We start from the raw sequence: 251725 nt of genomic DNA, 5'->3' as shown, positions 1-251725 counted from the left end.
CAGCCTCCTGTGATGTGTTAGCAGGGACACAGCCAGTAGATCAAGGGAATGGATTGTGTCTCATTTTTAAGCACTTGTTAGACCACATTTAACTTCCCTGTCCATATTTGATCCGCAACATGAGAAAGACATCAAAAAACTGGAGCGAGTTCAGTGAAGGGCCTCCGACCTATTTGGGGACTGGAGCACTTACCATTTGAGGATAGGCTGAAGGAACTGGGCTTCTTCAATGTGGAGAATAGACAGCTTCACGGGGGGAACCAACAGCAGCTCCCCAGTACCTATGGGGAAGTTAGCAAGAAGGCAGAGCCAGGCTCTTCATGGTGATGCATGGCAGGAGAACGAGACAATGAGCATAAATTGAAATGAGAGTTTCAAATCGGTTAAAAGGAAATACTTTTCCCCTGCGAGGACAGTCCAGCAGGAACAGGCTGCCCAGAGGCTGTGCAGTCTCCATCTGGGGAGGTTTCCAAGACCTAATGGGATAAAGCTCTGAGCAACCTGGTCTGAACTCGGAGGCAACCCTGTTTTGCAGAGGCAGCTGGACTAGACATCTTCCAACCTGGATTACCCTGTTATCCTAAGCAGAATATTGCAAGTGTTTGTTCAATCTGTAGATGGCAGTCTGACTTAAAACTAAAATGGAAAAGTCTACTCATTTTTACTGAGAGAGAATTAATAATGTAAATTGAATTCTGTTTATGGCATCAGTCTTTCAGTTGTTGTTAACAGCTGAGTAAGATAAATCTCCCAAAGTTTATAAATACACCTAGGATTATAGGAGTAAGAAAAACAGAAACAGAGAAATATAATTCACATTATTTCAATGCTTGTATAAAACTGTGTAGCAATGAAGGATGCAGATAATTCACTGCCTTGAGAGGATTACTCTAAGTCTGTCCAAGTAATTCAAAATTTGAGCCTTAGCTTTTATGTGGGAGAATAGACTGTCATGCAGACGATAGCTGCAGAGCCACTGTAGGTGACTTACAATGCTTGCTCTATTACAGTGCTTACTCTACACCTCAAGTTTATGATATACATGCAAACTGACTGAAAAATCCATTTCCCTGCCATGACCTATCTGAGACAGCTTTGCTCCTGTCTTTGCTTTTCAGTATCACCTCTTCTGTCTTCCACGTGCCCTTAAAAATACCCCTCTTCTGCAAAATTATTTTTAACTCAAGTCATTTTGGTACAGGACAGCTCAAAAAGAGTTGTCCTGTCACCACTGACATGGTAAAGTGCTCCAGTGTGGACAGGAAGCTGAATGCAGTTACAATGACAAGAAGGAATAAATTAGCACTGAAGTTCCGTTTAAAGAGACTATTCTGGTCATCTTCAATGTGGCTCAAAACAGCTTTGGAAACCATCTCATTACATACAAGGTTTGAATACGTAAGGTATTAAAAGTTGAGCCTTGATTTGGAAAAACACAAAAGGTCAGATTAAAAGGTTTTTTACTGAAAGGCATGCTATTTCAAAATAAAAGATCAGAAGATGGTGTTAAAAGAGTTCCCCTATAATCATTTTAGGCTCATTTGTCAGTACTTCTATTGAACACTAAAAGGACTAATCTTCTTACGCAAATCATTCTTTCAGCAACTTTAAGGTGAAAGAGCTAATTATGTGTGTCCATGAGTTAAATTCCTATAGTAGAAATGCTCTACTAGGGAAAAGTCAGGTTAGCTATTAGAGTGTTTATATGGTAAACATCCTTCTTATTTCAGTGGATGTTTATTTGTAATTCATTCTCTTAATCTTGGCAGATACTTTGCAGGATTATGTACGTGAACAGTTGAATTCAGAGAGTTTTGTATGACTGCAATGCTCAGCTCCCTAAGTTAATCTATATAGGCAAAGCATCTGTGCCCCTGGATTTAGAAAAGAAGATAATCATTGTGCACTGATCAGAGTTTAAGGAAAAGATTATGTGTTAGTCATCTCTCATCTTACTAAGTACTTCTATTGCTACCATCCTTTTCTGATAAGCCTTAAAGCACTTTGTTAATACTAATGAAGACAGGTCTCTGTTTCTAACAAAAAGGGGTTTAAGTTCAATGGCCGGTTGACTTTTTCAGCACAGATGATAGAAAATTGGGCATTTGAATGGGAAAAATGCAAATGTTCTTCATCTGTGAAGTGATGTTACTTTTAATTCATTACAAATTTGAGAACTAGTATTATCCTCAATAAGAATGTACAAATTTTCATATCTGTCCGAATGAGATGGCTTAAAGTTACATTCCAATCATAAAGGCAGTTCAGAAGCCAGGTAAGTATGTGATTGTTGTCCCAGCTCACTCATTAAAACTCCATTAACTCCTCTGTTAGTGCCGGTGCCTGTCAGCTGGTGATTTGACCTCTTACACCCAGCTGATGAGCTCAAACCTCTTTTCCTTCCTCTTGCAGAACTTCTGCCCATAATAAAAGCCCAAGGGAACAAGCTGAGAAACTACTAACGCTTTCAATCTGCAGTCATGCCTTGAAGCCCATAGGTTCAGATCTAGATTCCTTTTAGAGGAAATGAAAGGAAAAGGTGATCTCCAGCTGCGTGCCAAGCACATTCTGTGTCCAAATGGAGGAACAGGGATCCAAATGAGAGGTTGGTCATTTGGACAGCTTCAAACCCTGTACATGGTTTGTTCTGTCGTGGAACCTAGACAACATATAGCCCAAAGTAAAACCACTAAACCGTATGTTGTACAGGGGCTTCAGTGCTCCAGTATGTTCTTCTGTTTCTGTCACACCAAAAAGCTTGCTTATGTAGGCATTCTCTGAGAATGTTGTGTTTGTCAAGGAGAGCAGAATCAATGAATTCAGATATTTGCACCATCTGAAGCTACTTCATTCTGCTCAGCAGAAGTCCAAATCTTATATTACAGCACTTTAAATGCATTTTCAGCTTATACACAAATGCTCCTACTTGCTTAGAACAGCAAGGTTTTTAATTAGCCTTAGAAATGACTGATTTAAAAATTGATTCTATCTGTCTTTCAGAATGTTCCTGCACTTAAAGACCCAGGACACCCTCTCCCACCCCCAGCAAAAGGCACTGTGTCTCTCATATCTCGACTGAAATCATATCTGTGTGGAGCTCATAAGCCAAATTTCAGAACTCTGCATAAAAAGAACTGTAATAATACATAGCCAAACCACTCACTTGTGAAAGCACAACAGGAATCATTTAGTGATTTTTTGTATTGATACTATATAGAAACAAATACATAGAATTAAACTGGTTTTGGATTTAGTGCTGTACAACTGCAACAGTTTGGATCAAGGCTTGGTCTCTTACCTTATCCTGTCTGCAACTGTTCCTGTAAGTGGACGTGTATGAAAGAGAAGGGAAGAAACATGATACTTATCTTCTGACTATTTTCAGTTCAGGTGATTTCCTGAGCCTGAGTGGTTTTCACAGAATCATTAAGGTTGGAAAAGACCTTTGAGATCATCAAGTCCAACAGGTAACCCAACACCACCATGTCCCCTAAACCATATCCTGAAATGCCACATCTACACATTTTTTGAATACTTCCAGTGATGGTGACTCCACCACCTCCCTGGGCAGCCTGTTCCAATGTTTGATCACTCAGTAAAGAAATTTTCCCGAATCACAGAATCACAGAATCACTAGGTTGGAAAAGACCTTTAAGATCATCAAGTCCAACCATTAATCCAGGACCACCATGTCCCCTAAACCATGTCCTGAAGCGCCACATCCACACGTTTTTTGAACACTTCCAGAGATGGCGACTCCACCACCTCCCTGGGCAGCCTGTTCCAATGCCTGACCACCCTCTCAGTGAAGAAATTTTTCCTAATATCCAATCTAAACCTCCCCTGGCGCAACTTGAGGCCATTTCCTCTTGTCCTATCACTACTTACTTGGGAGAAGAGACCAACACCCTCGTTGCCACAACCCCCTTTCAGGTAGTTGTAGAGAGCGATAAGGTCTCCTCTCAGCCTCCTCTTCTCCAGACTAAACCACCCCAGTTCCCTCAGCCGCTCCTCATAAGACTTGTGCTCCAGACCCCTCACCAGCTTCGTTGCCCTTCTCTGGACACGCTCCAGCACCTCAACATCCTTCTTGTAGTGAGGGGCCCAAAATTGAACACAGTATTCAAGGTGCGGCCTCACCAGTGCCGAGTACAGGGGCACAATCCCTTCCCTACTCCTGTTGGCCACACTATTCCTGATACAGGCCAGGACGCTGTTGGCCTTCTTGGACACCTGGGCACACTGCCGGCTCATGTTCAGCCGGCTGTCAACCAGCACCCCCAGGTCCCTTTCCGCTGGGCTGCTCTCCAGCCACTCCTCCCCAAGCCTGTAGCGTTGCATGGGGTTGTTGTGGCCGAAGTGCAGGACCCGGCACTTGGCCTTATTAAACCTCATACAGTTGGCCTCTGCCCATTGATCCAGCCTGTCCAGATCCCTCTGCAGAGCCCTCTTACCCTCCAGCAGATGAACACTCCCACCCAACTTGGTGTCATCTGCAAACTTACTGAGGGAGCACTCAATTCCCTCATCCAGATCATCTATAAAGATATTGAATAAGACCGGCCCCAGAACCGAGCCCTGGGGAACACCGCTTGTGACTGGCCGCCAGCCGGATTTAACGCCGTTCACCACAAGTCTCTGGGCTCGGCCATCCAGCCAGTTCCTCACCCAGCGAAGAGTAAACCCGTCTAAGCCACGAGCCGCCAGTTTCTCCAGGAGAAGGCTGTGGGAGATGCTGTCAAAGGCTTTACTAAAGTCCAGGTAGACAACGTCCACAGTCTTTCCCTCATCCACTAGGCGGGTCACCTGGTCATAGAAGGAGATCAGGTTGGTCAAGCAGGACCTGCCTTTCATGAACCCATGCTGGCTGGGCCTGATCCCTTGGTTGTCCTGCAGATGCCCTGTGAGCACTCTCAAGACCAACCGCTCCATAATCTTCCCTGGTACAGAGGTCAGGCTGACAGACCTGTAGTTCCCAGGATCCTCCTTCCGGCCTTTCTTGTAGACGGGCGTCACATTGGCAAGCCTCCAGTCTTCTGGGACCTCCCCTGTTAACCAGGACTGCTGATCAATGATGGAGAGTGGCTTGGCAAGCTCCTCCGCCAGCTCTCTCAGTACTCTCGGGTGGATCTCATCAGGCCCCATAGACTTGTGGGTGTCCAGGTGGTTTAGCATGTCCTTGACTGCTTCCTCCTGGATTATGAGGAGTACATTGTGCTCTCCATCCCCATCTTCCAGCTCAGGGGGCTGAATACCCTGCAGATACCTGGACTGGCTATTAAAGACTGAGGCGAAGAAGGCATTAAGTACCTCAGCCTTGTCCTCGTCCTTGGAGGCAATGTTCCCCGCCATATCCAGTAGGGCATGGAGATTCTCCTTGCCTCTCTTTTTGTTGTTAATATATTTGTAAAAACATTTTTTATTATCCTTTACGACTGTGGCCAGACTGAGCTCTAGCTGGGCTTTTGCCTTTCTAATTTTGTCCCTGCTTGACCTAACAAGATCCTTGTACTCTTCGTGAGTTGCCTGCCCCTTCTTCCAGAGGTGATAAACTCTCCTCTTTTCCCTGAGTCCCAGCAAAATCTCCCTGTTCAGCCAGGCCGGTCGCCTTCCCCACCAGCTCTTCTTACTGCACATGGGGACCGCCTGCTCCTGCACCTTTAAGATTTCCTTCTTGAAGACTGTCCAGCCTTCCTGGACCCCTTTGTCCTTCAGGACTGTCTCCCAAGGGACCCTCTCAACCAGTGACCTGAACAGGCCAAAGTCTGCCCTCCGGAAGTCCATGGCAGCAGTTTTGCTGACCCCTCTCCTTACTTCACTCACAACTGAGAATTCTATCATGTCGTGGTCGCTAAGCCCAAGACGACCTCCGACCACCACGTCTCCCACCAGTCCTTCTCTGTTTGTAAACAGCAGGTCCAGTAAGGCACCTCCCCGGGTGGGCTCACTCACCAGCTGTGTCAGGAAGTTATCCTCCACACACTCCAGGAACCTCCTAGACTGTTTCCTCTCTGCCATGTTATACTTCCAGCAGATGTCCGGTAGGTTGAAGTCCCCCACAAGAACAAGGGCCAGCGAATGCGAGACCTCCGCCAGTCGCTTATAGAATGTCTCATCCGTCTCTTCATCCTGGTTGGGTGGCCTGTAACAGACTCCCAGCAGGATATCTGCCTCATTGGCCTTCCCCCTCATCCTTACCCACAAGCACTCTACTTGGTCTTCACAATCTTTGATTTCTATGCAATCAAAACACTCCCTAACATACAGAGCCACCCCACCGCCTCTCCTTCCCTGCCTATCCCTTCGGAAGAGCTTATAGCCATCCATTGCAGCACTCCAGTCATGAGAAGCATCCCACCATGTTTCTGTGATGGCAGTCACATGGGTCTACACTCCAAATTTCATCTGCTGTTGTATTCCCGTGTCATTAGGATTTTCTGTAGTTCTTCACACTTTCCTCTTATCTTTGTAACCCTCAGTATCTCAGTATCATCATCAGTTTCCGTCACCTCTGTGCTCCACCCCTTAATGGGAATGCACAGAGCTGCATCCCAGGGCCCTCTAGCTTATGCAGTGACTGCCCAAAGGTGCTTGGTGACGGACCTTGTCAAGTGCCTTCTGGGACCTCAGCTGCACCATCTCCACTGCAGCAGACATTTCTATGCAGCTCTTAACCTCTCCACAGAACTCCAAGGACACTGTAAGGCAATGCTTTACAGAAGCCATGTCAGCTCTTCCCCAGTAGATCATAATTCTTCAAATGTCCAATATTTCTATCCTGTAATAGATTCGCCATTACAGTTCTCTGGCTTATAGGCTTGTACCTCATCTCATTTTTTCATCCCCTTTATACAGTATATAATTTACAGTTATATCATTTAAAAGCTTAGATCTCTACTCTATCATAGAATAACTGCAGAAAATGCATACTGTTGATACCAGTAATCTGAAATTGAGTTGAAGGTATGAGAAATACACTGAAAAAGGCATGCCAGCTTAGAGTATTTTTTAGCATCGTTAAAATGCTCATGGGTTTTGAAAGATCTTGATTTGGATCTGTACTCTGCTCAGTTCACAGCGGAAATTTGAATCCATGTTTCATCATAGCTTGTTAATCACAGTTACAGCCCGTAACGGTAACTGTTAATGAAGGTAGTGTCAAAGTATGACATTTTTGACTGAAAGTAGGAGAAAGACTTTCTTGAAATGTGAATATTGGAGACAAAAGGTCAAGTTCTAATTTAGATGGAAAAGATTTTGAATCTGTGTGGTGTAGTTGGCAGATTATTCTGCAACAAGAGACTGACACAGCTGCATGCCCATGGTCAGTGTTTCAGGTCCTAGCGGTGAGATATGGGAAAGATTGTCCTTAATGAGAATCTTGCTTCTGAGCATCAGAGGTTTGGGATGGGGAAACAAGGAAATGCTTAGTTCAGTTCCTATGTGTGCAACAGCAGAAATGAGCTAGTGAAAGGATTCAGATTCCTCAAGGATTTGCATATACTAAGTAGGACTTTTGGGAATGTCGTTAATACCTAACAATTGCTGAGAACCCAAGCCTTAGAGGCAACATCTCATAGAAAATTAAGTTAAGCACCTAAATCAACACATCACTTTTCAAAGTTTGGGCTGTAAGCTTGGGCTTAACTGTATCAGTTAAGGATGCGTTTTTTTAATCCTACATTTATGCCTGAAGATCTGATACAACATGCCAAGACAGGTGGAATTGCCCCCTGGAGCAATGCATACATTCCCCTTCCTTCCTCAGTGCAGGTTAAAGTGACTGGGGAAGGCAATACCCGCCTCCACCCTAACCGGGCAGTGGATACATCAGATGCTGTATAAAGCCAGGCATTTCTGGGCATCTTCCCTGGGATACGTAGCCCAGCTGACAACCATCCCATGAAGGCAGCTAAAAAGGTATGATTTTTTTCCTGGGGAAAAGGAGCTTCACGAAGGAGGCATGGAGCCCTTCTGCTAAGAATCAGAACATGCTTCAGATTCAGTGATGACACTCTCTGGGCCCCAAGGGCACCCACAGCCCTGACTGACCCTGACCCTCCTACACCAGGACTCCCCCGACCCTGCCCACGGCCATCCCCAAGGGAGTGCTAATGCCTGGGGCTGGGGCTGCCCCAGTGCCCTCCAGCTGCCCTGCTCCCGGCTGGGGCAGTGGAACAGGCTCTGGCTGTGGCATGGACCACTGACAGAACCTCTCACTCAAAAAGTTTTCTCCCTCATAAAACTCTGGTTGCAGCATGCATTATTTACACGATACATGCTGTAACCAGACCGTATAATTAATCACAACACTTCCTTTATAAAGCCACTTTCTTTTATACCTTGCAAATTACGCTTGTTAGCTAAACGTTTGACAAATTATTAAACTGTGTTGCTCAAAAAAAAATCCTGGAAAACTACAGGGCAGATTTCACAATCTCACACTGACTATAAGCCCTAATTCTTGGCTAGACACTTGATACAGATAGTGCTTATCTCTTACCAGCATGTCCAAGGCAAAGAATATTTTTCTGTTTCACAACATTTTCACATAAACACACAGGTGTTTTAGCAATGCCTCAAGCAGCCCATCAGTTACTTATTCTCCCAGAATAACATATGATATATGTTATTATGTTACTGTAAATGGATGCTCATCTATTTGTTTTTCCCCAGGGGAAAAAACCAACATACTCCATCAAATTAAAAAGCTCTCTTAAAGATTGAGAGTCCTCCACCTCTTTTTGATTCAGTGTCTCACAGCCAAGCTGGGGAAGTACATCTCAGGGTGTGTAAACCAGCATTTTTTAGATAAAAAAGAAACATTTGGGTTGGATGCTTTCAACAACTGGTTGAAGAGAAGTGTGAAGAAGAGATGTTTTTGGAGGCTGGGATGTTTGCTATATCAAAAGGGGCTACTGATGAGATTGATACTCTGTGGAGTGGCAATGGGAAAGGCAGGAATGGAGAGAGAGACGGTCTGAGAAGGAAGCAGTGCTTGTAAAAGAGTGATATCAGAAGTGAATGATATGAGAGAAGAAAGCCAGTAAGACAGTAAGAGATAAAGAATTAGATCTGCTCGGGAAAATTGACATAACCCCATTTAACTCAATATTCCTCTGTACACATACATCACTTCAGAGTGTGACATGTACTGACCCACTATTGCCTTTGCTTGAAAGAAGGAAACCAGTCTCTGAAATAGCAGTTCTGTTAAAAGCTGGGGTAGAGCAAAGTAAAGAAATCAATAATACTTATGAAAAGATACTTTTGGGCTTGATCTGATGCTGCTTTGCAATTTATGCAGGCATTTACCCCTATTTCAAAACAGACGAGCTAAGACAGTTGTGCAGCTGTGGCACAGAAGGGTGAGTGACTGCAAGTCTGGAAGTACGTTCCTGTGGGCACAGGAGCAACTGGCTGCAATCAGGACCTGGGGTCAGATCCTTGTCAGCTTGACTGACAGGAGCCAGTTGAGATACTGCGGGGAATATGTAGTACAGTGGGTTGTGGGCTGTCAAGGAACATGCTGATTAAAGAGCAGTTTAAAATAAAAGACAATGTAATGGAGAAAAAGCATGATTTTGGTCTATCTCACTGCAAGTGCAGCCCCAGTGTGAGTATAGTATCCCCAGCTGCAAATGGACTCCAAGGTTTTATTTTATGCCACTTGTTTTCAAAAGAAGCCAGAGGTTTTGTCATGCTGTTAATTTATAGCTGCTTTTTAGTACTTTTTAATCAGTAAATAGGAGAAAAAACTTTGTCACAGCCTTCACCCTTCTGTCCTCCCCACATCATACATTTTTGTGGTATTTTACTCTTTTGTTTAACCCTGACTTCTTCATTTCACCTTCCATTTAAAGCCTTTCCTCTCTCACATACTGAGAAGCATCTTCATCACAGGAGCAGCAAATAACTCGTGCCCTACTAAGCTAAAAATGTGACCTTTTAATGTTAACCATTCCCGTCAGAGAACCTGCCATGTTCCTTCAACGTCCACCCCTGCCTACCCTGGCCCTGGGACTGCCATTCACCCCTGCCTACCACCCCTGACTGCCATTCAGCTTTGCGTAGCCGTGCTGGTATCCCTTTCCCATCTCGCTGGTATGGAAAGAGCTGTGTGAAGTAAAATGGCAGGACAGAGGTTCAGTTTCACAGTAGGGGCACAGGTTCAGAAAGTCACTGCCTCCTTTTCTTACTGAGCTCAGCCCTTCAACTCTTGAAAGCTCTCCAGTACGGGCTTGACGGTGTCAAGGGGAGAGCCGGCAGCGCCCAGAGCTTGTCCTACTTGAATTTACACAACAAAGACCTTAACAAACATAAGAAAAATAAGCTTGCAGAAGGCTGGTATATTGGCTTTGGCAAAGCAGCTGGCCTACAGCTGATACTTTTTCTCTGAGGACCTTTTTGATGCTGATTCTGTTCAGGAACTGTGAAGTGATTTGTCATCTTCAAAGGACAGGTTTGTCTTTAGTGCTTTTAAGGCTTAGTTGAGCAAACAGATGAAGTGCTATTCCTAAAATGCAGTAAAAAGTGGCACTCTGTTCAAAATATAAAATATTCTAATGAATTGAAAAATGAGAATCAGGTGAATGTGAAAACTTTTCATCCTTGAAAACTTCTCCCTCCTGCCCTATTTGTTAAAGCAATGCAGATGTGGAAGGTAAATCCCTTACTGTGTGGGACAACTGTGTTTTATGCTGTGGTCTCTTAAGCTAACATCAGGAAAGAATTGTAAAAATATTATATCAAAGATCTTTCTTTTGTCACATGCAATTTTTACTGTTTAACATCATTTTTTCCCAATGTTATAATGCTGAGAAAGGCTACATGAAAAGAACTGATTAGCATTTCTACTGTCAGAACTTCAGCTGTCTTCTGAAAGACTGGTATTTACTAACCCCTTTTAAGTTCTCCATTGTAATATATGAGCAATTTGCTGTGTCTTCGAACATTCCTGTTTTCAGACAGACAAATTGTGCAGGTGAAACAATTCATAATTCAGTTTATTATCAGCATAATTGTCCATCCAAAGTAAAAACATCACAAGAAATTTGATTCTAGGATTTAAACTGCTCTTAGGCATTAAACAGGAGATTTCCAGACTGTCATATTTTTAACGAGTGAGTAAAGAATAAAACAGCATATTGTGCTGAGGTTCTTGATGAAAGACCGTCATGTGGCTGTGTAGGAATGCTGAGGTAAAATCAGAGCCAGACAGACAAATTCACCAAAAGTATGTGTGTGGGAAAGGCATTTGAATTTACATGCCACGGAGTCTAACCACAAAGGTTGCAAGAGAAACCCACGTAGGCACGAAGTGCACTGAAACAAGGTGTTCAGTCAAAAGAACTGCTCTTTCCAGAGACGTATGGAGGAGAAACTGTGAAAATAGTGAAGTGTCACATTCCTCGTGTTCTGTGTTTTAAAAAGCACATTGACACATGCTTGCTATAAAATAATTCGATATGCATTCCTTATTTCTAGAACATCAGATTGATACAATTCATATGAATCAGATTCCAGTAGGGACTGCACATACAGGGACATATGCACACTTCAGAGAATCTCTCTGCCCCATTTCTGGTTCCCCAGAACATCTGAGGCAGAAGAGCTTTTCCAGGGCTCTTTGCTGGCTCTTCATGGCAAGATCTCTGCATTGGATCCCCACATTCATGTGGAGCTGCTTATCTCAACTACATACAGATTATTCTTCTACTGAAGTATAATTTGCATGACAGCACCTAGTAGGAATCAGAATGTGGGCATGATTTACTGCAGTTTTCCCCCTTTTTATGGCTTAACTACCCATTTAAAACCAGAGTTATATAGAGTCAAAAATAAAAATAAATATGTATTAATGGACTCTGAAATGCACATGCTGCTTCATGGGGTTCACAATTAGCACATCATACAACTTCATTCTGTAGATGTTTCTTTTGTATGCAGTTAGCATGCACAATAGATTAAATAGAGATTACTAGAATTTACTAGATTATTGTGGTACATTTTAGTGTTGAGATTGGCAGGAAATGTGCAAAAGACTATTCTACAGCGCCTTAGAGATGATACAATTTAAAGGGTAAATTCCCAGAGCAAAAACCTGGGCAGAACAGAGAGAGATTCAAGACAAAATAGTGAATAGTTTCCTTTAAAAGCTGAGGTGTTCCTGGTATTTCAGAACTGCCTCTGCAAGTCAGGCTGCCTGGAAGCCTTACTGCTGGCTGCAGAGACTTCTCAAAGGAGAAGGTTTGGGTGTTCTAGATGCCAAGCTCTTTTTTACCCAGTTTGTGTGGGTCAGGACTATTCTGAGCCAAGCACACTTACATCCCCATCCACTAGCAGATACCCTGAGGCTGGCTTTTTTCTAAGCAGTTTTAATGTTCTCAGCCGAGCTACAACAGAGTCCACAGTCAATGATGTGGGCAGACCAGGCATGGCTTTCCCAGCCTTGAGCCTGCTCTTAACCTTGCTGTGTATGTAGGGAGGTTATGTGTAGACATAATTTGCAATTCCACATCAAAGAATTTTTAGGGTTTGTGCATGCTTTTCTTAAAAGCCTAGGGAATTACTGCCTAGAAAGTGCATTAAAAGAATATTATGGTAGCAAGAAGAAATATACTGAAACTGAGATTCCCTGTGCAACCTCAATTCAATCTTCTTCTGTGTCTCTGTTATTATACAGCCCTTTATTATTTATTTTTCCCACAGGAAAAATTGAAGGATGGATAGAGTTCTGAGGAAGACTAAGAATTGTGTAGTGAAAGAGGCTTTGTCTTCTGATCTCTACTTATGATGGAGAGGTCTATAGAGAAACAAAAAATGGTCTTTTGTTTCAGGCAGTTGAATACAGAATTGTGAAATGTGGAATTGCAGGAGCTGAGTGTTGTGGGACTAGATTCTGTCCTTGCCTCCAGCACAGAATTCCTGTGTAATATTTGTCAAGGCATTTACCCACAGACTTTTTACAAATGTGTTCTCACTTTTAAGGGAGCTTTTTTGAGACCATAGGATCTGATCTCCAAAGTGCTGAGCCATGAACTGAAGTTGAAAGTAATGATACCTTGGCTTTCCCTTTTGTGAAAATTCAACTGTGAGGATCAGATTTGGCACCTAAAGTTGATGGAAAATGTTTCCTTTAATTTTTGCTCTCCCGTCTGGAGAGAAATGATTCTTTCATTTGTGAAAAATTATTTATTATTTGTGAGGCATGGATAGTACTATAACATAATGAAATGCCCATGAGGAAATCAATAAATCTCTTCAGAGCAGGGTTTGAACTCTTGCATGGAGCCTAGAGCTGTGCACCAAATGCTGAATGTCAAGGGACAATTTCCATAGCTGCCTGTCCGGTGTTTATGGGTATCCTATCCCTCGGGTGAGACTGCAGACCCATGGAAACACAGGATGTAACAATATTATTAAAGTTATGTCCTAACACATTGTCGTGATGGCAGTTAGTGGCATTTTCTAACTCTGCACACTTGACCTTAACATTTGTGATGCAGCTTCTTCTGTACAAGATTGTTATATGCTGGCTTGATAGTCAGACAGCCTTAACAAACAAATAAAAGAGATCCTGAGGCAACTGGATACCACAGCTCTTTTGCATATATGATCTCTTTTCAGAAGTAGCCCCAAAGGAGTAATTTATTTTGATTGAACAAGCATTTGTTATTCAGAGGGAGTCTGAGAACCTGATCTAATCATCACTGACATCAGTGTCAGTATCACATTTGTTCACAAAAGGTGACGGAGCTGACTACTATGATGTGGCCCTCAGTTCACAGTTTAATTTTTCTGAATGTATATAGTCATTATCTCAGACAAAGAAACATGCAATCATAAGATGGTCACTTCTGTTTACTGCCTATTTGGGCATAAATTCAAACAAATATTCTGAAATTTCTGTATTTTCCCATTGGTCGCTAATTTTGTAGCCACCTGCAGTATCTGTTTAGATGAGCTTTTAATTATGAGAGATAATTGAATGAAAGTGACTGACAGGAGCAATTGGAGCTAAATGCAAAATTCTGAAGGTGAAAAGACTCTGCTCTTACTCTTTTGATCCAAATTGTGGCTTTGTCAAGCAGAAGGTGATTCAAGAAAATAAGAACACCTGATTTAACTGAATTATGAGATATAATGAAACAGCAGGTGAGGAAACCCCCCATCATTATGAAAACAATGCCATCCCTTGTATTTACACTACAGCTGTCTAAATCTCCAAATGAAGGTATTAACTGAGATCAAAGATGTTCGTACAAATGGAGAGGGAAGGCCAAAACGCAAAGTAATAAACTGGGTAACTATACACACTGACAGTACAATGATTTTCATTTAAATTAGCAATTGCACTCATATCTCATTTCTGGGGGCTATAGCACATTTCATTCAAAAGGATTTTCTGAAATATCCAGAAAGGAATCATTTCAAGTGGCTGAACCACTGGAAGGCTGACACCAGGTTATAACCCAGCCCGCAGCAGGGTGTCAGGTTGCCCAGATGTCACCTTCTTTGAAACCCATCCTATTCTCCTGTGAGAAGCAGAACGGATAAACTGCAGTGAAGGCTTTGGACTGGGACTTAGCAGATGCAGCTTCCCAAGCATTACTGCTGTGACCTTTGGCAGCTCTCCTAAATAACTCTCAGTGCCCAGCATTTAATCTTTTAGTGCCTGTGTTTCCTTCTCATGTTTTGGAGGTAATAGAAAGCCTGTTCTCTTCACACTAAGGAAAAGATGGGATATAGAATCAACATGAAACCTCAATCCAATTAGCATTAAGAAGAGCTCAAACCACAAATCCTTTGGTTTGTATAAGGTGGTAATTTTGAAGAGGACAGTCAAAATAACAGTAGTCATCCGTGAAAACAAAGAAAAAGGAAAAGAAAGACAGACAAAATCTTGAATACCAGCCTGACAGTCCATGATTATTTTAGTCAGTTCTCTGGTTTGTACGCAGCTAGGTCTTGCAGACGAGAGTCTGCAACTATTTGAAGAAGGAAATGGTGGGCAATTGAGCAAGCCCCTGATTCAAAAGTGGATGTTACAGTAAGCTGCATATATTGATATACGTGGCTCAGAAGATAAGGAACAGACTTGACTGGTGCTTAACAAATTAATTTGTTAATGCAAAGTATTTCTTATGTGATGGATAGCCTTGCATTAATTTGATAATAAATTGATACTATTTTCCACTTTTTAATTATTAAAAGTAATACAGACAACAGTGAGCAGTGCTGGACTGCACGACATGACTATTCTTACATTTGAACATGTTTCAGTAAAAGAAACCTCTATGTGACTAAACTAGAACAAATCTAAAATATTAAGTCCTGGCTTCATAACTAACATAGCCAATGTGATGTTCACCTAGGAATATCTAATGCTAAGACATGTGGCTCTCAGCATGGAGCCCATGTGCCTGAGTGAGCCCTCGGAGCACCTTATGCACTGCCTGAGGAGAACTGAGCATCTCAAAATGAGGTCCATGAAAAGCAAAAGCTAGAGATGTTTTGAAGATCCATGTCCTTTGGTATTTTGATACCTGATTTGGGGCTGTAAAGTGACATGTGCCAGGCATATTCTCTGTAACTTCTGCCATTACGTGCCTCCATGGTTTCTTAAAAACTTGTGGATTGGCCATTCTTTTCTTTAAAAACGTAATTGCAGAAGACAAACAAATGGCCTGGTGTATTTGTCCTCCTCAACCTGAGAGCATTCAATCCCAGATCTCCCATCTCCTAATTATCCTGGGGTGGATTTGTCCTCTATCTCTTTGTCAAGAAGTGCCACTCCGCTGATAAAAGATTCGTGATTCATTGTAGTAATAGATGGCAGCAAGAGTGAGCAAAGTCCTGTAGTTTAATGACAAGATATTCCTCTGGAAGAGAAGATACCTGCTAAAAAGATTGCCTATGGATTTCACTCAGGGATTATTTAATTAAAACCAAAATTTATTATCTTAGTGTGGGAAAAAAAGCAAGGGGATGGGAACTATCCGAATAAGGACAGGTCACTGGTTTGATGCCTTGGTTAGATGCAATGATGGGAACAGACTATTTTATCATCAGAGAGGATTAAAAAGAGACAAAATAATGCAAAAGAAAACTTAGGAAGTAAATTTAGGAATAAAAAATAAATCATTATCTGGTCAGAAAGATGTTAGAAGTCAGTTTTCTTTGGCATTTATTTAATGTGAAACCATTATTATATGGAGGGAGTAGGCGTAGGTTAAAGGCTAGTGAGCTGTATTCCCATGTAAACTTAAAACGAGATAATAGGAATGGCACATTAAGATTTTTTTACAAGCACAAAAACCTCCTTATTTTTATGACAATGACAATGGTGCTGCATTATCGGAAGAATTATTATTCTTAAGTAAAGCAGAAGGGCTTCCAGTGCCTGGCAGTCAGCTAGTACCAAGCTGCCAGGGAACCCTGCCAAAGCATCAACATCCTTTGAGCCTGGGCTAAGCCCAAATCAAAGGCAAGCTTCAATAGAAGCTCTTTTGACACTGTCAAACTGCCAGTTTTGCAGTAGGTATGTGATAAAAGGTCTTGCTTTGTAGCTAAAGTCAGCCTTTGGCTTTGGTTTCAGCCTGCTGCATCCATTATCAGAGCAAGATGTTAGAGAAACTGTGTAAGAAGTCTTAGCATCCTAGCATCCATCGAAGAAATGAGTAAGAACCCAGCAGTCTGAGACCCTGGGCACAACAAAGATGAGTATGTTCTCTAATGTCTGAATTTGAACTCTAGGATCTGGCTCTGAATTTGCATCTAAGCTTGTGCAATTTACAGTACAAAGGCACCTATAGAAGATACTGAAACCAGAAATTGCAGGGAAAATGTATTGTAGGAGTATTATAGCAGAGGACTGATACTGCAGGAATGATAGATGTGTAGGGATATTCCAGTGCTGCTGAGGACATGGAATGAGATTTCTAGATTGCAAGATAAAGCAACTACATACTTCAAACAGCCACCCACAGAGCTACGATGTACATGTGGAAAGTGACCTGCTTGTGGAGCAATTTCTTGTAACAGTTTTGGATTTAATTATGGATGCAAAAGACCAGCCTGCAAAAACTACTGAAAGATTTACGCACACAAACTAATCCATCAGAAATAGAATAAAAATAGAATTCTTTTAGAAAGAACCGTGGAAATCTCAGAAAGATTAAAACTATCAGATGTCAGAGATCATGAGCAAACATTGCAAGCAGCTGTGAAGAAAAGGGAATTCTAAGTCAGAAACTAGGAAATGCATTCAAATTCTGCAGAGAGCTGGAGAGAGTTTCAGTCAGTTTACCCTCATGATGTCAAAGATTAATATATCTTTTGTATCTTTAAGACCTCATGAAAACTACCCATTTTGGTAGTTTTCATATCCATATCCAGATGCTATATGGACTTCACCATTACAACTCCATCTCCTTTCACCCTTGTCATTAATTCCAGGTTCAGCTTCTTGCACTGCCTTTGCTGCATTCTGATGCTGGAGCAGAGCAAAGCATTGCTCCCTTTCACTCAATGTATCACATTGGTTTAGATGGAGCCCAGCTTCATCTACAAGAAGGGGGTAAGTTGTCACTCCATTTTGCTAGGCCACAATATCTTGGTTTTGAATGTTTCAAAGACTGATGTCTGCACTGGGGCAGAAAGTCCTGCTTGCCCTTTCTCTAACTGAGAGCATTCTTCTTACCTGAAGCCTTGATTTTGCTCTCATGTCAGTAATACTAAAGTCATTGTGGACTTACACCATTCTTTCATCTCCAAAATCCTCCCTTTGTATGAATTTTCTCTGTTGCAAACATCAGAAAATCAATTAAAGGGGGCTTATAAGAAAGATGGGAACAGACATTTTAGTGGGGCCTGTTGTGAGAGGACAAGGGGTAATGGTTTTAAACTAAGAGAGGGTAGATTCAGACTAGGTATAAGGAAGAAATTTTTCACAATGAGTGTGCTGAAACACGGGCACAGGTTGCCCAGAGAGGTGGTAGATGCCCCATCCCTGGAAACATTCCAGGTCAGGTTGGACGGGGCTCTGAGTGACCTGATCTAGTTGAAGATGTCCCTGTTCATTGCAGGGGGGTTGGACTAGATGACCTCTAAAGGTCCCTTCCAACCCAAATTATTCTGTGGTTCTATGGTTCTATGATCCTTCTGTATGTTAACTTACAGTAACTCTACACTATTTTTCTCCCATTATTATTTCTTTTTATCATCCTTGAATCCTTGGTGTGTAAACAGCAATGGATTAAGAATGCTGAAAGGAGACAGTTTTATGCCTTCACAAAGTATCCGTTTATCTACTGTGAAAGCACACAATTGCCTTTCACACCATAATGTATGAAAGAAGATAATGAATTTTCAGAATATTTATATATTCCTATAGCACAGGATCTTCAGTTTATACACGCATGTCATGTCGTTTGAGAGACTATGGGGTTGTCCCTAATCAGCATCTCTAATTTGCAAAATCTTTTTTCTGTAACTCAGAGGATAAGGGCAAACTCCTGGGAACATGATCAGCCTTCTTGGATGTCAAGGTGTGCCCTTAACTCCTGCTGCAGGTATTTGCCTGCATGATGCTTTTCTTTTCTAGGCCTCCCATGTGGGAATGTGCCCTGTCTTCTTCCAGTTCTTCAAGCTACTGCTGTGCTGCCACCGAGGTAAGCTGAGAAATACCCAACTGGTAGCAAAAGCATCAGAGACACTACCCATGTACCCATGCTACCACAGCCACTGAAAATTCGTGGCAGCTCCTCTTTCAGAAAAAGAAAAAAAAGTATTTTTTTCTCAGGCTGAATGACTTTCAGTAAATTCACTGGAGTTAGTTTTCTTTTACATATAATGGTCTTTCAATAGAACAGATTTTTTTTTTCTGCATCTCACTCTCTAAAATTTCCAGGACTTTAACGCTCTTTAAAACTTTCACTGGATTTTTAATTTTACTAAAGCAGTATTGAAAGGAGATTGTTTCAGAAGAGAAATCAAAATTCCGGAAACTGCTCATATAGATTTCCTGATAAAAACATTTCATAATTGTACCAGGAGCATTATGAAGAAGAGGTTAATTTCTTAAATTGTCAGCATAGTCAAGATACCAAAATCAGTTTTCAGTTGTTTTGATAATAACAAAACTAGTATGTTTATGTTTCCCCTAGTGTGACTGATTATGTTAGTGACTGAAACAACAGTTAATATTCACAAGAAAATTTTATTAAATGGTCTTACAGGATTTTCAGCTGATACATTTTCAGCTGTAATGTGGGTCTTACAAAACCAATTTTTATCTCATTGTGACTTTGGAGTATTAAGCCTTAGAAAATCTATTGATTCCATTGAATCAGTTCTTAGAGTGCCTTCTTAGCTGACTATAGTATTAACTCACTGTCACTAGAAGGTCTATCCAATTTAAGAATGATGTTATCTAGAAATGTTGTGTTTATCTTAGGCTGTATTTAGCAAGACACTTAAAGATCTTCCAAGAGCAAGATAAGAATAAAAAAAAATCTATCTTCTTTTCAATGTGTGGAATTAGATGCTTAAAGATAGTCACTCGTGTATGGTCTTTGCTTATTCGAGCTGTCAGGGCCATAATTCAATATTCATTTGTGACCAGGAAGAGTAAACAAAGCTCCACACTTAGCATCTAGGATAGTCATAGGGTAGTAAAGGAGATCTAGATTCTGTTCTTATCGCCAAGAACAGTGTATGGCTTTCATCCACAAAAACATAGGAACCATGCCAAGTTAGACCACAGACTCATCTAGCCCGATAACCTACCTCCAATAGTAGCAGATGCCCAAGAAGGTTAGAAACAAGCTAAGGATGTAGTAATAACTCCCCAGAATATTTTCCTGGCCCCCAACAATTTGTGGCTCAGGGACATCCCTTGCCAAAGATACTTTTTCTTCATTTGTTTCAATTGATATGTGTTTCATTTGTTCACTTTTCATGGAGCAGTTGGAGACTTTTATCAGCAACAACATCTTGTGTCACCAAGTCCTACAGCTTCACACAGCTATAAATGGTGTGAAGAATGACCTCTTTGTTTGCTGTGAGCCTCCCTCCCTCATTTGAGCAGTTCTGTAGTAGAAAAAGCAGTAAACAGTAATTCCCTATTCACCTTATCCAGGCCACTTAGGGTTTTGTAGTCCACTTCCATATCAATCCTTGGTCAAGTCCAGTCTGAAAGTTTTTGTCTGCTTAGTTGTTTCCCATAGGAAAGTTGTTCAACATCTTTGAAGATCCTTGTTATTCTTCTCTGACCCTTTTTCATTTCAGTCTAGTCTGAGTGGAGCTAATTGTCTTTGATTGCTGACTTTCATCATGAAAACGAAAATTAGCTGTTGTTATTTGCTGCACATCTAAATATCTAAGAAGAAAGGAGTTCTACTCCCTTTTCCTGCCCCTCCATAAAGGCACTCAGCAGCTGTTGTTGCTGTAAAAAATAATTAGTTGCTTTCTAACCAGTATAAAGAAATTTCCAGTTGGTATTTACAACTGCTTCTCAGTCATCTGTTCCAGAGGAAGTGAGCTGTTGCCAGTTATAAAACATCATTTACTTTTATTGTGTTTTCAGTTACATATTTTACTTCATTGCAATTAAACTTTGTAATCAACATTAAAATAAAAAATTAATACAGTAAAACAATAAACAATAAAATAGTAAAATATAAAAGCCCTAATATTTTTTTCTGTAGTTCAGCAGACATTAAATTAAATTTTCCAATGCCCTTCTTGAAAGGCTATAACCCATAATTGGAAAGATCCTGCACCAGGATGCCAGACAAGAAAGGCCACGAACACCCCCCTTTATGGCTTTTTTTTTTTTTTTTTTTAATTCTTAAGAAAAGAGTAACTCCCCTCCCCTACCTTGGGAATGTATAGAATACCTGCATCAGAAGCACCGGGGTGGTGGCTCTGGAGTGTCCATCGTGCAGCCGGGGCTGATGGCCGGGGAGCCAGGCAGCGGTGGGACCGGGCACCGCGTTGGGTGTTTTGATGTTCCTCTGCTCTGCCTCTGAGAGGGCCAATGGCCTAACTCACCACCCTGGGTTCCACTCTGGGGACCAGATGCTGAAAGCTAGTGATGGTGAAGTTAGCAACTGAGAAGTTTGAACATATTTCAGTGCCCAAGTTCCTTTCTGGATCTAGCTGTCTCTTAACATTTACGGCACGGGGTAACAGTTACCACATTAATCGGCAGAAGCTTTGATGTATCTCATGCAGCCTGCTTAGCAAAGGATGGGGAGGGGAAGGATGGCTGGCCTTAAAGCCTTTTGAACTATTTCCATGTTTAACTCTCTTTTTTGTAAATGTTCCAGATATGAAGCATCACAAAAAAAATACAAAGAACCGCATTATGTTAAGAGAAAGAAAAAAAATGAGCAATTTGTTATTTCAACAAATGATAAATGTTGGAAATCAAAGAACAGACTTGGTTTTGAATAACGTTAATGTTCTCTCCCTCTGATACTGCCTTTATACGTTGATATATCACATCTCCGAGGAAAAGGTGGTACTGCAGCCGCTGGTAGTGATTATTAGATAAAGGTTGCAATTGTGTGCTTACTTCCCTCCCCTCCCCAAAAAGGGTCTGATTGTTAAAACATTCTCTGAAGAAGCTGTTTCAAGCTTTTCTGCTATGCTAGACTTCATCCTTGGTGATTAGCAGCCTCTTTGCTTTGAAGATTTAGTGCAAGCAAACTATACTTCTGTGACCTTTCATTTATGTTCTGAACTCTGAAAATTCTTGCTTGGCACAAAAGCAGCAATGCACATGCCAGCCTGAGAAAAGGAAAAGAGCTTTCTGGAATGGAAAGATATAAATCAGAAAGCAATTCCTCATCCTTGCCTATTTAGATACTCACTTTTTCTTTCTCTTAGTCCAGAAAAGATATTTTTTTTTATAAATTGCCATTCAGAGATTGCCCTCACAGTTGAGTCTTTGGCTTGACACAACAGAAATCTGTTTTCAGTTTGTGGCTCTGATTTAGACTTGCTATACAGCCTGTCAAGTGGCTGGGGACAAGAGTAATCGTCCCTAACAGGCATCAGAAGATCGACTTTTAAATCTGAGTGAGTCACTGACAGACTGCTGATCTGAACTGGGCTCCCTTTATAGGTACAGGTTCATTTTTCTTCTAGAAAGCCTTGTGACAGTGCTTTTTTGTCTCTGTTAGCTATGGGGGGACTCCAATGTGACACAGTCCTGCTTAGCACTGGACTTTTGAAAATAAAATGTCAGGTGAAAAGATTCCTACTTAAAATCTTTCAATTTGCCGTCAGTAAAATGCAATTAGGATAGTACCTTTCTATTCTTTGTTTGCCTCTTCTCTTTAAATAGGAGATTTCTGGGGAAAAATTAATGTTTTATCATGTGAATTTGTGGTGCCTACCATGGATGGCGGGGTGGAGGGGAGTCACAGGTTCAGGCAGGATTCTTACTTCTCAAAAAATAGAAATAATAATCCATAGCCACAGAGATTTTAATGGAAATAACATCTTGAAATATGATGCATCTCAAATATACTTGCAGGATTATTAAAGGGTCCCAGGAAAGATTTGCAGTGATCCAGAAAACATCCCTGATGTCTCAGGAGAACTCTACATTCTGAACCTTTGGAAACCTTAAAATTTCACCAGTAAAATCTTCATCCCTTTGATTTATTGAGGTCAGAAACTTGACCTAGCAACAATGATGTTACTGGAGAGTGGTTGCTGAAATTAGATTCTTAATTTCCACTACTCAACTGGTGAAAAGGCCGGAATAATTTATCTGCCTGGAAGAAGCTTACCTCCTGCCACAGGTAATCCATGTTTAGCTTTCTGAAAATGCACTACCACCTCTTATGGGTAAGCAAAGTTATTCTGTAATTATCTTCCTTTTGGCAGAGCTTTGTTTATGGTGAAATATTTACAAATAATTACTTTTGCTTTTCGAAGGTCTTGCTCATGTGCCGTAAGATGACACATCTATTGAATCCCTTTCTGGTGGTTTTGTACAGTTGTTAATGATTCTTCCTGTTAAACTGTGTAAGTCTTGTTTTCTATCACTAGCATCCAGACTGGCTTGAATTTAATTTTTCACAAGTTCTTGTCAAAATAGTTTTATTTTCTTTCCTCTCTGGTGGTTTCTAAATAGTTCACAACTGCCTGGTCATATGCTTGTTGCCATCTAGATTTTCGCTTACAGAGAACCAGCAGAACACTACAGTTAATGAGTTTTCTTTGACATTATTCATAAACGGATAAATCAAAGAAATGAATTCCATCTGTCTTTCATCTAACTGCAACAACTGGCATAAGGCTAACTCAAAGTATTTCTAAACAATGAAGAGAGTGAAGTTACTGAAGTTCACACGTCTGCTGTTTGCCTCCATTACAAAACTCGGCTTAACTGGTCCGGACCAATCCTGGCAGAACTAGTGCGTGAGAGCGTGCTGGGTGGCTGGTTGGTGTGGTTTGATAGATAATATGCCTTCCTCTCAACTAGCAGATGTTGTCCTTTCCTCAAACTTCACTCTTGCAAAATAAAATGCTGTGGAATGATAATTCTGGGGGAAATGTTTGCTCCTGATGTTGCAACTGATGCAGAAACAGTCATATTGAGAAAAGATGAGCTCCAGGAAAAATCATTTCACATTGTAAGGTGAAAAAAGATTTTTAAAAAGCCAAAAAACAAACCCAAGAGATTGAACTAAGAGAAAGAGAGGATGGGGAAAAAAAACCCCCACTGCTGTTCAGGAATGCAGTGACATAGAAAGGAAATGAACTAAGAGAATGATGTAAAGGGAGGGCAGGACATGAAAATTACTCTGCAAATATCTGGAAGACTTCTCAGAGGGCGAACATGGAAAATAAAAAATGCAAATGAATAAAGGAGATTAAGCTGCATGTTCTGAGGTAATGAGAGATCGTAGGTTCATGCAACATGATGAAAACTTTTATTTATAATGACACAGTCTGCCATCACTTAAATAAATCTGAGCTGATTCCATTGACATCATGGGCTTTCCATGTAACAGTCTTCAAATAAAAAAAAAGTCAGAAAAGTCAGATGACTCCCCTGGAATTCATGGGATATGCAGCCGGGTAAACTGAGAGCAGAATTTAGCAAAGTAAGTTGAGTCAGTACCAGTAGTAATCATTTTCTGTGCTGTTTTATTTTGGGATTAGTCTCGTAAAGACATGAGGTTTCTTCAGAGTCAGTATTCAGACCTTTCTTTGTGGTGTTACTTTCATCATCCTAAGAGGTATATTTTCTTGAAAAAAACTCGTAAAAATATAAAAAAATAAGCCCAAGTCTGACAATTTTTATTAATTTAGTAAAACAATATCATATACACTTAGTAAATACATATTCATAAGTCAATTATTACCTGACTGGTTATATACACTCATATTTTAATACATAAACTACCTTTTTCTTCACCTTTTTAAAAAGTACTAGTCATAAAATATTTTCATGTGTGCTTTTCTCATGTTTTTCTTTTGGGATGAATAGTGCCCTGAGGGTTACTATGCTCAATTTGTCTTTCTTGCTGGAGGTTACTGCAGGTCCTAGAGACCATCTCTCTGAAGTGGGAACAAAGGCGATACTTGAGCATATCCTTTCTTATTGAAACTAAACAGTGGGAAAGAAAATTCCAGGCTCTGGGACTGGGGTGAGAGGTTGGAGTGTAGGAAGAGTGTAAACTTCTCTTTATACTTTTTGATACACAGAACAGAGATAAATAAAGAGCAGCTATTGTCCAACAGATGTACTCGGAGCTAACCCTTTATCAATCCAGTCATCGTTGCATTAATGAAGTGGGATAAAGAGTTTGCCCTGCAAAAAGTGACATAAGTCCTACCCTTTTCCCAGCTCCCTAATAATTTCCTTCCTTGATTTTCTTTTATTGCCCCATCGCTATTATTAGATGCCAAAAGTTCAGAGGATTTGGCAGACTGCTGCTATCATGTGGCAACCCCCTTTGGTGCGCAGTAGATATGTTGTGGGTTTACATTGTGTATCTCCTTTCCACATGCTTGACTCGGAGGACTCTTTTTATCCCGTACAATGCTGAAACATTGCCACAAAACTGCAGCTGGAGCTGTAAAGAACACCATAGGCTTGAAGGCCAGGCCTCAGAGCAACTTTATTGGACAACAAGGCAAAATTTTAAAAAGAAAGGGAAGAAAAAAAAGACAACAAGCACAGCAGGCTTTTTTTCTTCCATTTAGCAAAAGTAGAGTTTCCAAGTGGGGCTGCAGATTTCACTTACTAGTGAAATACTAGAATAACTAGTAATAGTTTGCCAACTGCAAGAACCATTAATATCTCCAATGTGACTATTAAAAGTTTTATTCAGAATATGTCAGATACTATTATTGTAAGAGAAGATAAAATCAGCTGTTCTCCAGACCCTGCATGGAGGGATGATTCAACTATTTGCAGCAAAGTGTCAAATCACATCCATTAACTCTAAAATGTTCAAGTGAGGGATCTTCCATCTTAAACTATATCTATTTTTTAAAAAAGAAACTAATAAAGGAAAGCATTAGAAAAGTGGTTAAAATAATTCTTATATTTAGTAATAGAAGTACTTAAAAAGTCCAGGGCAGCAAGAGTGTTTAAATCCTTTTCTGAAAGGCAAGGAATGTATTTGTACTTTAAACAAGACTGGTGGACAAATCCAGCTGTGGGCATGAATACATTCTCTTTTATTCTATTATCATCTGGAAAACAAGATATTTTGTGTCAGAAGTAATTTCATATATGACTAGAATCCTCTATTTTCCTCTCAATAGCTATTAGGAATTTAATCTTTCTCAAGATTAAAAACAAAACTGTTTGCAGCCTTCTTATACTGGAGGAGGATTTTTTGAAAAGTGATCTCAACTAAAAGAAAGTGTTGCTAGTCCTTACTGTGTGCATCTCTTCACTCTCGTTCTCATTGTACCTGAGTAAATTCGGTTTCCTATAGGCATATAATCTATTGATGAGTAGGTTGTACCCCAGTCTGGTATTTGCATTCAGCCTTTCTCCTCAGTTTCACTCTTTCTGGAGGAAACAGCCACTTAAAGAGAGACTACAAACTTGAACACAGGCTGAAGGTGTACAAAGTCAGATTTTAGAGGCGAAAAGCTTAAATTAAAATATAATGCTACAATAAAAATTATAATACCATGATAAAAATTGCTTTTGAGCTCTCCCAGTAATTGCATCAGCTTGACTCAGCAAAATCTTAAGTGTCATGTGCATTTGACCCTGGCAAATATTCGTGCTAATATTCCATACTAATATTCCATATTAGTATGTCAGATCTATTTTTGAGAGGTTCATGTCATAGAACTCAAAAATGCTGCTACAAATGTTCCATAAAGAGAAAACCTGGGTAGGTAAATAGCGAACAGGCTTAATTCTTCCTGGATTTTCTGAATTCTGTTTATGGTCTGTCATGTTGGGAGCTGCTAGCCTCAAGTGAAGTCATTAACACAGGCAATAGAAGAGAAGAAGAAAGGAGAAAATGTAGCTGCTGGGATTAAAATGATTTAAGAAAGGCTAGAGGAGTTCGTGGAGTAGAGGGAGGTCAAGATAAAGCCAAAATGTGCCCCAATGCGCCCTCCTATAAATATAAGGTGATAGGGCAAGGGATCTAGAGTCTGACTGAAGACGTGTGTGAAGAAACTGGACCTGAAATACTTATTTTCACAGCAGAAGAGGATCCTGCACAAGAAGGAAAACCCTATGGACCTTACTTCATTCTTAGGTACCAGAACAGAGATTCAAAGGATGATGTGACTCTTCTCCTCACACTTAGCTGTGCCTTGTTTTTGTGGTTGAAACATAATTATGAAAGTGGGCTTTCTTCTCTCTCTTTCTCCCTAGAGAGTATCTTCCAAGCTGATGAGAGAAATGCAGGTTGCTGTTCACAAAAGAGCTGAAGAACATCCGGTTACCACCTGCAGAATACTGAACCAGCAGAATGCCATAAAAATCACTGAAAGAGATGCGGAGACACTTGCCAAAGGGAAGTGACCATCTTTTATTTTTCTCCTGTCTTAGGAAAAGAATGAACTTAAAACTCCACACTTCTGCATTCCCTCCCTTTCAAGTCACTCTAAGGCTCCCACTCTTGCAGTTAACCTAGACCCCCTGCAGATAGTGAGGACCAGGTCAGTAAGGTAGCCAAAACCAGTATGACGTATTTAACAATTATGGATCACGCTGGGGGAAAAAAAAAAAAAAGGAGAATTAGTTAAAATGTGATGGAGTCTTAAGGAGACCAGTAAGAACTATGAGTGCATGGCCCAAAGAGCTCCTTGCCCTGGCCTGAGGTACCAGCAGAATGGCACAATTTATATTTTCAGCTGCTGACAGGGGCCAGTTCAGACCTTCTGCCTGTTACGCTGGAGAAAGAAACCTACCACATAAACCTGCTGAAATTACAGCAGATGAAGTTCACTGTCCTGATGCCTGAGTTTATGGCCTTTCTCAGCTCCACCGGGAAGCGAGGCTGGGGGAGGATTTAATTCCTGAGTAACAGACAAGAGCCAGCGCCCAGCTCCAGGCTTTAGGGCAGGTTTCTCAGACCCTTTGGGACAGATGGAGCGCAAACCTCATGCTCTGGGAAGCAAGGCTGGGATGGAGGTGTGAGTGTGGCATGGCCCCTCACTCGGCAGATGTACAGCTCGGAGAGAGAAGGAAAAGGGAGGCGCTGGGTCCACAGGTCACGCCGGGAGTGTGGAGTCCCAATGTTGTGTCTGCAAATCTGATCCTGCAGTCCTGCCTTAGGTGATTGTGTTACAGTGGCCAGCGGAGCTGTTCCTCCTGCCTTCCAGGCAGGATGCAGCCACTGTTAATGATGTGGTCACCATCTGTGGAGTGATGACGACCATCCATAGGATCATAGGATCATGGAATCTTTGGGTTGGAAGGGACCTTTTAAGGCCGTCTAGTTCAACCCCCTGCAATGAGCAGGGACATCTTCAACAAGATCAGGTTGCTCAGAGCCCCGTCCAACCTGACCTGGAATGTTTCCAGGGATGGGGCATCTACCACCTCTCTGGGCAACCTGTGACAGTGTTTCACCACCCCCTACAGGCCTACAGGCCCCAAAAGTCATATATAAACCATTACCACAGGAAGGTTTGCTTTTGGAAAGAAAGAGATACTATAGTTGGTATACCTGGGAGGGAGTGTTGATCTGCTGGAGGGTAGGAGGGCTCTGCAGAGGGATCTGGACAGGCTGGATCCATGGGCAGAGGTCAACTGTATGAGGTTTAATAAGGCCAAGTGCCGGGTCATGCACTTCGGCCACAACAACCCCATGCAACGCTACAGGCTTGGGGAAGAGTGGCTGCAGAACTGCCCGGCGGAAAGGGACCTGGGAGTGCTGGTTGACAGCCGGCTGAACATGAGCCGGCCGTGTGCCCAGGTGGCCAAGAAGGCCAACAGCGTCCTGGCCTGTATCAGAAATAGTGTGGCCAGCAGGAGTAGGGAAGTGATCGTGCCCCTGTACTCGGCACTGGTGAGGCCGCAGCTTGAATCCTGTGTTCAGTTTTGGGCCCCTCACTACAAGAAGGATGTTGAGGTGCTGGAGCATGTCCAGAGAAGGGCAACGAAGCTGGTGAGGGGGGTCTGGAGCACAAGTCTTATGAGGAGCGACTGAGGGAACTGGGGTTGTTTAGTGTGGAGAAGAGGAGGCTGAGGGGAGACCTTATCGCTCTCTACAACTACCTGAAAGGGGGTTGTGGTGAGGTGGGTGTTGGTCTCTTCTCCCAAGTAACTAGCAATAGGATGAGAGGAAATGATCTCAAGTTGTGCCAGGGGAGGTTTAGACTGGATATTAGGAAAAATTTCTTCACTGAGAGAGTCATCAAGCATTGGAACAGGCTGCCCAGGGAAGTGGTAGAGTCACTGTCACTGGAGGTATTCAAAAAACATGTAGATGTGGCACTTTGGGACATGGTTTAGTGGGCATGGTGGTGTTGGGTTGATGGTTGGACTTGATCTTAAAGGTCCTTTCCAACCTTAGTTATTCTGTGATTCTGTGAATAGGCAAACCAAACCACTAACTGACAAAATCCAAACTGACTTAAAAGTACCAACAATCAAGAACCAGGCCTGTTCTTTCCTAGATCCTGATGTATATATTTCAGAGGTTAAAATTCTAAAACATCTCTTTGACTTCACTATGAGTTTGTTCTCATTTTTTACTTTCAGAGCAAGCTCAGCTCTGCTCAGACAGTAATGTGAAACATATTGAGGGCAAAACCTCTATGAATTTAACAACCGTAGGAGCTATCTAGGCAACTTGGAGCCCTGAATTAAAACCAAGTTCAGTACATCACATGTCATTTCCTTGATTGATTTGAACTCTATTTTTGTTAATGTTAGTATTGCTGCTTTGAGAGGTTAGCTGCTCCCTTGCTAATGCAGAAAATGTAAATTGAATATTAGTGAGAGATGTGACACTAATAACACACTTCCTCATTATTTCCCTATGTGATGTCGTTTCAGTATTTGAAATAGTCACTTTTTATATGCCTTTGAAAAGGGAATGCCTTAGCAATGCTACAGGTATTGAACTAACATTGTGTTTTTCTGGCAGTAACCACCAAAAGTTTCCAAGGACGCTTGCTGGTAATTGCGCGATCGCTTATTCTGGCACCTTGTTCACCAAGCTGCTGTTTTTAAAATGCTATCTGCTGAATTACGGCAATGTGGAGACAAAAGCTCCACTAGTCACGCATTTATAGAAATACTAAGAGATAATTAATGGGAAGCAGGGATTTTCTGAACCTGAATGGTAGAAGAAAGAGTCTAGAGTCTTGTGTGCTGGAGTATGGGAATTTGGGAACAACCTGTGGGAAACAGAAAAAACAGCTGAGAATGAAATGGAAGAGATGGAAGGACTGGAGAAGGAATTTCTCAGAGCAAAGCCAGAAGGAAGATGCTCAGGATAGTAGGAAATGACTTGGAAGACTCGACATTGTTCTTCAGTCAGACCTTCTACAACAATATGGTCCCAATAAAACCCTTCCTGAAGGTCACCAAGAGGTAGGCCCAGAAGATTTCCAGCCAAACAAAATCTCCCTCAAACTGTTGACCTGGAAGGTGGCTGCTAGGTCACAAGTGTGTTCGTTCAACAGTGATGCTTTCAGTATGGGTCTTTCTGGTTCATTTTTTGTTAAAATTCAGTCTGGCCCCTTTGAAATCACCGTGACATTTCTGCCTTTGGGTTTTGAAGAGGTGGGCTGAGAACAGCAATTGCTTCAGGTTTGTTTCCTTTCCTCGGATGCTGTTGGGCACAGAGCTATGCAAAAGGAGATGTTTCTGTTTTGTGATCTTGTCAGAGCTGCTTCCCCAGGTCCATCTCACCCTTCCCCACACAGCTGGCCTTGATAGCCCTTCTAGGAGGGGAGAACCCATGGAATATGGTGACCAAATGCACATAGAGCACAACATACGCAAAGCCACATCATTCTTCAGTGTAGCCTCCCTGCCAAAACAGGATCATTTGTGTACCAGTAGACATTTTATGTCCAATCCTGGCTTTGCTGAAATAAGAAAATCCCTGGTGAATTCGTGAAGCCAGAATTTATCATCCTCATATTCTCTTATGGGAGCATTATAGAAGGAGAATTAATTTACTGCCACAGAGGTCAGAGTAAGTCTTAGTGTAATACAAGTTAAAATTAATAAATAAAAAGGATACAAAATCTTCCTTTTTTTCTCCTTACATTTTTTAACTGACCTGACAATTGAATAAAACAGCTTATTTTGTTTTAAGAAAATAATCTGTTCTAAATAGCAGCTCATCTCATTTTTTAATAATAAGTGGAGTAATTTACTGTCAGAAGACAGTAAAAATACACTGCAAACACTGTCAAATAGAATGACCAAAACCTCAAGAATTCTGGAAACTGCTGTTAACATGAAAGCTGTGTTCATTAAAGTATTTTTTTATACTTGCCTGGAGTACTAGTTTATATAATACTCATCCATGGAACAATAAAGAATTTAGTTAACAACTTTTGTTAAATTGAAACAATATGCATATAAAAAATTGCTCACTCAGTCAAAGTAGTACAAACATCCACTTCCAGAAACTGGCATTTCAGTCATACTTGGAGTTTAAATCTTGGCAACTGTGCCAGGCATCTTTATCTGCAATGCTGTTCGCTAGTAGTTCAGCTCTGGTTTACTTTAGCAGATCTGCTCAGGGTGAAGAACTAGTTGCCACTGATTTTCGTTACCTACAGTATATGTGAAGCAAGGAAGTACTGAATGTGAACAGCATCAGCAGAATTGGATTGGTATTTGAAAACAGATTACAGTGAAAAGTACAGAAACTTTTGTTACTGCATGCAGCATATTTTGCCATTTTATTGTAGGCAGCTGTATATCCTTTTTTCACTTTTCTTTGGAAAATTTGGTAAAAATGCAAATAATTTCTTGTCTACCTTCCATTAAAATAACGAGCCCTTGAAAAGGAATAATTAAAAGAAACCCGAGAGTGTAAAAAAGTTAAAAGGGAAGTTTTGTCAGGGTAGATCAAACATTGTTCCATCTTGCTTCATGTAGAAGATCTGTAGTCTGTTCAGTGAGAGTTGCTGTCTTTCAAGTCACAGCCCTCTGTTATCCTATCCCTCATGCAAACTTTGGTTCATAACCAACCTCTTTGGACACTGTATGGCAAACATTAATGCTATGTAATCTCTTGCTATTATTAAGCACTTGCTAGCTTGCTGTCTATCTCATTGATTCTAGCCTACGATGATACTTATATATATATTTCTTCACAATATGCAAGAGCATATCAAATCACTGAAAAGAGTGAACACCTCAAGAAGAGCTGCGCGTCTGACTTGCAAGAGGCAACCAATCACTTCTGCCAAGCCATCACCTCCCATGCTTTTAAATCCATTCCAGAAGGGTTGTTTCTTCTACAAAAATGCAATGGTAACATTGACAGTTGACAACAAGAAGCAGAAATTCTAGTGATATTCTCTTGGCTTGCCTATTCTCTGTCTTGTGAAGACAATAAACTCTTGCAGGAGAAGCACAAACAGTGTTGGGGGCCTTCTCTGAATATGCTGTTAGAGCTTAATAATTTCAGACAAGAACAGAAGAGAATTTTAATCTGTCACAGGGATGAAAGATGGAGCTGGCAAAACTGAATGACACAAAAGTTGTGAAGTTCCACAATCCCCATGAAAATAAACAGCTCTCTGGAAATTCTAACTGCTGTTTCCAGAAATTAGTACTGTTAGACTACACCAACATAACAGCAATCTAAGTTCCTTTAGGTCAGCAATAAACAGAGACCAGACTCTAGAATAAATCAAAACAGTGGTTAGCAGAACAGAAACTGATGTCCACAGAAGCAGAGCTGCATGCATTTCTTTGAAACTGCACAGATCTGTGCAGCTTGGGGGTAAAAAAGACAATTTCTTGGAAGTGGTAACAATAAAGAGAGCTACAGCCAAGAGCAGGTACGTTTTGTAACCTATCAGAAACGGGACTCTGCTCTGTCCCCTGATTTTCTTTGCAAACTGCATTAACAGTGTAATGGATCAAAGTCTCTGCTGCACTGTAGCTTCACTCACCCAGAAGTATGAGGGTCACTTCTATGCCAGTACAAGTCTCAACTACTGCAGAGCCAAGAGCTGCTCTAAAGCCTGACAACTTCCAAAAGCTTTTCAGGAGCAAGGGTGGCTGCAGCAAAACATGTTCCTTTGTGCAACTACGTGGGTCTAACTATGTGCTCGAGCTCGGCTTGAAACTCAGTAACCTAAATACAGTTTGGAAAAGGCACCGGTCTTTCTGAGCATCCAGACTGCTGAGAAAAATGTGTCTCTACTACACTAAAGTGTTGCATCAGTGAATGAGTGATCCCAGAGGAAAAAGGGAAGGAAACAATGCTGCCTTCTGCACACACATGCCTCTCCCATCAAAAAAGACAAATCCATTTTTGTTCACTGCTGCAGAGCTTAAGTTTCCGCACTTCTTTCACTACGCTTTCAAATATTTATTACCTTTTAAGCACCTTCAACTAGAGTTAAAAAAATGTTTTGACTCTTCTGCTGTAGCTTAATTAGTGTGTAAATGTTGTCTTGACAACCGTGAAGAATGAAGTCTGCTCATCCCCAGAACAGGTACAACACATGCATAAACACTGCATTTTTTTCATCATTGCCGTACCAATAAATCTCAGCTGTTGCTCAAAGTACTTCTAGGAGTGAAAGGACAGTTTAATCTCCATGTCCATTCAATTTTTGGCCTCTGTAAAGAGACTGCCAAAAAAGTTGCCAATTAGTGCTAATTGTAGAGAAGGTTTTTGTGATGTGCACCCTTGTCCACTGAAAATTGGATTACAACCATCAAACTCATTTCCTATGCTGCTGATATATTTTATTCAGGTCACCAGCACTTCTGCAGTTAGCCTTTTTTAAAATAGTGTCTGTTCATACACGAGAACAGAGGTTGAAGACACATCGTTATATTTCATTCTCTTTTCTCTCAATGTGTTAGATTTATTTGGGAGGTTATGTTAGTTGAATTTTCTCAGCCACAATACACAAAAACAAAATAAGACTTCAAGAGTCTTTCGGTTCTCATGTGGTTATGTAATAATACATTAATATAAAGGATTTCCATTTTTAGACATCAAACCCTTGACAGATGTTTTTGGATCTAGTTGCATTTAGTTAGTCTCCATTATTATGGCAGACTTTGATCTGGAGCATTCCTTGTCTGTGATCAAATGCAAAATGAATTCAGATTCATTCCCTTTCATCTCATGCAAGCAAGACGTGTGAACCATTTACTTAGCCCTGCAACTCTGTATGATGAGTATTGTCTTTTTCACTGGTTCCTGGTGGGATTTTTTTCTTTTTCTGGTAGATGAACCAGGTCCTTTATATGATCTTACAAAAGACACCGGCAGAATGTCACTTCACATTTGTCAAGAGCAAGCCCCACAATCTCTTTAACAAGTGATGTTTTACAATGTCTTGCAGGAGATTTTTGCAAACTGATGTTAATTAGCCCTGAAAAAAAAGATAGCAATTAAGGCATCAAAACTGTCTTTGGAAAATCTGAAAGGTTTTACTCAACCCCAGAGAGGTAGATGTTATGAAGGTTAACACTACAAAAGACCCCTTAACTCATCTCCTTATAACTGAGCATTGTAGTAACCAGACAAGAAAGATTACCTATGTCTAGAAGTCTTTGCTGCCACTATTAAGGCTCAACGGAGTGCGCTGAAAGAGATTTTCAGTAATATTAGTTTCTTTGTTTCCACAGGTTGACAGCATATTATTATCATAGCTGTATGAATTTCCTATACCTATATGTTTTTACTACAAGGAATAAGGAAAAGGGAAATAGGTAAAACAAAAATACTCTTCCCCTCACACTTTTACCATCAGTAGTTTAAAACAAAGCGTTACTATATGTATTGAGCATCATATGTCAACCATTTAAATTCTGAACTCTCGATTTGCCCATAACCTTTTCTTTAACCTTTGAGAACAACTAATGCTTATACAAGCTTTGAAGAACAGGTTCTTACATACTTACTTTGTACATATGATTTTCTTTACCCATTTATTTGTAAACTATTTTGTGACTGACTCTTAGGCTTTACGCCAGTTTATTTAGAAGCGAGACACTGTCGTGGATCACAATCCCGCAAGCATATAAGTGTGCGTGTAACTCCAGCAATTTAAACGGCCCCTTACACAACTTAAGGGATGTCTGTACGGCACTCGCAGGAGAGACACCTTTAGACAGAACAGGGTAGCTTTAAATTTGTGGTCCCGGGTGCTGCTACCAGTTCAGCTTCAGGTAAGATTTGTCTCAAAAGCCAAAACTGTGCAACACTTCTGTCATTGCAGGCCTCCCCAGGGGGTTTGGTTACCTCCTTTCTGGATTTGTCTGACTTGCAAAGTTTTCAGCCTCATCCAGCACAGAGTGTCAGTCCAGTCCCCAGTTCCTCAGCGGTGCCTTGAAGCGGGCACGCTCTGCCAAACCCATAGAGCATCGATGGCACGGGCAAAGGCCACATGCCTGCCTCCTCCCACTCACCCTCATGCCACCCGTTCATCCTTACGGGGGGGATGGCTCCCCATCTCAGCTGGAACTCTAAGAGGTTTAGATGACCCTACGCTGTTGGATTTGTATGTTGTAGTTCTAGGATTGAGATATGGCAATATGGCAGATACCAGTACCAAAATGTAGTCCAATTTCAACTTTAAGATAAATTTTTTGTTCTTATTATTAACCCAAAATTTAGAATTGTCAAATAAAAGTGCTGACCTTCTTGCTAACAGCAGCAGTTATTTGCCTGAACATCTGCGCAAAGTTTTTAGCTTTAATTTAATTCCCAGACCATGTTTATGATATCGTAGGTTGTTTTTATGGTTGGTTTAGTGCACTTGAACCACTTCTTCAGAGAAAGCTACTTTAATGCCATATTATATTGTAGACTGGGAAGGAGTAGCAAAGTTTATGAAATTCTGTGGAAAGATCAGTGAAATCAATAACGGTTGAACTGACCCAGTACAAAAAGCCTGCGTAAGGCTAACTTCATCTTTTCAGCCTTGCTTATGTCTGTGTGTGGGCTGCTTCTGGAAGGACAGAGAAATTTCTGGTCAGTCTTTTAGAGTGAAAAGATTTAAAAAGCAAGTGTTGCAGTGTCGCACAAGCAGAGGCCAGAGGTGCACTGTGCAGGTTGAAGAAGCAGTTTCTGTAAATAAGTTACTAAATAGCAAATGGTGAGTTTAGTTTCACAAGCAGAAACATAAAAATACTGTAAGCTATCTATTCCTGTCCTTTTGGTTGCTTGGAAAGGCGGATGCTTGGAAAGCATGAACAAATAAAACTTCCAGTGTAAGTGAGAAGAGAAAATATGGATGGAGAATTAAGTAAAGTTTTGAAAATTTGCTGTTTTTCAAAGTAGATGGTTAAAAATACAATGTGCAAGAGCTGATAAAATCACCTTTTTTTTCTGCCATTGTCCAAGAAAGCACCCACAGTGCATCATTATTACTACGCTGACGTGGAAATTTATCAAGCTGTGGTAGCCAAGTCCCTTGCAAATGCATGGGCTTCCAGTATATGTCCAAGGCAAAACTGTATTTTCACTTTCTTACTACTTTATAAAACTTCCTTCTGTTTTGACAGGAATTCAACTCAGTGGATTTTTCTCACCGAGCTAAGCTTTCGGAAGGGACGCTGAACAACAAACATTATATTGTAAAGTAGTATGCAGATATTGCTGATGGCAATACTTAAAGGTAAAGGAATAAACCGATCCATGTGGTATGACTTGAAGCTCTTATTGGCACACGATTGAAATACCTTTCATAATCCCTTTTTTGCTTCAGTCGTGTGAGCTGGTATAAATCCCAGATCCATGCTGGTAAAATCTTAATAGCACGCAACCTTTAATCTTATTTCAAACTTATCATTGCCTTTTTAGCCATTTACTGGTGGATACAAATTCTATATGTGCAACACTTTCCATCATTTCTCTTTGCTTTCTGATGGGCTGAAAGTCCTTGGCTGATTTTATTCTTCAAACTTTTTTTGTCTCTAGGGTCGTGTTTGCAAATAGTTATTATTAATATTTGTTCTATACTGCCTCTGGATGGCGGTAAAGAGGCTGATGTTAGAGGGATTTTTTCACACGGGATCTTTGTATGCCACATCGAGTTGTACGCTACGTCAGGCACTTTGAATTCCCTAATGTTACAGTTCTGGGATCATAGGAAGGCAGGGAATCTCAACCTCAGACAGAAGCATTCCAGTCTTCAAGAAATGTTTGTGACCTCAATTTTCTCTCAGTAAATCGCTACCTTTCTGGCTTGCACACAATTCTGCAGGTTATGGCCAAATAATTTAATGCCATTTGAAATAATTTAAATGTCACACATGCTTTCTGCAGCAGTATACACACAGAATAAATTGAAACAATCTGAAAATTAGCCCCTGAAAAGGTGCATATGCCTGCTACATCTTATTGGTTAGGTAACTGATGGGCTATTTCAACAGTCACATTTACGGTCCGTAAGATACAATCATTTAAATTAAAAATGAATTCTGCATTTTTTTTTGCATAGCATTACATCCTGGAGAAATGAATACACAAAGGCTACTTTGCAGCTGTGGAAAAGATTGCAAATAGTTTTGTTCTGCCAACAACTGCCAGCCAGAAAGGGCACGCAACATTACGGTTTGCTGTTCTGTACGGCCATAGTTACATTTTCTGTACATAACAGTAAAGCGTTATGCCCTTGTAGACAAATTTCATTCAAAATAGTAGGGCCCACAGAAGGCCCATAGTTTCATCGCATAAAGGGTGATATCAAGAACTGTGGGTCAGGCAGACAATGGGCCTTTTGGTGCTCATGAGAATATCGGAATTAATTTGCTATTTCCTTTCAGTTTCAGGATGTTGGGATTTCCCCTTCCTCGCATTTTGGGGGAAGAAAGAAGTTCAGTGATTGTCACACGTTACCAGCACAGCCAAGGAGACCCCCAGAGACTGGCAGGGCTGCTGTGTGGAGCCTATAAGCAGTGATGTGTGCCGCATTTTTGGGTATGCCCTCTAGAGGCAGTGCCAAAAGCCTTCCCAAAGGGCCTCTCAGGGATCCCCCTAAGCTTGTCATGCGCTCGAAGAGATCACTGTAGTGGATAAGCATCTTATATGTCTATGTTATAAACCTCTAACAGCAAACCTCTGCTCCCAAAGGAAAGACGCCGCAGTTACTGGCAGCGAGTAATTGTCTGATGGCGTCATCCACCGCGCTGCCCAGTGTAGTGATCCCAAAGGCGGTTTCAGAACTTGCTCAGCGTCGGTGCTGAAGTCATTTCTACCCAAGACCATTTGTCACCTTCATGGAGAGTTTGAATTCATCCAAAGAGCACATCTCAGAGGAACCTCACATTTGGAACAAATAGTATTTAAACACATGCAAATGTTGCCAGTTACTTAACTTTCTGAGTTTATTTGCTGTTACTGGTTCCTGCTGCAAGCCTTGCCAGGACAAGATGTCTTTTAAGTGCTGTTGGAGTGGGATCATTAACTTACATCCAATATACTTTGGCCATTCCATTTTATTTTGCTGCTGCCACAGTGTGGGCAGCATGCTGTCTTTTGTATTGATGCCTCACGATAAGAAGGGGAAAAATGAACACACCCTGGTGTCTTCTTGTTAGTCACTTAAAATAAAAGTACAGGAAACGTGTGACAAGTTATCTCATGTTTATATGTTTGTTTTTACCATTGCTGTTATACAAAGGTGGAAGTTCTACCAGCATTCCACTTGCTTATCTATTTTCCCGATGTTTTAGTCTCCTGCATTTCAGTCCTCAGCATTTCAGAGTCTCTTAAAGCTGTCCCTTTCCTTACGGAAGCAGTTACTTTGGTAAACAGGATTCAGACCTGCACTGGAAACTCAAATTTGTTTTGAAAGTCGCTGAATAAAGCACAACATCTCAGGGTCTGGTAACTCAAGAAAGCTTCTTTTACATATGCCTATTTCTAGGCAAACAGAACCACACTGTTATTCAGGAAAGAAAAAAAGTAGCACATTATGATTCCTCCGTGTGTCTAGCAAGCATGACAATTAGACTAGTCTTGGGTATTTTTCAACAGAAACACTTCAGGATTAAAAGATCCGTCTTGCTACAGTTTTTATCTTCCACGTTTGGAAGGGAAGTGGAAGACAAAACTAACTTTGTACCCGTCATACTGGAGCACAGAATTACAACCATTAAAATCACGGTTTTGGATCTCAATGAAGCACATTCTTCCTCATAGCGCATGCGTCCCATAACCTCTGGCACATTCAGCGAGGGGTGTGAAAGTGGCCCCGCTCAGCTTGGAAGTACAAACTAATATAGCTCTCTCAAGAATGTAAAGCCACATACTTCACTCTCTCCTCACTTTAACACCATTTCTGAGATCTGTGCATACTGTGGTGATACAATAACAAGGTGTTGATGATTTAGCTAAAGACATTTGTGGGAAAGGTATGTTCATCTTCTGTTCATACAAAGTCTCCAACTATGTTAACAGCGTTTTCTTGTGGGCCACATAGCATGCAAATGGTAAGACTTTAAACTGAGAGTTTAAATTAATTTTGAAGTTCTGGACAAAGATCAAATACAAAAGCACATTGCATTTAAAGTGTAAGACTTTAGACTGACAGTTTGAAATGTGAAATCCTCATATCTGGACATGTTTGATGGCTCTGCTATGGATTTCTTGAGCGAAGCTAGAAAGTCATTTAGATCATGGTGTGTTACAGTGTTTTGATCTCTGAAATGAGGATAAAGACAACTGTTCATCAGGAAGGTTATGATGATTAATAATTCACTGAAGCATTTTGAAATAGCTGGATGGAACTTGCTATATAAATATGCAGTATTATTGCTGTTGTAACTGGGTAATTTATTTACTCTCAGAGGATGCTATTGATATAGTTTAGATAGCACTTTATATCTTAAGTCTTTGTTTGCAGTGGCTTTTCTTGATTATCTTGGGCTGAAAACTTACATATCTACCTTAACCCAAAAGTTTGAAGGAAAGTCATTCAGCTGTTATCAGAATAGGAAAAAAAAAAAAAAAAAAAAAATTCTTTCAGCTGTTAGAGAAATTGAGCAGGAGCATTTGACACTTGGCTTCCAGTATGTATATGAAGTAATCGCCATCATGAACTGCTGCTTTGTTAAAAATAGCTTAAGATCTAAATTCAGTTATCTATTTCATAAGGAAGTAGTATATTCTCCTTACCTAAGGGGATGAAAAATATAACAGACACATATATTTGGATAACTAAAAATACATAGGCACCTGCTATGGGAATATATTAAAAACTTAAGGGCAACAGTGAAATAAATAAGGTACAAGTAAGACATACTAAATCTTTTATACAGTGGATTCCAAACTACAGCTGTTGTGAGAGCCAGCAGTCCTAAACCTTGATCCTCTGGCTGCTTTGCCCCAGCCCATCCATAGGGTGTGCTTCCCTTCGGATTTTTTTCAGATGGTGAGTATGTCTCAGTCTATGGATGTCTTGGCACTGCGCTATTTTTGCTCCAACTTTCTGGAAGTGGAAAGGAGGCATGATTAGAGCAGGGCTGTGATTTGGCATCCTTAAACCATGCCTTTGCAGGTACCGACAACTTTGTCCAGTGCACAACAGTTCCGAGTCTCTTCCAGGTTGTATTCAGGGCCAAGTGTTCCCCCACTCAGCCTAAGCCTTGTGGAGCTCCAAGAGGAGCAGCTAATTATTCTGGCTGTCATCCCCTTGTCTTTTCTCCAGAGTAGCTTAGCTGCATCAGAGTTGTATTTCCACAAATGTTGTCTGGAACTGTGGTAAGGATAATATTATCTGTGGATCCGGTCCTAAATTATGGAAAATTGTATCTGTATGCCACTGACGCAGGTGACCCATAGTTTTTTACCCACTTAAGTCTGTAAAATTATGTCAGTTTATCCATCTGGAATCTGAGCAAGTGAGTTGAAAAGTATTCTTCACCCCTGTTGCTGATCTTACATATTCAATTTCTTTTTAGTAATCAAAGACATGCAGACTAACTTTTGCATAAATGAAATCAGAATGTGATTATAGATCATAATATTTGTGTTTAAAAATTACTACAGAGAAATTCAGTATGTTTACTGCCCAAGTATTGCTGAATGTGGCTGCTGTAAACCAGGTGAGATTTACGTAGACAGGTGAAATTTGGGCTGCAAATTCTAAAAGTGAATTTGGACAGAAGTCTAATTCCCAGTTATATACACAAGGATAAATGTGCTCCTGTAGCTTGCTTGGTTTAAGGGCTGGATAGTTTCAAATAAGGGTATTTTTACCATGAAAAAAAAAGAAATTGGGGTGGTTGCGGTTTTTTTGGCTCGTATTCACAAGTTGTTTCCATATCACAAGCTATAACAATGTAAGTTTGCTCACTGGCATGGTCTTTTATTAATACATCCTACATCTACTCTGTTGCTTTGGTAAGGCCTTAGCAGAGGGAGGTCAATCTCAGCAGTCAGACTGAGTACTGACTCTGCTGTACGCAGCTTTTCAGTGTCTTGATCTTGACAGATCATGTCAGTCTCTTCGTTTGTGGAGATATCAAAGAGATCGGTCTGGCTTTTATGTCCTCTCGTAAGAAGTGGAAAGAACCAGCTAGCACACGTTTAAGAAAACAATACAGACAGCCATGTCTTTTTTTTTTTTTTTTCCTAAAGCATCTGTTAGTGTCCAGATTATCAAATACTTATTTACTTACTTTCCAGTAATGTAAGTAGCTATGGTGGGTGAGACTTCTACGATTGCTTAGAATTGAGATTGTACAAGGCAACCTTTGCAGAATCCTGTTGTCATTGTTCATAACTTTACCAGGCTTTGGGTTGATTATATTTGAAAAATTTCAGATAAAACATTGCAGCCGTCTCTGATAATTAGATTATACAAAATGTATGTTGTTTCGTACTTGCTGAAAAAATGCTGCTCACCTAAAAGAGTTTCTTGGAGCAAAGACATGGTATATATACTAGTGGATTTGCCTTTGCATTCTCCCAGATTTTGGCAAATTATAAACCTCTGAAAATTCAGACTGCACTAGAGACTTCCACAATTTCCAATCTAGATCCTCTATAGGTTTTCGCCAACTGGAATTTGCTCTATTCCCTTGCAGCTTCTGTGCTGATCAGATTGTGTATACACCATCTTTTCATAAAAGGACATGAGATGACTCCTTCTGGCACTTGATTTATTACAGTGCAAAATAGTACATAAGTTGGAAAAAGCTATATTTTTTTAATACAGGAAAGAAAAAATCTGTTAGGAGTTATCAGTTTAAATTGGAATGTCTATAAGGAATTCTCTCCTCACTGTGGGGTCCCAGCCCTGGTTTCTACTCCACTTGGCTGTGTGAACCCCAGGCCGGCTGGAGTGGGATGATGCTGTTTGGGTCTGCTCCTTGCAGCAAGCAGCGGCTGGCTCAGTGTGTATCCAGCAACCTGGATTCAATCAAGTCAAATAGTTATATCCTCTGTCACAGAGACCAGCAGCCTCTCTCTAGCATATAGGCCTCTTGCATGAGCACACATGGATGGGGAATGCTGGCTGATCCCTGTCTCCACCATCTCTCTCTCACGATTCAAAGACCTTGCAGGTCAACAGCAGTCTTTTACAGCCGTTCGCAAGCCTCAGCGTCCAGTGCAGACCTCCTGCGGGCTCAGCTGAAGATGCCAACAAAGGTGCCTAAGGCCACACGCTGCCAGGGGTGACAAAAGTAGACATCCACACCCTGCCTGCATTAGGGCCCCCGAAACCCGCGCGCTGGCTCCGCGGCGGCGGTGGAGCGGTCCCCTGATGGCAGCGCGGTTCCCCGTTGGCCACCGGCGATGCCCGGTGCAGGAGCCCTGGCTCCCCGGAGTTCTGCCTCTGGCTCTCCTCTGAATTCCTCCTCCTTTCCCTTCCCTCCTTCGCCCTTTCCCGAGACACGAGTGAACTTTCTCCTGACTTTTTAGGCAGCAAAATTCAATTCTGCTTCGCAATGCCGAGAAGCTTTGAGCCGTCTTTGGCTTTGTTCCAGGAGAACCAGGAAAATAAATAAACAAATAAGATGAGAACAAAGCACATTCCACTAATTAAATACTTCGTCACACTTAAAAAAGCAGAATACTTGTAAAGAATGCTGTTGTGCATTTATGTCGAGATATTTTAACAGTAATGTTCATGAAACTAGCTTTAGTATATTTGGTGCCATAAGTGAAAAAAATAGGTTGTATGATTTCATCTTTCCTACAGCGCTGCAAGTAATCTTGTGTCTTACCTCAGGTTGTATTGTCAATCAAAATTACAACTAATAGCTCTTTTTGAATGAGATGTACTTTAGTAATCGAGCTTCAGCAGCTTTGGAAGCACGTTTTAAGCAAGTGTAAAGTTATGTTCTCGCATTTCTTCAGGACACTTTTTTTCTTCTTAACAGCGTTTTATTTTACAGAAGCGTAAAAGAAGTGACAGGTTATTGTGTATGTAATCATGGCTAATTTTTAACTTCAAAAACTCCTCTGTGATCTTAAAAGCTTTTAATTTGTTCATGGGCACAGGTTTGTACAAGCCCTGAGCAACATCTGTACACCGTTTTAACAAAAAGCTATAGTGGTAGCTCTCACTCCCAAAAAGCTTAATTAGATTTGAAAATTGGTTTAAGCTCTTATTTGACTTTGACATTATGAGCATCAAGGTGAGCAGCATCTCAGAAGACATGGTCAGTGCTTTGTTGAATTGAGAATATCTGGGAACACGGAATTCTGTGGCAACTTTCTCATGTGCTTTGGTGCACTAGGAATTTTGAGTCACACTGGCCAAATACTTAGCTGATATTTCAATGATATTAGAGATCAAGACAATAGAAAACCATAATTGTGTAGATAGGCCCTTGTTCCCAAACACACGCTCTCCATTACCCCAACAGGCACTATATCACAGGTACGCCTCTTCAGGAGGTATTTTTCATTAAAAAGACCTAAATTCTGTCACTGAAAATATCATACATGTCATCACAGTTGAAATATATTGTAATGTTTATATATTGTCATGTGTACCAAGTAATTTACATTTCATTCAACACAGATAACTAAGACTAAAATTCATCATATTCATCAGTAATAATTTTAACTTTATGGTCAGCTTAATGGCATTTGAAAAAGCTGTATATCTATTTTGAAGTAGTCTAAAATTTGTTAAAATATATTATTTTTAAATATGTTAAAACAGCAATTTTTAGAAATGGATATCAATTTCCATTCCTTAAAAAAAACTTGAAGTAATAAAACTTTTCCTTTGTATATAATATTTAAGCCAGTAGAATGTCTTTAAATAGTTCTCGATGTACAATTTTAAGAATTCCATTTACTTCCTAACAGCCGATTTAACATCTTTGTAAGATCCTGAAACCCTTCTATTTTTAAAATTTATAGTAGAAGTAAATTTAGGATAGTTAGCAAGAATAGAGTTAATTTTTAAACAATGATCGAAATTTATTGCTTTGGTGAATCTATACCTACTTAGGTTAACGGGTATATTTGATATTGTTTGTGTTCAAGCAAAAGTACATTATTACACTGAAAAACACGTGAGTGCTTTTAGGATGCTTTCACACTTAACTCAACCCCGTGGTCCTTGGTGTTACTTGCAGAACTGCTGTCGAAGTCTCCAGGAGCAGCAACGAGCCCATGAAGTTTCTTCTTCTGCGGCTGGATCTGTCCCACTACCCAAAGTCTGGAGCAAGGGGTGAGGCTTAGAGTAACACCTAATTTATAGCTCCTGCTTGCGCTGGGAAGCACAAGCCAAGCGCGGAATGGGATATGTCTGTCCAGTTAGGTGATCGGGAACCCTTCGAGGAGACAAAAAGCGAGCACTGCCTGGGCTGTTGAGAGGGGGACGCCGTGCCTGAGTCCCCCAAAATGAGATGGGGGCTCCTTGCAGACCCCCACTGCCCGCTCTCATAGGAGTCACTTGCAGTTTCACATTTGATCGGTCTTGCTTTTGGGTAGTTAGTGCATGGCAGTTTTTGATAAAAAGCTTAATTTCTGACATTCTTTGTTCATCTCCTCTTATTGAAGTGCTCTTTGGCGTATCCTAACAGGAGGAGACTTGACCTGCAGGTCAGATTTTGATACAGCCAAGCCACTACCAAAGCTACAGCACTCAAGATAATCTCCCTCCCTGCACTAAAAAAGGCTAGATAAAAGCAGATATTAATAAAGCAGCTGTTTAATGTCAACATTCAGAAATAATGAGCTGTTTCCTCTGCATTTCTGTTTTATATGGTGTAGCTCTCTTTAGCGATTGAAAGTCTACAATTTAAAAGTCGTAGCAGTAGTGTAGGAAAAGATACTTTTTCACACTATGTGAAGATCCTCTTGTCAACATTTCTGCTATAGGATGCTGAGAAGAGTCTGTTGTCATTGCTGTACAAGTCCTCCTGCAGAGTATCTGAAGGAAACGTAAAGCGTGTTCTTTAATCATGCTGTGAGTCATGACTTTACAGGCCACCTAAATCAAACCCAGTTAAACAACATATCCCCTTCTGGCTGGATCCCAAAGCTGTTGCTCACTGTCACTGCTTTTAGTTGGCCCCACAGCTTAATGTCCGTAATGCCTTTCCACCCGCTGAGAGGAATATGCCCTACTGCCTTCATTCTGGTTGCTGCTCTCTTTGGCGATACCAGTCTGGAGGTCCCCCAACATGAGTGTTTGCCCCCTCTGTTTCTGGGCATACAGGAATCACAGAATCACAGAAACACTAGGTTGGAAAGGACCTTTAAGATCATCAAGTCCAACCATTAATCCAGCGCCACCATGTTCCCTAAACCATGTCCTGAAGCGCCACATCCACACGTTTTTTGAACACTTCCAGAGATGGCGACTCCACCACCTCCCTGGGCAGCCTGTTCCAATGCCTGACCACCCTCTCAGTGAAGAAATTTTTCCTAATATCCAATCTAAACCTCCCCTGGCGCAACTTGAGGCCATTTCCTCTCGTCCTATCGCTGGTTACTTGGGAGAAGAGACCAACACCCTCGTCGCCACAACCCCCTTTCAGGTAGTTGTAGAGAGCGATAAGGTCTCCTCTCAGCCTCCTCTTCTCCAGACTAAACAACCCCAGTTCCCTCAGCCGCTCCTCATAAGAGAATATATGAGAGAGGACAGAGAGTCCTTGGGTTTGGCGTGACTGCTGGAATCGGCTGCTCCCAGTACAAGCAGTTGCGTGTCACTCCTCTATCTTGATATCTAAGGACAGACAGCTTTCAAAATGCCAGCAGGAGTTTTTCAGGACAAAAATACATCTGAGTGTTTTCTTAGATGAGCGCTCACAGCTCCTTCACTTTGCACAAAGGTTTTCACCACGCGAAGCTTATCGTTCTGCTTGTTTGCCAGCAGCAAATCAAATAAGTTCCAAATAAGAAGAAAGTGCACGCATCGATTTCAGGTACCTGCGAATTTGCAAAGAAATGTTTGCTGCATTTAGCCCGCTCTGCTTTCTAATAAGGGCAAGAAAAGCCTCCCGTGGTCCTGCCTGGCCTCTTGTCTCTGACGTGGATGGCCGGTGGCTCTGTGCCTGTTTTTTACCTCCACCCTGATGTCAATCCAGTTTACTGGGCTTCTGTCAGGTCACAGGGGTAACCGCTGCGAGAAGGTGATCTTCCCTCTAATCTCCTGCCAGGCTACTTTCTTGGCAAGAACCCGCGTTGGGTACATGACATTCGGTCTACTTTTACTTTTAAACCTCTTGTAAAAGGACACCATTTCCTAATTCTCTAACTTCAGGACCTTTCTGTTTCATTTAAATTTGAATCTTTCTGCTGCTACCTTTATTTTTATGACATCTACTTATACAGCAAGTATATAAACTGAAGTCCAGAGTATTTAACACAACAATGGTACCTAGCAGATACTCTAGTTTAAAAAGAAATCTAACATAATTTGATTTTTTTCATAAAAGTTTTGTGGTTTATTTTATTTGTGTTTTCTTTTTATTTTATTTTATTTTATTTTATTTTATTTTATTTTATTTTATTTTATTTTATTTTTACTTGTGTTTTATTTTGATGCATTACATGAATCTAAAAACATTATAATACAAAAACAGATACACTGTCTGTGGTAAATGTAACTTGCAAGTGTATAGGCAGAATAATTTTCAGAAACTGGAAGATTTTATAACAGGAAATGGAAAACTAGAGGAAATAAGTTGAGCAAATCTGAAGCAACATGATCCATAACACTATACTGATAGGACTGTCCTATACGTGTCCTATAACAATTCTTATTGTTACTTACTAGACCATAAGAGGTCTTCCCAATACATTCAGAATTCGTATGTCAAGCAAAGAATGTATCTGTTGCCCTGTAGGCTTTTTCCAGTGGTTATAGAGATCAAGTTCTAGCTATTTTATCACTTATTCGAAGGAATGACCCCAGTAAGGCAGAATTCTGATTGTCTAACAGTCCATGACAGACAGTCTTTACAACTAATAGTTTTCATCTCTAAGACACTGTGGTAAAGTTACAGATAATTATATTTAAGTGTCCCTCTGCAAGGTATTAGGTGTCTGCCTGTAAATGACAATGAGGAGATGCCAGACAAAACTGGCTGAGTTCGCTGGGCACATACGGTGCAATTCACAAAAAAGTTTGGTCCTGTGTGTTCTCTAAATGTGGAAGGAGATAATTATTTTCCAAAGAGGAACAAAATACAGTAATAACAGTATTGTTATGCAAGGAACACGGATTAATTTCTACTTCCAGAGAGATAATGTGCTTGCCATATTTCTGAGCGAGTCTCTTACGACGCCTGAAGTAGCATATAATGCATTACTGAGTGCGAACACGAGCACAGCCTTAGGGCGTTCACCAAGGCAAGCTCTGTGTGGCCAAGTAGACTGCTAAAATCTGTAGGAAAACTTTCCAGGTATTGTCAAAAATTATCATTTAGCAACTGAGAGCATCATTCTCCCTAGCATGCTTTTGAGAAAATTGGATGCAGAATGTTTCAAAATCAGAAATACTGTATCTAATGGCCACAGCTTATGAGTATAAAAACCCATGTAATACTAAATATAGTGTACAGCTTCGAGTTAGCTATGAGAACAATGTGTGTGTGTGTTTGTTAAAAAAAGAGTGCATTTATCAGCAAAATCCTTTAGCAACAGAAGTTTAAAGGAACTTCATTATTGAAAACAAAGTTATATTTCTTAGAAAATGCATCATACATAGAGAACTCTTACAGGTGTATCTACTGCATTTTACAGGTCTATTTCTTTGTAGGAAGATGGACGGGATATGTGTCTTAGCAAAGGAACTGGAAGAACGGAGAGCAAAAAATAAACTCTATAAATGAAAATATTGTTTAGAAAGGGGAATAACAGGGCACATGACATTACTTCATCAAAGAACTATGACTGCATATTTTAAAGTAACATTGCAATGCACGGAGAGCAATGCATGTAGGAAGAGGAGAGTAACCAGCACGGCCATTCGTGGCAGTCTGAGAGCGGAGAAATTTGCAGGCGCCGGCAGTGTGCACACACAAATCCACGAAGTCTAATGAGAGAAGGATCACGACATAATGGACGTTTGAGAGTGTCTTTACACTCATTTTAGAGAGCAAAGTATAGTCGGAGTATTAAAAAAAAAATTAAGCAAAGTAAGCAAACAGCACTTACATGTGTAGTGACTTAACCTCATGAATTAAGATGGCTCCCTCGCTTATGTATTTTTGAGTCACTATAACTAGTTAAATTATTTGTGAAATGACTCACTAATACACATGTTAAGGAGGAATGGTGTTTTTCTCTATTTAATGTTCATCTTTCTGATGAGGCTGATTTGCTTTTTATGAAAAGCCTGACTGATGCCATCACATGCTAACTTGGGATTATTGTATCAGATTATTTCCTTCTGCCACCGGCTGTACGGAATAGAGCTGGAATTCAGCTGATGTTTTTGCATACTGGTGACAAGGTTGTAACCATTGCTGTAACCTGTATTTTAATCTAGGGGTTTCCCTGGGAATATTCTGCTAATTTTAGTTAGTTCAAAACGCAGTAATTATGAATTAAAAAATTCTGAATCTGATGACTCAGGTTCTAAGAATTATGCTTTCCTTACTCATAATTCAGTATGGTTCCCTACCAAATCCACATACTGAATTTACTTTAGATCTTTTACTTTGTCTTACTCAATTTGCACTTGTTTTTTATAGGGTTAATTGGCAATAAGACGCCAAGCCATGGAGGATGGCATAATATCTGTAATAATAAAATCTCATTATGTATAAATTAGGGTGTAGACCATCCATGTCTTCCAGAAACAGAAACAGCCAGCCATTCAGAAATTACTGTAACTACTGGTTTTGCCTGAACAATTTTGCAGGAATTCAAACATGACAGAGCCATGTGCAATGTCTTCCTGTGAGCACTGATTTGATGTGTCCAGTCTTAAAGAATGGCTAATTTTCCTCACTATATGCACCTGTCTGTAGTTCCATGCTTTGTAGCAGCAGTTTTCAAGAGGAAGTGTGCATGTGAGCAAAGTACATTTCTCCGTCACTTAAGTCCCTTTCAGGCTTCTAGGTAATTCTGTGAGTAGGGAACAGTCTTGTAATTTTATTAAGTATTGAATAAAAGTGCTCATTATTTTCTCAAATTAAATGAAAAAGCTTATCATTGTGCATGTGTGGGAGATGAATGTTAAAATTAGTGTGGAACTAGGGGTTTCTCATTCTTTAGTAACAAATGCATTATTGAGTACAGAAGCTGAGTATTTCTCTAGTTTTAGAAATGAAAATGTTTAAAAGAAGAGGGAACTAGTCTTAGGAAGAAAAAAGGGAATGAAAGTGTCTTGTTGGCTCAAATTCAAAGCACTTTTATTCAAATTACTATTAATCAAATATTGTCCATTTTGTGACTCTCCAAGGCCTTAAATCAAATGACCTGATGATTTTGCTTCAGGGCTTAGCAAACAAAGTCTACAACACAACACCCTTCGGTTGGCAAGAAAGTCTTAGGATTGTCAATACTAGTTACTTGGATTTTGCTAGTAACATTGAAGTTTGTGTCCTGGGTCATAGAAAGCACACACACTCTCTCTCAAAACTGGTTTTAGTCAAATGCCTCAGTTTTGTCCCTCGTTTGCTGGAAGCAACTTTATAAGTCTTATATGAAGTGGAACAGTGGCATGTCAGGAAAATATTATACGCTCTTATTAAATCAGTTTTTGAAGCACGGAGGGAAGTATCCTTGTATTTCTATACCAAACTCCCACAACTTACAAATTTAGTACACTTGGTGACCTGTCCATTCAGCAGTCTTATCTTCAAATCTGTTCAGGACCAGAAATATTCAAGGTATACCTTTTGGGTCCTGCTTGGCTCTATATAAAGTTATTACCTTTTTGTTCAGTGGCTGAACCAATTTTTTATTTTAGTTCCTTTGTTCAGACCTAATCTAAAGAAATTTTCCCCAAAATTCTTGACCAGAGAACTGGAAAAGCTTCCACCTTGATGCCATTTCTTTCAAGTTGACAAAAGTAAAGCAGAGAAAATGACTCTAGCGATAAGGAAAGAAGTTCTGCCCAGTAACCCCGACTTAGAGACCTCAACAAGAATGACGCGGACCCCTGAGTTTCTGTTGCTGCCTTAATGAGATGTGAAACCATGCAACAGAAAGCTGATCTAACTGCTACACTGTAACAGATTTTCCGCTAGGGAAATGGAAAGTATGTAATGTATAGTGGAACATCATGGAGAAAATAGGTTACAAGCATGCTCAGCTTATGCTACTGAACAGCTAATGGAAACACAAGATCAAATCTCCTTTGGAAGAAATAGGATTAAACATGGGTTCTCTCGCAGATAAATCCTGTAACTGCTGGCTGGGATAAAACAACTCTCCTCCTTCATTAGTTTTGTAAATCTAAAGCTAAATTCAGCCAAATTAATCTACTGAATTTGGATTTATTTATCAAAATAACAATTTCTCTGTATTGTCCTTGATTAGTCCAGTTAGGGTGTCACTACTTTCTGCAATCAGCATGTACAATCCGGCTAACAGAAGATAATCTTTCAGATTTAGTAAAGATGGAGATACAACATCTCTAAGCGCTACAGAATAATGGCTTGCAAACAGGCTGAAAATATAACTGAAAAGAATTAATTTTGGTAAGTTACTTAGAATTGTATACACCGAATAAAAAAATTATAAAAATGATATATGATTTATCAAAGAAAAAAACACTAAACAAAAAAGAAGTCCAGGGTTCCTCCTGAAACTTTGTTGAGTTTATATAGGCCTGGTGCAATAAACATAGTTCTTTACATACAGCTTTGTATTGCTTTGCCATGGGAGCTCTCATCCATCCTTTGTCTTGGTGGTCAGTTTGGTATTTTTCTTGAGAGTCTCCCAGCTGGGAAAAGGTGTATGAAGGAAGATTAAAAAACCATGTGTTTGAAAAAACAGAATGAAAATGGTAGCTGCTGGTATGCTAATTCAGTCACCATCAGCTGGCAGAAAGCTGACAACACTTTTCCTAGAAGTTTCTTGCAAGACATGAAGCATATAGTCTCTCCAGGAATGGCCTGTTAATGCTATACATGATTTCACTCTCCTTTTGTCTTCAGCAATTGTACAGAGTTATGAATTCCGATATATGAACGGTATTCTAATAATGAATGAGAATATCTTGCCCAGTGAGATACTACAAAGATCCATGAATTTGTGATGTTCCCGCATTCGTATAAGATGACTATAATGTCGGAACAGTGAAATTAGTGCAAAACAAGCTCACGCCTCCCCTGAAACACAACACAGATGCCTCGTGATGCTAGTGCTGTGCTCTAAGTAATCTGATGCCTCTGGATCCTTGTAATCTTTGCACAGCTCACTCATATGAACATATACTTCGATACAAATTTCTGGTTTTGAGGAGTTTAATCCCTGCTAAAGCTAGCATCTCTAAATGGCACAGGATACCACTGGGTAAACACAGATTTGAGTTAGTGCAATTAGGAACCATTTCACTTGCAATTAACAATTTGATGTTCACATTTTACGACTGCTGTTTCTGTCTTGGAATGTTAAATTTATATTCTCTTGTGGACTAATTTTAGGGTACTACCCAGAGTAGGACTCTGGAAAAGGCTGGTAGCTAGGAGAGTGCTATGTGAGCCAAATTATCCCTGGCATAACTAACAGGGTTGATATGAGAGATGAATTGGGTCCTATGTCTCTTTACTGTAGGGAATACTTTCTCCCAAGCCAAAGTAACAGCTGCAGTGTGCTTGTGACTTAAAAAAAAAAAAGTTTGCTTTTTTGGCAGAGTGAATGCACATGCCTTTGTCTTCACAGTACAGTAATTCTTATTTTTCTGAATGATTTGTATGGGGTCACTCGTACATCTTAGGTTAGAGGGTTTTTTTCTTATGTACTCTTCTCTGAGAGTGTGCGGTGACCTACACTTGTCTCCCCTGGGAAGCTGAAATTCCCCCAGCTGATACGACAGGTGCACTGTGCTGATGGAGCACAAGGACGGGGTGAAGTTCAGAGCAGGAATCCTGCCCCAGGGTTAGCAGAAAGCACAGAGCAGTCTGCCAGCTTCTGTCCCGGGTACACTGAGCCCCGGTACATCCACAGTGCTTGCACAACCTTGCAGCTGGCATATGCCTCTTTGCTTACCTTCCCAGGGGATTTGTAATGATATCGAAGTGCCTGTCTTCACTTACAGCACAAAGAATAGTTTTAATCAATCATAAGCTTCTTAAATTAGCTGCTATAACTGCCTAGCATATATTTAATTGTTTGCAAATAACACTTTTTGCCAGTAAATTAGTATTTCATAGACAATACTGCAAAATTATTCATATCGAAAATAATGCAGGATCTCAATAAAAAATAAGGGAAGCGAGTTCCAGTTACATGGTATGGTATGCAGTACCTTTCAGTCCCTATGTAAGCCTATATTTCACAGGATAAAACTTGGCAAAAGACAATGTTAAATAATATAAAAGTAATGAACTTTCAGTTACCTTTGATTAAGCGAAGAGTAAATGTGCAGACATTAACCTTAAGAGTAAATCACCATTGTTCAAAAACTATTATAGTGTGAAAGCAGATAGCAGTATAAATGTATACACACTGTAGGAAAGAAAAAAACCAACCTTTTTTTTAAAGAGCTTTTGAATCAGCCTAAGAATGAAAAAGATTATTATATCAAACTGTTGAATCCATTTATAATATGGTTCAAAATGCCTACAGATTTATACTGGTTGCTATAAATACTCATTGATTTCACTCCCTTTAAAGTCTATGAGTTCACCTACAGGATCACCCTGAATTGCTCCCCTGCGCCCTGGTCTCCTCGGTATCCACACCACACACACACTGGTGTGCTCCTGGGCTTCCTCTGGAGTGACTGGCCTGGTTGAAGGGACAGTCCACTCCAGCTCCACACAGCGAGGGTGGATAAGACCATGCCAGGGTTAACTTTCTGGCTCATCTGAGAGCATCTCCCACAGCATCCCTGCTGCCCTCACACCTTCACCCTTCGTGATACACTACTCCAACACTTACAGACCTTCCTATCCTGCTCTCAAGACTAGAGAAGACCTTAGAACTGCGCAATCCAGTGTGGGTTGTTTTGGGTTTTTTTGGCTGCATACTAGACCTTAAATACCCTTTATTTTGGACTCTATGGTCATTTAGCCTCTATTTTACTTCTGTCACTGTCAGTACATTTATATTCCATTGCAACATAGATGCTGTTCTTGCGTACTGTGGGTGTTTCATGGCTAGATCTTCCACTCCCTGACCAGTCCCTCGAGCTGCAGCCGGGCTGGTGGCTGGACAGGCACTCTGGAAGGGAAGCTGAGGACCGGGCAGGATGGTGTGGGCATAGGAGGAGAGAGCAGGCTGGAGGCTGGGGCAAACAGCATGGGAGCTACGTCGGCTTTAAGTTATTTAGAGTATGCCCCGAGTCCTTACTGAAAGGCAGTCTCTGATAGCGTTTTGATGGATGATGCTGCTGGCTCTGTGTTACGTGAGAAAAGCCAAAGCTGCCTGCAGTGGCAGTGGCTGGGCATGCAGGAGCAGCCCGGCTGCCACCGCACACGGAGCACCGATTCACCTGCACGCAGCGATCCAGCCAGCCATCTCCCCCCAACAGCCGCAGATCCCGCAGCTGACTGCAGATGGGGTTGTGCAGGAGGCATGGCGGGACACAGAGGGGAAGGGGTAGGTGGGATAGGCATCGAGCCAGGCTCGCTGCAAGGCTCGGCATCTGGCCAAGGCCAGCCTGCTCCAGACAACAGTAGCCTCGATCAATGGGGTCTCAAGCCACTCTTGACCTGGTGCCAGGGGTCAGGTGGCTCCATGGTGTGTATATATATATTTAGGTATAACTATAACCTCTGGGACTTCTCAGGATAAGCATCAGACAAGGTGATGAATAAGAGAAGTGACTGCAAACTGGGCAGATTTGTGCAATGGGTTTAGTGTCCTGAGAAGAACAGTAAATAAAGAGCCTGAAGGATTGATATAAACTGTACTCTACACGACAGAGAAACACCAAGATATAATAATAAGGAAGTAAAAGATACACTTCATATAGTATAGTCCTTTTCCAAATAAAATTAATTCATAAGTCTTTTTATAACAACTTCGCTTACTTAAATGTTGCCTTTGCCTTTTCTGAAGACCTGACTTTTATACAGCTACTATTTTTCACTTCGTGATTTTCAGTCAAAACAACTTACAAAAGACCACTTTAAAAAGTGGAGGCAAAAACAAGCTAAATGATTTAATACCTAATCTGTGGTAGGTTGTATTGGACCTAAGGAAGAAATTCATTAACTACTCAATATGCATTTTTACAAATCCCGCTCTTTTATCTGGTATGCCTTATCTACTGCAGTGTGTTAAGTGTACAATACAAATATTTGAATCATCATGACATAATTGCAATTCAGTTTGTCCATGCAATCCTAGTGAAACCCAGAGGAAGGCAAGTGGTTTCACTGAGCACAGAGTATCCTTGTGTTTCATTCACTTGCAAAGCAATTGGCACAACATACTTCATTCCAAACATATTCGTTGAAAGAGATAAGTGAAAAGAATAAACAGTGTAAATAGATGGATTTATTTCACTAATGTAGGAGGCGTTTTAAAGGCAACTGTTCAATAGCAAGCGTTAATGTCAAAGCAGATTTAATGAAGTCAGAATACATTACATCGCTGAGGACTGCATTTGCAGATGTTAACCAGCATAGTTCTGCTGCCTTAGCTGGAGCTTTACCAGTCTGTAAGTTCTAGCCTTGAAAAATCTTATCAAATACTCTCAGTTGCTTCTCCTTTCTTCCTCTTCTGTTTCTTTGCAGCCTAAGACTATTTTCTCCTGATTTCGCCCCCTCTACATCTCTGTTCTTTTAGTAGGTCTAATGATTCTCTCCTTCCTCTCCACTTCGGTCTCTTCAGCTTTCTGCAGGAACTTTTTCTCCTTTGTTTCACAGAATCACAGAATAATCTGGGCTGGAAGGAATCTCTGGAGGTCATCTAGGCCAACCTCCTGCTCAAAGCAGGGCTAATTCCAAAGTTAGTTCAGGTTGCTCAGGGCTTCCTTGTCCAGTTGAGTTTTGAGTATCTATAAGGATGGAGACTGCACAACCTCTCTGTGTCCTTGTTCCAGTGCTCAACCCCTCGTTTGAATTTTTGTTTTTAATATTTCATTAAGTATTTTTTCACTTCTGCTCCTTTAAACAGGTTTCGTAATTCTCCAACTTCATTTCATCCTCGTGCCTGTCTCCACTCTTCTACCTCTTAAAGTTGTAGCAGATACTATTTCCATGCTTTCTGAATTTTCTGATGTACTTATATTTTTTCATAATAGAAATACACCCCTTCCTTTGATATACACGGTTATATTTACTTCTCACAAGATTCAAACTGATGCCATATGGGTAGAGGTCAGGTTGAATGACCACAGCTTATTGCTCAAAGCCATTCAGGTAACATGAATACTACTAGAACTGCCTGAAAAAACCCTCTTGTTCTCCTTTGGTCCTGCACAGCTAACCAATCCTGCATTTGAAAATCAGACTTGTGCCTAATTCCTGTAGAGCGTCAGTGGTTTCTGAAAGCATAGTGGCTGCTAAGTATAAAAAGGCATTCAATTTGTATCACCAGATTCATGTCTGGAAGTTTACTTTTTGTTTAGGATGAAAATTTGAAAAAAACAGTTGAAAAAATTGCCTCAGCACTGGATTTTGAGCAGTAGTCCCATGGCACTGCCAGGAGCTATGGGAATAACACTGGTGATTCAAATAAATGTTGTCAATTTTAAATTGCTTTAAACAGTCAATCTTTAGACAGAGATGGTCCTTCAATATTTACTATAGAAGAACTGGTGTTCCATTCTAAAGGAGAATACAGGGCTTTCCCTGCTTAACTTTTTAAGCACATTAAAATGAGATTTAAGAAAAGTAAACTTACTGTTTTTAAAGTATTCACATTTTGAAATAAATGTTGCCTTTTCTAAAGTACTAGGAAAACATACATAAATGCATACATAAATTGTTAAAAAATTGAGTCATCTGCTTATATTTGCTTTGAAGTAGGCTACAACAAAGCTTCGTGCCTGAAGTGAGAATGTTGAACTTTGACTTCTCTGATGCTTAATGTTTCTGTTAATTTTTAGAAAAAATAATTTTGCAAATCATAAACAAGTGAAACAACACATCTTAATCAGTGGGTATTTGCTTATGCTTAATGAAATAGTGCCCATTTACTTCATCACTGACAACCATTTAAGTTGACTAAGGAAGGAGATAATTTGCTGCACACTGATTACTGTTTCAACGAGTGAGATTCAGAAAACAGGCAAGTTCTCATTTGCTGGCAAAGTCTCAGGCTTGCGCAACAATTGCTCCTCCCAATTTAATTTCTTCCCATTGTTCATGCATTTTACAAGTCAGTGAAATCGAAGCATTCATCCTTTAACTTTGCTCTACTACTATGTGAGCACCCATGTGTTAGCTTTCTGCAGTGGGACATCTCGGGGTACTGAAACGAGCCTTGTATCTTCATGCTTCTGTGATGGTGAGGATGGAGCTCTCTCCACCCACCTCCTGTTCTTTCTCACCACCCAATGCTCAGAACTAGCATTTTGTTTACATGTCATGATCAGTCTTCTCCAGTGTATGCAGTTTTAAAGAAATAGTTTGGAATTCTTGCTTCTTGTTGGATTAGTTTTATATTCATGGTATTTGGAGACATAGGCTTTCTGTTCGTTCTCATTTTGTGGAAGTCTTCAGATTTCAAAGATTTGTTTCTTGTCACATGACAGTGCTTATCAGTGACCCACATAGCGAAAACAGTTTAATATGCATTTGAGAGCTGCCATCTTCAGAGTATTCAAGAAGACAACTCAGTATTCCCAACAAGACTCCGTATCCCCCAGATTATGCTGGATACCAACATACTTTGGAACAATCCAGACATCGCTTCTACAATCCTGGACTCTGACAAAGGATATCTGACTTTACTCTAGCAGTGTAGGTTCTTCCAGTACTACTCACCTTCATTCAAAGTCTGATCAGCTCATTCCCTCATTTCAGAAGAAAACATGTCCTCCAACTCCATTTCTACCTTACAAGATTCCTAAAATAACAGGTGAGTCAGATCACAAAACAGCTTTAATATATAAAAGGCAGTTCAAGCTCAAAGGCCATCCTTGAGGCCATTTTGCCTTTGACAGGGTGGTCACTGACTCCTCTTGTACCCCAGTAAGAACAGAGGAAGAGTCTGCATCAGCGCAGTTCTGCCTGTGCATTCTGTTCCCTCCAGCCATACAAATGAGCAGGCTATCACTTCTGAAGTTGTTCATGCTACCTTGGCCACCAGTGCACCAATCAACAAATGCACTGAACATAGTACTTGCTGAGATTATAAACCATAGAATCACAGAATCATTAAGGTTGGAAATGACCTTTAAAATCATCAAGTCCAACAGTCAACTCAACACCACCATGCCCACTAAACCATATCCTGAAGTGCGATGTCTGCACGTTTTTTGAACACCTCCAGTGACAGTGACTCCACCGCTTCCCTGGGCAGCCTGTTCCAATGCTTGACCACTCTTTCAGTGAAGAAATTTTTCCTAATATCCAGTCCAAACCTCCCCTGGTGCAACTTAAGGCCATTTCCTCTTGTCCTATTGCTAGTTACTTGGGAGAAGAAACCAATACCCACCTCACCACAATCCCCTTTCAGGTAGTTGCAGAGAGTAATAAGGTCTCCTCTGAACCTCCTTTTCTCCAGACTGAACAACCCCAGTTCCCTCAGCCACCTCTCATAAGATTTGTTCTTCAGACCCCTCACCAGCTTTGTTGCCCTTCTCTGGACAAGTTCCAGCACCTCAACATCCTTCTTGTAGTGAGGGGCCCAAAACTGAACACAGTATTCGAGCTGCAGCCTCACCAGTGTCAAGTACGGGGGCACAATCACTTCCCTACTCCTGCTGGCCACGCTATTTCTGATACAGGCCAGGACGCTGTTGGCCTTCTTGGCCACCTGGGCACGCTGCTGGCTCATGTTCAGCTGCCTGTCAACCAGCACCCCCAGGTCCTTTTCCACCGGGCAGCTCTCCAGCCACTCTTCCCCAAGCCTGCAGCGTTTCACGGGGTTGTTGTGACCCAAGTGCAGGACCCGGCACTTGGCTGTGTTGAATGTCATCCAGTTGACCTCGGCCCATCAATCCAGCCTGTCCAGATCCCTCTGTGGAGCCTTCCTACCCTCGAGCAGATCAACACTCCCACCCAACTTGGTGTCATCTACAAACTTACTGAGGGAGAACTCAATCGCCTCATCCAGATCATTGATAAAGATATTGAACAAGACCGGCCCCAAAACTGAGTCCTGGCGAACACCACTTGTGACCAGCCGCCAACTGAATTTAACTCCATTCACCACAACTCTCTGGGCTCGGCCATCCAGCCAGTTCCTCATCCAGTGAAGAGCACACCTGTCTAAGCCATGAGCTGCCAGCTTCTCCAGGAGAATGCTGTGGGAGACGGTGTCAAAGGCTTTACTAAAGTCCAGGTAGACAACATCCACAGCCTTTCCCTCATCCACTGGGTGGGTCACCTGGTCATAGAAGAAGATCACCTCTGCTTAAACCCTTTATGTGACTTACTTCTTGTTGACGCAGACAAGAAAATATTGAGACAAAGCACTTAAAGAGGAAACAAAAGGAATACTTAAAAAAAAGAAGTTGTATGTACATTGCACTTTTTCTGGAAAGTATTGGTGGCTGATCAGGCAGATCTCACTGCCTGTATTGACTAGACCCCCATCCAATTTTGAAACCTGGCTCACCATCAGTATGTGTCTGCACTGCAGATGTTTTCATTTAGATGGATGATGCTGAAAATGATTCCCCAATTTTTAACAGTGATTAATCATCAACTAAATGGATTCTCCAACTTAAGGAATTTTTATTTCAAGGAATTGCCCCCCGCTCCAAAGACCTAGGTTTAATCACAGCTATAAGACCTAGATTTGAGGGCCAAACAACTAAAAACTATGTTTCATTAAAACAATTTCCAGAACTGCCTACTTTTCCTGAAAAGGAACCATTGTAGTACTATGGTACAGCGATTACCGGAGTATGGCCTCCAAGCAACACGTTTTTGGCAGAGTACGGTCTCCAAGCAACCAGTTTTTGGCAGAGTACAGCCTCCAGGCAACTGGTTTTCGGTAAAGTCGGTAATCCCCAGGCTGCCTGAGAGGGCTGCAGGGCTCCCCGAGTGCTGGCTCAGGCACTTCTGTGGAGACTTTGCCCCCACAGAACCGAGCGGGGCACCGCCTGTGAAACAAGGCCAGCCCGCCGGTGTCAGGCGCTTCCTCGACATCTCCTTCCCTCCAAGCCGCGTGTGGAAACCTGGCCGCCCCGGAGCTGAGGTGCGGGGGAAGGTGATCGGTGGGTGCGTGTGGGTAACGCTGAGCCCCAGGGGACACACCCAAACTTTCGCAGCGCTGCCTTTGCCCTTCGCGGGGTGAATCCGGCATTGCCAGGCTTCTCAAAAGTCCTTTTTTTTTGGTAAATGACACTTCTCTCGGGCTCTAATGCCAGCCGCAGCAGGCGCCGTGGGGAGAGGGGGCGGCGGGACGGGGCGCCGGGGATCCCCCGAGCCCCCTTGCCCGCCCCGGTGGTGCTGAGGGCCCGGCCCGGGCGGGCGGCGCGTGAGGGGGAGGTGCCGCGCGTTGGCCGCGCGCGGGGGCTGCCCTCCGCCATTGGGCAGCTCCTGCCCCGAGGGCGGGCCGCGCCCCGGGGCCCGCTTTGAAGTGGGGGTCCGGGGATGGCCCCCGCCTGAAGGCGGCCGGGCATCGCCTCGCCTCCCCGCCGGCGGCGGGGGCAGGGGCAAGGGAGGCGGAGGAAGGGCCGGGAAGGGCCGCCCTCGCCCACCCCGGCGGCGGGAGAGCGAGCTGGGGGAGCGGAGGGCGAGGGGCTGGAAGGAGAGGGAGCGCGGTGGCGGGGCGGCTTCCCGCGGGAGCGGGCGTCTGAGGGGAGCGCGGAGGCAGCGGGACAGCCAGGAGGGGCGCGGGGAGCATGGAGGAGCCGCGCGGTGCGGGGCCGGCCCAGGCGGCCGGCGGCTGCTGAGGCAGCGGCCCGGGGGCGCTGCGGGCACGCCCGCCGCGGAGCGAGCCATGCGGGTGGCGAGGTGGCTGGCGGGTCTGCTGTGCCCCCTCTCCCTGCTCCTCGCCGAGTCGTGGGGAGTCCGCTTCCACCCGGGACAAGGTAAACGAGCGGCAACAAAGGCGGCCGCTGCCCGGGGGTCCTGGCCCTGCGGCAGAGCGCCGTGCCCTGCGGGGCCGCCGCCGCTCGCCCGGCCGCGGACGGGGAGGAGGGAGCGTTTCCTCCCGTGGGGCGGAGGGGCCGCGGGGCGGCCGCTCGCGGGGTGGCCGTTGGGGACGGCCGGGCGCGGGGGACGGCGGGCGCGGGGCGCCCCGCAGCGGCGGGGCCGGGGCCGGGTATCGGCGGGCATGCTGCGGGCGGGCCCCCGCCCCGCGGCTGTCACCGGAGCCCTGGCTAGCGCAAAGGGTGCCCTGCCAGCAACCGCCTGGGTGCGAGTGAGGGTCGCTCCTCTGCTCTTGCGTCCGGCTGAGTCTCTCGCCTTCTGTTGTAGAGACCTTAGTGAAGCAGCTCTCCTCCTACGAAATCATCACACCTGTCCGCGTGAATGAATTTGGAGAAGTTTTCCCTCACACGCATCACTTCAGCAGGAGGAAAAGGAGCTTGGAGGCACCACTGGAGCCCGCTGCTTTCCGAACACATTACCAGCTCAGTGCATACGGGCAGGTCTTCCAGCTCAACCTGAGTGCTGATGCAGGCTTCGTTGCTGCTCAGTACACTGTGGTGCACGTAGGGGCCCCGCAGAAGCAGTCCTCCCCTGATTTGCGCCACTGCTTCTACCGAGGGCATGTCAATGCACAGGAGACGCACATGGCTGTCTTCAGCATCTGTGGTGGCTTGGTAAGCATCTTGATTACTGCTTACTTACTCCTGTCTCCATTCATATTCTCCTCCTTGAAATAAATGTAGTGGGAAGCCTTTGCCGCAGAGCTGAGCTGGAAATTCTCGGGCATCATTCCAAGTAGTTGGTCATGAAATGTCTTGGCATCGGCAGTTTGCAGTCATGATGATACTTTTTTGGTGGGATATACAAATGCTGCTTTCAAAGGATCTATTGCTGGCCTATAATAGAATTGGTTGGTGTAACTACTGACACCAAGACCATTATAACACAGGAAAAATCCATGCCTCAGAAACACAGCAAGCTATTATGATAAAATGATGCTGTTAGTTGGCATCAGCTATGTATTTGTAGCTTTATAGATACTGTGTGGTTACGAGTGAGGAATAATGGTGCTTGAGATGATGAGAGAGAACTAGTGCTGATATTTTTTTTCCTCTGCTTTCAGCAATGCTGTAGAGGTGTATTGTGTGCAGCAGGGCTCTTTAATCACATTTGTGTTAAAAGGGAATGGGAAACTTACTACTAACTTCAGTGACAGTGTGTCTATAAAATGCTTCTTAAGAACTGAATTGAGCAAACAAATCAGAACTCCAGTGATGTACATTCTTTACTTATCCCTTGATAGCATTCCTGATGTCTTCCAAAGTGATAGTGAAAAAATAGTATCACACAACTGTCTATCAAAACTGTTTTACTGTGTTGCTAAATTTCATAGTTTAGAAACAAGATAACTGATACCTAGTGCTTTACCACATCACTGTTTATTGAAATACTGAGGAGACAAGTATGACTGATGTGCACACTGTAAAAATATGATGTTGTAAATATTACTGTGAGTTTAAGTTGAGGTTGTTCCATGTTTTTGCAGTCACTCAGGAAAGTGAAGGTGCAAGACTTCTATTTTTGGGAACTGGAAAAACCCACTTGGTATTCTAGTCTCTTTCTAGTAGCCTATTGAAAATAGAATGGGGTTGGCTGGATGTGTGCAGGAGGCTGTAATGAGTATTAAAAGAAGGTGATATACATGATGGAAAAGAGGATCAGAAATAATTGGTACTTGAGGGAGACGCCTCTGTTGTCTCATGCTTATTCTTGGATATTTGGATATATGCCACCTTGTCTTTTGGTTGAGGTCTGCAAGCTTGGACTAGTCTTTGGAAATTACTGGACAAGCAAGCATTTGAAAACAGTAATTCTGTGTTCATTAAAGTTTTGCCTATGTATCTTGCTTTGCAAACAGCTGTTGTTGGTTCATGTCTGCATTATCCAAAACCCAATTCAGCCTATACCCAATGACCTGATATGTTGCACTAACTCAGAGAGGGAGTAGGAAAGAGAATGAATCACAAATATGGGTTTATTTGTTTAGGTTTTTTTGTTTCATGTCCTAGCAGTTGCTTATATAGCATGGCATTGAGAATAGTGTCATACTCCATATGTAATAAATATGAGAGGTTCTAAAACCTTTTCTTTTTGTAACTTTTGTTGCCTATTTTAATTCTGTCTCTACAAACCATCACTTTTCATTACTCAAAGGGACCATGTGCACTGAAAATTTTTCTGAAAAATGTGTACCTACTGCACTTAAAAGTTGTGTCAACTACCTGTTATTTAGCAGTTCTCAAAATCTTCAGCCCAAGACCCTCTTCTCTGTAATAATTTGAGTGTCTCACTTCTCTTGTGTTTGTCTCTTTCTCTACTTTACTGGTACATTACAGTCTGCATCACGTATGCTTCCACTCAGAAATCCCTGAGTGCCTTTAAACTGAGCCTTTGCCTCTTCTAGATGAGCCTTGTGAACTTCACTGCAGCTTCCAGCTCGACTTCATGTCCTCAGTCATTGCCTGGCTGACAGAGTGCCTAGCCTGAGCCACCAGCAAAGGCCTTGCTGTCCCAGTGCTCTCAGGACCTTCTCACTGCTCATTTCACCTTCTGCCCAGGCAGACACAGCCTTGAGCGTATGTGGCATACCCAGCGTTGTGGCTGCTTTCCCCTCACTAAGGAGCCTGGTGAGGTTTTCAGAAGAAGGAGAGCCCTGCATCAGGGCTGGTGCGCTTTTTGTGGGACATGCCTATAGTTCCCCAGGGAGGGATTGTGTAGGGACAAAGAGGCGGTCATAGCCAGCTGGTTGCCTGTATCTGCACAGAGTATCCTCCAACCTGACTCAGAGCCTTCAGCCTAATGTTCTTCCTCATCCTCATGGAGTTAAAGTAAATGTTACAATCTTCATGTAACTGCCAGGGGAGACAACTTTTTTGGAGTCGAGAGAAGAGTGGATATGAAAGGAGGGAGATAGAGGCCAGGTGGAATTTTCCTGTGGGATCCTGGCCTCCCTGAATGCATTCCCCACTCCCAGGTGGGGCTACCCTCAAAAGTTAGTAATGAGATCTTTTTTTTCTCAAGGTTTTAAAAATGTCATAGCTTTGTGCATTCAACAAACGTACCTGCAAAGATAAACTAGTAAGTTATTGCTCTTTTATTGAACAGTACCATGCTTCATGAATACATGCAAAGATTTAAGTGGGACTGCTGCTGAGGTAAGATACCACTTATTGTGAGTGAGACAGTAGAAACCAGACTAGTGACTCAGCAGCCCTGTATTATATTTATTTTAGGTAAAATAGCTTCTCTTTTCCTCCATTTTCCTCAATGCTGAACTTGAGCTTGGTGTATGGAAATTAAAATAGAAGAGATTGCTTTGAACTATGAGGTATAATTTTATCTTCCGGATTTGCGTATGTAAGGCAATTGCTGTAGACCAATGCTGTAAAAGCTAGGTAGGAAAAAAAGGACTTGGACTTAGATAAAAAGGTACAGGAAATTTAACAGTGGAATTCTAAAAATTGCTCTGAAGATGTGCCTAGGTGATCTGAAGTTAAACCAGGTACTTGTGTTTACTTTATCGTGTAGGCATCTATCCCCAAGCTCTAGACTGCCTTCATTCACAGCTTCACTCCTGCTTCCCAAGTTCTTTCTTTTCTTTTTTGCATTCTCAAGTTGAGTGTGTTCTCCCCCTCAAGCTCTGCTTTCCCTTTTCACCCGCGGTTAAGCCTTTTTCTGAGTGTGCCAAGAGCATGTACAACCCAGAGTACCCGTGGAGCATTGCTTAATGGCTCCTGACACCCTGTATGCAGTTTTGTTGTGTTACATTTCAGAGCATGCCCTGGGTTCAGAGATGCAAATAGCGAAGGGAGGTTAGAAGGTCAGCAGGGAGTCTGTAGTAATTGCAAGGAGGGAGTGTGTAATTAGGGAAGTTTGGGATGCCGTCAAAGGCAGAAGGTCATTTGGAGTGATGGCCTGGGTGCCTAGTTGAACATCTGATAACATACAGGCATATTTCTTGCATCTTTAGAGTAATTTTTGAAATTTAACACTTTATTTCACTTAGTTTTCCTAAGTTCTATATCTTTTTTTTACTTTTACTGCATTAGTCAATTATAGCTTCCTACAAACACAGGAAACAAGATCTGCTGAGGATGTCCCTGGATGCCTGTAGACTAAAGAGACCTCTCAAATATTATCCAGACAGCAAAATCAAAGAGGTAAAAAAAATATTAAAAGGTCATTTAACTTTTGAGAAAATGCAGCTTACATGTTGTTATTACTGACAAATACGAGCAAATACCAGTGAATAAAGTATCTTAAAATGAGGGCGCTATCACCGTTTATAACTGGAACGAGCTTTCAATTCCTAGCAGGCTGTTGTCTGAAGAAAGGAGCTTTATTTTTATTTTTTTAAATCCTGAATGAATGCTATAAAAACAGTTTGTTTAGTCTTCTGAGAAACCGGGTATTCTTTCTTGGAGGTTAGGAATACATTGACTGATGCTGAGGACTTTTTGGGTGTACAGTCTCTGGTGTATAAAGCAACTTCACATGCTCACTGGCTGGGAAAAGTTAGGAGTAGGAAAGTACACGTGAATCTCTTCCTGCATGGATTTGCTAGCTATCAGCTTTCTGCAGTCCAGGAAGGCAGGACTGCTTTGTTCTAATGCAGCTTCTGGAGTGTAACAAGGTCTGCATAACAAATTCCTTTGTTGGGAGCTCAAGGAAGCCCCTTGGTAACATTCCTTTACTTCACATCAAACTTACTTTTGCCTGGAGGATGGTAAGAATCTGAACCTAAGTGTGGATCTTCAGAATTTCCTCAGTACAAGAAGTTGTGTTTATTTTTTTATTAATACGGGTCAGCGGCTCACCTTTCTGAGAGATTTTGACAACAATTCTGTCTGCTGCTATAGATGAGTGCAATGGTTCCTTTTAAGGAAAAGTAGGCAATCCTGGAATTTATCTTAATGAAATGTAATTTTTAATTGTTTAATTAAAAAAACCCCAAAACAACACCCCCCCCCAAACAACTGGCTAGAAGCTAGTGCTAGCATAGCCAGCATCTAGTTTCTTGTAAAGACCTAGTGCAGGTAACAGACTCCAGATATTAGTTCCTCAGTTTTGTACTGCTTAGTACTAATAACTTCAATGAGTTAAACTACATTGGTTTTCCAAAGAAAGCTTCAACACTTGTAACTGGAAGATATGCTTACCTTAACATAACTTAATGCTTTAACTTACTGGCTGTCACTTCAAAAAAAATTACTTTCTGAATCTGAAAGGTAGATTAGTTTTCAGCACTCAGGTCACATTTATAAACCTATGAGCATCCATAAGCCACATACCAAATTTTACAGATTTTTATCTTAATGTAGAGATTCTGTTATAAGCTAGGAAAAAATCATATTAAAATGTCAACTCAAGACAATTCTCGTTTAGGCAAACTGAGTCTTACTGCTGCTGACTGGCTGTTGTGATGACTTCCACTTAATAGTTCTGGTTTCACTTGTCATATAGGTATACAAGGTGAGACTCCAGCCCTGGATCTCTGCAGTACAACACTAAAAAAATTTCATTGCTTTCATTATCACCCTGTGCATTTGTTCTATGTCTCACCAGCACAAAATGGTTTCAAGTACAAGGATTGACTTTGCAAGTAAAAGGTAAAATGCTCTTTCTTTTTGGCTGTGGATTTTATAGCTAAGCAGAATAAAAAAGGATCAGGAAGTAGACTGAACTCTAACTTCTCTAGATTGAAAAGGCCTAGATAAAGGTTGTTGTACTTGATTGCTTCATTTGAATTTTTCATTTGATTTTTCTTTTTTTTTAGTCCTTTCTCCTGGGATTATTTCTTCTTTTGCTCTTGACTTAATTTCATTTACAATTTTTATCTCATGTACTTTGATTTGTTTTCCTATTAGCTTTTCCTTAGTATGTATTCTCACAAGTAGGACCAATGTTTCAATATTTCCACTTCTGTGACACTTGATCTAGCATTTTTTCAACAAGAATCTATTTTAATAACTGCAGTTTTCTGAAGACTTCCCAGTCTTGCTCTGCTGGTCACAGAATCAATGGTACGTATCTTTTACTATTGCTATCTCATCTCTTTTTAGCTTTGTTTTCCCACATATAGACTCTAGATGTCTTTTTCACCATAACACTTGAATTTACTTGAATATGATCCTGTATCCCAGAGTCAGTTTCTGCCTGCCTGCCTTGGCAATATCACTATTCATCACAATTTGTTATAAAATAGGATGACAGCTTAGGTCCCCCTTGCAGCTGTTACAAACAACCTGAAACATCCACAGTACTTTTTCCCCAAGCTCTTTATATCTCTGCTTTTCCTGAAAATATTTCCGCAGATGCTATGCTTTTATCCACGGACCAGCACAGATCAGCAAATACATGTGGTAACTGCAATTGTAAACTGAGAAAATACATAGGGTTGTGAATTGTGCGGCTGAAGGTCTGTCACAGAAAATGTCTGTCGGAAGCTGTAGGATCTGAGTATGTGTCTACCTTTTCACCAGCAATTCTGCATGGATTGTCCTTTATGTAAGCATGTCCCCATCTGTTTAACGTTTTATGTCAAGGGTGCTCAGCCATTGCTGGCCTGCCTTTTGCTCACATCCTGTGTCTGGTAGCCTTCTTCCCTGGCAGCTGCTTGAGCACATACTGTTCGCCAGATAAATTGTTCTGATGGCTGCAGCCTGTTCATAACTGCTGCCTTTACAGGAGATTCACAATCTCTTTTTCATCATTTTGGGTTTATGTGACACAGGTGAATTTGCTGGAAAGCTGTGGGCAGGCACAGGAGGTTGGATTTATATATGCCCAATATATATGGACATGCTTATATATATATTTAAAAAAAAAAAAAAGCATGTTCATTAAACTTCCAGGAAATACACAGTAGGTACTGTGCATGAACATGAGTGATATGACTATTAGGGGAGGGGAGAGGACACAACATATGGCCCTTAGCTGTCACTAGGTGAGCTAAATTACAGAAAAGGTGTGCAAAACAGCTTTTTTTTTTTTTTTTTGTCCTTAAGTTAATGCTTCCAGCCCCAGGTGGCAGTAAACAGTTGTCATAGGTCTCGGGAAACTTTGAACTCTCAGGGAATAGATAAGCTTCCCACATGAGATAAAGTATCTGCAATAGTCTCAGTTGTCATGTTTCAGACATACCCTCACTAGAAAATGGCAAGTTACGGTAACAAAGTCAGACACTGTGAGAATAGGTCATACCTTCTAGGTATACACATGTTGACAGAAATACTCAAGGTAACTTACTGTGTGGTTGACTAAAATGGGTGAGAAGTTAGCCGTATCTTGGGTGTACTTGAGTGTTAACTGCCTGATGGCGCAGATGAGGTTGAAAGGACTTTATGGAGCTATTCATCTCCCAGTGAGAGAAAAAGGTGGTTCTGCATGTACTTAAAAACATCAAAGCTAGGAAGTTCTCTTTAAACAGAGATAAGTTGCAAATGTAAATTTGCTTGACATTTACTGAGACAGACAAGATGATATGATGGAGTTTCCCACAAGATCAAGCGTGTGGATCCCCTAGGTCTGTGTTCTATGGGAGTACTTAGCTCGATGGTAGTTTATTTATGTGTTAAAAACAGATTCCCTAAAAAACAAAAATCAAAGCCAACAAGCCCCTCGCTCCTGAAAAAAGCCCAACAAAAAAACCCCCACCCTTTATTCATATATACACTTTGTTTCGCAAGTTGCAACAGGTATTGTAGAAGAGATGCTTTTGTATAATGAAACCTCCATGTATATATCTATGAAAAAAGTCATTATGCATAATTTAAATTGACTTGTCTAGCTTGTTCACTGTGAATTGTCTATAAAGGTAAAAATAAGTAAGTTGCCTCTCCCACTCCAATGAATCTTGTTAATTGCCATGAACCCTGCTCTTTCCAACTGTCTTTGAGATTGTTATTGTAACATTCTCTCAAGTTCTTTGCTATTTAGCCAGTGTGTGTTACAAATTGTATTTAGAAACTCCTGGAATACCATTTTTACCAGGCTTCAGTCAGACTTTCTTGCCTGGAACAGCCTTACCAAGTGATGTTCAGGGTATGCAGTGCCAGGTTTTACACTTCCTGCAAGAATATTCTTTCCTCTGTGCGTTATGAAACAGGGAAATACCTTTTTGTTTGTTTGTTTGGTGTGTGTTCCTGAGTGAGAGTAACTTGGCAGTAAGGACACAGGATCCAGGTGTGATCTAAACATACAGATAGATAAGATCTCTTCAGGAGTTTACATGGAATTTAAATTCACATCTGGAATTATGTAATTTTATTTAACCATGATTAGGTGCCTTTCCAGATGGGGACACTTCTGAGCATAGGTGGATGCTGCATCAGTTCTGTTCAAGGTGTGATTAAGTGTGCTAAAGGTGTGGTTACTATCTGCTCATGAAATCTTAACATGACAGAATTTGTAAGGAGGTGTAGTTAGATCATAGTTAAACTTACAATGAAAGATTTTTTTTCCTCCTATAATAAGCTTCTAGCATTTTGTTCTGTTTCTTTCTAAGAACTTAAAATATGTTGCTTTCAATCACTTCTAAAAAGGTATTCCACCACAAAACACTTGCTCATTCTTTGCTGCTTAACAGGTGTATTATTTATTATTTATTACGGTTTTCTTATTTCTATTATAGTAGCTCTAGTTTCAATTAATACATTGGCTTGCAACCAGTACCTCTTGTTGTGTTTCTAGCTGAATTGTCTTCTAGTAGAAATATTTTTTCCAGATGTTGGCAGTGTACCATGATCAGATAACCTCTAATACTTTTTTCTTCAGTGAACTAATTAAGCTATGCTTCTTAGGTCTTTCATTAGAAAACATTGTAACAGTGGAGCAGGAAGAGAAAGGTGAAGGGCTTCTCACATGATTGAGAAGAGCTTTGAATTAACACAAGGCGGGGGGTGGGGAAAGAATAATATAAAAGGAAGGGATTTTGTAATTTACTTTGACCATGAAAGTACTCTTTCTGTAAACTACTTGCAGGTTTTTGAGTGTGAGTTAAGAAGCCATACCATGAGGGCATGAAAAATACTTGAGCACAGGAGTGGAGCTTACCTGGGAGGGAGTCTGCCAGTTTAGAGTCATGTTTTCCAGAACTTCAGTTGTTCTTTTAGCATTTTTCTGAAACCTTTCCAATTTTGCTGTTGGACATATTAAGATTAATTCCACGTTTCTGAAACCTGCTATATACCCCTTATGTTTTCCATGTGTTCTACGAAGTTGCCATTATACACAAGGATGTAATTTGTATACGGGCATGGTACATAGTTTAACCATAAATTTTGCAATATTTATTTCTACTATTCTTGGGATAGAGCAAATACATTTATTAAGACTATCCAGTTTTAAGCCACTTTAAACCACTAAGACATACCATATATAATGAGTGTTTCTGTTGATCCATTGAGTCTTGATTTAATACAAAGTGTCTAACTCATCCAGAGTATTTTAAATCCAAGAAATAAATTATCTTTCTCATGTGGGTTTTCTCATGAATTTCCTCAAATCTATGCATATGCATAGTCCTGGATAGCACTCCCTCTTTGGACCACTTATTTATGATGTGCAAGATACTGTTTTCAATTTTGTACTCCACTTCTACTGAAGAGATCTTTTAAATGTACTTTTACCTCTTTATCTGAGAACAGAAATAGAACGTTTCAGGCAGATTTCTTGTTACATGATTTGAGAGGCATCTGTAGATGATAAGTAAATCCAGTTCATTTCTGATTTCATTTCCTGCAAATGCTTGGGCTCCTGTTTCAGCAACCTGTCTCTGTACATCTAAGTGATTTTGCTTTATTTGCTTTTATCAAAAGTATTTTTCGTTTGGATCTCACAGCCCTTTTCCTTGTGTGCCTAACTCACAGTAATAGCTTCATTTGTATCAGCAGAGTGCGTCACCAGATTTATAGCCCTTCATTCATGAAAGTGATACTTAAACAGACAGTGTAGCTGGTGACTGAATTTTTGTAGACCTCTGTGTTAGGAAAATGAGGAGATAACTATGTGTAGCTAATCAAAATCCTAGGAGTAATCCTTAGTCTTCATAGAGAACTTAAAGGATTGGAATTGATGGCTTCAAGCTCAGTGTCTGCTTGGGTTTTAAATGACAAATATCATATACCCTTCTTAAGACAGAGCACTGTTTACAACTCTTACCCTTTGCTCTTTCTCACATACAATATAATGAGTTCTTCTCAACTTGGATAGTGGATGTGTAAAAAATTTATTGTAGACTACTGGTGGGAGGTGTTCCTAACTAGTCAGTGGTAGTAATTACTTGTTTACCTATACATTGTTGAAGAGGAGAGAATTCATTGAGGAAAGCATGAAAGTTTGTTGCATTAGAGATTTTTGATCAGCTGTTTCTTCCATATCTAAACAGACAGTTGATCCTGGGATACTGTGCAAGAATCAGTGGGCCAGAGAGTGCTCAAATAAGAGGAAGCCTGGCTCCATTTTTCTAAAATAGTTAGCCTAAGTATCTGGAAAGGTGATATCTCCAGTCTTAAGGACACTATTGTGCCTTCCTGTATTAATCTTTTGACTTAAAACAAAAAGCTAAGAATAATTCTGAGGTCATGAAACATAATATAGGTTTCTTCCCTTCCAGTTGTCTGGCCTAACCTTTGGGGCTATAAGTTTATGGTGTGTTTTGTGTTTTCTTAGGGATAACAAAGGAGATTGCGTTCTTTTGCTTTCTAGGCAATTTATCTAATAATTTACTGTGAAGATGAGCAGAGTTACTGCTACTTTGGAGTATCTTTTAAAAGAGGGAGTATTGCCTGCTTCTTTTTTTTTTTTCTCTCCCTAGATTACTTCAGTGTGTCTTTTTTCGGCACAGGGTTCTGGATTTCAGTTAAGATACATATATCAGTTCTGATTGAGATACTTAGACTATTGAGTAACAAGCTAGGCTACAAATGTTGCTGGGCATTTTGTGTATTCGTTGTTAGGCTCAACTTGATGTGCAGGCGTTGGAGTACCATTCTGAGTTGTTTCATGGGCTGGTTTTACAGTAAGCTCTTTCTGATATGAAGTTCCTTTTTGCCAGGAAAAATGGTTCTCCATTCCAGGTGACTCTTACTATTTCAGCTGAAAAATGTCTTTATTTGGTATGAGGCATAAGATTTTTAACTGCACAGAGGAGTTGGTACGCAGTGTACGTGATTTCCATTGCTAGTGCTTAAAGAAGTATAGGAGTGCACATCTAGAGGAGGGGCAAGGCAGGAGTACCTCTTTTGGAGTATCAGCAATCCTAGACTGACTTGGATCAATCGTGATGCCTCATGTTGACTCTTTCCAACCTGCTGGATAGGATAATGTGTGCATAAATATGGTTTTGAATTCCTAGGTAGGATTTTTCCTCTGGTAGTACTTGTTTTGTCTGAGTATGGGGTCAGGATTCTGAGTGGAGTTTTCAAAGTGATCAGACTCACTCAGAAACATATGTCTTAGTGATTTTTATTTTTCTTTTGAGTGTGAAATGGTAGAAAAATATAGCCTTGTTCTTGCAGTTCATCTTTTCCAGTAGAAGACTGATATTCTGGAAGATGAGTTTAGTTTAAAATGTAGCACAAACTCATTCCTTATTAGTTCTGTGCTACTATTCTCATAATCAGTATGTTTGTTGTAGCTGAAACCATTTCTTAGTAAAATCTGAAAGCCTGTTAGTTGGAAGAGCCATTGAAGAAACAAATACAGAATATCTGCTCTAGCTATTATAAGGAGTAGTAGAGAAGTAAAATGTATATGTGGAAAAAAGCAGCAATAAAGTTCTTACTTAAAAAATAACATTTTAATTGTCTCTAATCTAGAAATAGGGTTTATGGTATGTCAGGAGAAAAGAATTAATTAGCATGTTAGTGTTCACAGATAGTATGGGGTCAAATTTATCTTGTTTTGGTAATTGGGACTTTAATAATTTATATAATAAAAATCAACACAAATCTTAGCATCAGTTCTTGCTGCTTTGTTCCTGAGTGACAGGCTCTTCTTGTCTGTCCCTGTCATTTTGCCCAGAAGGTTGCACCTAATTAGGACTAACTGACAAGCTGTGGCATATCTGTTTTCATGAGGCCCTTTCCAGGGAGGCACACAGCGTTCTCAGGACGCTCAATCTGCTGTCCTCTACAGATCTCAGGCCCTGGAAACACTGGATGTGAGAAGGCTGAACTGACCATATAAAGATCCAGCATGAAGACTACTTGCAAAGAATTTAAATGGAACCGAGGGGGAAAAGTGTTCCTGCGAGTTAGATTTTAAACAGTCTTGAAAGGAGAATACTAGTTAGCTGGGTCTTTTTTCATTCTGCAGCAAAGGTGATGCAGATGATCTAACTACAGTGAGTTTACAATAACTGTAAAGTTTGGATGATATGTACACTATGTATCAGGCAAGATTACAGATAATCTGACATATGCCTGAAGCCTCACAGACTTTTAAACACAGAAAACGGATAGTTGCTAGAAGGATCCCAAATTCAAGGGGATATTACGATTCCAGTACAATACCCTGGACACTAAGGTAGGCTGCAGCAGATTTTAAAAGGCTGTTTGTTGGTTGCTTGAAAATAACTATTCTCTCTTCTCATGTATCTTGCTCTGCCACTCTCTAACCCTGCGTTTCAAGGTTGAGGTGAACGCTTAATCTCTTAAACCATATTATATAGATCATCACAATTCTGTTATTGGTCAACACGCCTCACTAATGGGGCAAACCAGCTAACAGGGTGCAGTGCGCCTGCTCATGCTAGGTGCTTAATTGGCTGATGTGAGGAAGTCGCCAGAAAGTCTGAAAATAATTTGATGAAATTCTGACATGGTTTTTCCTTCTTGTAGTCTCCTAAAATAAGGTACTTAAGCCGTAAGAAACTATGAATAAGGATCTATGAAGAGATACTGCTTTAGAATTTCATAATTGAATGGATTATGGAGTGGGGGAAAGGAGCTTAATTTTTGTTCTTTTTCTTTGTATATGTGCCAGTGCTTTTGTTAGTAATCAAGTTCCTTTGGTTTGCATTACATAGTTACTTATGTGTGTCTGCTATAGAGGGGAAAAATCGAGGAGAAAAACGCATTAATGAAACTGGCAACTTTGAATTCCTGGAACTCATTTCGAGGTCTTTAAAAAGAATATCAGGTTAACACTGTTTCTAGTCTATGGGCAAAGGCAATTTTAGAAGAAAAATGTAGAAGGCAACAAATCAGTCTAGAATTTGGATAACACTTGAATCCTGAATGTCTTGATGGCCTCTGCTCCCCTTTGCACAGTTCCCAGTCAGTCCTGCTTGGTAACACCTACATTCTCTTTACTTCTGAGATCTCCTTTGTTTCATTAACTGTATATAGTGATTACCTATGATACATTGTTAATTGCAAGGTAGTCTGTTAGGAGTTATTCTGGTGGGATAAGTCTCTGAAAGCAAACTTCTCTTTGCCTTACCTTCAAGCTTCCGTCTCCAGCTTCCACTGAAGTTTCCTCTGTCTCACGTTCAAATTTACTTCCATTAATTTAGAAATATTATTGTAAATAGTTTATTATTTCAATGCAAATTATTTTTATATCAGTATTTTTAGTGGAAAATAAATCAATTCCTTCTCTTACTTTCAGATGGGCACCTTTAAGGCACATGATGGTGAATATTTTTTAGAACCTCTGATGAAAGCGGATGGAGGTGAACATGAAGATGAACATAACAAACCACATCTTATATACAGGCATGAAGAACTTAAAAGAAAGTACCAGAAATCCCATAAACCTTGTGAAGTTTCAGGTACAGTCATACTTTAAATTTCAATGTGACTTTTTCAAGTGTCAGACTTTAAAAAAAAAAAAGCAAGCAAGATTTATTTTTCGTAAATAATATTTATCTCCAGATTGTTCCATTAGAACCTACACATTTCTTTCGCATAGACTTGGCACCCATTTCTTTTTTTTTTTTCTGCCAGTGGCTAATTCAAATGTAGGACAAAATGTACATGTAAAAAATATGAAACAAATCATGATATTGCAAGAAATTCTCTGTGGGTTTACTTTTACACCTATGTTGTCCCATATGTAAACATTTAAAGAGTAGATCCACAGGAGTTGTTGTTCCCTATATTCAGAAAAGATAATGAATTTATTGCAAGTCTAACAGATAATACAGGACATCTGTCTTCCTTAATCATGGAAGTATCTAATATTCCCCATTAATGTAGATTTTTGTCCTTAGGAGTACACTAATAATTTATTCATACTACATATTCATAATACTTAGTTTTATTTAAAATAAAGTGGAGTAATTTACAAGCATACTATTAGGATATGTGACAAGTGAATGGTTGTACTTTCATAGCTTCACAGTATATAGGTTAATCATTAAGCCAAGTCACTTCAGAGCAAGAACATATGCAGTGAAAGTGACTATGAAAGACAAATAAAGCTTTATTAATACCATGAAGCAGTGAGTAGAAAGCACTGTGCTTTAATCTGTTTTTTAGTGGGGCAGAAAACTTTCAGTAGTTGTTTTTCATAGTTATGCATGCGTCTTCATAGTTGGAAAATAGTATGATGTGAGAAAGGCACCTGCAGCTAGCATCAAAGTACAAAAAATAAACAAAAGAGCAGGATTAGAAAGGATTTATTTGAAATTGTAGGTGTCCATAGACTCATTCTAAACACTGTGATACCATCTGCTTTGAGATATAATGGTGTAGAAGCCTTTGAAGATCCTGCCTGAGCAATGCACTTCTTAACCTTTACTATTACACTAATGCCATTTAAAAAATATTTATCATTGTGTTGGAAACATATTTTTTTTTTTTAAGCCCAGTGACATAAATGCTTTTCTTTTGCTCTTGATAGAAGCCTACGGGCTTTGTTTATTGGACTTCAAAGAAAACACAAGTGGATGGAGATTCACAATACGAGAAAGAAGCTTATATTTTGTTCAGCTTAGCAGTTAGTAACATCCTGTCTAATTAAAATTCTACACCTTTCATGAGATTGAAATCTGCATTTATGCATTTTGAATGTACTTCAGGAATGTTTAAGCAAGGCTAAGTCATAAATATGACTATATGAAGAAAAGGAAAATAATAAAATTTCAACTTTATTTTCTTAAGGAATATCTGTCCAGATGTTTGAAAATACAAATTGCAAATATAATGGTGTAGATTGACACTAATGGCTAGTGTTTTTAATTTTGGAAAATTCTTAAAGCTTATTTTATACTCAGAAACAATATGTTGAGAATTCTGCTGTTACCTAGATATACTAAGGCCAAAAAGCAACCATTATGATCATCTTGCATTCAGCAAATTCTAGTCAAAGGTATTTCCTTTCTTTAGCTCTGTTTTAGGAAGCTGATGCTATCTATTCATTGATTGTCACTGCAGAATAAGGAGTTAGTACTTTGTTTGAAAATCAAGCAAGTGTTGTTATTCCTAATTCTTTTTAATGATGAATAATACGTACTGAACCAAAGTAGAGGTCTTTCAGTCTGTTGTGTGGTGGTTTGGTTTTTTTTTTTCCTATGTTGTGTATGAGAATTCTATTCATATAACCATCCTAGTATGAGAAAAAGGATCCAAGCATTAAGAATGTGGTCATTTTGCCCCTTTTCACTTATTAGAGAAACTACAAAAGACTGTGAGCCAGGGATTACTGTCATTTTTGGGGGAATGAAGTTGCAGAAATGTTCATGGAGAAAAACCTTATGTTGTTATCTTTCTGTCCTTCTAAAGAAGAGATTTGTCTCCTTCAATACTAGTCTTGCCTGGTTATTAGCATCCTCCCCTCAGGGAGGAACAGAGTATATCTAGCAATAGTTGCGATCATGAGAGTTTCTCTTTCTCTAGTAAATGAACCTTGACAGAGGATATGGAGAGGCATAGCATTCAGTATGTCTTTTTAGTTGGAAATTGGACTATGATAATTACTTTTAAAATTGCCTAACTAATATTTTCCTCACTTTGTCCTGGTTTCTTCTAAACTAACTTGCTGATGAAAAATTAATTGGAAACCCTGGTACATCCCTTAAGTCAGGATGGGACATCTGCTGCATTTCTTCTATCCAGAAATCCTGCTTCCTTAACACAGGGAAGCTCATCTGAGTTGGCCATAATACGTTTTTGGTAAATGATAGCTATTACTCATCCACTTGTTGATTTCTGGTGTTTATAAACACAATTAATTTGATTTGTTCTGGTACTGAATTTGTCTTGGCTGCTCCATAAATATAGATACTCTTTAAACTCCCACTTTAAATATGGATGTTTCCCATTTTGCCAGTACTCTGAAATCTCAGACACCTTCAGTGACCTAGTAAAGATGATGTGCATATGAGATTGCTTCAGCCAGTTCTCTTCAGTGCATCAAACTCAGTCAATCTGAACACATCTAATATATGTAGGTACTCATGAACAAGTTTCTTTTCAAAGCCAGTCCCCAAATTCTCCCCTCCTTATTGTTAGTGCTAAGTTTTTGCGGTTTATATAGCTAAATTTTGTGACTGGCTTTTAGACAATTATTCAACAAACTTTAAGGTGCTTGCTGTTGTCCCTCTACTCTTGTTTTCTGGCTGTATTGTGCCCTAAGTTTAAAGAGGACAGACTATTGACCTGTAAAAAATAGCTTAAATTGATGCTAAAACAGTAGCCCTTATGGATGAGGGCTCTTCCCCTGAAATATGGAATGCATAGATTTAAGGCCTCTCAAATTGAGGGGTGACAGAGTTGGGATCTCTGAATTCTTGAGTTACTGCTCTAGTCACTAAGTCATTAGAATAAAGCAATTAGGAGACATATCCTTTGGCAGCTGCTTTTTAAAAGGAAATCTAGCTTCCAGAAAGACAGTGGAGGTTTGTTCTGAGGGGGCTGAAGTGTCTAGTTAGGTGCTTAAGTTCTAGAGAGTAGTGAGAATTCAGATATGCTTCTCAGTTAAGTATTTTTATGTGGGCTATTGCTAAGGTGATTCCCTGATCAATGCATGGATTTTATGTATCAAGCATCAGAAGCGTATGGTGGCTGGACTATACAGCATAACTGGAAGTTTTACAGTACTTAGCTTGGAGATATCAGATTAGGTTCTATATTTCCTTTAGTACCTGATCCTACATAACAAATATTAACAAAGATGTCAAGAAAGTCACTGAAGGCTTTTGATGCATACTTGCTTATGAAGTAAACTCCATATTTATATAAATATAATGTTCTATACATGAAAAAGTCAATAAGGACTTGAATTCAGGACTCGGGCCTAGTCTTCGTTATGGTTTGTTTTGATTGGTTCTGTTGGTGTCAAAGGTTTATGTGTAAAAATATATATTTTGTTTCATTAACTTGCTTCCTTTGTTGCACTGATTAAGCTGTAGTGCTTATCTGCTTCCAGCCTGCCTATTTGGATTACACTGCATTCTAGGAACTGTGTAATACTCCTATTCCTTAACTAATTTTTAACAATGAATCCACATGTGGTAGAACTATATGATAATGTACAAGATGTTTAATTTGATGTTCCTATTAGAGCCTTCCACGTTTAATATTTTTTTTAATTCTTGCACTGGTTCTTTTGGAAATAAGATCATAAATATAAGCTTGCTTTGTCTATTTTGGGCAGCCTTTTGCCCGTTTCTCTTTTTAAACTTAGAAACTGCATTCAACGGTAAATCTTTTTTTACTTTACAGAAAAAGAGTTGAAGAAGAGCACTTTATTACATCCAATCTTTGGCAGTTTAAATGAAGAGAGCAATGTTTTACAGAAGTCTGTCAGTTTAGAGTATGCTTTAAATAACCTATCTATAGAGGATGGTGGCAATCCACATTCCAGGAAAAAACGTTTTCTTTCCTATCCAAGATATGTAGAAGTGATGGTTACAGCTGACACCAAAATGGTTCGTCACCATGGGCAGAATTTACAGCACTACATACTAACACTGATGTCAATAGTAAGTAAACTTAAGTTCATAAGTATTAGCAATTTCAGTTATTTCTGTTCTGTTGTTTTCTCTTCTGCAACTTCTCTGTCTTCTGGTCTGACTGAATTCTATATTAAAAGAAAGAGATTCCATAAATATAAAAAAAACCAGTAGGCCCAAAACTTCAGATTACGGATCTTTTCAGTTTAACGCAGTAAGGTGTGTAGGTGAAATGCTGTGACCTATTTCCTGATTTGCTGTTGCGTTAAATGAATTCTTAAGCTTCAGCCAGTTAAACATATGGATTAATTAAGCAGACAGAGGTTAAAAGGTATTGTGAAAAAATGCTTAGTTATAATAATCCTAGTTTTTCAAGTAATTTCAAATTAATATGGGTCAGACTTTGAGGTGGCATAATTTAGTTGAGCTCTTTCTGTGGTGAATTCTTGCTTGAATGAAAAGTCACTTCTTGTATTGATTCAGGAGCTAGTATAATAAGCTCTGTAGAATAAAAAAGTTTACCATGGCATCTGTTGAACTGTTTTTTAGGAAAAGGCATGCTAAAATATCTGTATAGTAATTATTTCTAGATTTCTGTCCTTCCATCTATTCAAGAAGCTAAATTTTTATGAAACTGCATTGATCTTCGGGCTTGCAAATTAAGCCACCTACATATAGGTATCTGTGGAGATATCTGCTTTAAATAATAGAACTATTCACTTGACCAGTTATAGACATCTACTTTTGGATGAAGAGAATAGCTCTCTAGTTTCCAATGGGATCAATTAATTTGCTTCATAGAAGCGTCCAGTGCCATTTAAGATGCCATAGGACATCTGACTTGGCCTCAGCTGCTGCTTCATAAAGGTGTGCCAGTCTCCTGTAGATCATGTGTAGTATCTGCCAGTTCTGTACAGGTGTCTGATAACCTATAGCATCTGAAGTGACACTAGATAATGTGTAGTTAGGCAACTGAACCGGGTTCTGCTCACTTTAAAAGTCTAGATCTCCAGCTGATGGCAGTAGAGGTGCTGTTACCTATTACACAGGTACCTAAATTTAGAAGATGGAATTTTTTTTAATTGGTTTATAAGAAAATCAATGATTTTTTAAGGGAGATTAGCATACTTTAATTTGATGAAGTCTTCTGAATTTTTCTATGGGTGTGTACTGGCATGTGAAGGTCTGAAAGTTCATGTATTACCCCCAAAAAATCAGTTGAGATGTGGATTTTTTCTTTAACTTGTAGACTCAATTTGGAATTCTTTTAGAAACAACAGATACCAAAGATGCCATTTTTAATAAAGTTACTTTTTTAATACAGAGCTGTTCTAAAGCTGTTCTTTAACCAAAATGAAGTGGTTAAAATATTATTTTAAAATCAAAGCTGTTTTTTACAAAAATTTACAGTGAGATGAAATGGAACATTTTATTGTCTCATTTTCATGAGGCTGATGTAGTTATAGCTAATGTAATTCCTGATGTTCTTTAAGAATATTATTCCAGCATTTGTAAATGTTGTACATTCAACCACTGTTCCTTACAGCGCAATGTTTCTTGTGCCTTTTTACTTACATAATTGGACTTCTTCTAGGTAAATAGGATATGCACGGTATAATTGCTGCTAAAGGGTGTCTATATGAGCTGTTTTTAAGATGTAGCATTTAATTTATACATGTATGAGTGAAAGAATACCAGTTCTTTGCTAAAAAGCTTGTGATTTCATTCTTGCACTTACCTATCTAGACTGTAAAACAAGGGCTTAAGGCAGTTATTGCTGGCTTTGAGGTAATGGCATACAATTACATTTTTAATGTGAATTTAATTTCTCTGATAGAAATTAAATAGGTAGATAGTAAGATGTATAGCTGGCATCTTCTGGCAGCTCTTATTCCACATGTACATCTGCTACTCCTGAAGGTAATCTAAAAACAGAAATTTGTTGAGAGGTTATTTCTAGAAATGTTTAGCTTTTATAAATGCAGGTTTTTGAAAAATATAAAATCAGTCCTTAATTCTGAAAGATTTTCTTCACAGTCCAAGTTAATTTTTCCCCCACCCTGCCAAGAATACATATGCAAGCTCATATCCCTTCTCCTTGAAGCATTTCAGCAATGTCACAGAATCACAGAATAATTTAAGTTGTAAGGGACCTTTGGAAGTAATCTCGTCCAACCCTCTACTCATATGTATATAGGTTTGTCAAACAAATCAAATAATACATACGAAGATACGGTCTTCAGTCTCTTCTTTTCCCTTATTTCTGCTTTCCCATGATAGTTATTTTTCAGTAAGCTGATAACCAAGGGGTCAGGCCCAGCCAGCATGGGTTCATGAAAGGCAGGTCCTGCTTGACCAACCTGATCTCCTTCTATGACCAGGTGACCTGCCTAGTGGATGAGGGAAAGGCTGTGGATGTTGTCTGCCTGGACTTTAGTAAAGCCTTTGACAGCATCTCCCACAGCATTCTCCTGGAGAAACTGGTGGCTCGTGGCTTGGATGGGTTTACTCTTCACTGGGTGAGGAACTGGCTGGATGGCCGAGCCCAGAGAGTTGTGGTGAATGACGTTAAATCCAGCTGGCAGCCGATCACAAGCGGTGTTCCCCAGGGCTCGGTTCTGGGGCCGGTCTTGTTCAATATCTTTATCAATGATCTGGATGAGGGGATCGAGTGCTCCCTCAGTAAGTTTGCAGATGACACCAAGTTGGGTGGGAGTGTTGATCTGCTGGAGGGTAGGAGGGCTCTGCAGAGGGATCTGGACAGGCTGTATTGATGGGCTGAAGTCAAGTGTATGAGGTTTAATGAGGCCAAGTGCCTGCACTTGGGTCACAACAACCCCATGCAACGCTACAGGCTTGGGGAAGAGTGGCCAGAGAGCTGCCCGGCGGAAAGGGACCTGGGGTGCTGGTTGACAGCTGGCTGAATATGAGCCGGCAGTGTGCCCAGGTGGCCAAGAAGGCCAACAGCATCCTGGCCTGTATCAGAAATAGTGTGGCCAGCAGGAGTAGGGAAGGGATTGTGCCCTTGTACTCGACACTGGTGAGGCCGCAGCTTGAATCCTGTGTTCGGTTTTGGGCCCCTCACTACAAGAAGGACATTGGGGTGCTTGAGGGTGTCCAAAGAAGGGCAACGAAGCTGGTGAGGGGTCTGGAGCACAAGTCTTATGAGGAGCGGCTGAGGGATCTGGGGTTGTTTAGTCTGGAGAAGAGGAGGCTGAGGGGAGACCTTATCGCTCTCTACAACTACCTGAAAGGAGATTGTGACGACATGGGTGTTGGTCTCTTCTTGCAAGTAATTAGTGATAGGACGAGAGGAAATGGCCTCAAGTTGCGCCAGGGGAGGTTTAGATTGGATATTAGGAAAAATTTCTTCACCAAGAGAGTGGTCAAGCATTGGAATAGGCTGCCCAGGGAGGTGGTGGAGTCACCATCTCTGGAAGTATTGAAAAAACGTGTGGATGTGGCGCTTCGGGACATGGTTTAGGGGGCATGGTGATGTTGGGTTGATGGTTGGACTTGATGATCTTAAAGGTCCTTTCCAACCTTAGTGATTCTGTGATTCTGTATTAAATGTGAAGAATAGGAAAACAAATGACTACCACTCTTTGCTATGTAATCTGTGTTAGAATTCACCAATATGCAGGTGATTCATTTCTTGACCCACAGCCTGTTTGTGTTTGAAATAGAACCATTATTAGTGTTATTGCATTACCCATAAAGGGAAGAAATGAAACTATTAAATTTTATCATTTCTGCCATTATACAGATAGCTTTGATTATTAAATTTAACTGGTACTTGTGTCTAGTCAAGCAACTTCTCCTGTTACAGGAAATTGTCAGTTTGCTGCCATTTTAAATGAGTCAAGCATTATACTCTACTCTTATAATAATTCTGAAACTTTTAAGGATATTCAGTTTTGGCTTGGATTTTAAAGAAACCTAAAAAGTTTAAGCATATAAATCCTATTAAATTTTAATGAAACTTAGATATCTAACTCCCAGAAGAATCTTTGAAATCCTGGCCCATTTCTTTTCTTCCTTTTTTTTTTTTGTTTTGTTTAGCATCAACAAAGCCACCAAAGTAAACTTACTGCTATATGATACTGTTTTATGAGTAGAAAATAAACCCTGAAATTTACTGCTAAATATTTTTAGGGTTTTAACTGTCTTGTCACTCATCCAATTCAACCTGAAAAGGCTTAACTCTCAGCATGCAAGTAATCCCATTGAACTGGAACTGGAATGCATTTTCTCATTTCTTTAAAATTGCATAAATCTTGGCAAGATGAGTGTTCACAGCATTTACACTATGTCTTGGAAATACTTACCAGTTCTGATTGAAATATGTATTTGAAAGTACAAGAAATAATTTTGCCATAGGACTTTATAAAAACTTCTGTATTAAAATACAAGAGTGGCATTATTTAATGTGAAATGATAAATAAAATAATAAAGAAATCTGTGGCTGCTTAACTCTCAATGTCCTTGTTCCTTCAAGCATTGCATCAGCAGAGCAGGCAGTAGGTACTCCCTTAATAGATTTAGTAGCTGGGGGTTTCTATCTTAGGCACTTTATGTTGTGCCAGTTTGAAGTCCCTAACACGAAGGCTTGATCTTAGCGACTGAAATAATTCGTTAAGACACTGGAGTTTATTGTAAAAAGTACTGAAATCTCATCAAATCTGGTTCCATGATACATTTTGAGGTATTGTCCTCGTTTTCTGAATCAGGTACCTGATGATTGACATCTTTTTAAGAAATGTACTGCTTACATAGTTAGTATGGTAGTAAAAAACTTCCTGGTCTGTTCTTAGTCTGCTTGCAGCAAGAACTTTGTAATCTTGCCTTTCTGAAAAGGAAACTTGACATGTAAAACCACCTGTGGTAGGGCTATGTTGGCCAGCTCAGATCGTGAACTTGGCTGACTGCCTAGTCATGTGAGTTGGAGTGTGGGAGGGGGCAGCTATGCATTCAAGGAGAGGATTGAGACAGCATCGCTTTAGATCATTTAACTTGCAGTGAGACTGTGGAATCATAAAATGGCATTATATAATGTTAAAATAGTACCATTATAACATGGTATTAAAACCTGGTATTTTTAATTTTCATCAAGACAGGTTCCTAACTTGGACTACACATAAATGGCTTTTGAGTCTCCATTGTTTTGTTCTTTGTGTAGGCTTTCAGATCTGTTCAAATCAAGCTGCCATTGAAGTACCTTGAAATAGTTACTGTCATTTCAGTAATGCTTTGTGGCTACCGTAATTTACCCAGATGTAAAATGTAAAGCAGTGAGTAACAAATCTTAACAGCAAAAACTTTTCTAGTTGTAGTCCTGTTCATACTTTTTTTTTTTTTCCATTCTGACAGCTAATCCTCAGCATTGATTGTGAAATATTTTCGTTGTGGAAAGATCCCATGCACCAGTGTGCTGCCCCCATCATTAAAAAACAGCCAAATTATTTTGTCCTAATATATAGGGGATGAATTTAAAGAATGTTTTTATACTTTTTTTGCAGTTCATACCATACAATTGTTAATAGTTCATCTTTACATAACACTCTGGGAAAACATAGATCATAGAGTCATAGAATCTTTGGGTTGGAAGGGACCTTTGAAGGTCATCTATGCATACTAGCATTTAAGAATATTTGACATTACTGATTCTGCCCTATAGTCATCATTTAAAAATAGGCAGTAGAGTTGAATAATTTGTAGGTTAATCATTTTGTTTCTATGACTAGCATCTGAAAGGCAATAAATATTTTTAAATTCAAAATTTAGTGGTGAGTGTATTGCTCCTTGCATCTACTACTTAGATTACTAAGCTTGTATTTTACCCCTTTCACTCAGATCTGTGTATTAATACTAATGCTGCACAAATGTTCACTGTCTTATTTCTCATTCAGTGAAATTTAGAGAGCCAGCACAAAGGCATTTGTTTCTTGCTTAAGCTCTATACCTTATTGTGTTTCTTCTTCTCTATATATAAAGTCACATGATCTTGTGCAGTTTGATATGGTTAAAATGAAAATGGGTATTTGAAGGTACACCAATGAATATACATAACTGGAAACAATTATTTTCAAAGTATCATTCATACAAAATTCTCTGAGCTAGACTTGTTACTTATCTTGACATATGGGTATCTATACGGGTATTAAAAAAAAACTACTATTTTTTAAAATTGTGACTGTCCTTGTATTCCAGCTCCTGTATATTAAATGTCATAATGCCTCATACCTCACTACATCTTGAGGTCCACCAGCTAATACAAAGGTATTAGAGCCAACAGCGTGCCCAGGTGGCCAAAAAAGGCAAACGGCATCCTGGTTTGTATCGGAAATAGTGTGGCCAGCAGGAGTAGAGAAGTGATTGTACCCCTGTACTTGGCACTGGTGAGGCTGCACCTCAAGGACTGCGTTCAGTTTTGGGCCTCTCACTACAAGAAGGGCATTGAGGTGCTGGAGCATGTCCAAAGAAGAGCAACAAAGCTGGTGAGGGGTCTGGAGCACAAGTCTTTTGAGGAGCGGCTGAGGGAACTGGGGTTGTTTAGCCTGGAGAAAAGGAGGCTGAGGGGAGACCTTATCGCTGTCTGCAACTACCTGAAACGAGGTTGTAGTGAGATGGGTGTCGGTCTCTTCTCCCGAGTAACAAGCGATTAGGACAAGAGGAAACAGCCTCAAGTTGTGCCAGGGGAGGTTTAGACTGGATATTAGGAAAAATTTCTTCACTGAAAGTGTTGTCAACCATTGGAACAGGCTGCCCAGGGAAGTGGTTGAGTCACCATCCTTGGAGGTATTTAAAAGACTTGTAGCTGTGGTACTTAGGGACATGGTTTAGTGGTGGACTTGGCAGTGTTAGGTTTTATGGTTGGACTTGATCTTAAAGATCTTTTCTTACCTAAATTATTCTATGAAATTTTGCAGTAGGTATGCCAGCACATACTTGCCGATCTTTACACTTAACTGCTGTTAGTGCTATTTATTACTATTGTTACCTAGGTGGTGTTGTAAATTAGATATTTAATAATTAGAATAGTACTTGCCCCTGTGACTTTCTCCTCAGTAGTACAGGGTTCAAGGTCTGTCCCTACAGTGAAGCCTCGGTACTGTTTAATTAAAGGCCTTGGTCTGAGCTACCTGGGACTTGTCTTGTCTCGTGTATAAGGAGATATTTTGTCAAGCAACACTCATATGTTTTTCTCCGTGTAGCTTCTAATGGCTTGAGAAGCCTGGCTATGGTTCTGCCTTGTGAAATGATCTTTTCAGGCAGTTTTTTTCAGATGCAGAAAGCAAGGATGCTTTGACATCTGAGCTGTACATGATGGCATTTGATATGATCCGATTATAGTCTTGGTGCATATTTTCATCAAAAGGCTGTACGTGATGATGACTAAGTCAACATTTACTGAATTATTGCAGTATTAAAGGGATATCTTTGCAACCATCTCAGTCCCAAGTTAGAGATAAGACAGAGCATGGGCATTCCTGGAAGGGTGACTCAGCCTTTAAAAGGGATATATTCTTTCTTTTTGCCTCCACTAGAGCACAACAGGGAGTCATCTGGAACCTCTATTTGGTTAACTCAAGGGATGGTAGATAGAAGAGGACTTGGATGAGGGGACAGGAGATGGCCTAAAACTTACAGGGGAAAAAAATTGTAACTGAGGTGTGTAGGTATCTTACGCAAGTTCGCATGAGAAGTCTCTGCCGTTATTAGGTTCCACTGATGAAAGCAGAGTTTTGTATAGAAATATGGGTGGAACAGCGTAACACCAGCAGAAATAACACAGCTCTTTCTCATTCTCTGTGAAATCTAAACTCAGTGAAACCATAAATGCTGTGATGACTTCTTTATCTCATGACTTCAGACAATTCTGGGTTCTTATGAAATATATGACAGAATCAGGATATGACAATGGAAGAGGTGAAGGAGAAATCTCCCAGATCCTGGATATCTTACATCCTTTCAGCACTACAGTGATAAATAGGAGGTTGCTGGATCCTGCAAAAGACATGTGAGCTAAGAAGTGATATCGTGTTTCTTTCAAGGGATGTGAACGTATTCTCCTGGTACCATGGTTGTGTGTAACAGACAAGGAAAGAAAAAGAGGTCTTGTTATACAACATTGAAGAAAAGACCTGAAGAAGTCAAATTCAATTTCAATGTATTATTTACTTATCTTCCAGCCTCTAGATGTACTTGCTTGTTTTCTAGTCCCTTTTCTAAATAGGGCATTTTGCCACAATTCAGAGTTTAATGGACAGTTAGAACAGGTGTATCAAAAGAAACTAAACTCTGTTGTGACCAAGTCGCTTCCAGTCACCTGGCAGCCACAGCTGTGGTGATGACAGGATCTGACTTAATCTTTGAGAATTTTGTGCAAATGAAGGCTATGATCCTTCCACTGAAGGGTAACTAGCTTAATTTATATATTTATTTTTTTCCTTTCTTTGTTGCTGTGCGGTCTGAATTGTTCTGTGGTGTGGATGCTGGTTTTAGGAGTCTGAAAAACCTCTTGAAACTAATTTCCCTTTGTCTTGACTATTACCTCCTATTTTGTGAAGCTTGGATTTAGATCACTGTAAAGCAAGTAGATCTGGAAATTGTAAAGAAATGGTGTATTCTATCAAATTCCTATCCTGTTTCATCATCCTTTTTTATGAATGCTTCCAAAATGAGAGCACTGAAAGAGATATCCATAGAATACAGGAGCAGGAGTACTTATCACTTTATTTTTTTCACTAAAAATAAGTGAAATCTTATCTCCTATTCCAGATCTTTGATACTTCCCTGCACTGATCTATCATATCAAGTCTCAGTTGATGATTTTAGCCTGTACAGTTCCCTAGGTAAATCTTCAAGTTTGGTTTGTGGTTTACAACTCTCAGGATTTTTCTCTTCACACATGTGTTCAGCCAGCCTGCAGAATGTACCTTACTTCACTGGTAAGGGCATCTCATTATCAGCACAAAGTCTTGCTCTGTGATCTTTTGAAAGCAGTGGTAATAACTAAATGTTTGGAGGTCATGAAAGTGCCCATGACTTTGACTCAAACATAGGGTTAATGAGAGCAGTGTTACTTTTACGTTTAGCACAAGCTTACCTGTCTTCAGAATGAAAGAAAGTACACTTCAGATTCTGGCAAGAACTGCTGGCCTCTGGCATCTAAGTGACATTGTTTCCAGGCCTCAGCTGTTCTCCAGAGATAGTCAGTAGATAATTCACGTGGTGCATGGATATGATGTTGAAGGTCCTGCAACAGATTCTCTTCAGGTGTGCAATGGGATATTCTTCTCTCTTCTTATGCTTCCTCAGTCTAATGCATCTCCTCTGAGCTATGAGTACCTTGTATTGGGTTTTGAAGAAATACTTTTGCTTAAATATTTTAAATGAACGTTGTGTCAACAGGCAGGAAGGAGGACAGCTGACTCTGGGTTTTATGTTGGTTTCTTTGCTGCCTCTATGTTTTCAGATTTTGTTAGCAGATAACCTCAACAGCCAGCACTTGCACAACAGTAACAGATTTTTTTCAAGGGACTAGTAATGTACACGACGGAACATCTGTCAGCTACAGTAATAACCATAAACAAGAACAAGAACTCCTAAATTTTAGTCCCAAGAAGGCTACAGCTTGGATTCCTTGCCCAGATCATTCTAATCACCCAGCATCAGAAATGAGTCTTCCTCTCACATACTATGATACAGGAGGCCTTTAAGAAACTGAGGGGTAATGTTGCACTGAAGGTTGATAGTCACAGTTTAGGCACTCGTGGTATTACTTGGTGTTAGCTGAACCTAATTAACCACCCCATCTAGTTCTCAACGCCATTGCCTATTCTACTTGATATATACCCTTGCAGAACTGGACAAATCCTGTATTGTTTTTTGTCCGCTGTGTCAAGTGTCACTACCTCAGGTGACCTGCATGCTCTTTACTTGACAACCAGTGAAATGCATCTGTTCCCTGAATTTCAGAGCTTTCTGTTTCAAAACAAGATATTAACTAGTCTGATTTACAAGTTAATCAAAAGATGTTTCTGACTGATCTAGTGGCCTTCTATAATGGAGTGACTGCATCAGTGGACAAGGGAAGAGCAATGGATGTCATCTACCTGGACTTCTGTAAGATCTTTGATATGCTCCCCTACAACATTCTGGCCACTAAATTTGAGAGAGATGGGTTTGATGGGTCGACTTTTAGATGGATAAGGAATTGGCTGGATGGCCACGTCCAGAGTTACAGTCAGTGGCTCAATGTCCAAGTGGAAACCAGTAATGAGTGGTGTCCCTCAAGGGTCTGTATTGGGACCCATACTATATAATATCTTCATCAGTGACATACACAGTGGGATTGAGTGCACCTTCAGCAAGTTTGCAGATGACACCAAGCTGAGTGAATCAATTGATGGAAGCAATGCCATCCAGAGCAACCTTGACAGGCTTGAGAAGTGGGCCCATGTGAACCTCACAAAGATGAACAGGGCCAAATGCAAGGTCTTGCAGCTGGGTTGGGGCAATCCCCAGTATTGATACAGACTGGGAGATGAATGGATTGAGAGCAGCCCTGCGGAGGACTTGTGGGTGCTGGTGGATGAAAAGCTGGACATGAGCCGGTAATGTGCGCTCACAGCCCAGAAAGCCAACTGTATCCTGGGCTCCATCCGAAGAAGCATAGCTAGCAGGTTGAGGGAGGTGATTCTTCCCTTCTACTCCACTCTTATGAGGCCCTACCTGGAGTACTGCATCCAGCTGTGGGGCCCTCAGTACAAGAAAGACATGGACCTATTGGAGTGGGTCCAGAGGAGAGCCATAAAAATGATCAGAGGGCTGGAACACCTCTCCTATGAGGAAAGGCTGAGAGAGTTGGGGTTGTTTAGCCTGGAGAAGAGAGGCTCTGGGGAGACCTTATTGCTGCCTTCCAGTATATAAAGAGGACTCATAAGATCAAGAGAGACTTTTTACTAAGGTCTGTAGTTGACAGGACAAGGGGTAACAGTTTTAAACTGGAAGAGGGTAGGTAAGAAATTTTTTATGATGAGGGTGGTGAGACACGGGAACAGATTGTCCAGAGAGGCTGTGGATGTGCCCCAGCCTTGGAAGAGTTGAAGGTCAGGTTGGACGGGGCTTTGAGCAACCCGATCTAGTGAAAGATGTCCCTGCCTGTGGCCGGGGTGTTGTATTGGGTGATCTTTAAGGGCCCACTCCAACTCAAATAATTCTAGGATTCTGTTTATTGTATTTCTACAATAAATTGTATTATAAATAATATTGTAATAATAATAATAATGTAATAATAATTGTATAATAAATAAATTGTATTATAAATAAATTCTATTGTGCCTGTTTCAACATTATAATCTAGTCATGAAACAGGCTTTATTATCTGTTCCGTGCATGTAATCTTCTTGTATAGGTTTATGCTGTAACAAATTCACTGTTGTGAGTGGCTCTTATATCATCTTGTGGTAGAAGAGTCAATCCTTGGGACAAGTGTCTTCACATTATAAGCCAAAGATCCTCACAGATCTCATTTCAGATTCCCCTCTGACATGATATTGGAATGCCATATGAAACCGTCTTCTATTTTTTCTTTGTTAAAGAGAAATAAAACAAAACTTGAAATGATTGGGCTGGAATTAATCTCCTCTAGCCTCATCTAGACATCTTGTCTCCCTCCATAGTAAAGGAATGAAGAAAGGAAATATCTTACTGTCTTGTATGAAAATACATATATCTAAATATGTATCTTCAGATAGGCATGTCTATACAACAGTTCATCCTTTCTCCTTCTCTATTGACTATTGAAAGAATTTAGACAGCTCGCTTACTGTTAGTTACATAAGCTGAGATGAATGTGAAAATTGTGTTGTGTTTTTATAAGATGACAATTCATTTGGGAACATACCTTGACGGTTTGTGATATTTCATGGGGAGGATAAATATCCAGAAATATCCTTTCTAGGTTTATCAAAGTGGATCTCAAACTATAAGAACTTGATAGTTTGTGGTAGTTTAAAAGTAGTTTTTATAGTAGCAAAATGGTACTTTATTCCATTCAAATTCAGATAACCCCTTCTGCCTAAATACTTCTTGAACCTTTACAGGCACCTTTTCTTTGATGAAGTTTTTCTGAATGTGTCTATGCCTGATTGAACTCTTCAGTGAGTGCTTGAGAGATGCTCCTTATTGCCACCTCAGAATAATTGGACACTTGCTGGTTAGTAACCAAGAATGGAGTCCATATGGAAGGAAGCGGACAATAGCTGCGCTGCTCTGAAATGTGTTCTCCACATGGATTCCAATACTCAGGCTCCTTCCCTGCCCTTATCAAATCCTCTATTTCCAGCTTGTGTATCAACAAAAGAATGAAGGACAATGCTGCACGTTGTGCGCTCTCCAGTTTAGAGAAAGGAAGGGTATGAGTCAGGAGCGAATGCTCTTGTGCGTTCCAACCTTTAGCAGAATTACTTCGTCTCAGGTACATAGGATTCATACACAGCAAGGCTGTGGTTTCACAAGCAATTTGAGCCAGTTCAAGTGTAGGCTGCTTTTGAAAGAAGTCTGTTCTTCTGCACCTTTCCCTCTGTCAGCACCTATGTTGGAAGGACTGCACCAGGAATGAGATCATGTTGATCAATATAACATAATACAAAAAAAAAAGAAAAAAAAATTGTTTTGCAGCTGTATCAGTTCCTTGATCCTGTTACTTTTGTTGCCTTGCAGACTTAGCACAAGTCAGGAGGGAAGAAAGCCAGTACTTCTGTGTTTGGTGGCAACTCTTGTTTAGATAAAGCTGTCATTCAACAACTGCTTTAAGCCAAATTGTAGAATCCATATGGATGGGATGTCTGAAGCTGTTACTGAGAATGAATACAGTTTTTTTCTGCTTTTATGAAGAATAACTTTCAAAGTGGTTCACTTTGGTGTATGGAATTGACTCATGTTTTTTACTATCTGGCTGCAAGATTATATATAATAATGCCTGTTGGGTATCTAAATATGAATTTTATGAATGAGGAAAGAAACCTTTGTACATGTCATGTATATTTTCAGTACAGGTTTACAACTCAGACCAGCTTCCATTAAAAACAAGAGCAAAAACTTATTGGTTCAAAGTTGCTTTCTAAAACCCTTCATTATTTTAGGTATTGATTCTACAGATCATCTGCATAAACCAGTTTATGTCTATGACAGTTGCAGTGACATTACTTTTGCTCTTTCTTTGATATTTTATCAATAAACTACAAGTTCTATAGTGTACGTATACTTTTTACACTAGAATTTCAACATGGTATCTAATTGTTTGGAAATTAATATAAAATTATAGCTATTTGGATATTAAAAACTGGGCAGCTATTTTGGGTTTGTCACCGTATCCTTGGGTGGAAACGTACAGATGGATGCATGACCTATCTGTTGTGTAGCAACTTGTTTTTCTTTGATAACTTGTTTGCCTGACAAAAAGAGATATGGTTTATCAGATGACTTTAATATTCTAATCTTCTGATTTTTTTCTCTTTAGGTTGCAGCAATCTATAAAGATTCAAGTATTGGAAATCTTATAAATATAGTTATTGTAAAACTAATTGTAATTCACAATGAACAGGTAGGATGAATAAATATTAAAAAGATTTCTTTCTAAGAGCAGAAACAAAATACATGAATTTGCACTGTAATTCCAAAGTTTAAAATTTTAGTTTTATATACAAATTATTTTCTTTAACTATGAAATTTTGTTTTAAAATAGGAGACTAAATGTCAAATGCAACGTTAACTGCAGAGCCTTCATTTAATGCCTGTATTTCCCCATCTCACTATTAGCACCTCCTGTTGACCTAAATGGACATAAATCAGATACTCTATGAAAGCTTATGGCATAAGTACCTGAAGTGTGGTTATATGCATGGAAACATTACAGGGAAATGACAACTTTCATAGATGTTTTTGAGGGCAGGTTTTCAGCCCTAACAGATGTAATATATTAAGATTGTAAGAAGTATACACTTTTCAAATACATCTTTTTATATTTCTTTATCATGAATGTCTTGTCACTCTTTTTTTTTAATATTTAGTACATGGTGCATGCTCAGATACGTTGATTAAAATAATGGGTTCTCATGACTGATGGCTTGTAGCTAAATTAAGATCTGATCCTACAAACAAATCTGTGTGAGTGAACTCTTACGTGAAGTTCTGCTGACTTCCTTTTGATGCACAGTCACTGTTTTGCAGATTAGGGGCACCAGTGTCAAAGTAATAAGTGCAAGTGCATAAATATTAAAACCCTTATTTGGTGGGTTTTTTTTTTTTTTGCTATTTCTTGCTTAGGAAGGACCAGCTATCACTTTTAATGCAGCTACCACTCTTCGTAATTTTTGCTTATGGCAGCAAGCACAAAACACTTTGGATGATGCTCACCCTTCTCATCATGATACGGCTGTTCTTATCACTAGGTACAGTATCCGAAATAGCCATAATTACAGCTAGGTGAGACAAATGCTTCAGTTTCTTTTTTACAACATAAGTTTTTAACTATTCCACTGATATTGTTCACAGATAATTGAAGTGAATAGAGGCTATCTTGCATTTCCCAAACAACTGATTATCAATACATGAGCAATTACTCTGACAGTGCTATGTTGGTAGCTAACTATCTGATGACCCGTTCATTAAAAGTGATGGGAATTACTTAGACCTGAAATTGTTACAATGAAATGGAGTCTTTAACCGTTGTACATGTATGTGATAGGGACAGAGAGTTGTACATAATGGAATCAGCTGAAGGATGCAACAACGGTCAGCTCCTGGTAACACAGGTGTAATTAGAACTACCAAAAGCTTACAAATGGAAAACAATTAAATATTAGTGTGTGTGTATATATATATATATAGTTCTTGTACACCAATTGCCTCAGTGAAGATTCTGATGTTCATTCACTGAAATATATTCTTTCTTTTGCTGTTCTTTTTCATTATTTTTTTTCCCTCAATGTTCAAGTTGGACACACTCCAGCACTTCAAACTGTTTGATATTTGTCCTGAATTTTACATTGCTATTTTGGCAGATGGTCCATTACACAAGGTAGTTTCAAGTATACTGCAATCTGCACGTTTTTCAGCAGCATTTCATGCTTGATCTACCTTCTGCATTGTAGTGAAATAACATAGTATTTTAATTTTTATTCTTTGCAAGCTAGATAGAAAGCAATACTATGAGCTTAGTCTAGTGAATTTAAATTACTTCTTTCACTAGAATGCAAATTGTTTGAATGGACTGTAAGATTAAAAATTGAGAATCAGATTTGCAATTGTTGTAATTAATATAGCAACAGTGAAATACTTTAAAAATGTTATTTTATTTGCTGTAATAATTTTAAATAAATCTTTTCCTTCAAGGGAAGATATCTGCAGAGCTAGAGAGAAGTGTGATACTCTTGGTGAGTTATTCTTTTTTAATCAGTATGATTGGGGGTTGGACTAGATGACATTAAAAGGTCTGTTCCAGCCCAAAGATTTGATGATTCTATGATTTTATAACAGAAAATATATGAGAATTTCACTGTAGGGAGAAAAATAAATTAAGACTAAATCAGAAAATAGATGCAAATTTAAGTCACACAGACAAAAAAATTAACTCGTCAATGCTGTTCTGCCCTGGCACGTACTTTGGTGCCAGGTGGTTGGTTGTTTTGTGTAAATTTTCTGCATGGTTGAGGCATGACTTTCAACTCTGGTGCCATAGTATTGGCTTATAGAGTCAGTCCTTCTACATGAAAATTCATTCTTTTAAGCTTTTATATAAGGATTCAATTTTGCAGGTTTAGCAGAGCTAGGTACAATGTGTGACCCACTACGCAGCTGTTCTATAAGTGAAGAAAATGGATTGAGTGCTGCTTTTACTATAGCGCATGAGCTTGGACATGTGTAAGTACCTATTTCCTAGCAGGTAAATTTTTTTAATTTCCTTTTGAATCTGACCAGTTTCCAGTGATGGGCTCTACATTTCTAAGAGGGTGCAGTCTGCTATGTCCTCTTAGAAAAGTCATTATTTTTGCCCCTAGCAGTGAGCCAGCTCTGCCAACCACCTAGAGGTAGAGAAATTGTGAATTTTATAACCTGGTTGGTATCCTGAATTACGGCAAATACTGGCCATACAGCTGTATTCTGTCCTTTTGTCATATGAACTGATTGGGACACTGTGACAGATATTGTAGATGTGCAATATAGTCCTGTTAACTCCAACTGCATTCTAGCCCTGATAGGAATTTACCTTTAAGAAAAGACAATTGTTAATATAACGCAGAAATATTCTTCCTTGTGTTTGATCCTTTCAGAATACAGTAGACTAACACAAAGAGAAATACTTTACACAGAAAAATAAGAGGAGATGACAGCATTTTATTTTATGAAGCATACCTCATCAGTGATGGCAGAAAGGTGCTATACTCTAGCTCCATGAGGCATGCCACAGTGTAGGTAACGACGATGTTACAGAGCTGAGTAGCTAGATTGTTCATTTTCATGTGCCTGGAAGTTCATTTAGATACATGCCATTTGTCATGGTACTTAAACTGAGATATAAAACAAGAGGATGTGTTAATTGCATAAATATGATGTTGATGTGCTCTGCAGTTTGTTTTTGTTACTGAATAGCAAGAGTTACGATGTGAATATTGGGGTGATATGTTATTGTCGTGGTTTAGCCCCAGCCGGCAACTAAGCACCACGCAGCCGCTCGCTCACTCTCCCTCCCACAGCGGGACAGGGGAGAGAATTAGGAAAAACCTCGTGGGTTGAGATAAACACGGTTTAATAGGACAGAAAGAAAGAAGGGAACAATAATGATAATACCAACAAAGGAATGTATAAGAACAAGTGATGCCCAATACAGAAATTGCTCACCACCCCGTGATCGACAGCCCGTCCCCGAGCAGCGATTTCCGCCCCCCCGGCCAACTCCAGTTTATGTACTGGGCATGACGTCGTATGGTAGGGAATATCTCTTTGGCCAGCCTGGGTCAGCTGTCCCGGCTGTGTCCCCTCCCAGCTCCCCGTGCACCCCCAGCCTGCTCGCTGGCAGGCCAGCACAAGAAGCTGGACTGTCCTTGACGGCTCAGCAACAACCCAAAACATCAGCACATTATCAACAGTTCCTCATCCCAAATCCAAAACACAGTCTCACACTAGCTTCTGTGAGGAAAACCAGCTCTATCCTGGCTGAAACCAGGACAGTATCCACCCCTTATTCCATACCATTTACGTCATGCCCAGGTCCTATACTTTTCAATACATTCCAATTATTCATTATTACTCTTCCTGTCCTTTAATATATACACACAGATATCACTCTCTTAGTCCATGGGCCATCACTTAAAATGTCTATGAAGTTCAGTCAGTCCATGACTCTGGGCTTCATCCATCATAGCAGTCTCTCAGGGCAGGGGAGATGGTATGTGGTGTTGGATTGTCATCTGGCACGGTCCATGTCCATGATCTGCAGGTCGAAGATGTCGATCTCGAGGGATTTGTTGGGCGCAAGCTGCTGAAGCCAGTTCTGGTTTCATCACTGGTGCACGTTGCTTGGTTTCAGTGAAGCTCATTCTTCATCAGTCTGGGTGATTCTTACTATAATACCATTGATATGGTAGATAGCAGCCATAGTAGTAATGTCATTCTGAACAATTAACATAATACAATTCAAATCATTGACCGTTTTCACCCAAAATCAAGTCTCCTTGAGGTACACATCGGACTTCCCCATCCTTCCGCATTACCCACCAAGTGCACCCAGGTCCCTGGGCAAAGGCAATCCCACGAATGGGTTTGCCTTTTCCTAATGCAGGAGTAACCCAGACTGTCTTCCTCAGCATGTTTCTCACATGCACCACAGGGACTTTATCCCCTTCTACAGTACGTAGAAGTTTTGATTGGGCAGGACCGGCTCTATTAGTAGATCCCCTAGTGTTGACTAACCAGGTGGCTTTGGCTAAATGTTTATCCCAATTTTTGAATGTCCCATCACCCATTGCTCTCAGTGTAGTCTTTAACAGTCTGTTGTATCGTTCAATTTTTCCGGAAGCTGGTGCATGATAGGGGATATGATACACCCACTCAATGCCGTGCTCTTTGGCCCAGGTGTCTATGAGGTTGTTTCGGAAATGAGTCCCATTGTCTGACTCAATTCTTTCGGGGGTGCCATGTCGCCATAAGACTTGCTTTTCAAGGCCCAGGATAGTGTTCCGGGCGGTGGCATGGGGCACAGGGTATGTTTCCAGCCATCCGGTGGTTGCTTCCACCATGGTAAGCACATAGCGCTTGCCTTGGCGAGTTTGTGGAAGTGTGATATAGTCAATCTGCCAGGCCTCCCCATATTTATATTTCAACCATCGTCCTTCATACCAGAGAGGCTTTAACCGCTTGGCTTGTTTGATCGCAGCACACGTTTCACATTCATGGATAACCTGTGCAATAGCATCCATGGTCAGGTCCACCCCTCGATCCCGAGCCCATCTATATGTTGCATCTCTTCCCTGATGGCCTGAGGTGTCATGGGCCCACCGAGCTATAAATAATTCACCCTTATGTTGCCAGTCCAGATCCACCTGAGCCACTTCAATCTTAGCAGCCTGATCCACCTGATGGTTGTTTTGATGTTCTTCGGTGGCCCGACTCTTGGGTACGTGAGCATCTACGTGACGTACTTTTATGACGAGATTCTCTAGTCGGGCAGCAATATCTTGCCACAATTCAGCAGCCCAGATGGGCTTGCCTCTGCGTTGCCAGTTGCTCTGCTTCCATTGCTGCAGCCACCCCCATAGAGCATTTGCTACCATCCATGAGTCAGTATAAAGATAGAGTACTGGCCATTTTTCTCGTTCAGCAATATCTAAAGCCAGCTGGATGGCTTTCACCTCCGCAAACTGACTTGATTCACCTTGTCCTTCAGCCACTTCTGCAACTCATCGTATAGGGCTCCATACAGCAGCTTTCCACCTTCGATGTTTGCCTACAATACGACAGGACCCATCAGTAAACAGGGCATATTGCCTTTCGTTCTCTGGCAGTTCATTATATGGTGGAGCCTCTTCAGCACGCGCCACCTCCTCTTCCGGTGATATTCCAAAATCTTTGCCTTCTGGCCAGTCCATGATCACTTCCAAGATTCCCGGGTGATTAAGATTTCCTATTCGAGCCCGCTGTGTAATAAGCGCGACCCACTTACTCCACGTAGCATCAGTCGCATGATGCGTAGAGGGGACCCTCCCTTTGAACATCCAGCCCAGCACCGGCAGTCGGGGTGCCAGGAGGAGCTGTGCTTCAGTACCAACCACTTCTGAGGCAGCTCGAACTCCTTCATATGCTGCCAATATCTCCTTTTCAGTTGGAGTATAGCGGGACTCAGATCCCCTATATCCTCGACTCCAAAACCCTAGAGGTCGACCTCGAGTCTCTCCTGGTGCCTTCTGCCAGAGACTCCAGGTAGGGCCATTCTCCCCGGCTGCCGTGTAGAGCACATTTTTAACATCTTGTCCTGCCCGTACTGGCCCGAGGGCTACGGCATGAACTATCTCCTGTTTGATTTGTTCGAAGGCTTGTCGTTGCTCAGGGCCCCATTTAAAATCGTTCTTCTTCCGGGTCACTTGATAAAAGAGGGCTTACAATCAGACTGTAATTTGGAATATGCATTCTCCAGAAACCCACAACACCCAGAAATGCTTGTGTTTCTTTTTTGCTAGTTGGTGGAGACATAGCTGTTATTTTGTTGATCACATCCGTTGGGATCTGTCGACGTCCATCTTGCCATTTTATTCCTAAAAACTGGATCTCTTGTGCAGGTCCCTTGACTTTACTTTGCTTTATAGCAAAACCAGCTTTCAGAAGGACTTGAATTATTTTCTTCCCTTTCTCGAAAACTTCTTCTGCTGTGTTGCCCCATACGATGATGTCATCAATGTATTGCAGATGCTCTGGAGCTTCACCCTGTTCCAGTGCAGTTTGTATCAGCCCATGGCAAATGGTAGGGCTGTGTTTCCACCCCTGGGGAAGTCGATTCCAGGTGTATTGGACACCTCTCCAAGTGAAAGCAAACTGTGGCCTGCACTCTGCCGCCAAAGGGATCGAGAAAAACGCGTTAGCAATATCAATGGTGGCGTACCACTTGGCTGTCTTTGACTCCAGTTCATATTGAAGTTCTAGCATGTCCGGCACAGCAGCGCTCAGTGGCGGCGTGACTTCATTCAGGCCACGATAGTCTACCGTCAGTCTCCACTCTCCATTAGACTTTCGCACTGGCCATATGGGGCTGTTGAAGGGTGAGTGAGTCTTGCTGATCACTCCTTGGCTCTCCAGCCGACGAATCAGCTCATGGATGGGGATCAGGGAGTCTCTGTTGGTGCGATATTGCCGCCGGTGCACTGTTGTGGTAGCGATCGGCACCTGTTGTTCTTTGACCCTGAGCAACCCCACCACAGAAGAGTCCTCTGAGAGACCAGGCAAGGTGGACAGCTGTTTAATTTCTTCCGTCTCCAAGGCAGCTATACCAAAAGCCCACCGGTACCCTTTTGGGTCCTTGAAATACCCTCTGCTGAGGTAGTCTATGCCCAGGATGCACGGAGCCTCCAGGCCAGTCACAATGGGGTGCTTCTGCCACTCATTCCCAGTTAGGCTCACTTCAGCCTCCAGTACAGTCAGCTGTTGGGATCCCCCTGTCACTCCAGAAATACAGATGGGTTCTGCCCCTATATGGCTTGATGGCATCAGGGTACATTGTGCACCGGTGTCCACTAAAGCCTTATATTCCTGTGGGTCTGACGTGCCAGGCCATCTAATCCACACAGTCCAATAAACTCGGTTGTCCCTCTCCTCCGCCTGGCTGGAGGCAGGGCCCCTCTAATCCTGCTCATAGTACTCGTTACCCACTTCTTGTAAATAGGAATCAGAAGTCCCTTCAAGAGGATCAGAGGTGAGATCAGCTCTTCTATTCTTTCTGGGAAGCTGCCCACTGGAAAGTGGAGCGACGATTTTCCTCGAGGAACCTGAACCCCCTTTTGTAATTGTTTTTCCTTGCAGCTCGCGTACTCGTGCCTCTAGGGTCGAGGTAGGTTTTCCATCCCACCTCCTCATGTCCTCTCCGTAGTCACGCAATTGAAACCACAGGGTGGCTCGTGGTGTGTATCCTCTATATCTTCTCTCTTGAACAGAAGAGCGCTTACTCCTAATGGCTGAGACACTGGTCCGTATGGGTGGAGGGTAGGGCATATCCTCTTTGAATTGCCGGAACTCTCGGGACAGTTTCTCTATAGCAGAGACGCAGGCCCGTAGGGAGGAAGAGAGACTTTCTTCGTATTGCCGGAGTTGGCCAGCCAATTCATCCACCGTTGGTCTCTCTCCGTCCTTCCAGGCCATTACTGCTAATGAGTTGGCATATGATGATGGTGCACTCCGTACAAACTTCCGCCACATAGGTTGCGTGCAATTGACTTCATCTGGATCTTTGGATGATTGTCCATTGTCCAAGTCACCATAAATCACTTCCAGCACCGCTAGCTCCCTCAGGTACTGGATACCTTTCTCCATGGTGGTCCACTTGCCTGGGTGACATAGAACATCTTCCTTGAAGGGATACCTTTCCTTCACACCCGATAGGAGTCGTCTCCAGAGGCTGAGGACTTGTGCACCTTTTCCAATTGCTTTGTCAATGCCCCCTTCCCTAGAAAGGGATCCCAGCTGCTTGGCTTCCCTACCCTCTAATTCCAGGCTACTGGCCCCATTATCCCAGCATCGGAGCAGCCAGGTGACAATGTGCTCACCTGGACGACGGCTGAAATCCTTTCGCATATCTCGCAATTCACTCAGGGATAGAGATCGGGTAGTTACCGTCTCTTTTATAAGTTCTTCCTCTTCCTCCTCTTCAAGCGATGACTCGCTCTCTTCCCTCTTCCGTGCTTGTGATGGCCCTGCTTCAGAGCACTCTGCCTCCTCACTCTCTTCCTCTGGCTCCTTCTTAGCAGAATCTTCCTCCTCCCTTACTAAACGAGCTGACTTCCGCTTCCAAGATTTCTTCTTTTGTACAGGGGCAACTGATACCGGGATGGGCTGGTTCTCTGGTTCAGCTGCAACAGTCTGAGTAGCTACAGTGCCCGCCATGGGGGTTGGAGTAGTGGCAGTGCCCGCCGTGGGGGTTGGAGTAGTGACAGTGCCTGCTACAGACGTTGGAGTAGTCACAGTGCCTGCCACATTGCCATCAGACCCAGAGAGCCCCTCTCCCCTTTGCATAGTGTTAAATAGGGTTCGGTAGGCATGGGCCAGGCCCCAGCACATGGCAATGATTTGTGTCTCCTTGGAGCTGCCAGGCTGACAGCATACTTCTTCCAGATATTCTGCTAGTTTATCAGGATTCTGCACTTGTTCGGGAGTGAATCTCCAAAACACCGGAGGTGCCCACCGCCCCAGGCATTTGCCCATGCTGTTCCACACACCCTGCCATTCATAACTATCCAGCCTTGGGGCAGATCTCCGGGTGATATTCTTAAATTGCTTGCCAACCTTAGACAAAACTGAAACCATGTTCCCCAGAAGTAGCAATAGAGGTATTTTAACCAGCCAAGGGTGTTCAAAATACTGAAAAATTATTGTGATGAAGGAGGAAATGTTATGATAGAGGGTATCAAAGGTACCATTCTGCATTTCCTCCATAAAAAACCTTTCAGAGGCAGAAGTATAATTGCTAATCGTCTCCACAAGACTGTAGCCAAAATACAGTAACGGCTTTAGTACAGAGCTCAGATGATACCACATTAAGCTCAAGGTCAGTGCTCTAAAAACAAAATTCACAGGCGAGACATTACTAATCATTGCAGAGTACAGCAGCCCGCAGAAACCAACACCGATCCTTAACATGTACAGCAAAGACGAGAGCATGATGCAAATCAAACTGATATTGTGACCTGCAACCGTTATTATCTCAAGCCTCGGGCCCCACGTTGGGCGCCAAAAAGGACTGTCGTGGTTTAGCCCCAGCCGGCAACTAAGCACCATGCAGCTGCTCGCTCACTCTCCCTCCCACAGCGGGACGGGGGAGAGAATTAGGAAAAACCTCGTGGGTTGAGATAAACACGGTTTAATAGGACAGAAAGAAAGAAGGGAACAATAATGATAATACCAACAAAGGAATGTATAAGAACAAGTGATGCCCAATACAGAAATTGCTCACCACCCCGTGATCGACAGCCCGTCCCCGAGCAGCGATTTCCGCCCCCCCGGCCAACTCCAGTTTATGTACTGGGCATGACGTCGTATGGTAGGGAATATCTCTTTGGCCAGTCTGGGTCAGCTGTCCCGGCTGTGTCCCCTCCCAGCTCCCCATGCACCCCCAGCCTGCTCGCTGGCAGGCCAGCACAAGAAGCTGGACTGTCCTTGACGGCTCAGCAACAACCCAAAACATCAGCACATTATCAACAGTTCCTCATCCCAAATCCAAAACACAGTCTCACACTAGCTTCTGTGAGGAAAACCAGCTCTATCCTGGCTGAAACCAGGACAGTTATGGACAGTCTAGCCATGGCCTGTATATTCAGTCGAAGAGATGGGTTATTCATTTAAAGTGGCATACTCCCAAAACACTTGAATTTTTCTGGTGAGCTAAAGAACTAAGTAATTGTAACATTCTTGCTGTGCCCAGCATTATATAATTAGGAATGGTTTGGATAAGGAGAAAATTTTGTAAGGTGTTTTAAAATACCTATTGCCACAATGTCAGATAGTCATATTAAGTGAGTCCCATTTAATTTTAAGGCATTTTCAAACTCAAAAATGAAGCATTTGCTGCTACAGCAGAGAGTTTCAATTAATTATTGCTGAATCTGTTTTGGAGTTTGTCTTTTTTGCTTTTTAGATTTAATGTGCCTCATGATGACAGTTTTAAATGTAAAGAAGCTGGAATTAAACATCAATACCATGTGATGGCTCCAACTTTAAATTACCATACAAGTCCATGGACCTGGTCAAAATGCAGTCAAAAATATATCACTGAATTTCTTGAGTAAGTATCAATATAATGCTATGGTTTTGCTTTCCAATTTCATGTGTTCCTGAGAAGTATTTTAAAGGTATTGCTTAAATACCGTTTCTGTGTTGCTCTTGGCTTTAACCACTGACTTGTAGGGCCTCAGTCCTCCAGAAAAATACATGTGTTTAACTCATTGGATGATTCATGACTTTATGTTAAAGTTGCACTCAGCGTGCAAAGCTAAGAAGATTTTTTTTTTTTAATGTAGTGGTGTTGGTCATTGAAAATATCTTTAGTACGATTTTAGTAGGCCAGAATAGGAACACGTTATTTTTGGAAGTTTTTATTTAAAAAATAAGTGGTAGGCACTATAATCTAGACAAATAATTTAGGCAGTACCATCTTTTTTTTTTTCCTGTAAGAATGTGAAAATGAGGAATTACAGCCAGAAAGGAAAAAAACTTAAGCTTTCTTTGGTGGATCTAATGCAAAATCCAATAAAAGAAAATCAAGTAACCTGGTATTTTACTAATTTTAATTAATTTAAGTTAATTCTAGACAGGTGAGCATGCAAACCAGTAATGCCACTGAGATATGCATGTGTAAGTGTTGTGTGATTAGGCTCCCGATGAATTAAGAGCGATTTATTCACAATTTGTTCCTGTTTTTACAACAGTACTGGTTATGGTGAATGTCTCCTGGACAAACCTAGTGGAAGAATATATGATCTTTCCTCTCAGCTGCCTGGATCAGTGTATGATGTCAACAAGCAGTGTGAACTTATGTTTGGTCTTGGGTCACAAGTGTGCCCATATCTGGTGAGTGAACAACACCCACAGTCATGCTCAATCTATACTAAAAAATTACTGAAGGGTAGATTTAGAAATGGAATCTCATGACTTAGGGTTTTGGAAGAATTTTATCCTGAAATATGTCAAAGTTCGGGTTCTATTCTGTTGAAGGGGGAAGAGTTCAGTGGAGAGTACTGCAGCTCTATATGCTAGAAATATATAGAATTAAAAAGCAGGATACATTCATTTTGATTTTCTCATCTATAAGTGTAATTATAATTCCTTTAAAAGATCTAAAGCTGCATAAATTAAGACTTCCTGCAACTACTGAAAAGGAATTATTTCAACATTTCCTACAAATGGTTTCACATTACAGCTCTTATCTTACATTAACAAGTCTTTCTTATCTGCTTCTTTTAGTGCTTTTTAAAAAATTATAACTTGAAAATTAATATTTAATTTAAATATTTGTTCTAAATGTTTTGTCCAAAGTGTAGATTCCCTCTACTTTGCCAAAGAGAGAAAAAATATTTTCATGCCTGTTAGAGTGTACATTTTGTATAATTAACCAAAAATTTTTTTAAAGCAAAATTGGGATCTGGAAAGAAAATGAGTAGATTCATATTGAAACTTAAGTTGTATTTTGAAAATGCCAATGGCCAGTGCAATATAAAATAAATATAAATATAACGTTATGACTTCATTCATTATGGCCTCAAGTTGCGCCAGGGGAGGTTTAGATTGGATATTAGGAAAAATTTCTTCACTGAGAGAGTGGTCAGGCATTGGAACAGGCTGCCCAGGGAGGTGGTGGAGTCGCCATCCCTGGAAGTGTTCAAAAAACGTGTGGATGTGGCGCTTCAGGACATGGTTTAGGGGACATGGTGGCGCTGGATTAATGGTTGGACTTGATGATCTTCAAGGTCCTTTCCAACCTAGTGATTCTGTGATTCTGTGATTACTGTCAAGAGGTGATGTAGAGTTAGATTTTGGACCAATTTGTCAAATACCTCTACTAGTATTGCATGGCTTGTTGGAGCTGTTTAAAGGAGACAATTTAAGATCAGATTTAGACTGAATTAAGTGGAGCTTTTGATGAGGTAAAATGTTGTTTAGGAGGAGTCAGGCTTTATGAGAATATTATAGAAAAGTAAAGGGAGATTCAAAGACCTGAAGATGGTGTTACTGAGGACTGCTTTGTAATTTTTGTAATCCATAAAGGTTAGTTGTCCATTAGGAGTCTTTTAACAATTTGAAAAGGAGTCTTTCTTATTTTTCTAGTCAGTGTATTTTTAAGAACAATTCCAGTTAGAGTTTTCTTCTGGGGATTATATGCAAACTGTGCTGCATAGTATCAACCTTAACCTCTTACATACTTTTTGATTAAATTTTCTACCAAATTAGGAAATGAAGTTATCTATTACTTCTAATGGGTTCGGTTTCAAATATTCCACATTCCTGCCTGGCCTTTAGCAAAATCCATGTTGGTTTTGTGTGGTTTTATCTGTGAATAATGGTAGTACTAATAACAAACACTAAGCCCATATGGTATAAGAAAACAATACAAATATCCCAACTAATGTCTAAAATGGTGTCACAGGTGCAACAAAAGTAATCTTGTTTTCTTTTTAGAAACAATGCAAACGCTTATGGTGCACAAGCACAGAAGGTGTTCACAAGGGTTGTCGTACTCAGCACATGCCTTTGGCTGATGGAACGGTTTGTGGTGTGGGAATGGTAAGCCTTCATTTGTTTCTTGGTACTTCCTTATGGCAAATTTGTTGACGTAGGTAAGAAAGATCAAGGCTTACTCTGTGGCAGTACTGCGCCTGTAGCATACTGATCATGTGAACAGTATCTACCTGACTTTACCTGCAGTTTCTTTTGGTCCTGTAATGTTGTGATATAAATAACATAGGTTGTCTGTTCAGAATAATCATAAAAGTTTATAGATGCCACATTCATTAAAAATAGGTGGAAGACCTCAGGGGAAAGTTGCCATCTTTCCTTCTGTTTGAAAAGCTCAGATCATTCATAACAAACTTGGCTTTTTTCCTCATTGGTAGTGATCCAAAGTTGAACTTCCTGGAAACATGACATCCCAAAAGCATATTTCCCCCAGTTTGTCTTGTTAAGACTCTTCCACTGAACCAGAACAATTTAAATATTAGTGACTCAGATACAGGAGTACACTTTCTTGGAAAGAGGAAGTCTTTGGATTAGAAACCTGGTTTCAGTAGATATTTGCGCATTGTGTCTGTTTCAGACAAAATAATAAAGTATATCAGTACCTCTTCACCTACTCCAGTAAGTGCCTTAACCATACTTAACTGTCATTCATTATACTGTCTTGCCTATTGTGACATAATTCAGGATACTTGGATCTGTTCAGTGCTGAAAAACAGGAGCTCTAATGTGTAGGACTGCCTGGCTGTATGAGGTATGGATTGCATGCTTTGACACATAAAACCAAGAAGAAATGGAAGCTGGATTTCCTATACCCTGCTCATTGGTTTATTTGGTAAAGAGTGTTTGGGTGATGAGAGTGCAGCATCCATCAGGTTGTTTTTGAATGCAGATCTTGATCTGTATCTTCAGACAATACAGCCTTTCTTGGGCTGTCCATAAGGGTCTTGAATATCTAATCAGTAGATATAGTCAAGGCACTTACAGAACCTTGATAGAAAGAGAACTAGTGGTGGAGGCTAGTTGAATTCAGAGTTATCAGTGAAGATTTGAGGGATTTGGGTTTGGATTTATATGTAGTTTGGGAAGCAAACAGAAATTAGGTGCTTGATTTCTTTGCTGATCTAGTCTTTGGCTTCTCTGTGTATCAGTTCACCACCAGAAAATAGAATTATTTTCTTATCTGTCAGTGGATTGTGAGAATAAATATTTCAGAGATTTTTTTTACATGCTTAGATACAACAGTGATTATCTTAAGTATGGATGGTTTATTATGTTGAGCTGCTTTTAATAGTAATGTGCTTTGTCAGCTTCAGAGGCTGTGAGCGCGATGTTAACTTTTTATCTTTTGATAGTTTTATAGGTTCAGAGATTATTAAAAAATATCTAGTCTAATTTCTTTGTATAATAGGCTGCTACATTTCACTCAGTTATTACTAAATTTATCCCAATAACTTTTAACCTTTACAGATTTTTTTTTTTTCTTTTTCTGTATTTGGTAAGACAGTAGTAGTGAGGAATTTGAAAATACTGTCTTAAACGATAACAATTTAGTGGGTAAACTGTCTCAAACAGCTTCTGTCTCTCTTGCAAGATTAGGACAAGTTATTTCAAGGTTGCAGTGGAAGCTTTGCTTGATTAAATCCTATGCATGCAACTGGTGTTATAATGTTTAACCCATTTTTCAGTCAATCACTGCTCAGAAAGGAAGTTCATCTTGTATAAAAACTTCATGTGTAATCTTTAGTTCAATTGACTTGACTCTAATTTGCCAACATCAGAGGACTTCTTTTATATAAGAATACAAAAACCTATTTTATGCAATTACTGCAGTGAAACCAGTTTTCTCTAGGAAGTGAAGAGCTAATTACACTCATTACCTCTGAAAGATGTAAGAAAGAACAGCAATTAATCTGACAAATTGTCATCTGTTCCCGTCTAAGGGACACCTCCTTTCAAGCTCAATCAGCAAGTTTCTGTTGATGTTAATGGGAATAAGGCATGGCGACTAGTAATTCTAATTAACATTTGCCAGCAAGCTAAATAAATTTATAGTTGGCATTTGCAGAATTATTGTTGTAATGAATACAGAAAAGATCCATTTAAGGCATTTGTAATTTTAATATCAACTCTTTAAGCTTAGATTCGACATGTGAGTTTATTTTCATAATAATCTTTAGTTTTTCTTCAGTTTTTGTCTGATTAGTTGATCTTGCTCTATGGACTGCTCTAACAGCCCTTGTATCTTTCTTTCCCAAAAATACAAGATATAAATCTAATAATATCAGATACTCTCAAGTGAATGAGCAAACAGCTTTTCCTGTGTGCCTGCACTTCCTAATGGAATATCGTCTTGCCATATGCAATCTATTCAGCATGCACTCATTTTGAAAGAGAATTGTGTTTTGTATGTCTCATGGTGCACATACCTATAGAGCTCAGTGGCTTCTTAATATGTGTAATATTAGTAGTAGGTATGGGTAGCATTTTTTTAAAACATTAAAGGGAAAATGCAGCCTAACATTTCAATATCTTACAGAGAATAAAGAAAATATTTTCTTGGGAATTTGAACATTTCCCGTATTATTGCAGTAGAGTTAATATTAATTATCTACAACTAGTATTACTAAAATAGAAAACTTTCACTTTTACTTCAATTTGCTGTCTAGTCAAATTTCTTTGAGCCGATCAAGCTGTACTTAGTTCATCCTAGAGTTACCTGCAAAAATGAATTATATTTGCTTGTTGTGCTTCTGCTGAAGTATCTGAAAATTTCTCTTCATCTGTTTTTATACATTCTGAGTGCTTAAGTCTGACAGTAGATTATAAGTAGTAATTCTGCTGAGAACTCTCACTCCATTGATATTCACATTGTGTCTCATAACTTCAGGTGCTTTTTGCTCGCCTATGTGGGTTCACAAATATCTGTAGGAAGTCTAAGCATCTGCCAGCTCTTCTAACATCACAGAGACCTTCCCTAAAGCAGAGGATGCAGCAAAATTGAATTTTTTCAGAGACAAAATGACAGCAAATATATCTAGACACGCCATATATAAACATTACTAGTTTTTCAGTGGTGAATTTCTACACACCATAGGACTACGTTAGTCATTCCTTGAAAGTGTATCTGATGTTCTTTTGTGAGAGATATTATTAAATACAAAGGTATACATCCCTAAATCGTCTTCCTAAGTACAATTATATGACATAACCACAATATAAAGTTTTTATTAAAATGTTATTTTTATTGTATAATGAGGCACAATGACATGAAAAATATTAAATGGTCAGTGCTTTTTTGTGTTTTGTCTTTGTAATCAAAGCTACCGTGGGAGTATCTTCAGAATTAAGAACGGTGCCGTATGATTAGTCAGAGGTGGCCTGCTCACTGGATGCCACAATGAATTTCGTATATACAGTTGTAATTTTTGTTGTGCTGGTATAAACTGTATGTACAAATTAAAAACATAATAAATCACAGTAAGAACAGTATTTATATGCTACATTGAGGGCCAAGATACCAGAGGAGGCCCCTATGTATTACAAGACGTGTAAGAGTTATTTTCCGCTAGCACAGAAACAGGAATGCTTTAACTGTCCCAGTTTCCTTATCTTAACCATCATAATTCTTGTTGCCATCATGTTCCAAGTAGGAGCTAATTTGATGGATGTTTAGGAAATGTGAACAACTTAAAGCAGATCTTTTATCCCCACTTCCTCTTAGGTTTTCTTGTTGCATTCTAGTCAGAAATTTGTGCTTTGAAATTTCTGCAGACCGGTAAGCTCACAGTATTATCTATTTGGATTATGTTTTCAGTTACTTTCTTTTCTTTTACAATCTGTTTCTTTTATTTTTTGGGAGACTTATATTCAAGGGCTTCTGTACTGAAGAATTTACTTGCATTTATAGAATCATAGAATAGTTTGGGTTGGAAGGGAACTTTAAAGGTCATCTAGTCCAACGCCCACTGCAACGAGCAGGGACATCTTCAACTAGATCAGGTTGCTCACAGCCCCATCCAACTTGTTTATACTCTGGGATAGTACAAAAGATTTCTCCTCACCTTGAGCATAGGAGTTTTGGAGTTTTTTTCCCATTCCTTCTGAAATACCGAAGAAGTGAGTTTGGAGAGTGATTCAGATTTTGCATGTTGAATATCTTTGTTCAGATTTAAATAAATCAACAAAAGAAGGCACAAAATAATGTTAGTAGGTAGAAACCTTAGATTCACTGGATTTGTTCACAGTTCTAAATCGCCAGGTTACCAGTTTTCACAGTGTGGTTGATGTCGTTCACAGAAAATACTTAATCCTATGTTATAGAGGACCTAATTAAAAGGAGTAGTAAGCTAGTAGTATTATGGAAAAGAAAAATCTACACTATTATGTATAATCAAATTCGTTAAAAGCCAACTGATATACAAACTCTCATTACACATATCCATCTGTAGCTTACATCTGGCTCAGAATCATGGCTTCTGTATAATGAAGTGATGCAGTTTTTAGCAATGTAGTTTACATTATATTCCAGTAACGGTAACTCATCTGTTGGAGTTGGTGATGCACATCTGAGACAAAAAAAATACCTCCAGAGAAGAACAGTTGGTGAAACCATCAATCTTCTAGGAGTGGCATTCTCAGAACAAGTCTTTTTTTGCTATGAAAACAACAGCAAAAATACCCAATAAAGTGTCTTTTTTATAATTATTTTTTGAGACACCCAAAAGGATTGCACTCTGATCTTTCTTGGATTTCTGAGCGGTATACAAATATGCCCATATTCCATTGATTCCTTGGACACTGGAAGGGAGAGGTAGGAGGTAGCTATGTGATTCTGACTCAAGCTTTTCCAGGTCCTGGAGCTGTGCCAGTGTTCTACCAAATGGCAGTTTGCTACTTAAACATTGAAAAAACAAATGTCAGAGAAGTCTGGAAAAAGCTGTTTAAGAGCAAGAAGGAACCCACATGATACAAATAACAGTTTGACTGCAAAGCGTGTGCTTCTGTGTGTTTGGGAGAAATGTTTATTACTTCTGTTCACTGTAGAAACATATCGAGCTGGTGTCTCTAAAATATCTAGAATACTGATTGAGTGAATTAAGATTTCATCCTAGTCCCTTTATAACCACATAAAGAGAGGGATACAGGGGCAATTGAGAATTGGGCAGACCAACAAAGAATTGCTTTGATCAGTAAAAGAAGTACCAGAAGTACTCTGATACTGAAGTATGTGTGCTGTTGTTCAGTTGTGGGTTACTGATTGATTTCTTTTAAAAATTGTTGCATTGCTTGACTACCTCATGAATGTAATACATGAAGATAGTTAATGGAAAGAATAATTCATTATATGTATATATACATAAAGTATACAAAAATTCACATTTTAACAGAGTTGAGTGATAGGGCTGTATGTTAACCATCTATGAAGCAGCAGCAGATCTTTTGAACTGTAAAAACAGAGTAAAGTATATTTAAGGGCTCAAACCAAGAATTTTTGCTATAAACTGGGATTTTTGTGAAATACTTCTCTGAGATGTGATTTCAGAAAAATTAAAAGTTTTCTGTGGGAATATTTCAAGGGAGAAATAAAGTATGTAGATTTTATTTTCAGGAAAAAATTGAAAAAAATTATCTACAAAACCCAGTATTTTAATAATGTCATCCAAGTAATAAATATAGGCTTGTCTGAGAATCTATGCTACAGAGATAGAGACCTGAGATGCCATAGTTACAAATTCAATTAGATATTTCTCCAAGCTCCGTTTCTTCTCTCTTGTATACTCATTTTTCTAACTGCTCTATCTTCTCTGTTATTATATTCTGTAGCCCCATTTCTCATCTTGGTTCTTTGAGCAACGTGCTTTACTGACTCTATGTTTTATAGGAAGAAGATAGAGCGCAGGGATAGGTCTATTGTGCAGCAGAATGTTTGCTTACATCCACTTGCAGCAGACAAGGCAAAGAGAGGTCTGTAGCAGTACATTCATTCAAGGGAATGAATGGGAACACCCAGACATAAATACAGCCAGAAACAACAGCTCTGAGATTTGTGGACTTTGGCATTCGTCTTAGTGGGTGTTCTTATCTTTGGTCCCTGACCATGCAGTTATGTGCTGAACCTATGGAACTTCTAAGATTCATACTCCTTTGCCAACTCAATGTGATTGGAATCTACTTTGAGACAGTTTATACTCAGACCTCAGCTACAGGCCAGGTGCCTTGTAGTGAACTGGTCTTGTGCTGCAGCATTGTGTTTAGTGTTTATCTGTTTTGTGGCACCAGCTATTTTCCTTTCCCACATTCAGTCCACTATAACTTTCTCTTCCTGTGCTTCTCACTGGCTCATAGTCATTTTCAGGGCCCAGTCTGCATATCAGGAGTAAAGAAATTGTATTTTATAAGGCAAAAAGAAATCAGAACAATGCAATTGTATATTTGGAGGAAGGCAATATACAGACCATCCTCTCCACTTCTGCAATCATAGAATCATAGTCTTTGGGTTGGAAGGGACCTTTAAAGGCCATCTAGTCCAACCCCCTGCAGTGAGCAGGGACATCTTCAACTAGATCAGGTTGCTCAGAGCCCTGTCCCACCTGACCTGGAATGGTGTCAGGGATGGGGCATCTAACACCTCTCTGGGCAACCTGTGCCAGTGTTTCACCACCCGCACTGTGAAAAATCTCTTCCTTATATCTAGTCTGAATCTACCCTCTTTTACTTTAAAACCATTACCCCTTGTCCTATCGCAACAGACCCTGCTGATAAGTCTGTCCCCATCTTTCTTATAAGCCCCTTTTAAGTTCTGCAATGCTTTGTCCTTTTCATTTTCCCCTCATACTTGTCTTTGGTGTTCAGTCATCTTCCTTCCTTTTAGAAGCACCAGCAGCTATCAGTAGCATTCGTGGAAACATATTGGTGTCTGGAAATAAATGAATAGTTTTTCCTCAGCCTCCTTTTCTGCCAGGCTACATAGGGCCCCAACACATGAAACTATGTCCTTACACACTGAGCATCAATGTTTCAATCTTTGCCCCAAGATCTTCAAAAACCATGTGTGTATCTCTGAGAGTAGTCTGGAAAATATAAGCAGTCAGAGTGAAGTTGGAGTCCTTTTCCTGCTGTGAGTCATACCAGGCTGTGTATGAAGTACTTGATTTCAGAAGGGCTCTAGTCCTGTTCTGTGTGCATCTATCACTCTCCTTGATTCAGTCGAAATTGAGCATAGCCTGGAAATTGAGCATAGCCTGGAAATTAAGACTTTAATGATTTCTTTCGAAATTGCTTTCCTGGAAATTTAGCAAGTTCAATAAGCTATGAGATAAGTTGGAAGTACCTGAAATCAATTTATCAAATCATAGTTTAATCCAGAGGCAAGAGTCAAACTGCTTATTTTAAGCAGGTGATTAATAAGTACAAATCTGGGTACCTGTAGGTTCATTGACCCCAAATTTGAACCATTAACCCTCCCTCTCATCTCCGAAGATATAATAATTACATATGGTTTTGAGTCAGAATTCCTGCCTTTTTGACAGAAAACCAACTGTTGACCTTGGCTAGGGCAGAGTTGCCACTTGCTGCAATCAGTATATTTGGAATTATGAGTGATACCTACTTTACATGATGCTTACATTATGTTTACCATAACAAATGTACGGAAAAATTGTTAGCAATTATATTTAAGTTTTTGAAAGTTCTGTATATCATAGTATTCTCAGTGAAGCAATGATTCAAGCAAGCACAGAGGAACATCTGGAATGCGTCTGGTGCTGGAGTTTTCTACTGTGACTTCATCATGTTGCTTCTGTAGGAATGCAGCAGAATAATAGCTGAGACAAGTTTGTTGAATAACCTATTAAAATCCCAGATGTGAACATGTGCTTTGCATTTTTATAGATCAAAATAATGCTGTTGTGGGTATAAAATTTCATTTTACAACTCTGTCTTTTCCTGAAATCTCCCTTCAAGTTATTGTAAATGTTTTTGTGGATGGAAAAAGAATCTAAACTCTAGGTCACTGTCCCACATTTGGATGCAGTATTCATTTTGTGAAGGGGGATTTAGAATCTTCAGCCTATGGTAAAAAAAAACATTATTTCATAAGATGCTAATCACATAAGTGCTTGGAAAGTCAAGTTCTTAATGTTTCCTCATATTTACCTGATGACTGCCCTATGTAAAAGTCTATCTTTTATTGCTAGGTACTAGATGCTAGGTTCTAGAAGGTTTGGATACAAAGGTCATCTTGAAAAAAGTAACAAAAACTAACAGTAAACACTGCAGTGAGAAATCATATGCAGATATGCAGTGTAATAATGGTGTCTTTTTGGTCTTAACATTAGTCTTAGCATCAAGAAAGTGATGATCTGGACAATTTTCTAGATCATTTAAATGGCTGTATGACAAGATAGATCTAGCTGTGTTTGTTCTGTGTTTTCTTTGGGCTTGAAAATCCCCTTGAATGGTCATATTCTTAGAGGAAGGCGTTCAAGGCTTAAAAGATGTGGCCATCTGCAAAAGTCAGTGTGACGAAGAATTTTACAGGCAGGCAATTTCATTGCCAAGTTGGATTAGGAACTGAGGCAGAACTCAGAAGGAGAATCTGATTCTGTGACAAATTCCTATTTCGAGAGCAAAATGATTGTTAGCATATAAGGATAAGTATCACTATAAAAAAAGCATACACTAATTATGAAAAAATTACATCTAGGGATTATTTTATACAGTGATGAAACCACTGAACAACATTTGAGTTTTGTGTCATTCAGATATATTCAGAAAGATTGCATACATAATTTCTGTGTGTTCAGCAAAATTTATGTTAATTGATAAGTTTCTACAATAAATTTGTAACATCATAATAAGTCTTGAGAAATTCTAGGTGACATTTAAATTCGTTTTAAAAAGGGATGGTATCCTTGAATTATTTTACCTTCAACATGTCAGAGATTCTTAAATTTTTTATGTGCCAGAGACTTTAGTTACCAAAACCGTTCTAGACTTTAAGGTAATTTGAAGCTGATTGTGTCACAGAGAGCAGAGGGGCAAAGCCTAAGCTTCAGAAATAACAGGCAGTTGAGTTGATATAATCTGTTCTGATGATTCTAGTGACTGATCCATGTACATCCATGCACGGAAAGATGGAATAACCCACTCCCTGTCAATACGACTGGGAGAATCCGTCCTGACAATAAACATAATGATCAGTCTAATCCTGAGTCTGCAAACAGTCATCTAAAATAAAGAATTCTCTCTATTGTGTATGAGAACCGACCCCATGTAGTCCGTCCTGCCCAGTGTCTTGTCTCCAGATGTGGGCGATCTGATGCTTCAGGAGGTGTTTGGAGTCAAGGACAAAGTTGAGGACACATTATCCACATAGATGTCAGCAGGAGACATAGTGCTGACATCATAGTATGTTGTAAATATTCTATATTAGTATGTAAACTATTCCACTATGTTGTGATCAAATATTCCACTTGGGATTTTCTAAAGCATACAAGTGAATTAGAATTCCAACTGCCATAAGTCATCAATAGGATTAGTGCTGGTAATTCCTGCAGGTTCTTTGGAAAAAGTCACACATGCACCAATCATAAGATTCTCTTTTAGACTTTTTAGTCATGTACTTTTTGAGTAACCACTGAAGTGGATAAGTATTTGCACAGTAAGGGACTTAGATAGTACATACTTAGAAGCAAGAGACTGATCTCTTGATTCTTCTGGAAAAAATAGCTAGAAATTACAACTTTCTGTAAATAATAACAGTTTACAGATATGGGGTGGTGAAGTCTCATAACTGACATGACCACAACAGAATAGTCTTGCAATCTTTGTCTTCTTAATCATGTAAATCCCAGCAGATTAAATGAAAATTGCACCTTTATGTAAATTTTTAGTTGGAAATACATAGTTCTTCAGCAGGAATAAAATCTGAAGTAACACAATAGACACTGCCATACAGTATCGTGCTCTAAGAATTATAATTTCTTTAACTATTAATTAATTTTTAATGGTAATAGTAAATTTGTTAAAGTAGTAGTAAATACAAAATTGTTGTAAAATGTAAATAAATAAAAATATAAAATATTTTACACCTATTTTACAGGTGTGAAAGTCTGAGTTTAAGCATGAATCTATAACATCATCTTGCTTTAGCATAAAAAAGGTCTTAAATATTTGCCTTCTTTTCCCAAACAATCCCAGTAGATATTTAGCTTTTGGGATGCTCAAAACACCCTGAATTTCTTGTTTGTTATCACACCTTTTCCCTTTTATTATCAGCATGAATTTCCAAATTAAACTGGAAGAATCTCATACATGAAAAATGACTGTAAATCTATTTCTGAAGTTTGTGCATGAAAACATACCAGGAATTCAAGATTAGGATTTTGAGATAATTATATAGGCATTTGAATAAGGTGTCAAGACCTAAATATATATATTCAGCATCCAGTAGCTTTCATAGAGAGCAAAGAACTCTAGACAGCATTTTTGAAAATATGACTACTGGGTAAGATATATTAAAGGACTTTGAACATTTTAGAAGATGTCCAGATGCAGATTAAAAGCAGTGAGCTCTTAGATTTTGTTCTTTCTGTGCCTAAAATATATAGTGACCTTTTGCTTGACTTAAAAATTTTATTTTGACAACTGTGCAGCACTGCCGCCATGGAATTTGTGTGAGCAGAGAAATGGAGACGCGTCCTGTAGACGGAGAATGGGGACCATGGGGACCTTATAGCTCATGTTCAAGAACTTGTGGAGGTGGAATCAAGAGCACCACCAGGCTGTGTAATAGACCAGAGTATGTTTTCATTGTGTTTTATGTTAGTGCATAATGATATTACGATATAATGGATTGGTTAAAAAAAATGAAGATATTGTGGGTTGCGCAAATTAGTTCAAAGCACCCATAAAAAAATGCTTATTTCAGCCACGTTTGAAAAGAGAGATGAGACTACAGACTTTAATATGCAGAGAACTTTTAGATTGCTCTTGTATCTCAACTATATAATTCATATTTATAGATATGTCTAAAGACTTATTTTTTCAGGATCTTTTTTTCTAGCTTTACTCTAAATACTGAAGGTTTCTCTAAACATTGAGATGTTTTCTCTGGAGTAAAACCTGCAAAAAGAAATAGATGTTTTCCCTTGTAATCTTTTTAGTGAAACACTTGATTTGCTTTGTTTTAAGGCTTTTTCACATCACCACCAGTAGCACCCACAAGAAACACTGGTTACAGCAGAGTCATTTGCAATTTACCTATAATGAGAAACTTCCATTGACTGAATAATTAAATGTGTGTTTCATTCTCTGTAATAAAAGTCAATGAAATCTTTACCCTTAACTTCTCCAGAAGAAGAACTATAGCTGCAGCATGAGTAGTTTTGGTTTTTTTCTAGGAAGTCATGTCATCTTGATATTACCAGTGGGATAAATGAACCTCAGTCAAACGACTCCAGGTTATTTTATTTTCTCTGATGAGTAAGAGGTGGTAGACTAGATTCCCACTAGATGTGCCTCTGTCAGTCTGTAGCATCTGATAGTATCAATATGCCATTGATTTATTCTTTTTTTCTGCCCCAGGAACCTGCTAATACTGAATTATTTTGTAGCAAGGTTCATAACAGTTAGGAAATGTATTTTAGACTTTAGAATAAATGAGGTGTTTTCCATAATTTTCCCTTTTTAGTTCTTTTGACCCCCAAACTGAATCCAATATTAAGACTACAGAAAAGAGTGTGTCAGCTCCTAACTCTGTCTTCTTTGTCACTCTGTAAAATGATAATTTCAAATTACTGAAGGAGGAGCTGCTTCGGTAAAGATAGGGCTGTAATCTCAGCTTAATTCATAAAAGCATTAGTTAATAATGCTTTTTCTGAGGTAAAATAAATACAACTATAAAAGAAATAAAAATGTAATACGCATTAATAAACATCCGTAGCTTGATTACTACCTACCTCAGCAGTAGTATTTTACATGGACTTTTTATTTTCTTCACATGGGTATAAATGTATGCGCAGTGCAATAGAAGATAAGAGTGTGTGTGGAAAAGTCAGTAACAGATGGCACAATGCTGTGTGAGATTTTCCCCTTTAGATCAGCAGCTCAAGCCACTTTTCATGGAAAACACCAATTTTATAAAACTGAGTGTGGTTTACATTTACCTATTTTTTTTAGACCAAGAAATGGAGGAAAGTACTGTGTTGGCCGCAGGATGAAATTTCGATCATGTAATACTGATTCATGTCCAAAAGGCAAAAAAGATTTCCGGGAGCAACAGTGCTCTGAATTTGATGGCAAACACTTTAATATCAACGGTCTTACATCTGCTGTTCGCTGGCTTCCAAAATACAGTGGTAGTAAGTAATTCTGAATTTTTTCAATTGATGAAATAAAAATGTTACTTTAATTAACGTTTGAAAACAGACAAGAAACCTGTCGGATTTTCTTTCCAGTTTCTATGAAAGATCGCTGTAAACTTTTTTGCCGAGTTTCTGGAACAACTTCCTACTATCAGCTGAAGGACAGAGTTGCTGATGGTACTCCCTGTGGAGCAGAAACCAATGACCTTTGTGTTCAAGGCTTATGCAGGGTATTTAAATCTAAACTTATTAATTATTAAAATCAATTTTAACAGATGGTAAAGTAGATATTAAATATTAATCCAAATAACCATTACTGAAAATATGTGAAGCAAGATGTTTTGAATTTACGTCAGTTAATTTTAATTCCTACCAAATTAAAGATCTGGAAATGGAGGCAATTAAGTGAAGAACATACAGTTGAATCTGAAGACCCACAGTCTTTCCTCATATGTGAGAGAGATAATATTGTCCAAGTAAGCAGAGAGAAATTGATCCAAAACTGACATAAAGGGAGGAAAGAAGCCTGCTGTGTGTTTATTGCCATCATATTTCTGCTATCAAAGAAGTAAAAAGGTAGAAAATCCAAGGGTAGATAGATTACGTATTTATTATTTCTTTGCAAAATCAGAAGGAAATGACCCTGAAAGGGTCATTCTTTGTTTAATAGCAGTTATGGAAGTGCAACAGGATTTTGTTGGGAGAAGCAATATGCTATGCTATAACAACTCAAAAGTTCTTTGTCAAGCCCAGGTTGTTTTGCTGGTTGCAGTGAAACTGAGTAAATTCAGGATGAGGAGAAAATATAACCTTTTTTGTAGTGTTGATCAAGAGGAAAGAGAAAATGCCATAGAATTGTCCTGTTTATAATAATTTTTAAAAAAAGAAAGTTTAAGTAAAGATACATAAACAAAAATTGTGCTTATGGTAGTTTAACCAGCATAGTCTATGTGTATTCCTTTGCTTCTTTTGCAGTAATGACAGACTTTAAAAGAATTGATGACCATGTACACATACATACTGCTTTTAGGATTCCAAGACTTTTTAATGTAAATATAACTTAAAATTTATACACTGTTGATTTTTTAAATACAAAATCTTTACATACTGTTATGTATTCTTATACAGTTCTTGATGCATTAAGTGTATTTGGATTGTACATCCTTAGTACAGCAGCACTATGGTATTTTGCCCTGACATCACAGCACCCAAAAACATAAAAGGCTTTTCATGAATTGCCAAGACCAGATATATACAGTGAATAAGAATATTTTTGGGGAGTGGGAAACTTACATTATTTGTTTTCATTGTTTTACATTGGGATGAGTGACAAAGGGCTATTATTTTTTTTTTTTTAGCAAGCAGGCTGTGATCACGTTTTGAATTCCAAGGCAAGGAGAGACAAATGTGGAATCTGTGGTGGTGATAATTCTTCATGTAAGACTCTAGCAGGTACTTTCAACAGTGCTCGTTATGGTATGTTTGTTTTTTTAAAAGTCTTCATGCACATTTCAGTGTGGCTTAGAAATTATGTTTTATATTTGAGGAAGTGGGATTTCAGTGAATGTTTTTAGGGCCTCTGTGAACAAAAAATATCTCTGATTTTCTGTCACATGTGCCCTCTCAAGGATGCAGGGGTAAACACCGTGACACGCTGATGTATTCAAGGGGAAAAAAAGAATCAATCTGCTCTAAGGTCAAAACAAAAGACACGAATAAAAGATATGAGGGTAAAAGTACTTCAAAGGGAAGAATGCTTCCTGCTTTGCACTTTACATTCTCTCATCTGAAACTATGCAGCTGAAAGACTTACTCCAATGTCTCATTTTGGTTGTGTAAAGAGATAGCAAGAAGTATGTGGTGTGAGCAGCTGATGAGATTCCTTTTTTCCTATATTGAAAAAAAGAGCCTGTGAAATGTGAGCCTTCTCTTTCCAGAGAAGATGGGTAGCAACATTTATGTTCTTTCCTCTTCATTGGCATGTAGTGAATGAGAAACTTCTGAATAGCCCTGGTAATTCCTATTTCTTTGATTTAGTTTCTCTAATAGAGCTACTGATAATTCTTCTATACGTAGTTCTTTTGGGAAGTATGGAGAGACTATTGTATGTGTGTAGCAGTGCAGTTAAGTAGTTAGAGCATAGAACATAAGGACAAAAGTCTCTAGGTTAGTATCAGATTCCTAAAGGATACTTCATGCTGCTTCACTTATTGAAAGAGACCACAGGCAAAGTGAAAATGATACTTGGAGAGCTGCCAAATAGGATCTTCATAGAACAAAAGAATTGCTGGTTGAAGAGAGAAGTATGCCCACTATCCTGTTGGATTTTTTTTTTCTGGCAGAGGGCTTGCACTAAGCAAAAAGTACCAAAAAACTTCTGATTAGGATTTCTGATTTGTTATAGTATTTCTGAACAAGTGGTCAAAACACTAAAGGAAAAGAATGTATTATTTTGATAATTCTGATTAAAGGACTGTCAGTGTTTTTGTTTTCCACCACTATGAAAGATCTTTCTGTTTATAGGTAGCACATGAATTCTGTCACAAAAACATTTGATACACGTGACCATTACATCAAGCTGCCATTTATACAAATATGGTTGAGACTGTCACTCTCTGCTGTTGATCAGCTTTGCATTGTCACAGACTTTTAACTGAAGTTGGAGGGGAAAAAACTCCACATTTTGGGATGAGGAAAATCTTATTTACTATTCTGGTTTTATACCTAGTTGAATGTTTTAAATTATGTTTGAATTCTTGGAATTACAGCATATAAAAGATGAGACTGAATTATACTACTGGACAGTATGCTAAACATTTGGGATTATCACTCAGATGTGCTCAAGTCGAAGTGCAGCAATGCAAATAAGAGGTTGTAGCTAGCTGATCACTAAAACATCAGTGTCCATGGGAGACCTATGACATCCCTAGGCTAATGACTGAAAACATTGTCTGAGGAAATGTTATTTACCAAGAAAGTTCTGAGTTAGGATCACAAGATAATTATGCCAAAATCTGTGCACTTTTATCTTTTTCTTTTAATTTCACCTGGTCCCCTTCCATGCTGACACGAGTCATTTACTAAGGTAGAATTTGGAATTAGACAATAGTAGCCTGTGGTATGTGCTTGTATTCATATAGTTATAATGTTGTCGTTAAGTGTTTAAACAGTAGTGAAACAATCATCAGGAATTCATTACAATGAAATACTGATTTACTTAGCTCCACATTTAGGAAATGATAATCTAATTATGTACACTTAATTATTATGTTGGCTATTATTATTGCATCAAATTAGAGCATCTGAGGATTTCCTGGAAAATGGTCATTCTCAGTGCCTTAGTATGTGATCTGTTCTCCTGTGTGACCTTAACAACATGCTATGCAGGTTTTTTATAGTTTCCTCCCACATTTTGTCTTCTGTCATTCTATTAGCACAAAGTCTTCAGCATGTGAGATGAGGGGCTTTCTTGAGTGTGTTTTGGTTTTCTTCCCACTATGTTGGAAGATTGACCAAACAGTCTGTATTTATCCAGAGCTTGTAGTGTGTCAATTTGCAATTGCCGTGCTGCCCCCAGCTGGTGAATGTGATGGACCTGTGATTAGATTATATGTTCGTTTAAATGCACAGCATAGTTTTACTAGTTAAAAGCACTGTGAAGTTAATGAATTATGAAATTGAAAAGGATACTGCCATTTAAATTTTTACCCACAGAGGTGAGTCAACTAACTGAAGTTAAATAATGGCAAGACTACTAAACACAGCACAATAAGTGGAAAAGTTAGCAGAGATTATATTAATGCTTCAGATTGTATGTTTGTGGTTATTATTTGTTTCCAGTTTGCCATACTCAGTTTTTCTTAGACATAAGAATCCTTTTGAATTTTTGATTAGCACCTGTAAGAAATAGCTTTTTTTTTTTTAGCCTATGCTTATGTGCAGAGTGACAGTTTTAAAATGTAGATCTTGATGCGCCTTGGATAGTTACCGTACGACAAGGCTACCATAACAGTACTTGGAGGTATTACAGGAAATGATGGCTCATTTGTGAAGCATTTGTATTTTGAAGGGAGCACACTAGGGTAACATTTTAAGTAGCAGAATGTGGATCAAGCATGGCTAGCTTGTCTGATATATCTACCTATGTGTATGTCCTGCAACACTGCAATATTGGAGTATTTAGGACTCATTGTTTAGAGTGCTGTCATGCAATACTCCTGTGAGGTAGAGAAAAGCTAACCGAATTGTATAAACAGGGAGTGGAGATATTTCATGTTGAGTGACTTATTCAGACTTGTATAAAGGTTTGGTCGTTAAATTGTGAGGAGCTATAATGTTTCCTGAGTCCTGCTTGATATACCTGACTGCTTTCGAGGGTAGTGCTGCTCTCTAGAGATTTTACTGAGTAAGTCGAACTCATGTTATCGGTAAAGAATTGAATTCATATTTCTGAACACAGGCATGAATTTTAATGAGTTATGAAAATAAAAGTTCAGTTCAACTGGTTGAAAAACAAAATAAAACAAAAAACAACAACAAAGGAATTTAGTATGCATGAAGATATTCACATTTCCGTCCTCAAAAATGAGAGCATTCAGGAGTGGTTGTCACCGGTGCACTGCAGGGTTTTGTGAATAAAACTAGTTAAACTTTTGTTCATATTTACTAGTATTTGACTATTTCAGAGGAGGGCCACAAAAATGATCAGAGGGATGGAACAACTCTCCTATGAAGAAAGGCTGAGAGAGTTGAGGTTGTTCAGCCTGGAGAAGAGAAAGCTCTGGGGAGACCTTACTGCAGCCTTTCAGTACTTACAGGGGGCTTATGGGAAAGATGGGGACAGACTTTTAGCAGGGCCTGTAGCGATAGGACAAGGGGTAATGGTTTTAAACTAAAAGAGGGTAGATTTAGACTAGATCTAAGGAAGACATTTTTCACCATAGGGGTGGTGAAACACTGGCACAGGTTGCCCAGAGAGATGGTAGATGCCCCATCCCTGGCAACATTCCAGGTCAGGTCGGACGGGGCTCTGAGCAACCTGATCTAGTTGAAGATGTCCCTGCTCATTGCAAGGGGGTTGGACTAGATGGCTTTTAAAGGTCCCTTCCAACCAAACTATTCTATGATTCTATGATCCTTCTGTACAGAATTAATTTGTGAATAATTACATTGCAGGTTACAATGTTGTAGTAAATATTCCCAAAGGAGCAACAAACATTGATATTCGTCAGCACAGCTACTCAGGGAAACCAGAAGATGACAACTACCTTGGTAAAAGCCTCCTGTGTATAACATTGATGGATAGTTTTTGTGCTCTTGCCAGAGGTCTGCTCTAGATGTATATTATGAGAAGTCTAATAAAATCTTTAGAGCAAATATCTAATTACATTATGTCATCATTTGCCTGAGTCTCTCTGTAGATACTAGTTTTCAGAAAAATTAGTGAGATGTTGTTGGCTTTCTAATACTTAAATATGTGTGTTCTTTTGTCAGAGAGTAGGAATTATAGCACATTGCATCATTTTGTCAAATTTTTAACTTTATTGTGGCAATGTTAATTAAAACTCCACAAGTGAACTCAAGAATAATGCAAGTATTTGTGGTTTCAAATCTTGGAAGCATACACTTTGTTTATCTCTTTTTCTATCATGTCTGAGTATAAAGATCACATGTTGATAGATTTGCAAGTGTGTGAGAGGAACAAATAATTCATAAACACATTGTACCAAAAATCTTGGTTGTTCTATTTCACAGTACTTAACATTATATCTGAAGTGCCTGAGAGAATATTGGTGCATATTTTCCTTCTGTCTCTTCTTCCATTACCATTCTACTCAACAAACTTAGGAGTTCTCAAAATATTTTCTTTGACACCTGTTGCCCTGTTGTTGCACGTGCATCTTGCAGAACACAGAAACAACCCTCACCTCCTGACACTAGCTGCCATTTCAACTATAGTAATACCTGAATATCATGCCTTTACTAAAAATTTTACTTTATTTTTCAATTTAATTTTTAACTTATTGTTTGTCTTTATTATTGTAAATTGGTCATTATATCAAATCATTATTATAAATGCTTAATAATTTACTTCATTTTTATTTTAAAATTTACTTTTAAAACTCACTTCACTAAAAGTAGTTCTAATAAATACAGGAACGTGGGCTGTAGAATAGTCCAGAAATACAGATAATTCTTGTTTCCTTCTACAGTAGCAGAACCTAATCAAATTTAAAAGTGATGACTGCAGTCAACCCTTCATCAGAACAAGTATTATTAAAATTGTGTTGTTAATGCAGAGAAAATCCATGACAGCTGCTCAGGTGATAGTTACTGATGGTTAGGATTGAATTAATGCATTAGAAACTGTTTGATACAACTTTAAAGTATTACACATGGACTAAAATAAAGCTAAGTGTTGATGAGAAGATATATTATTGAGTTTTTATTGATAGAACCTTTTGATTAAATAGATGCTTTATTTCCAATATTTTATTTTATTTATAGCTTTATCTGATATTCATGGAAATTTTATCTTGAATGGAAATTTTGTTGTAAGCATGTCAAAAAGAGAAATCAATATACAAGGAGCCATTTTTGAGTACAGTGGTTCAAACAATACGATAGAACGAATTAACAGCACTGATAGAATCGAAGAAGAGCTAACCTTACAGGTGCATGTTTACTTTTTTCATAAGTTTGAAAATTTGCTACATGATCATTATGTTCATAATTTTATGTTCAAATTCACTGAAAAACAGCTATCATTTTATCTCAATTAAGGTTTTGTGTGTAGGGAACTTATACAACCCTGATGTGCGTTATTCGTTCAATATCCCAATAGAAGACGGAAGTGATGTGTTTACATGGGATCCTTATGGACCCTGGCAAGACTGCAGCAGGATGTGCCAAGGTACTGTGAATTCCTTTGTCACCAGAACCAAAGGCCTGATGACATTTAGGAAGGGACTAATCTTAAGTATTCAGATTTTTCACCCCCTACTTGTAAGGAAGAAACTCAACACTCAGTAGACTTGAGGTGCACAGAGCCTTTAAGGGCAAGAATGGCTTCTGATTTTTTTTTTCTGCTATTTTCAGTTTCATGCAATGCAATTCTATATTCAAAGCTACATTTGTGTTCCTTTCTTTTGTAGTCATGGGAGTGTTTTGTTTTAAAAAAAGGGTTGAATCAAGTCTAATGCACCCTTAGAAAGCAGTATTGTGTATCCACTAGTATTAGGGTTGCGTTATCTTATTTCCAGATGGTCAGTGACTTTTCTAGTATATTTCCTATATATCTATTTGTCTTTTTTTGTTATCTGCTACATGGCATGAAGCTATTTAAAGATATATTTTACAATTTTTTAACTGTTATTCTATAGGCCATTCCAGTGTAAAAATAAAACTTCAGTATGTATGAAGTGTATATATGAAGTGTACATACACAGATTTTTGATAGATGCTCCTATTAGCAGGTGCTAGAAATGCCTGTAGGTATGTGATGGTGAGTTTCTTCTGGTTTTGAGTCATGCTGCAGACATGCTCACGTGCTAAAGAAGCAGCGCATCTGTCAACTGTGGTACTTCTCCCAGCACTCCAGATCTTTTAGGTATCCTGTGATCAAATTTTCTGCTTCATTAAAGAAAAGGATCACAATCTCTAAATTAACATGGTGGTTTGAAAATTTGGTAATTAGCAAAGGACAGACGTGATGCGTTTGGAATTCTTAACCTGATGAGTAGATGGACTGTTGCACTTTTGCAGTTTTCTGAAAGTTGGTATCCTCATGAGACCACTGTAGTACAGCTGGGAGATGGCAGCAGTGACTGCGACAAGGTTGTTCTCCACCTGAAATGTAGTCAGCTGCACAAAGCAGCATGTTTGTGCAGAATCTGCTCTATACAATGATTAGTGTTAATGGGGTATCTCAGTTAAATTCCTAAATGATGAATGGAATCCATTAGTGTAAAAAGGCACTCTTATTTTAGCCTTTTATTAGCTTTTTTTGGTTCCTTTTCAAGGTATTCGAAGAAGAAGAATGACATGCATACGTAAAAGTGATCATGTGGTAGTGTCTGATCAAAGATGTGAACTTATACCCACTGTACCGGATGCCTTTGAGGAGTGTAATACAGAGTGTGAATTAAGGTAAGAAGAGGTTCAATAACTGATGGAGCTGTTGTGGTCTTACATATTGCTGTTGATAGAGATTGAAACAAAGTGACTCAGATTGCTATCCTCTGTCCCTCCACCCCTCTTTACCTCCCTCATCCTTCACGTCTCTCCTTCCTTTCCTCAAATCTATTGGTATAATGGGTTTATACATCTCTGAATCTAAGTAGAACTAGTGTACTTTCTAATTTTTATTGGTAAAGTACAAAGTCTTTTGTTAGGATTGTGAATCTGTTCTATATATCCTGGTGAAAAAAAATTATATTGCTGGGTACATTTTTCACCAGAATTGTACCCACAACTGGAACTAATCTAAGACAGACCTGTGTTTTTGCACTCCAAGAAAGCCCACGCTGAAGTGTTCAGAGAATGAACAGTTAGAATTATAGCTTACATTTTTCAAAGTCAACTAGGGGATTAAGACAAAAGATCCTTTAAATTTAAAAAGATGTTTTTAAGCTTAGGAGTAAAATTCTTTTATTTTGCTTTGAAAATTCCAGTCATGAGATAGATTTTACAGTTTCATCTGTTCCCTAAAATGAATATCTATATTTACATGACAATTCATGGCAAATTCTCTGAATGCTTTATTCACTGTGGTCTTATTTTTTAAACCATAGTTAGCTTTCTATAACAGTTTATCCTTGTAGGTGGCACAATGTTGGCAAAAGTGACTGCACATCGAAGTGTGGCCCAGGGTATCGGTCCATAGAGATCCACTGCATGAAGTACTCTGTTGCAAAAGGACTCAGTGTTCCAGTGGATGATAAGTACTGTGCTGATCAGCAGAAACCACCAACCAGAGAGCCCTGCCATGGTGACTGTCTGTTGGCAAGTTGGCACTACACAGAGTGGTCAGAGGTACAAATTCAAAACATTATAATTGTACCATTATAGTTCTGGTTAGCATTCATATAAAATTTTTATTTCTATATTAATTTGTTTAAGTAACTAAAATAAAATGTATGAGAAATACGGAGTTGTAGGAGGAGCTAATACCAATCTTTATATTTCAGTAACTTTCTGATTTTTTTAAGAAACTTCACATTGTTTGCAGCTTGGTTTTGGAAGTCAGCAGAGAAGAACTGGGGGTTAAAGGTGTATGTTTTATTTACAGTCTTAATAATATACTTCTGAGAGTATTCTGGAGAAAAGGAATAAGTACAATTTCAGCTTTAATCTTCATTAAAGAATTTTACCTTGGAACTCCTAAACAAAGTGCCAAATTTATCTCACGTGAACATATTAGCAGTCTGTGGATTAAATGTAGGATACATTTTTCTAAGACAAGTCTTTCACTTTTAAGTCTTACAGTATATTTTGACCTGGTTTTATTGTGTTTCCTGTTTCATAATACTGTCTATACACCACAGTGTTCCAGGAGCTGTGAAAGAGGTGTCAGAACCAGAGAAGCTTTTTGCATGAACAATTTGGGTCGTCATCTTCCTGACAGAGAATGCCAGGAACTTCCAAGAGTTGTAACACAGAGTTGTAATGAATTCTTATGTCCAAGCTGGTCTGTTAGTGAGTGGAGCGAGGTAATGAACCATGTAAAACTTAGGATGCCTTTTGTCCTTGTCATTGATATTAAAATAAGCTACTTTAAGTGTTTGGGTTTTTTTGTTCTGGCTATTTTGGGGCACACAGTAATAACAATTACTAGACCTAGGATCTGGCTGATATCTATCCCAGATGTACAAATGGCATGAGGACATCTGAAAAACACACCTAGAATTTATTTTTCTCTGAAATTTTGTTACTTTGAAATGAGGTAGTGAAGCTACTTAAACTAAATCTATCTACAGTAATATGCATACCTTCCTTTTTATGAAGCAATTATATCCGTTTTATTATATATTATATGGGTATAAAAGAATCGTGGATAGTTTAAACATTTTTCATGTGAAAGCTGTGATATGTGCACTCATATTTTAAACAAGTATTCTTTATTCTAATGGAAATAGATGATCTGTACATTGTTCTCATGTTTTTGTAGCTTTAGAAACTTAATGGTTATTCCTTTGTATTAGTATTTGGGTTGATGTTTACGGGAAATGGAGAGTTCATAAAAGAACTAGTCTTGTTGGACTACTTACATTCATGGAATATTTTTGTTATTTATGTGATCTTTAGAATCTAACAGATTACTGAAGGAAAGTGAAGCCATTAATGCAGATTCATGTCTTTACAAACGGATGACTCTAATAATTTTACAGTGTCCTGTGACATGTGGCAAAGGAATGAAGCATCGTCAAGTATGGTGCCAACTTAATGATGAACAACTGAGAGATGATTTCTGTAATCCAAATGATAGACCAGAATCAATAACACAGTGTGAACTTCATGAATGTGCATCTTGGCAAGTAGGGCCTTGGGGATCAGTGAGTACATAAGGATTCCTGGCTTCTTGTTTTCTAGTTCGGACTATGAGTGATCACAAAACAATACCTCTTAAATATTTTAATTGGATCTTAAGCAGTTACTTTAGTTGAATTGATTCACGTGTTTGTTTGCTTCTATTGGTTATCTAAGCTGTAATTTAGGAACACCAACATGTAAGTTAAATGCCTAAAATAGTCATTGATCCTGAGCCTTAATAGCAATGATGCTTTTACACATCAATGTATTACATCTCCAAAATAATGAAATGTAGACAGCAAATTGTTCAGATGAATCAGACAGGTAAAAGACCAAATATTTATAGGTATGTGGGCATATTTAAGTGGTAGCTTTAATTAAGATCATAGAAGTGTATATGCTAACATTAGCAGCCAAAAAGACTTAGTATTTTGTTGTTATGTTTTGTCTTGACCTTCAATGATAAAAGATCTGCTATCTCTTTATGTGAAAGTGCTGTTGAAAAATATGTTCCTGTGTATAAGGATGCTCATCTAATGTATACCAGAGTGCCTTCAAAATTCTGAAAAAAGTGAATTAATTTGCAAAGGAAACCTTTGTCACCAAATAGATGAGAATTAATTAAAAAATAATAAGATACTCAATTTCATGGAGCTTTCACAAGGTCAGGTTACTCAAACCAACAGAGGTATTGGATTATTCAGTGTTTCTTGGATGTTAGTGTGAATTCATAACTGAATAGCAGCTGAATAGATTTTTCTTCTTACATATAACCTGTTAGTAAAATACAGAATGAATATACCTTTGGAAATTAAATATATGATTAACTCAAACATTTATTTTGTATAGAACTTCTCTCATGTAATATTTTTTTTACATTAGAGATAACCACACTGTTGTCTAACATAATGTTGAATTCCTTTTGAGAATCTTTTGATTGCAAGGATCAAAACAGCTTTCTACTCCTACAAGCTAAATGCAAAAATAAAATAAAAAATTAATTCAGTCCCATGACATAATTCTTCTGAACAAAAAATCACTGTGTATGGCCTTGCTGGAACAGCTTGTACAAGCAATTGTCACTGGAGCAGAGCTTTCCGTTGCAGTTTTTCTACTGTACCATTGGGTAATAGCTATTCCTGACCTGGGTTTTTACCAGTATTTGTGCTTGAGCCACAAAATTTATAGGATGGGATTTATGTCGTAATATTTTCAGCCATCTAACATTTTAGGTGCTGCCTTTGAGTGTGCTCTTCTCAAACACTATAGTGAAGGGAAAGACATTTAACAGCTGCAGTTCGTGATTCATTTGGAAGCCACCTCTTACTCCCTGCACACACACCCCCCACACACTTCCTCCATCCCAGTTTTTATTGCTGAGCATGACATAATATAGCATGGATTGTCCCTTTGATCAGTTTGGGTCACTTATCCTGACCTTGTTCACTCTTGATCTCCTGCCCACCTCCAGCCTACTCATTGCAGGGGATAGAAGGGGGAAAAAGAGAAAGCCTTTATCCTGCAAAAGCACTGTTCATCAATAGCCAAAATACTGGTGTCTTATGAACACAGTTTAAGCACCATATGGTCTGCCATGAATAAAGTTAACATCCCAGTAGTCATTCCTATTCATTCTTGAAAGAGTTTTAAAATAGAAAATGTAATTAAAAACTAGATTTGATTATAAATAGTGCTATTTCAAGTGTGTGAAATTGTTGACTTTAACAGTGTGCTGTAACGTGTGGACGCGGATACCAGATGCGTGCAGTCAAATGTGTCACTGGGACTTACAGAGTTATTTTGGATGATGACAGGGAATGTAATGCTGCTACTCGTCCTAGAGATAACCAAGTAAGTTAAAAAATACTTTTCAGTTGATTGTACATTTTAGTTAAAAACATCTAAATAGAAGTGTTGTTTACTGACTCTGAGGGAACTTGCAGGAAACGAGTTCTAAAATCAGAAAAAAATACCAAAATCTTTTTTTTTCCTAAACTTCAAATTTTGCTAGGGAATTAAGTAAAAGAAGAGTAATTTGGAGATTGGACATTTCAAAATTTGGTATGTGACTGAAGGGATCAAAAGGCCTTTGATTATTTGAGCAGGGAGGGAAGCTCCAACATGTAGGGTATTATAAGGAGACTGCTTGCCGTGATGCTTAATAGTAGCACCTGACTGGCTTGGTATTCTCTAAAATTCTGCTTGTATACAGTTCTTAACAGAATGACATGGTTACTTGAAGAAAGCTTCAGTTGTTGGAATAATACTAATTCAAAACTGTTTAGACATGAATTATGATTCAGTATGGTATTAATATGGTTCTTTACCTTTTCTTCTTGTCTCAGTTTACTTACTTCATCAGTTCCCTTAATTTAAATCTCTCATTTTCCAGAAGAAATGTTTTTAATGTAGTCAGTGGCTTTACCTTTAAGTAAAAGCAATTGGTGTCTTAGGTGCTATGTATTAATGTGTTTATCTGGCCACCAGATTAATACATCTCATTTATATCCAGATAAGCGTGTAACCACATACCTCCTTGAGGGCATTGTCTTCTTCTTGTCTCAATTATAAGAGGAAAAAAAGGATTCTGTGGTCCAGAGTAAACCAGTCACAAGTTACCAGCACTGTGATGGCTACTTGAATAAGATTTCAAAATATAAAAGCCAAGTATAAATTTATTTCCACTTACATATGAAAACACTGGGTTTGAGTATGCTGTATATTTTGAATTGTGGTACCTGTCTGGCTGTTGACTGAAACTGGGCAATTTTCTGTTCTCAGTAACTGAAGGTATAAAGGACATGACAGCACAGCCACTATCTTCACTCAGTCCTGTACTGCATGTGGCTATGAAACAGGACACAGTAATGTCTATGGCCCTTGTCTCCACCAGCAAGTTACCCAACACAATTCTTTCTCAAAGTGCTAAAATTTTATTAGTTATTACTAATACAGTTTTAGCATCAAATAACATTTAGCATCAAATAAAACTATTCAATGAAAAGCCTTTGAATAACACCAGGGAAAAGTTAGGAGATGGTATTTACTTGTTAATAAATGCTGGCTTATTGTTATGGTAGGATCTAGCTCTATGGGATCTATCTGCTTTACATTTGGCTCTTCCAAAATGTATATTTTGAAAGCTTTTTTTTCCCTCACCCCCACAGGAATGTGAATTGCCCTCTTGTCCAGAAAATACAAAATTATGGACTACATCGCTTCCTCTAGTTCATGTGGGGAAGGTGACCCAATGGAGATACGGATCATGGACCCCAGTACGTAATGTAATAGTGGTCACATCTTGCAGAGCAGTTCTCCATTCCTTCACCCATTTTTCCATAAAGCTCTCAGTAATATATTTTTCAGACTGAAATCTGCTTGGGATAAATTTTAAAGGAATTCTAATTTTTTTTTTAAGAACCTGCTTTTTAAGGAGGAGGTGGATACTCCAAGAAAATTCTGTGTGCTTCAAATCTAGGCAGAGCAAATAAGGAGGGGAAAAGAACAGGATTCTAGGAGCTGGGGTTCTGAGCAAAATAGCTTTCATGTGATTGAGAGTTTGCGAGGAAGCATTTCCTTTTAAATAATTGATCCATTTCTGAGTATGGAGAACATCTTTCATTCTAAACTATTATTTAAATCTTTTATGTGAATAGCAATATTAAACAGTTTCGATCTTTAAAGGTCTAATTTTACATAATTTGTAAAATAAGCATTATAAAAAAATGGTTTCTACACAAACTTTGTTTAATGGAAGGGTTTTTGATTTGATAGTGTTGAAAATTAGTTTTACTTGAGAACAATGTGAAAATTAAAATCTATTAAAATGTGGGTGTGTCTGTTAATCCCTTGAGTTTCTTAGCAAGCATATAACATAATTATATCTTTGCACAACTATTTTAACTAAATAACAGTAAAGAGTGCATAGACTGAGTCCTCTCAGAAACTCTTTACTAAATCTACCTTCTTCAGCTTCTCAGCTATAAAGACATCAGAAGAGGCTGAAAGGAATATGCTAATATAAACTAGAATGACAAATGGATTGTGAATATGAGTTTTTATTTTATCAGTTGATGTAAATATTGTATCACTGTGTAATCACTAAAATATTCTGGAAGTTACTCTCTAATCTTTCTATTGTTAATAAATTTAAAAATTGCCTTTGCAACTGTATGATGAGTCCATGTTACAGTTGAAATGCTACCTGTTCAGGTATGCTGAACTGCTTCTCAAGAACTAAGGCCATACAATTCAGTTCCAGACCAACCAAAATTCTTAAGGCCTAAACCATCCAGCAATATTTCACTTTCCTTCCTGAATGCATGGCTCTATCAGTGTGAGCTGCAAATATGGTTCTCAGTGTTTAATTCTAAAGTCAAGCTGATATTAAGCTATGTTAGTATTTTAGATGCTTGCATGATCTTGTTTTGGTCTCCCAAAGTGCGATGAGCTTGGATTGTTCTCTGACAGTGCTCTGCATCCTGTGGGAAGGGTGATCGTGCTCGCTATGTGAGTTGTAGAGATGCTCATGGAGGAATAGCAGATGAATCTTTCTGTGCTCATTTACCACGACCAGCTGAAATTTCAAGCTGCTTTAGCCCATGTGGAGAGTGGCAAGTTGGAAATTGGTCCCCTGTAAGTATTAATTATAATTTTTTTTTAATGTGTCTATTTAGATTATTGGCCCAAATCTCTGGTTAGAATTTGGGACTTCATATTCTGTGCAAGTTTGATTGAAATTGCATCCCTTGAAAAAACAAAGTATATGTTTCTTATTGTCAAAAGTAAATATAAATGTCTTTGGTTATTGAGTATCAACATTCTATCACAAATGTTGTGTTAATTTTTGGTCAGTGTACAGTTACCTGTGATAGTGGAATAGTAACAAGACAAGTTATCTGTGTCAACTATCATCAACAAATCAACGAGAATTACTGTGATCCTGAAGGGCGACCTTCCAAAGAACAAGAATGTAACATGCCACCATGTCCACCAGTTTATCATGTTCCGAAAACACATGACCCTCCAAGCCATTTTCCAGAAATAGGTTACCCTCCAATACACCATCCACAGGAGAATATAAACCAGTGGAACCGTCCCTCTGGGGGAGGATATCAATGGAGAACTGGACCCTGGGGAGCAGTAAGAATTTTTTTTTAATATATTAATTTGTTCTCTCACGTGTGTGTTAACATTTCTAGAAAAGTTATTGCAGTACAAATTTGGTCGAAAGAGAAGCACATTTATTTTAAATATTATTATTCTATTAAATTAAAAATGTAATTTTTCTGTGATTTCAAATTCAAAATACTTCTACGTAGTAATTTTTATTTGAAAATTTCAGTTTTGAATGATAATATTAAAAATAATAATTTAAAGTTGTTTTAACCAACATATTTTAGATTTTTCTGATTATGCAATGGTGCTACATATGTTCACATGTTTTGGTAGTGCTCTAGTACTTGTGCAGGTGGATTTCACCGTCGAGTTGTAGTATGTCAAGATGAGGAAGGAAGAAGTGCTAGTTATTGTGATGAGGCAACAAAACCTCCAGAGTCAAGACACTGTGATTCTGGACCCTGCCCACGATGGAACTATGGGAACTGGGGAGAAGTAAGATCATTTCACTTTCAAATGGAAACATTATTTACCACATAAGCTTAGAAATAGTAACATAATTACTTGACTGTGAATTGAATTGAACAACATTTTTTTACTTATTTAAAAAAATGAGTTTCAACCTGTTTAGATAAACTTTGTTCTTTGATCAAATCCGGAACTGTAGTGTAAATATGAATAGTATAAATGTACATTCAAAAGAAGTAAGTACTGTGTGAGGCTAAGGGTGTACAACACATAATTTAGCGTTGCAGTATCATCTTAAAGCTTGACATGTACAAAACTGTTTTCTGTTACAAAATGATGAATTGTACGCAGAAAGACCTCAATGTAACAGCTAGTCTAAGAAAAAAATGAGTGCAAGATGCTGCAAAGAAACTTTATTACATCAAATTTCATAGGTACTGACTAGAATAACTGCATGTAGTGGTTTCTACTGGGTTGTAGTTACAAATTAGAAGTATGAAGATAGGATCATGCATCTAAAATGTGTGCCTGGGTTGAATGTTTTGATGGGACATTATACATTATTGGACAAAGAACAGTTTCTCCATGCCATGTGATGTCCTGTCTTGACCATGCATTCTTTCTCAAACAGTACAGAAAGAGTTAAAGCTGATTAGCATTCCTTCTAATCTAACCTCTTACGATTCCTGCCCTTTTCTTATTCTTGATACATCAATATCTAGAGTTGGGAAAAGAAGAAAATATGTGACTTTTTTATTCTTCTTTTTTCCCCCCCCTCATTTTGTCCAGATTTAGCCATTTAGTTCTCAAGGCCAATCTGAGTGTCATGTTTTTCCCATCCATAGCTGCAGACAATTGGGATCTAGTTAACGCAGATGCTGCATTTTTTGTCTAATTTAGAATCCCCTGAAATACAGTAAAAAGCTATAAACTGTTGGAACATGCTCACTTTTGATCAGATTCTTTTTAATAGCTCATTAGAAATGAGAATTAGTATTTTCGTCTGGTTTTGCAGAATTACAGGAAAACGGAAACCCACAAAACACATATTTTACACTTGGTCTGTATAAGTCAGCCTATGAGAAAGTGTGCCTAGTGTCTGAGTTTTCTCTTTTCTGGAAGGGAAAACTAGGTTTTGGACCAATTTCCATCTTTTACTCCTATCAAAGAGAGCTATATATGCACATTTATTCTCACAAATGGTTACTCCTCCTTGATAGAGTAGATTTGCTGTAACTGAGACTTTTTGTAGAAAATCACTTGATAAACTATAAAAATGTAGTTTGGTAAATGTTTTGGTGGGAGAATTGTTCTTTCATTATATGACCATAAATCCTTATTCTTGAATTGAGTGTCCAGGCAGTGTGAAAACAGGCATAGTAAATAATAGCATGTACTGATTATTGCTGTATCTTTTTCCTTTAGTGGTATGTGATGACTCTCTTAACAAAAATATTGCATAAAATTCTGTATTTCAGTGTACTCAAACTTGTGGAGATGGAATAAAGACAAGACTGGTGATTTGTCAGCTTCCTACGGGCCAAATGTTGGGTGATCAAAACTGTGAAATTCTAGACAAGCCACCTAATATGGCACAATGTAATGTGCATTCTTGCCCTGGTGATGTTTCATGGCATCGGGGACCATGGAAATCGGTACGATAGCATTCACTAATATTTTTTGCTTTCTTGTTCTTTCTGTCACTCTATTTCCCCTTGCTTTTTAAAAATTATATCATTATTATTTTATTTGATAACAGTGAAATAACAATGCATGTGGAATATAGTCTATGTAGATTTATTAAGCAATTGTTCCTGCAGTCATTGAATTAAATGGAAAACACCATTTACTTCAGTGGGAACATTATCATGCTCTGTAAAACATCATAGGGAATATTTTGAAAATTACCAGAAATCATCATAGCCGATAGCAATACCTAATAGGTTGTTCTATTTTGAAGGGTTATGATTTGATCTGTGTTTAAATTTAAAAGTATATGCTGTAATTTATACTGTAGTATTTTCTACATATTTATATTTGTAAAAAAAAAAAGCTTTTTAGTGCATAACTTTTTTTCTAATAGTATATTTAAGTATAAAATAACTCACACACATGTATATTACACTCTGTCATCAAACATTTTACTCCGTATTACGTGTACATTTGTGTATAAAAGTTTATATTTGTGGTTTTAAAACAGTGACTAATTAAAGCTGTCTATGTATAATTATGTATGTAACTATAATATGTTATTGTCTACATGTCACTGTCTATTAATGTGTAAAGATGCCTACAGTAATCACCATTAATCTTTAAAATTGCCACTAGCAGATTATTAACATACTGAAGTAATCATAGCAAGCTCTACAATATAGAGTATATTATATTTCCCAAGCTGTGAATTTGACAACAATATTTATTATTGTGCTCAATTCTAAGGAGAAAAATGGCAATCAAAGGAGGCTGGATCCAGTTCTGGTTCCATCAAAGTCAGTTAAAAACCTGTCATTAACTTCCCTGGCAGATGGGCTAGGACAACAGTTCTTTTTTTTTCTATTAGTAATACTATGTAATTTGGTTCTTTGAATTAACATGGAAACATTTTTTAAAATATTGTCCAATTTCATCTTTAAATAATTTATTAGTGTTTATATATTCTAATTTATTGCAAACGACTTTAAAATGAAAGTTTGAATTAATAATTCACCACAGTTCGTTCTTTCTTCCACTGTGCAAAACAGAGTTTTGGGTTTATGTTTTGCAGACACCAGAGTGTCTTATTTAGCCATTAGCCGAATAATTCGTGGTGACTTGCTAACGCTCAATTAATGTATGTACTTCAGGTGTTGAGAAGACAAGCAGGGCATTCAGCACACAGTTGCTTTTAAAATCAATGTTTGTTTTGGTTTTAGATCGAAAGTTAGTCACAGCCCGTTCATTCCCTTTGCAAAGATTTTCATGTTGGTTTATATCTCAATTTACATAAAAAGCCATTCTAATCCTTCAAAAGCTAGTTTAGAATGGAATGTGGTTGTCAGAATGAGTTTGTGGCCTTTGTTTTACATATGATTGCAAGCTCTATGATTATTCAGTAATAGTTTTCGTTTCATCACACTGTCACATGGTGTTTGCAGAAACAAACATAGCAGATATAGGAGATAAAAGCAGGTTCATATATTAAATATGCTGTCACTTTTTAGCAAATTAGTTAGTTTGAACGCTGCCAACACACAAACTTCAGTTAAATTTTGTTGCTGTTTAAACAGAGCAAAACCTATTCATTGAGGATGACTACTATGAAAGAGCAGTAAAAGCTTTAGTCACAGAAACACTGTTGTAGCCTGGGACAAATGGCTTTGTTTAGCCTTCACCTATGGGTGATTGACTAGTGGTGTGATAGGTTGGCTATAGATCATGGCTCTACCTATCTTATGCCTTTCTGGCATAGAATATGCCCTGGTGTAGGGGACTGTTAATGACTGGACACTCTCTGCAGGCTGGAGTCATCAAACATGTCACATCTACATTTATTCCCTTCTGTATAAAGATAGGAAGAACCAGATAAAACGTTATTTATATTTTTGATAAAAGTTTTGAGTAATATTTATGTGTCTGGACAGCAACGCATTACTTCTATATCTACTAGTGAGACTGCAATGTCAAAACTTAGGTAGAAACTGAAATGCACTGCTTGCCACATTTAGTGTAATTTGCCATAATAGATTCTGCAATCTTTTGCTTCTGGCATGCATGGCACAAATGTAATACATGGAGAGGGTGAGTAGAAGGAAGGGAATTTCTGAGCAATTGCTTTACCTGGAACAACTCCTTGACCTCCTTGAATATTGGCCCCGTCTCTGGCCCAGCCAGTTTCAGAAATAGGTATCAAAATTGCTTAAAAAACCTTTTCCTCATTCTGATGTAGCTCTAAACCACATCTGAACTAAAATCTTCACTCATGGATTATTCCAGCTTTTGCATAGTCAGATAGTCTCCTCTCAGATTTTAGATACCAGCAGAAATAAATTCAGAAGTCAAATTAGCTAAGACTAATTCAGAATCCTGAGTCAAGAACCTGATCCAGCATGTAGAAGGATTGTTCTAGTTTATCGTTGTCAGTGTCTTTTATACTCTCTTCCATTTTGGGGTGTTCTAACTTCTTCTACTAGCTATCACTATATATTTGAGGGTAGAAGACTTTTAGCAATATGCCTTGTAAGTACATTTCTTTCAGTTTTAGATTCATTTTTTGTAATTAAATTAAGCATATCTTGTAAATGCACAACAGGGCAGTTGCAAGGAAGACTCTGTTTATGATTTGAAGCCAGAATTCTTGTTGATGCTTTCTGCAGTTTAGCAGCTATGGGCTGTTACACTTTATAGTGTCTGTCTATGGCTATCGGAGCGGACAGTTACAAAGCTTAAAGCTATGTACTCCTCTGTTGCTGGTGTTTGTAGTTGTCCAAAGGGATGTGAGGCAAGTAAGTCTCAAATTCTAAAGGCTTGTACCACGCTAGGACACTTTCTCAGAAATATTATGCATATTCAGAAACTTCGATTCCTTGAATCTTTGAAACTTTCATTCAGTCCAGAATTTTCATATGATATCCAAGCCAGAGGACACTCTGAAGCTTTGCAGGGAGGGTGGCTAAGAAACACATCCTTATGCCTGTGACTTGAATTCATTTGATCTGGAGGTCATTGAGAAACTCTGACAATGATCTTTTTAGAATGTAGCTTACATCTTCCACCCTCTTGGTTTTGTGCAAGTTTCTAAGGGAATTTTCTTTAGTATGAACTGAATCATGCTCATAATTTTTTCTCTTGCCTTTTTATCAAAACCCAAAGGAAACTGAGTGGGTTTACACCCAGTCTGTGCATCTTGAGGGACTCTGCCTTGTTTTCAAAGAATATTTGTGTCAAATATTAAACAAATATTCCTAAATTCAAATGTTTCAGAATTTGAAATGTTTTATTTCAAGATTTCATTGCCTTATTGACATGTATCTAGGTACACTACCTCTTTTTGATATACAAAAATTACAATACAGGTGTATATATTTTGTTATATACAAATTTATAATGTATTTATAAGTTAAATAATACTTGAGGTAAATATAGCTGCTTATTCTAATGCAGTTGCACCACCAGTAAATTTGGCCCATATATCTTGGATACTTTTCTTTTAGGCTACTCTAATTTCATTGGTGAAGGGACTGAGGCAATGATCCAAAACTTCATGAAAGAATGAATAAATTACAAGCTAAAAAGTATGGAAACCATATGTCACATTATATAATGTCAAGAAAAATTCCATAGCATTCTGACAGCTGGCTAAGAGTACTTTGTTCTAGTATAGATTTTTATTGTATCCCTTCTTTCCACAGTGCATTATTGTGTTTAGTCCATGCAGTAAGACTTCTGGTTTATTGTATTAATTTTCATCAGAATGGTTTAGGTTTTCTGACTCTAATGACAAGAAGTTGTTTTTTACTTAAAGCATGAAAAGAGAGTATTACAAACACACAAAAATAACATAAGGTTTTAAAACTGAGCCATAATTACTAGATTTAACAATTTTGTTCTTGAAGAGTTGTAGAATAATCTATCTTAGTTGAGTTCAAGAATGCTGCTTTGTTACTTTCAATACTAAGCTTTTTTTCCTTTGAACAGTATTTCCCATGTCCACGCACTTTAGTTTAGCCAAACAATCGTCTGTTACCTGACAGAAAGTTATGTGGGAATATAATCAAATCAACTGTTAGGTGGATTAATGGTTCTGATACAACAAATCTTCAGATACGTAGTGCACATACATATAAAGTCTTGCAAAGATTTCATTTATAGCACCAATGTAAAGTAGCAATACTAGAGAATGAAATATTATTTTTAGCAGTACTTGGCTGGGAAATAATTTGATACACAGCAGCAATTTAGATTTCCGGTGCCAAAGCCCTGGCCTAGTACCTGGGCAAAACATATAATGTGACCAGACGTTTTGTTTTACTCTTCCTTCTGCTGTTCAATAGGTGGTAAGTCTTGAACTCATCTAGTATACTTTTCTTAATGGAGCTTTTTTATGGTGCCTTCACTTCAAGGATTGTATTTGACTACTAACTGAAGCTTTCTTGCTTTATCTCAGTTTCTTCTAAGAATTTGGTATTTATCTCTTGGTTAAATGGACATATCTTCCTCTGTACTCTCTTTTTCTATGCCTCCTAAGTTGTTGCCGCACAATAGAAAACAAGTGTAAGTTTCTCAAAATTCCCAATACATGTATGCTTTTACTGTGCTGTGTACCTTTCTTTTTATATATTTTCTTAAAAGTTTTATGGAGTATGAGGAGGAATCACAGTGGAGGAATAAAATAGGCTATTCATATATGGGAAGACAATACCTTCCAGTTTCACACAGTGAGGAAAGTTTGTTCGCATTTTTGGATGACTAGAATTTTGTTATGTTTAGGAGTTTGATTTTATTTTTGGTCCCCCATAGTTTTTCAGTGCTTAGCAAAACCATTGTAGAGCCAGGCAGCCAGACAGCAATGTTTCTGCTTAGGCAATTGGTGGTGGCAGTTGATATTAGTTTGGAAGCTTTATATTTCTTTAGGGCTTTCCTTCCTGTATGAGTGTGGATAGCAACCTAAATTTTATCAGAGGCATTTTAACCAGGTATACAACTTGGAATATATGCTTGCTTCTCATCCTTTCTCATTCATTTAGAAAGAATACATAGCTGGATTACTGAATCCAGCTTGTAACTGAGTGTTACCTAAAGGTCATTGTGGTATTCTATTATCAGTAAATCTTCATAGCACATTTGAAACCAGATAGTTTACTGTGTGCACGTCTTATCTGAACAGATGTAGCACAAGAAGCTGCTGTAACTTGAAGGTAACAAGTATGGCCTCAAAAGCAAACATATCTGCTCTTTTACATCAAACAATCGGTCTTTTTGATTCGTTCTAGTTGCCTCATCTGAACAGTTTCACATATAGTCATTGTGCAGCTTTATTGCTAAGTTCTACCACTTACGGTTCAGAGCATAGCAAAGTTAAGGTCCATCTTGAGGTTTTTATCTTCTGTTAGATATTCTTGAAAACATCTACATTTGGAATTTTATTTGAACACTGATGGAGAAGGATTTATACTCTCTAGTGTGAGTTAAACGTAGAGCAGTCATTACCACTTTGTTTTCTTATATTTATTTTCTTAGCATGTTGGGCTTCATGCTCTTTTACTTCACATTTGTATTGTGTGTGAGTTAGGATATGATACATCCGGTTCTTTTCAAAGTTAAGACTTATGAAGAGTTTGTCCTAGTATTTTACCATAGACCAGTTGTGAAGTCAGATAATAATCGTAGAATTCTTTTCTTAATTACTTTAAAGTTTTTAAAGATACTTTCCACAATTAAAAGAAGCTTAGATTGAAAGTGGAGGGCCACAACATTCCCAATAATAGTATTTGCGCAGAGGGTTTTTACGCTGTTCTAACACTATTAAAAGACAAAACACTTACAACAAATTAGTCATGTCAATTGTTCTTCAGTTTTCTCTTTAGTTGCTCCAGAATAATTTCAGTGTAATTCTGTCTTTGCACTAGTGGAAGAAACCTATTATTACTTTCAATGAGTATAAATTTCTTTTTTAAGAATTGACACTCCAGTCCCCTTCCAGTGTTGTTACTGCCAGGCATCCCACTGACTTCTGCAGGAGCAGAAGCAGCCCAAACTTGCATAAGCAAGATATTTATTAGTTTTCATTTTAATGCAAAAAATCTTACTATGTATGATAAGTGCCTTCATTCACTTTTTCTAATGTGTAAAAAGTATTTATAACTTTAAAGATAATCTTTTATATTAAAAGGGAATTCAGAATCAGTGAACTTGGTTTTCAAAACCAGCTTCAGTCTTTTACCTCTACTTCTGCTGCTGCCTAATGTCGAACTTCAGAATACCTCATTACCAATACAGCACATTTATTTAATATCCCACTGGCTGAAATCTTAATGTTAGCATATGCTATTCATTTTTTAAAACTTTGGAAATGGGAGGGTGCCTTTTCAGAGATAACGGATAACATATGTCACTACCCAAATAATGTCATAAAACAGACTTGGGATAGTGGATTTCATTTAGGGCAGTTCTGATAAAAATGAAAGAAAGTACTTTGTTTCCAAAATTCAAAAACAAATATTTGTGTACTGTTCATCAAGTTTAGAGGAAATTTCTCCGTTTTGGTGCTATGTTGCCTGTATAGCTTGAAATAATAAATAAGTTATAATGTATGTGTAATAATTTAATTTAATGACTGTGACTTGTGTCTGTGAAATACAGTTGCATTTTAACCCTTCTTTTTCATGCATGTTGTGTGGCTTTGTGTTTATATTTAACGTGTCCTTTATTAAGGAATGCTAATGTTTATAGTCCTCAATTTTTTCTTTTTTTTAAAAAGGGGATGAGAGGGTGGGAACTAACCACTTTTGCTGAAAGTAAGGGGGTTTTTTTTACCATTGAGTAATCTTTGTGTTGCAATCAACTTCATATGACATTTTAGTGATGTTGTTTTCATGGGGGAGGCTCTTATACTTGAACAGAAAAAAAAAACAAACCCCAAAACATTGTAACTGATAAAAGCAGCAGTTGATGCCATTGGACAATGGGACTGGAACAGGTAGTTGGCACATGATCTTTGATGACAAAGCTTAAAGATACTAGCTGTTGAACTTTTTGCTGGAGCTATAATTTTATGGCCCAGTCCTGCTCCCACTTTAGTCAGAGACAAGAGACATAGAAAACAGGATTATAACGTAATGCTAAACTCCTAATCTCAAAGACATAACACAATTTTTTACATTCCTAAAACACTTTTGCATGAGCAGGTTTGCAGAACTTTCAGACCCTCCATTTAGAAAGAGGACAAGTAAGAGGGGAACATAGTCAAAGTAAAAAGACCCACAACTGAATAGCATGGAAGGGGGAAAAAAGCAGGTGGTCCTCAATACAGTTCCTGAATACATAAAGCCATTTAATGGCAATTAAAGGAATGTGAAGCTACTGATGTATTATTTCTTCTTTGTGGAGTTAGAACTTTCAGAAAAGATGAAGGGTTCTGGGTGGTGAGATCCATGTGAGAATCATTCTCAGCTGCCTTATATATATGGCAGTTTTGAAAACCTCAGTCACGACTCATAAATACTGGTTCAAAGTGGTTTTGAGACCCAAATTTAAAAGTTATTAAACATATATTAAAGTATTAACATTTCCTAACATTTACGAAGGTTAATACACAAGTATTTTGGTTACCTGGCATGGGTTAGGAAGTGAGCACAATATTCTGTTGTTCTCTATTATGGGAGTTCCTAGTCCTTTCTTTGAAAACTGGTAATTGTGGGAGACTGGCGACTCCACTAAAACAGACCACTCAATTGATTGGTGTATGTTCTAGCATGCACCGATCTATGGCCCTTTCACTTCAGTGAAAGCAGGATTGGGCACTTAGATTTCCTGCTGAATCAGTCCTTCAGAAGCTTGCATGCATGCTCACATTTATGCACATGACTGTAATGTTGGAAAAGTTGATCTGTAAGGAAATTGAAAATACGCAGAAGAGTGGCTTAGGTCGAAAGCAAACTGGAATTCAACATGTGAAGGTAGGTAAATTGTTGTATTTCTTATTATCTAAAATATACTCATAAACATATTTCCATGACAATATTTATAACAATTTGTGGTTTTTTTCTTAATTCTTTAGCTGATATTTAGTTGTGTCACAGAAAGAGTCATATTTTTGTATGCTTCTAAAAAACTTGAAAAATTTCTGACAATACTGTATCATTACAGTATATGTTGCTTTGTATTTCCAGTTTTCTTTAAAGTTCAACTACAAAACCTTAGTTTTTAATCAAATTAAATAAGTGAAGTGATACTTTTTATAGAGCAAACGCACAAAGGCTCATGTATTTGTTATTCCTTTAATTTCTGAGCTACTGTTTTGCTGCTGCTAACATGATTAAAAATGATAAATCAGAGACTGCAGTTGCTGGGATCCAGTGTTTCTTCTGCTCATGTTTAGGTTTTTGCAAACTCAGCTAGAACTAATTGGTCTACCATTGTAAGACTGTATTATCTCTAGTTACTTTTGTAACTGGTTAATTGAAAGGACCCTATGTCTGAAGATAAAAAAGAAGAATCCATAAAATGAAGTTTTAAATTGCGAAAAGTATATAAACAAATTATTTTTTCTGTGCAACCCCTTTGATTGTGCAAATGTAGCTTCCACACTGGAGATCCTCCATCATGTTAAAAATATGATCCAAATTTCATTGTGAAGACCTATGAATAAAATGTTAGTCTCAAGGGGTGAACATTACTTTTCAGTGAGAATGCAGATTATGTCCTTCCCGTGCATTTGTTCAGTTTTCCCAAGTTTCAGCAGAGGCAGGCGCCTCTCCTCCCTGTCATGCAGTCTGTTAAATTGTGTCTGGTTATTGGAAGCAACAATGGACTCACTTTGGGTTGCTGTTTGTTTTTCGTGGAGGTTTGTGAACACAACTGCTGGATGGACACAGATCTGTTGTTCTCTACTTGGAAAATATGTCCAGAAAATTTATCCATTTATTTGAAACAGAAAAAAACCCTGCATTTCTTCTGCTCACACTGGATTTCCCTGAGGCCTCCTATCTCCATTTCTGCTGCCCTTTTTTCTTGATGCTTGCACTTTACTCACTGTTTGTCTCCCGTGCTGCTGCCTTCATGTAATGGCTTAAAGGTGCTCCTGGCCAATTCAGCAATTTGACATCTGCGATGGTGTAATGGTAAAAATGCCTGTACCAAATGCTTTCTAGGAGGTATCGGAGGCAAAGAGCAGGATTGCTCTTCAGTCTTGTAAATTTCACACAAATGTATACTTTTAGATTAAGATTTTCAGAAAGACCTAGTGAGGTTCTAGCTCTGTTCCTGTTTGCCATTGATTTCACAAGGAGAGGTAAGGCAGAATTGTCTGTTGGGTTTGTTTTTTAATTTACCGCTGTTCCTCTATTTTTAATTGTTATTTACCTGAGCCATCGGTCAGTTGTATATATCATTCAACTGAAAGATGATAAAAGTTAGGTGCAGATACGTTGTTTCAGGAATGCTGACTGAGCAATGTAGTTTTTCTGTTCCCTCCCTCCCAGCAATTAATAAGTTGATCATACTTCTCATTGTTTTAATATGTATTGCCATTAATTACATTGATGATGTTGCTTGAATGAGCGCAGGTGGTAGCAGAGATACCAAGTGTGATATGTCCTTACTGTTGAAGGAAAACATATTAATCAGCAACGCATGAGATTGTGATTATTATTTTTAAATTTTAAAAGGCAACAAGCAGACATTAACAGAAACACAAGATACCTTCAATTAGCACGAGGCTTGGTTTCGCATCTCACTGATGCTGTCATGTAGCAGTGTTAGCATGCCTGCCACTGGTAGGTGGTTCTCTCTTAGGTTACTGTTGCGTCTGACAGTGAGCTCGTCTTCCAGGGAAGCTGAAACCTGAAAGAGAGTAATATCTGGGGGACAGGTCATGACAACCGAGTCTGATTTTGGACTTTGACTCAACTATTCATGTTTAAGTCCAATAAAGTATGATATTCATTTTCTGCAAAGAATTTCCCTCTTTTTCTAGCCTTATATTTTTGCCACTGTTCTGTTTGTCTTGTTTTATTTTCTTTCTCTTCCACTGTGCCACACAACCTTCCATCAACACCCACACTAATATCTCCATAATCCGTGTGAAATGGCTTTGCTACAACATGGAACACAATATAATTGTTCTCTCATGCTTTGGATTATACTCTTAGGGAAAATGGGAAGATGATATGCTCCTCCCTGTATGCCATGTTGACTTACTCGTGTCCAAAATTTGAGTCAAATTTGGTTCCTTGTTATGAATATTGCTTGAGCCCAGGTTTTCCTTTCTGAATTACGTGATTAGTACTTTTTAGGCTTTACAGTGAACTTTTATTAAAGGCTTTTGTTTTATTTATCAGTTTGCAGTCCCCCTAAAGCTTGAGATTTTTACCTGGCATCAGGAGTTTTTCACTCTTGATAGCAGCAGAGTACTGGAGTCACCTCCAAACAAGTCAGACAACACTTTTCTTTTGAAAGAAAAAGGATAGAACTTTGTCTAGAAACAAAATCTTGCCTCTTGTAAGTTGTAAATTAATTTATTTCTTAAAATAAAGAGTAATAAGACTTTTACATTTTTAGAAAAAAATAGAAAATGCAGGAAGAGTAATTATATAATATGTAAAGTATGATCATTTACAGGAAAAAAGTTTCTGAAAGTTTCTTTTTCTTTGGGCACTGAATTATTGTCTGAGCATGCCCTTGAAAAGGGCTTGGATATAAACGAATATCCACCAGGATCTAGTGTAGTGTAAAAGCCAAATCCTACAATTGGTAAAACAATGTTGCAGCTGTTTTGGCAGTTCTGTTGTTCTTGTGTTATTGTAATAGCTAAAGGCTCATTTGAAGATCTAGTTGTGCTATGTGGGTGTAACAAAGAGAAGATTGCTGACTGGAAAAGCTTACGGTCTCATTATGAAATGTGTGTAGACAGGTTGGAAATACACGGCACAGTGAAGCCTGGCTGAGTATCACGGTGGGTGGGGAGCTGAGCATGGTAACAACCTGTTTTTCAAATGCTGTGTAGCTGGCATCAAAAAGAACGCCAGGCTTTAGGTAGAGATGAGCAGAATGGTGGTGTTCATTGTGAGGGGGAAAGACATGACAGTGCTTTCAGAGGTGGACTGGGTCATCTGCTTTAATTGTGCTAAGCTTGAAGTAATGGGTAGTGCTTTGAGATGTCAGAGAGGCAGGCCAAGTTAAAAGACTTACTCACAAATGCGACTAGAATGAATAAATGAAATTTTGTGGATGATCATTAAGTGGAATTCCAAGAGTTCTGGTTTTGATTTTTCCAACAGCTGCAAAGAGTATGGCTGTTCATCTGCCATCCAGGCAGATTGCTGTTTTGCTGAGAGGTCTCCCTCATTAAGGCTACTGCCAGCTGCACAGGACAAAAAAAATTCAGACCATGTGGTAGCAACTTTAAGTATTGTCTAAAATTCCTCTGTGGCATCATCAGTAGCGTTTCACTTCTGGAGACATGAATCAACATACCTTCAAGATCAGTCCTGATGGTTCCGACTTTAATATAATGGAAGAGTTGGTTTGGTTTGTTTTTGTTTTAATCAGGATGTCTTTATTTTTAAGAAGATGACATTAACACTTTCCTAGTAGATGCCATATATATCCTCTTGTAGCAATTTTACCTTCCTGTTATCCACATCAATCCTGAAATGTCTTTAATCCTCTTTACACCTTCTTCATTCCTACTTTTTCTATGTATGTATATGTACATAATTTCTCATTTATGTCCACCTATTAAGTAGATATGCTTCAGCGTTCTTGGAAAACAGTTATTCAGGAGGGTTTTTTTTCATCCTTCAGATGAAAGCTGAAACAACAGTATCTTAAAAAGAATGCAACAAAGGCTGCCTTTTTATGGAGCATACAGGGCTCAAGCCTGTCAGAAAAGCCATGGCTATGGACAGTGGACAGATTAGATGACCTCGAAAGAGTCGCTGCTGTCTCACTGTTCTCAGCTGCCACATGCAGATTAGATGTTAGGTCATACTGCAGTGCACTCCAGACTCTCCTACACCCGCACTGGGATCGTTTTGGAGACCACTGGTGTTCGCATCCACGATATGAATCTGGAAGCCAACATATGGATGGTGGAAACTTGGTGTGTACCTACTTCTCACCCTGTGATGCAGACAGAGTACATAACCAGACCAAAAATGTAGAATTGCTTCTTGGGCTGACCTTGGAGAAAATGATTACTGCCTCGTTTTGTTGCTGAGAGGAGTGAGGTTCATAAATTCCAATATTAGATGATGATACTGGCTGCAGATGATGATTCTTGGAGCAAATTGTTCTCTAGTTTTCATGCCGTGAGAGCATAATGGCAGTTACTTTGTGTGAGGACCACCTTTCCTGAACTTCTGTGTTAAAGACAATGGCTTCTGAAAGGCAAATTTACAAATTCCTCTCATGAAAACTGAGGCAACTGACCTTTAAGACTACTTTTCTTTATAAAAATCTACCATGTATTCTACTCCAAATTTACGAATTTTTTACTAACTACAATTGAGGGGAAATTGTTGGGGAGGAAAAATGGTCTTCAAATTGAAGATTTTGAAGTAATGCTGTAAATAAGTTTAACTCAGAACAGTACTTTTACTTAAAAGCTGTCTGGATACAGAAGGTGTGTTCTCGTAAGTACCGTAATTTTGATGCAAACTGATTTGTGTATAAAAATAATATCAAATGATACTTTCTGGATGAAATTTAGCTCAATGTTAACTAGAAAAACATGGCAGTTATCTGCAAAGTCTAGCTACAGATAACTCAGGTGTTACGTATTACAGTTGAAATACTAGAGTATTTTTGGAAGATCCAGTCACAGAGGAAGGATGATAACTTTCTTCATATGTTAGAATAAAGAGGCTCTGAGACTCTTGAGCTTACCTACAGGTCTATTCATAAAAATATCCCTACAAGTCATAGCAATATTGTTGCTTATATTGGATGGAGAAGGATTTGGGGATAAAACTTCATTTCAGAGGCTGTAACAAATTTTCTCAATAATTTAAGTGAGGGAAGGTGGTTGTGGAATTGTGGGCCATCCAGGCTTAGCAAGGAATCGGAAAGGACTTCAGGCAGCTCTAACAAGTTCATGGAGGCTTCAGGCTTGGGCAGCTAATCCAAATTTGTACTTTTGTAGGTGGTAGTAGCTGCAAAAACTAAAAATTGTGCCTTTTTTGTGGCATAGAACCGGCAACCTGTACTGTGAAGTCTCACTGTAGAGCTTGAAGAGAAGAATGTCTTTTTTAGAACGTATTTTTGACCTCTCTCTGGCTAAGGCCTGAGAAAGAACAATAGTTAAACATCACGATTACCCGTTTGCTTAGCGAGGTGCGATTAGCCCATGCATTGCTGGGTTGCCTATACCTGGTTTGGTTTTCAGATGTGCTACAGTACCTCATGGGATGCTTTGCAAATGGTTTTGACAACTCCAGCAGTAGGTATATGGAGATTCACCCTGTGCCACTAACCTCCGGGGACCATCTCTCAGTGTCAGTGGAGCCAAAGCTGCGCTGTGGACTGAACTTTGCAAAGTGTTTTTGGGATGATGTTTGTGTTGCATCTTACTGAAACATGGGGAGTGCTAGTGTCTCGCCTTTCACATTTTGATACACAAGACTTCAAACATTCAGGGGGTGCTGTATTTCCTCATGCAAAGGCAACAGACAGGGAGGAATTTGCAGTAACTGTGGAGGCTATTTAGGACCTTTCTACAAGTAGACATCACTCAGCAGTAATTCATCAGCTTGAGAGAAAGGGACAAGTTGGAACTCACTGGCCTCAGCTGGCTGTGCATTTAGTCATTAGAAATACAGTCTTTCTTGATTTAAGTAATTTTTAAAGATGTTATTGAGCTTAGACATCCAGTTGAATTGTGTGGTAGGAATGTCGTCTAGTTAGTATTTGGATCAGAGGGTAGCATTGCAGCCCTAGTGGGAATACAGTTCACACTTATAAGAGGGAAGTGCATTTATTATTAATTTACCTCAAAGATCCTGTGATGTTTGCAGTATGATTGCAAATGTTGCTGCAGAATGTAGTTTTCACTCAAGATCTTATCTTCCAAATGTCATCTAGAACTCTGCAAAGTGGGGAGGCCACAAAGAACTTGAACAAAGAATAGTAATACTGGGTATATGCTCTTTGTTATGGCATATTTTAACTCTAGTGCTTCAGTTGATATACAGCATCCAGTCTTGGATACCTTCTCGTAAAAAACATGCAGACAGTTGGAGGGTTCAGAGGACAGCAACATGAATGGTAGGAGACTTTGAGGAAAGGCTGGGGTAGCTGTGTTTTTCAAGACCAAGTCTATAGAAGAATGGACTGAATGAGGTGTTCTTCCAACACAGAATCGGTGTTGGTGAGTAAAGAGGTGAGTGTTTCTGAGTCTGCTAGGGGAGAGGAGTAACCATCTTATTTAACAGTAAGAGAGACTGTCATTAAATCCTAAGATACTTTTTCTGACTGTAAGGATGGTTATGCAATGGAAGAATGCATGCAAGAGAGGCTGTTGCATCCCTGTCATTGAAGACAAGACTAACAAACTGCTGTCGGGAATGGTCCAGGTATAGCTGATCCAAACCCTGAGCAGAATGATAGATTGGATGAAGTCTTTGAGTCCTTCTTAGCCTAGCCTTCCTCCCTTCCATTGCTATAGCTGCATTTAGAAACGTGCCAAAGCAGAATTACAGACTGCAGCTACAAGGAGGACTTAATCAAATCAAGACGTGTTCTGAACAGCAGAGGAATGTGATACAGCACTGAATTTTTGAAATGAAGCTATGCTCAATGAAGTGACTTAAAAATACCATCAGTGTAATTTCTGTAGTTATCATAGGTGTAACTTAGATGTAACAGTGAATCATACACATACCTCTTGGAGTTCAATCCACTCTTTCTCAGGAGTGATGGAACATTTGGTCTTTCGTAACCATCCTCCCTTCTGAATGCTTAAGCTAATGACACAAGTGGTTGTACTTGTTTTAGTGAAGAATTACTGACTCTGAATCAAAGAATTCAGCAGGACCTAATTACAGAGTCTGTGTTGCTTCTTGACTAGTACTCTACGTACTTAAAGAGAAGAACAACTTTTTGAATACTTTTAGCTGAAAAATTCCCATTTCATGCTCAAGCATTGCAAGGACCCCTAGGGAGATATAGCCAACAGAGGAGGCAGGCAGAAGAGCTAGTTCTAACATGGCAAATGAAACGTTGAAGTAACTCTCTCAACTATGTAATGCTGACTTTTGGACCAACCAGAGATCATCAAAATGCAGTTTGTGAGACACCTCGATCAACTACTGTGTTGTTGCTAGCCTTGCTAGCCAAACTACTAGCCTTGTAGGTTTGTAAATATTCTGATCCATTATATAAATTTGTCATTTTTTAACTGATCTTTCTGTCCAGGCACAGAAGTATCTGACAAAGAAGAAAAAAAAAAAAAAAAGAAAAGAGAGGAAGAAAATGGCTTGTAATATTTGTAATATGTGTTACCCTTTTTCAGGGGTACTGTTGCAGTTTAACACCAGTAGGCAGTTCAGTCGCATCCAGCCGCTCGCTCATTCCCCCTTGGTGGGATGGGGGAGAGAATCAGAAGGGTAGAAGTGAAAAAACTCATGGGTTGAGATAAAGACAGTTTAATAGAGAAAGAAAAATCCACACACGCAAGCAAAGAAAAACAAGGAATCCATTCACCACTCCCCACAGGCAGGCAGGTGTTCAGCCATCTCCAGGGTAGCCGGGCTCCATCACGCTTAACGGTTACTTGGGAAGACAAAGGCCGTCACTCCGAATGTCCCCCCTTCCTCTTCTTCCCGACAGCTTTTATTGCTAAACACAGCATCATATGGTCTGGGGCATTCCCTTTGGTCAGCTGGGGACAGCTGTCCCAGCTGTGTCCCCTCCAAACCTCTTGTGCACCCCCAGACTGCTCACTGGCGAGCAGTGTGAGAAGCAGAAAAGGCCCTGACACCGTATAAGCACTGTTCAGAAATAACTGATAGCCATGTTGCCAACGCTGTCCTAGTCACAAATCCCAAACCTTACACTATACTAGCTGCTATGAAGAAAATGAACTCTATCCCAACCAAAACTAGTACAGTTACAGTATTGCTTTTAGTCACAGTCATTTATATTTTAAGACCCTGTATACCTAATATGAATACAAAGAGAAACTGTTATATGCTTTCCATTTACTGGTCTGTTTTTCAGCACCCAGAAGCCCACTGAGCTACTAGCTACGCTACACAAAACACTCCCTTTGAAAGAAAAGGTTTAGAAAATTTAGAGCAAAATCCACCAATAATCCTAGGTCTTCAACTTTTCAATGAAATAACAATAGCAAAAGAATTAAAAGCTTTTAGTGGAACTCTGCATGTCAGCTGTAGAAAGAACCTTAATTTGGTACGAATGGATGATGGCATGCCTGTCTGAAAGTCTGTCTGTGCCACAGAAAGCACCAGGAGTTCTGTCAGGCTGATCCTCACAGAACTTTATTACTATGAAAAAAACCCAAGCAGATGAATCCTAGTTACCAGTGTTATGGAATGACTTTGAACAATAGTAATCAAGTCCAGCTTTTTACTGTAGTTTTATGTTTTTAGAAGAACCTGACATATGGGAAATATTACTTTAGCCAATGTTGAGACAAGTGCTAGAATTTCGGTGTAAAATGATTACAGGATGTTTTTTTCAACTTGCATTTTTAAAAGAAATGTCCCTATTTCTTTTGAGGTGTAAAGTTCTTAAGATTATTTTTTTTCTACACATGCAATCTGCAGAAAATGTATCGAAAATGTACTCTCCATAAGCCTCCAATTGTGTGGAATGCCATACAAGTGAAGCTGCATTGTAGACATATTGAGCCGTAAGAACTACATTGCTCTTGACCATGTTCAAGCTTGAATGGCGGGAGGTCAGGCAGAAAGGGGGTTACGTGCAGTTGCACCTTCCCCAGTCAGGGGAGTTAAGCCTTGGGAAGATCCCTACCATCTCACAGAACAGAGCGAGCACTAAGCAGCGAGAGGACCATATTCCACAGATGTGTAATAACGCGTTAGGAGCTCCAAGAAGGAACACAGGCTTATGAAGGGCGAAATTCAGCCTTATAGGAAATGCACTGTGGGCTAGATGGACTAAAAGGACACGAGTGGCTTCCAGAGCATAGAAAAAAGCCCCACTCCTGTACAAGTGAGAATTTGATGCTTCTCACTGATGACACAAAGCTGAAAGTAAGGTAGTCGGGCGGGTGCCTTAGCTCAGTGTGTGCCATATGCAGCTCGCTAAAGAAAACACCGCGTAGAGCTCGATGCAAGACATCTCCCTGTGAGCTGTATTTAGGTGCCTTTAGCCACCGTGGGGTCCCACTCGGGGATCTTCTATGGAACCTATATTTCTCATTCAAAAAGCTGAACAGGAGCTATGCTCTGCCCTTAGACAAAAGTTAAGGGGCATCCCCACTTTATATTGATTAAAGCTTTCGATTCAGCATTTGGGAGACCTGGTTTCCTTTCTTTGGTATTCATTCTCTGTGCTGGAGGACAGGCAACCCTTATCTACTTGTCAGGAGTCTCCAGCGAGCAACTATTGGACAGGAGCATGTCCAGAGAAGGGCAACGAAGCTGGTGAGGGGTCTGGAGCACAAGTCTTATGAGGAGCGGCTGAGGGAACTGGGGTTGTTCAGTCTGGAGAAGAGGAGGCTGAGGGGAGACCTTATGGCTCTCTACAACTACCTGAAAGGGGGTTGTGGTGAGGTGGGTGTTGGTCTCTTCTCCCAAGTAATAAGCAATACTATGAGAGGGAACAGCCTCAAGTTGCACAAGGGGAGGTTTAGATTGGACATTAGGAAAAATTTCTTCACCGAAAGGGTTGTGAAGCATTGGAACAGGCTGCCCAGGGAGGTGGTGGAGTCGCCATCTCTGGATGTGTTTAAAAAACGTGTGGATGTGGCACTTCAGGACACGGTTTAGGGGACATGGTGGCGCTGGATTAATGGTTGGACTTGATGATCTTGAAGGTCCTTTCCAACCTAGTGATTCTGTGTTTCTGTGATTCTGTGATTCATTTCTCTTGCTGAACGTCCTTGCCTCCCTGCATCTGATGTCAAAGCATTCTGGGAGGAAACAGTCCCTTTAAGAACTATTTTTATATATTATATAAGGAATGAAGCCAGAATATGTCCAGTTTCAGGAGAACTCTATACCTACAGAGTAATATATCCTCTTGCACTTTCCATTGATGATCCTGGATCATCTATATCCAGGGTGAGTTCATTAGCTTTTTCATGTGAAAAAAAGAAAGAAAGAAAAAAAAAAGGGATCATTTCTCTTTGGTTGCACTAAATATCATCTATCGCTGTGTTTTGTAACGTGCCTCATTCACCTGCTGTGCGCTCACTCTACTTGTAGCACAATTGCTTTCTTTTTTTATCTTGTTAGTGGGAATAGAGGAAACCCTGTTTTCAGGACGCTGATTGTCCTTATGGGCACATAAAGCACTGAGCTGGTCAGTCTGTTAAAAGACTTGTGCGTGTTTGTAGAATTAGACTGTCCGGCACCAGAGGAACTTTGTAAGGTCTTTGTGGCTCAGGGCAGCCTAGGTGCTTCTGTAGCTTGTATGTATGCAAGACTTAGAGAATAACAGTCCTGGAATTAGTAGCCTAAATTTTATCAAGGTCCCATTGAAATTGTAAAGGGTCTGATCCTTAGGGGTATTTAGGTTTCTATGCCTCATGCTGATGTTGGTGGGAGATGCTCACGGGAGCAGGTAAGAATCTGGCCCTGTGGACCACGCTGAAGCAGGAGCTGCCACACAAAATTCCAGGAGATGCAGTACCCCAAGCACCTGATTCTAGCAAAGCTGCTTGGAGACACTTCTTAGCTTGGTGGTTTACTTGTTTTTAAGTTTGGGCAATCATATCTAAACAGAGGTTTACAGCTGCTTAATGTCTGGGGTTTCTTTAGCTTTTAAACATGCCAGGATCTTTCATTCCTTCAGTGAAACAACAAACACACCTTAAGCTAATGAATTAACTTCAGTGTTCTTTTGCCACTTCAGTAAAAAAAAAAAAAAAAAAAAACCACAAAAAACCACACCCCCACAAAAAACTACAGCAACTTTAAAAGCTCATAAATTGAAACCCATAATATTAGCACGCTAGTGAGTTACCCCTTGCACAACGACGTTTCCTTTTCAGTGCGAGATCTATTCAGCAGGAGGTTTGGATACACGGAAACACAGGATCAGATCTGTAACTTGATGAACATGTGAAAGAAGAGGATAGAAAATCTATATGGAGAAATGCTGTCTGCATTTCTGGAAAGCTCACACTTTGTAAGGATTTAATGCATTTAATATTTTTCAATATAATTGCACCCTGTTGGACATGCCTTTTTAAGTTGTTAAAGGTAACGTTAAATTAACATGGAGTGAAAAAACTCCCTGGAAAGAGTTATTTAAGTATGGATATTTTCTTGGTATGAGTTGGCAACAATCTGTAATTTCTTGTCTCTTACAGCAAGAAAAAAAAAAATCAGATGACTTATCCAAAGTTACATTACTAGAAAGCTAAATTGTATTTCCTACAATTAAATGAGATTTTTTTAAAATACAAAAATATTTTTAAGGTAATTGAAAATAAATTTCTACCTACAGATTATCAGTATTTTTCATTTGTATTTCTGCATTTAACATTAAGATAACAACAAGTTTCAGCTAGCTTGAGTTATCAAAGCTAAACAGTATTTGAATGTAAGAAAGTTTAAGTAGTATTCAAAATAACTGTTCATAACGACTCATATTCTTAACACCCAACCTAGTATTTTCCTTTCTGAACTCCTGCTTCAGCTTCTCATCTAATATGACTGAAAACAAATGTGGATTCTCTTAATTCCTGTATAATTGTACTCTACTTACAAAATTCTGTAGAAGATTTTTATGAAAAAGGACTGCAGATAATCTCTTTATACAGGAATTGCTTTGTAGCTACTAAAAATATCTTATAATAGGCTAACTTAACATGCAATTCTTCAATTTCTTTCTTTAGACAAAAAAAATAGCACAAATGATAAAGATTAAAGTATGCCATTTAAATATAAAAGAGATGTAACTCAGCTGAGTTTGGACGAATGAAGAGGGGAAAAAACCCCAAAAAACCCCCCAGACACAGTTCTAACCTGTGTAGAAATAAACATGTAATGTTTTATTTAGTGGGTAGAGATATTACTGGAAGATCTTTAGAAGACTGAGATGCAGAGTAAAAGATTTCTTTGCCTATTTTATTGTTATCAGCAGCCATTAGCCCTGTACAATAAAGCTCATTTTTGTTGAATAAAAGATATCTGCCTAATTTATGCTTCAGAGGTGAAAGCCATTGAGGAAGGAGGAGCATGTGGTGTTTTCCTAACACACCATAGCAGGAGGTTAAGGTGCTGCGCTTCACTTAACTACTGAAGAATAAAGAGGAAGAATCTTCAAAGTTTGGGGGTTCTTTATGTCTACGTTTTATGGTTGAAATTCCATAAGCTTTAAGGGAGGGTGAAATCAGTTATCAAGATCATATTAGTATTTTATCTTTCATGCATGCATGTTATTTTGCCTGCTTTGATAATTAAATTCTCTGAATTCAGAGCTGAGTTTTCTGAAAGTCCTTTATAATTATATCATTTGCAGAGTTTTAAGTTTTTTGACCTATGTTATTCATAGATAAAATGAAAAAAAGAATTTAGTTTCAGGTAATTTCTGTTCTAGGAAGTATTTTCCTATCTTAAAGTGCTTTCTAAATTAATAATACATAAATTGTAAAACTACATGAACAGTATTTTAAACTGATAAATTTAAAGATTTTGCTAGGAGCAAAATGATTTAATTTAGAAAGAAACATTCTTATTTGCTGGAATTATAAAAGGCAAGGTGTGATATCACTACTCTCATCTTCTTGCAAATACAATTATGAGTGCTTAAAAGAAACATGATATTCATTGTATTGTGTGATAAATTAAATTTATTGCTTCATTCTGCAAAGATTTAATTTTAAACACATTCACAGTTTCAGTTAAACCCTTAAGATTACACATATAAATGTTTAAGGACACATAGGAATCCCTGTAGTATATGAGGGCAAGTGAGTCTGCCGAGATTCTGTTTAATGAAGTATAGCTATTGTTATTGTGAAAAATGTTTCTATCCTAGCAGGTTAATTTATTATAGTCGCTTGTTCTATGTTTTAAAAACTTTTCCCCATCTGTTGTTCTCAGGCAAATATTTGCCTGATTTTTGACTGAAAGCTGGATGTTCTGAACTTCATTTCCTGAAAATAGAAGATACATGTTTTTAAAAGTGTTTGATACGTTTGTGTGTAATGCTAGTGACATAGATGACAATGTAAGAAAAAAGGAAGAGGAATATCTTAAGTGCTTTGGAAGAAAGCCTATATTTAAATCCTTCGCACATCCACTTGGAAATTAAATTTTGATTTGAGTATTAACTTCCTACCTGATTGTGTAGGAAACGTTTGCCCAGGTGTAAAATAAAGTACAGAGGAAATCCTAAAACAAATTAACTATGTTCTTTCTCTAGACAGAAAATGAATTAACTCCATTGATCAAAACTTTTTGATAGGATGACATAAACTAGGGAGATTAATGACAAGATTAAAATAATAATAATACTTAAGTGCTTACATTCAAAATGCTGGTGATCCAAGACAAGTCAGCTGAGTAGCCACCGAATCTGGAAGTGCTTCAGATGTTCTTTGTTTGAAAGTCCCCTAGGACCTGCAGCGCTGCTCCAGGACAGCCCTGGTTTGAAAAATCAAATTCGAACCTCATTGAAGTCTTGAGGCAGTCCAGGAATATAGCAGAGGAACGGCTGTTTCTCCAGAAGAGAAAACCCATGCCAAGCCTGCTCTAATCATGGCTAGTGCGTACTGCCAGGGTGGGTTTCACAACACGTGTCTGCAGCCCCATTAATCTTACGTTGGTGGGAGGGAGGAAGATCCTAGAGCCAGCCGTGTATATCATAGCAACTTTCTGGAGGAAACAGAATACCGAGACGGCAGGGCAAGGCCATGCCTCCAGGGACTGCACCATAACCTATAAGGTCTACTTTATACCTCTTCTTTTGCCTCTGTCACGTACAGCAAGATATCCGAAGCTCACGGAAGGGAGGTGCCAGAGCAAACACGACTTCATGGCCTAATAGCTGGAAACATGCATACCCATGATTTTGCATTTTTTCTTTCTTTAATGCTTACAATGAGCAGAATGCTTACATGAAAATAGCAATATACGTACTGGAAAGAGGCTGCTAGAGCACGTTCTTGTGAGATCGCAATATCAAGCTGTCTCCTGCATGGATATGGATGGCTGAGCTCAGGTATTCATCAACGATGACGTGAATGAATGAACAAGACATGAGATGTTGTTCGGTAATGCTCAGTATGAGAGAGCTTATGCAAAAAATTCTGTTACGTACAACAGATGTTGTGTCATAATACAGAAACTTGCTCCTAAAATCAGAGTCCATTTTGGGCAAGGCCACAGCTTCTTTTGGTTTTCTGACTACTTTGAGATTTTTTAGTACAGTAATGAAATACACTTCTCTTTTCAGTGTTCTGTTTCCTGTGGAAAAGGTTTGAAGTTTCGTGATGTGCATTGTTTTAATAGCTTCCAAACTAAAGTAGAGGAAGGAAACTGCAGACATTTAAAAAAACCACGGACATACAAAATATGTAGAGCTGGAAGATGTCCTGCTTGGAAGGCCAGCAGATGGAAAGAGGTATGTAAAATCCCCTATAATTATGTTCTTTATGGGAGCACAAGACAAGATCATATTCATGACAACCTGCTTCAATGGAAGTAATTATTAGGAAGCTTTTAATACGCACATTGCAATTAAATCTATAAGTAGTTATTTTCTTTTTCTTTCTTTCTTTTGAGAGTAATTAAAAGTAAACAGCTGTGAAAACTGAAAGTATTTGGTAATCTGAACCTTGTATGGATAGGTACCTTGTAAATTCAAGTTAACTATAAATTTTAAAAATTTACTTCTTACCTTCAGTGATGAATTCAGTTGCACCACTGTAATTGCTACCATAGTCAGAATATTGAAGTGAAGCCAGGTCTGTCAGGGAAGGACAAGAAAAAGGAACTCTGGGCACAAATATTGGCTTTTTCCCTGTAAAAGATCTCACTCCTTGTTGTGAAATTGTGTGTAACTGAGCACATGGCAATCTTTTGCATTTCACTCACTCTTTCAAAAAATAATTCCCCATGTTGATAAAGACACATTACCACTCTCCACAATTTGGCCACACTTGATAGAGCAATATCTACTCCATGATTAGGTTTGAGTCCTTAGGTAGGCTTTGGGACCTAATCATGCTTCTGACTGGGGTAAAAGGGGGTTGTCTATCTCAGCAAACCTTAGCATCGTAGCGAAATACCTTTGGCCAGGAAGGAGGAAAAGAGGCATGTGGCAGGAAGGATTTGAACCTTTGTAAGCTCCTCAGGATTCAAAATCCTTAGTACTACCTGCAAAAGAAAGAGAAGTATCCTCAAAATACTGCACCATTTGCAAGATTTTTCTAACCTGAGATACCGAGAATTTTTTCTTTCATTTTAATATTTGCTCTTTAAAATAGACAAGACTGTCAGTCTCTGATAAAAAAATGATGTAAACTCAGAACTTAAACTGCAAAAATGTAAAGTTTTGCTTTGCGCATGCCTATAGTCATTGTTCCTACTGTGAATTAAGCAGAAAGATCAGTCTAGGTACTTCGGATGCATTTATTTTCCGTATCTCTTACAAATTTTGATTTTAATTGTAGTTTTACATTTTCAACGTAAATTTCTTCACATACGATGAAATGCTCGTGTGGTAGGGTCTGTGAAGTATATTTGAAATGATATATATAAAAGATATAAGTTTCTAGGTATGTATACATCCCCACCCTCTGGGGACAGCCTCATTTCACACTGACGTAACTATTTCTGATCAATTTTAGTGTTCTGTATCCTGTGGGGTGGGGACACAGCAAAGGGACATCTCCTGTCAGCTGAAGGGCCTGGGTCGAGTGAGTGAAGCAATGTGTCGCCATGATACCCGGCCCGCTGGCAAGAGGCCTTGCTGGCCGCCCGCCTGCCTGCAGTACCGGTGGTTGGCAGATGAACGGGAAGATGTAAGTAAGGCTTTCAACTTCTCTGAAATAACGGAATGGTGAAACGAGTCTTCTTTTTTTTCTTTTCTTTCTTATTTTTCGCATTTTGATACATTTCTAATGGTTGTTAGGTTACAGAATAACAAGTGACCATGCTGGATATTTTGAAGGTCAAGCCTGCAAAACTAAAGAGAGTGACAAAACACGTCGAAGGTTTGGTTTACTCTCTCATACAGGATTGCTTGTCTACTGGTGTAGGCAAAATCTCTGGTGGAGCTATGAGCAGGCGTATATTGATGTAACTGTGTAATTTGAGTACAAAGTTTTTTACATATTGCATAAGATGTTTAATAAAACCTCATTATGAAATATCATTTTAAAAATAGAAATAAATAATAATGTCAGCTAGAAGTAAAAACCTCGGACGTAAAACCCTTGGACAACAGATCAAGAAGATCTGTATGGCAAACTTATCAGAAAAGATAAGAAGCAAAATAAAACTCAGCATTCTCCTACCAAATATGCATTTCAATCTTTTAGAAAATCTAAATATACCTTCAGGAGAGAACTGTCATTTTTAAAGATGTGATGATTGTTTTCTACATGCTAAAAATGTAATAACTTTTGTAGCCATGTATGCAAACATATGTAAAGGGAGAGGGAGAGAGAAAACCAAAAATTATGTATAATACCTGAAACGGTGTACAGAAGAGCCTGTCTCTTTCTGTAACATTAAACAAAAACCCAGTTTGTGCAGTTGTGGCGTCTTAATCTGCACTGCTAAGTTTCCCAGGGCAAACCCCCTGAAACTTTGAATATGAAGACTCAGAAGTCTCAGGGGCACAATGCTGCAGAAGTGACTACTTTTAATGTATAAATCATTTGTTGGTGCTCTGCAAAACCTGGATTATACTTGTACATTTCGGACATATATATTCCTCTGTTAAGTTGAAGGAAAGCTGACAATACATGTTTCTTCCAAGTGTTCTAATCTTATATGAAGCTGTTAAAATCAGGAATTGGAAGTTTAGCACAACGGGTATTCGGAGCTCTCTGCCACAAATGCTTTGTGTTTCGCTACACCTTCCGCCTAGCTCATCATTTTTTCCACATGGATATTGCTGCTTGCTTGAAATTCCTGTGTTCAATTCCCTTCTCTCACCAGATCCATATCTAGCCCTGTACATCTAGTATTAACAGCAGTTCAAGTGTTCATCCATCTGTGTTCCACTCCCGGTTCTGTACGTCCTCCACCGAACGCACGGTGTTTTGCCCAGCTGTCTCAGCTCTGAGTGCTGCCGTGTCGTTTCCTCGCCTCACCAGTCACAGCACAGCAGAAAGATTTCTATTTCTAGCATTTCTCCAGCTTGCAGCCGGAGGCTGGCTGACAGCAGCAGCCAGCATTCTCCTACCAAACATGCATGTTCATACTAAAGAGAAGAATATCTACAAGACTAATGTATAAAACATGAAGAAAAAGATTCTTCTGCCTGTCCCCATTACCTCATGCCTGGATTTTTCCTTATGTGCCTAATATTCTGAGCTACTCCACGCCCTTAAAAGATCAGGCTTTTCTGTAAGTTACAGCAGCCAACTATATCCACGCTCCATCCCCTGATACAAGTCCACAACAAGGAGGTTACCAAGAGGACGGAGCCAGGCTCTGCACAGTGTCGCATGGTGGGAAGGCAAGAGGAGTGATGTGAAGCCAGAGAGGTTTAATCTGGACATTATGAAAAACTTTTCCTCCATGGGGACGTTAGAGGTTTCCTCTGGCAGAGCTGTTTTACCGTACAGCATCTGGGTTTTGTACTTCAAGTTGCTGCTTTGAGTCAATAATAATAGAATTTGAACAATAGGCTGGATCTTTGTGTCAGACCTTGACGAGTCTTCGAATTGGCTGTTGTTGGGTCCAAATTAATATTAAGTTAGGTTCAGGTCTCTGATTGGAGTAGGTGACAGTATTGATTATTGCTTCTGCTGAAACTGGAGTTTGTGTGTTTGAGCCTTCCTTTTTTATCACAGCAAGTTCAAACAGGTTAGTTTAAGCACCCATTGCTGGGGACGTGCTGTTGACATGTATTACTTAGCCTGTACGTCCACTTTTCTGGATTCTGGTGGCAGCAAGTTTCTCATCCTGTCCTGGTAGAACTGCGACGACTCTCCATCCCACCGACTTGCCGTGGGGAGATATCTGAGGACACTCAGGGCAAAAGCAAACCCTCAACAGATATCTGCCCAAAGCTGCCACTGGCTTTACTAACAGGCACATTAATTTGCTTTCTTTTGTTTTATCAGTGTAATATCATGTACATGCCTCTAGGGATCCTCTTTGGCTTGTTTTCAAGACCAGCTTATTTCTTTCATATTTCACTGAAATCCTTTTCAGGCTCTTCCTTTTTCATACAGAATATCTTTTATACTCAGCCTATCAACTTGACCTGACATTTTAATTTTCTCCTTCATCTCACCCAACATTTACAGCCTCACATCGTTATATGCTATTGTTTTTCAGCTGATTAAGGGTACCTGAACCTTTGTTTGAAAACAAAGTAAAGGATTTTGATTCAATGAGTAATTCAGTCCAACACTGATAACAGATGTCATAAATATTATCACCATCTGCTTTTACTGGTGTGTGGCAATCGGTAAATAATGTTGTTCTGTAAATGGCTAGTTTAAGCACAAAACCTGTGATTGTTTTTCTCACTCTCAGTGCTCTCCATCACATAGAAGAAAGGAAATACACCGGAAGGTTAAATGTGTGGATGAAAACCAGCTCCAAGTGGATGAAAGCTTCTGTGATCCTGCCACAAAGCCTGCATCAACCAAAAACTGCAGAATAGCTCCCTCTAAATATGTTGTGTTTACAGGAGAACTGTCACAGGTAAACTCATTATATCGCTCACATTTTTTATATAACTTTACTGTAAAGAGTGTTATATGCTGTTATAGGTACGTTACGTATGCAGAGCAAAAACTGCGTCTTTTCATCTGAACATGGGTGCCTAAACTGTCTCCACATTGAACCTTCTAGTCAGTCATGATTTATTGTAGTGACTGTGTTATCAGTCCTCTGGTAGCTCCCTGGGACCTATGAACACCAGCTAGAGGACAGCTGCCCCCAGCACAGGATTCCTTTGCTGGTTCCCAGGAAACTCTCTTGCAAGCTGATCTCACTGAAGTGAGCAAAAATCTTTTCCTTGATTTCAGTGAAGTGATGGATCAGTGCCTTTATTCCCTTGCACATCTGCACTACCTACCTGTGCATGTCTGTGCGTGCTACAGCCGAGAGGCAACTGCTCTGGGACCTCTGTGAGCTCTGAGGAAAGGGCAGGATGGGACTTTCCATCTCCTTGCACGCATCACTATTGTAGACCTGCCCGTCCGCACACTGATGTACCAGCCCCGAGGCGGCACGCGCCGGATTACAGGCTTTTGCCTAAAGTGAGGATCAGAGCTGACTTACCTGCAGTGGCAACGCCGCGGAAAGGTTCAGTTTCACAGCAATAATGCCTGTGCTTGGGGATTTTATTTCAGTGCTCCGCCAGCTGCGGGTTTGGTTACCTGCAGAGGATCACATACTGTGTTGGAATCCATTCTGTTCAAAATCAGCACACCCACGGCCTTCGAGCTGTAACGTACCAAGAATGCCCCGTAGAGCCATCCCCATACACTTATAAATGTAATATCAAAGGATGTTCACAAGCAGCTACCTGGAGAGTGGGGAAGTGGACCAAGGTGAGTACAGATGTGCAAGCTCATTTTTGATAGCTGCCTCACACTCAAACGAAGACCAAGACAAATTTGCTGACATTATTATGTTAGTTACTACTTTTTAAACTACCTCTTGGTGGCTGTCCATGTCTAGTGCTCGGTGTCTTGCGGAGCGGGGGTCAAGCAGAGAACTGTAGAATGTATGACTGAAAATGGCTTACCCAGTGACTTGTGCCTTCCACGTTTAAAACCAGATGCCAGAAAGATCTGCCATGAGGAAGAATGTAAGTGACAGCTGTAATTTTCAGCTGAACTTAATGTTTTTCCAGGCTGTTTATATAAAAGCTATAAATATATTTGGAGCACAATTATGCAAAAGTAAGTCCTAAAACTAATCTCTATTCATGAAGTATTAAAATGATTTAATCATTCATTTTGAAGGTGAACTTCTTACCACCTGCAAAGATATCCAGATTAAAAAAGGGATTAGAAAGGATGGTGAATATCTACTTAACGTTAAGGGAAGGATGATAAAGGTACTTTTAATATTTATGAGTTTTTATGAGCACATATTTTTATGAAATAAAACTGTTCTAATAAAGATTTTGCTAAAGGGTTGTATTTTCTCTTCCAGATTTATTGCTCAGGCATGCACCTAGAGAATCCCAAAGAATATCTGACATTGGTAAAAGGTGAAGCAGACAACTTTTCTGAAGTATATGGATTCAGGTACATAAGTGGTTTTCTAACTTTATGAAGTGCATTTATTTCTTCCAAAATAAAAGAATAAAATAATACTTACCTTTTGTGACAACAGATAAGTAGAAATTTTTTTCTTTGATTTTCCATCTTGAATATCCAGGCATATGGACACACATGTAGAAATGTGGATAATTCCAGGCTGAAATTGTGTTAATTCCATTAAAAGATTATAAAAATTTTCAATCTTGACTTTAGTAGAAGTGGTGTAGAAATTAGTGTTTCAGATGAGCCAAGAATAATAGCTGACCTTCTTATTCAGTAACTGTTGTTTAATATTTAATCATTCACTATGATGTTATGTTATGTTATGTTATGTTATGTTATGTTATGTTATGTTATGTTATGTTATGTTATGTTATGTTATGTTATGTTATGTTATGTTATGTTATGTTATGTTTGTTATGGAAAAATGCCAAAAGGAAAAATAAATCTTTGCTGCTCTCTAGGTTGCAGAATCCATATGAATGTCCTTTCAATGGAAGCAGAAGACAAGACTGTGCCTGTCGAAATGATTACCTTGCAGCTGGCTTCACTGTTTTTAGCAAAATAAGATTTGAAGTAGCCTCCATGCAAATTAAAAGTAAGCATTTTGGCAGTTTTAGCCAATGTGAGCATTCCATTGAAATTGCACTGGTGGTGATTACCAAATTATCATTTGGACTACTTATAGATCAAATTATGCCACTTTTAGACAAACAAAATTCTTATTTCCTTTAGGAATTCAATGGGAACTTCAAAGAAAAAAAAAGTGGAGAAACCACCACTACTTGCCTTGTTAGTTTGTCCCAAGTGGTCAAGTGGCATGAATCGTGCAGATTTGTATTTTACGTGTGAACTAGCTTCAGTTTCTAAGGTTTTGTGCCCATTAATCCATTTTCTTTTAGTCCCTGGCATATTTTTCCTGGGAAAGTTTTCCTATGCTGTAGTTAGTCCCTTCTCAGACCTTGGCAGACATACTATATGAACAAGGAGTCTAGCAGTACTTTCAAGCCCCTGCCTGAAGGTGTCAAGGTGTCCCACAAGCAGCTCACTTGGAGCTGCATCCAAGTGAACATCCCTCCTCTTCCTAAACCCTTCCTATCTCAGACTGTGCTTGTAGGTTGGACTGATGTTGCACTAACCAAAATGGACTGTTTAAAACATAGTTTGTAAAAAAAAAACCAACCCCAACAAACAAACAAAAACCACACCCCAAAACATGTTAATGTCTTTTCACACTGTTTTCACCAGAACTTCTAACGCAGCAGTTTCAGTGCTGAGTAATCTTCTGTTTTCTAGCCACAGATTTTCTTTTTGCTCAGACTATACTTGGGAGAGCTGTTCCATTTGCTACAGCTGGAGATTGCTACAGTGCTGCCAGATGTCCACAGGTATTTATGATTTCTTATCCCCTTCAAATGTGCATGTAAAAGAGGGGAAAAGGATACATCTATGTGACTGGCTTAGAGCTGTAGGGTTCTAAACATGTGACTGGTTTAGAGCTGTAAGGGTCTAAACCAATCTCCTATTCTGTCTGGTCTGTGTGCTACATTAATAAGTATTTTTTTCATACTCTTTTCTCTCCTCGTCCACCATCTTTTCCTGCCCCCTCGTTTCTCCCTCAAATTGTTTACTCCACACTTTCTCTCTAGGCTCCATGTACGTATATCCAGCTTTCTGTGTACTTCACATATTGCTCTCCCTCCCTCTGGACGTGATGTATCCTTTGTTTCCCCTAATCCGTTCTCAATCTTTGTTCTCCTCCAGTGACTTTCCTTTTCTATAATCTTGCAGAATTTTTCTTAGTTTTTCTCTGTTTCTCTCCTGATGCTTCATATCTTTGAAGACTACCAGAGGAAATCAATCCTGTTGAGCAGTATGATTTAAAATTTATACATCCATTGGTGTGTCTACATTGGTGTTTTAGTTTGGATTGGATGGTGCTTTTTAAGTAGTCTCTGTATTGTCCCAGCTTACTGTTTGTTGGTTCACATCACAAAACAGTCTTGAAAGACATGCATGGGATGCCTTCTGGATGAAACTAAATCAAACAATGAGTTCCAGAAGAAGGATCTTAATGCACTCTTAACTCCTAATGAGGATTCAGTCGATGGGACTAGATGAGAGTTAGTCCAAAGTAAAACCCCAATTTGTTTACTGTATACAGACATGGGGCTCCCTGACCCAACATTTTCACTCTGTACACATCTACTCATACTGCAGTGCTCTTCTTGCTAATTGCAGACATAGCCCTAGTCTGACCTAGTCAACATAGGCTCCTTTTGGAGTCCGTTGTCAGAAATGGGATTCCCTAGGAAACAGTTCAGCCAGTCTTACCCTATTAGACACTTTAGGATGAGGTCAACCATCTTCTAGAAGTGCATATTCCTTTTCACTGATTATAAAGGGAGTTAAGACAGACTAGCTCAGATTTGCATGGAGGTGAATCCCTGTTGTCCATCTATCCTAGGTGCTTGAACATAAGACAGGCTATGTGAGTGAATGCATTCGAGGGCAGCTAGAGACAATTTTTGTATAATTTAGGTACAAACGAAATGCCTAAGTTAGGCAAACTTAACCCCAACAAGAAAACAGTTGGAGTTCATTCCAGTATTGGATACCTTCAACCTGCAGACTCTTTGCAATCTGTAGCTTCTGTTGGGAAGTCATTCTGCTTACGTGGCTTTGCATTGGTGCATTTCCATCTATAGGATCTGCACAGAAACTAACATTTTTAACAGTTAAAGACCTCAGTTCCTGCGCTCTGTCCTTGAAATCTGTTCCTGGCCTTGAGTATACCGCTTGATATGACAGACAGCTGTCAAGTTGTCATTATAACTGTACATAGCACTTTTAATTTATTTTTACAAAATTGTATCACTGTGAATGGAATTACTTTGAGCCTGTTAATTGTGGAAAGTGTTCCACACCATTTGTATGAATTTCATCCAGATGCTGTATTCATTAAATTGAAATCTTCCACTTGAAGAACTACCTACCCTATTCATATGATCTTATGTTAGTTCATCCTGAGTACATGAGTGCTATAACCACAGCAAATTCACACAGCAGTGAAAAAACAAATCTGCCACACCAAACTACCTAAGACTGAGTTGTTATGAAGGAATTTCAATGAATCACAAGAATAAAGGCTGAATGCTGCATCTTTATACATGCACACATACATATACCCACACAAATATTTATATATATAGCAACTCTCACTATGAAAATATTAAACAATAAAACAATAAAATACAGAAATGACCATATGTAATGGAAATGTTATGCTAAAGCTTTGATCCCAGGATTTAGGCAATTTTAACTAGGTCTGAATACAGAAATTCAAGCCTTCAGTGAATTGTATGGGCATGTGTGGGAGTCTTCAGATTATTGTGCTGCCTAAACTGACAGGTTCTTTGTGGAGGTAGTACTTACTTTCCAACATATTGTGCTTCTGTGTGAATGCAACCTAATCATTTTATGTACCTCAGTTTGTTTACCAAGGCAGTGCATTTTGCTGCTTTTATTGTATTTCTTATTCTCATATGAACAGACCCTGTTTTAAAGCTATTTTTCAGAGTGTTTATTTGCATAAGCAAATATTTTAGAATCAATAAACTGTTTTGAGTGGTTTATATTGCCAAACATTCCATTTAGCAATCAATTTATTTATTTTAACCTCCACTTATGTTCATGTTCAGTTATGTTCTTAGGTCTACTGAGAAAGAAATTGAAAATACGGTGATGATGCTGGGGCAGAGAATTAGATGGCTGAGAATTGGCTTTGTCTGTAATTTCCAGATAACAGTAGGTCCTTACCGTGTTATCTCCAAAAAGTTCAGGCACTTTAAAAAAAAAAATCTTCTGAGAAAGCCAGCCTCATTCTTGCATGTTGTATGTCTGTACTTTTTGTAAATTAAAATTTAATATGAAGAAAGGAGGCTAAAATAATTTGAATTGTCTGATGTCAGCATTGCAGGGGGGTTGGACTAGATGTCCTTTAAAGGTCCTTTCCAACCCAAACTATTCTATGATTCTGTGTTAGTTCTGTATCAGACTCTGCAAATAGACGCTAGAGATCAGCTGAGGCACAGATGCTACTTACTGCAGAATAACTTGTTTGTGTGTCTATGTTCTGAGTGTCAAAAAAAAGGGGTATAATGCATTGTAACTAACTGAGGTTAAGTACCCACCTTTGAGTACTTACTGTCTAGATATACCATAAGTAATATGTGCAGATATGCCGATGTAAAACGTTTTATTGTTTTGAACTCTATCAGCTCTGTGTTTTACCTTTTTTTTTTTTCCTGCTTTTGTTTGTTAGGGACAGTTCAGCATTAATTTGGCTGGTACAGGTCTGAGATTATCCAGTACAGTTAGGTGGATTGCTCAGGGCAACTATGCAACAGCTGACATACACAAATCCCATGTAAGTCGTAAGTCAATGTTGTTTTCCTTTACCTGCTCTTAAAGCTTGGAATATTATGCCTCCAGAGGGGCAAGTGATGACTCTGTAGTGAAAGCTTGCTGTGAATCAAAAATAGCGCTCAAGGTCTCTGACCCATCTAAGTCTTCTTCCAGATGTAATGTCAAAGCTAGGCCTCATAATTTACTCTTAAAGATCTCACGGCATGTTTAATCACACTGCCCAGAATCTAATCCAGATCGACCCTACCTGCCTACCCATCTCCTACTGATTTTAAGAGCCTATTGTCATATTAATCAGGTTTATTGAAAATGATCTAATAATACTTTTTAAAAAAACAACAAAAAACCTACCCTAAAACCCCAATATACTGGAGATACCCTACTACAGAGGATCCTTACCAATTGCTTGCCTCCAACTTGATTTGTGTGGGGAACCAAAAGATCAGTTGAACAAGAACAGTAAACGTGCACAATTTAAGAAAACATTAGATGGTAACCCGGGGAAGAGGGTATACAGTGATAAAGGTAAAGGATCTTTGCCTGTTTTGCTAATTTGATGTTGTCTCTTGATTTAGTATTTGTAGGTACAATTTGTCAAAAGGTCTATTATGTGCAAACCTCAAGGAGATTTTTGTGCAACTATGATTTCAGTCACATCTCTTGATTGACTGTTCTCTTTTCTAATTCCCAGGACGGTACTAAAATACATGGAAGGTGTGGAGGATTTTGTGGAAAATGTATTCCTAACACAATTATTGGTCTCCAACTTCAAATACAGTGAGAACTCTGATGTGGTAAGAACATCAAAGCAGGGACATCTGCCATTTAGGTGCAAATTGTAGGTGCTGTATATTCATATTTTTTGGAATTCTTTCATCTCTGTAATGCTCATTACTGTGATGCTCACTACGAAGAATTCCTGTTTTCTTCCATGTTTATTCTGGGATGTATTACCTGTTTGCGGGCTAGCAAGTGCATAAATCACAACCATAAACCTTCAGGTTTTAATGGAGAGGCACTCATTCAGTGTACAGTATATATTAGCAAGTAAATTGCACTGAGATTACTACTATGGGTAACACTCTACATTGTACCATAATTGTCATACTGTAGCTGCAACTAATCAGTGCAATTCTTTATGCAGTATTCAGTAAAATTTGTACTCTACAGGTTTTCTTGATCAACTGTACTAAAATATAGAAAGGAAAGAGTTATTGTTATATAGAGAAGACAGGTAATATTTAAAAATAATTCCAATTTTGTGAAAATTTTTAGGATTTTCTGTCAATAATTTACAGCAGAAAAGTATGTAACCAACATACTTGAGATAGTTTCTATAGATCTGTGTGTTTCTCTGTCAGTAAAAGCATTTTTCCCCCATCCCTTTCATTATATTCTTTGTGGTGCTCAAATACTAACAGTAACCCTAAGAAGTGTGGTTTAACCTCCGTAGTCTCTATAGCACATGCTAAACACCTAGGCTTAGTTTTGTTGTGGTTACAGGATAGGAAAATAAGGAAACAAATTGCTTGGAAATCTGATTTTAACTCCCTGCCTCTCATCCAAGTATACTGTAAAAACAGTGTATTCTGTTTACCATAGCATCTTGTATGTGACTGTATGAATATGTATTAACTTAAACAATTCCCATATACACTGTGCTCCTTTATACTGGCCAATGGCATCTTAGTAAAGACTGTAGTGTGTGTCCCTCCTGTAGAACATAATTTTCAGTAATTTTAGTGAAAACCCTGGGCAGAGGCAGCATCAAGCCTCCCCGCAGTAGTCCATCTTTGACTCAGTTTAATTTTTCAATGGTTGTAAATGCAGTTCTAACATCTGCTAGTTAAAATTATTTCTTCCAGAAAAGTAAGTGTACGAAAAAGTTATAAGGTTTTAAAAAAATGATCTAGCTCTTTGATTTGTTGTTTTGTATTACTTTACAGTAGAAATATATGCATATAAAGATAATGCATTTCAGGGCCAACTCTCAGGTATTCAGGACAAAATCTTCTACATGCATAATGTCATATGTTATATACCAGATAGCTATACATACTTTTTTTGCCAATATGCATTCTGTAAACCAAATATCTGGTTTGCGTGCCAGTAAAATTGGTAGATGAAATGGCAGCTACATCACATTTTTGCCCACAGTTAGCCATGAATTAGCAATATGTATTAATTAAAAACAATACTGTACCACAGAAATGTAAGCAGCTACTTTTTAGATAACACATGTAGGTAATTATTTTGTGATCTCTGCATCAGAAATGTATTTTTGCACTATGTGCCTTATATTAGTTGTAAACATTAATAAAAACATAAAGCATTATTTTCCTAGAAATGTTTACATTTATAATTAAAATCTTGTAATTTATAAAATATTTATGTAATAAATATGCTTGTGTGAATGGTACCAGAGTAATATTGCTTTTTTTTTTTTTTTTTATCGAACGCTTGGTACAAAACATTGAAAAAACATTTCAACTTGTTTATGCACAGAATAACAACATTCTCAATACCTCTTCACAGTAATAGACTTTGACTTATACTGGAATAACTGCCACACAAACAGGTTAGAGTCACAGGAATATTTTCCATGGAAGCAAATCCTACTTCAGAGGTACAAACTCCATGGTTGTGTGCTCTTTCCAGTCATCTCCCCATGTTCACTTATACCTTTCTTGGGGGTTGCCTTGTAAATTGCTCACCGAAACAATGTAGAAATCTGAAATAATCTTCCTCCTCCTTGTGCTAGACTCATATCAATTCATTTAGAGCATTCATTAAGTGGCATTTAACCCAATATTCAGCACAGCATGTTCTTATTGGGTAATAGTAGTGACTTTTGTGTAAAAAAGTGTTTTCTATACTTAGAGCAAACCCTGTGGCTCAGCATCAACTTCTGCATAAAACAACACTGTATTGTATTGTAGGTCTTTGTATATTTTCTTTCTTTTATCCTTGCTTTGGAGTTTCAGCCCTGGTGTAGGGAGAAAGTACTTGTGTGTTCTGGCATTTTGTGAATTCCTTGTGTTAGGTTTACGATTTTTGTTGAGAAAAAGGTCCTAATCAAACACCCCATTTCAACTTACTAACTTTTCATTTTGAGGACAATTTAAGGAAAACATGAGCCTGATGATAAGCTCTGATGAATTTGGAGACGTGATGATGCTGACATGTTAGAAGGTTCATGCAATAGAAAGGGAATCATGGGTTGTACTTACAGTATTACGGTTCCATCTCCTTTAATTGACATTGCTGTGGATTTCCATCATGCTGGGCAGCTGAGATGCATGCCAGAGTAGTGAGGTGCTCTGTGAGAGTGTTGTGAGGTCCACCTCATGGGTCTGCGTGTGCTGAGCTGCCCATGACTGGTCATGGTCACGCAGGTCTCCAGCTTTGGTCGATGCTTAGGAGATGAAGTGCCCAACTGTCCCACCACTATTCCAAACAGAAAACAATAATAATTAAGGCATGGTAATAGTTAAGGATGACTGTAGCAATAGTTTCTGTTAGATGTCTTCCAGGACATTTTCAATCCCATCAACAATTGCATCAAATATTAGGCGACACAACTGCGCTTACTTGCTCATGTGTATGCACGCGCACACACATATAGTGCTTATCTGAATATTGAATGCCAAAGAGGGACTAGATGTAAAAAACCTTGTTGCTCACATTTATCTATCAAAATGTCACTCAGCGTGCTATGAAAGGGTGTACTGCTGTGTGGCAGTACCCGTGACAGATGTCTTTTACCTGTATTTCCCCTAAGGTGATATTGGGGAGGTAGCAGAAGAGCTGGAAACCCTGGCTGTGGGTCCACTAGCAGGACTCCATCCTAGTGGAATTCATCCTGGCGTGGTCTGTTGTGCCTCTCTCCCTGTCGAGCAGAATACACCCAGGCCTTTGATCCAGGGCACGTAAGTGTGTTGTACAAGCAGCCAATGCCACATCCAAGGGAAGAGTTGTGACTGTGATTCCAGAACTTGTATGTGTCTATGCAGGTTTCTGGTGCATGGTCATATATTTTTCTTACCTAACTTAAAGGCTGTAATATTCAAGACATACTCGAAAAGAGGAGGGTTTTTCTATTTTTTTTTTTTTTGAGAAAAACCCATCTAGGGTTTTTCGTCCATTCCAGTAACCTGGAATATGTTTAGCATAACTTCTCAGTTTTGTTGACTGTTTGAAAAAAAACTACACATAACAAGGAGGGGGTTTATGTCTTTGCAGCTTTACTGTAGTAACACATGAGATCCCTGAGAAATTCAGAGTCTGAATAAAATATTACTATCTTGCAAATGCTTTCTACACCTTGCAGGGCTTTGAGTAAGATTAGTGAGGAGTGTGAGGGGTTGCTTTTTATTGTTTCCATAAAGAAACAAATATATCTCTGAAAATTGATGTACTGTGGCTACCAAAAGTGAACTTGAATTAGAAGTGCAACAGAAATATGCTGCAATATTTTAAACCTAAAATATAGAGAACAGGAAAACTATGCACAAAAATAGTCTGGAAAAAAGATAGTTGAATATTTAAATAGGAAATTAATGTTAAAATGAGCATTTATATGCGAACATTGCAGTTGAGATTTCACAGTAATCCATGTTGGCAGTAAATATGTTGGCCTTATTTAAAAATTAAAACCACTTCCCATTTCTCTCCCAAAGCCCCCCAGAACCTTTTTCAAAAATTAACTTTCACGTTACAATTGTCTTCCATATTTCTACTTTTGTAGAAATTGAACCATGAAATGCCACAGGCTGCACTTAAATGCCTTTATGCTTACGTATTGAACAGTTACATGGTATCTCAATTAATGCTGGTAAAAGTAGGACTGGAGGTCAGCGTGGCAGAACCGATATGAGATAATGTCCTCCAGGCTAAAGAGTGGCAGTGCTGGGGAAGCACTGGTATCCTTGGGACCAGCTCCTGGTCTCTCTTGTAAGGCCGGCTTTGCTCTCCTGTGGTACTTGGCCATCCTTTCCTGAGCACTTACAATTTTTCAGGATGGTCCCATTGTATCTATGCATTAAAAAAAAAACTTGGAGGGAGGCCTCATCAGCCTCTCTCTCTCTCTGCTGTGCTTTGGAAATAGGCTGAATAGATCATAGAAAAAGTAAAGTTATGCTTTTAAAGTGCATTCCTGCTTGACAATACTGGCTTTCCTCCAGACAAAGCAGTAACTGTGATGATAGCAGAGGAAAGTTACCTGCATTTTATTCAAACAGAAGAACAAGCTGTCTGACTTGGAGTTGAATCTGACATTTAATCTTCTCATCCACAGAAGGTGGTTCTCTTTTGCACAATTAAGTTTATTTTGCAATACCGTAGCTTGAGAGGCTTTTCTGGGCTTTGTTTATCCTGGCTTTAGAGAAGCAATCTGTGCTCTGTTTCTGATAAATTTCTCCTTGTGTTCAGTTATGACAGATATTCCTTTGAATTAACTGTATAAAAATACTGTAGCAGCAGAGCAAAGATCTAACTGTATTTATGTCTATATTCTGCCTTTAAACATGAACAGCTGTGCATACATTCATCTGCCTCATGTCTGACTGTGCTGCCATCCAGAACCTTTTCCTTTTTAATAAACAAATGTTTCCTTCTTTAATCTGTGTGTGTGTTTTATCTCTGTTCCTGCAACAAAATTTTCTTGTCCACATATGTTTTTCAAATCTTATTTGTATAATTAAACAAAGCATGCAACAGGGAGAACCCGCACTGTAAATGGTAGAGAACTAGTCTCTCTCCGAGTAGCTGAAATAAAACAAGCTATTTCTGTCTTGCACACCGTTACTGTTTTGTTTTGGAAAGCAAACCCCCACATTTATGAATACTGAAAGACTCTTTTTGAAATCACTGTATGGTCTTACTTTACAGTTGGATTTACAGAAGCAAGAAACATTCGAGGGGAGCTCATGAATTTTCTATATGCAAAAGGCTAGAGTGATTCATAGCAGTAGCATATATTTATGCCTGGTGGGATGAAATCCTTTTTTGCATTTCAGTTGTCTCTGGCCGTCGTTCACTGATCGTGGTAATGACATTCATGGTCAGTTCATCATTCTCCATGAGTTTTTTGATATTCCTCTGGAAGCTGCAATAATTAAAAATGTGATTGCACAGAACACAAATTGAAAGTTGTGATTGTAAAATCAGGGAGCAGAAAGTTTCTTTTCAGTGCTTTGTAGTTAAAACCTCTTGCAGAAAAGGCTCATTGTAAAAACATTTATTTAACATCTCACTGAAGAAAACAGCAGCCCTGCTAGTATTTGTTTTCCTGGAAGGTCTGCAGCTCAAGCAGGGCTAAGCAAGCTGTCACCAGTAGCCCCTTTCATCAGGGTTTACAAGGTATTTAACTAAGAATTCTTCTGCCCTTCAATTATTGTTTTCTGTCTCAGGTTTATTACTAGTCTTGCCAGAAAAGTAACACTGTCCCCAGTTCCTTAACTAAATTCCTGCTTATAACTTCTGAGAGAAAAGGGAAAAAGAGGAGTCAACTTCATAGCTGTTACCTCAAAGGGAAAACACACAACCTGTGTGCTAGCATAAAAGCAGCACTAGAAAATGCACAGTAAAAAAAAGAGATAATTTTGCTTCTAGAGTCCTCTCTTCAGTGCCAGGATTAGAGATTCGTTGCTGCTCTTTCTTACGTGGCTGGGTATATTTTTGGTATTTGGATGCCAAACACTTACTTAGAGGGATTATTTTGAGATGGAGCTATGAGGAGTGCAAATAGGCAGGCATAGAAGGGAGATTTTCTTTGGATTGGAAGTACATCCTCCTGTAATGTGTTTGCCTGGCCAGCTGTCGACAGCATTGCTTCATATGAAATTCAACATTTGGAATATTTTCAAAGCAGCGAAGGAAGTGAACTCTGGAGCACTGTTTCCAGCAGTACCTTACACCCCTCTTTAAGCAGAGGAACAGGGAGGGTTTATCTCTAAAACAGAAACAAGCTTCTGGCTACCTGAAAAGCTTACTTAGCCCACAAGCAAACAAAAACCCTACCATTATCATCAGTGCTGTGTTGTTACTGCCATAATAAATGACATATAAGCTGTAAGAATGATGAAATTTTAATAAAAGATGTAACTTACAGGCATTTCCATGCTGTGCAGTGCCTTTTTCTCTCTGTGTGTTTTGTTCCATGCACCACAAAAATTCTTTCATTTCTTTTGGATAAGCCTGACTTTTCTAACTGAAACAACCTTCTTCTGGAGAAATGATTTCTTCAAATTTTCTTTTTTCGGTTTTACTTGCTGAAAAAAAGTGAGGTAGCATATTTTAAAGTTTGTGGTGGGTTGACCCTGGCTGGACGCTGGGTGCCCACTGAAGCCGCTCTGTCACTGCCCTCCTCAGCTGGGCAGGGGAGAGAAAATACAACAAAAGGCTCCTGGGTCGAGATAAGGGCAGGGAGAGATCACTCAGCAATTATAGTCACAGGCAAAACAGACTCGACTTGGGGAAATTAGTTTATTACCGATCAAATCAGAGTAGGACAATGAGAATAAACCCAAATCTTAAAACACCTTCCCCCCACCCCTCCCTTCTTCCTGGGCTCAGCTTCACTCCCGATTTCTCTCCCTCCTCCCCCCGAGCAGCGCAGGGGGTCGGGGAATGGGGGTTGTGGTCAGTTCATCACACGCTGTCTCTGCCGCTCCTTCCTCCTCAGGGACAGGACTCCTCACCCTCTGCCCTGCTCCAGCGTGGGGTCCCTCCCACGGGAGACAGTCCTCCATGGACTTCTCCAACGTGAGTCCTTCCCACGGGCTGCAGTTCTTCAGGAGCTGCTCCAGCCTGGGTCCCCCCACGGGTGCCGTCCTTCAGGGACAGGCTGCTCCAGCCTGGGTCCCCCACGGGGTCACAAGTCCTGCCAGCAACCCTGCTCCAGCCTGGGCTCCTCTCTCTCCCCACGGGGCCACAGGTCCTGCCAGGAGCCTGCTCCAGCGTGGGCTTCCCACGGGGTCACGGCCTCCTTCGGGTATCCCCCTGCTCCGGCATTGGGTCCTCCCCGGGTGCGGGTGGAGATCTGCTCCCCCGTGGAGCTCCATGGCTGCAGGGGCACAGCCACCCTCCCCATGGGCTTCCCCAGCGGCTGCCGGGGAACCTCTGCTCCGGTGCCTGGAGCCCCTCCTGCCCCTCCTGCTGCTCTGGGCTGGGGTCTGCAGGGCTGCTCCTCTCACATCTTCTCACCCCTCTCTCCCGCTGCAGTTGTGCAGTTTTCTTTTCCCCCTTCTTAACTCTGCTCTCCCAGAGGTGCTGCCACTGTGGCTGATGGTCTTGGCCTTGGCCAGCGGTGGGTCCATCTTGGAGCCGGCTGCACTGGCTCTGTCGGACACAGGAGAAGCTTCTGGCAGCTTCTCACAGAAGCCACCCCTGCAAGCCCCTGGCTACCAAAACCTGGCCACACAAACCCAGTACAATGTTATTGCCCTAGAAACACACATTCAAACAACTGGGTATTCAAATATTTCTACCTGCCCCATACACAGATGTTCCTTATCAAGCCAGTGCCATTTTCCATGTCAGAAAGCAGAAGTTGGCACAAGCATAGGAAGCAGCTTGGCAAAGATTGTGGGGTTTTTTAATGTGGTACATTACAAAACATTTTATGTGTATTGGTGTGACCACCGTTCAGTACAATAAAAGACTTCTGGCTCTGATCCCACAAACCACCATGCCAGGGTGTATTTCTATCCCTTCACTGAATCCCCATAATATGCGTGTAATTCTGCGCTGGTGCACAGATCTAGCGTGGGGATCCAGTTCCCCACATTTGCGACCTCAGGCTGTGGGGTTTTTTGGATGTTTGTTCTTGGCCATGTGTCTTTCTCTAGTGTTTTGTCCAGGATGAAGCATGTGGTTATTTTTCAAAATATACTATTGCTAAGAGGAAAACAGGAGAAATGGTGTAACACAGTAACTCTTGTGGGTTTTTTTAATCAGGAATTGCTATTTAAAATTTCTGTCTAATTAGAAATGTTAAATTGTTAAATTCCCCATGGCTACACAAGAATTACTCACTCATGAAGCAGAAATTCCATGCACATCTTGAGGGCATATTTTGCTTTAAAGGTCTGTCTAGTTGTATACTGTGCTGCTAATTCACACTGCCTTTACCATATGAACCAAAGCTAAATGATGTGATCAGTGCCATGCCAACTACAAGCTAAAAAAATCAGCGTATTAGATATGAGGACATTAAAATGATTCCTTGGCAAGCAGGACACAGGGTGTCATCCCTACATAGCTGCAAGTAGCAGACGAGAGTCTCAAACCTAGGTCTTCCTCCTAAAAAGAGCATGCTCCTAATTGCTGTGTTACAGATCATGCCAAAGAATCTCCCTTGCATGTGCAAAACCCTGCTTGATGGGCTGGGAAGTGATTTAGTTTTCCGCACTCACCTGGTTGACCAAGTCCTTGTTCCAGTGATGCTGCGTTGATCCTTTGTCATCAGGAAAGGGTTCACCCATGAGCCATGAAGGAGGGAGCTGCTTCCACCCAGCGTGGACTTCAGTGGTCAGTGTAGAGCTTGTGCCTTAGCGTCTGCTGGAGGCAATGTGAGTAGCAGGTTCCCAGAAGTACCTTCTGTCAATCTCATAACTGAGCCCTATTTCTTTCCACAGATGCCATCAAGGAGCCTGGGTGTCCGGTGTGCAGCTGTGGCTCACACAAGTTGGCAGGACACCTCCGAGGCTTGGTGCTGGGGGTCTGCTCTCTCCCTTTCAGGACAGATTTTCTTCTGTTCTGCTGAAGTTCAGGAGCCACCTGTCTTTCAGCCTATCGAAAATAGTAAGACAAATCAAATATAAAAGATGTCTTCTTCAAATCTCCCATTGTCTAGCTTAGGGTTCTTGACTGCTTTTAACATTTATTACCTGTAACAAATTTCACAAGTTCGTTACTGTAATAACAAGAGGCTCCAGTGGACTTCAGTGGTCTATTTTATAATGTCGTATACAACCAGAAGCCTCAGGGCAAGAGGACTGTAACAAATTGAACAATGAAAATGTAAGGTGTTAAAAACTGGGAAATAATCTGTTTGATGGTTTCCCATCCAGCTCCCTACATACCTGCATTAGAGTCAAAGGCACTTCTTAATAAAAAAATGTGACTATAAATCCAGAGAAGAAATATTAAATAGGTCTTGCCAGGCATCAAATAAAATCTTGCCTTCGTGGCTACATCTACCCTACTAAGTAGTTGGTACAACATAGTTCACCTCCATATGTCTGTATAATCACCCCTCTGAGACAGGGGTTTGCTGCAGGGAGCCTCTGGTGCGTGTTGCTCCAAAATGTGCCCACGTGCTGTCCGGACAGCAGTACAGGCCAAAACAGCACCAAGAAACGTGATAACAATTTAATGTCACAGCCAACAAGGCAGAGGTCATCCCATGCCCCAGCGTTGTTTAATTTAGCGGCCCTGGAGCAGCCCAGAGGCTGAGGGTGAAGAGACCCTCCTTGTCCCTCTCACACATAGCTTATGCTCCTCACCCTGGCCGCAGAGCATCATTCCTATCAATGTTTACTGCAAAAACCTTTAACACCCCCAGGCTGGGCAGATGCAGAGATGAAACACTTGCTAACGTGTTCCCATGCATGGGGCTGTCATGCTGGTTCACTATCACCCGTCCCTCTCCTCATTAACAGCAATGCTAAATTGGATCACTAATTTTTCCTGAGTGTGTTTTGAAGGAGGGGGATGCTCACTTGAGGAAAACATCTTGAATTTTTAAGAAGTTGCAAAAGAGTCTGTAACTCTGGCAGATTGTGAGGGAGAGGAAATTTGTGGTTTTGAGTAACATAAAGTGGCGCCAGCTCCTCTACTTTTATTCCAGGGGAAATTTTATTAACAGTTGGGAAATATAATCTGACTCCAGATTTCTCTATCACGGACCTCTCAGATACGACGTCCTCGGCTAACGCGGCAGCAGCAGGAGGGCTGGCTGTGAGGCGTCCACGGGCAGAGCTGGTGCACAGGGATTGCCATATCGAGCCTGTGCAGGCTTGGCAACTCTCTTAGAAAACCCCAACGCAGCCTGTTTGTTCACTACAAATCTGTTCTGCTGTGCCGGGTGCTGTACAGCGGCCCTGGAAAGAGGGTGCTCTGTATTTTGGCGGACGTGGGCAGCGAGAGGAGCGCTACGGCAGCTCTGCGAAGGGGCGTCTGGAGCAGCACGCTCACCCAGACAGCCCCTCGCTGCTTCGCGGCTTCCCAACCAACTCAGCTGGCTCAGGGTAGAAAGCCAGGACAGGAGTTCACAAGTCAGGATTGAGGAACATCTGGTTCACATTTACCCAGAAAATTTTGCATCAGACACCAACTGCTTGGGCCAATGGAGAGAGGGAGTTTATTTCTCAAGCATCTTCAGACCAGGCACAGTTTCTAAACTTGAAGTACTAAACTAGGGCTTAAGGAAACCGTTTGAAATCAGATGGCTGAAACAGAGACGTGCTATGAGAAGACATAACTGTTTATTTTAGCAATCTGATTTCTCGTCTGCCTTTGTTGTGCCAACTTTCCTAAGAATCTGCATACAGTCTTTGGGAGAAATATTTGGCCTGCAAACAGGAAGGTTTGCTCAGCAGCGCAGTAAAACTGCAGGAACTTAAAATGCTCATTTTGCAATACCGTGTGCACTGACACCAGTATAATATTTAGAGCAATCACTTCCTAACCATTTTCTTCAGCACATATTGAACCCACAGGCTGAAACCAGGAGCGTGCCAGATGTTACCGTAATGTCCCACAAGATGGTGACAAAATAACTCTAATGACACAACACTTTGATTTGTGGTACATACAGACTTAGCGGCTCCAAATATTTTCTTAGCATCAGTTGCATTAAATGCTGTTTATGTAACATACTTTGGGCATATTTTAATGGCTTCCTTGTTTGGCAGAGGTTCATTCTTTTAAGTACTTCGTTGATGATTATATTTTAAATTAACTTCAGGACTACATAGTGAGTTTCAGTCCTCCCACATTAGGAGTCACAAGTTCCCTAGATGCTGGAGAAAGAAAATCACTTTTATTGCTTCTGATCCATCCCTTTCCCAGACTGCTTCCCCTCCCTCCCTCTGTGATTTTTTGTGTGAGGTCTTATGGTCTGAAAACTCTTTTCTGAATTAAGCATGAAAAAAAGAGGCTTTGTAAATTAGGCATAGGTACATGCTCTCTAGAGGCAAGGCTGGGAACAAACATGGTGAGGAGGAGCTGAGGCTCCGGAAGCACAGGAGGGCTGGAAATCATCTTTCCTACCCTTAGTCCCCAAATAGTTTATTAGACTTTCTTTTTCTTTTTTTTCTATTTTTCTTTTTCTTTCTTTTTTTTTTTTTTTTTAATCTATGGTTGGTTTGGGCTGTTTGCTTCTTTGGGCAAAGAAGTTGAGAAACCTGAAAGGCACCTGAACTACAGCATTTGCCTTTTAGAAATTGTGCCCTCAAACGGGGCACTGGAGACGGAGCAGGCATTCCACGTTACAAACTGCTTGTCTTTTGGGGGTAAATGTATTATCCAATATTAGAAACAGTTGATTCCTTGGGTCCTATTATTTTAGAAACCATAAAGGAAACAGAGCCTTTTTTTAGCCTGTCAAGGGACAGAAACACTCTGTAAGCGCTAGCTCTTCATTTCAGTAAGATATAGAAGCCTATTTTCATAGATTGAATGAATCCAGCCATTCAGGTGCCTGCAAAAGATTGTAAAGAAAATACATTCCCAGCTGTAGCCGTGGGTTTCTATCAATAGGTGGCAAGATCAGACTAGTCCTTTGGCTAAGACTTACAGATACATTTCAGTGACTTGAAAGCCATAGGACCAGATTTTCAAAAGTGTTTAGACATCTAATTCCCAGTGATTTAAATACGAATTTGGTGTCTAAATATGTTCCGTTTCTGGCCAGAAATACCACTTAAAAACGGTTTATGCATTCAGGAGCCAGTGTTAAATGCAAAGCTTGTGTGATAAAGCAGGGCTGTGCAGAGACGCCCGGTTTGTTCTGAACAAGCTTGTTTAGCTATCAGAAGTGGTGCACCCACACGAGCCCGGCAGCCCGCCCAGGAAAGTCCGCCCTGCTGAGGCATGTACTTAGATCATCTTCAAAATCTCACCTCCTTCCCTCCCTCAGCACTGCAAAGGTCTTTGCTGCAAATTTCTTTCCTGTGGATTTTGGCCAGGACCAACACAGGTTGATTGCAATGCACTTGTAATTTTTAATACTGTATATGAGATTCAGCTGGATTTATTGTGGCACTGTTTCTCTTCCTGGGAGACGGGATGTAGCCAGTTGGAAAAGCATGCTTTGATGGCAGTGTAAGTGGCAGCAAGTGAGATAGTTTGAACTCAGGGACAGCCCTGTCCTCAGCAGCAGTGGTTTAGTAGGACTCGGTGGGACTTACAATTTTCCCATGTTATTTCTAATTTTAAGGATTATTCTCTCTCTCTGTCTCTCCCTCTCCCTCCCTCTCTGTGTCTCTTTCTTCAAATGCCATGCAACCTCCATCCCTGCTCTGTGGCAAATTCCCACGTAGGTGCATCTTCATATTGTACCCACACCTCCGCTGTTGTCTGATGCTGCACTTGACAGCTGGCAGTGGAGGAAACCCTGCCCTCCCCTGCCGGCACGGCCACGCTGAATGAGCTCCTGCTGTCTACACCCACTTTTAGCAGGTTTCGACATAAAAGCAAAGCGGGTGATCACAAGCCTAACCATGCTTGTCTGGAAGTGGGCTATTCACACTTGTATAATTTTCATATAAGAAGCTAGATGCCTAAACCCATGTTCAACATATAAATAAACATGACCTAATTTTAAGCATCTGCCATTCCCATGGCCTTTGCAGACATTATTCAAATGTACAGTCTCTGGCACTCAACTGGGAAAGTTTTGGCTTACGTTTCCAGAAGCCTGTAAGAAAGCTCATTTGTGTGCTATTATTTTAAAGGCATACAGTGATCTGAAAGCAGGCTTCTGGGCTTACCATCAGTCCTGGGCAAAACATCAGAGTTCCTGATAAAGAGTTGTCTTTGCAGCAGACATCAGCCATGCCAGTTGATACGGTTTTATGGAGAACAGCTCGTCAGACTCACCTAGTATAATTTTTCAAGCTATTTTAACATGAATGTTTTAACAAAGTAAGGCTGGCTGATAAAGGTTTTAAGACTGATAAAATTTATTTAGGCTTCTGTAGGGCATTTAACACAATCATTGTGGGTTTTTTCATTAGCGGAAGCAACAAAAATGTGACTGTAGAAGACAAAACATCCTCAGATGACTGTTTTTTTAGTCAGGCCCCACAGGGACTGGTTCTTGGCCCTATACAGCAATGAGGGGGAAAAATAATTAAGCTATGAATGAAAAATGCAACAGAAAATGCAGAGCCTCGCTCCTCCATTCTTAGCTGGTTTTCCAACTAGAAGGCCAACTAGATCAGGTTGTTCAGGATCTCATCGTATAGTTGAGTTTTGAACACCTCCAGCAATGGAGATTCCACAGTCTCTGGGCACCTTCTTTTGACTACTCTCATAGTGGGGGAAAAAAATTATATCTTACTATCTAATTGGAATTTTCTGTGTTGCAATTTGTGTCTGCTGCCTTACACCCTTCCAAAAAGAGTATGAGTTCTTCTTCTCTATACCCCCATTAAATTATTGTAGACAGCAAAAAGGTGTCCCCCCAAAGCCATTTCTTCTCTGAACTGAACAAACCCAGCTCTCCCAGCCTCTTTTTATATGCCTGGTGCTCCAGCCCCTGACCAGCTTGGTGGCCCTCTGCTGCACTTGCTTTACTACGTCAATGTCTTTCTTGTACCAGAGAGGGCCAAAACAGGACAAAGTACACCAAACCTGGTTTCAGAAATGGTGAATATAAGGGAATTTCATATCTGCAGAACCACTAAGAGTGCACCTTATCCTGTTGCTCAGATTTTTAATAAAGATGTTGAGCTGTATTGGCTTTGGTGCTGATCCCTGAGAAGCCACTATCAGGCAGACACTGGATGGACTTTGATCTGCTGATCACCATCCTTAGTCTTGCTGGTCCACCTAGCCATTTTCCACCTATCTTGTAGTCCAAGTCTCTTCCCCATGTCTCACCAGTTTGGTTATAAGGATACTGTAGAAAGCCTTGCTAAATTCAAAGTAAACAATATGTCCTGCTCTCCCCTTTTCCAACTGCCAGCCACCCCATACGGAGAGCTATCAGGTTGGTCATCACTTGGCAAACTCACTAGAGCTGTTCCCAAGCACTTTCCCATCTTTTATGTCCTTGGAAATGGCTTTGAGGAGGATCGGCTCGATAAACTTCCTGGGACTGAGCAAAATCTTCTCTTTAGCCTCAGAATAAAATGAAAGTCTGAATATTTCTCTACATTGGAAACAACTCCTAATACTCCTGTTCAACATCTTCATAAACGATCTGGATGGTGGGATTGAAAGCATTCTCATCAAGTTTGCTGATGATACGAAACTGTGTGGCGAAGTGGACATGTCAGAAGGGAGAACTATCTTACAGACATGCCTGGACAGTCTGGAAGAGTGGGCTAGCAAGAGCAGTATGAGGTTTAACAAAGACAAGTACAAGGTCCTGCACCTGGGATGATATAATCAAAGAGTCCAGTAAAGGCTAGGATCTGTGCGGCTAGGGAGCAGCCTTGCTGAAAAGGACCTGGGGGTTCTGGTGAGCAACAAGGAGTGTTGGATCCTGGGCTGCATCCACAGAGGCATTACTAACAGAGACATGTGTGATCGTCTCACTCTACTCGGTGCTTAACATGCCGCACCTGGAGGACTGTGTCCAGTTCTGGTCCCCATAATTCAAAAAAGATGCAGACAGACTGGACAGCACCCAAAGGAAGGCCACAAAGATGAGCAAAGGGCTATAGAACCTGCCCTTTGAGGAAAGACTGAAGGAGTTAGGTCTATTCTTTGAGAACAGAATCTCGTCTTGGAGAAGAGACGGCTCAAGGGGGAAGCTCATCACAGTATTCCAGTACTTAAGAGCATCTACAAAGAGGATGGAAGCTCTCTCTTCACAAGGACCCACATAGAGAAGACAAGGGTAGGTACATGTTACACGAGGAGAGGTTTCATTCTGACTTAAGGAAGAAATTTTTTACAGTGGCAATAATCATTCAGTGGAAGAACTTCCCCAGGATGTGGTAGAGTCCCCATCACTGGGGGTTTTCAAGATGCAGTTGTACAGGGTGCTAGATAATCTCATCTAGTCTCCTTTTCTCACAAAATGTTGGAGCAGATGATCTTTGGAGGTCTCTCCCAACCTGGACAGTCCTATCATTCTATGATTCTAATTTATTCTAAATCAGTGTGTGATTTGTAATTACTCAATTTATGATTTTTTAAGACAACTATAGAGTAAAACTGGACCAGAATCAGGAAAAGACATGAATGTCCTGAGTTCCGTGTCACTGCTTTATCCAACAATGTGGCCAAATATTTTTTGACCATTATTCCTTTTCCCCTTGCGGACATAGTTTGTTCACTTCCGGCGGACGTTATTCCTGGTATCAGTTTCTACCAGCGCAGGTCTGCTCCAACTGGAAATTACTAATTAGAGCAGAAGTGGAGGGGCAGCTACAGTTCGGGGAGAGGAGATGTGTGTATGAGCACACCTGATCAACACGTGGCTCAGGGGCTGGTGCCGTCGTCAGAATTTTGGGTTTTTTGACCTAGGGGCGGTTTACATGGCACCGGCCCTGCTCGCAGCTGATGGAGTGCAACTGATGCCAAGGATCAAAAGGATTCTTGCTCATGAGCTGGCAGGCCTCATTGAGAGGGCTTTAAACTAGATTTGGAGGGGGGAGGGGATAAAACCGGGCTCACTAGAGTTGAACCTAGGGGTAGGTTCAACGTGCCAGAGTTGAAATCGATAGCCCGGCTCAGGTGCATCTACACCAATGCACGCAGCATGGGCACCAAACAGGAGGAGCTGGAAGCCATTGTGCAGCGCGACAGCTATGACGTAGTTGCCATCACAGAAACATGGTGGGATGCTTCTCATGACTGGAGTGCTGCAATGGATGTATAAGCTCTTCCGAAGGGATAGGCAGGGAAGGAGAGGTGGTGGGGTGGCTCTGTATGTTAGGGAGTGTTTTGATTGCATAGAAATCAAAGATTGTGAAGACCAAGTAGAGTGCTTGTGAGTAAGGATGAGGGGGAAGGCCAATGAGGCAGATATCCTGCTGGGAGTCTGTTACAGACCACCCAACCAGGATGAAGAGACGGATGAGACATTCTATAAGCGACTGGCGGAGGTCTCGCATTCGCTGGCCCTTGTTCTTGTGGGAGACTTCAATCTACCGGAAGTCTGCTGGAAGTATAACACAGCAGAGAGGAAACAGTCTAGGAGGTTCCTGGAGTGTGTGGAGGATAACTTCCTGACACAGCTGGTGAGTGAGCCCACCCGGGGAGGTGCCTTGCTGGACCTGCTGTTTACAAACAGAGAAGGACTGGTGGGAGATGTGGTGGTCGGAGGCCGTCTTGGGCTTAGCGACCACAACATGATAGAATTCTCAGTTGTGAGCAAAGTAAGGACAGGGGTCAGCAAAACTGCTATCATGGGCTTCCGGAGGGCAGACTTTGGCCTGTTCAGGTCACTGGTTGAGAGAGTCCCTTGGGAGACAGTCCTGAAGGACAAAGGGGTCCAGGAATGTTGGACAGTCTTCAAGAAGGAAATCTTAAAGGTGCAGGAGCAGGCGGTCCCCATGTGCCGTAAGAAGAGCTGGCGGGGAAGGCGACCGGCCTGGCTGAACAGGGAGATTTTGCTGGGACTCAGGGAAAAGAGGAGAGTTTATCACCTCTGGAAGAAGGGGCAGGCAACTCACGAAGAGTACAAGGATCTTGTTAGGTCAAGCAGGGACAAAATTAGAAAGGCAAAAGCCCAGCTAGAGCTCAGTCTGGCCACAGTCGTAAAGGATAATAAAAAATGTTTTTACAAATATATTAACAACAAAAAGAGAGGCAAGGAGAATCTCCATGCCCTACTGGATATGGCGGGGAACATTGTCTCCAAGGACGAGAACAAGGCTGAGGTACTTAATGCCTTCTTTGCCTCAGTCTTTAATAGCCAGTCCAGGTATCCACAGGATATCCAGCCCCCTGAGCTGGAAGATGGGGATGGAGAGCACAATGTACTCCTCATAATCCAGGAGGAAGCAGTCAAGGACGTGTTAAACCACCTGGACACCCACAAGTCTATGGGGCCTGATGAGATCCACCCGAGAGTACTGAGAGAGCTGGCGGAGGAGCTTGCCAAGCCACTCTCCATCATTGATCAGCAGTCCTGGTTAACAGGGGAGGTCCCAGAAGACTGGAGGCTTGCCAATGTGACGCCCGTCTACAAGAAAGGCCGGAAGGAGGATCCTGGGAACTACAGGCCTGTCAGGCTGACCTCTGTACCAGGGAAGATTATGGAGCGGTTGGTCTTGAGAGTGCTCACAGGGCATCTGCAGGACAACCAAGGGATCAGGCCCAGCCAGCATGGGTTCATGAAAGGCAGGTCCTGCTTGACCAACCTGATCTCCTTCTATGACCAGGTGACCCGTCTAGTGGATGAGGGAAAGGCTGTGGATGTTGTCTTCCTGGACTTTAGTAAAGCCTTTGACAGCATCTCCCACAGCCTTCTCCTGGAGAAACTGGCGGCTCGTGGCTTAGACGGGTTTACTCTTCGCTGGGTGAGGAACTGGCTGGATGGCCGAGCCCAGAGACTTGTGGTGAACGGCATTAAATCCGGCTGGCGGCCGGTCACAAGCGGTGTTCCCCAGGGCTCGGTTCTGGGGCCGGTCTTATTCAATATCTTTATAGATGATCTGGATGAGGGAATTGAGTGCTCCCTCAGTAAGTTTGCAGATGACACCAAGTTGGGTGGGAGTGTTGATCTGCTGGAGGGTAGGAGGGCTCTGCAGAGGGATCTGGACAGGCTGGATCGATGGGCAGAGGCCAACTGTATGAGGTTTAATAAGGCCAAGTGCAGGGTCCTGCACTTTGGCCACAACAACCCCATGCAACGCTACAGGCTTGGGGAGGAGTGGCTAGAGAGCAGCCCGGCGGAAAGGGACCTGGGGGTGCTGGTTGACAGCCGGCTGAACATGAGCCGGCAGTGTGCCCAGGTGGCCAAGAAGGCCAACAGCGTCCTGGCCTGTATCAGGAATAGTGTGGCCAGCAGGAGTAGGGAAGTGATTGTGCCCCTGTACTCGGCACTGGTGAGGCCGCACCTGGAATACTGTGTTCAGTTTTGGGCCCCTCACTACAAGAAGGATGTTGAGGTGCTGGAGTGTGTCCAGAGAAGGGCAACGAAGCTGGTGAGAGGTCTGGAGCACAAGTCTTATGAGGAGCAGCTGAGGGAACTGGGGTTGTTCAGTCTGGAGAAGAGGAGGCTGAGAGGAGACCTTATCGCTCTCTACAAATACCTGAAAGGGGGTTGTGGCGACGAGGGTGTTGGTCTATTCTCCCAAGTAACTAGTGATAGGACAAGAGGAAATGGCCTCAAGTTGCGCCAGGGGAGGTTTAGATTGGACATTAGGAAAAATTTCTTCACTGAGAGGGTGGTCAGGCATTGGAACAGGCTGCCCAGGGAGGTGGTGGAGTCGCCATCTCTGGAAGTGTTCAAAAAACGTGTGGATGTGGCGCTTCAGGACATGGTTTAGGGGACATGGTGGCACTGGATTAATGGTTGGACTTGATGATCTTAAAGGTCCTTTCCAACCTAGTGATTCTGTGATTCTGTGATTCCGAGCCATCTTGCAAGCCAACATACATGCAGCCCCCAAGCCCTAGGGAGTGATGGTGAGGGGAAAAGGCATGGGCTGAGGAACAGCACATCTCTCCAGACACCATGGCCTCTGTGGGAGACATGGCAGCGAGGAGAGCGGTTCACATCCCTCTACTGCGCTTCGCAGCCTGGTGAAAAGACCAGGATCCTCCTCACCAGCTCCCAGGCAGGGTGTGAAATGCAGCCTGCCCCGCTCCACGGCATCCCGTATGCTGGGACGGGGACTTCTGGCAGGGGAAGGGAATGTAAGGGGCAGAGAGGGGGCAAGCTGTGACCCCTCTAACTGCCTCCACAGGGTCTGGTAGAGCTCTGCTGCTGGAGCCCTTCAGCATGCCAGAGGGCCCAGCACAATGCCATTCCCTCCATGTCTTCAAAACTGAGCTCTGTCAGCACTTCTGCCACCTCCCTCTCCTGTCTTCTGAAGAAAAAAGGCTGCTTTCTGAAATTTCTGGAGCAAGATGTTCTCTGAAAGCTGCCTTTTGCTGATCCCACCCTGAAAATACAAAATGTTGCAGGGTTTGGGAGCATGCATGAAGAAGAAAAGAAGAAATGCTCAGTGCTGGATTAAAGCCACTTTTGGCAAAAGATCAAAGATGGTCTCTCTAGCGCACACACACACAGACAAACAGGAAGAAAAGCTCTCAGGGGCACAATCAATTACAGTTCATATCTCTTCTGGACTGTCAGAGATAGTCACTGGCATGGGCCCTGCTGGAGTGCAATGCCAAAAGGGATTTACAAAAACAAATCCTCAGCTGGTGTATACCTTGTGTACCAGTATAGCCCACAGCAATTTGTAGAATGAGAGGAAGAAGACTAATATATGATGCTACGGAAGCAACAATGAATATTTTTCTCTTAATAATTGAATTTCCTCTGGCCTTCTGTAGTGAACTGACTGAAACAAAGGCTCTGCTGTTTCATGCTGTTCATGAAAAGTTTCAGATTTTTGGAAATTTGAATCAGTTCCAACCAGGACAGACATAATCTTTACATATTATACATTTATACATGTATAAATGCGGATACAAATAGGAAATTCTAAAAATATTTAACTTGGAAAACTGAATATCCAATATGAAATGTAGACTTACTGATGATGTATGGTCTTGTCCATTCTGCTGCTGCTGGAAGGGGCTGTAAAACTAGACAAAGTATGGACAGCAAACTCAGAGAGAAATCCCACGGGAAGGTAACCTGAAAAAGTCACTAGACCTTCCTTGACAGAAAGGGCAGCATACATTTTATCAGTTACAGCTGGGAAACACAGCTTGAGTGCAAGTATTTACAACCAGCCCAGACTTAAATATTTGTTCTGTTATCAGGTGACCAGTGCTAGGTCACTGTGACAGCCGTGTGAATCCAGACTAACACCGCTAACATGGACAGTGTGGGGCTGCACTGCAGTCATGTAGGAAAACACCGTGTTGACTTGATTTGGTTATACAAAACACTGGGACAAGTCATGGGAATTTTTCTGCAGGAATACGTGCATTTAATGTTGGAGAAGGATTGAAAACAAGCTGGGCTGAAAAGCAATGACTTGAGAGCTGTCCTCATCCAGTACACACCTTGGGTTTGTTAGGACCTGAGCCATGACTGCAAAAGCTCCATCCCCCAGGTTCCCACCAGGCTCCAAAGCCTCCTCTGTCAACAACAGAACAAAAGGACTACAAATACTTAATGGATGCCCAGGTCCACAGGGGCAGGCTGAGAAATGGCATGAGCCATCGTAAGCGGGATGCGGGTCTTGGCATCCCCTGTGTGCTGCCCTACTGGGAGGCAGCAGCGTGTGCTCCTGGTTGGCATCACCTCTTGGCAGTGCCAGTGGAGGCATGCAATGGCATGCTGGGGATGTGACCTGGGCAGGGGGTTGCTTAGACCAGACCTGCCACCAACAGGGACGTCCGAGCAGCCCAACCACAAAGACACCTCAGAGAAAAGCACATGGCAGATGCATCCTCACCCCAGGGTTTTGAAATTATTTCCTCCTGCATTATGGCTTACTCCTTCTGCTAAGTGCCATCAAGAGCTTTGAGTGAGCAGAAATCAGTCTGCTCACAAATATGTCAGAAGAGGGAGACTAAGAGTAGCCAGTGATTTGTTATCAGTTAACTGATTTGAGACACAACCCAGGCTTTGTAAGGTGCAGAGGAACTGACACGTCTAAGCAACATAAAAAATAGTTGAAATTCTCTGGATAAATGTTACCATAAATTACTCTAGCTTTTGGGCCAAAGTCTGAGGGCAGGCACAGTATTTCAGTCACTGCTCTAAATGCTTGCACCAGAGAAATCACAAAGACTGTGCAAGTTATACAAACTTGTTAGACCATTATACCATAATCCCCAAATCACTCTGCAACTGCTTGTGAAGGTGCTTGTAAAGGATGTTCTTCAGGGGTCTTTGGGGCCCCTGTGGCTACTGGACCAGCGCACTCTGCTGATGCTAAATTCAGCAAGGGCTGTATATGCCTGAGCGGACCTGGAGAGCACTAATGTGCCGCCCATGGCTCCGTTTGCCCACCATGCCCAAACCCCCGAGACTTTCCCAGCACTTCTGGCTGTAGCCAGCAGGTAGCACAGGACTGTGCAATATTGCTCTCCATCTCCAGCCAGTTCCCTCCCCCTCCCCATCCACCCCCTTCTCAACCTTGATGCAAATGCATTCCTTATTTATTTTGATGTTACATTCAGTTTATCTCACATCCTTCTTAAATCTGCGTTTCTGGCCTCGTTGCAGATTTTTGCAATCCCAGTGCAGAGGTGCTGTGTGTGGGTGCAGGGAGGGGAGTGGCAGAAATTGAGAGCCTGGCTTGGGGTGGGGTGGAGGGGAGCAGCAGGGACCCATCTCACTCAAGCGGGCTTGGGGAGCTGCTTTGGATAGTAGGAACCCAGGAGGCCCTGAGCCAGGGGGTAGAATCACAATAATAAATAAAAAATTCAGTTTAAAGCTGCAACGAAGACAAGTTACGAGTGTAAATTAGAAGCCTAAATCCTTCTCAACAGCTCTTAAGATCTGGGGCAATGATTTGAGCCACATGTTTCATTATAGTAATGGCATATTTTAACGTTGCTTGTAACTAAGCTTAATCTTCACCATACTTGATACCTCAGTGTCTACAAAGGGCAATCTCTGCATTACAAGCCTGGGCAGCTGGCGTGGGCAGAGGGGCCCAAGGGCAGCGTTGGTCCAGGGAATGGGGACAGGATCAGACCTTCTGGTTCTGAGCAGGGACTGAAGATTTCTGTGGTTATAGGGGAAGAGAACGCCGCTAGAGCAGCTAACTGCCTGGTTTCTGGTGAGCAGACATTTCTAAGGGCTGGAGAGACATGCTTGAACCACTATTTCAAAAGCAGCCTGAGCTGTGCAATGCTTGGTGGGTCCTGTCACCTGCCACAGGGCAAGACTGATTTACCCAGCCCAAGTCGGGGTGCCGGGGCTCTGTCAGTGGCTTTGGACATGCCTGTATCTCAAGGAAGACCTTGCAAAACTTCACTCATTCAAATTTTTGCAAATTGTTACTGACGGTTAGTATACACATGCTTCAAACTCTTCTGGACATGGCACCTTTGTGCATCGCTTTTCATGGGGTCACCACAGACCGTGGCAGGAGTTGTTGAATTCAGAAAGGTTATTGAAAAAATAATCATCCGAGGAATATAGAGAAGAAGAATTGGGGAAGGGGACAGCCGTTTTGCTTTTTTTTTTAACAGTTTTTCTAAATATTGTAGGGCATGTTGTGGAAAAATTTTAGCCATCTGTCTAACGGATATTAGTAAAGTAGAGACTGTGTTAAAAATAAAGTGCCAGGTTGTCCTCTGCAGAAAGTTAATAAAAAGAAGGAAGTGAAAGACTGCTCATTATTTTTAATGACTTTGCTTTCCAGCAGAGTGCCTGTATCTCCTTGCCTTTACATTCTGCCTTATTTCAGTTCATTACGGCACATTCAACTGCTCTGGAGAATGATGGCTTTGTTCTAAAGCACTGAATTTATCAAGAGGCCCCCGGCTCAGCCTGGCCAGGCTGTTAATCACAGCCCCGCTGCCGGGAGGAGGATGCTGAGAAGAGCCCGATGCACAGTGAGTCCGGCTGGGACGGCTGGGAGCTCTTTGGTGGGGAGAGCCATGCTGGGCACTGCTGCTGCTGAACGCCGTGCGCAAAGCTGTCAACGGCGTCGATTAAGCGGTGCTTGGCGACTGCCTGAACGTTTTCTGCGTGCGCATCTCCACATTTGTCTCTCTTACTGGCTCCACTTGACACGAACCTCTCATTCCCTGTCAACGGCTATTTCCTTTATTAACTTTAAAATATAGGACACGTTCTGCAGTTCAGAAGATGAAGATTCATGATGGCACAATTCAGAGCACGGCACCAAGTAAAGCACCCAGAGCATTCCGCTAAATCCGCAAGCCCCTTGCGGGGAGCAGACGGCAAGTAGGAAAGCTAAAAGCAGAAGCTGCATTTCCACATTTGAGAACCAATAGATTTCTCAGCAGCCTCGCTTGCAAAAATCCACGCTGTGATTCTCTTAATCTAAAACTCCTCTGCTATGCTGTTTGCATAAATTGAGGCCCACATCACAGCCAGGTTTTTATAGCACTACAGTTACAGTGATTTGTTTGGAAACAAGATGGGCATTTTCTAGGGCTCAGAGGAATCACCTAAAAGGCGCCCACAGCCAGGCCCCAGGGTCTGTCCGGGTTTTTTTTCTTACAGCTCCTGACAAACTCGTTTGCCAGCAGATTTTGTGGCCATGCTCTGCCTCCTCTTTTTGCTTATTGATGGTTGTGGCCCTGCAGCAAAACCTGCATCATACCTCTCTCACGTAACGTGAGTGCGGAAGTCCTAAGGGACACGGAGGAGCCACTGCGTGGCTTGGGGCAGCAGCAGGGGATGCAGGGAGACCTCGCACAGCTGTGCTCACAGCTGGAGCTGCTCCCTGGCTCCTTCCACGCCTTTCCTGGAGCTGCTGCTCCTGGTCTCAGCTGTCGCTCCCGGGGGGACGGGGGTGGTGAGAAACTGCAGTCCAGCAATTCATAACCCCAAGGGCCTTCCAGCACAAATGATGCTCTCTTGGGACAACAGCCTTCGAGACCAGCCTGGCCAACAGGAGGAGGACTGGGTTTTCCTGGTCAGATGGGATGGCAAGGAGCTGGTGCTGATGATACTTGAAATTCTAGGCACAGCAGGCTGGCTGATACTTTGAATTTGCTTATATCTTAACACAGAACAAAGCCAAAACTCATTTATATTGGCAAACCACATTTTTTTGCCTGTCTTAATCCAGGAAATGAAAACCATGACCAGAAGTGTAGTCCCCTTCTCTAAATACTGGCCTGCCGGTGTTTAGAAAAAAGGACTCCACCATGATTCTTCCCAATTGCCTGTGGAACGAAACGAGAGCTTCAGCCAGGGAGGAAAATGAGCCCGTTCCTGTGTGGAAACTCAGCACGGAGTCAGGCAGAGATTTTGCGGGGTAGAGGGGTTGGGAGGGTTGGTTGTTTGCTTTCCAGCACTACCAGACACCAAACTTGGCTGTAGCCTGACAAGATGCTACAAAGCACTCTTCTGGCAGTAAGTTAATAAGAGAAACATTTGATAGATGCCTACTGGCAAGCTAATTAGAAGAGAAGGGATTCGCTGGGTTGCAAGAAAAACAAAGGAAGGAAATCAAAATGTTCAGACAGATCATTTAAGGTCCTCATCCTGGGAGGGGGAGTGGGTAACTGGTTTCATTTCCCAGAGGCTAATCCTGCTCTAATTGACTTATTATTGGAGTCCGAAGGAAAACAATCCATGGGGAAGGCATGATCATGGCTGCTGTTGAGGGGGGACGTGGGGAAACAATAGGCTGCAGTGTGTGAAGTGACACGGGGTAACAGCGGTCATGTGTGGATCTCGTCGGCGTAAGAGCCCTCGCTGGGCAGAGCGGTTAGCGTGACGCTGTGGACAGGGAGCCCTGAGAACAGCATCATGATTCATTTTGACTCAGGGGTTTCAAACGTATTAGTCTTCCGTGAGAAAAAGCTCAACCTCTTTCTAAACACAGACCAGACTACCAGGGATCACACGTTACAACATGGTAGCTAGAGCTTACTCATGAGCTACAAAAAACAAGCAACATATTTACAAACCAAACTCAGGACAGCGAGATCCTGGTTTTGTGAGAGGCGGTGTTATGCACATGGTACGGCAGCGCTTTAAGGACAAGGATGCATCGAAATACAGTAAGTCTGGGAGCTGAGCAAAGGCTGAGGAGATTTGCATTTTCCAGCATTGGGAAAATCTGTTGTGCTTTCCATTAACACTGGAAAATTGTTTTGAGTCCCTAGTTTGCATAATTAAAATACATATCTAGAAAGGAATTCAAATTTGGGCTAAATTACACTGAGGAAACTACATTCAGTTTTGATCATTTTCCTTGACAAGGATTTTTTAGTATTAGAAATGGACTGAGGATATATTATTACTAAAATAAGAACTATTATGGAATGCCTAAGGGATACAATTCATTATCCAGATAAACTTTCAAATAAGCAGACATAAATGCATGCTAAATTACAACAAAATTCCTATGGAATTACATATTTCTTCCATAACAGGCCAGATGATCTCATCTCATCTCATGAATGTTATTACTGTGACTACCACAGTTCTCCAGGGAAGTTCAGAAGACACAGCGAGCTTCAGGTACGGTTAAATAGTATGAGTATATGGCAAATTAAAAAAACCAAACTCAGAAGGAAAATCCAGCAAACAGAACAACTGTGCAGAAAAATACCTTCCGCCTCTTCAGATAAACTTTAATCTAAGACATTTTTTCCTGCCTGAAATTGGTGAAAATGTCATTTCTCCAGAACTTGAAGGGAATGAGCAAGTGTTGAAACAGGTGACTACGTGAAGATCCCATCAGATATTTGATTAATAGCTGTGGTTTGGCGAGGAAGGTGTAAAAATCTGCTACCTTCTGTTGGACCAGGTTTTCTGAGATTTTGGGCCAGGTTTTTGGAGCAGGTGTTTTGTTTGAGTGTTTCTAAGGGAAAACTGGTAAAAAAAGAATAGCCTAAAATTAGCAGACCAGAAGTATTTTATATTGCTGGAGGACCTGTATGTGCAGGCGATGGGTATTGCTAAGTAAGGGAAAAGCTCATTGGAAAGCAAGGAGCCAAGGCACACCACTTACTGCCTGCCCCAAAAAATTTTTAGATTTGCCTGGGATACAGCTACGGGGAGATAAAAGTTTAGAAATGTTCCTCTCTGAATACAGCATGTTGCAGATGGAAAATGAGACTTGTCACCCAGCTGAGTGCAGGGACTCATTTCCCTCCACTGGTTCAAGGTGGGAACACTTCTGCCAACACTTGGGGCTCTGCTTGGCGACTGGGTGAAATGTAGAGCTGTAGTTTTCAGGGAGGGCTTGCAATTCTAACACATGTTCCAGAAATGAGTTTTCTTGTCCTATGGACAAAGAAATACACCTGCACATTTTAGTAAAGTACTCTGAAGTTAGAAAATTTCAAAAATTCTAAAAATCCTTTAAAACTTTGGCCTTACTGCAGACATTTTCATGGGGAAGAACCAGCTGTTGTACCACATAGTAAAGTAAAAAATGAAAATAAACACAGGTGGTAAAGGCAGGGAAAATAACTCTCAGAGAAATTGCTGCATTTCTCACTTATTAGGACATTTCCTTGATTTTAAGCATAATTTATTCTGTTTCAGCCGCATGGTTTCTGCACATTTCCTTTGAAACATTTGTAATTCTGGCAGAGATCCGAGGCAATACAGTGTAGTCTCATCTGGGAACAGTATCCTAGGAAAGCAAAAATATCCTGAAGCTGTAAAGAAAGTAAAAAGCAGTGAGGGGCTTGAATGAAAAAATGGATTAGATCAGAGATAAGTGAATCTCCGCAGCTGGTGACTTGGGCAACATGGACGAGGAGGAGGATGGTGTCGGCCCAGCCCCACGCTGGCAGGCCTGGGAGAGACGTCCCTTCTCCAGCCTCTGGGAGTCATCAAGCCCTGTTTCTGCTGGACTTGTGTTTCGTGGTTGACTGATTTTTCAACTCGATTCTAACAGGAGCGAGGCATGAACCCTCTCCTTGGTGGAATCTGCCCAGGAGAGAGAAACCGCGTCCGAGGAGTCAATTATTTGGAGATTAATAAGGCGAAGCCCTGAAACGTGCTTTCTGCAGAGCAGGGCCCACCAATTGCTACAGGATCGTTTGCTGCCCCAGGAGAGGGCATGACCAAAGCACGCAAGCTCCTCGGCCATTGACCAGCCCTGGGGCTTCAGCAAGGGTTGAACACTGAGCAAACACCTCGGGCACACCTACTGTGTCCCGCACAGCACCGGGGGGGATCTCAAGCCCCAGCAAACCGGCAGGTCCGTGAGGCGCCATGCTGTGCCCCGCGGAGACACCCGCCGAGGTCCCACAAGCAGTGTGGCCACAGCAGCATAGCACCCCGCCTGGCCTAATTAAAGAAATGGAGCTAATTAGGCCAGGCGCAGTGCCATATTGATTAGATGGTAGAGACACAGCCCTGACGTCTAGATGTGCTAGCGGGATAACACAGCACTTGGCTCACGTGTCACCGGGTAAGTCAGAGCCTCTATTCTCTGTAACCGTCAGCCTGGCGCGGCTCGCAGGCGCTGCCTCCACACGGACGTTAATGCTGCATTGTGTTTTGTTTTTCTTTAATGTTACCCAGAACTCAACAGTCGTCTCCCTGTTTTGCAGGCACAGTTCCTGAAATAAGATTAACTTTGTCTCCAGGGGTCACTTTCTAGCCAGCAAACCAAAAGCTGTGCAGGAGAACGAAAACAAGGCAAAGAGAGAAAAAAAATCAGGCTGCGTGGCAGACCTTCAATTTAAGATACGAAAATCTTTCAGGGCTCTTTATGGGGAAATACGTAAACCCACAGATCAGGATTTTCATGTTCAAGCCCTCCACGTGCATCTAACTGCGCGGAGCTGATGGTTTCCCGGCCGGGGGCTGGCTGTCTCTGAACACACAGGTCATCGCATGGATCCACTGCCCCGTGGATCCCACCCTGCAGCCCTCTCTGTCCAGACCCACCTTGTGGCAGAGCACCCCGACAGCAGCCCTGCTAGCTCTGCAGATGTCCTCAAGATGACAGCACAGCTACAGCAACCGCGGGTGGATCCGTCCTCCTGGCAGCTCTTTTCTGTGGCCTCTGTTTGCTACTTCCATTCTCATCACCTAGGGCGTTTCGAAAGGACAGACGTATCTTCTTTTCCAAAATTGTTCTAGAGAGACTGTGAGAATGTTAATATTTATGGGTCTGACTAGCTGGGAAATCAGACTTCTTCATATCACCATTTTGAAGATCCTGTTTCAGGGAAAAAATGAATCCCAAGGTTCAAGCAGGGCTGAGAAAAAAGAGACTATTTTATTAGCTATGATCTGTCTGATCAAAGCAACACCAAAAGCATTTCTCTGTCTGCAGAGAAAACAATGAATAATGTGGAGCAGGCAGAAAACCTAATACTCATTCAATAATATGTGTCTGTACTTCTCCGAACCCCCTCCCAACCAAAAAAAAGCACAGCACAGCCTTTCAGTCTGCAAGCATGTGCACACATCTACATTTATCTGGCTGTGAACGCTGCTATTTTACTCTGTTTCAGTCTGTAAAGAAATGCAAATGGACTGATTAAGCAAAATCACTTTATCCCACTCTCCCTCCCTGGACAAGGTGACGGAACTGGTTTTACTGAAGAGCAGACAAGAGGGGGCACTCACGCTTTTCCTACACGAGGGCTTTTGATTCACGCTCTGGTAGGTGGTAGGAAACGTGTCCGAGAGAGTCCTTGTTGAAAAAGGTTGCAGGAAAAATACCGAATTAACATAACACCATAAAGAAGCAGAAAATTTGTCAGAGAGGGAAAGAAGAAAAATGGAGGAGCGTGGGTGATGTTAGAAGACATCCTGGTGCCCGGCGCCGGCAGATCTGCTGCGGCGGGAGGACGAGGTGTTGCAGAAGCAGAGGTGGAAGCGAAGCTCCCTATGGGGGTGAAAGAAGGACTGGGTCTAAAGTGTAGTCCACAGCAGTGAGCTAAAGCTGGCCTCAGGGCCCTTGCAAGCTTTTAAATTTTCAGAGTAATGAAAAAGGGCAGGATAAGGGGCTGAGAATAGCTACAAGAGATACAGCTTCGAGGGCAGTCCTCGTTTTACTAATGAAACAGTTTGGGCTGCCTACACAGGGTCACTCAGGAAAGTTAAATAAATCCATCAGCTAAAGGTGTGAAGTCAATTTATATAAGTTATAGCATATTAAAAACTCCGTGTGAATAGTTTCATTCAGGGTAAATAGCCTTAGATTACTACAGCTTAATTTTCTAGATTAGCAGGAACAAAATAAGTTTTGATAGCAAAGTAAAACAAGATGGTGAGTGAATAAACATCTAGTTAGTAAATTAGTCCTGCATCTATGGTCTGTCTTTGTTTTTAGCAGCAGAAAATTCAAAGCTACTCAGATAGAAAAATAAGGTTTATCATGCATTATAAACATCACCTAACAACCTCAGCTGCGAAAGTCTGCAAGGAGCAGAACGTGTGCTACGGCAGCTAAGTACAAACCTCACAGTGTTGGCTGTGCCGCTGCGAGTCCCTTTCGCTGCCCACGTTTCTCTGTGGGCACCCCAGCTGGAACTGAACCATATTCCTACTACAAACAGCAGAGTCAATTAACGATGAATTAACTTTTAACTAACACAATTGAACTAAATTACCAGATAGTGATAGTATCAGAAACAGAAGTAATTCTTTTATTAAAAACGACATTCATTTGCTCAGTTAAGTGCAACATCAGTCAATCAAAAACTCTGCCTTGCTCAGTAAGCTTCCCCTCTCTTCCCTGAGCTCACCATCAGGCTCTCCTCAACTCTTGCTTTTTGTATCAGTAAAATGAGCCATGCTTGTCTTTTTTTTAATCTTTTGTAAGCTTCCCCCATTGGTCTCATTGTCATCCTAGGCTCTTCATGAGATTTAGTCTGCTGTATGAATGAAGAACTTTTGATGCTACAACTACAAAAAAAACCCTTATTTTACAATAAGTAAAATAAAAATAAGGTAATTGGCTGAGGTCAGTATGTGCTTGTGGACAGTAGTTTGTGAAGAGTACCTTCTTCACAAGGAAAACTGAATTGTAAAGCAACTTCTGAAAATCATCAGTTCCCCACTAAAACTTTGTAGACTGCTCATTAAAGCCAAGACTGGGATTTTCTAAGTGAGTTTCACTAGTCACTTAAGACATCTTGCACAAAATCACTACCTGAGGATGAAATTAGATTAGACAAGGAAATACTGTACAGCATAGATGTGATAGCATTATAGGTCTTATTTTCTTTAAAATTAATGCCCATATGTAAATGGATTTTCAACTGAACTACGCTATTGTTGAAAATAAAGTCCTACTGCAGACTTTTCCCTAGGACATCCTAGCTGCAAATGCTTTAACATCCTCAAGGGTCACATTTTCCTTTGGAAAGGGTAAAATATCAGGCTTGCTTTAGCAAATTTCTGACCTATTTTAATAAGGTGGGTTTGGAAATGTAACTCTAAATTGAGTATTACTCAGTTTCCATGACTCTTAGCGGAAACTCCACAGGAATGCAAAAGTGGGAGGAGCAATCCAATGAGAAAATGAAAGCATTGCAGTAACACTGAGATGTTTAGGGCATTCACTTTAAAAAAAGAGGTAAACTCCTGTTTGGGGAGAAAAGGTAGGCTGAAATTAGATTACTGGAAATTACAAAGCCCAAATGTGGCCTAAAAGCTTATAGAACCTCAAGCTCCATGATCCTATCCCCTAGTTCAGAGGCAATGTGTATTCTCTGTATAGCGCGTTAGCTATGTAAGACTGATTAGATACCCTGTATAAAACTAAGATATTACTATGTAGATCACTTAAGGAAAACATAGACGGTATGTAAAACAAGACTCTTGTGATGATGCTGCATAGTCTTTTCACAAACTTAAGAAGAAAACTGTTCTCTCCTTAGTTCACCCTATTTCCCCAGTAAGCTGGTAGAAGTGTTATGCAATATACAACATTTATACAGTAGAAGACAAGTGGGTCGAGGCCTATAGGCTCCATCACACCACATAATTAATAATTCTCCAACCTTTTTCTCTCACGGTTTTGTAATACCTTCATATTCATTGTTGTAAACTCCCATTGCTGCAAAAACAGAGTAAAAAATAGCAGAAATATTGTTTACTCTATTACAGGGAAACCACATTTGAAATTTACTGGTGAATTAATTCTTCAGGTGTTTTAATAGTGATCTTGCTCCTAGATTCAGGGAAAATTTGCCCAATCCGGGAGCCAACTAGCTTTTAAACCATCTTCTTAAGGCCTGGGCAGAACGCTTCAAAAAGCTTTGTGGGATGGCTAACTCTGAGGCCTTTGTCTCATCTGTAAAAGATGCCAAGAGCAAGGCTACAGCAAACTGAGCAATCAGGGGTCTCTTTGTGGAGAAAAGAAATGACATTTGCTGAAACATATCTAAGAGATGAGGTTAAGAAGCCAAAACAGGACCAAATCAGAAGTCTCAAGTCTATCAAACTGAAACGACTTTCCTTATCCCTATAGTTATCTGCAGGAAATCAACAAAATAGCTACATATTTTATTTAGTTAGTTAGTTTGTTAGGACAGTTAGTTGCCATTTAAAGGAAAGAGGCTTTAGAAATGCTCATAGCCTACACAGGGGACTCATCTAGGACTTAAGTCCCTGCTTCCAGGCCAACGGCTTTCTAAGTTCCTCCCTTCAACATTTGCAAAGATTTTCCTTTTACGTTTCCACTCAGCCATAATCCTCCTGGTCTTCAAGGCACCATCCTCTGCTCTTCTAACCCTGTAACACTGGAGCTATGTTCTTAGCATCACAAACCCTCTGGTTTGCCCAGAGTCTATCAGAGTATGCCCAAAAAGCTACCAGAAGTGCAGATGCAGCACAGCGTTCACCAGCCTCCCTTGGGAGCCAGTGATCCAACTCAGCCATGCTCTCATCCCCTCATGGCTCTCTGCCTCTGGTGTAACCTGTCTCTCCCTGTGCCTTGTCCCTTTTCCTGCCACTGAATCCCTTTGCTTCACAAGTAGGAGAAGGAGAGTTGCATAATATTGTGAACATGCCCAAGCTCAAGACCCAAGAGGTGGTAGCCCTGTGACCAGGAGTCCTCAGGCTTGGTTTCAACTGCAGCAACAAACAGAACCACAACAACTTCCAAGAAGAGGGAGTTGTTGCGATAGGACAAGGGGTAATGGCTTTAAACTAATAAAGGGTAGATTTAGACTAGATATAAGGAAGAAATTTTTCACCATGAGGGTGGTGAGACACGGGCACAGGTTGCCCGGAGAGGTGGTGGATGCCCCATCCCTGGAAACATTCCAGGTCAGGCTGGACGGGGCTCTGAGCAACCTGATCTAATTGAAGATGTCCCTGCTCATTGCAGGGGGGTTGGACTAGACGGCCTTTAAAGGTCCCTTCCAACCCAAAGTATTCTATGATTCTAAAAGGGAGATCAAAACTGTTCAGCAGGGAAGTAACACAAACGGTGTCCAAAATCCTTTACATGACAGCTAAATAAATGATTGTTTGAGAAAGGAGACACTCTTTTCCCTAAGAACTGTTTCATGCTAAACCCCTGAAAACTCACAGGCAACCAACGGGGAAAGAACCATGGAAAATCCTGCAAGGTACTGAGTGACCTGCTTTTAGGGCAGAGCTTAGCGTTGCTCAACCCCTTCCAGCATCGGGCTGCATAAAAATCTCCTCAGAGCTTAAATTTACTCCCACGCATTTTTGTACTATCCTACAAATTAGACACATTTTAAGAAATTAAAAGATGGGGAAGAAGAAAGAAACAATTACGCCCCTGAGAATAAGACAAATGCCTCCAATAGAGAGAAATTTATGCATATATTTGCCCATAAACAACAGAAGGAAATTCATAATAGTGCACATAATGTTTTAAAAGATATTGGGAAAACAGACTGAGAAGGGTGAGGGCAAAATGTTCAATCTCCTGAAGCAGCAGCTAAAACAGGCTCTAAATTAATCAGGATTCTTAGAAACTCTAATAAGAACGGAATGATGAAAAACAGCTGCACCCAATCCCTATAAAAACCTTCAAAAAGAAGGGAATTAAGTGATAATGTTGGTGGAAGGGCATATCATCACAGGATGGTCTCCTGCTGCTACAAAATGCCAGAGCAAAACTGAGTACTTTTCCAAGGGGAGATAATTATGATGAGTATCAGCCCTGCTTTCAGTTCCTGGACTTGATTTCCACTCTATGGTATGGTGATACAGCTCTCATTTGAGTGGACTTTAAATTGTACTGAACACTGACAGCAAGAGAATCCCGTTCTAATGTTTATTAAAAGTTATATTCAAAACATCTCCTCTGCCCCCACCATAGAAATTTGCGTGAGAAGAAGGATGTGAATCCAAAGTACAGCTTTGTAAAGGAGGGAAATAGAAGCGAAAAATAAAATATATGCTCACCATTAAGTGTTTAAGGTCTTCAGTACCATAAACTCAATAAAGTTAACTTATAGCCCGGTATTGGTGAAGGAGAAAGTATCCCACAGAGAGGCAGGATATAAGTCAATGTCTCTCAGGAAACCAGTTGTCTGCACAAAGAATCATTTGTGGAATAGCGAGAGACGATACTAACAGGTTTTAGTAGTATTTCAGAAAAAAAAATAATTGGTGAGATTAATGGTTCAACAAGATGATGTTATACAAAACCAGTAGTTTGTGGAGAGAAGGAAAAATGACTCTTTGCATGATTCTCCCAAAAATGTACATTAATTTTTTTGACAGAAAACAGTTGGCTCCCAGTAAGTCCCCTTGCTCTGTGTGATGCTGCTTCTGAGTGTCCCCCAGGACAGATGGACGTGCGGCCCACAGCGGGGCTGCAGTCTCCACACACATGGTTCCTGGCCTCCATGGGTTTACAGCAGCTTTTCCACAAAACTCTGCAGGATTTGAGCAACACTGCTGGCCTGCAACTGCAAAACCTCCCTTACTGAAAAGACACTTATAACATCAACTCTACAGGTTTAAGCACCCAGATACTGAGGTCTGTGTTTTGCCTCCAAAAGGACTTTCAGAGACTGATGTTTGTGTGGGGGACTTTTCATTTCATTTCTTTGCCCTGGAATAAATTGCTTACTTTTTGTCGTCTTCAGTTTCTGTGGTTTTAAGATTGTCTTAATGCTCATAGTTTTGCTGGAGACTGTGTGAATGAAGATTTCAGGACTCCCATGTGGAAACGCTCTATTGCATCAGAGTTGCTGCTTCTCCTCCAATGCAAGTCATCACGATAGGAAATGACTCCTGGGTAGGAGACATTACATATAAACTGTAGACACTTAGCTAACATTCCTACAGAAGCTCAGTTATTTCTCTTTGAGTTAATTGTATGACAAAGGTCGATCTCACGATCCGTTACCTGCACACCAAAAGCAGGCTAAGGCAGTAAGATTTTTGCTTGCATCGACCGTGTGGAGAGGCAAACAGAGGTGCAACACTACCGAGGGGCCATCAGGCAGGTACTCACCCCCAGAGGCAGCTACTAGAACAGCCTCAGCGTAAGGTCTCAGCTTCCTCTGCTCCCTGCCTTGCGCAATCCCCAAGCCTGTCATTTCCCAGCCAAGCTAAATGTCGAACCCTGAAAAAAATGTTTGATAATGCAAACGTATTTAGTAATGACAAGCCATTCGGGAGACCCTGTAAGAGTCATAACCATGTTTGTTTTAATCGAGGTAGGGTAGGGTTTGTAGTGTGATGGAACGATGAAAACAGCCCTGATTAACAACTCCTCTCATCTCTTGCTCTGACAGCCCCTTTCTCAAAGAACCAATATTACCCACTTAGAAAATGGATTTATGCCAACGTTTAAAGCACCACTTCTTCTTTCAGCACACCAGATGGTACTAAAAATCAAAAATATTTCCTACAACAGCTGTATCTTTGACAACAAAATTAATACAAGCCAAAATACCACTGTTGTGTGTAGGCCGTAATGACCAGAATCCTTAGTTTTATGTCTAATGTAACAAGGCATTTTATAGTTAAAAAATAGATCTGATCAACTCAATATTGCGTCAATCATGTGACTCTGTCTGAGGTTTCAAAACCAGATGCAAAATTTAGTGCCTTTATAGTTTAACAGCTGGTCTGATAAGAATGTAAAATACACCTTTCCCTAGAGCTATAATAAATGTGTTAACACTTTCTTACAACCAGCCCTTTCCTACAACTCATCATTTTCTTGCCCCGAGCTCCGTCTTTATGTATTTGATGACATAAATCTTTTAAGCAGGTTTTGACCAGAAGCTAATTTCCTTTACTCTCTGATATCTGGACAATAATGTGTGTTTTTTTCTTTGGTGTTTAAAGAGGAGGAGGAAGGAGGGGGAATACTTTCAATTCAGACAAAACAAAAAATGCAAATGATCATGCTCGCAATTTCCATCTCAACACAAATGCGTACAGTAGGGTTTTTAATGATCTATTTGTTAGATCATTAGCTAGATCATTAGATATAAGGCATGCAGCTCTCAAAGTTTTAGTTTTTTAAACAGTGTGGTAGCTTTGGCATGCCCTGAACAGTGAGCAATAAGGGCAGGAAACGTGAAAACAAAACTCAAGCCAAATAATTTGCCCATCAAAAGGGTGTAATAGCCAAGCAATGTAATGAACACAGTTCTGTTATCTGTATATGTTTCTACATGCATGTGAACATTCTTGATGCTAGCATGTGAACATCTGCTAAAAAATTCAATTACTTAACAGTGCTCTGAAGCAAGAGATGACTGTTAGCTTTTGCTGTAGAGATGGAGGATGGTCTGGTGGTTATTGACACTGGAATCGGCCTAAGGAGGGACAATTTCATGACCCTCCCCTACCACAGAGCTGTGAGATGCTGAACGACCTCGACAGGGAGCTTTACAGCCCAAAGTTGTCTGAGGCACATGGGGGATCTATCATGGGAACAGACACTAAAACCCCAGCACCCCAGCTGTAGCCATCCTTTCCCCAGTCATACCTTGCCTGTGGCAGGTGAACATCACCTTCCCCACCTCTATGTGTCTGTCTTTGCTCTCTGCCAAGCACCGATCTCTGCTTTCCCACTGGCACCTTCCCTGCACAAATCACTCCTCTCATCTTCCCGCAGTGCCATTCCCAGCCTCATCTGCGGGATTCCCTTTCCTCCGGGACTCTATTCCTCATTCAACGCAAGCGAGCGCTCGGACAAGGCATCTGGCATTGAAATGATGCGGTTGGCCTGGCACTGCCATGCTGGACGTGGAGCTGATAAGCGAACAGTTGTTATTTGCAGAAATAGTGCTAGAGCTATTTTTAACCGTCTTCCTTTTGCACAGCTGCAATGCTGTCATATTAGTTCAGCACACTTGAAAGTTACTATTCAAGAAGCGAAGAATGACAGGGTATGTTTTTTTAAAGTATTGATAGTTTGTTAATATTATTGAAAATGAGACAAATATAATTTTGGAATACGCTTCATTTAAAAACTTGCAGTTCCTGCTCTCAGCGGCATTAAAGACACAACACAGGCTCAAGTGGAATGAAGGACTATAAATTAGATGGAGGTGGAGAAACAAGGCAGCTCGCAGCACCAAGGGCTCCCTGCAGGTACTCCCAAAGCCTACATTCTGCCCTGCGACCTTGCAGGAACAAGACCACGACAGGAAGGTGGCAATGGCTGTGCTCAGTGACTTATGAAGGCATTTCACTGAAAACATGTGAAGGTAGAATTGATGCTAGTTTCAATTTTATTTTACTCAGTATGAGTGCTCCCTTTTAACATTTTAAAGTAATTAATTAATTCTTCCATTAAGTGTGGCTAATTCTAAATGAAATAGTCTTTCACTTTGAAACAAATATACTGTCCAAACTGATGATCAGAAAGGTGTCAGGAAAATGCGTGTGACCTTAGCAGACATGAATAGATTATTTTAGTCTAGATAAATCCCTATATTATTTTATCTAGAAATCTAAATTATTTATCTAGACATCTAAATTTGTCTAGAGGGTTCTAAACACCACAGGGACGATGGCTTTCTGCCTCTCCCCAAATACAGTGCATCCCCACAGCCAGCTCAATTTCCAGATGAAAAATATGGGTGACTTCTATGCCCTGGTGATCACCTGAGCAGGATCAGGTGGACAACAGGCTCCTCCATTTTATACTGAAGACTGAGATGATCTCACAGGCTTAGAGTCATCCTTGTTTTCCTTCCCTTTCCTGCCCCTCCAGACCCACAGAGCCCGTTGACTGTCAGCCAGGCAAGAGCTGACCCACTGTGAAGACAGGGACCCATTTTAATTCAGGTAAAGTAATTTTAATGCTAAAATAAGGGAAAAATTCTCTAAAGGACCTGTTGCATCTCCTTTCATTTTTGAGAGGAATAAGTAAACAAACAATGTCTAAGCAGGGTTTCCCACACTGTTGTGTTATTTTGCATTTGGCCAGGGTTTCCTTACAGTTGTTTATTTCCATTTCCATTTGCAAGAGCCCAGCTCACTCTCACACAAATCCCTGTTAATGACACATGCCTGTAGCTCACTGGAAGCTAAAGGAACAGTCACACTGCTGGTTAAGCCCCAGCTTAGCTGCTGATTTGGAGCCAAATAAACTCCTCAACCTCCGAACCCTGACTCTGCCACCTGCTTTCATGGTGCCTGCTAAGCAAGCAGGAGCTGAGCATCCGCAGAGGGCCAGCCTGTCCAGGAGAGCTTCCCACGTGCAGTGTGGACAGAAAGCTGTGCTAAACTTCAGCCAACAATAGCTATGGGGCAGAAATTTCCTCTGAAACCACCTTTCAGTTGCGTCTGTTTCATTCCAGTGCAAAGCCAAAGAAGTTAAAAAGGAAAGTGCTAGTGCTTTTAGCTAATCCATTTGTTTTTGCACAAGAAGAAAGGACAGCTGAAAGGGGTTAAAAGAAATACTTTAAAGTTATTTTTTGCCACCCTTCTTGGTAATACTCCATTCCAAACTGTGTACTCACTTGGACAAAACCAGAATAAATCAGATGATCCATTGGGCCAAGGCTCTGGACTCACTATTTGATCACTTTCTCGGAAGCCAAAGCCGTCATTAAAATTACTTCCTTCTTCAGCGCTAGCCGAAACGGAATGCTGTGCATTTGAGTGATTCCTAGAAGACCATCTGTGCTTCCCAAAGTCTGTCCCTGTTAGTCCCTTTCCCAGCCACAGCACATACCTAATCACTATGGCTAACTGATTATTCTGGGAGCGTGTGTGATTCCCAACCTGTCAGATTTTCGTGGTTTGAGATGTTGACATACAGCTCCAAGCTGAACACTTTCAGCTGTAGGATAAAGCACATAAAGGAAAAGAGGGTGAATTTAGTACACCTGTTCTCCATCCATCCTCCAAGAACAGAGTCTTTAAAGACTTGAGACAAAGTCACTGTAGACTCCCAGAGGTAAAAGGCAATGAATGAAGTCACTTTGCAATATTTTATTTGCTGCTAAAATACAGCAAGGTTGAAGGAAAGCTGACACCAGGAAAGGTTACACTGGCATCCTGGGAAAGAGCTCAGGAAGACGTGAACACCGCCCATACACTTTTAGTGCATTCACTGGCTAAAGCTCCACACATTTAATAGATTGCCCTTCATCAAAAAGATTTATGATGTTTGATAACAGAATGGTATTGCAAAGAGAGTGTTCTGCAGGAGCGCTATCCTTGTGGTGGCATGCAATGACATCGCTAGAATAAATGATCTCACTCCCTTACTGCAGTAAGTGGTCACAATCTTTCTGAGCAATCGGTTTACTGAAAGAAAGCTGGGCTGCAGATCAGTGCACAGCGCATCTGATGAGCCGTATGGAGACTCCAAAACCCATCTCCTTCTTCTGTGAGGGGGTGGAGGGCCCAGCTTCACCCAGTCATTTACTTTTCTGATTTGTCCTGAGGAGCTCACGGTCTCCATCATTCTGCTGTCCTTGGCCTCTCAAGGTCCAGCCTTAACCTGGGACTTTCTTTTGCATTCCTCAGGTACTTTTGGATTTCTCTAAGTCTAAAATCCATTTTATCAAAACCAGAGAGCAACTACATATACTTTAGATGTCTTCACACAACCACAGGAGCCACGAAGGTGTAAACTGCATACAGCACTGTGTCCATCCGTATCTTTATGACTTGCGGCCGGCTGTTTGTTGCTAGTTTTTATCTTAGTTGTGAATGTATTCTTGGTTTTACTGTTCTCTCTCACACACTTTGTACCAACTATATGGCACTCACCAACTATATGGCACACTCTGTCTCCAAAACCAAGATTCATTCTCAGCAATGGCAGAGAACAAAATTTCTTTCTCTGTATAACCAGAGCTATGTCAAAAAAGCTCCACTTGTAGAAAACAACATACAAGCTGGGAGGTATGTGAGATATGTGCACGGCCAGTTAAGAACTACTCAGGGGTGAAATGTCTTTTCAAAAGTACTGAAATGATGTAGCTGCAATGCTGTGGTCATTTGTACAGGGTGAAAGACAAGAATATTTGCTGGCAACTTGATGAAAAAATGCAACAGAATCTCTGGCAACATACCAGTGTCCTCCTCAGATGGGGAGTCTGCCTGGGAAAGGTGCTTTTGAGACACAGCACCTCTTAGTCAGAGCAGCATTTTACCTTTGACGGTGCCTCGCTTTCCCCTGCAGCAGGTTAAGTCATCGTGACAGCGGTTCGTGTTCTCCAGTGCATTTCTTCCATATTCTTCTATCTATTTCTTGTGCTAATGCAGTACAGTCCTCTCTTGCTTTAGTCACACGTTTATCCTGGGATGTCCTTTTTCATGACAAGCTCTGAAAGAATCCCTGAGCCTTGTTGCCTCAATAGTCACAGTACTATCTTTCAAGTCACCTCTAGTTTCCTGCAGTGACCTTGAGGCGTCCTTATCCTTGCTAAGGTGATTGCACAAGTGATGGATATTTGCAGGTCAGCCTGCATGAAGATTTGGAAGGCAGAGTTTTTTCTTATCTCTGTCACTTTGTTTAGTGGGTCACCTTGGAGGAGTCTGTTCCCCATTCTTTACTTCAGTCTCCTCATATGTAGGAAGAGATAGTTAATAGTTCCTGATGAAAAGCAATTAGCTAAGCTGTAATACAATTTCCCTTCCTAGTTATCTGTCAGACTGCTGTCTGCTGAGAGAATGCTTGATCTATGTGCTCTCATGCTTACAGATACACCGAGGCACTATTTATTTTCTTTTCTCAGTCTCTTTCTTATACTTTTGGGCACAATCTTTGTGCCTCTTACTCCTCATAAAAATAGGTCGTAATACTCTGTCCATCCTAAGTCCCATCACAGCACCCTTGGTAGGCAAACACACTCTTTATAAAAAAAAAATTGCGTTAGAGTTTTAATGCATAGTTTAACTTTTACTAGATGATTTGTATTTGAAGCAATTTGAAGTAAGTAAGTGATGGCACCCAGGCTCTGCAAAAGACTCTGGCACAACTCTATTTCACTGTAGACTACACAGGAGAAAGAGATCTCAACAGAACAACACCTGCGATTCTGCACCTTTCTGGAACATGCTTTAGAAGAACCTCCAAACATCTGCCAGGATGATGCACATGATGCCTCCACACTCTGGAGCATGAGTTGTGCATGTTCAGAGTAACTGTACAGGACCTATTTAAGAAATCCAGTGTGTCTGGGATACCCCAATGTCATGTTTTATGTGCTGCATAGTCAATGTGCAATGGCCATGTGTCTGGGACTTCTGGAAACCTGGCAACTCCATTAGCGTTATTTCTCTTTCTCCTTCTCTTTCCATGGCCAGACATCCTTAATAGGCCAAAAAGCTCTTTTTTTCTCCTACAAAGTTTCTGGGCAGAGAAGAAAAGTGGTCATGTCAGGGAAAACCCAGAGATGTTTTGGTTGAAAACCAACAGTAAGTCCAGTAACCCTCAACTCCCTTCTCTCCAACCTTCACATGATTTTTTCCCTGGAGCACACAGACACTCTCCTTCTGCCCTCTCCCTGGAGTTTCCTCCCCTCCAGCTAGTTTTCTCTTTCTTTGGCTGATGGTACAGAGGGGAAAAGCCCCCTTGGTGAAGGCATGTGCCTTTGTTCCTCCTTTTTGCCCAAAGACGCCTCGTTCTTCAAACCGCTGCTCTATCACCTCTGCCCCTTTGTTCTCCTGCTTAGGGATTTTCCACTCCTCACCTTCCTGCTGATAAAGTTAATCAAGCTAATTTTCCCACTCAGTCACCTCCCTTATCACAGTCACTGTTTGGCCAGAGCCCAATACATGTAGTTTATGAGCTCTGCTGTTTGTTCTGCAGCTTTTTCTGGCCGGGGTGAGTGATGCATCTCAGGGTCTGTGTCAACTCCTGGCTGGTTGACAATACCTTGAGACAAATAACAAAAGCATTTTGAACCATTTTGTGAAATAACTGGAATTCATAAATTCAAATAATTTCATCACCAGGAAAAGATGCAGGATCTTTTTGTTTTGCTTTGAAACTCTTTATCTTTATCCAGTACTTAGCTTCCCATGTCCAAGTGTTGACCTTAACTTAGTTCAACTTCTGTATCAATGGTTGTAACAGGAAGAAAACATAGTTTGTTCTTCCTTATCCTTGCTTGTGTTGCAGTGTAGATGTTTAGATGGTGTGGAATGGGAACGCATCAGCTGGAAATGGTCTCTGGCACCTCTGGCAGACATCTAGTCTGATCTGCTCCCCTAGGCCCCCCCAGCAGTTAGTGGAAGAGCCCATGGCCCTGCTGTGTCCAGTGGCTGGGGGCAACCGAGGCCATTGGTGCAGACCAGGCACTTAACCCCAGATGTGCCCAAAGAAGGTGGTGAGTCCTACCCGGAGAGTCAGAAAGATTTGTGGTCACTCTTCGTATTGCTGTTACTGCTCCAGCACCACTTCTATTAATAACACCAAGGACAGCATGTAAGAGGTCCAACAGCAGCATTTTGGGCAATTTGTAGCTAATCAGGGGTTGCCACAAGTGGGTCGGTGGATCCTGATGCTCAGGATCACTACTCATCCCTGTTGTTTGATTTCATGTCACTGAGCTTGTCTAAGCCACCCCAGTGAGGCCCTGCTCCCCACAACTTGGCTGTCAGTGTTAGAGACCTCTGAGGAGGTCCCCACAGCTTGGTGGCAGGAAAATGCCCCAGTACCCAAGGCTCGCATGGAGTATGAAGCACTCCCAAGGGGATTCCTCTTCGCACGTTGCTCCTGGTGCAGGGTGACATCCCAGCATTTCACAGGTTATCCTGCTGAGGCAAAATAATAAAACAAGTTTTGTTGTGCTACACTAGAAACAATTTTTAAAAGCCTGCCAGATTGGGAAAAGAGGTGCAAAGAATCAAAGGGCAGATCCTGCTCTGACCTCCCATACCTCGTCCCCATGCCTGCTGCTGGACACTCATCTCTGCATCCCTTGCACCAGCTCTGGACCTTGCTGAAGCCTCATGAGCTGATTCAACTCACGAAATCAGCAGAAAACTAATCCCAGGAGGAGGAAAGTGAGGTGAACAGTTATCTGAGGTTTCAGTGAGATCATTTGGCTCGGCAGGACGTCCAGCAGGCACCATGGCTGGGGAAGGGAGCAGGGAGGAGCGTGGTGGTGGGCACAGGATGGAGGGTGGCGAAGCCCGCCTTCTCCTCTGCCGCAAGCTGTGCCAGGCCAGCGGCACACGCACCCACGCTCCCAAACAGCCTCGACCCCCTAAGGTCAAGCTCCTGTACTCCGGGCAAAGTCCTGTGAACCCATCCTCTCCCTGGGTTGACCAACTGTAAATGCCACACTGGGGATTTCCTGTAGCCCAAAGACTTGATAATTAGTTTAATTAGGATATCAATTTATGATCTTCTTGCTAGTGAAAAGCTGCTTGATACAATGTTATCTTTTGATATGCAAAAATGCTTTTGAAACTCTACCTCACCCTGGGTGGCCTAGAAAGTGTTATAATTTCACTGTCAATAGATAATTCATTCATAATACACACGTATCCCTCTTGACAAACACCGATGTAAAACGTTGAATAATCTCTGGGGCTACGAATTCATACGAAGTTTCCTCTGGTGACATTGCCAGAGTGATATGTTTTCCAGACTCCCCCCAACCCAAAACCATCAGATCACTTCACTGACCTCCTTGTGGACCCACCAACATTTCATTCAGCCTAGTGAGGGTGTATGAAGACAGGGGCAGGGACGGGGACAGGGGCAGGGGCAGGGAAGGGATATCGTCCTCACACTAGCATTAGAATTGGGAAAAACGTAACATGAAACTAAAGCTTGAGTTTAAATACCGTAGTCTGAATTACTAAACTTTCTATGACATAGAACCACAGAAATGCCTAACAAACAGGCATTATGGTGGTAGAAAGATACAATTTATTTGCTATTTTACATGGGTGCTAAATATGATCGTTAGCAAGATGAACTGGAAGATTCTCAATTCTGAGTTATGGAAGATACTAGCATAGCAAAAAAGGGAAGGCTGCCTACACCGAGGCACAATGTGGTGTTGTCAGCATCCTTCTATGTTTGAAAGGCCCCAGTATTTCCATAAATAGTATTTTACTAGTATGATAATGAGGATGACAGTATTTCAGAGGGATTTCCACTGATCTCATATAATTTTAAATAACGCTCAAGCTGTCTTTTCACCATTTGTTTCAGTATTTTCAGCTATTCTGATTTAATTTAACCTGATTTTCTGCAGAGCCGAAAAAATTTCCCACTCTCGTTTCTTCTGGACTGATTTGCTCATGGGGTACATTTGTTTCTGTTTCAGTTATGACCCTGTTAAAATGCAAACATTTTCTAGGTTTTAAAAATCTGCTTTGGACAGCACTGTGTTCTTAAATTAACGTTAACCAGCTATGCAATTCTCACGTTATTACACAGATAATCTAGACTGCTGATTTCATTTCCCTTACATTACTTGGGAAAAGTGCTATTAGGCGGTCAGTTCACCTCCTTGTTCAAAGAGCAGTTACACCCTCATCTTCAACAAATGCATTTCTCTTTCAAACTGGTTTGCTGGGCAGCTTTGCAAAGTGCTCAATGTCAGCAGTGTCGGTCCATTTCCATGGTTAGCCTTGCCCTTCTGGACCAGCATCAGAAGAGACCCGTCACTCAGAACAGGGTGTGGGTGTAGGTACAGGGCCTGTACCCCCGTTAGATGGTCAGTACCACACGTTGATGCCCAGATTAAGAAGAGGGACGCACGGCTCAGGAGTTCTGCTGTACTCGGTTGCGGGAAGAGGAAGGGAAGTGATGCCACTATCTATCCTGCCATAGCATCTATGCCTTCTTACCTGCCCTTGCTTTACAGACATGACCCAAGGAGGGAGCGCAGCCATGAGGAACTGCCTTCAAATCTTCCCTCAGCAATATCTCATCAAATATGCCCTGTTATCCCTGGCCCCAGGGTAGCAGCAGTGTCAAGTGCTTCCAACCCGAAGTCAGCTTCAGTGGTAGCCAGGAGTGGTCATGTGGTCATGGAGGGAAGCAGCAGTTTGCACCTGTGGTTGCTACTCCGGGAGATGCAAGTAGGTACAGGCTTCTAAGCTGCACACTGGAACATCTCACCTGGAAACAAAAAAGTGGTTTCCAAATTATAGAAACACTGGGGCCAAAAGGCTGGGGTAAGAGTTGGTGGCATATGCAATGCAGCATGACATAAATGTTGCGGGCCACTGACACAGCATGTAGTGGAGTGTTGATAGGGCACTTTGAAGAGATAGATAAGCTTCTCTCAGCTGAGTGGTAGACCTCTTATATTTCTACTAAGTCCTGCTGACTCGACTTTATCAATCAGCTTTATCTGATCTAAAAATCTCCTGCGACCTCAAACCCTTGCTTCCTTTCTCTCTGCTCACAACATTTGAAAATGCTCAGGTCAGGATGAAGGTGTGGGAGCTGATACGCTTCTAGTGGTGGTTATGTCTCACTGCCAGAGTAAAGTGTTGTTTCCAAACTGTCCATCACAGCTAATGGCTTTATGAACTCCCTCAGAATCAAGGGCTTTCCAGGTGGCAAGTTGAGACTTATACCATGCAAGGAAGGAGAGGAGAAGTCCAGATATTGAAGGTGGTGAGAGAAAGGAAAGAAAAAAATGTTTGTTCTGCACTCATGCAAAACAGGCATTTTAGACAGCTGGAGACGTTTCTGCATCTCAGTCTGGATGGTGGCCAGTTTAGACATGAAGCTGGTGCCAGTGAAGAGATGAATGAATTTCAGTAGCTTTCTTAATCCTCCATGTATGGCTCCTTATGGGCAGATATAAGTAGGTCTTCCTGCATGGTGTGAGAGAAAAACTGGTCTAAATCAAAGTCTCCCTTTCTACTCACTAATCTTCAGCTGTGAACCTCCAACGTGAAAGGTGCAACAAAGCAGAACCCAAAGAAGAAGACCTAAGAAAAAGAAAAGTAATGCTTCAAAAGCAATCCAGAGGGGGATCTACTTCAAAAGGGAACCCTGGAGTAAGAACCACTTCAAAGGGGAAAACTTCCCTAGGGAGCTTGTTGCAAATTATCTTAAAGTAGGTCCTACCATCAAACAGATGTAATTAGCTTTATTCCTATTGCTACTGTCATGAAATCATGTTCATTCAAAAACACCCTGAACATTTCATATGGTGGAGGAGCACTTGCTGAAAGGTACACAAGACTTTAGTGTTGTTGGCATCCTACAACTGTGGGCAACAGGCTGCAAGAAGTAACTGCTCACCAAAGCTTGCCAAAGCTCAGAAGGGTCTCTTGGAGCAGGTCTGTCCAATATTGTACAACTTGCATTCATATACTTTCCATATTTTCACATCTGACTTAAACACTGTAAATGAAGCTTGTCGCTGCAGCAAAAGCCAGCGTAATTTTCCAGCCTCTCATGTATTTTAGGGCACTTTGTGTAGTCTGATTTGAGCACTTTAAAACTACATACACTTTTTTCTTCATCTGGTTCATTGTCTCTAGGGATAAGCCAATCCAAACTCCATGAGTAGCATGTACTGCCAATTAATTTTACTATTATCATAGTCAGTGTAATTAAAATAATGACAACATGGTATGATCCTATTTTCCCTCTTTATATCCTTATAATTTTCTTCCTTCTCATAGCTTTGCTCCCTTCATCTTCCATATATCCCTTTCCGTGTGCTTGTTCTCACGAAAGGGGAACCTACCCCCTGTAGGTCTTGTGGCTGCAGCTGCACCCTCCTTTGGCCAGCATCCGTGTTAGCTGCCCTGCTCCATCACTAACACTAAAGTTAATTTTAAAATGTCTGTTTTGATTTAGAAGTTCAGACTCTATAGTGTCTGAAGAAACTAACAGGGTGAAGAGGGTTGTGTTTGCAATGTAGGTCAGGCATGAACAACAACTTCCAAGAAGAACTGAAGTGTATCAGGATTGTTAAGTTTCAAAGTGCCCACAACCTGACTTCAGGAAACCTCCCTCGGTTCTCAGCGCTCTGCTTCCTCAATACCCTCCCAAACCCCTAGAGATGATCTAGTTTCTCATTCTCTTGAGAACAAATTAGCACCTTTGGATTAATTAAAATGAGTGTCTTTTGAAACTACACCCATGTCTATTCAATAACTACTAAAGTTCATTATTCCATTATACTTAAATGGATACATGAAAAAAGAGTGAATACATATTATAATGGTGTTAGATAAAGCACATATCACTTGAAGGTTCTCACACAGACACCTAGAAAACTGACTTATCTTTTTCTTCTCTTTCCCTTCAGACTCTGCCTCCTACTCACTATGCATCTTTTCCAAGAGCTCAGCTTTGGAAAGCTTATTTGAATCTCCCTGGATATCATCTACACTGTTACTCTAACTCAGGCAAAGCTGGTTTCTTATTCCCTACCTCATGTTTCTTGCCCTTCAAGGTCAGGCATTGTTGTATATGTCTTGGAAAAGGAGAAAGGGATGAAACAAGGAAGTATTGTTTTTAGATTCTTTACCAAAAAGCAACATTTAATGCCCCAGATTGAAGTATTTTAGTGGCCTTTTTTCTCCTTCCAGCAGACATACTCTTACGCTGTATTTTCAAGTGTCTAATTTCCATACTTCATGTTGAACAACCTTATTTCCGCAAATCATCCCCTGGATTAGTAGTGACATTAACCCTGTCTTTGAAGACAATGAAAACATCAAAGCAATTTTTATGTGTAAAAAAAGTCATCCTTCCCTAGACCTCTCAAGTGCACCGATTTTCTAGATTTCAGCAGCCTGCACTGCCAGACATATGGCGAAAGAGCTACTGTGAGTGCGGGGATCACTCAAGCGTGTACAACAGGTACAGTATGGGACATGTCTGACCTACTGTCCTCTGACCTGCCAGTGTTGGCAAGTCAGCATCCCTCAAATAAAAAAAGTTACTTATCAGTAAGTTATCCTTATCAGAGGATGTTGAACTGTGTTCTGCAAACCATGAACATCTTTATTTAAGATTTTTAATATTAACACTCTCTGGCTGAGATTTGTTTTGAAATTTGTCTCTTAGCAACTTCAGAATTATTTACAGTAAATCACATCTGAATTGAGATGAAAGAGCTTCACCTGAATTCAGAAAGTAAAATACACACAACTTGTGTTTAAAAGGCAACCCATTGTGGACGAATGCTTTGGTGATAGCAGCTTATAGAACATCCGTATGTGCTGTTGACATTTGTAAGGTGATGAAACAGAATGCAGTTTCTGATATCTGATCTGCTTTTACTGTGGTATTTGCAAAAGTAAAAATACCCAATAAAACTAAACTTGGAATTTATAACAGTTGATTTATGTGAAAAACAGAAGCCAAACCATACCCTTTATTAAAATAAAGTTCAAGCTCTAAAATCATTAAAAAATAATTGTGTGCTTTAGTAGATATTTAGACCGCTATAGAACAGACTGAAAAAGTAATGCAGCCTGAGGCTGCTATTCTGAGTTAGAAAGAAATTTAAAATGAAGTTGTTCTTGTTTTAAACTAGAAAGGAAATAAAATTCCAGTTGCTCTAACTCTTCATTTTTTTATCAAATACCAAAAAGAGATAGAAAAAAAAAGCAGCAGAAGAAAACAGAGGAAAAAAAAGTTGATTTAGGAAGAGATGACCTGTGTGTGGCAACAAATATTGCAGTGGTATGCACATTTTGCTACTCCTTCCGATTAAACTTTGCTGCTGATTGTGCAATTTTGTAGGACTGGATCAATGGTACTTTGGATGGTTAGAGAAAGGGAAGAATTCACATTGCAGACATCACCTTGAGCTAATTCAGAAAATTACATGTCAGCATCACTAGTTTAAAGAATAAGTTAAGCTACAAATCTTTGGTATTGGAAAACTAGACATTCCTAGTGGAAAATGAGCAAAATTGTGTTTTGGGCTCAAAAAGCTCAAAAAGACTTCAGCATTGCTATTTGAAGTATGGCAGCATCCTGCTGTTAAATACGCTATTTGCAGTGGAAGCTACAGGTTAAATTAGATCCTTACGGAGTACTGGAGGATTTAGCACCAATGACAGGATGCACGAAGGCTTGCACGCTGAGCAGGGCGGAACCGCCTCTCTCAGTCACTGCCGTGGGAAGTGCTGTGGAGGACGGAGTGGCTTGGGAGAGCCGCATCCCGGAGTACAGACTGCGGGGAAGCACACCCCTCCTGCAGAGTGCGGTTTTCAGACGTGCAGCCTCTCCTAGGTTAGGCCTCTTGCCAAGCCCTTCTTATAAAGTACAACCGGAAAAGATCTTCTCTCTCACCAAATCTTCAAAAATTTAGATTTCCATCCTTTCCTCATCAGATCTCAAGTTCAAATCTCCCTTTAGTTCAGCCTTCCCCCTTTGCCCTTCTTTGTCACCTCCTAACTGCTGGGTTGTAGCTGTGCAGGTTGTAGTCTCTCTTTCATTTTGCATGGATTAATTATACATTCATTATAACTATCTTGGGCCAGAGCCCACAGGAATCTGTAGCTGGGAAGACAGCTCTTATCAGAGATGGGAGAGACCTGGATACTAATGATTCTTCTAATTAGTACTTATGCCTTTATTACAAAGTAATAAATCTTTGTGTCTCCCATGCTTCCTGTGAATGCTATAACCCTTCAAATCCAGGGTATGATGTAGCAGGGAAAGGGAGCAGGCCTCCACCCTGGAGACAAGTTTGGGGCTGCTCGGTTGCCAGTACAGTGGGGATGCGCATGATGGACCTCAAACAGGCGTTGGGTGGAGGTGGCCACCCAGCTGGCTTCTCAGGCAATATCTCTGCGTGCAGCAGCAGGAAATTCAGACTCTCTGGGCTTTACTGGTAAAACTCAGACACTTACACACTTTGACAGCGCTAAAGAAGAGGTTAGCAGCCAATAGGGCACTTGGGGAAATACAATTTTTAGATTTAAAAGTGCCTAAATAACCGGCAGTGAGGTGTTACCGGACGGATGGCTTCTCACCATGAGGCAGTCTCTCCTTCCATGAGATTTTCCCCAGCACTGTCAATCTCCTAGAATGAAGAGGCAATATAACCCTCCAAGAAATAACAGCCTTTCTTTCCAAAATATTTGGGAATGTTTTCTAATCCTTAGAAATGAAAGCAGCAAATGTTTCTTATTTCCCATACAAGTCAAAGACTGCCATCTTTATTTTTGTGCCTCTCCTCAGCATTCAGCTGTCATTGTAGTTAATTATCTTGTCAGAGGCATCTGCAGTTTGGGGGTTAGTGCTTAAATATTTTCATCTGTTTGCATCCCATGGTAGCACATTTTGGTGAGTGGTGGGAAACAGAAGCAGGATGGAGCGGTAGAAAGACACAAAGATGGTCAGATTTGGCAATGAACTCAAAGTCACAATATAACGAGTTTAATTCTGACATGTCAGAGACTATAATGACTGCAAGAGCACAAGAATAGATCTACACCTTTAGAAATGGTTGAGAACAACTCTACTTACCTTCGATGTACACAAAATGTCCAGAACATTAAAGTAATTTTTAAGCTTACTCTTGTATTTTCTGTTGTATTTGGATGATGCTATACCATTGCAATAATGTATCTACTGAACATAAATGATTCAGTCTGAGAGTTTTGTCAATCCCAGCTTTAATACAGATGTTCAGGAGGGAACACACAATGTGTGCATCTGTTGCCCAGGGCTAAGGCACAGGGACACACTTTCTCCAGCTACCAGCTACCCTGCTCATGAAGGGACCACCTGAAAAGGGGTTGGAAAGAGATGGCTTTAGCTATGGAGAGGGCATCAGGAATGCTAGCCTAGTGAGACCAGCATACCGTAGAATCATAGAATCACAGAATCATAGAATACTTTGGGTTGGACGGGACCTTTAAAGGTCATCTAGTCCAACCCCCCTGCAGTGAGCAGGGACATCTTCAACTAGATCAGGTTGCTCAGAGCCCCGTCCAACCTGATTTGGAATGTTTCCAGGGATGGGGCATCTACCACCTCTCTGGGCAACCTCTGCCAGTGTTTCACCACCCTCATGGTGAAAAATGGCTTCCTTATATCTAGTCTGAATCTGCCCTCTTTTAGTTTAAAATCATTGCCCCTTGTCCTATCGCTACAGGCCCTGTTAAAAAGTCTGTCCCCATCTTTCTTAGAAGCCCCCTTTAAGTACTGGAAGGCCACAATAAGGTCTCCCTGGATCATTTTTGTGACCCTCCTGTGGACCAACTCCAACAGGTCCATGTCCTTCCTGTGCTGAGGGCTCCAGAGCTGGATGCAGGACTCCAGGTGGGGTCTCACCAGAGTGGATTAGAGGGGCAGAATCACCTTCCTCGACCTGCTGGCAACGCTTCTTTCGGTACATTTGGCCTTCTGGGCTGCGAGCGCACATTGCTGGCTCATGTCCAGCTTTTCATCCACCAGTACCCTTAAGTCCTTCTCAGCAGGGCTGCTCTCAATCCCTTCATCCCCCAGCCTGTATTGATACTGCGGGTTTCCCTGACCCAGGTGCAGGACCCTGCACTTGGCCTTGTTGAACCTCATGAGGTTCACACAGGCTCATTCCTCAAGCTTGTCCAGGTCCCTCTGGATGGCATCCCGTTCCTTGGGCATGTCAACCGCACCACTGAGCTTAGTGCCATCTACAAACTTACTGAGGGTGTGCTCAATCCCACTGTCCGTGTCATCGATGAAGATATTAAACAGTACTGGTCCTAAATGGACCCCTGAGGGACACCACTTGTCACCGATCTCTATCTGAACATTGAGCCATTGACCTCTACTCTCTGGATGCGACCATCCAACCAATTCCTCATCCACTGAGCAGTCCACATATCAAATCCATATCTCTCCAATTTAGAGATATGTTGCATCTTTTCAGGACTGACAGGGAAGACCTAGCAGGTATAGCATCTCTGTGATTTAGTGGTGTTCTAGGGTTAGGAGGACTCACAAAATGCCTCCTGGGCCTCCCATCTGGGTGAGAGAGTATCTATTATGCTGGAGCAGGCACATAAAACACAGGCTGACACAGAGATTAATGGTGATTACCAAGTCTGGACTCTGCTGCATCGCCAAATATACAGCTTTCATGTAGTATGACATTGTCTCAAACATCTGCCAGAGGGGAACACAGTAAATTTCTCACATGCAGAAGGGGATAAGTGTTAGATTATGTTCGACAAATAAACAAACCAAAGAAAACCTTGTTCCACCTCAGTCAGAGAGCGACAATTGTCTGCATTATCCCTGTCAACACTTGAGTAGATTTATTGCTTGTTACCAACAGCTAGTTAAAAAACGTGCCAAGACAGTAAGAAAATGGTGAGGAAAATCCTCCAGACCACAGTTTGCTGTCATTGCCCACCAGTCAACCTGTCTTCTTTGGAAATCATTCTATGGCTGTCAATAGGGATGAACGATGCTACTTAATGCAGCTGTAACTGTGACAGGTGTGAAGGTCAGCTCGTTGCAAAAGATTTTGAAAGAAAGGTTGGTAGTGTATCTGGAAGTATGTAGCTATTTATGTATCATGACTGAGGAGTCTTAAATAAATTGATTAGCCAAAAGCTAAAAAAAGACTGCTTGATGCACTTAAAAATATGGAGTGAGCTCGTCTTTATTAAAACAGCAAAATTCATTCCCTTCTGGTCTAAGATGTACAAACTGCATGCAAGTCCAGAGTCTAGCTATCTGAGGTAAGCAAATGTTTTAATGGAGGTAACTTTATTATATTACTGCTTGGAGCAATGGCTGAACCAGCAAAGGGAGATGTCAGTGGTAAGAGCTAACATCTTAATGCTTAGCAATCCGTGGGTTTAGCTCATCTCGTTCTGTTCTTATGTACTGAATTCAACTCAGATCTATCAACTACTTAAAATTTGGATATTCAGAAATGTGGAGGTCACATTTGGAGTCCTCAGTTATTAAGAACATGAGTTTCTTACATATCTGTATATCAGATTTGCATAATGCTCTTGCATTTCAGTTATGGCATTAACACAGTGTTATCAAAGACCTGCACAGAGTAAGAGACAGACAAATGAAGGCATTTGGTTTTGAAATAGATCTGCTACAGTTTTATTCATTCATTCATAACAGAAAGATCCATCCAAAATAACAAGAGAACTTCTAAAACATAAGTTATACCTGAAGAACACACCTGTATATTGCATAGTTTCTTCCCTAGTCATATGGACAGAAGGAATAGAAATGTCCTTTTTTTCACTTTGTGAAGTTTAATGTACAAAATATTTAAGCTATTGTGTCTTTATAAACATGAATTCTAACTTATGACACCGATGAAGAGGAACCTAAATGTGGATGTGGTTTTAAAATGAAGTGAAAGAAATTTTATACCTACAAAGAATGAAATGCTTATCTTTGTTATCTCTGGTTCTAATGGAGTCTTTAGTGTTTCCTTCCTATCCCCACTTACATCAGATCATATGGGTAAAATACACAAATAAGTGAGATCTCAGTGTTAGAGTGACAATGCGCAGATGGCTTAAAATTCTATGCTAAATTCACAGTCTGTTTTTTTTTATGAAAGTTATTTATTGCAAAACGTCCCTAGATTTACACTGAGGTGTAATGTTCTGCCAGCAATTGCTTTAACAGCTCTCCAACAAAAAAACCCAGGGACTCACTTTATCTCCGGTTTGTGTTTTATTAACTCTGTAAAGCTATGTCACTCCTGTCCGTCACTTGTGTTTAAGACTAATTTCACAGCCTGCAACAATTACTTCATACATAATGGATATCTTTTGTCTGAAAATAAAAGGAAAACTCAAACAAACCAGAAATTGCATTTTTCTTCACATGTGATTGTTCTCCCCACAGAATTTTAAAGAAGTGTTTTTTTTGCAAAAAACATATTGTCCATAATCTGTTCATTTTTTATCAGCTAGTGGAATCTAAACATGAATCACTGAAATGCAGCCTCTTCTGTTTTCACAGATCCCACTGTCTCTCACAGCAAACAACCTAACAACCAGCTGGGCCAAGATAACTGCGTTTTTCCCCACAGGTCTTTTGTCAGCTTTCAGGGAGGTGACAGAAGGAATTAATTGGCGATTAATCCTTATATCAGCATTAGCATCCTCTTTCAAAGCTGCTTTCTGTGGCCACTGGGCCTGGAGTGCGCAGCGAAGCTCCTCCGGAAAGAGCGCAGCAGCGAGCGCGTTCACCCGGGGGGGACGCGAAGTCTGTTTTATGACCCGCGTGCTAATGTCCTGGCTGCTCTTCCTCACGGGAAGCTGCTGCCCAGCTGCTCCAGTAATTATCTCACCACTCACCTGACAACGTTACGATGTGATGAGGCTGTAGGGAAGGCGTGTGGCAGGAACGCTGACATTAATTTGGAGGTTTATGCGCATCTTGGCTAAGAAAGTCTCAGTTGAAAACAACATATTCGTTGCACTGGAAGAGTTTCTTCATTACCTGAAAATAACTCATGAACTGGAGGCTTGTTGTCTGACATTAGAAGCAACATCTCCACATAACACATTTGTTAGAGCTCACAGTCGGTTTCACTAATTAGCTATTTTGTAATTGCTTTGGATAAAGTAATTTTACCCTCTTGAAATGTGTGAGCATCTTTAGCAAATTGTCTCAAAGTGCCATGTAATTATTCTATTTGTGATGGAGTTAAAGTGAAAAATACTGCTTTCTGCTTTGCTCCCAAATCAACAAGCAACTTGGCTACTGTTAGAGACACAAAAGCTGCACAAAGGCCACCAGGTTTTGCAGAGTGGCTTCTGTAAGCGTGAAATGTGAGGTCCAAAAGTAGCTCGAGCGAAACCTCAGCCTTATCGGACAAAGTGCTGAGCAGACAGGGACTGTGAGACAGGCTTTGACTGGAAGAACATAAATCTAAATAGTCAGAGAGCTAGAGAAAGCAAACCTTAAACCTATCTTGCAGATGGGGAGCAAAGGCACAGAGCAATTAAGGTCCTGATTCAGGCATATACTTAAGAACACATGTGAATCCCACTGAAGTAATTAAATTTAGCTCCTGGGGAATGACTTTAATGAAATGAGACCTGGGAAATTGCCTGCAGCCACTCATAAACTTATGAGTGAGCCAATGGTGGGTTCTGGTCTCCAAAGCCCCATTTTGGTAACTTCAGCAGTGTCCTTGCACGTCCCACTGGGCACCTCTCCACTGGCTGTGTTTCTGACCAGGGAGCAGAAGAGGAAGAGGAGGACATGTGAATGCAGGGTATAGGAAACACTGGTGGTCGGGGATCCTCCTGGCTGATCAGAAAACGGCAGCTCGTTTTTGGTTGTTCTTACTTGCTTGTTTTGCTTTTCCTTCCTTTCTTCTTCGTTGTCCTTTTTAACGTTGCAATTTTAGCTGCTGGGGGGAAGATAGCGGTGGTCCATCAAGCTCCCGTTGCAAACCCAGTCCTGCCCAGGAGCCCTGGCAGGTCAGGGCGGCGCCGCGGGCTCGCTGCCCGCTGCGCCCCACTGCCACCGCTCCTTCTTCGCTGTGACCTGCCGCTCCATCTGCTCACGGAAATGAAGCTGGTGGCTGACCCCCCGTGGCCTGCTCCCCCATTTGCTCCTGGGTTCCCTGTACGGGACCGCCCAGCTCAGGCACCAGCCCCAGCTGGCAATGTGGGCAGGAGGGACGGGGACCAGCAGTTTAGCCGCCCAGACTGAGTCGTGTTGCCCGGCTTGGCTGGGGCGCTGGCACGCTCCTCATTGCGCTGGGGAGGTCTGCTGGGGTATTTTTTTGCTGGGCACAAAAATAAATGGGGAAAAACAACATTTCTCTTCCAAATGTGCACACCTTGGATGATACGTCACTCCACTCAGTTGTTTGGGTCTCCATTAAAATCGGTCAAACAGTGGACTTGTAGCTAAATTGAAAGGAAATGGTTGAAAGAATTTTTCTAGCTGAGATTAACTTGAAAAATATTCAGGACTTTTTCTTTTTCTCCCAAGCAAAATCGATAGCCAGTATCACTTCAGGCATGACAATAAAAAGATGCACAGTAATTTTTTTTTTTTCCCAAATCCAAAGTGAAACATTTTGTAATACTGTTTGGGTTTCCTACTGATGTGGTACGCATGTTTTTCTTTTCTGTAAGACATAGCTTGATTTCAAAAGGAAACATGCCATTTCAAAATGAAATATGAAAACATTTATTTTTAGTCTCTCAAAATAAAATGTTCAAATGTTTTCAACTGAAGCTGCTCACAGACCTGGAATGGAGCTTTCCCTTCTTCCTCGATCCCTCTGCTGTTTTGCAGAATTTAAGCAGTGATATGTTAACGATATTTAATGTCCCAAACATTTTCATGGGACAGCCTTAAGGGAGGTGACTCATATCTCTCAAAAATACTGCTTTACGTTCTGCCACAGCTTCAGTTAGTGTTAGTCCAAGGGAGGGGACTCCGTACATTTTCTGGCAGCAATCACTCCAGCAAGTGTTACCTCTTAAATCACTTCTTTGATGTAGTGAAAATACAAAAAATATATCACGATGGTAGAACTGGGATGCTATTACAGCACGCACTGGGCCAGTCGGTTTGGGGCTGAAAGGAAGCTATTTGTTTTTCTTGGTGCAGCTGTTTTATCCCATCTGTAGTCGTTTGGACTTGGGGTGTCTCACAATAGTCCTTCTCCCTGAAAAAAACCCTGGGTGTCTTCCTGCACTTCGTTTTCAGTCAGTTCGATTGATAGCTGCCGAGGAGGTACTTGCCACCTTGAAGTTTGACTCACACAAGTACGCAAAGTGTCTCCGTTACTTACACAAGCTTTTGTCTTTGGTCACCAGTGCTGCTACTCCTGTGTTTGGTTTATGATGTGTTGCTAGGGTGTATTTCCCTGGCTGGGAGCCGGCCACATTTGCTGATGTCTGGCATGTGCTGCTCTGCTTTTTATTCATGTAATTGTCAAGCAGGAAACACCTATTAGCTTGTTATCATCTCGTGGTGAACAGGGTCCTGGTGAGCAGACACCGAGGAGCTGCAGCACAGTTGTTTCTGCTCACGCACATCATTCTCCAAGCTGAGTACAAAGCTTATGTGTTTTCTTGTCTCAGAGAGCACCGGCGTAATAAGTATCACGTCGTGTGATTTCTCTTCCTTCAATTAGCCTTGCAGGCAACTTGCCTCCTCCTGCTAGTGAGATCCACATGTGAGTCCTTCCCTGGCTGCGTTATAGACCTTGCTGTAAGTAACCCTCGATTTCTAGCGCCAGCGCAGCGCCTTGGCTTGTCTCTGGAGGAGCCGCTGTCAATAAATGAGCTGCGCTGCAGCCGCTGCCGTGACTCCCACCCCGTTCTGCGGCCAGGAAGAGACCTGGGCCGTAGTTTCCAAAGCCACTGACGGGCTCACGTGCACCAGCGACTCCTTCCCAGCCAGGAGCCGTGTTTTCCCGGGTTGAGGCAGCTGGCAAACTCTGAAAACACAGTCTCCACACAGGCAAGATTTATTCTTGTTTGAGGTGTTTTAGCTCTATAACAAGCACCTACAATTATGGTACTGTCGCGGCCCAAAAGGAGTCATTCAGGACAACCTCCTTCCCCGTGGGACCAAAGACTACGGTCGTGATCCCCCTGGACTGAATTAAGGTGAAACGACACCAGTCAACCAATTTAACAATTTAATAATAGAAAATGCAAGGCATGGGGTTCCATGGAATAACTCAATGGCAACTACTCCAACTAAACAATCCAACTAGACCAACAAGTCCCGTGCAACATGTCTTTTACACTTTGCCTAAGAGAGAAGGGTGGGGGGGAGAGAGAGCGAGCGTGCGGGAGCAAAGAAGATATCACCACCCGTGGATCCAGCAGCGTCCTGTTGGTCCTCTTGATGTTCCTTGGTGGGGGGGGTCCCCCTTTTCACTTCTGGTGGTGTCATTTTTATACAGTCTGAGTCCCACAGCCTCCATATTCCAAGAAGCTTCGTGCATATGCAACAGGCTGATGCAACAGGCAATGGCACATCTGCAGGCCTTGCTGTCTCCTCTGACCGTATCTCTGCTCTGCAGGATCTCGTTCTTCCCTGGGGTCCGCTCCATACCAAGACATGTTCAAGCCGTTGTACCAAGAGAGGTGTGGGTTCCTTGGAACCGCGAAATCTTTAAGACAGAAACCGCATATCGGTCCGCCACAGGTACTTCTTAAGGTTTCAGTATATTTAGAGATAGTTTTTTGACAGCTTTTTTTACAAAAATCTTCCTCCTGGTGGCTGCAATAGACCTGAAATATGTGCCTACTAAGCAGAAATCGAGCACCTAGAGCAGGGGATTGATTAGTGGCTGCAGACCTAAATACAAGCCAACTTTTACCCGAGTTCCCCTGAGAGGTGACGTCCTGTGGGTGCTGTGGCCAGGAGAGCTGATGTTTGGTAGACTCCTCCTGCTTGTGGCTGGGTTGTGCGTACGCACCCATGCTCACTGCCACCGGGGAAGCGGAGCAAGAGCAACGTGGGGGCCTGCTGAAACACAGCTCCCCCGTGAACGGGGCTACCATGGGAAGGATTTGGAGAGGAGGCTGAAACCTCAACAGCTCCGTGCTTTCTATTTGGGCTTGGAATTTCTGAGGTTCAGCCCTTTTATTTTCATGTAATTTGGATTTTAAAAGGCCTCTGCTGAATGGTTTAGTTTTAGGACTCATACAGATCTTTCCTGGGGGCACTACACGCAACCCAGGAATGTGATGAGTGAACATTTGGACAGACTCTGAGAGGGGGTTGAGGAGCCTTCAAGAAAGGTGTTATACAGAAGAAGGTTACAGCAAGGTATGCAACCTTCAGCCCCCTTCCTGCCTGCGTCTCAGGAGCCCTCGAGGAAGCTGGCAGCCAGAGCGAGCTCCTTGAATGTCTCTTTTGGAGAAACCAGCCTGTTCCTGGCCACTTTCCCAGATGCTCCTCAATAAAGCAGGAAACGGGAGTGTGAGCTGGACAGTACATAGCAGTAAGTTTGATCAGTTCAAGAGTGCTCCAAAGTCCTGGCTGCAATGAGGTGTAATATTATTCTGGTTGTCTACTTGTATGCATCTGCATCAAAGATCATCTCTGCTAGGGGTCCTTAGGTTATATCTCAAGTCCTATTTACAGGCAGCTGCGAAAGCAGTCATCATCACAGTACGGGCCATGATTCAGCTGCCTTCCACCTACAGGATACCTCATGGACAACCTACCATTTGCCTGCACATTTCTCTTGCTCCATGCCTCAGCCCCAGAAGCCTCCAGCGGTCAATGCCGCAGAGGCTCCAGCAAGGGCTGCTCTCCAGGTTCCCCTGGAGTGAGCCTGGCGGACCTCTGCAAGAAGGCGGAGGAGCTGCCAACGCTCTGGCAAGCGGCTCGGTGTGGTTTAAGTAACTGCGTCTAAAAAACTGTGAATGAACAAAGCATTTGATGAGCAAAAGCAGAGATACCAGGGGGAGGCTGGCTGTCGCCAAAAGGGATGTTTGCTGAACTAACCTGCATGCTGGCATTTCAGTGTGTTCATCTGAGAGGGAATGAATCATAGGACAGCAGGCCATTTTGTTCATGTGTTCAATTTTGACAAACAATGGAATGGGGTCAAACACTTAATATGAAATACGGACTCTGATAACGGTGACAGAGTTTATAGGGACTGCATTACATAAAATGTCTTTTAATACAATATAATTAGTCTTCCAATGGATGAGTGAAAGCTGGAAGGTTTCCAGGTTGTTGCCATACAGTTACTGTAGTTCAGTCATGTCTAACCAGGAAGAACAAATTTGAAACACACTTTTTAGTTGGAAAGTAAAGTGGCAGATCTTAGCGACCAATGCTACGTTAATGGTCTCTTAAATAATTCTAGAGCTAGCTGGGCCTTCTGAACTTGCCCTTTTGGGATTTATCCATCAATAAAGTGAGATAAACATTTGACACTTTAGGAAGGTAAGAGTTGAGATTGCGATTTTATTATTATGACATATTTTAAGTGGTAAGGAGATGCCCTTCTGAAAGAGCATATTTAAAACTATTCCAGGAAGCCAGCCAATGTACACAAGCATTTGCTGAAAGTACATGAGAGATTTGTAAAAAAATTTCCTGGATGAAACAGTAAGAGCACAATGTCTCAAAAGCAGAACTGTAAGAAATGCAAGAAGTTGAGGTGAGCATCTTACTGAGATACAGACAAACCATGAGAATGCAGGACACAAAGCATCAGCTGCATGGTTGCACTTCCATGGAGAGAGCTAATGGGTGACATCAGTATGGAGACTACTACAAAGTGGAAAGTATGCAGACACGTTTCTGCTCAGCAGTCATTCTTTGCACATACTGTCAGTTCACGTTACCTGAAAGATCCTTCTGTTTGCATTGCAAATGTAGCATTGCGTTACTACTCCATGGTTTAGTGCCTCTGGGCATGAATAACCTCTGTATTTTTTCAACATTTGTGCCGCTGACCTTGGCTGTTGCATGTTTCTTCTCCTCAGCTTTCAGCTGCTAACTCTCATTCACTCTGTCCACTCTGCTCCCCATTCTCCAGCACCTAATTCCCTTCTCTGTCCCTTCATATATTTTACTTGTGTAATGTCCTTGATCACTTTTCTTGCAGCCACAAGGAGCCATCCAAACTCTAGCAATCCACAGATGTATATGTGTACAATGCATGAAGATTAGCTTTATTGTTTAAATAACTTTTCCTACTCTCTGCCTTTGTCTTTTTTAAATCAAAACCACAATTAGGAATTGTGACAATATATACAGATATACAGTATACTATACATACTATACAGTAGCCATCATAATAGGATGGTGCTGCCCTGTACTGTATATAGCGGTATTGCCATAATAAAATAGCAATAGAAACAAGTGAATACGTAAGAGAAATAACAACACTGAATGAGGAAAATTCAACATCTGTTGGTGAGGTCTGGAGAAAGATAAGTGAAAATTATTTCTTAGGTGTAAAGACTTACTCTGAAGATGTAAAATGAGACTCTCACCTAGCACATCAGTAAAAGAAGAGTAAATATTGCTGGAAAACCATGTTCATCAGAAATAATGCAACAAATACAACTGACAAATGAGAATTCACCACACTAATGTTATTTTGGAGCAGCCCGGGTCTAAAATCTATTCTAATGTGAACAGGTTGGGTATCATCCCACAAAAATTTTGCAAGCAAACATGGTTTGCAAGCTAAGATTTCCTTGGACAGATATGACTTATATTCTTCCCTCATTTTTAGGAGAACTTTTAGAAGTTTTTAGACGTACTGTTCAATTTTAAAAGTACTTTTCAAAGCAGTCCAACACCATGTTGCATGTCTTAATGCTCCATCTGGGACAGAGAAAAGCATGTTGCCTGTTCAAGAAATAAGAAAGAACACTTTAAAAAAAAAAAAAAGAGTAAGTTTGGAGTTTTGGAAACTACTATTTGGTAGTATAGGATACATAATTAACTTAGTTAAGCATATATAAATTTTGATTATTTGTCATCTCTGTTTCTGAACAAAGTGTTGCACCATGGAGCTAACTTCGGTGTGACTGTTGTCTGCTGCTCACTCATTCCCTAAAATACTCCTCTCATTTAAAAAAAACATACACAGCTGTACAGTAGTACTGATTTTACATGAAGTTTTGCAGACATGACTGATTTTTCAGGTGGAAACAAATACCTAAGCCTTGGTATCACCTGCATCTGAAAGTATGTTCGTTCCAGCAAACTTAGGTAGTCACTGCCTCCTGTGAGTTACCAAAGCTGTGATGCAGATGTTTAGAAGCAAGTTAATGAACATAATATCTATTCAAGACAATGAGCTATGATCATCTGAATGATACTCTGTGGGAAAAAAGCTGCATTTATACAGATTTTGGTGAAGAATGAATACCCATTCCTACTGGAGCCAACCTGGCTTTGAAATATGCTGAATCAATAATTTCAAACAATGCTGAGCAAGGTCTACTTGCAGCTTTGTAGAAACCTACCCCTGCTACGAGGCTGAGGTCTCTGGAAATCTCACTGCAGACCACCAAGAGGAACAATATATTTTATTGGATCAAAGACTACATCAGCCTTGGAATATCTAGTCCAAATGGGAAGTCTTTCAACTCTCACACACTGCAAAAGTGCAATTCACACTTCACAAGAAAATTAGGCAGTGTGACAAGTCCTGGATATTTTGAAGTAAGGGTTAATGCATGTGTGGAATAACTTCTTCATTTTACAGAGGAGTTCAGCAAAACTGATGCACTTTAAGCTTGTGAGATGATGCAGGTGGAAGAAAAATCTCAAAGAAAAGGAATATCTGATATTTAGGATTTATAACTGGTGCAGATGGTTCAGATGGTTATAATTCACATTGTAATAACAAAATTGGCACCAGGCACCTTCCTGAAATCTGTTATCCAGATTTCCAAAGGGTGGATAAGGATATGATTCTAGCTAGATAACATCTAGAGATTTCATTCTAGAATGAAAGAAAACTCGAAGGACCAATTTTCTTCTTGGCAGATAGCAGAGTTCAAGAGTCCACTAGATAAAAATTCTACATTTCAAGCTGTCAGAAAAGATCAGGGCTGCAGCAGATACTTCAAGTCTGGAAAATGAGAGTTAATTCCCTTCATTTCAGGAGGTTTTGTTTGGTGTCATATGCTGCCTTTTTATCTCAACCTGCAAGAGTAAAAAATAACGATGTTTTTGATAACTCTCTTAAATTGCATGTCTTTTTTATATCTTTCAGAGGACTTTTTATTAGCAAATTAGAAGGCAGTGACATTCCAACCAATGTTTAAACAGATAAATACAATAATATACTTATTCATCTTTGACTTGTTAGTCAACTTTTTGGAAAGATTTCATATACCTCATATAAGCAGAACCTCTTTGAAATGACATTGATTAATACGATCATGGCTTTCCTAGAGATATTACAGACATCATAAATGTTTAGACCCAATATGAAAGGGACTTACTAAACACTTTTCCGAGAACTTATGAGAAGTAAGAGTATGAGGAGAACCTTGTTGCTTTTCAGAGTACACTATCCTGGAAACCAGATGCAGTGATTCGAACTGGATTCTTAGGAGGTTCTGTATTTGTGTCATCTGCACTGATTTGCTGCTTTGACTCGGTAAATTATTCTGCAGAGTTCATTTGAAGTTGGCCTAAACTCTACATAAAACTTCATGAAAAAGTGATACCGTTCAGTTACACTGAACAAAAGTATTATAAAATCCTGTGTCTTACCTTCTAATAAATGTCATATTAGCTGATACCTTGCGAGTAAATTTTGCACAGACAAAAAACCTTGTGTATCAATCTATCCATGTCTATATATATTTTCTCTCAGAATAACTCAAGGAGAATTTTTAGAAACTAAAATTAGGTCAGTTTTCTTGCAGTTTATTGCAGAGGTTACTGCAGAAGGGAAATCTTTTTATCTATAGTCAAGTACAGTACTGCTGTACTGGTGCTGAAGGTATTGGAGGTTTCAGCCGTTCTGGTGGCCACTCATGATATGCAAACGGGAACTGCTATAGCATTGCATGGACAGGAATCTGGTCAAGCTAATAGCACAGGTGACTAAATGATTCCTGTATAGAACAAAATATGTTTTGAATTTACATTTTTGGCAAACGATGTGTATTTGTAAATCCTTTCGTAAGTCTATACATATTGTAAACAGGCTGCCTAAGCTTAACTGGGATATCCTTTTAAAAGTATCTAATAGAATTGTAATTAAATCAAGAGGAAGAGTTAGTAGATTTTTTGGCCAGATGAAGATTTTATTCTGCCTACATAAATTCAGCCTTTTGTTTTGCAAGTTGAAGTATTCCCATTCCCTGTAAGCATTACAGTACTATCTTTCCTAACAATTATCTCATTCTGCTTTCGCCTTTATTTTCCCAACGGGTTTTTTTTCCCCTTTAGCAAACTCTAATTTGGCCAGATCCACCTACATGTGCTCAGCTTTCAAATGATTCATTTCAGATGTTCCTTCTGCTTACTTCTCAGCAGCATTTGTTTCCATCGTTCTCCATATGTCAATAGGTTATTTTGAAGCGGGCTCCCTTCCCGTTTTGTCACTAGGGTTAGCCGTGTTTTTTGTGTGGGGATGGTGGGTATACAAGAGAGTGTACAAGCTTTTTTAGAGAATAAAAAATCCCTGAAGCTTTCATCTGTCATTGGTTCATAACTCTTGCATAAATAACAGATGAAAATCTTCCCTGTTTTTCCTGATACCTGACTGGTCGTTCATTTGCACATTTTTTCTCGTTATGCAACAAGGTTGCCTTTGATTTCTCATGTTAATTTTGAGTTTGATGTTGTGTCAAGTGTCAAGTCCAAGTAAAGGCACATGCTAATTACGTGGGGTTTTATTTCTGTGGTTGTACAGATTTTTCCTGCAGATACTTTCCCAATACTTCAGCATTATATACTCCCTCTGCAGTAATTAATCTTTCCCCATTTTTAAGGGGCTACTGTTCAACTTCTTCTTTTCTGACAACTGAAGAAAAGCATGCAGCTCCTGTTTTCCTTAGAGGTATTCCAAATATTTTTCTCTTACATATGTATCATTGTGATTTTAAAATATTTGTTCTTTCCAGCATACCGTTCCCTCTCACTCAGCCTTTTAACGTGCTACAAGAAACACTGAGCAAGGTGGGAGAAGCTAAGGGTCCATGGTATAGCGCTCAGTGCACTGACCTGCTGCATTTTTCATGTTAGACTGTTGTAGCTCTTCTGCATTAGCTAGTTTAGAAGATTCCAGGAGAGCAGAGGTTGTTTGTGTAACTTCTCTCTCATTTAACATATCAGTTCATTCTCGGAATGAAAACCATTTGGTGTTTTTGAACATACAGAGTTTTTATTTTAATTGGCAACTACTGCACTTTGAAAAGGGTTGTAATTTGCATTGTTACAAACCTTTCACGCAATGCAGTGTTGTTTCCAATTCAGTCACATTGCTTATTTAAATTTTAAGGCATGCTTTTAAAAGAATCTGCTTTACAGATAGTCTAGTTGGTAAAAAACAGGCTTTGAATCATGCCTAGCACAAACTTTGTGCAGACAGCCAGACAATAGAAGGCCCGTGTCCAACTTGACAAATATTAGATGCAGATTTCCATTGTCTAGCTTGCAGTTTAGGTTACGTCAGGGAATTTCTGCTGTGATTTTACTCACTGCAACCGATTGTTAAAAATCACAACCCAAATGCAATGTTATTAATAACGCATCCAACAGGTGGCAGATTATTTCATAAGCACAAAATTTACCTGAATGAGTGATGCACTGAATGTGATTTTTACAAAAGGGATTTTTAGCTCACATTATTTGTCTCTAAATCCAATCTAATAAAATGTAGTTTAAATTGTAGTATAAAGGAAAGTAATTTCGTGCCTCATGTTGTATCTCCAGATGAATCCCTGAGCCTTACCAAAAATGTCTGTGCTCTATGTATCTAACGAGTTTATTGAAAGATGAAAAAGAACGTTATTCAGCAGGAAAATCCCTTACAAGTATAAGGGTACAGATATTTACATTGAACATCTGGAAAACAGAACAAGATTCTTGAGTGGGTTTTATTAATTAAGCTAGTTGGGATTTGTAAAGCTGGGATCTGTGTATACTGCCAGCAGTTCCTCTCTCTGAAAACAATCCTAAGCTGCTTTCAGAGCTGTTTGCAGCAGTGTGTGAGGATGATCACTGGACTTCTGCGATCATTTGGGGTTCAAGCAACCCCCGGAAAAAATAACAGGAAAGCGCATTGCAGTAGGAGTCGTCAAGGGAGGGAAAGGTTTCTGAGCGTCACAGCTTCTGAATCTAGAGGAAGAAGTGCTGATCCTTGGCTGTAATAGCAAATAGTTCTCCCCATCGCACCAGCTCTGCTGCGTTTCTTGTTTTACTGGTGATAGATCAGCAAGTTCCTACCAGCTCTTTGCACCTGATGACCCAACACCGCTCAGCAGCCGAGGCGAGCGACCACTCCAACATCTATCTCACGGCACGGTCTGCCTAGGAATGACCTGCACAGGTGCTTAGATCACATTTTTCATCCCTTTGTGCCTTAATGGGAAGGAGGAAGTACCGGTCGGCTGTCAGAAGCCCAGCGGGGTTGTTCCTTTACGACCTGAACGCAGAACGCGGTTCCTTCCCGGCGCTGCCGGGACAGTATCAAAGGAAACCCACGTGTGATGGAAACCGTGCGCTGGTTCCACCTTCGGGTGATGTTGCAGCCCTGTAACGCTAATGAAAGGCCACCTATACTGTCAAAACATAATTAAAATGTAAACTAATCTCAGTACAGAAAGGAAAGCACAGCATCTGCCTTTATCAGCCCCAGTCATGACTCACTGCTCTGTGGTGTAATAAGCCTGACAGCATATGCATTTGGAACTCAACCCACGCAAGTTCGCTCTAAATTACCCGTGACAACAGCAGGAGAGACGTATCTTGCAGGAGGAACTGGAAAGTTTCGTTATCAGATAGTCGACAAAAACTACTTTTTCCTAAGGAAATTTCAATTAATTTCTTGCTAAAATAGTAGCAGTAAATATACGTAGCTAAAAAATTGTACGTTTGTAAGTATTTACCACAAAGCCCCATAGAAAGTTTGATGTATGGTTAGCATATGCTCTACTGAATGGGAATACAGCTAAACTACGCTAAAGCTGGCATCATATTTCTCGCGTTAAGCGAATTTACCATGTAACACTACCCTGAATGAGGTTCAAACTGTAATGACTTGGATTTGTGTTTTGTACCAGGTCCGTGACATAAATGACACTATTTCTATTGTACCAGAAGAGATCGCTAGAAGGGGGGGATTAGGGATAGCTTAAGTGACATAAACCCAGCAAACTGCTTGAGATAACTGTCCACAGTTTTGGTCAAAATTATTATATTTTTCTTCCTTTTTTTTTTTTTCACCCCGGTATTGTTGAAGTTGCTTTTCAAGCATTACAGAGTGTTCTGGGAATACTGTCTCTCTCTGTTTTTATCTGTAGTTTACAAAGCCTCTCCAGCTGCAGACAGGCAGCTGAAGGAATTCGGGAGACCGTGGGTGACATGCCGAGCTGCCCTTTGTAGTTAACCTGAGTCTGTCTGCAGCACTACCTAAATGAGTTATGCGTTGCTTTCATCTTAGCTGCTTACAACAGGAAAATTGCTTCCTACAAAAGAGACAGCATTGGGCCCTGCGTGCGTTACCATGCTGCTGGATTTAAAAATCTGACTATACGTTAAGGGTATATTTATCCTTACAGAGCACGATAACTGGTGAAGGAAATTAAATCATCAGCACATAAGCAACAAAAATAGGCCTTGTTTCAAGGTGATTCTTTATACTTTCAGTCCATAAAGCTGATGGTCTGAAATAGTTATATAATGTCATATATATAATATTTACCAGGCTACAGTTCAGCAAGGTAGTCAAGCATATGCTTAGCTTCAGTAGAGTCATTCGTAACTTAAGCTGAGTTTAAACTAAAACTTCTGCTTCAGTACCCAGGGATTTTAGTGTCTTGTGTCAGTGGGCATAGGCGAGAAAATCATGGCAGCGCTCCACATCAGGATAACTAAAACAGTAAACTCTCAAAGGAGTCTTGGAGAGATATTGTGAGAAAATGCATGTAAATATTTACTACTGACAACAAAAAAGTAGTCAGTCATTAAGGGAGTAAGGTTGTTCCCAAAACAGACTCCTGAAAATCTGTTAACTGGATTCTTTTTGAATGAAGTTTACTTGAATAACAAAACACAGTTGCATAGTCCAGGGAATGGATCCGAAGGAAACAATTCCCTTTCTACCTTACACTTATTTACACGGTGAATTCTTCTAAGCATGTACAAGATTCAAGCTTAAATTCATGTAGAGCCTGGGAAGACTCGGAAAAGTTCAGTCTTAAATTTCTCTTTGACTGAATAACCTCAGATATAGGAAATTATTTAAATAATTTTAACATAACCACGAACAAACAATAACAAAAATTTCTTCCTCTTCCCAAGGCCCTTATGGCCCATGGAAGAATGTGAAGAACATGATTTGAAACAAACAGAATTTACAGAACCCAGCAGGTAATGGCGAGAAGTGGGGAGACATAACACCTGCCTTTGTAACGCGGTTCTGTCTTTTGGCAGTGGCAAATATGGAGTGACCGAGAAACTTGCTGCTGAAACACACAAAAAAACAGTCTGGAAAGAATGACCATTGGGCATGACCATCTGCTGGATCAGCCGGTGCCGCTGGGCAGCGCACGCTGGGTGTATAAATAAAGACAGTGGCCGCTGTCATATACTGTAGGTCCAGTTTACATTTCCTACTTGCTACCCTCTCTCCGCTTTACTTAAGTTAGGATGTGATGAGGTGTGTGGATTTTATCCACTTCCCTCCTTATCCTTGAGGGGCCTGTTGCAGATCTGGGGCTTGGCTACAAGTATCACACAGCCCAAGTCTGAAAAAACCGCTAGCTTCTCTTTGCACACCCAGACTTCTGCACAAAAACGGTGTATTTCTTGCTGTAGCATTTGCAGAATTGCTAATGGTTTCTGTTTCTTTATATGCAGTAGTTAATATGTTATAGATAACGTTAATTACAGAATGGTAGGGGTTGGAGGGGACCTCTGAAGATCATCTGGTCCAACCCCCCTGCCAAGGCAGGGTCACCTAGGGCAGGCTGCACAGGAACGTGTCCAGTCGGGTTTTGAAGGTCTCCAGAGAAGGAGACGCCACAACCTCTCTGGGCAGCCTGTTCCAGTGCTCCGTCACCCTCACAGTAAAGAAGTTTTTCTTCATGTTGAGGTGGAACTTCCTGTGCTGCAGTTCGTGCCCACTGCCCCTCGTCCTGTCCCTGGGCTCTACTGAAAAGAGACTGGCTCCATCCTCCTGAACGCACGCACTGCAGACTGCACCGGTGCGTGCCTAAAATGTGACTTTCAAGAAGATGAAACATTTCAGGAAATCTAATGTTGGATCTATGCGAGGCCAGTGAGCTGCCAAATTAAGCAAGATTTCCCCAAAATTTTGTTCCAGTGCTTATGTGCCAGACTTTCAACCTCACTTCATTCAGGTGGCAATTTTTGAACCTGAAAATTCAGAAAACGTGAATAACTACATAAAAAAAAAGAAGTGTGGTGATGGTAGTTTATGCTAAAAAATATTCTACTAAATATATAGCACTTCAGTGTCCATCTGCAAATACCCAAGAATTATCAGGACCCCAGGGAGCACATTAACAGAACGTATTGTCTTTTAAAGCTGATGGTGGTATTTTGCAAGCTTTGATTTTTTGAAACAGACCCTCCTTCGAATATGGTGAAAGTTTACAGGATACCATGAAAATTCTGTGTAGCTAATAATTATTTGTTGACTAATGAGTAAAGGCTGTTCCAAAGCACCAACTGATAGCAATCATGTAATGAAGGAAGTGATGAAACCTTGAACTGCAGTTTAACAAGACAGAAGTTAAGTTTTACTTTCAACTCTCTTACCGTTCACTCCTGACAAGTATTAATTCTCATGTTCTTTCCTGTGTTGCCACAAGATGTATCATAGTATGCATGAAATTTTTCAAATAAAAAAACTCTTCAGTATTCACTTTTTAAAAAAGCAAATAATTTTGTTTTTCTAAGCATTTCATATTATTATGATTTCCATCCAAAACACCCATAAAACAGCCATGTTTATAAAAAATACTTTCTTATCAGGCAACTAGTAACAAAAAAAAGGATTCAATAATTTTAGATAAGTATTCCTGAAATTTACCTAATACAAAGGGACTGTTTTGAAATTCATGAAGTAAACTCAACTTGGAAATTTTATTAATACTTATAAGAATTTAGCTATTGAATAACCTTGGATTTCTTCTGTAACTCATGTGCTGGATCCTTTGCTCTATGATTAATATTAAGAACTGGAGATGTGCTGGGGTTTGCTTTCTGTTTGTTTGGGGTTTTTTATATTTTATAGGTTCATTTTTGTATGAATTTGTAGATTACCTTTTGTGATATAGGCTGATGAAATGTCAGGTGTTTGGGGGGTTTTTTCGGCTCACTGTCTGGCCTACTGTCTATAATTTCCTGGCAGAATTTAGTGTGCTTTTCATATGACATTACTTTTCTGTGTCTGTATTCTGTTTTGAAATCTTCTCCCCCCCCTTTTTTTTTTACAAGGAGGTGTTTACACACTCGTGCACAAACACATGCTCAGGCATTCTGACCTATAAACTGGTTTTTGCTGTGATGATCCCAGAGATGGAGTTTAGCTCTGTATGAAAATAAATGGGAATTCCAACTTTGAACATCCTCAGATTGTCAGTGTTTAACTCTCTCTCAAAGGTGTCCAAAGCCCAAGGACAATTTTATGTTATACTGGGCAAGAAAGCTGAAGAAGAATTAGCAGAGTCAAGGGATTAATTGTAAAGAACTGTTAAATCAGAGATATAAACTGTTAAGGATGAAATGATGGACTCTGGTGCAAGTTAGGTCTCCAACAACTGCTAAGTCATGTTGGCCACCAAAACGTCTTACTATTAAAAACAAACATGGATGTGCTCTGCCCAAGGCATTTTTTCAATTACTCTTGCTTTGTCCTGGAAGACTCCGTCTCATTAAGTGGCTGATCCCGATCACAGAGAATTGTATGCTACAGGATCAAAACCCACAAGAATCAATTTCCCCGACTTTCTTCCCTTACCAAAACCATTTTTATGCAAGCTTATAAATATTCTCCTATCTAGAATCTAAAGTAAATGTAAGCCTTTTATTTCCCTGTCCAGTCATCACTGCTTAGCTAGCTCTCCAGATCCTGATAAATTTGAGGGTTTTCATTTAGATAATTTAGAACATTTTAGGTATTATAAGCTCTTATTAAAAAAATGCTGGCGAGTTCCAAAACTCCACTTGACTTAAGGTAACAGAACCTGGCTTTGTACAAAAGTGAGATTTTTATTTTTAGTACAAAGGATACGGAGAAGGCATTTTATGAATTATAAGAAGATTAACTATGGGACCTTTTTCAGTAAGAGAGTCTGAAAGTAAGTGCTGTTTGAAAGAGAATATTTTTCCAGCGACAGTAAAACATCTTCAAGAATAAGCAATGAACCGAAAGCCAGATCCTAGTCCTTTTAATTCAATTGCATGAATAATCCAGTTCTCTGAAAGGATTATTTTAATATGAAAATGGAAAACGGAACAGTTAAAACCACGGGGAAGATCTAAGGCTGAGCAAAAGGGACCCTCACTTATTGCCAGATTCGAGCAATGCTGTTCATAACACATTTCCATTATCACTTTGCAGTAACATCCAGAAACTCTCCGCAGAGAAAGACCCTTTCAAACAGACAACCCAGATGTTGAAGAAGAAAAGTGGGCGAAGGGGGAGAGGCCCTCGCATGAGTCTGCGAATGGGCAGCAGGAGCGAGGGGAGGCTGCTGCCGCAGTCTACCAGCGAGCCCCTGCTCCTCCCAGCATCGCTTCTGCCCTTGGGGCTGGAGCTGCCCTGCCACGGGACGGCACAGAGACCCCTGGGGGTGCTGCACCCTCGCAGGCAAGTAGCTAGAAATTATAAATAAAATAAATATCTAGAAAGCTTATAAAAACAAATACAGTCACAGTATATCCAGTCAGGGAACGAATCTGTGATAGCAGACCATCCACGCTTCCAAAGAGGCAAAAATCCTCAGTGTTACAGTCATTTTTTCTAGCATGTAACAAGCCCATCATCCTGGAAGGCACCTTTTGGCCAACGCGCAAATTAGGAAACACTTGTTTAGAATCCCTCTTAGTACAGGTGCAGCTTATCAGGGTAAATTGTTTATGTCTGTGCTACATTCATCAGTCTCACAAGCAAACCAAGCTATCTTGCCACTGTTTGATGTGTATTTGCCAATACGACAGTGTCTGCCTTTACCAGTTTGGGTAAGCAATACACTCCTATTTACCAAACACACAACCCCAAGCCCTTTTTGATGAACACTGCCATGCTAGCAAAAGCTCATTCCGACCTCCTGTAGCGTTACCTCACCTTTATCACCCTGTAGACACCAGATACATCTCTGGGTGATGTGCATCTGCAGCCACAGGATGGTGGAACAATGACAGTGGATGGAGTCGCACCCACATCTAGCCATGGAAATTTGTTCAGCTGGTCATTGCTTAGCAGACCTCTTTGAGCTTGTGCCCCCAGTGAGCCCCCAGGCCCCTCCTGCCTACGGTCCCCTGAGAAATTCCTGTTGACACCAGCTAGCTGAGCTTCATGGCATGCACAGGGAGCTTTAAGTAGCACAGACTGCACTGGGCTGAACATAATCAGAAATCAGGTATTTTCTTTCTTTCTGCCATGGCTTCAGCTCACTGCACAATTCCAGACTGAAGCCGAGGAACAATTTACAGTCAATATGACAGTTGAGCCTCTGATGTTTATAAATTTTCCACGAGTAAAATTAAAGTTCTCCTGACTTAAACTTCTTTGACTTTATTAAAAGATGGCATTTTAGAATTTCTTGGCTGTCTCCCAGTTTCCTGACTTAAGTTTCCAGGCAGATTTGATGTTGTCAGCTGCTGCCCACAATTTTGAGTGAAAGGGGAAAAAGGCAACTTTTTTTCTCAGTGACTTGAAGGATCCCTTCTCTTCTGAGTTGTCTGATGATTTTCTTCCTATGAACAAGGCTTCTTCTAACATCTTTTAGGACATTTTCTTCTTTTCTGCCACCAGGATATCTTCTATTAATTTGCCACTTTCTATCAAAATTATCTGTTCCTCTTTTGAAACCGATGTCAAAAGGGTGATTTCTGATCCAGTCAGCATGCTGCTTTGCAGTTTTTGGCAACTAAGATGTCAATTAACCATTCCAATTTGGAGTCTTAAGGCTCCAGAAAATGTCAAAGCCACACACTAATAATGGAGGCTTTTATGAAGTTTCCTTGCATTTCTTCGCTTGGAACCCACAGAGTTCAGGTGAGTTCAAGCCAAAACCATAACCCTCTGCATAGCATCAGATGTGGTATGAGTCATTTTTTCCTCTACCTGCAGATGTGGGAGTGTCACATGCTGGTTTACTGTGGGCCTGAGGAGGTTCTTCAGCTACTGCCCATTAGTACTAGCCACCATGGTGCACTTTCAGATGTCCATGCAGCAGCCCCTCCTAACCCAGTGTTGCATTCATCCATAGAGTATCCTGGTTTGAAGTATAATGTATCTGTTCTTGGTTTTATCACGTCTCAACAAGACTCTGGAAGTCTCAGGAATCATAGGGACCTTTGATTTCCAGTTCAGTAATCTGACCCAAATTCTTCTGTTGTGTTTCCTGAAAAAAACATACTTTTTGTAATACTTTGGCAATGTTTAACTCAGACCTCCTGGAGTGATTTCTATGACCTTGATCACGTTTCTTCAGTCGACCTTACTGGGATGTAATATTTCATATTCATCTCTCAGCATATCTCCCAACAGACCAGCACAGAGACACTTGCTTGGAGACCAGAGAACAGCAGGTTATGATCACAAACTGTGAACTTTCTCAAATTTGACTTCAGGAGACAAAGAGACATATATTGAAAGACATGCTAATTCAAATAAATGCAATCTTTGTTGGAGGGACTCAGTGGCCTTATTGCTATGTTATGTGCAGCATGCACACCCTGGGTCATGCAACACAGATACCCCTTGGCAGGCTTTTCATCCCCTGCACAGTCAGGAGCTGTTACGGGCTCTGAAGTCCTCCCTGAGCCGCTGAGCACGGCCACTGAAGTACCAGCTGAAATTCTGCAGCTTCCAAAGTGGAAGCTGCAGAATTTGACCTTTGGCTGTGCAAGGTGTTTTACAAGGGGTGAACACATTGCAAGGCTATTAACTGTACTGAATTTTAAGCACCTAATTTAGTTGTCTCCTAGGCTTCTCCTTTTACCAACAGGGAGGATCAGGTTGAGGGCAATTCAGAATTGCTAAATTAAGCTTCCACACTCTATAGGAGCTAACTACCTCCTCACTGGCTAGGGCTTAGGAAAATAAGGACCCTGTCTTATTTAAGTCAGGTGGTTCACACGCATCCTCTGATGAACATACAACCTAATGTCACAAGACAAATTTCAACCAGATGCTTTCAAACTCATTTGGAATTTAGCTTGAGAAAGGTTTCAAGACCTTGTCCTCAACCAGGTGAGGCAGCTGATACCCTAGGAGATGTATTTAGAACAGATAACTCCTCCATGTATTGCACACAAGAGCAATTAGTATAACATCCACAAGCAAAAAAAAAAGTATTATAAGCACCATGCATTCTTTTTTCACATAATTTTGTAATTATGTTATTTCATTGTGGAATTGATTTTGTGTTACATCTTCATTTTAGACTTGGGAGTGCTTTACCACTTCCTGTTGATTGGCAGGTGTGGTTTTTTTTAATGAGAGAAGAAGCAAAATATGAACTGAACAAGCTTTCTATTATTTCCTTCATTTAAAATAAAACAATAGCATCAGAAAATCATAAAGTAACCTGGATGGTCAGATACACCTCACAGGCTTCTATTAAAGCAGTCAGATCTGTGTATAAATTACATTGTTGATATTAGGTAAAGAATTTTGTTGTGTTAGAATCTGTTACATGTTGTTGCCATGTAAATTATTTGGCTGGCACTACTGACAGTTTGTCTAACTGGATTGCAGGTTGCTTATTAATGCAGTGTTGGAAAATCATGTGCAACTATCATTCTTCTGAGACCAAGTCAATATTTATCTACAATTAGAAGATGCAGCTGCCATGGTGACGGAAGGGCTATGCAGAGGCCAGGAATGCCTAATTCCCAGGTCCTCACTGTAGGCATAGTGTGCTCACGTCTCTCTGGCAGGTATGTTCCCCATGCAGCACCTTGGGAGTTTCCCTATATAGCACCCTGGTAGAACCCAAAGCTCCCCCAAAACACCACCACTCCCAGTGAGTACGGTACCCTAAGCATACACTTTTGTTCCTAAAGAGATTGGAGAGGTTTTTGTGCATAGTGAGGCACGGCAAGGAGGATGGCATTGCTGCCCCTTAAATCTAATCCGCCAATTAATGATCGGCTAACAATCTAACCATAGCCAAATTAAACTAAATCTCCTTTTTTTTTAATTTTTTTTTTTTTGTAATTTCACAGCAAAACTTGACTTTGGCAATCTCAGCTGTCGTCTTCAGGGCTCCCTCTTTCCCCCTCTGCTGACGTTAAAGGCAGATAAATTAAAAACATGTAAATAAACAAGTCAGAGCTCTTCCTCTTACATCTTGCACGGAACTCCAATTGAGTGTGGCCAATGTGAAACACTGTTAAATACCAGACACCAACACAAGCACCGGCCTCTTTAGGAATACAGCAATACACTGCCCTTTCCTGGGAACAACTGCATGGTGTTTATATAGCTGCTGGAGCCAGGAGATGGAGAACATATGGGACACGGAAATGGGACTCGGACGTCAAAGTAGCCCCAGTGGCAGCCTGCTAAACCACAACAGCAAACTTGGAAGATATATGTGAATCCTGCACTGTTGCCATCACCCAGGGATGTTGTTACTGGAAAAGCTGGACGGTGAAGCAGGGAGCTAAGATGAAGTTCACGCTGGGGGAAGGAAGCAGAAGAGGGAGGTAGTCTGATCCTTTGGCCCATGAGGTCTGAAATAGCTGCCTGAGATTACTCTCACAGGGTTTTGTAGAGCAGCAAAAGAAAATGTCAGCAGTCAGGGTGCTTCTCTGACTGACCCAGTGCTAAGCCATGCTGTAGATTAGGGGTGAGCGGAGACTGATGAGAACAACCCAACAGCAGGGACTCTTCTCTGGCAGATGCCGCAGGGTCCCTGCGGACAGAAATCTCAGTTCAGTCTCTGACTTCAGAGCAGACACTGCACCGTGTCAATCAGCCCTGTAAATCCATCGCATGGGGCACTCATTTGTTTTACAGTTATGGACCCACCTGTCACAACAAACTAAAAGTTAAAATTAAACCTTTTTTTTTTCCAATACTCTAATTGGAGCTGGAGTTTATCCTTTTAAGACCAAATTCAAATGATTCCCACTCCCCCCTTAAGGAATATGAGAGCATTTGCTAGTTTTAAATAACAAAGGGATCAAAGACAAAATCTGACAAATGCCACACTAATCATCCAAGATCCAGGCTATCCACCTGCTGAAACGTCCCCAGTTAGATGTGTATATACCCAAAGTACAGGGAGAGAGAAAAAGAAGAGAGAAGACAAAGATGAGCAAATACAGGAAAGATCTCAAAGTGTGAAACCGGGCAAACACCAGAGGCAGGACTGAGATACCTACACACTGAATAAAGCTTTATACCATGAGTAATCCTGTAGAAATTAGTAGGCCCAATGGTGGAAAAAAACTTTGTTACTGTGTGAGGAAGAAAATCACAATTTGGCCAATACTTAAATGAGAATGAAGAGTTCTTATCAACAAAAGACATTAAAGATTTTTTTTAAAAGGCAAAGAGTACTTTTAACATTTATTTGTATCCAAAACAAAACTGTCATGAGCCTTAATTTTTCCAGTGTTTTCACTGTTAAGGAAGAAAGCTTTACAGCTTTCTAAAACCTGATGCATAAACCACTGTGACTGTCAAGTAAGATTTTCTTGTAATACATCATCCAGTTCTTCAGAAGGAAAAAGACAATGGTCTGTATACAAAATAACCTCTGCATTATTATGTTCTTGATCAGAAAAAGGAAAGGGTAATTTTAGACATATCTGTATTTGGCAGCTTTGCAGGATCTAAAGTAGACTATGAATTACATCGTTTGAACAGATCCATATCAGATATGTAATTACACCTCCCAAGGACAAATCTACCCAAATCAAAGCAGGGATCATCAAAAGTCATGCAACAGGTAGGATCCCCCTGAAATTAAAAACATAGCTCTACCAAGAACATTTCCATAAAGGAGAATGTTAAACAACCTGACTATCGTCTCCAGTTTCTTTCAGCTAGCTACATGATTTAGGAAACATTCTTTCCAAGTCCAGAAAAACACTCCAGGTACCTTCTATCTTCGAGCTAAGGAAGGATATACTAAGGTGTGTTATAACCAAATGTACACAGTGTTGGCATATTGTACTTACAACAGCATTATCAGCTTTAAAAAGAAAAATTAAGGTCTCCAATTTTAACCAGGAACAGGTGAAAATAATGACACAAAAAAATTCCTTTTCAAATTGAAATACTGCACTGGGATGTAAGACACAACTTTTTTAATCCTATCTATGCATTCAAACTGCAAATGTCTAACCTGTGATTAATCATCACATAATCCAAACCTTTTCTCTTTAATCCTCAAATTAATGGAGAAAAAATAATCTGGATCAATAAACCTGTAACAACTTGACAGATGCTGTAGATACACACTAACCTAACACGGCAGATCTACAGTAAATTGCAACACTTAATCTATCTATGTTATTTTCTCAGGAAGAACATAAGTTTGTGTAAATCATGTGTTCACTCCCACTCTAATGACTCCATCCTGCAAACACTTACAGGCTTTGGTTTTCTTTTTCGTGTGATCAGTGGCAATGAGTAACATGTCTTGGCCAGCCAAGTTGAAGTGTTTACAGAGTAAAGCAGAGGGTGGAATCCAGTCTACCTCACCGATACTTTAGGCATGTTGTGTCAGGGTTATTGAAGGCAAGCAAAAGGCTGATTCATTGCATCTAAATCTGCTTTACGCAAGGAGAGCACTTCAGAAAACATATCCCACTATATTCAGCTTCTTCCACTTCTCCCATCTTCAGAGGAGCTCATGAGCTCTTCAAGGGAGATCCAGTCCTTCCAAGCTTTTATCTTCACCTAGGGATATGAGGAACCAGCAACAATTTCCAGGTGTCTCTGGCTTCCAAAAGTCAGTCTTCATGACCTTCTTCAAAGGACTTTGATGAGCGTGACACAGTGAGATGCTGCAGCATGATCCCTGCTGCAGGCTGGGAACTGGAGACATGTAATGGGCCCTGGGCTCTGTTTGGAGAGGGGAACCATGCACGCCCACCTTCCTGGCAAATGCTCCCAATGCCAAGAGCACAGGGTGCCCCAGGGGACCACCCAAACCTCATGCACTCTGGGGGTAGCCAGCAGGCAGGCAAAATGCCTGGGGAAAAGCCCATGGGAGCCCACCACCACCTGAGTGTTGGCCATTTTCAACCATGCCTCTCTATCACACACACACTGGCCTGTAGTGAATGAGCTGGGAAGATCTAAAGAACATGATGGGTAAACCATGACTGCCTCCCCAGTAAAATCTTCTAGCTCCTAGTAAGAAAGGGTCTAAGCCTGGGGATACAAGCCGGGGTAGGTGGGAGAGGCAGACCTGTGTCAGAGCTGGTTGGGTGGGGGTTATGCAGCGGTGGTCTCATGTAAAACAGAAAAACATTATGGAGCTGGGTTTGGAGCACTGAACACGCCCACATATGTCCTGAATTTCGTAACCAAAATGCCACCTCTCTCTTGCCCCAGTATTCTGCTCCTCCTCCACAGGAGGCTGGTCCTGGTGACATCAGGAGAGCGCTGCACAGCAAAGGAGAGAAAAAGCCGTAGTTAACAACTGTGATGAGCATCTGAGCAGTGAATTTTCTCTTGGTAGTGGTGTCACTCTATAGCACTCACAGCATTAATAAATTTTCTCCTTTGAAGAAGGTCTCTTTAAAGTACATATTCAGAAAGAAAAGCTTGATTTTATTTCTCCCCTACACTGTTTGTTTTCCTAGAAGGGGTAAAATCACCGAAGAGACATTTTGACTTCTCTTGGGATGCAACTATCAAAAATTAGTGATGCTACTTATTATTTCCACCATAAAGAACACAGAATTTCAACACTAGATTATTTTCTCATCTCTCTCTTACTACAGAAACTTTGTTTTGAATACTGCTGAATATTTCATTTCAGCCAACCTATGAATTCATCTCAGCCCTTCCTAAATATATGGCTTTCACTGCATTTGTATTTGTATCACAGCTGTTGTTTATGTCAGTTTAAATGTTTTGTTTCTCTTCATTTAGCCCTTGCATTTTCAGTTGCTACAGAAAGAAATTTATGGCTGAATCAACAAAAGTTTTTAGGTGAATGTCAGGCACAGTCTATGGGGAAAACAACTGGATGCACATTGCCTTCCATCTGTTTTATTCAAAATAACTTATTCTGTAGAGACAGGTACGCTGCTATGGTGGTGTTCCTAGCCAAAAGGGTATGAGACCATAAGAGCTGAGGAAGATGTGGAAAGCAAGGGAACAGCAGTGTTTTCTTCTAACAAGAAGTATCTTCAATACCCCACCTCCAGAAAGAGGCAGGCATAGGAAAGGAGGAGTGGAGTGGTTTTGGCTAACGTGAAGGCACGTCTGCAACTTTGTCCTTCTGTGAAATGGAGCTAATACGCGAAAGTGAGCCTCCCTGCTTTGCTCACTGTTGCCAGCTCTTGTGGCTTTATGTGAGACCTATGGTATTAGCTGTTTTCCTTGTAGCTTCAGCTCCCTGGGGCATGTGTGGGTGAGACTTTCAGCTTCTACTTGTAGAGTAAAGCTACAAACTTTCTTCATAGGGGAGAGAAGCAAGAAACAAGACCCAAGTGTACCCTAATAGTTAAAGAGCCCAAAGGCAAATAAAACATGCACAATTACTTTCATGAATATCATGATTCCTATGGCAGTTGCAGGAATTTTGAACCAGACTGATGATTTTTAGCTTGAGGCTTACAGTGATCCTTATTAATGTACTAGTCAATCACCTTTTAAAAACATTTTTAATTTTATGGTATTTTTCTTCCAGCTCTCCCCAGCCCCCAAGTATATAATGTTGGACTGAGCCCTGTGAGACTCTGATACTGATCTCAAAAAACTGTTGTAGGCATTAACCAGTTCACATCAGTAAACACCTACAAATAAAACATTATAAAAATGCCAATTATAGTAGTCGCCATTAAGGTATATAAAATTTTGCTTTCTGCCTGGTTAGTGTTACCATGGTATTATCCATGCTAAGGTACCATGGTAACTTTAAATACTTGCAAATGGTAATTATATACATGTTTGATTGACCACTGCATTATTAACTGAATCACTGACATTTGTGAGGACAGAAACAACTTCAACAAGATAAGAAACGCTGTATGAGAGCTGATGCAAGCAAAGAGAAAACAGCAAATCCATAAGAGTGAAAATACTAGGTGGCCTCTAATATCTTGGATTCTGTTTGGTTCTGTATACTGGGTATAGGAGCTACTGAAATAAGAACTAACAAACCCATCAATGTCTTTCACCAAACCATCAGAAAATAAATCTCCCCTCCTACATCCTCAGAAATGTGTCCTGTGTCGTCACTTAACATTTAAAGATATATATCTAAAGAGCAGGGTTAGAGAGGAAGGCCAAGTCTTTCTGAAGAATGTTCAAGATGAATGGCAATGAAAGTTGTTCAGAAATTTTATTCATGTTGGAGAAGTGCCAGCTGCACTCATTGTTAATATCTGAAAAATTAATTGCACTTGCCAAAAGACCCTTTCAAGACAGATGTTTCAATTACTTTTTAAAATGCAAATCAAAACATGTAGCATCAGTTACTTTATTTTGAAGCATTATAAACTCTGTCCAAGATCAAATTCATGACACGGTCGCACAAGCTGATATTTAAGATCAGGTCTGGGGCCTTTATTGGTTTTGATAAGAATAGGCTGTTTCTCCATCACTAACATTTAAGAAGAAAGAAAAGAAAAATAATAGGAAAAAGATGATCTGTGTCTTTTTTAAAAGGGGAAAACCCTTTCCTAGAATGAGGGCAAGCCTCCAACAAACATCAGGGATCCAAAAGACCCTTTACTTCCCATCAATTCTATGATGGATCCTGCATGGCTGGAGCATTATAATGCACTGTGGCTGTGGGTTTCACCAGAGGAAAGTGCCGAAAGGTGAGGGAGAGGCCAAGAAGCTGATATAGCCGAGGTCTGAAGTAGGTAAGGACAGTGGCTGTACCTGCCCCCAGGTAGGATGTGCTGTAGTAGCAATCAAAAGAAAGCAAGGAAGAACTGCGTGATGCAGTTTTATACTATTGATCCTGTTCTGTATTGCTAAGCTGTGCATTAATATTTATTTTATTTCAGTTCTCTCTTACAAGTGTTATTAAAAAAACCTTATAGGGTTTCATAATACATTATTAGAATTTCCCCCACCTGTGGAGTTAAATAAATTCTGTTCCACTTTTTAAAGATAAAGCATGATGTATAATATATGACTGAGAATCAATGGCCATATCTTCTGTACATATAGATCTGGACATCAGCCAGATATTCCAGACACAAGTCTGGTTCCCAGAGAGTATTTGCCTTAAGGAGTGGTATCTGAAGAAGTTTTATAACTGCCCAGTATCATTGTTACCACTCCCCTCAGTGTCTCTGGTCTGAGGTGTCTCATCACTTTTCAGATAAAATTTTCTCCAGCTATTCCCTGGCACCCACTTTGGGTACCTGATCTTTCATGCTACTCTTTCGACACTGAGATAAATGGTTTTATAGTCATTAAACAAGGCTGCAGCCAGTGCGGCACTAAAGATAGCTTGATACACGCTGCTTTAGAAACTGCCTCCCACAAAGCTCAACGTGGGCACAGCTGATGTGAGTGTAAGAGTGCAGATATGCAGAAAAGCCAATTAGTTTTGTCTCAGCTAATATAAAATACATACTGGGGACTGTTTGGTTGAGGCAATCTAGGCAGTTCCTATATTTTATGATATAACTGCTCGTCTGAAATTAGAATGTCTTGAACCATAAGTGATAAAAGATTTGTGTGGGACAACAAGGAGGTAGCGACAGCATCAGCATCTGATTTACAGAAAGGTTGTAGAAAAATTAATTTAATGTAAAAGTAGTTATGAAAACCCCATCCTTCAAGGTTGTACTTCCCAGTATAGGAGGCAGGCTTTGCTGGCGAGACTCCGCAAAGAACAGATGAGACAGGAGCAAGCTGGTACTACCAGAGTCCTGCAGTCTTCATGGTGGGGCTTGAAGACTGAAATTAGGTATGACCTAAATATTGGTGCAGGCTAAATTTTATTAATATATCCAGCAGAATCTGATGGGTGATGGATCTTCAACCTAGCAGGAAGGAACGATGAAATAAGATCCAGTGCCTAGAAGCTGAATGTTGACAAAATTCAGTCTAGAAATAAGACTGTGAACTTCAGCTGCCAGAGTGATTAACTACTGGAATAATGTGTGCAGGGATGAGTAAATTCCTACCGACAGAGACCATCCATTTCCCTAAATGACAGAGCTTCAAAGAGGACTTCTGGGCACAGTGCAGAAATTAGTGAGTATGTTTTTCTGGCAAAGTGTCGTGTGTCATGGAAAAGATCATACCGGCTCATCAGCATCACACCTTCATGTCTTCAGTTCCTCTTCATGTACTCCGCTGGTCTGCATGGCTGCTGCGTGGCCACGGGCCACACCCAGTGCCACCGTTGTTCTTCGGGAGATGATCTTACTGCAAACTTGAAACTCAGGTCAGACGAATTGAAAATTTCACATGTTTTTGAACCAGGCTACTTTCAAACTAACCAGATTTGCTCATTTAGACTTTAAAAATCTGTAGGTTCATCTTTTTTGACACAAAATCCTCTGGTTCTGGCTTCCTGTAGTTCTTTTGGCACTGCCAAAAATGTAGGTTTTGGCAGATATAGGCAAAATGAAACTAGTAAAATCGAGTACTGATGGGTTATGAGCCACAGATATTTTCTCATTCTAATCCACTAAGTTCATCTTTTTTCAGGAAGGCCATGTATCTCAGGCATGTATCTAAGCATATCAGAAGACCTGTCCAATGAATGTTTAAATCATAATTTACAGATGTTGCTGAACTGGGGAGAAGAAAAGGGAAAGATTTTGGCCACTGTTCTCCCTCCAATCTCTTATCTTCCAAGATAGGCTAATATCTCTTTACAGAAATTTCAGGAAATAGCAGGAATTCATTTGTTCTGTGTTTTCTGACCACACAGCAAAGTCCATGTCTTTTCACAGTACATCTTCCAAAGGTACAACAATAGGTAGAATAAGCAGTTTCACTGGGTACCTGTCTGTCCCCAAGCTCAGCCAAGTATTTCCCTTTTTCCTACAGAGTTTCTTCAGAGACTCGTGGCTTTTTGCATTGTGTCTTTCTGAAACTACAGACTATTTGAAATTTCACCTGATTTCACTTTGTGTATATGGATTTGGTAGGGTGCAAGGTACAAAATCAAAAGCAGGGTTCAGAAATTTGGGCTGAACTACAACTGGCCAGTATCATAAAAAAAGAAATGTGAAGTTTACGATGAAAGAAGGGAGAAAGAG

General features: G+C 40.4%; 1 protein-coding gene across 1 annotated transcript; it reads left to right on the top strand.

Moving 5' to 3' along the window:
• Window positions 1-60293: 60293 nt before the first annotated feature.
• On the top strand, window positions 60294-168909 carry ADAMTS20 (ADAM metallopeptidase with thrombospondin type 1 motif 20; the record flags this gene model as incomplete). Its single annotated transcript, XM_082011981.1, has 39 exons — window positions 60294-60384; window positions 60773-61119; window positions 74120-74282; window positions 78178-78437; window positions 91936-92019; window positions 92742-92866; window positions 93810-93850; window positions 94232-94337; window positions 102307-102453; window positions 103097-103238; window positions 104844-104948; window positions 115556-115701; window positions 117081-117262; window positions 117359-117495; window positions 118624-118741; window positions 122441-122536; window positions 123773-123939; window positions 124049-124178; window positions 125287-125413; window positions 126088-126298; window positions 126811-126975; window positions 127654-127818; window positions 129524-129646; window positions 130963-131070; window positions 132266-132430; window positions 132650-132937; window positions 133247-133408; window positions 134860-135036; window positions 157691-157858; window positions 159087-159260; window positions 161956-162126; window positions 162780-162980; window positions 163111-163240; window positions 163398-163492; window positions 163591-163685; window positions 164165-164298; window positions 164997-165088; window positions 168025-168129; window positions 168820-168909. The coding sequence occupies 39 exons, from the start codon at window positions 60294-60296 to the stop codon at window positions 168907-168909; spliced, it is 5733 nt and encodes a 1910-aa protein (XP_081868107.1).
• Between the last annotated feature and the right edge of the window lie 82816 nt (window positions 168910-251725).

Source organism: Phaethon aethereus (genome assembly GCF_964289735.1).
Source record: "Phaethon aethereus genome assembly, chromosome: 1".
In the NCBI taxonomy this organism is placed as follows: domain Eukaryota; kingdom Metazoa; phylum Chordata; class Aves; order Phaethontiformes; family Phaethontidae; genus Phaethon; species Phaethon aethereus.
The sequence above is the reverse complement of the archived record's forward strand: the minus strand, read 5'-3'. Positions and strand labels throughout refer to the sequence as shown.